At 45.5% G+C, this 284,131-nt stretch overlaps 6 protein-coding genes and 1 long non-coding RNA gene across 11 annotated transcripts; 5 read left to right on the top strand and 2 right to left on the bottom strand.

Moving 5' to 3' along the window:
* The first annotated feature begins 4,256 nt into the window (after positions 1-4,256).
* Positions 4,257-24,348, top strand: ZDHHC15 (zinc finger DHHC-type palmitoyltransferase 15). 3 transcript variants are annotated; one of them, XM_065729559.1, is made up of 12 exons: positions 4,257-4,374; positions 7,161-7,187; positions 8,786-8,880; positions 9,532-9,652; positions 10,499-10,568; positions 11,235-11,267; positions 12,275-12,395; positions 14,349-14,481; positions 15,634-15,760; positions 17,146-17,255; positions 22,769-22,852; positions 24,065-24,348. In XM_065729559.1, the coding sequence occupies exons 1-11, from the start codon at positions 4,257-4,259 to the stop codon at positions 22,810-22,812; spliced, it is 999 nt and encodes a 332-aa protein (XP_065585631.1). In that variant the 3' UTR covers positions 22,813-22,852; positions 24,065-24,348. The 3 variants fall into 3 exon arrangements, with proteins under 3 accessions (XP_065585631.1, XP_065585630.1, XP_065585629.1); XM_065729558.1 differs by having other exon boundaries at positions 24,053-24,348; XM_065729557.1 differs by lacking the exons at positions 22,769-22,852; positions 24,065-24,348 and adding an exon at positions 19,000-19,058.
* A 2,779-nt stretch (positions 24,349-27,127) lies between these two features.
* LOC136044311 (uncharacterized) lies at positions 27,128-30,668 on the top strand. Its single transcript, XR_010621802.1, has 2 exons — positions 27,128-29,530; positions 30,171-30,668. It is a non-coding gene; the product is annotated as an uncharacterized LOC136044311 (long non-coding RNA).
* Positions 30,669-31,176: 508 nt separating this feature from the next.
* UPRT (uracil phosphoribosyltransferase homolog) lies at positions 31,177-43,675 on the bottom strand. Its single transcript, XM_065729613.1, has 7 exons — positions 43,375-43,675; positions 41,069-41,111; positions 36,271-36,340; positions 34,200-34,262; positions 33,344-33,505; positions 32,539-32,637; positions 31,177-32,046 (listed from the first exon to the last, which is right to left on the bottom strand). Exons 1-7 carry the CDS (start codon positions 43,659-43,661, stop codon positions 31,940-31,942), a joined length of 831 nt encoding a protein of 276 aa, XP_065585685.1. The 5' UTR covers positions 43,662-43,675; the 3' UTR covers positions 31,177-31,939.
* Positions 43,676-53,727: 10,052 nt separating this feature from the next.
* On the top strand, positions 53,728-86,101 carry ABCB7 (ATP binding cassette subfamily B member 7). 2 transcript variants are annotated; one of them, XM_065729575.1, is made up of 16 exons: positions 53,728-53,853; positions 59,653-59,730; positions 61,281-61,367; positions 66,591-66,710; positions 73,603-73,735; positions 74,159-74,427; positions 75,132-75,220; positions 75,306-75,393; positions 76,115-76,289; positions 76,992-77,149; positions 77,703-77,866; positions 78,035-78,164; positions 78,492-78,663; positions 81,261-81,364; positions 82,932-83,039; positions 85,714-86,101. In XM_065729575.1, exons 1-16 carry the CDS (start codon positions 53,728-53,730, stop codon positions 85,930-85,932), a joined length of 2,220 nt encoding a protein of 739 aa, XP_065585647.1. In that variant the 3' UTR covers positions 85,933-86,101. The 2 variants fall into 2 exon arrangements, with proteins under 2 accessions (XP_065585647.1, XP_065585646.1); XM_065729574.1 differs by lacking the exon at positions 53,728-53,853 and adding an exon at positions 55,844-55,988.
* A 16,499-nt stretch (positions 86,102-102,600) lies between these two features.
* On the top strand, positions 102,601-222,300 carry NEXMIF (neurite extension and migration factor). Its single transcript, XM_065729566.1, has 5 exons — positions 102,601-102,653; positions 182,732-182,866; positions 210,495-210,619; positions 213,829-218,113; positions 218,801-222,300. Exons 3-5 carry the CDS (start codon positions 210,544-210,546, stop codon positions 218,958-218,960), a joined length of 4,521 nt encoding a protein of 1,506 aa, XP_065585638.1. The 5' UTR covers positions 102,601-102,653; positions 182,732-182,866; positions 210,495-210,543; the 3' UTR covers positions 218,961-222,300.
* A 15,499-nt stretch (positions 222,301-237,799) lies between these two features.
* On the top strand, positions 237,800-250,948 carry RLIM (ring finger protein, LIM domain interacting). Of its 2 annotated transcripts, XM_065729555.1 has the most exons (4): positions 237,800-237,955; positions 247,146-247,334; positions 248,203-248,286; positions 249,099-250,948. In XM_065729555.1, exons 2-4 carry the CDS (start codon positions 247,166-247,168, stop codon positions 250,628-250,630), a joined length of 1,785 nt encoding a protein of 594 aa, XP_065585627.1. In that variant the 5' UTR covers positions 237,800-237,955; positions 247,146-247,165; the 3' UTR covers positions 250,631-250,948. The 2 variants fall into 2 exon arrangements, with proteins under 2 accessions (XP_065585627.1, XP_065585628.1); XM_065729556.1 differs by lacking the exon at positions 248,203-248,286.
* Positions 250,949-262,617: 11,669 nt separating this feature from the next.
* Positions 262,618-283,169, bottom strand: SLC16A2 (solute carrier family 16 member 2). Its single transcript, XM_065729554.1, has 6 exons — positions 282,842-283,169; positions 267,927-268,071; positions 264,668-265,130; positions 264,192-264,335; positions 263,629-263,857; positions 262,618-263,148 (listed from the first exon to the last, which is right to left on the bottom strand). Exons 1-6 carry the CDS (start codon positions 283,167-283,169, stop codon positions 262,928-262,930), a joined length of 1,530 nt encoding a protein of 509 aa, XP_065585626.1. The 3' UTR covers positions 262,618-262,927.
* Between the last annotated feature and the right edge of the window lie 962 nt (positions 283,170-284,131).

The following is a 284,131-nucleotide window of genomic DNA, read 5'->3' as shown; positions in this document are numbered from 1 at the left end:
GCAAATTCCTGCCAAAAATAACAAAAAAAAAAAAAAAAAAAAAAAAAAAAGTTTTTCCTGGGATTTCCAGGAAGTGAGAGGGTGTTAATGGGTAAATGTGACATCTTATGACACATCGTGGAGAGTTCTTACTGAATATGGCAAAAAATGCAGCTCCCTGATAGAGTAGTGCCAATCAGTCCCCTCTAGACTTTCACCATTTACTGATTAACTGGAAAAATGGGAAGGAGAAGGGAATGCTTTTATAAAATGTGATTTTCTGACAAGTCACCAGTAAAAATAACTTGATCTCTTTTGAAGTCTGGAGGTGCTCAGTTGCATGTAATTTTTCTTTTGAAAGTATTCCCTAATCCTGACTCTTCGGCTCGTTAGTCCTTTGAACTTCCTGAGACAACAGCAGGAAGATGGCACGGCTCAGTTCTGGCCTGTTTGAGACAAACTGGGAAGGCTACTGAGAAACTGCAGCTACAGCAACTCCTGTGGTTGTCTGTCTGCACACACTGTGGGTCACACTGCAGCACTACACACAGCAGTCCGGATGACAGCCAGGATATGAATTGGTAGTTACAGAGCTTGGTATGGCCTGGCTCTGGACCAACTGTTTGGTGGGGGGGAGGGGGGTTGTCTGTAATCAGCTGTTTTATTTCCTTTTTTCCCTGGAAAATCATAGTCTGTTTTGCAGGAGCTGGGTGCTGCAGCCTTAATACGAAGCCCAAATCTGATCAGACTGGATTTAATGCTCCCTATAAGATCTGTCTAGGTACCTACGAGTACTCTGACAGTACAAGATGCAGTCAAGGTGGGGATTACTGCTGTGCTTTCCTACAGTGATAAAATAGGGCAGCTTTTGGGCCCCAGTGCCTTTTTTAGATCCCCAGGAGGGGTGGCAGTGCAGGGCTATTAGCTGGCAGCTGGGGTTGTCTTTGGTTCGTGGATTACACCAAGTTCTTGGATATCCCTATCACTGAAAAGCATTGGTTGATATACCTGGACATAAATATGTCTGACAATGAAAAACACTTCTTCACACACAAACAAGGCTGAAAAAGTGAGAAGTGAAAAAGTGAAGATCTTCACTAGGCTTGGCTTATTTTTGTATACAACAACTTTTTAAGCTATCTTTCCACATTCCTTCAGGGCTTACATATATTACAAGCTTACGCAAGATTTTGAAGTTAGCCGTGGTGAAAGTCACTTGCCCAGCTTTCATTTTCTTGAGTTGAGTATCATTTTGAAATGCCTGCTGCAGTCTGTGCTCAGTTTCACATCCAACCCTGGGGATATAAACTGCATTTTTCAGTCATGATTTTCTAAAGGGCAAAACAATTAAGCGTTTTCTACCATATGTAGTTTTCTTGGAGCTTTTTCTCATATGACTGGAAGCATTTTGATGAAATTGGTACATGTGATCCTTCAGAGTTTTCTGCAATAGGCAAATCCTAAAAACTGGCATTTGTTTCCTGATTTTATCTGTTTTTCCAGTGTATTTTAGGTTGGGGCTTTTCTGGGCAATGACAAAACCAGTGCCATTTTAGCTGGTGTCAGTCTTCCTCTGGCTTGCAAACCGCAGCACTTTGTAAGGGTGCATTTCCTGGTGCTCGCTCAGCACTGCTGAGTCACCACCACACCCGCTCTTCGAGCACCCAAAAAAGTTACTGAGAAAAAGCTGGTAGTCATGAGACTTGTCTAAATTGTCTTAAAGCAGTTAATACTTGTTTGTTGCATCTTATTTACTTAGTGCTTAGTTTTTGATGGTGGTTTTCAATAGTCTGGATGTGCACGTGGGTGAAATCACTGCTTTTTGAAGTCTGCAGAATTTTTTGCTTCTCTGTTTAAAGTTTGTGCAATGTGTGTTACCAGAAAACTGTTCCTGGTCAGAATGAAACTTTATAGTGATTACTTAGGATAATCCCATGTTTTCCTAAGCCCCCCTCTTAAGTTGAGCTATTTGCAACTGCTTCAGTTGCTATGGACCGTAGTTATACTGGCCGTCCAGAGAGGACTTTCTTTGCTTTATAAAATTGGCTGTAGCTCAACTTCACATTCAACATTTATGTTGAATAACATCTGTAGTGCTGATTTCTGAAAAGGGCTCAAAGTACCTTATACCACTTACAGCTAACTCCAGCTGGCAATTTCAAATGGAGAGCTACCATTTGAACCACACGTGCAAAAAATACGTCATAAGAGTTGCCAGGTCTCAAGGTCGCATGATTATTTTTGTTTGAGAGAGCTTTATTTGAGAATCTCTTACCTCAGATGAGCTCGTGTTTATATGACTAAGTCTCCCCTGGAACCCAATGAAACAAAAGAATTTTGAAGACAATCCATGTGGATCTTAGAACACATAGGAAAAACTGGATGTTGAACAAAAAAAATAGTCTTCACTTTATTTACAGAGGTATTATCTGAAAATGTCTGCTCCCTTTTACAGAGTTCCACTGCTATCTGTTGGAGAGGTTGCCTTCCTGCCCTATAAACAAACATGCATGAAAAATGTCCCATGGATGTGCTGTGCTGCCATCTGTGTTCAGTAGATCAGAAATTTTAGGAAAGATTCTGCATGTTGCTTCAGGTAAGGATTTAGCTCACAAAAACTCTTTTTAAATCTCACTTCTGTTAAAATATATGGATGGCAAAAATTCTGGCTTCTCAGCTCTGTGTGGTGTGGATAAGGAGGAAGCGTGGGGATGTTCACATCTTCCAACTCAAAGTCCTCAGAACACAGAATCATAGAATCATTTGAGTTGGAATGGATCCTAAAGGGGCACCAGTCCAAACCCCTGCAAAGAGCAGGGACACCCACAGCTCCATCAGGTGCTCAGAGCACCATCCAGCCTGGCCTTGAGTGTCTGCAGGGGTGGGGCAACATCTCGTGTATGTGTCCTGAATCCCCTTCCTGGAAGGGGGCATTTCTCTTTCCACTGGCTTTACTTAGGTCCTATATGTAAATCTGCTGGATGTCTGAGATATGGTGTTTAGCATTTCAGGCAGCTCAGACCAATGCACATTATGATCTCTACAAATAACTTCTGCTACATCAGGGACTGTCCAAAAGTCTGGTTATGCTTGACCACATGATGAAAATTTGAGCACATACTGTAAAGTTCATGTTTTGTACTAAAAGAGAAGCTCAGTAGCCTGGACGAGAAAAAGAGTGGTCATACAGACTACGAGTGGGGCAGAGAAGGAGGTTAAGGAAATTGTCACTTTGCTGCTTGGGAGGTTCAGGTTGGATATTAGGAAAAACTTCTCAGGAGTGGTGAAGCAATGGAACAGGCTGCCCAGGGAGGTGGGGGAGTTGCCATCCCTGGAGGCGAGGAAACATGGAGCTGTGGCTCGGTCGGACACGGTCTAGCACAGTCACAGGCACAGGATTTTGGTCGGACTGGATCATCTTAGTGGTCACTGCAACAGTAATGATTCTTTGAGTCTGTGATACTGATCAAATTATTTGACAAAAATGGAGGTTGTAGATCATCTCCATCTTAAAATATTGAAAAAGCTGTGTTTCTAATTACAGGTGCAGTCCGAGGATTTTTCGTTGACAATTAAACCTGGATTTTGGCAGGGGAATGGCAAATGTGTAGTACCTACACTTGAAAAAAGGGAAAATCTGGTGAGGGCAGTACAATCCCAACAGAAAGGCAGAGTCACAGAACGACTTCAGAGGGAAAAAGGAAAAAAGAGGTGACTGGAAAGCGTGGCAGATTACACCAGGGCTTTAGGCGGGGTACGTTCTGTTCAATAAATCTCTCGTGGCAGAAAACTAATTTCCTTAATGGGGGCAATATAGTGAGTTTAATTCCCTGAAGCATTAAATCAGAACACATTCTGAATGTGGAAATGACGGTGAATCCCTACGGGAGTTACAAGGTGGCCGTGCAGCAGGGCTGGGGAGGGGAGCGCTGCTTTTGTTTTTTACACCAAACGTCAGCGTCACGGGGCTGTAGAGGGCACGCTGACTGTGCCACGGGCGCGGGTATTGAGTAAGAGCGCTCGGATGGGCTCGACCTGAGGCGAGATTCTAGGCACTGCGACCGGACCCCGTCGGGAGGAGGCAAACTGAGAGGCAGACGCGCCTGGCCCAGCGCGCGCGCTCGCTCCAGGGGAGGCCTCGTCGCGCCCCTCCCGCTGCCCGCTCCTGCCGCCAGGGGGCGCCACAGCGCCGCGCCGCGCCCAATCCCGCCCGCCCGGCGCCAGGCCGCTCAGCCGAGCTCCGAGCGCCGCCGGTGCCCGCTGCGGGCGGGCCGAGCATGGCCCTGTCGCGGGGACTGCGCTGCTGCCAGCGCGCGTTCGCCTGGGTGCCCGTCCTCATCATCGCTCTCGTCGTCCTCTGGTCCTACTACGCCTACGTCTGCGAGCTGTGCCTGGGTGAGGGGCGGGCCGTGAGGCGGGGGGAGGGGGGAGCGCGGCCGCGCCGGGCCTCGGGCTGAGCCGCCCGCTGCCTCCGTGCAGGTGCCGCGGGTAGGGCGGGTCAGCGCGGAGCGCCGGCGAAACGCTTCGCTCTTTCTCCCCCTCTCCGTGTGCTTCGAGCCGCGCGGCAGCAGCAGCAGCAGCAGCAGCAGGTGTGGGCGAAGGTTGCTCCGGGGCGGTGCGCTGCAGCTGGGGCAGGAGGACGCTCGGTGCGGTCACCGCGGGCGCTGGTTCCCAGAGCAACAGCGTGAGGCGGTGCTGCGTCGCCTCCCGGTGTTGCACTGCGAGCTAACGCCGTGAGGATGTCAGCCCGTATCGCTTAGGCAACGCTGTTGCTTTTTAGGGGGGGGCTGGGGCGAGGAGAAGAGCCGCTGCTGCGGGCTGTCTCAGCGTGCAGCGCCGTGGGAGCGCTCCGTTCCGTTCCGTGTGTGGGACTGCCGGCCGTTCCTGCCCCGATCCGCGTGGAACTGTTTCTCGAGTGTTTGGGGGCCCCGGCGGCTGTGCGGCTGCTGGCTAGGCCGCGGCACAACGAAACCAGGGAACTTTTCTGGTCTTTGGAAACACAGCGCCGTGTGAGTGCGGTGGTTCTTAACGCTGCTTGACTCCGGGTCGCAGTGCAGCTGTTAGAAAAGACTCTGCTGAATTAGATGGGATTTGGAGCGGGATTGTGTGGTGCTGCAGATACGCATTAGGCTGGCGGGAGCCCAGCACGCTGCCTGGGGTCACGTCGTACAGCCGCTGCTTTGCCCTCGCTTGCCTGCTTTTGCATCGTCATTCTCTGTCAGGCGTTTCCTTCGCACGTGCGAGAGGTTATCACTACAGAAGTCGAAATGAGTAAATTAAGTCTTTTAGGAATCAAACCTATGTATGTACAGTTACCTTAAAACCAGTGCTCAAGACTTCCTCTCTTGTCCAAATTCTGAGTGTAATAAGGGGTTATGTGTTGGCTTCCCCCCCCCCCCCCCGTGTTCCCACTGTGTGTTGCTGTTTTCGCAGTTGCAGGCAGGCATGCAGATAGCAGCCAGTTAGATTTAATTCTTTATCTTCAGTGGTGCTGAGGGCTGGAAACAGCATGGGGTGATGCATCTAAATGGGGACTATAAGACAGGAGGGGACAGACTCCTTAGCAGCCCTACAAATAGGACAAGGGGAGATGGTTTCAAACTAAAAGAGGGGAGATTTGGACTGGATATATGGAAGTTTTTTACAGTGATGGTACTGAGGCACAGGCTGCCCAGAGAGGCAGTGGTGCCCCAACCCCGGACACAAAGTCAGACTAGACAGGGCTCTGAGCACCTGATGGTGCTATGGGTGTCCCTGTTCATTGCAGAGGGTTGGACTGGTGGCCTTTAAGGCTCCCTTGTAACTCAAATGATTCCACGATTCTTTGTCCGGAGGTAGCCCATCATACTTGAATTGAAACACTAACCACTGGTGTGGGCAACAACTGACACTCCAGGAGGGGCTGTGGTTCTGTGCCAGTGGTAGTTGCTGCACCACTGAGAACCTGGAGGAAAAATTTGTCTGCAATCTTTGCTTTGGAGTTTGCTCTTTTCTTGATCAAATTAGGAAGGCTCCACAGCTAGTACAACATGGATTGCAGGAGGGAACAAAGCAGTCTGTATGAAAAGTTGATGAGCACTTCAGAGACTGATTTGCAACAAACAAAAGGAAATACTAAAGTTTCCAAAGCACCCTGATGGCCTGTAATGCAGTGCACAGAGACACAGCAAATATTTAGTTTCTTTTCATTTACGTTTTTATGTTTCAAACAGTGTGCAGATCAAAATTGTTTATTAGTATGGTTTTGATAAGAGCTGCTTTTGTTAGTTCCTTCTCTGCTCTGCCCTTTCCAAGGTTACTTGTCACCCAGGTGTGATGTCAGTGAGTCCCAAGGGGCGGTCTGCTCCGTGCAGGTGCTGGGAGCCAGAGGCTGTGATTTCCCCATAGCTTCCAGCTTGATGTGGTCTGAGTGAGGGCTTACCCCAGGAAGGTGCTGTCTCAGTTGCCGAGTCGTTCAGCAGGGTGACCTTACATTCTCTCTGTAAGGTCACTGTAGCTGCCACGGCCATATTTTTTCTGTTGGTTTGGACAGGCAGTGCACAGCACACTGCTGCTTGCTCCAGGTACCTCTGCTAGCAAGGACTGTCAGGATTGCAGCCAGGAGAGGAGGGATTGTAAAATGTCTGTTAGCAGGGCCCGTAGAAACAGTTGTGTCGCTGTGGGGCATCCATCTTTCCACTGCTGCTCAATAAACAATGCCAAGGTGATTTCTCATTTTTATTTATGCTGATGCAGAACTGAGTGGGGCATGGCTTACTGTGGAGGATTGAGGCAAGCAGAAAGCAGGCTGATAAGGGCACACCTAAAATGCAGCTTGGGTAGGTGCTAGAAGAGCCTGGTAATCTTGCCAGCAGCAGGGCACCAGTGGAGTTTATTTTATTTTTATTTTTTTCGATACTTTTAATGTACAAATATGCAAAATATATTTGTACTTTATAAACACACCATAGGTAACAGTGATTGAAGCATCTTGTGTGTGTCATTTTTGAGTAAACAAAGGACTGTTAGATATGCTATGCTTTCAGTGTGAGACTGTAGGCTTTTTTTTTTTTTTGTCTGCTGTGTTGAAATGGAACTGTTGTTTTTTCTAAAACAAGCTATTTAAAATTAGAAACATCATTTGGCACAAACTTTCCTGAGATTCCTATTTGCTCTGTAAGCATGTTTTTTTTCTTTTTCAGTGACGCTCAGCAACCCTGCAGAAAAAGGTATGCACGTTTAATTTATGGTATGTAATTCAGTCTTTGTGTAAAAAAGAAATCACGAATGTTGCAGTAACAGTGCCAAACAGAGCACCCAGTAATGGTTATTAAGCTTAACGTGCTTCTGTGGTGTTCCCTGCCTGTGGTTGCACATCATCGTGCATCACTGGAGGAGCTGAACCTTTGGGATGCAGTGGGAGATGCCCCCATTCAGTCTCAGTGTACAAACAGTGGCATAAAAAGGCTGCAATCCCTTCTGCTCTTTTTTCTTTTCACTTGAGAGATGTCCCAGTATTTGAAATGGTTATAAAGGAGCTGTGGAAAGCATGATGTTAAGGATCACCCAGCAGAAAGTAGTTACTCGTTGCCAGGTGTAGTCACACATCTCCAAGTCACTTGCTTGGTGGATGCCAATAAACAGCTTCAAGATTTCTCTCCTTAAATACTGATTTAAATTGACTGAACTCTATCTACATGTGGGATGAGGATTGCATCTCAGAGTAATGAGCTGTCGTTGATTCGTGTGATCAGTCCCACAGCCCAGCATGTTGTGAGGAACCCTCCAGGCTGTGTTTGGCCTTTGTATACAAAATGCATTTTCTGTCAGTCTGTGTAGTTGGAAATGCTTGCATTTTCAACTTCTCTTTTTACTTATAGCAGTTACTTCAATCTTCATTTGCTAGAATTTGAAGTTTAATTGAAAGAGGTAAAATGAAGAGGATACAGTGATAATATACTGTGTATAAATAAAGCTATCTTCTAACTGATGTGTTTTAGTGAACCTTCAGTATTAAAGAAGTAATGAAACAGTTTGTGCAGCTGAGGGATTGCTCCACTCTGACTTTCTGCATCACTGTATGCCTTGAGCATCCAAAGGCTTTGCAATCAAGTTTGTACATTAAGATAAGATTGCTCAGAGTCGTGCTGGGCTCCACGTGATAACACTGCGTCCAGCAGCTTATCATGCTTTCTCAGTAATCACAGGAGCTCTCCTTGCTTGGAGGGATGCTTCTCATTTTGTTTTATTGTATTAACTGTGGCAAATCTAAAAGATGTAGAATAAGAGATCTGATTTTTCCAGTGATGAAAAGCTCCACTAGAGCATGCTGGTTTTTTTCCAAATCTCATAAGTGGTGAAAAATGCATCACATGGGTGAGCACTGCACTGCAATTAGGGTACTGTGGTTGGAAGCACATCCTGTAGCAGCCAAGCCCCAGACCTGGAGATGCTGAACGTGGCAGTGTTAACTTCTGTGCTGCCCAGGGAGTCCTGCTGTGCCCTGTGACAGCAGTGCCACCTGCCCTGCAGGGTGACATCTCTCATAGCTGTTTTCTTCCTCATCCATTCAAGGGACTTGGGTGGAGATGGGAAGTGTGTGTGATAGGTAATTCCTTACTACAGCTGCAGCTCCCTGCAATTCTGCTGTCCTCCTGCCCCTAAGGTTTAGCTCTGTTGTAATACTGGCTGCTAGTGGAAATCTTCCTTTTTACCCCATTTTTATGTCATTGTTGTGAAAGATTGGAATTATGCCCATCATAAGCAAAACTTTTGCGAAGTCACTGTTCTGCTCTTGTTTTTTTTTTTTGTTTGTTTTTTGTTTTAGTGGCCTATCTTATAATATTCCATATTCTCTTTGTGCTCTTTGTGTGGACATATTGGAAGTCTATTTTCACTCTCCCAGTTCAGCCGGGCAAAAAGGTAAGAATCCCAGCACTTCACATTCATTGCAAGGTGAAAGAGGGATGCTAAAGAAAACTCTAATATCCTTCAGTCAAATTGATTTACACTGCTGACTGAGAGACGAAGAGGGGCCTAAAGTGACCTAAAGACTGAGACATTTAATGCTTTGAGTATCCTCTGACAACCCAAAGAGCATGATTTAAATCAGACATGGTTATTGCTGTGGTTAGGGCAATAGAATAGGATGACGTGTGGCACTTCCAATATACGTGGCCATAATCTGATCCAAATCACAGGAATATAATTCCAGTGTTGGAAATAGAAAGCTATAGGTGGGGACAGGTTCTTGCTCCCAAGGAAGGTGCTTATGATGTCCTTTTCACTGTTACTAATGTTAATCATGAGAAGTAGTAGTCTGAAGCAACAGCAGCGGTAGCAATTCCAAGTGTGTTGTTTTATGACCTTAATTTCACTTGTGTGATTCTTTCGGATGCGTGCTGTAGTATGCTGCCTGTCTGTCCATCCCTTATTTCCTCACACCTTTTCCCATCAGATCTTGTAATCTTGTTAGAAGGAGTGGGAGGTAAAATGATTCCAATCTTGCCTGCGTTTGAAAAATTGTCTCCACTCCCCATGAGTAACCACTTCTCTCATGACTTCTGCTTCCAGTACCATATGTCCTACGCTGACAAAGAACGCTATGAAAACGAAGAAAGGCCAGAGGTGCAGAGGCAAATTCTTGCTGAAATTGCAAGGAAGCTGCCAGTGTACACGAGAACGGGGAGCGGAGGTCAGCAAATCAGAGAGCTTTGTTTCTCTGAATCTAATCAAGCAGACTAAAGTAACATATGCTAGCAATCCAGATTATACGGTCAGCCTGATGCCACCACAGTCACTGCACGGTTCTTGTGCTGAGGTCTTTTCTGTCATCTTTATGTTTGGGAAAACAAAAAAGCTTTAGGACTTCAGTGCATCTTCATTGGAGTAGCATGTTCTGGCTTTGAGCAGCAATACCCTTTGTATTTACATTTCAGCAGCCTACTTGGGTTGTCTGAGTTCAGTAGTAGTAATAACAGCATAAAACCAAAATCTGTAGTAATTTTTACTTAAAGTGAAGTCTAGCTTAGAGATTTGGGGTGTAAGGTCCCCAAATCCTTTCATGGAATTGTTTTGTAATGAGATGCATTCTGCACTCCTTTCAAGGCTTCAGGGAAATCCACGTTCAGGTTAGAGGCTCTGACCTGTTTGCTTCTGGCAGGCACACCTAAGAATTCTGAAGTAAAGAACTGCAATTGAGGCAATTATCCAAGTGGAATGTATTTAAAGTCTGGGTGAATCTCGATGGTAGGTGGAGGTGTGTACAGTTTTCTTTTATTGCTTTTATGATGATCATAGGCCTTACAGTGAGGGTTGTTCCCTACATCTCCAAGTCTGTATAAGAACTATGAACATTGCTTATCTAATTATGACCTGGCAGTAAAAGTGAGCTGCAGATGCATTCACCTTTTAAAATGTTAAAGGACAGAACATGCATAATTTGAAAATGAGCTGAATACTAACTAATATGAAATATATATATGTGTATATATGTATACAAAAAAACCCACTTATGGTATTAATGTGTCTTTCATTTCAGGTATTCGATTCTGTGATAGATGCCAGCTAATCAAACCAGATCGTTGCCACCATTGTTCTGTCTGTGCTGTGTAAGTTAGTGGGTTGTTTTTCACTGAAGTTATGTGGGTTATGAATCACAGAATCACAAATCACAGAATTTGTAGGGGTTGGAAGGGACCTCTAGAGATCATTGAGTCCAACCCCCCTGCAAAGCAGGCTCCCTGCAGCAGACTGCACAGGAAAAGTGGAGTTGTTCACATACCTTTTGGACATAAGGATTCCTCTGTTCCAGCTCCAGTCAGCGACGTATGTGCATTAGCACTGTGTCCCTGAAGTGTTTGTAGTTCCCACACCTACAAATTTGTGAGCACTAAGTTGGTAGAATGCTTTAATATCTAGTGCAAGATTAACTGATTGCCTGTAGCAGCTCAAAATAAACTATGATTTTTACTTTTTATCATGTCTGGCCTTTTCATGTGATGTTTGACAGAAGTGCTGTAGGGCAGAAACCGTTCTCTTTTTTTTATTGTGCAGAACACTGAAGTCATTTTTAGTTCTTGGAAAAAATAATGAATGTTCCATCTTAAAATGACTTCTACTTTAAAAAACATCAGTGAAAGAGTCTCATCTTGAGTTTGGGTCAAGTGGAAATCTAACCCCCCCAAAAAATACAAAACACTCACAGCTTTTTGCTGCAGTTGGGAAATCATTGATAAACATAATTAATCAATTTTCCTTTTTTTGTCCCTTTGCAGATGTGTCCTAAAAATGGATCATCACTGTCCATGGTATGTTCTGGATTGTGGTTTGTAACTTTCTGGAAAAGGAGGCTATTTAAATCCGTTTCTCCCATAGAATAGTTTCTGTGTGCCTCTTTCACTTTAGACCATGCACCTGAATGCTGTTGTTTTCAAAAGACAGATCATTCGTGTTCACTTTATTAACTGTGTGTAAAAGGCAATTACTTAGATGTAATTTTAAACCCAACTGCCAACCCTGCCTTACTGTTCCAATTGTAAAGGAACTTCAGTTTAGCCTTCAGTTTGGGTTATATGATTGTTTGAGCATGCAGTTGCTGATTGCTTTCAAAGGTATTTGCATGGTTAGTTTCTGAACTGATGCCTGCCCACTTGTGCATGGCAGTTTGTGTAGAATGATGCATGGATACCTGAAGTTTTATACTTCCTGAGAATTGCTGCCACTAAATCTCTTAAACTCCTTTTCTTTTTTTTTTTTAATGAAACTCTCAGAAACGAAAAGTAACTCACACTTCCCCACCTGAACATCTGCAGTATTCTCAGAAACAGAGGGTTTTTAGAACCTAATTTATGAGACAGTTACCTAGTGTCATTTCTGCACTCCCTTGCTCTTTTTTTTTTTTAGTGTTGCCCTATGCTGGGAGAATTATAATGAAATTTGTTTGGTCTGTGTTATAAGTAACCAAACAAAGTGCTGAATCTGACTCCTGAGCTTTGCACGTGAATAGAAGTTAACAGGGACCCCAGATCTGATTACCTCTGGAGACAAGAAACAGGCATGAGTAATTAAGAGCCACCTCTGTGAGAAATTCACCAGTGGTACCAACTTTAAATAGGATTTCAAAATTATGAGCTTGAATTGAAAAGCTGAACAGTTTCAGCTCTGTTTCACTTCAACACTAAGGGGAGCTATTTATTAATGAAATCATGTTGTATAATTGAGGCCTAATAACCTCCATCCTGCCCAGTGAAATATTCATTGTGTTATAACTGTGTGCTGTATGTATCCTGATTCCAACTCTGCTTTTCTTCTCTAGGGTGAATAACTGCATTGGATTCTCTAACTACAAATTCTTTCTACTCTTCTTAGCCTATTCTTTGTTGTATTGCTTGTATATTGCTGCAACAGTCTTCAAGTATTTCATTAAGTATTGGACAGTAAGTCATGGAATCTGTGTTGGTTTTTTTTTGTATCTTCTGAGTCTGGTGGGATTTAGTTGCTCCAATTACTTTTTTGCTCTCAGTTGAGGGAGGGGCTGTGACAGTTCCATACATTGGGGCTTTTTGTTTTGGGTTTTTTTTCTGCAGCCCTTATTTGAGTATAACTTCTAGTGTGCCTGAAATGCACAAACAAAAACATCTTCAGGAATTGCTCATTGTAGAGCTAGCTCCTGGAGAAAGAAGTTATTTTCTTTTCTTGTACAAATGTGTCCAAACACATGCATCGCAAATTCTTTTGAAATTTAACACGTTTGTTAGCTTAGGAAATTCAAATGTTGTTCAAAAGAAAACACACTTCACTGAATGAGAGCTCAGGATCACTATTTACAAAAATATTCTGGTGCATCTTCAATATACATTAGGGTGTACCATCAGATACACCACCAAAGACAGAGGGTGCTGCACAGCTTGTGTTAGGTTAGACTAACCTTAGATGCGAATGTGGTTAATCTTCCCAAATCGAAATACAGATGTTGTTGGCTGACCAGGCCTCATCATTTAAAAATATAAGCAAAAACCAAAAACTATTGACAACCAACTTCTACTAGTTACAGAAATAGTTATCTGCTAGGTAGAAATTCTTTGCTGTCAACATTTGATGTTTTTTTAAGTGTTTGCAAGAGTACCTCCTGTGTATTTCTGTCTTATTACAGGAAGCCAATAATTGTGGGTGGGTGGTTTTCTTTTATATTTTTTTCTGAACTGCCTGGACATATTTCTTTCCACACTGTGTGTACTGTTGTCTAGAGGATTAGGCCCCTTGCCCTTGGGGGAAGAGCAAATAAAGGAGTTGCAGAGTGCAGAGCCTGGAGTTGCTACCATACTGTTTACTGTAACTGGTGGTTTTCAGACTATCAAAGAATATCGGTCCCTTTCTCTGCTCTGGTCCCAAAGTACGACATCCTGGCACTAATCTGCACATGCATACTGAACAACATAAAAAAATTCTTCATTTTCTAATTCCCATATTCCTCTTTCCTTAATATAAAGTTGGCTGAAATCAGTTATCATATATATGCAAGCCATGCCAGCTGGCAGCTCCAACAGGGACTGGCCTTGTATCTCTAGACCTTTTGCTTTAATGTCCCCTGTGCTCTTATCCCTGTATGGCAGCATTGAAGTAGCTTAATTTTGCTGTGCATTAACTTAGTAATTTCTCTTTTTTTAACACTTACATAAAATGCCTCCTGAGATACTTATGAGACACTAGCAGGAATTATTTTTAATGCTAAGAAAGACACAGAAACTTTAACTCTCTGACTGCATATATGAGTTGTGCATAAGCCGTGAAGTAATTTTTTCCATCTTTGGGATACTCAGCCCATCTGTAGATGTATGTTTATGAAGATCTCTGGCACTTTTCTACTGTAGAATGAAGTGTCTCTTCTGCTTTCAGGATCCTGCTTGGTTTTTGACCTTTCCAAACCATGTATACCCAGATCTAACCTATCTTGATTGCTGCAGCTGTGTAAAAGCTCAGGTTTTTTTGGCCATCCCCTATATTGGAAGTGGTGCACTACTTAATGTATGCACAGAGCCTTCAGCAGAATGGAAATGAGACTTCAAGAGCTTGTCCCTGCCTATTCCACTGTGGACACAACATTCTGGTGCCCAGGTGGGAAGCTGATTGTGCTAGCTGTGTTGCATACAAAAAGTAGCAAAACACCACTCTTTCAGGTTTGATTAGAGGAGGGGGAATGAATGGGATCATTTCTTCATTGTCTCTTTGTGTTTTTTCTAGTAAGGTGCAACTTTTTTTTTTTTTTTTTAAGTTTGATGCAACAAAGTAGGAGTTTTAGAGGATATGTTTGTTAGGAACAAAGAATGTTCACCTATATTTGTTCTTATCACTTGTCCTGTGCTGCTTTTATTTATTTATTTATTTTCTAGGGTGAACTGACCAATGGACGTTCCAAATTTCATATTCTTTTCCTTCTGTTCCTGGCGGTTATGTTCTTTGTTAGCCTTATGTTTCTGTTTGGCTACCATTGCTGGCTTGTCAGCAGAAACAGATCTACTCTAGGTAAGGCTCTTGTATCTTCTTTAGGTGAGATGCTACATCAAGTGGTGCTATATGAAGAAAGGGGAAAAAGAAAACACATTTTTGTTCTACTTCTGTACATTCCTGCTGGTTTAAGAGGGGAGGGGGGTTTAGGGCATTGGAACAATGTCACTGCAAATAAGCTGCTTTTATTAGCTAGTGTGACAAAGCGTTGTAAGGGCAACTAGAGCCTTAATATACAGGAGTCCAATTATACAAATGTTATGCATGTGTATAATTACATTTGCTGTGAGGTGAGTGCAGCTTTTTGGAAATACTGGTTTGCTTATGCCCATATGCTTCTAAGTGCCTTCTAAGGCAGCCAAGTAAGGTTGGGAAAAACAGTGTCCATCTTCATTGAGAAAGAAATTAAGTCTGTAAAATTACACCGGTGAAACAAAAGTGTAGACCAGGATGATTTTATTCAGTAATTTCTTCTTTCCTCAGCTAAGTCTTTCAGTTGTTAAAGATTTTTGGATAAAGTTCTGTAAGAAAACACAGAGACAGGACTTTAAGCACATATTCAGATTTTGTATAATGATTAACTTTAAAACTCATCTGGAGGGGCCCTGAAATTCATCCAGCCCAAAACATCAGACCTCTGCAGCAGCTTAGAAGGCAGACAGAATTGTTTCTGGTGCACTCCAGAGTCTCCTCCCCCCATTTTCTTTTACTAATTTTATTTCTCATCATAACAGAGGGCCTGTCTGCGGATGGTTTCTCCCAGTGCTTGTTCATTATATCGTTAATGAATGAGGCAATTTAAATTGCCAGTGACACTTCTGAAATATGCATTGAAGACCAACCTGCTGAATTCTGCATGTTTATTATTTAGAAATTTCTACCTGCTGAAGTTCAGCAATCTTCATGCAAAGATCTTTTAATTCTCCCTTGTAGATTAAGCAGTCTGTCTGATTATTTCATGCAGTTCATGTGCAAGACCCAAATCCTACCTTCACTTGAAAGTCTTTACAGGCTTCCAAAATAAAACTTTTTATTTTTTTTGACACTGTGTGTCTTTGTAATGCTAGTTCAAATGGTGCTCACTCTAAATGGCTACAACATGTACAGTCTGTTTCAGTGTATTTGGCATTGATTTTCATTTTTTTTCTCTGAAATTGCATCTATGTGTAGAGGCTTTCTCAACTCCGGTATTTCAGAATGGCCCAGATAAAAATGGATTTAATCTTGGCTTCATAAAGAATCTTCAGCAAGTTTTTGGAGAAGAAAAAAAGCTGTGGTTACTACCTGTTGCCTCCAGGTAAGTAATAATCACGTCCATGCTAAAAGTTGATACAAGGGATTGACTCTAGTGCAGTCTCGTATATGATGGCAGTGATTTTGTGGCTTGGCTGCTATTGCACATTGCTGTAAAAGCACCAGCAAACACAATCTATGCTAATCCTGTACACAACTAATCTGGAAGTGAAAGCTTTCTGCCAGGTAAATGCACTGCACAGGGTGTTTGACCTTTCTGGACTCCTGTGACTTGTGAATAGATAAGCATTTAGAAATGGAGTTTTCTTTGCCCTTCAGTCTCCTATGGCTGAAACAACTTACGCTGCTTTCTTTAGGGGAAGATGTTATTTTGGCACTTAATAGACCCTGGTAAAGTATACTCAAATTCCTTTAGTTATCGGACACAGTGTAGCTTCCTAGCACAGCAATTCACAACTTTTTCAAGTAACAATTTGTAAGTTTAAGATCCAGTTGGATCCCAGTTGCCACCTGTTTTTTTGCCAGTGGGAAAAGATAGCAAAGGAAACCTTTCCATTAATGAAACACATCCATGTGCAAATCCGAGCAGCGGGTACAGTAATTCTGGAGGGAACACCCAGCTAGTTTTTCTTGAGTGAAGGAAAAGGTCTGGTGGTTTCATCAGAGGAGAAAGGCACTTCAGCTAGCTTGCAGCTGTCCTATCTGGTGGAATTTGGGTGTTGCAGTATAGAGAAGAGCCAACTGCAACATCTGTTTTTTAACTTTGCTAGTTTACATTATGTCAATTTGAATTTTAATCATTTCTTTGATATCCAGACACACAAACACAGTTATAGATTGTAAAGTGTAACAAAAACAACTTTCTCAATTTTAGAATTTTGCAGAGGGAATTGTTTTCCATGTCATATACGGACAAGTCTCACTTGTCCTTCATTAACATTTGTCTAAGGTTGGGAATATTTTCCATTTGGCATCATTCAAACACAAAAGTGTCATTTCTTCCCTGAAAAGTCTGTGGTATAAATAGATAAAATGGGTATCATCATTCCTTAGACATAAATGTTTTCCTCAGTCTCCCCTCACTTCTAGGTGTCTACAACTTCATTTTTTTCTTTTACATCTGAGGCAGTTGATCAGGTTAGGTGCGTGTACATTCTGCTGAAATCACTTTGTTTGGACTGCAGGCTTAAACTTTAGCCTCTGAAGAGTATGAAGGAATTCATGTTTGAAACTGCTCACTGGTAACACGATATCTCAGCTGCCACAAAAAATAAGCAGAGTGTTTTTCAAAACTTAATAACACATTAAGTAAACATCAGATATTCAGGCAGAAGAAAACTTCATTTGCAGATGAAAGTGCAGAAATTATAATCCTTCAGAATCACTTCCTGTCATTTACATCATCTTTCTCTTTCTTTTGCTGTGCAGCCAGGGAGATGGACATTTTTTCCCAATGAGAGCTTTGTGTGAAGCACAGAATCCTCTCCTATCAAACGAAGAGCAGTGGGAAGATGATGGAATAGATGAGGAGCCTCACGGTAAGGTAGCCCTAAAGGAAATGAGCTGTGTCTTGACCTGTGGTGACTAATGCATGAATAACAACAGCTAATCAAATGAAAAAGCGTTGGCTAAATCACTAAGCGCCTCTGACTTGGCTAATTAATACAGACTAAAAATAAGCCCTCCTTTGAAGCCAGTTCCTTCTTTTAATATAGTTGTAGTTTTCTACTTGCAATTAAATGTACTAAGAGGTTGTTACTCAGAAGCTGCAGAGAGGAATTGAAATCTTGACAAACTGAGTGTATTTATGTGTAAATGCTGTTGTATGCAGCACAGTTACTGGAGGCATTAAGTTGTTTCTACAAAAATGAAAAGACCAAGTAGTATTTTATTTGCTTTTATCCTTTGAAAGTTTGAGTATGTGCATGCAAGCACCTGAATGTGGATTTCGTTTAGGAAGCTACTTTATACTTCTTTTGTTCACCTTTAGTACAGTAGTATAGAAACTCACTGAGTGCTAATGCTATAACTTCTATAGGTTATGCAGTACCTAGCAGTGTGCTATGTCATCTTCATAAAATAAACATATGCTGAGAGCAGTTCTAGATGAACTGTCTTGTTTACACAATAGATTTGATCAGTTTCCAAAATGGTTATGTACTTTTTACCCTATGAATTTCCTATTAGGAAAAGGACATTATGTGTGAATCCATTCTGATTATTGCTAGATGCATCCAGAATTACTTTAATGACTTATTACAGTTCTCTGATTGATCATTATTCTCTGCTTGAACTTCAGATATTTTTTTTATTTGTATATTTATCATCAAACACTTGGTTTTCAGAGAATACAGTATGTATCAGAATATCAGAGTTGATGTCAGAAACAGAGTTCGAGGGTTCAAAATCCTCCCACTAAGTTAAGCATGAGCTCGTGTTTGGGGTTTTTTGAGAACCAAGGATGTCATCCACGTTTATAGTAACAGTGACTCTGACAGCAGCTCTACAACACCATTACAGGAAATACAAGAAGCAGCTATAAGGAAGAAGGGGTCAGACTCTTTACAGGGTCTGTTGTGATAGAACAAGGGGAAATGGTTTCAAAGTAAAAGAGGGGAGGTTTAGACCGGATATAAGGAAGAAGTTTTTTTTTTACAATAAAGGTGGTGAGGCACTGGCACAGGTTGCTCAGAGATGGGAAGGTCAGGCTGGACGGGCTCTGAGCACCTGGTGGTGTCCCTGCTCATTGTAGGGGCTTGAACTGATGGCCTTTAAGGCTCCCTTCTAACTCAAATGAGTCTATGATTATATGAAAGACAATCAGATTCCCTTGCAAGAATCACAGTCACACTATTCTTTTCATTTTTACAGAACAGTGAAAGTATGGCTAATTCTGAGCTTAGGATAATTAGTGGATTGAGCAAACATATTTGGTGAACCAAATACTGCTGCTGTATTGTTGAGAGGCACGATTTCCACAGTCACTTTATTGCTTTGGAATGGGTTTTGGAAGCTTTGCCATAATGTTCCCTTTCATGGTATACATTTTAATGATACGTGCTCAACATTTCTGTGGGAACCCATGAGGAAACCAACAGTTTTGGTTAAAAGGGGAAACAAAAGTTTTCCATGTGAACTTCTTGTATACGTGTGTGGGATGCTGTGCAGCGAGCTGTTCAGTCCAACCAGCACAGGATTTGCACTTCCATCCCTGGTTAGGTCTTACTGGCAACTCTTCAAGTTACTCCAATGCAAAATAAACAATCTATGGTTTTTCCACAGCACAGTACAGATACTGCTGGGAAAATGTACTCTCCAGGATTTTGTGAATAGAACTAAAGAGATTTATTTCAGCTTTACTTCCAATAAACTGCTTTAATTAGTTAGTGTTTGTGTGCTAGAAAACTATCTGTTCCTCCTGTTTTGTTCAATATATTTTGGCAGTGATAAGGTAACATAAGTTGACTGTAAAAAATAACAGAATCTGGTATCTCTGTGTGTAGCTTATGATGGTTAAAATTTCCTCTAGAAATCAATCTGAAGCTCTTCCAGCTTTTACAAAGTATAAAAACTCCCTGAATTAAAAAATACCTAAATATGAAGACATTTGACAGTGATATGAACTTTGGCCAAATCAGATCCTGGAATCTGGATTTGGAGCTTAGCTGACGTTCTACAGTTTGTAGTGCTTATAAAATAGCTATTCTTTGTCAGTGTAAAAAATGATTTGTAGTTTTATTCCAAAAACCTGTAAAGCTGGAACAGTGGTAGAACTGGAATGTCTTACTATCTTATAAAAGCCAACCTGAGGCAGTATGAAGTCACAGAAGTGAGAAAATAGGCTGAACACACACTGTGAATGGATGGCTAGCTATTAGTATATGGGTGCTGATTCATGATTGGATGCTGCTGTGGACAGCACTGCAGGTCGGAGAGCAGCTCACAGCAGAATTGAGGCGTTTAGTTTGTCCATGACCCAGTATCACAAGCACAGTGAGGCACAAGAGCTTTCAGCAAAAAGCTTGGTAGCAGACAGGGATGCCCAGGTCTTTCACTCTGCAAGTTCTGTGTCTCTCCATGGCCACCAGTTAGGGTCACAATTTGTTCAATAACACATGTAAAACATTTTTTTGTGAAATATTTTGTTTTCAGGTACAACTTTTGGAGCATTTTCTCTGGACTCATTAATGTCCCATTCTGCCTGTGCAGATAATAAATGTCTGCTTGTAATTTTTATCAATATAAAAGATGCTTTTAGGGAGGGAGAGATGTATAAGGAAAGGTACCAAGTTTGCTCTTTTTCCTGGAACACCTGGATGTTCATCACTTAGGTGAAGACATTTTTCCTATCACTAATCTAAATCTCCACTCTTTTAGTTTAAAGTCATTCCCTGCTGTCCTGTCACTATTAGACTGTAAAAGTTTGTAAGCAGGAGAAGGACCAGAGTACTGGAAGGCAACTTTGAGGTTTCCCCGGAGCCTTCTCCAGACTGAACAAGCCCAGCTCCCTCAGGCTTTCCTTGAAGGAGAGGTGCTGCAGCCCTTTGATGGTCTTCATGGCCCTCCTCTGGACCCACTCCAACAGCTCCACATCTTTCTTATGCTAGGGGCTCTGGATCTGGATGCAGTACTCAAGATGGTGCCTCACCAGGAGTTTTCTCGGTCATCTTATCCATAAGGTTGTCCTTTTTTCAGATATTTAAACGTGCCCTGACAGATTGGGTTTCTGTTACATATAAGCTGACTTGCTAAGGTTTTTAGTGTTTCTTGTACATGGAAAAAAATATTGTGGGGAACTTTGTTTTTTTTCATGTCTTAGTGAGAGCCTGAAAACACCTGCTTCCAAAGACATAGTAAATCGACTTTTTTTTTTTTTTTTTTACAGATTTATTAATGCTCATCTCTTATTCACAGGCATCTGTTTAATCTGTCTAGCCAGAGAGCTACCCCAAATCACATGCTGGCAGCTTATAAAGTCATCATATTTTTTTCAAAGAATTCATCTATAATACATTTGACGTGTTGGTTGAGGACGTGGATGTGTCAGTACTGTGAATGCACTTGCTCTTTGTCTTGCAGAGCCTGGGATAGCACAGCCACTTCTGTGCATTTATAGCAATATCTGATCTCTTAGTGATTAATAATTTAATAATATGTTTCATTTTAACTCATTCGAAAGGCTTCAATGCGAATCAGATCTTTCCCATGTTGTTCTCTCCTCAAACTAAGTTATACGTTTTCATCAGAAGCCAACATATCCTGGGCAATAGGTGGAAGCTGGTGGTCTGTCCTGATGTGATGAAGCTTCAGGTGTCCAAAGGCATTTGAATTTCAGTTCAGATTGGTAAGAGCCTGATTAAAGAAGTGACATGCCCCGAGATACCAGCTAATTTGGCAGAGCAGTCCTTTAAGCAGAGAAGTCATCTGTTGTGATTGTAAGGATTAAATTTCTATCCATTGTGAAACTTTGAAAGCTGCTTAGCTGTTGGAGGAGAGCAGGGATGGCTCAGACAGTAAAGCAGTGCATTGTGCAGTAAACTGAGACAAAAGACTAGATTTGCATCTCTGGAATTCAGGCATGATTTAAATGTTTAAACTGGCTGGCAGAAGATTAACATAAAACAAAGCTAAACCCTGTGTGGGTGACTGCATTCTGATAAGTTTTTAACTCATGAAGGGGTACCTGCTGAGGAATCTGCATCATTTCAACCAAATTCATGGATAAATATATTCAGTAAAACCAATATGGTTTTAGCAGTCAGGGGAACAACTCTTAAGAGTGTACGTTTGGGAACTTGATCTTTTTCCTTCAGCTGCTGCACATTCTCAGGGTTTTGTTGTGTGCCTTTTAGTTTCGTGGTTTGTTTAGGTGGATTTTCTGTTTGTTTGGGTTTTATTGGTCTGTTACCTTTTTTTTTTTTTTTTGATAGGGCACTTTGTTTCACTTACCGCCACGCACGTGGGGAGAAGTTTGGTATGATAATCTCCCTCATTCTCAGGCAGGCTGTGACGATAGACCTACCTATAGGTTACGTGTAGGTCTGCATACAGATTACTTGGAGATGATTGTGCATTAGTTACGGTCAAAATACAGTTCTGCAGTAGAGCAAAATGTGATTATTGCCTACAATTAGCAGGATGCTATTTCCAGTAAATAGGAAGTAGGAGCTGCTTTCAGACCAGTTGCTATTTCAAACAGTCTACAAGTAGTTGCAGACTGCTATTAGATTGACCCCAAGCTGCTGCTTCACCAGATTAAACAAGCCTTACTGCTTCAAACTCTGTAAGTTTACAGTAGAAATATGTGTTCTACTTTCAAGTGGCTGACATACTTTCAGGTTTCCAATTGATTTGAACTGTGTTCATGTTTGTATTTTGCAATAAATATATTTATTATTAGGAATAAAATACCATGAGTGTGTGATCTATTTGATGTATTAGTACATTACCATGTATTAGTATATTACCATGTATTCCTACCACTTCTGTACTGATGCTACTGTATTTGGAGAACGTGATTTCCTGGTTCATTAAGCTCTGGTGCCCTCACTCCCTTCTGACAGAAGGGTTTGGGGAGAATGCATTGTACACAGAAATGATGACATTTTATTCTTTCTTGTTTTCTCACCACTGCTTTTCTTTCTGGTTTTTGGTTTGGGGTTGTTGTGGTTTTTTTGTGGTTTTTTTTTTTTTTTTTGTAAGGCATCAGCAAATGAAGTGCTTTAAGCTTAAGAGTATTCAGATTACATCTTACACAGCAGAAGTAAAGCAGTATAATTTTCTAATCAGAATGGTCTGAAATGTTCCATTAAAATGGAAAGATTTTTATTTGTCATAGCAGCTTTACAATTTGTGACATGGTTATGAAATAGATGAAGCCAATAATAAAGTAATCTCTCTTAAAAAGCTGCCGTTCAGTTAGCTCTGACAAGTGATTGTCTAATTTATTTGCAGTGATTCTGAAAAACACACTCCCACATGTAGTGATAAATATATTCTTAGTGAGAAAAACAGATTTACTTATCTAACTACTTTGTCTTTCATTGTATAGGGTGTGGTGAAGCTGCATCCCTTGCCATAGAAAGGGAGACATAGCGGTTCGAAAATGGCAGCGGTAGAAAGCTTGTTCCGAAAGGTCAGTATATCTTTTTTTTTATCTTCAGAACAGCCACTCTGCAAGGAATCTAGTTGATAATCTTGAACAGATTTTGATTCTAGCAGGCACCTATCTCTCCTGACTGCTGACAGTCATTTAACGTGCCAAGGGCTTTGGTATAGCTGTGTGCCCACAGAGGGGCAGGTGCCCTTTCGCCACAACATCATGTTGATGCAACCATGCATGGTATTATTTCACCAATATGTCCCTGTGGTGCTCAGAAATACACTGTTTAAGGGCACCTAAAAGAAAATAGTGTCTGCTTTGTAGCTTTGGGCTGTATGTTTGGATGTTTTGTGCAGGAGCCAAAAGCACTGTTTGTAGAGGAAGATACAAACCCTGCAGCTCCTCTGGTGAATGCAGCAGGGATGATTCTTTCCCCTAAACTGTTCAGTTATATAAATAGGAATCTGTTCTGTGCTTCATGAAAGGTGTGGGAAGGTGGAGATACAATCTTGAAAGAAACTAAGGTTGAGAACAACCACTCTGCTGGCTCTATGCACTTGGGAATAAATGAAAGTAGCATGTAATGCCCGCATCAGCCATTATTCTATTTGTTTTTCTTCATTCTTAAGAAACTTGGATACAGTAACAGATGATCTGGTTTGTGAGAGGTGCAGCTGCCAGAGCATTAACATGTAACAATAATTTGTTCTGAGTTTCAAAGCAGTGGGGAGGTATCCTGTATATGTACTCCTGCATTAAGCTGCAGACAGTGTCCTCTTTGGTCTCCGTGAGGTATTTTCACAGTAGAGTACTATTGGCCAAGATTCAGTGGGTATCATCTACTGTCCCTCTTGCAGGAGGTGGAATAGCTAGGTAGAACTTTCCGGTCTACTCACTGTGGATGTTAAATAACTCAGAGTTGTGTTAAAGCAGTGTAATGTGCTGCTCAGTTCTGCGCGTCGGTAGAGGAACTCAGGAGTCTTACAAATGGACTTCTTGCATGTTGTAGGTGCAATTCCACTTTTTGCCACTGAAAAAAAGAAAAAACAACAGTGTTTCTTCTGTAGGTAGTCATTGAGAGCTAGATGTTGTCATTCCACTGAGGGAGTGAAAAGACAGCATTTACCCTGTGATTCTGCATGGCTTTAAAATGATGCTCAAAGTTGGGATTTGACATACATTCTTCATCAAATCAGTGCTTACACTGCACGTTTTTCTGTATTTAAATTTCAGCTTCCCTCTCAGGAGTCAACATCCCTTCTCTCTGCATGGACTTCAGTTTTGAGAGGCAGAAAATAAGTGGATCTTCAAGATGTAAAAGCATCAAGAAGAATCATTTGATTGGAATCTGCATTCTAGAGTGCTTCTCCAGAAATCCTGCTATCCAGATGTTTCAAGGCTTTATAAGTTTAAGTTATGGAGTGAACGGAACAGTTTTACAGAGTGATTCTGGCCAATCTTCTTTGGCCTGCTCTCTTTATTTTATAAATAATATATATTTTTTATTCAAAATAGGTTAACAAAATTAATGATGTGAGTGCATTTCCAAAGGCCTTTTCGTTTTGCAAAGATCAGGGACTTGAGTTCTCAAAATTTTTCCAAGCCATAATATTCTTGGGGATGGTATTTATACTGAGACTGATGCTCTAACCCTCTCAGCCAAGTGGGTCATATTCTGATATGATTAAAGTTCTGAGTCTGTTGAACTCAATATGATACAGACTCACTTGAATTGGCACTAAATTGATAGGTCATATATGTGTGTTGAAAGAAAAAGTGATGAATGTGTATATATATATGTGTGTGCAACTATGCACAAAATCAAAATGATCACATTGCTGGTATCAAGATTCAAGAATATTGTGGCCACAGCTGCTTTTTTTTCTGGGAGAGTATAAACATCTCTCAGTTTGAGTTACAGTGCCCTTCAGCCCTACTTACAGTTACCTAAAGCGCAAACAGGAATTTTAGGCAGCACGATGTTCATTAATTCCTAGGGCTAAAGGGACAGAGTTTGCATGGTAAATAGAGCATTATCAACTCATTCCTGGGCCCGTGTTCCATGGAAAATCTTGTTTGTGGAGTGGGAAAGGAAGATGTAGATTTGACACACATGAGCTGGAACTGTGCACTGAACAGTTGTGCTTGGAGTGTATGTTCCACAAAGGTGGTTTTAGTCCCATCATGCTGAAGAGACTTTTGATGTACTGAGTTATCTCAAACTTCTTCCTCAGTAGGTATGTTGACTGATATTTAAAAGGCTTTTCAGCACCAAGAGGTGATTAGATTCTTTATTTTGTTCCATGTGCAGTTAGAGGAATGTATCGCTGTTTTTACTTGGTGGAATGGAACTGGGAATTTGCTGGCAGGACTGTATGTATTTTTCTAGATCCAAGTCACTATTTTATCGGCATGAGTCAGACCTGGCAACTCCATCTCTTGTGTTTGAATGAGGTGCATGTTTACTGAATTGGTGTGCTGCTTTTAAGATCATTTGTTGGCATTTTCTATCCTGGTTTTGCGTTTGTTCATCGCCCCTTTTGTGTTGGCTCTGACTACAGAAGCAGTTCTCATGAGAAATCACCCGCTCTAAGTATCTGTTGGTGACAAAGGCCTTGGCTACAGATTAAGACTCTTCTCCTCTATTTCCCCTCTTGTGCTACCAGTGGAAGTATGTTGGTGAGACAGAAGAGACACGCAGAGATGTTTTGTCGATGGGAACATTTAACTACCTGCTATAAACTGTGCCCTTTGGACGTGGCGTTTCATATGTCAGACTGTACTTAGGAGTAGCACAGGCAATAGGCTCCACAAAGAGTACTACTTCTGAAGTGCAGTTCTTAGGCTGGGAGAACCTGCCTCGATTTCCAAGTTACTGTCCTTCAGAGGTTTATGGAACACTCTTTGAATGTTCCTACTTCAGCTGCTTGTGTTGGGTGGTTCTGTCACCAGGTGGCTGTTGACCACAGAAGCTGTTTTTCTTGTTAAATCTAAACATGCATTTTTCATGAATGAATCTCATGCTGAGTTTTAGGCTGTGAAAGGCAGCACTAAAATTGATCATGTTGTTTCTGGTAAAATGTATTCTGGAGAGGGATCGTGAGGAGGAGGTCCCAGTTAATTGCAGCAGGGAGTGTGTAGGAATTTAGTTCTGTTACCTGTGTTTTGTGCCTTTAAAACTCTAAATTCCTTGCAGGAGGATAAATTGCTGACTGCTCCATTCTGCCAGCTGAAGTGTGTTTTTCAGACAGGAATATCAAAGCTTTGTGAAGCTGTGTGGATTTACAAGAGTTTTCTGAGCAGGATCTTGTGTCCTTTTGAGGTTTGATTCTGTTTACAGCCATGTCATTATTTGGATGCTGTTTCTCTGCCAAGCAAAGCAGCAGAAGAGCTACCTAAAAGAACTGCAGGCAGCATCCCCACTTGCTGGCTAGATGCAGCACTGTTCATTAGTTAGTAAGTAAAATCCGTTTTTGTCTTGTGGTTTTTATTAAAACAGATGTCTTTACAGTAATGCAGCTATCCAGATCAGATTTAGAAGCAGCTTTAAAGGTTTCCAAGTACTTAAATGATGCTTTGGCATCTTTTCCTATCTTGTTCTTATTAAATAAACTTAGGTATACCAAATTCTCCTTTTTCTTAAAAGCAGCTCAGCTATACGGATTCTCGTGCAGGTAAAAGTGATAAACAGTGTGATAGCTCAGAGCCACTCTAGCACCTGCACCAGTCAGGTTTTGTGATGCTTCAGCATGGAACATGAAACAAATACTGAAGGAGAAGAAACTCTGGTGTGTCTGAGTGACTGAACAAACTCCGTTTTGTTCTTAGGCTTTTAATTGAAAGAGACAGACTTATTCTGTGATGAGATTTCGTACTGTGTGTGCTGAACTCCAGGGCTGTGCTTTAATCCAGCAGCAGCTCAGCACCACACAGCTACTCAATCACACCCCCCTAGTGGAATGGGGGAGAGAAATGCAGAAAAAGAAAAAAAATAGTAGAACTCATGAGTTGAAAAAAAAATTATATACTAAAACAGAAAAGGAAGAGGAAAGGAAGATAATAGTGATGATAATTATATATATATATCATCAGTCTCTGAGCAGCAGCTGCCTGCTTGGCCAATTCCCCACGATTTTTCAAGGTTTTTTTCACATGATGCCCTATGATATAGTATCCCTTTGGTACTTGAGGTCAGCTGTCGTGGTTCTGTCCCCTCGCTGGCAGTACAGTTCGAGGAGCAGGCTGCGGGCACAGTGTGCTCGGTAGTGCCCATCAGGCCTCAGGCTGCCTGCTGTGCTGCCAGGGACTGCCTGGATTGCTTTGGTGGGAACGTGGGAGCTGGAACATGGCCACCAGAAGGTGTAATTCTACCAGCCATCGTCAGGTAGCAATGCACATGGCTGGAGTGAGATCCCATGTCTCAGTATCACACACCTGGAGTGTCTGTAGAAGTGTTGAACACAGCAGTGAGCTTTGTTCACTTAAATCAGGGCACAGGAGTGTGAGAATTCAGCCTGTGGATGTCATTCCTTGCCTTTGGCCTTTCATGGTCTCTATTTAAGCGTTTTACAAATGCCTCATATTGTGGGAGTGAGGACTTTTCCAAATCAGTGTCACTGTGTGCAAGAAGGAATTCCCTTGCTGTCTCTGTTGTGACACCTGCTGCCGTCTTATCCCTGTTCTCTCAGGCTAGCACTCCAAAATAATCCACTATGAACACCCACCCCCTCACCTCTCCTGTTTCTCCCACTCACATTCAGGTAGGCTGTACTTTTAGAGCAGGCATCATATTGATGCCTGTGCAGATTGTATTATGCAAAGTCCCATCGTTGGCCAGTGAGTGTTGTCCAAGGAATTTGGACTTTAATAAGCATCACTGCACTGCGTTATTTTGCTCTTGCTGAATTGGTACGGTGTTTTTGGAGTAGAATAAGATTGTATTCCTCTGAACAAGCAGTAGTACTGTATGTTTGAGTAGGCTGTACTAGTGCATGTAGTGTACTGTAGCTGATGGGGCCTGGAAGGCTTTTTAATAGCACTACAGCAGTGAATGTTTACTTCCTGGAACAAACCAGAAATGTGAGTCAGCAAAATCTCTAAGAGCTGTAGTTTTAAGATTCTGTATGCTGGCATGGACTGAAAGCACAACTTAGTAGTAGTTACAAAACTTGATGTGTAAAGTCTGTAATATAATATGAATGTAAAATGTCAGGGAAAAACAGAAATCAACCTTTTCTTCCCTATAGTTAGATATAAACGAAGATGTGTTGCAATGTGTTCAGGGACCAGCTGCCTCCAGTGCAGTCATGAAGCCAGCAGCACAGATTTGCTGTTTGCATAGCTGGCTCATTCGTGAGAACGTTGAATTTGCAGGCTAAGGAGGTACTGTTGATCTTGTTTATTAAGCCAGAATTAATTAACTCAGATTACCTTTTCATTTCTGTGACTCTTTTGCTACAGAGTTTCAAAGTTGATCCATATTACTTGAAAATAGCTTGATTTTAGTGATATTTTTCCAATTCTATCATCTGTTTTGTAACAGAGCACTTGTTCTGAAGCCATCCATTAAAGCATCTCCATGGTAGAGTGGCTTTTTTCATCACAGTAACGGTCTGTCAAACAGCTGGGCTGTGATGAGCATGTCCAGGCTGTGGCATTATGATGTACTCTTCTTGCTTAATGCTTATTTCCTTTTCTGGTCATTAACATTGAGATTGTGCCCACCCTTCGCTTCGTTCTTGCTCTACTTTTTCTATTTTCCCTTTTGCTCTTCCTCCTGAATGTATAGTTGAAATATCTCAGCTTTCAGCTGCTTGTGCTGTTTTGTTTGGATACTAACGAGGGGAGTAGGTGTGACTTACAACAGTTGGGTGATGTATTTTGTTTGTAACTCACCCTCGTGTTTGTCAGGGACCGCTTTGTGATTCCTTTTGTTCAGCTTGCTTTGCTCAGAGCAGTGGGATCCAACTTTTCTGCATTGCTTTTCTGTTTCCTAAAAATCTTCTTTATTCATTTTTTAGCTTCAGTTTGAATTGTAAACCATGTGAACTAAAATGTAAGTTTACTTTTCAAATAAGAGCATATAAGCTGGTTATGGCTCTGTGCTGCTTGAAATACGTATTTTTTTCTGCATAAGGTTTTAAGATTTACAGCAGTATTTGCTAAAGCTTTAGTGGATAACAACCACTGTTTTATATTACAAAAAAAAAAAAAAGAGGTTTGAGTTAAGGAAAAAAAAAGGGTGAGGGATCATCCTTAGTTCTTATTTCAGCTGTGCTTAAAAAAAAAAAAGCTACAATTGGTTGCATCAGATGCTGGTATCAAACAGCTGATGTAACTCAGAGGTGTTACACCTGATGGAATTGCTGTCACCTCAGGACTTAGTAGGCTTAAGCTTCTTGTTGGGGCTACAGGAAGCCCAGGGGGGAAGAAAGGTCTTTGTTCTCTCTGTCTCCTTTCTGAACAGGCATGTGCTGCCTTCCTCAGATCACCATTTTCCCCTATAAGAGAAATGAAATTCCAGTGGATTTTCAAAAACGTTGGCCTGCTTTCTTTTCCCTGCTTGCTCCTGGAGGACCCAGGACGTGTACGAGCTCCAGATTCTGGTGTCAGCATCTGGCATCCTGCTGATGTAATGAAGCTCATGTGTTGGTGCAGACGTGGCAGTCCAGGGAGGAGCAGAGGAGGCATTTCTGACTCAGGGATGAAGAGGTAGGTGGGACACTTGTGCTGCTCTGAACGAACTCTGTGTGCAGGCATTCTTCTTTCACAGTGATGCCCACTTATAACTTTGCACTCATCGCCTCAACCTGAGTTATTCCCACTGATTCTGGATGGCAGTGTTGGAGTAAAGAGCCCTAGTGCTCCTTCCCCCAGCTTCCCTCTGGCTAGTAACACAGAAAACAGAGAAGCTGCTGTAAATTACTCTCCCTGTTCAGCTGCTTTACAGCTGAGAATCATTTGTTTGATTTGAAAATGGGTATCTCAAAGATGAAACTTAATTAACTCTCAGGATTAGATTTCAGATCTGTCTGTTAGAATTCAGCATTAGAAGCAGTTGTTACGTTGCTTTGAAGCAAAGCAGTTTGGCTCCTTAGTGTCAGTGGATGGTTGGTAGGAAACCTTGCGTGAAGCAGGACAGGAGGCAGCAGCTGCTGCAGGACTAGACAGCTCCATCTGAAGCCAAGATGCTCCCTACCTCCTCAGCTGGGCCAGAGCTTCCTCTGTAAAGCTCTGCAGTGCCAAGAGCTTTCCCATCAAGGAAGGCTGGCTTCTCGAGCTCTGTGCCAGTAACTGCTGAGTTATCTGAAACAGTATAATAAACCTCATTTTATTGATTTATTACTTTCAGTTGTGTGAGAGGTAACCAGCATGGCCTGGTGTTGGTACTTACAGAAATCCTGAGTCTACAAGATGTGCATTGTTAACACTACTCTGTGCAACAGAGGAATGACACTCAGAGCTATGCTGTTTCATGTGAATTTCTGATCCCGTAATTTTGTAGAGAGCAAATGTTTTCCAGGGAACATTGCAAACAGTCTGCTGACAGCGTGTGGATGTTTAGTAGAGTTCGGGAGTTTCATGCTGTTGCTGGCATTGATACTTTTGATATCAAATGGGTTTTTACAAAAGCTTTGGATACTTGTTTTTACTGTCCAACAGATGACTTTAATATGATTGTTTTGTGTATGTTTCACTAGCATTTTCCACGTGTTTGTATGGTTTCTACAGGTGAATATTCTGTACATTCTGCTTTGTCATTTTCTATTATGGTTTTTACTAGAAAGCCTGCATGGTTTATACTGTACTGCAGGCAAGGACTGCATTAAAACCATTTTTGGTTAATTTATTATACTTGTCAATTCTTTCTTCCTAGGTCTTAAAATGTTTTCCCCTGAGCATGGGCTATCTCTGGAAGCCTTATACAACTTTAATTAACTGGAATTATCTAGAGTAGGGGAGGTTTGTTTGTACCAAGAAAAGGATTCACTGAATCCTGCCCCCTTGTCTTAACAGTGTTGTTTGGAGCAGCCAGGCCTCAGCAGGATGCTTACCTTCAGTCCTTTGACAGGAAGGAAGAAGCTCCTGCTTGTGAGGGCACAGTATAATCCTGCATTACCTAGAACATGGATGTTTGTAACAGGAGTAACAGACTGTAGCATTTTGATCAATCCAAAGTTATATTAAAAGGAGGTACTACCTAGTTTACATGTTGTGTACTGTGTACTGACTGCCATAGATCAGAAAGATGGCAAGTAGATGAATGCCTAACCTGTTTCATGCAGCCTGCACTGAGTGTTGAGAGAGCACATCCAAGGGGGCCACGTTTGTCTTTAAGCCCTGCTGCTCAGCAAACCCAACTTTTTGCCAGCTTGCATTTCTTCAGAAGGGTTAGTGAGACAGAGTGCACCACAGATGTTCTCAGAGGCAAAACTTAAGCACCATGGAAGTAGAATTTCTGTAGGTAGTGCTTCTCCCATCCTCAATTCCCACCTCACCTGCAGGGAGGTCCCATACACCATAACAGGAAGATTATTTTTTCAGTATCATTGATCAGGACAGCTGCAGCCGTTCTACTTTAGAAAGTAATATTCAGAGATCAAAATGCAGAGGTGATTATCTTTTGGTTTTGGCCACCATCCGAAGACTGAAAACTCTGCCAGGAATGCAGCGTGGCTGCTAACAATTCCAGTGGGTTCCAAGTGCACCCATCATTGTCGAGTTGATTAGTTAGAGGGGCTGTACTGGCCAACCTGGAGAGATGGAAACGTGCGCTAGAAATGAAGTGTACACTTGATCGTGATGTTTTATTTTGCTCTCTCAAGCAGCCACAAAACAGGCTATAGAATAAATAAGTTAAAGCAGAGAGTGTAGCAGTTTACACAAGTATGACATGGAGATGCTCGACTTCGCCATGATTCGGTGTTTGTTACTGCACTTGGTTCAGTGTTGAAGCAGTAACCAACAGAAGTAATCTAGGTCAAGTATTTCCCCCTTTGGCCAAAAAGATTTTTAAACGTGCCCCCAACCGACTCTGCTACGAATAATAATAAAATGTAGAAAAAAAACAACCCCTCTTATGTAATATCATACAGTCATTATCAGTTTGTTCCAAGTGTGTCAGTCCGTTCCAAAATACTTCTGTCCAAAGTGTGTTGGAGCAACAGGATGAACTTCTGTAGTTAAAATTGTGATCTCTGGGAATTCCTGGATAATAGATTTGGCACCTTTTGAGAGAGAGAGAGAGACAATAATTAATGCTGCACTACAGCTGTATTTCAGCCCCACCTGCTAGATCTTAAGCAGAATTCTGTAGGTGGCTCTGCCTCTGTTCTTCCGTCTCATTTCTGGCTTAGCTGACTGCCCACAAGGAAAAACCTGCAAAATGCTGGGGACTGTCCTGGGTTTTCTTGTTTGGATGGTGATCTTCTTTATGCATGTGACTTCCAATCTCAACACAACTGTGGTTACAGCACGGTTGATTTCTGATAGTGATTTCTGCCATGGCCAATTTTTAAAGAGAACCCACGAGATCCACGTTCCTACTTCACCCTACAGCTGTCAGAGCAGCCCTGTGCAATCTATGGGCTCGTGTGCTTCAGAGCAACAGGAAGCTCTGCAGTGCTGCAGTCTGTGCTTGTAGGAATGCACAGCTTTAGGAATCCCCACCTCAACGTACCTCTTCTCCCTCTTCTGCCCCTCGCAGCCCCTCAACTTACCGTGAGGTGTGGAGAATAGGCTTAGCAGGATAATGACACTTGGTTGGACGCCATGTTCTATAAGAACTTTTACAGCCTCAATTACAGTATTCCCAGTACCTAGAAGAGGAAAAAGGAAGATTTTCTCCTGTTTGAAGCACTCACCCTGAGCCAGCTGAGGTTAGCTGCCTGCATTAGTACTGGTGCGTGGCTGAGTGGAGATACCGTCCTTCGCTGGACAACTGTCACCTCAGCAAGCATTAATTATAGAAGACTTTGGTCTCCTGACAGAGGAACTTCATCTCTACATTAAAATAACTGACTCTGCCAGGTCTTAAATGCTGAAGCCAGTGGATTTTATTAGAGCCCTGAGGCAAGAACACTCATCTAAAATATCAATTAAGAGCTCCATGTGCAGGAACAGAATTATATCTTAAACTGGAGAAGTTACTTCATCCTGACAATGTTCTGATACATTTTTAATAGCATTTAATTTAAAAATAATTTAGAATTAAGAGTATTCATCAAAAAAACTCTTCTAATAGTGTAACAAAAATACTGTGAGAAATCTTTTCTCATATAAATTCAGTTTTTTTACATTTTGCCATTGGACCTTAATGCATCCACCTTTGTCCTGTGCCGCTGTACCCAAATGATTTCTGTAGTCGTGTGAAGTCAGGGTAATACACATTCTGACACAGCCTGACCAAGTCCCTGCTGTGTCACCTAACTCAAGCCAAAATCTAATAACAGCCCCCAAAATTCAGAAACTTTCCTTAAAATGCAGAACAGTCACAGCCCGGCCATAAAAAACACAGGTACTTACTTAGTATTGGGTACATAAGAAGAACTTTCCTCCTGTAAATGTCTGGTGGAAACTTCGCATAGTACACTTTTGCTCTCTGAGTTTCCTCGTCGCTCTGGATCAGGATCTTCCCTATGCGGATGGATCTGCAGCAGTCCCGTAAACCTTGTTCCATTGCTTCGCCTCAAAACAGCAGGGAAAGAAATTGTTACGTGCTAAGGAATGGCACCACTACGAGATGTTAAACAAGGCAGTCCCAGTACTCTTCAGTGAAGAGTTCTCCAAAGAGTTTTTCTTGGTTCCCAGTTTTTAAAAGACTGTCAGCTATTTAATTTTTCTCTGTTTAGACAGAAAGAAAACAAGCCCATTCAGTGTTACTTGCTCCCAGGTATTAGTGCTCTCATGTACTAGTGCTGTGCAGCTTTTCAAAGCAGAGAGGTGGAAACATCAAAACAAACTATGTCATAATTCGCATGTGGTTTGGAAGACGTCTTTGAGCTTTGCCCAGAAGAGCAGCACAGGAACCTGTGGAGCCACAGCATTCCCAGAGTTTCAAACAACATAACAGTGTCCCTGCTATCACTGAGCACAACTCATTTGGAGAGCTGTCTTGGAGGAGGAAAAAAATAGAAACAAATGAGGAAGGAGAGTTGCTAGAGAAGAGGTGAGATGAAATCTGCTGCAGTTATTTGCTAAAACGTTAGGAAATGTATTACCTGACATTGTGTGATCAAGAATGTCTAAGAAAGAACGGTAACTAGCAGGTTTAGCTAAAACTGTGCTGTAGAAAAGTGCTGTTGCACTTTTTTACAAGAAGTTGGTTACAGGTTTTAAAGATGCACAACTCGTACTCATTCAACAACCAAAATCTGCCTACCACTTCTCATTATGCTGACTCCACAGTTTCCCTTTTCAAATTTCACTCCTTCATACTTGTATCCTAGGAGAGGAAAGAAACCAAATGTCAGTGGCAATGATTGCTCCCTTCTGTCCCTTCCTGCAGCCCTTTCAGGGCACGCTGTGTTAAGTGACCCTGTGTGAATGGACATGAGGTGCCCCCACATACCAAGGGGACAGTGCTGAGCAGTGTGAATCTCTCAAGTGCCATGAGCCAACCTGCACACCATATCTGCAGGCCTCAAGCAATGGGAACAGAACAAAAAGCCACAAAAGAATTTGTGCTTTCTTTACTTGTAAATTGCTTCAGAAGTGGCACAGATGTGTTCCTAAGAGTGTTTTATAACTTAAATATTTAATAATTATGTGACATGAAGGATGCTATGCAAAATGATGATATTGTATGTGCCCTAAGAAGCCACATAAAGGCACACCAGTGCTGCAAATGAAGAAGCACAACCGAAGTACGATGCTACAATACCACAGCTATGATCTCAGAAGGGCAGAAGTGGGCAGTGGTATGCACATGAAGTATCATCACCAGCATTGGGAGCTCAAGGTGTTGATTCAAAGACAGCAAAGCAAGACAGTCACACCCACACATCCAGTCCCACAATAATAATAAACTTGCACCGGACCACTGCTGTGGAGAATGTGTGGCAATGCTCTTTATGGACTTTGTATGTTCCGCTGCCTGACTGAAAAGTCCAAAGGCCCCTTTAAAGGAGAGGCAATAGGGTATTTCATTGACAGCCTTGAGGGACGTTCTGCATTTCAGCCTTAAAGAATAGAAATTGCCATGCTGATGGCATCTTACAAACGCTTGGAGGAAAAGAGTTCAGTATAGGTAAGCAAGAATTCCTACGTTAAGTGTTTGGATTCCCAAGGCACTGTTCCTCCTGGAGTTAGCTCATCTCAGGCCCTTTCAGCTTCCTGACCAGGTACAGGTATTGAGCAGAAGAGCTGCCACGCTGACAGAGGACAGCTGACGCAGTGCCAGGTGTGGCCAGCAATAAAGGCAGAATATAGCCTCCTCACCAGCATGACTTGTGGCCAGACAGCAAGGTCCAAGACACTCACTGCATGAAACAGCCAGGTAAGCAGCCCCCTGAAGAACTGCTGAGCTTCAGAATGGTGTAACTTGCAGTCACGCTGTGTAATGCAGAGAAGCTGATGGGCTTTGAACTACCTGTCACCAGCTGACCTGGAACAGATGTGAACCCCATGCTCGAGAAGCAGCTCCTGATTTATTTTAAAATGAGCAAAGGTAAGTGACTGCCTTCTTACTTTGGCTAGCTTCAAAAGGAGTGCTTTCAGCCCATCTTTTCTGTAACCAGAAGTAGGGTAAAGAACACAGGTGATTTATTGTGAAGGGTAGATGGGAAAAGTACACAAATGCACAGAGCTGCTCTCAGCCTGATTAAATGCCAGTGAAATCCTGGAGGGGAGGAGGACTCACCTGGTGCAGCTCTTACAGGTGTAGCAAAGGCTCAGATCTTGTACTGGAGTGGCTGGTACTTAGTAAGCAGCAGCTCTGCTACCTGAGCAACCTTCTGCATCTTTACAGTTAACAGGAGCAAACCAAAAGTACTGCAGTGGCTTTCCTCTCATGTCAACACAGCCACTTTTTGTTCCTGCTTACCATCACTCCCAGCTGGCCCCCTGTTGCAACGGGGGCAGATTTAGGCTGGCAAGGTAAAACTGCTTGTGCAGAGCACTTTTTAATGCAATAGGAATGTGAAATGTCAGCAGTTTTAATTCAATTTACAATGTGGGCAAGGAAAATGATAGTGCACAGACAATGGGAAATTTTCACTGCAGTTTTGCAAGACCAATTTAAAGCCTTAGTAAGATAATTATATGGCCATGTTCTGTTCAGCTGTGTTGTTAAACATTTTCTAGCTTTTTTTAATACTTTGAAGGGACCTTAACTCTGCACTCTAACCTGAATGGTAAATTGCTCTGGCCTTTTGTAATGGTTTCATGCTTTGTAACATTGATTAAGTTTCCACTTCTGGTTCTATGTGAGGGAGGAGTAATTTCCCACATACCTGTTGGAGTGGTCACTGTGCATTCTGTGTATGGCAATTGATTCAGTCCCTCTTCAACCACGAGTCTGATCTGTGCAACCAGAAAAAAAGAGCTTAGAGGGATTTGTTATCTATGAATACAAGAAATGGCAGTTGTTTTTGCAAGAACTAGGTGGACAACTCACAGCCAAAGGAGATCCTCTCTTACTTACAGTTAGGGACTGATTGAAAGGGTTTTTTGGAGCAATGCATACATATTGTACACAAATCAAATGAAGGCACTGAAAAACAAAATTGGCAGGGGGAGCATTCACCAGCACTGATGTGAAGCACTGACTTATTTTCTACCTGGCAGATAAAGGCATGAGAGACAAATCTTCCACCACTGCTGGTGAACTACCAAAGTTAACTTCCACTTTGCTGATAGAAAATACTACTGAGAAAAAAAGGAAAACTCCCACTCAAGTTCCCCATCAGCTGAGCCCCAAGCTATATCCACATTTCCCAGCAGAAACTGTGCTGGGGCTGCCCAGAACAGCCACGGGAGCTGTAGCAAATGCAAACACACCACCAAGTGCCCAAAGACAAGTCTCTTTATCACCCTTTCCTCTGGCACCTGGCAGCTGTGGTTAGGAACGCACTGCCAAGCAGCTGTGCTTCCACGTGGTGCAGACAGCCCAGCTGCAGCAGGGACAGCTCTGCTGGAGACAGAGCTTGTATGTAAGTCACACGTCCCTCCAGAGGCCAGACAACCTGCAGCTATACTCCAGGCAGAGGCACTGAAACACTCATCTGGGCCCAGAATGTCTGCCCATGAAAGATGCTCTGGTTATTAAGATGTAGAAAATTCTCTGTGCTAGTGAGCCAAAGGTTCGTAGGCCAGAACTGCTCAAAGACAGCAGCTGTCATGCCAAAGAAACCTATTAAAGCAAAAGTCACTGTGTAATGGCAGAAATGAGGTGACTGCTCCTGGGACTGAGCAAGTACACTGCTCGCTTCACACAGCGCTGAAGCAGCACAGAGCAGAAGGATTCTCCTGCTCTTCCATCCCACCCCGGTTCCTAGCACACACACACACACAGGCTCCACAAGGAATCAGAAAAGGTCCCTTACATTAAAAATTATCTTTGAAGGTGTTTTTTAGCAATTTGTGTACAGCAGCATTCTTTTTTCAGGGGTGAGTTTGTGGCAGCATGTTCAGAGGTGGTGGGGTTCAGTTGGAGGGCGCAGTTCACAAATACAGGGAGCAGTAGAGCAGTTCCCAGGGCAAACCAGGTAGTTCAGCCACTGCTTTCACTGCAGCAGAACTGCACAAAGGAAACAGGCCCTCCTGCCGTGTCAGTCCACTCTGCCTGAAGGGAAGGCAGCTTCCCACCTTACTCCTATCTGAAAGTAGACTTCTGGACACTGTAATTCAGAAATGGAAGGCACCAGTGTTCTACTACTGACAGACATCTCGTTTTAACCAAGACATCCTTGATCTCATTTTGGTTTCTGGTAAATTTCCTGAGCCAGGTTTGGAAGAAACTTCTTTTTTTCTCCATACTGCCTTGTTGTTGACAGGGCTGGCAATGGTGCACATTACTGCAAGCTTCTGGCAGACGAACCAGTGTGGGTCTGTGTTCAGATCACAAATCTCCTTGTTTTTACTACAAGTATCAATGTTTTATGAAGAGGTTGGGAGGACTCTTTTGTTAACTTGTCGGTGTTGATAAAACATTTACGTTTGTGCTACACTTCCAGCTGCCCTCAAACTGAGCTAGGATAACTTCCACCCCTTCTCCCTGTGATGCAATGCCCAGCAGCTCTGTTCCCCCACGTGGCTGCCATGGCTTGGCAGCTGAAGCTGAGCTAGTATTGCTATAGCCCCTCGAGAGCAAGGAGAGGTGAAGTCTTGGTGCCAGCACAGAAGTTTGACCAGACATTAGAACAGTGAGTAAAGAGCAATAACAAGGAAAAAAAAGTCTATTTTAGAGGGAGCGGGGGAACTAAAACAAGTACTAAATTCTCGTTAAAGTCTCAAGGCTTACAGAATTTAGTTTATGCATTTAATGCTGATACACAAAATTATACATTCAATGTGCCCGTGTATTACAATTACATATTTAAGATTGCCTCTGCAATAACAAGGAAAATAGTTTGCTTTCAGTCTTCATTAGATCTGCTAAAACTGCTAGCAAAAGCCACAGCTTATAGCAGATGAGGAGTTTCAGCTAACTACCACTTGGAACACCTTGAGGATGTTAAAATGTTAGTGAACCTGCCCTTTCCTGGCCAATTAAACACGTGAATAAGGTCTCCTTACCACACTCAAATACCACTGAAGAAATCAGGTTTGACCAGTCCTTCATGGTCCCTGAGCAGAGGAATTTGGATTTGGGCAACCAGAGAAAGCAGGTTGACCATATTGTCATTTACAAGAGATGCAGTTGCTAAATCAGGCAACCAACCCCAGTGCAGGTAAGGATGTCAAGAAAGAAGTGAAGCAGTGAAATTCCAATAAATTAGAATTGATATCAATTAAAAAAATAATAAATCTGTTTTTAAACATTCAGTTGGACTGGGTGACCTTTGGAAGTCCCTTCCAACTGAACTGCATTCTGGAGCAACCAGCATAATCTCCTAATTGGTGGGAAGCCAGTAGTTTAACTGCACTGTAGGTGATAACTACACTGATTTCCTAGATGACAGTAATTCCTAAGTGGATCCTCTACCCCTCATGCTGTAGTGTTTCTCAGGAGCTGAAGGGAGGGCAGAGCAGCAGGCTGTCAGTACTACTTCATGTTTATACAGCTCTCCTCACCTCAGGATTTCAAACCACTTTAAAAGTGTGCAGCACCACCCTTGTTATGGGGAGGGAGGTGGGCAGGAGGTGAGGTGACCCCTTCAGCACCACTCACAGCTGCTTGAAGGAATCACCTCCTCTCTCAGCCCTCAAAACCGCACAGTCTGCATTCTGCTCTCTGCAGGAAAGCACTGCAGTGCTGTGAAGCAAAGGCTGCGGGGCAGTGCAGGTCTGAGGGCTCAGCACAATCCTGGAGCACCTCCAGGGCACTCTTTCAGCTGTCTCCTACCACAAGTCACAATGACCGATTGTTTCCTGTGCTACAGGACTCCTTCCCACACCTTCCTCTCCCTCACAGAAAGATGGGTTGTCTTCCTCAAGATTTTAACCCCACATCTTGCAGCTGCAGGACCTCAAGACTGGCAGTCACTTTAAGAAGCCTCCTGCCAACCTTCACCTCAGGTATCTTTGAAGATTTATTTTATGTCATCTCCTCATGTAAAAAACAAACTGGCAGAAGAAAAAATTTTACCACTTTAAAATCCCTCCTTAAGTCCTTTTCCTAATGTCACCTCACAAAATACTTGCCAGTAGCAACTGTGACCTAGTAGCAAGCTTAACTTCATTCTTATTTTCCTTCTGCACTGTTAAAGTTGACAGGAAGGACTGTTCTTAAGAGGTGGGAACCCAAGGTAAGGTAACACGAGAACGTTAACCAGAAACTCTTACTGCAACAGGAGTACTGATGGGGAAGGGGCCTGGCACCTGGACTGGAGAGCTGTACCCTTTGAACATGTGGCATTGCTGATGTTGGCCTTTGTTGGCTTTCTAAATCTTATTCACACATTTAAGCAAATGAAGAAGTTAAAGCCACAAAACAAAACAAAACAAAACTAAAACAGGAAGAATGGCCCACACTTGAGCTCAGACTTTCACAAGCTGTGGATATTTCCTGTGCTGTTCCAACTTGCTCAACAGCACTTAGGATGTTATGTCTATTTAAACAGTGTCTGCTGAGAACTGCTGGCACAGAACGAAGCTGAGACTGTGACTTTCTGCCTGTTCCTTATGCAGTACTATTGGCAAAGAAGGATGCTCTGGTCAGTGACTTATCCAGCAGCTGCAGGGATGAGATTTGTTGGCTTGGGCCTTCGCTGTTCCCAGAGAATAGGAATGGCAAAAACATCCTCAAGAATGGAAAAGCAGAGGGGAAAGTGGGAAAAGCTGCAGAGGTAAAATGCACCACAGTCACAGCCTTCAGCTGTGGTCACAGGTAAGCCCTGAGCAAGCCTAGATCAGGTATGGATTAAGATTGGGCTAAACCTGTCTGATACAGCAAATAGTGCGGGTAACTGATTGCTCCCTAATCTGATCTTTGTTAGAGGGGGAAAGAAAGGCTTTTCTCATTAACCAGTGTGCATCTGCAAACAGGAAACACCCTCATGTATGCGTATGCCTCAGTATATGCGTGTGAGTGGGTGTTGTAAGCACATCGTTTAAATGAGATAAAGGTCTCATTCCCAACAGTCTTTGTTCTGACTTACTAAAATACATGAAAACTTGAAATTGCTTTGTCTCTGCCAGTAACTACCCCATGGTTAGAAGCACATTCCCAGTGTGGGTGCACACAGAGCTGCTTATCTCACACACACTGGTGCCAGGAGGCACCTCTACATGCAGTCACTTGGTAATATCTGGACTGCAAGAAACAGTACGGATCTGTTCCCAGGATCAGAAGGACTTTTTCACACTAACGATGTTATTTCTAGCCTCTGTGCATCTGTTTTTAAATAGTCTTCTCTTATTGGTACTTCTTGCTGTCCTCAAGCAGTTGTGTTTGCTAACAACACGGTTTCTGGAACCCTCTGAGAGCAGTCTGTAACAAGGAACAGAAGTTCCCACATTGAAAGTTGCAGCCAAACAGCAATTTCCACTTTGGAGAAGTTCCTCTCACACCATTATTGTAGCCTGAAAGATCCATTTTAGGAACAAGTCAGAAAGCACAAGACCAAGAAGAAGAAACGCTTCACCTACCAGGCGATCAGCAGAAAACACGAAGTCTCCTCTACTGGCTGTCCTGAAAAAGGGAACAATTTCTGTTTTAAATTGGGGAATAATTTTAAGGACATTGCTTAAATATGGCATTACTTCAAGCACAATGTATTCTAGAGATAGTTGGTAGAAAAGTTTCTTGCTGGACTCCACCTTTACCCCGCAGAGATCCTACCTCATGGGTTCTGGGGTGGGCTGCAAACTAACGAGGGCCGTGCCTCTTGTTGCTGGCAGTGCTGCTCTGTGTAAGCAACAATTAAAGCATGAAAATGTAAGGTTGGTGTCCTGCAGCTGTTCTGTTGTACCACCATTCCAGCTCAGCTCCAGCATCTCAGAAACTCAGATCTCAGCAGCCCGATAGATGTTCCACATCTTTAAGCAAGAGAGCTTTGCTTTGCTTGCTCTTACACCACTCAAACCGTGGAACAACGACAGCATTAGACTACAGAAGTTGAGACTAAATGAGCAGGGATGCACAAGTACCACGACGAAAACACCTCTGTGCTGGCCTGCAGCTTGGGTGGAGCTTCTGGCCAACGTGCCTGCTTGGCTTCTGGCCCTTTCAGAAGGCAGGAAGAATAGGCTCACCTCTTCCTGCCACACACTGTGCAAATACGCCACGTTGAAAGTTCGAGAGAAGTAAGACCAGGTTTTAACACCTTGCTTCCCACATCGAGACACTGTGGTCAAGGAGCTGACATTTACAGTCCACAGACTGAACAGAAATCCTCGGGCATTATATATATCCCCAATGCAGGGTAGTTATACCCCTCTCTTATTGTCAAACTGTGATACACTCTAAAGAGAGCAGTGCACTTAAACCTCAAGGTTCTGTAACATCTTGTGTTTACATGAGTGGAAGCCAAGATGTTTGCCAGCCTGATCCCCATGCAACCAGCAACCTCCTAGCCATGCTAAAGGACAGTCTGAAACACACTGACAGCCTCATCTTCTTCCTCGTGCATAACACGTTATTTCTAATTTCAGATGCTGTTTGTTTTTACATTTCTTGCTCTTTCTAGAAACGCCAGGCTCTTCCTAATTTTCTGCTGCTTTGACTTAATCAGAACCAGTACCCCCCAAAAAAACCCCACCAAATAAGAAATGCTTTGTCATCATACAGACTGCTTCTGTTTGGCTTTTTAAAGGCACTCACATTCCCAGCTGCAGTATGCACAAAACCAGAAAACTAACAGCAAGCAGACTGAGTGGACGTGGTACACTGCAGACCGGACTACAGCATTCCTGCAAAATTACCCAAATGTCATGAAAGGACGGAAGGGCAAACCTGACAGTGTCACAGCTGCAGCCTGGACTGCAAAGTGATGCACAGAGTGCATACTATGAACAAATACAGCGTAGTAGGCTCGAGCACAGGGATTGGGATGTTGATCCACAGAGCTGCCTTAAGCAGCTGTGCCTGGCTTGTTGGGGATGGAAGACAACACTGAACAGCGGTGGCACGCATAAAAATCAGAGCCAAATAATAATGAAAACAACAGTTTGTGTGCACCTGCAGCTGTGACCGGGTTCCACATCACGGCAGCGTTAATTTCTAGCGGCCAGACGAAAGGAGGGGCCGAAGCAGGGCTGCAGGCGTCGGCTATCGCTGCCATCAGCGGGCAGCGCGAGAAGGGCTCACGGTGAACCTGGACACCATCAGCCGCCACTGCTCACCTCCGGGCGCTCGCATCACAGCGGGCAAATTGTGCTTTTAATAGATGCCCGCTACGTATGTTTGTCTTACGTTGCACGCTAAATTTAATACGCTATAGTATCACCTTCCATGCAGAGCAGACACAGACGCTCGCGGTGGGAGGTGCGCAGCCCCGCACCGCGTCCTCAGCAGCGCACGCTGCGCGGTCGGCAGCGGGGCACCATTTTGCGCTCATTTTTGCACTCGAGGTTCGTGACAGAGAGCCGGGGGCGGAGCCGGGCAGCCGTCAGCTCCCGGCGGCAGCGAGCATCCCGCGGGAGGGCACGGCCGCCGCCGCCGGAACGGGGAGAGAGCGCCGGGCCGGATCGGAGCGGCCTCCGCCGTCCGCAGCAGAGATGCGGCGCGGGACACGCGGCCGTCGGCCCCGCCCGGAGCTGCCGGGAACGCGGCGGTGGGGAACGGCCGCCCCCGCCCCCACGTCACCGCAATGGCCGCGCAGCGCCGCGGGAGCCCCGTCGGGAACGCGCGGCCCTCGGAGCGGCTCCGCGGGACGGGACTGCCCGGACAGCGGCGCGCCCGTACCCCCCCCCACCCCCCACCTCCGGAGCCGTCCGCCGCCCGCCCCGCTCACTTGTCCCTGATGATGGTCTGCAGCTCCCGGATCTGATCGTTCATGGGCAGCAGCTTCAGCTGCGCTCCGAGCGGCGACGCGCCGTCCTCCGCCGCGGGGCTGGGGGCCGCCGCCGCCCCGTCGCTGCCGCTGCCGCTGTCCGGGCTGGGGCTGCCGCTGCTGTCCCCGGAGGGCTCGGCGAAGCGGATCAGCCGGGAGCAGCCGCCCGCCGGCGCCGTCTGCTCGTCCTGGGGCCGCGGGCCGCCGGCCGCTCCGAGCCGCCGGTTGTGGCACGGCATCGCCTCCATGCGCCGGGGTCCCCTCCCCCGCGCCGACCGTGGCCGCCACGCGCCGCGCCGCGCCGGCCCCGCTGCGCCGCCGCCGAGGGGCGGGGACGGGAGGACGGCCCGCCCCCGGCCTCCTCCCATTGGCTCCCGCCGCCGTCGCTCAGGGTGGCGCGGGGCGCCTCAGGGCCGCCGGCGCGGCAACGCGGGGCGGTGCTCGCAGCGCCGCGGGACGGGGTCCGCGTGGAGCTCCGCGTTCGGCTCCTGGCCGCTGCTGCGCGGCGGGAACGCGCTGTGCCCTCGCGCGGGCCGCGCTCTGCTTTGAATGCGAAGCACTGATCGCGTTGTTCGTGTCCCGCGCGTTTTTCACCCGTCCTCCCTCCGTCCCTTTGCCAGGAACCTTCAGCGCGAGCGGGAAAGCTGAAGCGGCGCGTAACGAGAGCTTGCCGTGGGACTGCCGCTGCCTTGAAAGCGTAGCACAGAGAACGGGACAAAACTGATGAGAAGGTGGACGGGGTGCGGCAGCCTGCGAAGCCATCTGCTCCCACAGACGCTCACGTGTGTTCGCGTGTGCTTAGTGTGCCTGTAGGTACTGTCAGTGCTGGCAAAGGTCGCTGTGAAAACGGAACCTAATTGCAGGCTAAACTCGCAGCGTTGGGATTGGAGTAGCGGTCTCTGCTCGGTTCACCTGGGGCTGACTCTGGGGTCCTTACGTATGCTCAAGGTGAGCAGCACCTGGAGAGCAAACAGATGGGAAGACCACCTGAGAGCTGCAGGAGGGCTGGGTTGCTGCAGCCTGGGAGATGAAGAGAGGTGGCTGAGGGGAGGCTGACGTGTGACCAGTTCTTATATTTATGCAAACCATTTTCTTCTTTTTTCCCCTGCGTGAGCCTTCAGAAACAACTCACCCTCTTTTGTCGTTTGATGTATACATTTGAATATTTGTGGGAAATGGGTGTTATCTTTAGCTCTGTTTTACAGGGGAAAAGTGGGGAAGAATGTATCTGTGCACAGCAGCTGCCAGCAGCAGCTGTTGGAGAGGCAAAGCCAGAAGAAGGGCAGCATCTCCTGTGCTCTGGTTACCATTTACCATTAAGCTAATTTGCTGCCAGAGTCCCAAGTAGCAGGCCATGTAGCCTAGCAAAACACAAAAGCCCCAAACAAAAGGTGAGCCATAGTAAGAAGCATTCTGAAGTATGTTTAGGGATTATTCTTAAGCACTTACTGCCTTATTGCTTAGCTAAATAGTATCTCTGTTGGGGAAACTGCAAACTACAAGGTAGACAAGTTATATAACAAGGATGCATGTAGAAACTGCTTGGGAAGATGGGATGCTAGTCTGAAAACGTGGGGATCATAACTACAAAGTCTGACCGCCAGCACAGGAGTCTGACACAGTGCTGGAGCTCATTTTAGTACCATAAAACTCAAAGGGCAGCAGGTTTTGCCCTCGTGTCACATCATTACATTGTGGCAGTCTTCCATCAGATAATGTGCTAACTAAATTTCTAACCTGTAGATATTAGTCCTTTTCACTGTGCCTGTTCTATCTCTAAATTAACGTGAATAAACTTGTTAAGGCAGAACCCAAGGATAGTTTATTATTTGGAGTTTTGTCCTTGGGCAGGAGGGACCTTGAGTTGCTACCACAAGTCATCTACAACACCTGTAACAAAGACCAGTTGCATTTTCGCTGAGTTCAGTAAGGCTTGTTACTGACATCAACAAGTGAGTCACAGAAGGGACAAGATGACAGGAAAGCTCATGTGTAAGGTTTTTCCTTCAAGCAAGTACTCTTGGCGTTGATTTTGATGCTTGCCATTTTGATGCTGCCTCTTCTAGGCCAAAATCTCATGTGTCTGCACACTGCCACCTGAGAAGGCATCTTCTGAGATCCCAGAGCTGCACCAGCCCTGCCTGATGGAGCTCAGAGGTGAGGCAGGTGACTGCTTAGATAGAGAGGTATGGTGAAGGATCAGGCCAAATGTTAATACAAGTCAGAGATTATTTAATTAGAAGCCTAACTTAATCAGCACGTGTGTCTAGATGCTGAAGTAGAAGCAAGCTCTACCTGTATTCTGGGGATGGTGCACAAGGCATAGAATTATTTATAACAGGACTGTTTTACAGGATTAATAAGATGATATATTAAATTCTGTCTTCTTGACATTCATACAGTCAGGTCAGATTTGGTGGGTTTTTTTCTTTGACTTCAAGTTAGTTAACTGTCAAGACTCAAATTTCAAACACATGTAAATTGTGCTGTATCCTAGTTACTGTTCTCCAAGTGCTTATTTTTAACCAGGCACTGAAACTTCTAAAATTCAAGCTGTTAGTTAGGTGACACCGCGTGGCCAGTAATTAATGTCAGCGTATCAGGCTTTCACTGTCTGCTTCGTATTTAAAGTTAACACTCTTAGTTCCCCAAGGACAAGAAAATCTATGAAATGTGAGGAAGAGAGGTACCGCAGAGATTTAGGCTGTTAAGATGGCAAGTTCATTTATGCAAAAGCAGTGCTTCTAAACATTTTCTCCAGTGTTGCCCTCGGTGTCTAGAAGTCATTTCTTAGTGCACAAAGTGCACAGTGTAGTCTGAGCGTGCAGATTTTCTTCTTGGTGGGTGTTATATGCAGCATGTATACTTCTGGCATTTCTGTCCTGAGTTTATGATCCATTTAATGGCAGCTGGTTTGTGTGTAACTGCGTGCAGCTGATATCAACGTGATCGAGGAGGTGGCATGAAAAAAAGCATAACAAAAGTATTTTGTATCCACGTGTTCCCTCATAGAAATTCAAAGGAGGAATAGCATTTATTTTTCTTTTCAGGAAATCCAAACTGTACGCAGGTTGAAGCTATTAGCACTGCACAACTAATTAAGTTGGTCCTTTCTTCTGCTCACTACACAAACATGATCCTATTGCAGTGTTTTACAGACCAGGAGTTAAGATGTCATTAATTCACTCCAGAGCTTAACCATCGTTACTATAATTTAACTCCCCCCCAACATCTTGTTGGAATTCCTCTTGTTATGACTTGCAGTTGTTGCCTCTTGTCCTCTCACAGTGTACCTGCAGGAGGAGTCTGGCACCCTTTTCTCTTCAATAGGTGTGCTCAGTGAAACTGAAGACAGTAATTGCATAATCCCTCAACCTTTCCTTCCCCAGGCTTGGGCAAGCCCCGTTCTCACCTCCAAGGCAGTGCATGACATGATCTTAACTGATTTATGGCAAATCTGCACATGGTCCCACTATAGCTTTGTGTAAGGAACTTGCAGATGCTGTTTTCTTGAACCATATAAGAGGAGCTGTTCTGTTGCCCCCAGGTGGGTCTGTGGTTGCAGAAACTTGTTACCTTAATTGCCATCTACTGGAAGAGCAGTTCTGTGAAGGGAGGGTTACCCTCTGCGAGTTAGGTCTGATTTTATTCTAAATACACAAAGAGTTAACATTTTTGTAAGCTATTAGGTATGTATAAGAGGAAGTAAACCACCAGCATTTGCAGTCCGTTATTTTGAATGGCAGTCGGTCCCAGTGGACGTTCCTGATGTGCAGCTCTTGCCAGCACTTCAACTGGATGCCTTTTCAGTGCTGGAATTCCCCAAAGCCTTTGCCAAACGTGCTTTTACGACCTGGAAAGTCCCAAGCTGGGGTGTGCTGGGGTGAGACCTCGGTGCCCCTGCTCCTTCTCAGAAGCCACAAGGGTTGGAGTGTCCTAGTGCTCATCAGGCTGATGCTGCTGGCTAAATGCATGAATTAATTCTCACCTCGATCTTTATTAGCAGCTTTCATACAACATTCCATAGGCTCCACAGCCCTATTAAATTCCCTGTGACAATTACAAGAATTTGCCTTCTGGAAAGACTAACTCATGCAAGAGCTTTAATGAGTGTTTTTCCCCCTCCCTGTAGATCTGTGCTTAAAAATCCTCTCTCATGCTGATACAAAAACACAGTTGCAGATTATATCCTTAAAGATATAGTTATGTTAGCGTGCGTCGCAGGACTGAGTCTCTTATCAAGCTGGTAATGAATTCACTGTTTGCTGTTAAATGAATGCTCTGATTATTTTTCAATGCATTGCATTACATACATTTGCAATTCCATTCTTAGTGAGGCTCTGTTGGAAAATGTGCTGATATGAAAAAAATTATTTTCATGTTCTGCTATCATTTAGGAGTAAATGGAGTGTTATCATTTTTTTTTTTTTGTATAACACTGTAGACTAGCCATCTGCTCTAGTCACTGCTTTCATTACTAACAGGAGAGTTTATTTTTAGGTTCATAGTGTGTAATACTCGTGTATTGATGCTGATCCTCAGCGTGTGCTTAAAAAATTAGCTGTTCTTTATTATTGATGGGGGAAAAAAAGCCTATTCAAGAGCAACAGAAGGAAAGCATAAACAAGCTATCCTTATTTGAAGAAAATTCATGGTTCTACTTTGTAAGCTCCTGTACTAACAGCCTGGTGAAGCTGTTCATGCTTGAGGCGTTCACAGCTCAAGGAATCCTGAGGAACATGAGTGAGTCATCAAATTACTCCTCGTTGCTTCTTAGCGAGCTGAAACAATGATCCACCACCTAATAATAAAGAAACACCATGCTGGTGATGATAGGTGATTGTACAAGTTATCAGTGTGACCTCAGTATTTCACTGAGATGCGAATTTTTAATTGCTAATCTCAATGGGGTTATTTTTTTTCTTTCTTGCTGGCCTTAAGGCATGGCAGTGGGGTGTAATTTTTCAGAAGATGTGTTCGTAGTGTGGTGTTAGTGCTATCCTGCTCTGCTCAAGCATTCTGAGCAACAAAAATGGGAACACTTCAGATCGTTAGTCACTGGTAATGAGGGTGCTTGTGGCTCTAACAGGAGAGGTTAGACGACGGTGTTCAGTGGTTGGCATTCTGGTTGGGATATTAGCTCTGCAGCCCTGTGATGTTTGTGGTGTAGATGATGTGGTGTTTTAAATAATTTGTACAACAGCTAACAGTGTGTTCATGTAACATTGGAGCTGTCATAGTGGTAAATCTGTTTTTGTACCTGACTCTTGCTCAGTGTTAAGATTAACAGAAACAACTTCTTAAAGAAAAAAGCTCAGAAGATACACTTGCGATGCAGGCATGCTTCTCAGAACAGTTCATTTATTACTAGTTGTTTAATTGGATGCAAAGCATAATTAAACCACACCTCAAATGTTTGTGGAGCTGCTCAGTTCTTAAAGGTAAGGTCTTAGGAATAGCAGATCAAATTTTCTCAAGAAATAAGTCTAAGAATCACTACCTCAAAATCAGGACTATGTCTTTCAGCACATATTCTACTTGTCAAAATTAATTTTATGTATCTCTGAGTAGGGAGTTATTTTTTTTCCCCTCACAACCTCGTTCTATTTTCTCATTTTTATTTTCTCCTTTAATTTCTTCCCATTAATTTTCCCTCTTCTCCTCCTTGTGTTCATTACCTTCCAATATGGATGATTGAGCATCATCACTTTTGTCTGTCTTCTAGCCTGACTTCTCATTTCACTTTGACTGCCCCAACTGTGGAGTTGTTGAGGTTGAAGAAAACCCAGTAAGATTGTCAAGTCCAACTGTCATCCCATCACCACCATGCCCACTGAACCACGTCCCTAAATGCCACGTCTGCCCCAATAAACAGTCTCTGTGAAATTGTGCTGGTTTTTTTTACAGTTCTTGTCATTATTAGTGAATTTCAATGCTGTAATCATATTAAGTACCTTTAAATAGAATTTAAAACCTCGAAACTGTGAATAATAGAACAAGTTTCATATATTTTAACTATGTGTTAACGGTCTCCTGCAGCTGACTCCAGTGTTTGGGTTTAAATCGCTGTGTTTGTGCATATTCACCATCTCAGTATTTTATATGTAAATCCCAGGCTTTCACTACTGTGCACGTTCCACTGCATGTACTTCTCTGCCACAGTGCAAACCTCCTGCGAGCATAGCCTTGATGAATTTTTACAGATAGTTTTATTCCACTTGCATGGCTAAGACACTTCGTGCATGCGTGCCAACTGTCAAAACTGTCTAAATGAGGCTAGAGCTGCCATCCTCAGGAAACAGAGAACGCAGGGATTTGAGGGCATGATGCTCAAGAGCTGCAATATCCTGCTGCACTGTGGTTTAGGTTTCTTTTTATTGAAGGACTGGAATGCTTAAGGAACGAGCACTACTCCAACATAACTGGATATTGTGAGGTTTATTTCCGTGAACAAAGAGCAAAACTGTGCCAGTTCATTTAAGGATGGAAGAGTGTCAGGGACACTGCTAAGGGTGCATCTTTTGTCTGAAGGAATAAAATCTACACATTATTAGTGCAATAATTCATTATATGAAAGTGCTGGAACAGTCCAGTGGTAAATGAGTTACAGCCTTTGTGGTTTTACTAATTCTGAATCATTTCAAATGTGCTGTGATTCCGCAGTGTGCATGCACCATCTCAATTGCCTGGCTGAATGCTAATGAGCTTCTACCCAACGTAATCACAGAAAGACATCTCTTCCACATCAACACCTATTACCAGCTCCAAAATTGGTTTGTTAAGCCTACTAGGGATATGCCCGTAGTTCTGTAGCTGCCTGTGAAAACTGGAAGTCACAGCAGGCACTGTGAAATAGAGCAGTGAGATGGACTTGAGGACTATCACGTTGTGCCCATACCAGGGGGATGCCTGAGTGTTTACGAAATACACTGCAACTATCCCTAAGGCAGTGTAAAGACAAGGTAAAAACAAAGGAACAAACCACATATGGATGGCCATATATTAACAACATAGTTCCTATAATTAGAGGCAGGCAGGAAGCAATATATTAAGAACATGCTTATATCTAGCAGTGCCTTAGATCAGCTCTGAGATTTTCTCTGCTTCCTCCAGCGATCCAGCTGACAGATGGTGTCGTAGCTTTGTGGCTGAGATCCAGAAGTGAAACGCTTGTCCTGGGTTTAGCTATCACTAAAGGGAACCTTGAGTTGGGATGTGCATACCCAGGCTGTCCCCAACTTTTCGTTCAGACCTTTCTCTTCCAAGAATTTTATGGGATTGGTAACTTGGGTTCATAACTCATTGTAATGCTCCCCCTAGGGTTCAGCATACCTCAGTGCTCAGAAATGCTTTTTTCCTTGGATGGAGTAAGCTTGAGTCATCTTCTGCCTGTATGAAAAATGGGATTTCTTCATTATTCTTCTGGTGCATTGGTAGGAAGAAGTCACAAACCTGTAGTCTAGCTATTGGGAATATTTCCTCCGTTTTGATGAGTTCTTTACCCAGTGAAACTTTTTCCGTGTAAGTTGCCAACTCTGTCTTTTATGAAACTATAAATAAGTGTCCCATTTATTACTATTTCTTGATTAGGATTTAACATAATCATAATCATATACATCCAGGATGAGAATAAGCTTAAAAGGAATGATGTTAGGAAGAAGTTCTTTACTCAGAGGGTGGTGATGCCCTGGCACGGGCTGCTCAGAGAAGCCCCATCCCTGGAGCCATCCAAGGCTGGGCTGGACAGGGCTTTGGGCAGCCTGATTTACTGGGTTGCAACAGGGAGTTGGGACTGAGTGGGGTTAAGGTCCCTTCCAACCTAAGCTGTTCTATGGTATCAACTTTGGCTTTGAGGATTCTGTGATAACAACAGCTGCTTCAAAAGAGCTGAATTAATATACCCACTGGGAATCATTTGAACTATTTTTATAGCTTCTGATAAGACCTTTTGTTTTATTACAGTTCATTCTTTCATTGTGCACTCCATTTCACAGTTCACATCCATCTGCAGATGTATTTTTTTAATCCATTCTGGCTACTTTTCCCCTTCCATTCAGTTATTTTTATATAAATAGAATAAATTAATTCAAATGTATTGCCTCCCAAATGCCTTCATTTTTATGGGATGTATCATACCTCTGTGGTGGAATTTTTGTAGTTCTGCACTATACTCTGATGTATGGCTCTTGTAGGGAAGAACTAAGCACCCACTTACAGTATCTTTTATTAGCCAGATGATGCTTTCAAAGTGTTGAGAAAACATTAGCAAATTAGTCTTCGTGCCAGCACCCAGTATGTCAGGGGTGTCTTCATTTTTATGTTTTTTATCTTCACTTTGGTGCGAGAGTTACTGAGACATCCCTGAAGGAGCTGTACAGCACATTAGGATATACTCATGTCCTGGTTTGCTGACTGAACCTGACATGGAAGGACTGGTGGCCATACTGTGGGGTATACCCCTCAGATTTGTTTAATATTACTTTGCCACAGTATTTCAGCATTTAATACTTCAGAATTTTAATATGTTTGCAACATAATATTTTGTGAGAGTTGGTGTGGAAGATGTCCAGGTTAGAGACATTGTAGGTTTCTATTCACAAATCTCCTCTGTGATGAGTTGTTACCACTCCTGCAGCTTCTATTTCTTCTACCAAGCTTCTTTTGCCATTTATTCTGAGCAGAGATTGATTTTTGTCTGAGTTATACGAGGGGATCCTCAGCTGCCACAGTTAAATCTGCAGTGAAGCACGGAAGCTGTTTTAAATAGTGTTTTAAACCCTCTTCTGCCATCTTTCAGGGTCTACATCACGAGCTTTGTTCTCCTGATTTCTGACCACTAAGGGGTATGCATGGCCTCTACTTTCCTCTTCTGTCAGTTGTCCCATCTTGTTTTTTGCCTGTCACGTTCCCATTAAGATACTTATTTGCCAGATATTTAACTTCCCCGTGTTTAATTTGATCCAGTTACTCCTTCTTTCTATCATTGTTCATAATTTCTCACCCTCTAAACGTTTGCAGCAGGGGTATAGTCACCCCTTAGTTATCAGTGAACGAAGCTGAATATTTAGCACTTTTGCTCTGTTTCTGGAAATGAATCACCTCCTCTTCACCAGCCTCCTGACATGGGTTTTTTTTTTCACCATGAGATGAAAGACAGGACTTCATTTTCAATATTCAATTAGAGGGCTAAATTCCCATTTGTATTTCATGAAAGGAATATATGTATTTCTTATGTAATTAGTGCTTGCTTGATAACATTAGAACTATACTAGACAAAAATTGGTGCTAGCTTGTACTAAATGGGGTGTTAACGGAATGATATTTTCTATCTTCAATGGTAGTGTCTCATGGAAAGTATGCAACAGGTCCTGTAAACAGCTCAGTGTAAAGGTGTGCAAAACCTGCTGTTCCCTCCTCGCTCCCTTTAAGAAAAGGCAGCAGTAGTACAGCTGTCAGAACGATATTGTGAGGTTTGGCTGTAGGTGTTAGCCAAGTGTTTTTGTGGATCTCCGTTAGAGAGGCTGCAGAGCAACGTTAAACACTGTGAGAGCACCGTTCAGGGTTCTGCTGTACCCGGGCAGGGTATCCCACAGTAAAACACACTGGGCGCATATCACAGCTGAGTGCAGCTCCATCCAGAACACACCGCGTCTGCTGGACGTATCAAGGCTATCTCAGCAATAGCAGAAGAAATTGGACATCGCTGTAAATGCAGCGGTGGTCAGCGTGCGCTGGCTGTGCTGTTCGTCCCAGACAAGGTCTGGTCCCTCACCTGGGGACGTCCCGCCCCGGCTGCCGCGTCGAGCAGCGCATCGAGGCGCCTGGGAGCCGAGCGGGGCTCGTCTGTGCGAGTGATGCCGCTGGGCGGCACTGCTCAGGCTGGGCTCTGCCGGGAGGTGACAGCCTAGTGACACGGGAACGCCGCCTCGGCCGTTTAAAGCGAATCCTGATCGGGAGCAAAGCTGCGTATCAAGGCGCGGGCAGACAAAAGCCTGCCTCGTTACAAACCAGCGTAAAGCCAGCTGTCCTGCTCCTCTCTTTCTGCCTTTCTCCCCCACAGAGGAGCTTACCGCTCTCCCTCAGGGCGGCAGCAGCACCGGCACTCGAGCTCCGTTGGCTCTGAAGAAATCTCTACGCGACTAAAACAAGCCGCTCACATTCCCGCCCTCCTCGCGGCTCCGCGCGCCGGCCACGCTCCAGCCGTCGTGCACGGCCGTGCCGGGCGGGAGCGCGCCCCGTCGGGTACCGCCGCTCCGCCCCGCTCCTCCCCGCGCTCCGCCGCCGCCCCACAACCCCCCGCGCTCCGCTGCCAACATGGTGCCGCTGGCGGCCTGCTGCCCGCGCCGGCTGCTCCTCGCCGTCGCTCTGCTGAGGCCTCCGGCGGCCGCCGCCTGCGCACACGGCTGGTTCGCGGGGAGCGGGCGGCGGCGGCGGGGAACGGTGCGTGGGGCCGGGCCGGGCCGGGCCGGGAGGGTTTGGGCGCAGAGGGCGCCGCAGCCGCCGTCGGGGGTCGGCTCGCTGTCCCGTGCCCCGCGGAAGAGCGCTCAGAAAGCGCGTGTGCGGGGACGCGGACCGCGCCGCGGCGCTGCCCCCCGGGGCCAGCCTGGCCCTTACTGCTGCCGCTTGCCTCGTTTAAACATGGCTGGTGTGTGGTTGTTGCTTTGCAGCGAGCTTTGTCTGCCGGGGGAGCGGTGCTGGCTGGGCAGTGCGGTGGCTGAGGTCCCCGGGACGGACCCTTGGTGTCCGAGTGCCCGCTGCCGTCCTAAGGCGCGTGCGTTACGGCCTCTCCGCAGCGGTTCCGCAGCTTGCTTGCTCGCGAGGAGTTGCTGTCCTGATGCGTAGGCCCGTTTTCATAGGGAAGTAGCTGGTAATGTTAAATTGGGAAGGTAAGGCTTCGCTTTGGAGTCTGACGTCGGTTTTGTGATCGGCTGGCTTTTAGTTTCAGCATTTAAACGTGGAGCTAAAAGACGTGCGTGAAGGGAACAGTTTCGTAGTTAACTGCTCGTTTGCCAGAGGTTGAAACCGTTCAGTCTATGTTTGCTTGCGTTGTTTTTCTCTTATATTTTGGAGCAGTCTTCCCTTTGTTATTCCCATTTATCCTTTCTTACCCCATCTGCTCCTCAGTGCATGGGCAGTAATCCTGTTCCCACACTTCTCGTAGTTTAACTTTTTAGAAGTAAAGCACTCTGTAGTGTGCTTCCAGCACAGGAATTAAGTTGAATGTGAGCAACAGATCAACTTCCATAGTCTAAACCATTTCTTTCCTCAAAATTCTTATTAAAAATGTGGTTCCATCGTGTTAGTACCAGAGCAGCATCCCATCTTCTCTAATGACAGAGGGGCACGCAACAAGTTTGTCAGTGTTCCTATGCTGGGGGTTGCCACAGCCATCTTTGGATGTTATGAACTTCATGCTGAAGACGAGCACTTGTAACGAAGGTGCAAATTGGAATTCTTTCTGTCAGCATGTTCCAGTGAATGATTTTGATTGCAAGTAAAGAATTGAGTACAGATCTCAAATTGAATGAGTCCAGCTTTCAATAATTCATACGTGTTTTTCAAAGCGAGTGAAGGAAGTGCATCTCAGAGCTCAAATGAATTAACTTTCCATAAATTCTCAGATAGCTATTAGTTCTGCTTGATAATAACCTTAAGCCTTTTATCCTTCCAAGAGTACTGCTATTTTTGACAAACTCTCATTGTCACCCTGATTTATTGCCTCTGACAGGCAGAATTCTGCTGCAGATGGCAATCAAGTTTACGTTACTTAGAAGAAGAAAGATACGGGACTGAGCTAGTAAATTTGTGTGGCTTTTAGTATTGACACTTGTGTGAGGTGAGAAGCTGGTGCTGATGCACAGCAAGTATTTTCCCACGTATTTTGATATCTTGGTACTCAGTGTTGTCTGGTATTCCTAGAAATGCTGAAAGTCATAAGGAGCAAATAGCAGTGTAAGCATTGTGATGTGTGTAACTTCTTATTTTAGTCCTTTGAATATTTTAGTTTTCATGTGAAATGTGCATATACCATATACATATGGTATATATATTTTTAGTGTGTGTAACAGCTCCTCTGTGACGTTTATTGCTCTGTTGTAGGTGTCAGGTATGGGTTAGCTCTTGCAGTAGCTCGCTGAATGTATCAAAGGGCAGTAAAGGTGACATAAATGCTTACAACCCAACCTGTTAATATTCAAATGTAGCAGACTTGTTTGGATGCTGTTGATAATCCACATCCTTCTGCCCTCCCCCTGTTCTCCAGCAGTTCGATCAGCCTCGCTTTCCTGTGTGATAGGACATGTGACCTTCATGTCCTGGAGAGGAAAACAGCTGAGTGTGTGGAGTGGCAAAGCAGATGTCATAAATACTGTGGAACTGTATGGATGTTGTCAGTGTTGTGCAGCACTGACAGCCTCAATTTGCTGTTGAGATAAATGTATATATCCATAAATGTAGTTCCTTCCTGTTGCCTTCCAGTGGTTCAAGGTGTCAAACCTCCTGTTCTGAACATCAGCCCTCTGCTGAGCAGTACTGGGGAGAACTGCCCTATTTTGGGCTTTGAAAAGCAACCTGATGTGACCATTATGCTTTCTAGGAACCTTGTTTTCCTTGTTTTTGTAGTGGGGTTTGCCTGCATCCAAAATAAATGCTTTAATGGGGAAAAATAATGTTTGACTGAAAAGACCCAACAGCATTTAAGTGAGGATAACTATTTTAACATGCATCTGCCTAGGTCAAGAAATATATGAGTAGCTTCTTTCAGAGAGAACTTCAGCACTGTAAAAACCATGCTTGGGAAACTGTTGTGAAGGGAAACAGCAGAAAGTAAAAGAGCCTTTTTTTTTCTTTTCCTTGCTCTATCTTGGCCTTCCAGCCTGCTGTGTGGCACGCGATAGTGTGCTCTTATGCACAAGTGAGCGACATCCCTTGCTCTGAAAGTACTTGTAAGGAGTTGCAGGTATTTTGATTAAATTTACTTATTTGCCTGAAGCCTGATCGTGTGAAGTTCTACTGATGCTTGTTGTCTTGACATCATTGCTAAATTTGGTTTTCTGATGGTGCAGTTACCAAACTTAATGCATGGGAATTATTCAGCAGTCTCCGTTCTCTGTTGAGCAGAGTGTATATCATTGTAAATAAACACAGCAAGACCAGAAATTAATTTCTTGAAGATTCAGCTTTGTTATGAGGTCTTTTCAGCAGCCTCTTTCATCCTAGATGTATGCCTGGTGAGACAGAATAGCAAAGTTCTTTGGATTTGCAAATCCCTTTATAGAGTAAGTACTGCTTCTGAGCAGATCAGTGATCCCATATTTCTGCCTGTAAAAGCAGGTACCTCATTATACTGAAAACTGTTGCAAGGAAGGCTGTATTATGAAAGGGAACAGTTGGGAATCTGACAGCTGGATGTGATGCTCATGTGAGGGATCCTGGGGGGGCACGGAGTGCACAGGGCTGGAGTGGAAGTTGCAGTGGTGTGAGTTGGGCTGCATGGCGTGGTGCTCTGTGGGTCTTCTGCTGCAGAGATCTGCTTTACTCAAACGTGTGTGTGCCTGTTAGTAAGGTGAAGTTATGGGGGAACATCTGAAGGTTGCTTCAATTGTTTTGGATACATGTACAGAGCAGATGCACAGTGTTAGGTGCATCTTTAGTTAAGTTTATATTGCTCATGCTGGTAATGGTTTAGTTCATATTTGTAAAGGTAATGTATTCTGCCTACCAGGGTATTTTCATCTTTTGTTGTTTTCCTCTGCTGTTCATCTCTTCCTTTCTTGCTGTGTATAACTGATAACACTGGGATGTGAGTACTGCACAAGTTCTTGTATCCTACCTTCACTTTTCTGTTACAGTTCACAAAAAAAAAAAAGAATTTGTTAGATTAACATAGTACATTATGTGCTCCACAGAGAAGCTCATAAGTGTGGGTTTAACCTTGTGTGAGTGTGTTTGATCCCTGCTGTTTGTTTGCATTGATAGTATTGAAACTACCACCAACAGTCATGACACTTTAGCAATACGACTTTTATGTGCAATCAGTACTAGGCATCTGTTTCATCCTTTAGAGTATACAGTCACATCCAAAAACACATTAAGGGAACATAATGGTGCAGAGTTAGAAAGCGCCAGAATTAAGGTACCCCACGTAGTTCCATGACTGCTGAAATCAGCAGGGCTTGTGCTGGGATGGAGCTCTGAGGTGGGACTGCTGTCTGTGGCAATAAGGGCCAAGCATGCCTTTTCTTCACAGTCTGAATTTATTGGGCTGGAGTTGCAGGGAGGGACAGAGGAGTGCTAAGTCTGCTTGTGGGGTGTATGGAGAGTAAGAGTGTAACCTTCAGCCTTGCTTCTGTTTCATTAGTAATGCTGTGACGGATGGAGGTCTTACCGTTGGAGTGAGTTGCTCTCCTTGTCAGTGTTCAGTTCTTGATTTCTTTGTTGGGTCTTGGTTTTCCTGATGCAGCAATTGATATAGGTCTGTTGCTGTTTCCATAGAAATTGTTACTGTAATGTTTCTCCTGTACTTCCATCAAAAGAAAACTTGTAGATTTGTCACAGGGTATAAATTATTAGTAAAACGTTGTTGCGGTGTCTTAGTAGTTCTCAAAGAACAGTGCTTAGCTTCTTTCCAATAACTGTTGGGGTGTCAGTTGTCTGTTCCCATGTATTAGGAATATACAGCAACAGAAATGCATTCTGAGTTATCAAGCTTGATAATACTTAGGATTAATATATTCTTTTTCTTGCAAAGCCAGGCAGGACAGAATGATACTGCTCAGGAGAGGTTCCAGCTGTGTTGTCTTAAGAGAAGCCAAAGCATAGCAGTGAGCAGTTGGTTCATCAGCCCCTAACCTTGTCTGTGGCTTGGTGTTTCAGCAGCCCTTTATTTGCTTGCTTAAAGAAGTATAAATGCTGGCATAAAGACACCAAGTATGTGAGTGTCCTGCCTGCATACTGTAATGGCCTTTGCTGAATTTGAGGATGCTGCTGCTTTTGCATTGGTTGTGCAGCATTGTTTGGTGTTGGGTCCCAGGTTGTTGTCACGTGCCATAGTGGTGGTTGCTGCTTAATCCTCCTCTTGTGTGTTGGTGGGGGCTTTATCTGAAATAACTGTGCCTTTGTAGCAATTACATTCATTTACAGTAAACTGGGACGTGGTGAGGTTGAATCCCTTGTCTCCTTCCATTATGTTTCTGTTTATGAAGCTGTCACTGTTCATGTGGAGAGTGTGTTTGCTTAGAAGGAATCGACTGTGTTGACAGCAAGTGACAAGGTTATCTACAATGAACTGCCTGCAGATGCAGCTCCTTAATTCAGCAGTGGTCTGGGAAGCATCAGGGCAGTTCACTTAGGCCAGTGAGCTCTGTTAAGTGTACAGTGTGCAGTTCTGATGTTTGCTCTTCCTGCGTGTGTTGCTGTAGAATTGAGGTGTTGGAAATAAGCATGTCCTGTGCGGTGACATTTGTCCTTTGCCTTGAGGTGATGAGCAGTTTTTGCTGGGTTTGTGTGTGTGCATGTGTGTGTTTTTTTTTATCTGCGAGGTTTGTGGTTAATGTTGGAACAGAGCAGTAAAAGATTGAATAGTGAATGTGTCAAGGACATTGTGGAGTCTTTGTTGTTAATGAAGTTAATTGTTAATAAAAACGGAGAGGTCCTTGTTTTCTCCCATTGGGAAGCACTGTCAGTTATCCTGTCTGGGGAAAATAAATGGTTCTTAGAAACTTCTGCAGAAAGTGAGTTGCTCCTGCCATCAGCCAGCTTGTGATTTCTTGTGGTCCTAATGCATCCCAGGGAAGAGCTGCAGCTGTGATTAGCCTTGTGGTGTCAGCTGAGCTGTGAAGGGCAGGACCTATAAGCGTAACAATTCAATGTGTAAAATAGAACAAAAGAATATTTAAAGAAGTCAGAGGACAACCTGGGAGAAGATTTAAAAAGAGAGGAAAAGAAAAATTTGAGGACTTGGATGCAAAAGAAGTGAAGTCTGATGGGACTGAGTATTAAGAGAAGGGGAAGCTTAATTGTCGCGTAGAATTTTTGATGGTTGCATGCAATTTATTTTACAGCAGCTCTCCACGAGTTCTCATTCTCTTTTCCTGTGGCCAGTTGTCAAAAAAAGAAAACCATCTGCCTTGTTACCATGTTCTGCTTGTTTACTTAAACCAGATGAATATCATCTGAATGTGAAATGCATATTGTGCTTTGCTCCATTACATTTTTTTTATTCTTCTCTTCGTTCTGCAGATTCCACCTATCCGCAAGCAAAGATCATGGCAGAGTCTGATGGGAGGTCATTCCAGGCCCTTATTGGAGATATCAGAGGTGGGTAGAAATTTCTCTTCCTGCTCATGGGGAGGAGGAAATTCTTGGAGAGTCTTTCCATATTCTCCCTTCCCCACAACCCTTTCAATTTTGAAGTACAGCAATTTAAATGGAAGTTGTGTTTCTGCCTCTTGAAAGGAATAAGCCTTGAAGCTTCAGACTTCTGCGTTTCCCTCAGACTTTTTGAATCCCTTAAAACAAATGGTAATACAGTGCATTATAAAGAATTCTTATAAATGCACAAAACTTACTTAAATTCATGCTGCCAGGCACATAAAATCCCAGTCCTAGAAAGCTGTGAGTTTTCCATGACTATGTCAGGCTTTATTACTTCAAAATCCTGCTTACATTGTGAAATTTCAAGATACTTTGCAAATTTATTCTCATCGTTGTGAGCACCAGGATGTCAGGCTCTTATTCTTGTGAAGTCTGCTTGCTTTAGTGCTAATGTAAACATAAGATTCATTTTTTTTAATGGGCTAGTGGAATAATTATGGTGCATTTCCAAGTAGTGTACTTGGCTTGAATGATGTTCAAATGTATCTGTCCTTTTTTATTACTATTAGAACAACAGAACAACGCTTGCAGAACACACTTAAGCTAAAATCTTTTGAGTCTTTTGGCTGTGTGAAATAATCTTTGAAGTGTTCTTTAAAATATAAAAAACATGAAACTTAGCTTTGGGAAGCTCCAAGCTCTGGTGTCACATCGTGTCTATACAATGGTGTTCCTAAAGAGCTCATAAATAAGTTTTACTGAAGGGAAGTTGAAAACACTTAGCAAATCTTCTGGATGAAATGCAGCCTCTTCTGATAAACTTTAACACAGCTACTGTTTGTGGCAAGCATGTTGAAATCAGAGTAGTAGCAAATTGTTGTTCTTTCCAGTGCATCTACTTGCAGTAATAAATTCTTTTTTTTTCTTCTGTGTTTATTTGGCAAGTCATCTTACTCATGTGGTTGGAGAAGGGAGCATTTGTTCTACAAAGCAGGTTTGCATTGTAACTGCACCTGTACGTGCTTTTCCAAATTGCAGCTGGGGCAATGGACTGTGTGGACTTTTATCTGTCACACAGTACCAGTAAGCCAATCTCAGCCTGATAGGAAAGAAGTGGGAAGCAAGTTTCTCTCTTTATTTTAACCCCTCAGTGGATTTGTTATTTTTGTACACGAAGAGAGGATTATTGCTTAAGTATGTCACACTTTATTTATTAGCATGTCCCAAGTACATTTATCTTCCAGAACTTTTAACTTCTTTTCAGTGTTCTTTGTTCTACTTCTTAGTTGTAAGTGTCATTTTAACTTAAAATTTTAAGACTGTTTTCTTTACCTTCTGGCTGCTTGGAACATTTTCTTTGCTATACAGCTAGATTTATAGTTCTTTTGTTTCCTTAAGCAAGACAAGGCTTCTGAGGCAGGATCTTTTATTAATGCAGGCTGATTCAGTTGGAGGGTAAGGGGAGAAAAACAGACTTACAGTTGTTCCTTCTGTTGGCTTATAAATGCATGTTTCGTGAGGTTCTTGCAAATTAACTTTTCTTCTTCACACAGATTTCCCCCAGCCTGCAGCTGATAGAGAAGAGAACGTGTTGGCATGGGCATGCGGGTGGAGGGCTTCACACGGATCCAAAGGAAGGGGTAAAAATTGCTTCATTATTATGTCTTTTTTTTCCTTAAAAATGCTGAAGACCTCACGAAGCAATTCATTAAAAACCATTGATATGTGTCTGAATGCTGTAGCACAGTAGATTCTATTTATTTGTTAATGTAGCTCTTGGATTAACACAGTTATTATAAACATTTGGCAAAGTTCTTCAGTTTCATTAAATTACAATGCTATCATTGCATCCCTTTGTAACTTCCCTACATTGTGTTAATTGTTCTTCATACCAACCATGTTCCATTGTAGTTTAATGTGGTCTGTTCTTTGTAACTGATACATCCCTTTGACTTCACTTAAGCTCTTACGTACAAGTTAGTGTATCAGCTGCTAAAATTGTGCTTAAAGCAGGAGGGGAAAAACTAATTAAATGGTGCATGTGTTTTTACTTTGATTTAATGTTGATGCATCGGGTATACTTTGTCTGCATTTATCTTCAGGAAACGCATATGTTAAAATGATGTTAGGTATGTGAGGAGAAGCAGCATCTTAATTAATGCAAATGATTACAGCTAGAAACTGAAGTAGGCTTTTGGTTAAAGCAACACAATGTAAACTTGGCCTTTTTAAATCAGAAAATCAAAGAACTTGAGTTGTGTAACTTTTGTCTTTGAATTTGCTCTGCATCAGATGCTTTGTATGTTTGTGGAATGGTGCTGTGGGTGGGGTGGTTTATAACAGACTCTGATGGGATATTCCTGATGTTGGCAAGGACTGTGGTGATGAGGTGTTTCTGTGCAGGTCTCAGGTGTTTCAGGGATGGTTTGCTCATGCTTACCTGTTCTAACAGTCTGTTTCCACAGCCTGATGGGTCTGACAATCCATTTTCCTACAGCTGTAAAGGAGTGCATCATCTTTAATTTTGGTCTGAAGTTTACCACTTCATTTAGTCTAAACCTGTTTGTGTGACCAGCAGAAGTCAGGAGACAAATTGCTAACATTTATTGCTCTTGCAATAAGAGGGAGTTTCATGATGTAAAATACAACCGCTTTGTTTTAGCAGACTTCTAAGATCTCTTCTGAACAAGGCATGGGGGATGCAGAAGAGTCAGACAATTTCAGTTGGTAGCATTACGGGTCCTGCATGTAGCATGAACTTCGGACTATTTTTACAACCCTCCTTGCAACGTGTATAGGTTCTTCTGAAATATTTTCTAGGAAGATAGACTTTAAAGCCATTAAAACTTTCTTTTTTACGTCTCCATGTAAAATATTCATGTGGTGCAGTTCCAAATCACATACCCAACTTCACAACTGACCTGTCTTCAGAATTGCTGTGGGCCCTGTTTGTGCTTTCTTTAAAAACTGCTCCCAAAATGCAGGTCTTTTTCAGCTGAACCCCCTAAATGGAGAGAGGAAAAATAGAGTGCCCATGGATACAAAAACTGAAAGGTTCTTAGCAAAACTGAAGGAAATCTGATGCTACAGTGCAGTTCTTTCATACATGCACAGGTGCATAAAAGAACTGGTACTCATATTACCATGAGAAGATTTCCCCTTAGAATTCAACTTTCAGAAAAACTGGAGGTAATACACCGCAGCAATATCAAGCCTTTATTTCTTCCAGTTTGCTTATCTTTGATGAATGAGTTGGTTTGTCCCAGAAAATGATTTGGGAACTGATATTTTAAATTCCCTCTCCTTTAGCAGCTCTGTGTGAAGGGCAGTCGGTGTTACCTTCATCTCACAAATAACTAGAAGATTGCACATCTGTTTTGTTAATAAATTTGTGACCAATGTGCAGAAGACTGAAAACAGTAACGTTTTTTTACTATCTTCAGTTTGTTTTCTGTGTGTGTTAGACTTGTGTGAGTAGAATAGGCAGCAGCAGAAGCTGTGGTGTCTGTGACTTGTTGCTAAGCAGTTATGTATTACTATCTTACGGAAACATTGCTAGTCATGACGGAGTACAGATAATTAACCTGTCCCTAGCACAGTTTCACTTGGTTGCTATTTAGCTTGCTAGCCAGTGCTTGCCCTCTGTGGAGGGATGGGCAGTGGGAAGACTGAAGATGAAGCACTGTTTTTCTCAAAGCTTGTGTTACATATATTGAAGCTGATATGGCAGCTTAAAAAGGAACCCTACATCACCTTGCTGCCTTGCTAGGTAAGTGACTCAGCTGGGAATGCTACTGCTGCTTCACTCTAAGCATGTTGCTTACCACGGACTGAAACAGTCTTTTTTTTCTTAAAAAGTCATGATCTCAATGATCTCATGTTCTCAGCCATGCTTTTTTTCATGCTACTGAATTTGTAGAATTGTTTCACTCCTTCCTGAGCTGAAACCCAGCAACAAACACTGAAGAGTTTTCTGCCAGTTGCATAGACTGGATAATCTCATTGGGGTGTCTCATGGGCTCCAGAGGTAGTTTGAGAAATGGATTGGGATGGTAGAGTTTTAAAACAGAGGAGGAATAAAGCAGTCAGTGGCTTGCAGAATTAACTCATGCAGATGTGAGACAGCTTGTGCTGGTACAAGGCAGATGATGATACAGCTTCCTGAGTGAGTACAGAGAGAGCCAGAGCAGGGTCTTCTTCGTCAGCAATGACAGCTTAAATACAAGTCAAGCTGCCACTTTTGTCCATCATGCTTCTGATGGATCATCTTCTTAGCATAAACTTCATATGTGAAGTCACAGGGCCAGCCCACTGAATGCTTTGCAGTACTCAGTAGTCTTAGAGATTGTGAACAGAAAATATATATTTTTTTTTATAGTAGGTGTAGAGTCTGGAACAGTTGGGCACAGGAAGAGACTATTTATTCCTTCACAAATAAGTCTTCAGTATTTTGTAGTATTTGAAAAGCAGGATGCTGTAATACTTTTTCTTTTGTTTCATTTCCTTAGAGATAAGGCTTGGAAGAAAATATAAAACATTGCTGCCTCTTAGAAGGTTAAAATAAACATCTTATTCTTAACGTTTATATACTACAGAAAATCTATAAATAGCTGGAGTCCATTAGACAGATTGCTCATTTTAATTCTTAATGTTGTTGCTTGCATAGTCAATTTTCAACTCCTGTTTCTGTATAGGAGTGACATTTATTTCATGGTAAACTTTGATGTAGTGTGCATGCATTTTGCATCTCCTTTGATATTTCTTCGTGTCCCTTTGCAAGGCCTTTGGCAAACGACTGGCTGCCTTCCGACTTCTGTCGCGGTTCAGAGCCATGAAAAAGCTGAAATGGGTTCCTTGTTTGCAGCCAATGTACTTCTTCCTTTTTAATAGCTTTTCTGTACCAAGTCTGCCTATCCAGTAGTGACATATAATAACTGCACTGGGTGTGCTAGCATCTTCTGTATTAATGGGATACCGCTTTTTTTTAACCTTCCTTTTTAATCTGCGAGAGCTGATCAAAGATATTTTCCAAATGTTTGAAATGCAGTTTATGCATATGCTTAACTCAAATTGAAAGGTTCTTGTATGTGCTGTAGTGGATACCTCCATTTCCTCAGCGGGTAGGACAAAACAAATAACGTTGCAGCCTCTGTTCCCTTATAAGTTTTTGATTCTATCTTTTTTTTTTGTCATTTGACATGCACCTACGCTTTGTAATGCTCAAATATATTTGCAGTTGTTGACAATATACAATATTTCTCCTGATGGTTGCCTTTGAAGTCAGTGACTATGAGCACTACTATGAACTTCCCCAAGCTTTTAAAAGCTTACACTTACAGGATTGGCTTCACTGGTTGTCTTGCATCTTAATAGAACTCCTTCCTCACTCGTTCACGCTGGACCTTAACAGAATTTTTATTCTAATTAGTTCTGTTCTCAAAATTGAGCTCCTAAACATGTGAGACACACAAACTAGTGAAGGAAATATTAAAACCCTTTTTAAAATTCCCCTTTCTCTGTGGTTTTGTAGTGAAACTTCACCTTGAAGTATGGACTGATGCTTTCTTCTTCTTCCCCAATTCCAAAATATTGCCTGAAATAGAAAGATTAGCTGCTACTTGCTGCCATCCCTCCAAATTCAGATAACCTTTGTGCCTTTGATGTTAACTCCAGGGTCTCCAACACAAATAACAAGGGTTTGCTGCTTGCATGTGTACTGCATGCTCTTTTATTCTTTCTTGGTTAGCTTAGTTTTAGCTTTGGAGTTAGGTGGAATTTATCACGAGCATAAGTGATGCATCAATCTATCTACAAAATAACCTATCATTGTTTTAAAAAGATATTTCTTAAGAAGATTTATCTCAATTGTGATGAAAAAGAAACTCATTTGAAGAGTTCATTAAAAAAAACAATTATTAACTGCTTAAGTTCATTTGTTGCTGTGTACATCTTAAGAGGCTTGTACAGCACGGTTACCCAAATTCAGAGGCCATTCTGTTAAATGAAGGAATGCTTGTTGAAGCTGAGTGAAGGCAACTAGACCAGTGCTCCTGTTGATAGTTAGACCCAACTTCATTAGACACCCAGTGAAGGGGACTGCCTTTGTGTTCCTGAAAACATGCCTTAGCAGATGTTGAAAAAAAATAAAAGGATTTCTCACGTACCTGCAAAGTGATACAGTGACCAAAATCTGTACAAATAGGGTTGGAAACACTTAAATTTATAGTAATGCAACCAAATAGTCTGAACTGAAAATTATATTGTGTTCATTTTATGTACTATTGCAAGTGTTCAGTTTGAGATACGAGTTCCTGTAACACTAGTGTGTTTTTTGTTTTACATAGTGCATTTAATTGCAATTCAATGTTCTCCAGACTGCTTTATTTACCTTTTTATACTTCTTTCTTGCTTTATTTCTTGTCTGTTAATCATTTTTTTGCTTGTTTGTTTCACTTTGGTTGTCTCTGTACTATTTTAAAACAGCTTCTGAAGAAGGAATAGCAAGCCCTTGTGTTCTGTGCAGAAATTCTGGGAAGATAAAAAAGGATTAGTTTGTTTTGTGAACCATTTCATCTATGGCTAATTGTGGCTTTCTCTGTTCCATTTTTGTTTTACTTGCACTTCTGAGAACACATTAATTAAGAACAATTAATCTGTTTTATCAGTGTCATGTATATAAACCTAAAAACTTGCAGCTCAAGAGGATTAATATGTGGTCCTAATATCAAACATTGTGAACTGTTTCCCTATCAAATAAAATACAGAAGTTATCCAAATCGACACAATTAATTCTAAATTACACTGTTATTTTGCTTCTGGAGTCTCTTTATAACATGATGCCTTTGTTTGTTCTTTTTCAATAGCTGAAAGAGATAGATGCCAAGAAGATTGTCAGAGCAATGCTGTCTTATGTGTGGCCCAAAGATAGACCAGACTTGCGAGCCAGAGTAGCCATATCTCTGGGGTTTTTAGCAAGTGCAAAGGTAAGAACAAGTATTTTGTTGTATTCTGACACTCAAACTCTTGCTGCAGTAAGGTTGGTAACTGTTAGCTGTTCAAAGGAAATAGGGACACGAAAGCTTTCCACACATTGATGAAGGATATAATTTAAATTTAGTGCAAGCCTTGTAGGAATAATTCAAAAGAGAAAATGTGAACTTGTGAAAAAAATGTTTTGGAAAAAGAAAACCACAATCATTTAATTAAAAATATTGGAAGTAAATTTTTTAAGCTTCATTGAGACATATGGCTCAACTGACTTCCTCTTAAATATGGCAGTTTGTACCAAACATGAGGCTAATATTAGCATCTTGTTGGGATAAGCTGCAGTAGGTGCTGCTTAGCAATGAGTTTTAGCACTTCAGTTAGTTTTGCTGTATTTCCTTATCAGCATTCGCCAACGCTGCTGTGTTATGAAAAGAGCAAAGAAGCAAACTTGAGTTATGTAGGTGATAAAAGAAGAGTACTTGGAAAAGAAATGTGCTCGTTTATTTGAACTGAAAAGGAAAGGCCAATCTTTTGGTGTGCAGCACTTTGGTAGAAGCAATCTATCAGGTGGTAGCTGGTACTGTCTCCAAGAGATATTTTGGTTTGTGCTGCTGTTCAGGAAGTTGCTGATAATGCAGGTGACGACATGCAGAATATGGCATGTTTGTACAAGCAAACTTCCATCCTTTCTGTATAAAGTACTGCTTTTGTGTATACTCAAAACTATCTGGAAGGTTGTGAGCTTGAAATGAACGTGCTGAGTGTTCTGCTTTATGTACTGTCATTACCTCACAATAATGTTTAACTGATTGTAAATGGTTAGTTTGTTGGGCTTGTGTGTGATCTACGTTTTAGTACATCCCATTTACAGGCGTATAAATTCTCCTGAGTTTATTTTGGAAGCCTCTTGTTGGTATTACAGATGGTTGTACAGATACTATAGATAGTATTACAGAAAGTACTTTCTCTGTTTTATTTCTTGTTTTCTTGAAAGGTGGCATGGAGTTCTTTCCCCCCCTAAACTGGTTAAATGAATACTGTTTTCCTGTGTAGTCTGAGACATTAGTGATGTTGCGTAAAACTTTTTTCACTACAAGTAGTGTCCATTGAAGCAGCAGTAGCACTTCGTACTCTCAGTCATAGAAATCTCCTGATAGGTTCCTCATACCTGGTAGATAGCCACTCAAGGTTTTCTGTTTCTTTAGACTTGGAAATAAATGTTCTTTGGAGTTTGTTATTGTAGTGCTTCCTCACGCAGGTTGGTTAGGCATTGTGGCTTGTTTGTTTCCTAATTAGGCATGCTGTGTCATATTGGGCTTGAGGTGCAGCAGGCCAGAATGCAAACAGTGCGTTTGGTTTAAAACTGAAATTTACTGCAAGTGACAAGATTTCCCCAGTATCCTGCCAGAAAATCAGACACTTAATAATTGCTCTTTAGGGATGTAACTGGATGTTTGAATCTCTTAACTGTTCTTTTAAATTTCCTATTTATAATTTAGCCTGGAAGCACTGACAATACTGCTTCCCAAAAGAAGAGAGCAGAAGACCTGCTGAGCTTTCCTCAGGTTTTAGGAGGTGCCTGTTAGAAGTGTTTTGCCACAGAATTTGTTTTGGCAAACAAGAACTTCATTTAGAAAACACACAATAAACTCTCAGCGGGTGTATGTTATAACTCTGGGGTGAAAGTTTTTGTGGAAATCTTCTAGCTGTCCTTTACAGACACTGTTTATGTGCTTTTCTGTAACTGCAAAGCTTTATTAAAACTCAGACATAAAGTAATTGCAATTTAACACATTATCCCTCATCACCTGCGCTTATCTTCTTTTACTTTGCGGGGTAAATTTTCTTAAATTGCTTCATATTTTACACGTGCTCATATGCACATTGTTATTGTGGCATAACTGATGTGCACGAGGTTACACAGAGCTATAAAAGTGTTGTATCTCTGAGCCCTGAACATTGCTTTTCTTCCACAGTGAGCTAAAGGTCACTTTGTCCTACAGAAAATGAAATACAATTCAGTCTACCTGTAAATTGCATGGACCATATGAAAACCTGTGCAGTTTCCTCATTATCTGATCTGGGACCCTTTGTTCAGATTGCTTGTGGGGTTAATTACAAGGTACTTGATAGACCACACATGCAGTTAGTTCAAGTTTCACTGCTATTCAGTTGTCAGTACAAGAATGCCAGCATGTCTTTCTCCTTGCTGCAGTCCTGGCCTGCTTTCTTTGTTCCCTGTGAACTTGTCTGCATCTGGAGGATTTCCATCCTTAGTATGTGTTTGCTGTAAGGGTTTCTTGTTCTTAGGGCTTTTGCATAGAGATCTGTATGATCATGATGCTTGTTAGTGGTCACCTTCTATCACAGTAAGTTCTTTTTTTAATCCTTTTGGCCAAATTCTTTTGAGTTTGACAAAGGAGTTTGAAGCTTTATATCTACATATACGGTTATGTTTCACTTTTAAAGGAAAGACAGAAACTGGTTCTCAGAAGGAGGCTGTAGGACAGCTTCAGTCTTTGTGCAGAAATACCACAGTAATCCTCAGCTGCAGGAAAAATCTAGGACCTCACACCCTGTTTGTGGACTTGCCCACAAGACACAAAGAAGCTGCAGATCATTCCTCCCTTTTTCTGCTGCTTGTGAAATAATTTGTCTTGTTTCTTATCTCTTTTAGTCTTCCAGTTCAGTAAAATTCCATTTCAAAACAAAAGCTGGTGTGTGTGCAGCTACTGAAGAGCCTGCAGTTATAATCTGTCTTGACTCCTTTAGTGGGGCCCAGTTGCCTGTCATTGAACAGATTATTGTGATTTTTGGTTCCTCTTTGTCTACACATAACTGCTAGTAGTATTGTTAGCCTTCAGAGTGAGTTGTTTGTGTTTTATGACTTAGAGTTGACAGGATGGAGTCTCCTCCAGGGCTAGGAAGGTGTATTTTTTTTTCCTTGGAAGTCTTGTTATATTATGACATGCTTTAAATTTTTCTTAAATATTTATAGCCTATCTAGACTTTCATGATGTGAAAGATGCAACAGTAAGACAGGTAAAAAGAGAACACAAGGCATTATCTATGTTTTCAGACACATGGATTAGCCTGCTCAGGTTTTATGGTTTTCCTTTTTCAACATTCCCTCACATTTTTTTGCCTACTGGGATATGTGCAGTAAATCCTTTTCTTCTCTTCTTGCCTTTTTCTTCAGTGGCACAAGAAGAAAAAGTGCTCTGACTCCTGTGGACCTGGGTTAGACAAATGGATGTGACAGAATCTCTTGTCACCTCTGTCAGTCTGCAGTGGTTTTTGGCCTTCTTGGTCACACACCAAGCATGTGTTATTCATGAGCCAGAGAAATCTTTCAGACTATTTGCATTTCTACTGACTGCTAATGCTGTATGTTTTAGAAGAAGTTGTTTGGCTAAATAGATGAGTGTAGTACTGGAAATGTTGTCCATGTGCAAAGATAATTACATCTCTGATCAGTTATGTAAGTGCACATCATCATTTGTGCCCTTTTTGTGGTTATGTGGAGTTAGATAATTACAATGAACCTTTAGAAACTGTTAGGTGTTTTTGAGACGTTGCGGGTGAGAAGTATTTCTGAACTCCTTTTTTATCCTTTAGATAACCAGTGAATGCAAAGGAGGCATGAAACTTGTTCCCTCATTTGGACCATATTTTCTAGATTTCAATACCTATCTTGCCTTAAGGGATGGAGTTTTCTATCCATACTTCCTGAAATAGAGTTGTTGGATATGTACTTTTGTATCGGTCCAGAGATAAATTCAGTCGTCTTCATGTTAATGTTTTTCATTGAATTATTGGCAACACTGTAGACCAGTTTTATCATGTTGGAGCTCAGCCTGTTGCTAATTCATCATCTTTATTAAACAAGAAGTTCTGGGCAAAGCAAAATGGAAGATAAGACTGCCCTAAAAGTAGTGCGATCTCACATGGGAGCAAACATGATGGTGCATTATCAGCTTAAAACAGTGCAGTCATTTAAGAAAGAAAAGTTTAAACTCATTTAAGCATGATGTATTGCTCTATAACCTGCTGTTAAATGGGGGCTGTTTAGCTGAGATGACTTGATTGGTGCTGTGTCTGAATTTATTGGAAAGCAAACGGGTTAACTTTTATTCATTCAAAGTTACAGATAGAAAGTATTCAGATTTATTTATTTAAAAAAAAGTCTTACGTGGAGATGACTATCAAACTTTCAGGAATTAGAAAGAGGAGGGAAACCTCTGCAGGTACACCACATAAGACAGTTGTTGTGTATGGGAGCTTGTAGTGTACCTGGGTGTGCAGGTGTGTTCTGTGCCTGCAGATCCAGGCTATGGGGGTAGCTGCAGTTGGTGCAGAAGGGTGACGTTTTGTTCCTGTGAGTGTGAACAGGATCTCATTGACTTCACAAATTGAGTAGGAAAGGCTTGTGTGTAATCATGTTCTCATCTCTCTTGCAGTAAACTTTTTTCTTTTTTATGACTGGAAAGCAGACTGTGGTGATAGCTAATGAAATGCAATGCTACGCTGCCTATTACTCAAACATTACCCTCCAGGAGTCAGAAGAGCTACAACCTGAGACAAGGCTTTAAATTTCATTTAATAGTCTGTTGGGTGGAATTATACTGATGTGAAAGAAGATATTTCTGCAAAGTTAACAGTTGAATTAATTGTGGAGGAAAACTGCAGTTTAAAAACTACATCCTTATTTTTTTTTCTTTAAATGAACTTCAAAGTATATCTGTAGTTCTATTTCTGCACTACCTGTAGCACAGCATCTACTGATGAGTTAAATCCCTGCAGAGAGATTTGTGAGAACCTGCAGGAAATGAAGACAGTCTGCATTACAATGCTCTTATTTTCCTCTGAGTAGTCTCTCTCAGGAAAGCCTGCACCTTGTCACGGTGGTCATCACTGTAACACTGATGGTAGTATATTCTTCATTATTAAGAACAAAACGCCATCACAAATGGAATTTCAACAACTCTGAAGGGAGTAATAGCTTGGTTTTTTTTTATTATACTGTGGGAGGGAGTAGGATTTTGGATTCCAGTGTCGTACAGATTCAGGATCTCTATTAATGCATTCTGAGTTCTTTGTGGGGCTCTGTGTTTAATGTTTAAGCACATTATGACAGTAACCTGTTGTTCTGCTGTTATGTAATTGAAGTTATCAGTCATTGTTGTGTACTGATGCTTTGATGGTATTTGGAATCTTCTATTTTTTTCCTCTGCAAGGCAGATTTCCACAATTCTGTGGAAAAAGAGCTGTTGTGAATGACATTCAGGGTTGCAGTGGGTAAATTTCAGAGGAGTATATTTGAAACAGGGCCTGATCTTTCACCTGGTTTCTGTTTTCAATCATGAGCTAATCAGCAATAATCTCACCTCAATTTGTCATATCACATCTGTCTCCTCTCAGGAGTTGTATGGAGTATGCTGTGCTGAGCGTTTTCTTGTCTTTTTCTATATATTTTGCTCAGTTATTTCAGAGGGGACAGAAAGAAAGGAAAGAGGATTCCTTCTCTGTTTGCATTTCAAGCTGTTGCCTAAAATAACGTTTAAGAAGTAAACAGAACAAATTACAGAAATAAACACAATGGTTTTCTTTAATCCTTTAGTTTAAAGACTTACTTGAGTACTAGTCTTCAGTACTTAGTAATTTTTAACACTGAGAATATTCGATAGGTCTGAGTCCCCTTTCCAACCTGATTGCAGCTTGTATTTATGAAAGCTTTTACCAATTTGTTCAAGTGAAACCTAGTTTGATCCAGTTAGCTTCTTATTTTTTTCTCAGTGGACTTCATCTGTGACTGATGTCCCTAAACACAGTAGAGGTCTAAGTGGGTGTACAAAACATTTGGTGGAAAGAGCTGAAATATTTTTCTGTCTGTATCTTTGCTATCATATGAAATAATTTGTCATCTGCCTGCCTTTTTTCCCTTATTACCTTAATTAAAAAAAAATCCCTTAAGCAAGGTCAGCTGACTGCTAAGTCTTTAAACATCTTCCATGATTATAAGATTTTAATTTAAGGTGCTTGTTCAACTACGAGGAACCTGTAATAACTTATTTCAAAATGTTAGGTAGAAGCAGCTTGGATGAATTGTGTTAATTAAATTTAATGGTATTTTTCATTATTGGAATAAATGAGTGGTATAATAATGAAATATTAACAAGACTTAAGATCTTTGTGCTTTCTTAAAGATTCTCAGTGTTTTGGTTTCTTTTACATTCCAGTCGTTCAAGGGAAAATTAAAACAAGGATAACCCAGAAGTTGCTCTATTTAAGCTTCTAACTGCACCTTTTTCAGGTGTAAAGGAGGTATACATCTCTGTTTAAATGTATTTGGGTTTTAGTGATCTGACTGAACAATCTAGTGACATACCATGTGGTCAGTGTGGATAGGATTGAGGTGTTTTGTTTGAAAGCTCACACTGTTGAGGTAATTTGTAGTGCCTGGTAGGCTGTATGGAGGGCCTTTCATGTCACTGTTGGCATTAGTGCAGATATTAAGGTAATGCTGTGAACGGAAAGTGCTATTTAAATATTGAGGTAAAGAGTGGATTCACTTCTTTCCTTTGATTTAACTGGAGCTTTGTTTTAATGCATCTTTGACCTGGAGCTAGCAATGGGTGTGTGGCACGTTGGGTTTTTTTTTTTTTTTTGATAGAAACTGATTTTGCACGTGTGAGACACACATATGACCCTGCAGCACTGGGAGTAAAGACTTAATAGCATGAAGGATATTGTACTTGAAATGAGGAGAGCCGTACCACCAGCACAAAGTGGTTAAGAACTAAATGTACAGCTAACTCAGAGAAAATATTCATGTGGCATAGATATGTTTTAATGCATACAGACTAATTGGTGTTCTTCTGCTTTTAGGCTATGAATATATTGGTTCCCTTCATGTTTAAATATGCAGTAGACAACCTCAACCAGGTATCTGGAAACGTGCTGAACCTGAGTGATGCACCAAACACGGTCGCAACTGTGGCAACTGCTGTTCTCATAGGCTGTAAGTGGCATTCCCAGATCTGTAGACAGCTGTTCACTATTCTTGCTAAGGTAGAGCGTTAGGAGAGCTTCTCATCTTAGCACTGCTGAGTTGTAGTTATTGCACAGTGACTGCTGTGTTGATGTGTTACTTCCAATGTTCTGTGAGCTTGCTTCTGATATTAGAGTTAGAAAATGAAATGATGCTTATAGATACAATCACTGATTATAAATTCTACACTTTGCTAAAACCAGCTGAGAATGGAACTTATCTAAAATGCAAAGGCAGTGGTTTATAAATGAGAAATAACATTAAGTTTTGGACCAATTAAATATAAACTAGACTTGAAGTAAAAATATTTGAAACTACATAAGAAATGAATCTTATATATTTTTGTGCACAAAGAGAATTTGAAAACTTTTTTAAATGTTTTGTTTTTTCTAGATGGCATCTCAAGAGCTGGGGCAGCGTTATTTAATGAAGCTAGGAATGCAGTGTTTGGGAAGGTGGCTCAAAATTCAATCCGAAGGATAGCAAAGAATGTTTTTCTGCATCTTCATAACCTGGATTTAGCATTCCATCTAAGTAGGCAAACCGGAGCTCTGTCAAAAACCATCGACAGAGGAACGAGAGGCATCAGTTTTGTTCTCAGTGCACTAGTATTTAATCTGGGACCTACCATGTTTGAAGTGGCCCTGGTCAGTGGAATTCTGGTAAGTGTGTGTTCCTGAGCTGGTGTTGTCTTGTTTAATCTTGATAAGGTGAATTTAAAGCTACGTGCTGTAAGTTACACTTACTGTCTTTGAAATTCAGGATGTTTGGGTATTAGTGTGCTGAAATCTAAGTCTCAGTTACGTACTGTAGACTAAATTAGAAGTTAATTGTTTTGTTTATTCCCCTTTTTTCAAAAAACTTGAATTTGAACGTAACGACAAAAGTTTAAAACACTGTTGATATTGGGTTACATTTTTATAACCTTTGGCAGCAGCAGGTTAAGCTGGCTGACAGCCTGGTGGAATTTCTTCTGACTTTTCTCTCCTTATGTGCTCCAAGGTAGGAAAAAAAACTTAGCAAAGTGAATTGCAGAGCCGTTTATTTCTCCTGCTGTCTTCAGCTTTCTATCCAAATCTGTATAAGAATCATGGAAACAGATATTTATAAGAGCAGCAACGTTTGTTTTATATCAGCAAAAGTAACTCTCTAGTATTGTAATACACTTGCTCTTGTGTATCTTTCTTTTTAAGCCTACACTATTCTTGCTGTTTTTCTCTTGAGTTTACACCTGTATTTAGTCTTAAGCTGTTCAAATCAGAGAGGGACCTTCAGTCCTCTTGCCCGTGGAGCTGAGATATCATGACTTTGGTACAACAGTGAAGCTTTTAAAACTTAATATATTTATATTTTTTTAATCTTCTAGTATTACAAATGTGGTGCAGAGTTTGCATTAGTTACCTTGGGGACTCTGGGAGCATATGCAGCCTTCACAATAGGAATTACACAGTGGAGGTAAGGCATCCCCTCTCAGATTCATCATGGTGCTTCATGTTGCCTCAGCCTGAACTTTTGATTGTATTAAGCCTTCATTTTGCAGGACTAAGTTTCGAATAGAAATGAACAAAGCAGATAACGATGCAGGTAATGCTGCAATTGACTCGCTGCTGAATTATGAGACTGTGAAGGTAAGATCGATTGTTCCTACTAGGCTCTTTGTCTTGCTTCTGTAAGCCTAAGCAAAATGAGTTGTACGATTAGTCTTTTATAGGGCTACATACTTGGAGCTGTATTTGGAGCATGTGTTTATAAAAACCATTCATTTGAAGGGTGCTGCACGGAAGTTGTAGGTAGATTAGCGTGAAGGTTGTTAGTGGGGCTTTAAAAATCTGTTGACTGCTGAGAGTGTTAAGTTCTTCATGACTGAATTGTCTCAACCATCAGTTTCTGGAAAGTGTAAATTCAGTCTTGAAGACTTGTTTCCAAAAATTGTCTTCTGAACGTCAGCCTGTAAGGTATTGTCTTCTCAAATGACCATGTGTACTGTTTTCATCACCTGTTGGTATTCTGTAGCATACCATTGCAGTTTGCATATGAAATAACAGGTCTCTATTGTGTTTTCTGCTGCTTCACTTAAAAAATCGTGTTTTGCAACAAGCATGCCTACGTTAATTTTACACCGTTAGCTGGAGAACTAGAACTAGACAGAAGTAAGAGGAAAGTGATGGTGTGAGAACTACCGTTCTCTAAACTTTACCATTGTCACAGTAACAAGGATGTCCTAGTCCATGCAAGACATTAACTTTGCTTCTTTTTACTACATAGTAGCAGCTGGTATTTGGCTTTGATGTTAAATACAGTCTGATATGACTGAGAATCTCACATTTATTATTTTTGTGTATATTACAGTATTTCAATAATGAAAAATATGAGGCCCAACGGTATGATGGATTCTTGAAGACGTATGAAAATGCCTCACTGAAGACTACCTCTACTTTAGCTCTCCTGAACTTTGGACAAAGTGCTATATTTAGTGTTGGTTTAACGGCCATCATGGTACTTGCTAGCCAAGGCATTGTTGCAGGTAACTACAAGTTAAAATTGATTTACGTTTACCTTAATCCATAATAGAGATGTTAATCTATGGTTGATGTGACAGTCCATTTCAAGAGTTTTGTTTCTTGAAAGTACTGGAGTTTCTTGAAGCATTACTAGTTCAGTGGGATATATATATATATCATTAACCAGTATGATTTTGTCAAAAATGTTTTAAAAGTTAGGATCTTTCTCCAATTGTCAAATAAAATGAAGCATAGGCAAGTTTCCATTGAATAATTTTGAATGAAAATTCTATGAGTAAAAATAGTTATTTGGGGAAACAGTTTAATTTTTAGAAGGGTCATTTATTTTTACTAGTTTCTTCCCTCCCAGTGCTTTTAACTTAAAACTGTTTCTCACTGTGGAATTTATGACTTTGCAATCGTTATTTCCCATTAATTTCCTGAAGAGCTGTTTCTCTCATTTTTGAGGTGCTGTTCTAGCTTTTCTGGTGAAATCCACACAAATATTAACCATTTCTTTAAGGAGCCTTCCAATATAAAATCTGATCATCTGTGATTTTTTTTTCTGTTTACTATTCAAACTGGTTTTAGAAATGAAATAAAAGAAACTAGACTTGATTTAAAAAAAAAAAATATATATATATATATATATATATACACTGTGCTGCTTCCTAACAAATAACCCTTCACATCTCCTTGTTCTCTCATATCCATTTTGTCTTAAGGCAGCCTGTCTGTTGGAGATCTAGTAATGGTGAATGGACTGCTGTTCCAGCTTTCTCTTCCCCTGAACTTCCTAGGAACAGTATATAGAGAGACAAGACAAGCACTTATAGACATGAATACCTTGTTTACCCTTCTCAGTGTAGATACCAAAATCAAAGTAAGTAGTAGCTTGTTTTGCTTTAAAGTATGTGGATTCAACAGGGGTGTTCTCTGGCAATGCTGTTGTTTCACCCTGTTTGTTACCTTTCGGGTTTAATTTCTGCTCAAGAAAGAGATATTGTAGAAGGATGCTTTTCTGTATCCTCTTTAAGAGCAGCTAGTGCTATAGTAGCTGCTTTTTTTTCTTATAGAACATTTTAGTGACATCAAAAGCTGCTTTGTGGAAACTGTTTGTACTGGAATTTTTTTTTAAATTTAAGTTTCCATGCGTTGCGCTTACATTTTTTGTTTGTAATTAATGATGCAGAATTTATTACTGCAGCTGAAGTTGTGAAGCAGAGTGTTTGCAACATAAACTTTTGCCTTCTTTGAAGAGAAGGAGGAACAAACCAATATTACTCGTGTGGCTGATTATAATTACTTTAAACATATCCAAGCTAGAGTGTCTGTTTGCCTTTTTCTAAGCTAGGTGACTGACTGTTAGTTAAACTTGTTGAACTGCTTGAGATACTTCCTGGGCAGCATATAAAGCGGCACTCTTCTTTTAATAGGACAAAGAACTGGCTCCACCCCTGCAGATCACACCACAGACTGCTACTATCGCCTTTGATAATGTGCATTTTGAATACCTTGAGGGGCAGAAAATCCTTGCTGGAGTGTCTTTTGAAGTTCCTGCGGGGAAGAAAGTGGCCATTGTAGGAGGTAGTGGGTCAGGGTGGGTAAATGGACTAAATACAAAATTCTGCATCATTGATTGGCTTTTTATAAATGTGTGTGTTCTTGTTTTGATTTTTATTATTTCTGTTTGTGGCAGTGTTTTGATTGGAGATTATAAGTGGCAAACTAAGAGAATTACATGAGCTTCAATCCTTTTCAATTTCAGGAAAAGCACTATTGTGAGATTACTATTTCGTTTCTATGAACCCCAGAAAGGAAACATCTACGTTGCTGGACAGAACATACAAGATGTCAGTTTGGAAAGCCTGAGAAAGGCAATAGGAGTTGTACCTCAGGTATAACATGTTTTATTCTCCCCAAGTAGTCTACCACAATGGTAATTTTCACAGTACTAATGCAGTGGCTTTGTCTAGTTCCTTTGAAACTCTCTGTGCTTTATTTTTTTCCTGGAAATATTACAACATTTTTCTATGCATCATTATATGGACCCAATTTCAGAAATGAGTTTAAGCTTCTTAAAGCTGGAAATTTCTCCAGAATTTCATTAGGCTTTGTGGAAAAATACAGATTACTCTGTACTTGTTTCTTTCATGAATTGGGGTTGGTTTTTGGACCATTGTTCATGGTTCCTTGCTTACATGCTTTTTTTTTCTATATTGTAGGATGCTGTTCTTTTTCATAATACTATCTATTACAATCTGCTCTATGGAAATATCAGTGCTACACCAGAAGAGGTGTATACAGTAGCAAAGTTTGCAGGAATCCATGATGCTATCCTTCGAATGCCTAATGGTTACAACACACAGGTTGGTGAACGAGGACTCAAGCTCTCAGGTTGGTCATCTGGTGTGCGTGCTCATTTGTATCCCTTCTGTTACCTCAAGGGTCAATGGTTAACTTACTCCTCAGTCAAAGCTGCTTTTAGCTTACTTAAATAATAGTATGAAAGCAGGGCTAAAACATGAATGCAAAAATCCATGCTTTGGGCTGAGCTGATATATCAAGTATGTAGATGCATCTAAGTAAAAAGGACCAGTCTTGTAATCTGTTTGGGTAGTAGAATGCATGCAAATAGAATTGGGAACTTTGTGTACTTTGCATGTTAAAGGTGTATCTAAGTGTGTAGACCTTCCCCATTTGAGTTTTTAAGTTGAAACTTCTAGCAGCTGTGAAAATGAGACTTACTTCTGTTGTTCTGGTTGGTTTTTTTTTGTTTTATTTTTTACAACTGTGAGCTCACCAAAAACGTTTGGGAGGATTTTGACAGGATAGCATGATGCTGAGTTGTGTGCACATATTGCCTGAAGAGAGGCCATGCCACTGTGGTGACATGTGGAATGTGTCTCTAAACAACTCTAAATAAATGGCCTTACTTTATGGCCAATGTGTAAGGTTGTGTGGCAGAGATGGTTAATTTCCTTCCACCTGGAGACACAGTGTAAGTGTCAACTGTTTCCGTGTGCATGTAGGATGGAGCAGTGGTGTCAGACTGCTCTGCTCTGTTGGGAATGAGGTATGTCCCTGCAGGGAAGATGGGTCAGGGCTGTCTCAATGAATTTGGACGTTCCAAGGTACTGAGGTTGTTCAGGAACACTCTGGCTCTTCAGCAGATGTGGAGCTGATTGGATGCGGTGGGCTCAGAGGCAAGGGACCAGGAACGTTCTGGCAGTAATGCTGCCTCTTGCAAAGGCAGCAAGCTCTGTGGCTTTTTCTTCATGTGCAGCTGCTGTGGTCTTGAAACAGGATCTTTGAAACAGGATCATAGGTTATGTTCTGTATCCAGAACATATGTACAGGAGAAGACACAAACATCTGTAGAAAGGAATGGAGAAGGTTAGAAGGGAAGTAAAATGTGAAGCACAAATCTGAGTGAGTGAGTAGAAGATACTAAATAGGTACTGACTGAAGGGCAGAGGATGATAACGATGAAAGATTTGTCGTACTGCTTGTCTGCCAGAAACAGTAGCTTCTGGAAAACTTGACCAACTATGGGTTTGGAATGTCTTGTGGTTTACATTGAAATAGCAGTTTGGGCTTCTTCGAGTAGAATGCATTTAAGTGTATTTTAGTAGGCAGAGCTGTAACAATCCCAAAAGCAAACCTCGAACTTTGTGAGCAAAACAAAACACTGCAGTCCTGAATGTGAATGGAGAATGAAGTGAAACAAATCTGTATTCCAGTAATGTAAAGAAAGACCTTGGATTTTGTTATCGTCGTATGACTTTGTCAGGTTCAGAACTCACAGCTTGTCAATATCCAAGCTTTAAAAGAGAGAGAGAGAGCATATTAAAATAGACTGAGCAAATTGTACAGTTCTATTTGCTACTGAGTTCTGCTGCAGCCAGATAAAATTTGAACTGCGGGATTATTATCAGCCTTTTAAATGGTTTGTTAAAGCATGTTCTCTCCTAATAGGTATGGAACATTAACAAGAATGTAATTATATTAAATGGAATGCTTCACAATCTTGAATGAAACAATGGAGGACAAGTGCATGAATGTGAAGTGTTTGTATCACATAGCAAATGTTTAGCAGATTTTAAGTTCTCAAATGCACCTGTTTTCCTGTCTGTAAAAGTTGTCCTGAGTTATTCTTAGGTAAATGTTGTCTGTAAAAGTTGTGAGGGAAGGAAATGAGTCTGAAAATTGGTCACATCAAAAACCCAAAGGCAGTGGATTACATAATGAAGGTGGCTTTCAGTACTGTGTTAATTGTGTTTCTAAATGGAAATCTGCTTGTTAAAGCTGTTAGGTTTGGCCATAGAGGACTGGAAAGTTAGATGAACTTCAAGGAGAGACCTGGAAGAGTAAAAAATACATCAAGATGCATGGACTAGAACAGCAGGCGTGAACAGAGCATGGTTTATCTGTGAGAGAAAATAGGATGTACGTATGCCCATGTAATACGCAGCTCCGGAAGGACCTAGGAGGTATCGGTATGCCTGAGCCGGCCAAACCCGCGCCCGCCCCGAGGAATGGTTCGAAGAAGGCGGTCACCAAGACCCAGAAGAAGGGCGACAAGAAGCGCAAGAAGAGCCGCAAGGAGAGCTACTCAATCTACGTGTAATGCACAGGGATTAGCTTAGAGCAGGCAAATGGGCACATGCCTATTGCTGTGTGGAGTGAATTATTGTGCACTGCTGTTATTAGTTGCCTGTGTGAGGCTTTTGCCTCGTGGCGTGCACGAAACAGTCTCATGTTCTCTTCTAAAACTGTAGGCCATGTTGAATCACTTCAGATTTACCAGAGTGCGGGAACTTGAACGTTATCTTATGTAACCCACACACAGACCTTCATCAGTAGCAACTATGATCTGTACTGAAAAAATTAAATAAAACAAAGCAGTCGTGTTTGCTGTTGAATCTGGAATATCCTGCAGGTTATAACGTCATCTTTTTTTCCTCTTCCTTCCCTCTCCCCACTTTATTTAGGAGGAGAAAAGCAGAGAGTTGCAATTGCTAGAGCAATGTTAAAGGAGCCACATATTTTTCTCTATGATGAAGCGACATCATCTTTAGATTCAATTACAGAAGAGGTAAATTGGGATAAAGAATTATAAAACTAAAGTGTTGCAGTGATGTCTGATTCTGATGCTTTTTCCTTGTTCATTCCCTCTCGGCAGGAATTTTTCTTTTTGTCAGATTGCTGTAATTTGTTTCCGTAGGGTTGCTGTGAGGAGATCCTATACCTGGTCCCTTTTCTTAAAGGCCAGAGGAGAGGTACTGTGTCTCTGCCCATCCAGAGGCACAGTGAAAGGATATCATCTCTCTCTGGATGTACCTTGTGTTTTATACTGTTCAAGTCCTGTTCACTTTTACACATTGCTTTCTTGATGCTATTGTAAATACCCAATGCAGCTGTGGACTGTGTTCAGTTGGGCTGTGTCCAGTTCACTGTAGAAGGTGTTGAAATGATGTCTAGCATTCAGTAAAATCATCCTATAAATAATTGTGACGTAGTGCAGAGCGGAAACTCTTGTTTGTTTTGCAGCATCTTTCTGAGATGCAAATCAGGTAGGCGTAACCTGCAGCACTGGTATTAATTTGTATTCATTTCACAGGAAGGGCTGTGAAACATCAGAGTGTTGTGACATAGATGTCATGACACTACCACAGAAACTGCATCAGGCTTCATAACTACATCTTTGCTTAAACACACAACTCTCAGCACCAGCAGTAATTTCACAAACTGTCATCAGAAACCAGAGCTAGAGCTGTGTTTGTGTTCACTTATGCAAATTATTGAGAGAATTTATTGACGTATAATCACTAAATTACTTTCATTTTCCAGGTGTAAGGAAATCAGAGTACTAACTGTACACCTATATAGTACCTCATTCAAATATAGTACAGCTTCCTCATTGGGTGAGAAATGCTCATAACACACACAGTTCTGCTCAGTTCTTTCTCTTTCATTTTCCTGTGTTTATGGCCAAAATCATAAAGCTGAAAGCTTCACAGCAGAGCTGTGCTTTAAAGACAGCAAATGAGAATGAATCATTTTCATTTTGATTGGAACGTTTTCTGACAAAGGCAAGTGTTGTGCAGGGAAATAAGTGGGCATTTCTCTTAGTGTAGTGGAGACACAAGCTCACTCCCCAGTTGGTGCTGCTCGCATCCCGGTGTGGTTTGGAATGGAATGCAGTTGAGCAGTCTTGAGGTGTATCCATATTGATGTGGTTTGAGAGAGGGTTTTTTTTTCTTTAACATTCCTTCATTGGGCAATCATTTTAATTATTATTTCTATATCTGCTAATTATGTTGGTTTTACAGTATGGCAACACAGGGGAGTTTTTCCTGAAATCAAGTAAAGGTTTGTACCGTGGAATATATATGCATGGGAGCTTCTTTGTTGTTTCTTTTCCCCTTCCACTCCCCACAGGTGAGAACTCTATTAGAGCCCACGGATATGTTGTGCTTGGGCTCTTTCTGTTTCCTCTGAAAGTAGACCTTAATAGTTCCTTACTGTTACGGTGTAACATTAGGTGTATCAGGAATTTCTCAATGTTCTTTTTCAATAACTTGCATTTTTCCAGATAGCATTTAATTTCTTCTATACAACCTAAGAGCGTGTAAAAGTGTGTCTGTGTTTTAACCTTACAGAATATTCTCAGTGCTATGAGGGATGTGGTGAGACACCGAACATCAGTTTTCATTGCCCACAGGCTGTCAACAGTAGTTGATGCAGATGAAATCATTGTGCTGGATCAGGTGAGGCTGGTGCTGGCACGTGTCATTCCCACATAATCTCAGTGTTCATTTTAGAGAGTCTGTGTCGGTTCTGAAATACCAACCCTCTGCCAAGCTACTAAAAATCCCTTCTGTGGAGATGAGCCATGTTAGGAAAATCTAGCCCAAGCTTGTCTCTTTGCAGCTAACAGCTTCAGTTATAGAAACTTCCATGTTCAGTGCTTGTGTGTTGTGTGCATTTTTACTTCATTTGTGTTTTAGTTCCGTGTTCTTAATGTGGGTTATGCCACGTTTCATTTGATGCTTTGGGACTGGCTTAATGTTACGTGTTTCTGATCAGATTTATTACGTTCTGCTGTCAGATTTTGGGAACACATTATGAAACCAATTTATGCTTTATTCTCATTGCTCAGTGAGTGCCAGTTTTTTCAAATGCATCCATTATTTTTTTTCATTTCAAGGGCAAGAGAGAGTCCTGTGTGTTCTGTTTCCATGCAGATAAAGCTGTTGTAGGATTGTTCAATCTAATTGTTACAAATCTCAACCCCATTTTCTATTGTTCCTGCAGAAAACTGTAATTATTCCCTCCCTATATGCTTCCCTTCTAAGAAAAGTTTCAGTATTTGATTTACTAATACTGCTGTTGAGCCCTTGCTTCATATTCAGTCTGTATGTTCATTTTCTTCAGTTACCCATAACTGGCTATAGATAAATGAAGGATATGTAAGGTATATAAGAATATATAAATATCTTCATTGTAACTCCATAGTCACTCTTTTGTTTGCTAATGCTGAAAACAAAGTGCTCTAATCCTCTGATCATAGATACTAAATTTAATTCTGCATTCTTTTATTTCACATGCTATATATATGCTTGTGGCCGTGGAAGTGTTTAGTGACAAAAATGTATCTAGAAGAAAATGCTTTATTCCTGCAGTTAGTTAAACGATTGCATGGAGAACTAGAACAAAATGTTATGTGAGAGTGATATTTGTGATTATCTTTGCTGTCCAAATCTCAGCTTCACGTGGATCTCGAAGTAGTGGGACTCATTTATTTTTTTTTCCCCACTTCATTTTTCTGGCTTTTGCTGAAAGATCTTTTTCTAAGGTGCATCCTTTGCAAGATGTAGTGACGTGCAGTTACATAAATGTGTTTTGGTGTGTAATAAGGCAGTCTGCAACTTTTTGTTTTCAGTGCAAGTTTTTCACAGCTTCTGAAGAATGTGTTTTGTGCTACCATGTAACTGTTAAATTAGAAATAAAAGCACAACCTAGAGCTGTAAAACAGCTAGTGTACTCACATCCATGAATGATTTCAGTGTAGTTGAGGTGGTGGATGTGTAAGGCAGCGTGGTGCATTACTTTTCAGTGGACAGCTACATCCAGGGGCAGCACTGGTGCTCAGCAGAAAGTTGCTCTGCCCTAGCTTGATGCACAAGTGCTGTGCTCATCCAGTGACTTAAATGAGGTGACAAGGTGATTGTGGCTGTTCTTGCTTAGCCATGGAAATATGGTGTTAAAATTTGAGCATCTCTGCCTGATCTGAATGATTCTTAAGTGAGTAAACAAGTGCTGCTAATGATATTGATCTTAATGCTGCAAAGCTGAATGGAAAAGAAAATTTCTAGTGATATTTCAAGATTTATTAAGAAAAAAAAAGTAAGCATTCAAACGCACATTGTCTGCTACAGTGAACTCTCTAAATTAACCACTCTGTTTTTAAATAAATTCTGCAGTTATGTTGGTCAAGTGTGTATTTGTTCAGTTTCCAACAGCACGACTAGTAATAAAAGTGACAAGACCCAATTTTGTTTCCCAGCATGTTCATCAGCAGCTGTCACAAGGAGGTAGATTTAATTGTAAATCAGAATTTGGAACTAATACAAAATCCATGGAGCTGTCTTTTCCCAAAAGAAAGAATAGCTGGAGAACGAATACATTATTTTAATTTGAAGTCAGCAAATGTAAATGTGTCTCTCATATCAGAAAGATGAGAGAGTCAGGTTGGTGGGGTTGGGTTTTTTGTTTTCTTGAAGAACACTTTTGCTTCAGTGTGTGTAGGGTTTGAATTCTCCCCAACTCTTCTTTCCCATTTCCATGATGATAGTCAATAAATCAGCTTTGCTCTTAAAACAAAGAGTGCAGATGAACTAGCTGCACGCAGTTTCATGATGGCACTTAAAATGACAGAAGTAACTGAGCACCCATCTAAAAGCACCATTTATGCTAGTCGTCTCTAGGATTTGATTTTAAATGCTTTCTGTTTATTAATGCAATTCCCTCTCTGCGTGCTCTTTTTTCTTAGCTTCTCAGTGTAGCTTATTTCTTACCAAGCAAAGATGGATACCTGTTTGTTTTGTCAGCTTTGTGTGCCTTTTGCAGGTAGCAGTTTATCACATTGTTCCCCTTACTGTGTTCTGTGCTTATTTTAAATAGCACTTCAAGTTTTTGTGTTGGTGAGCTTTAAATTTTATCCATGTGGACAGAGGGCATCCATGCTCCTGCTTGAGAGCAGCACAGCTCCTTGCTTTCAGCACGCAGCATAACACCATGTAGTTCAGTGTGCACTCATTCAGCTTTGTATTGCTGTCCCAACTTCTCTTTATTGAGAATTATTGTAAAATTTTGGCCCCAGCATTTATCTTCCTGAAGGTCTGGTAATATTGTTACTCACACGCTCCCCTTCTTTTACAGGGTAAAGTTGCAGAACGTGGTAGACATGCAGACCTTCTTGCAAGTCCCAGCACTCTCTATTACGAAATGTGGCATACACAGAGCAGCAAAGTACTAAATAGTCATAAGGATCCGAGCTGGGGAGAGAGGAGTAACCAGATGTCCAAGGAGGAGGAAAGGAAGAAACTGCAAGAAGAAATTATCAATAGTGTGAAAGGCTGTGGAAACTGTTCGTGCTAAGTATGATTCTGGATTAACCTTTTCCACTGAGTTCTGATACACAAGATAACAGTGACATGGAGCCCTTATTTGTTTTTTAATTCACCGTTCAGAAACCTCTTGGGTTTTGCAGTTCTGTTTTTTACAGTTATTCTGAGGGGCATAATTTCAACCAAAGGAGTTGTAAGTCTGCATCAACTCTACAAATCAACTCTCATTACCAAACTCTAATATCCATTGGCATCTGCAAGAGCTTTTTCATAAACTTTAGGCTTACTTTTCAACTAAGGGTGTATTTTATGGCATTGGTAAATTCTCCTGGTAGGTGCTTGAGATCAATTATTAAATTGCAAACAGATTTGTCCTTTATTTACATTATTTCTCATTGTTATTGATTGATAAATATCATGTTGTTATTGGGCTAAGTTGAAATCTTTCTTGTAAAGGATAAGAAAAGCATCAACAAAATATTCAGAGTTTCTAGTAGGAGCCAAAGCACTGGAATAATCCACCTCAGGAAACATCTTCTGTATGAGGCTATCAGGAAATGTGCTCTTTCAGAAGAGAGCTCGGTGTTTGTAAGAGCTGTCAAAAATCTGGAGTTGTCAAAATATTGTGTAACTTCATGGAAAACATGCAAAATATTGTAAGCAAATATAAAAATCTGAGCCTTCCCTTTTATTTAAATGAAAAACAAGTCCAAGATCAGGATTCTTTATCCTCAACATCTGCTTTAGTAGTCAAAGCATTGTGCACTCTTTCATTTCGGTCATGGTGTTAGGGAGTGATTGAGGCTCAGTAAAAACTGCCAGGGGTTTCTGTTGTCACTGATGGGAGAAAATGGCCTGGAGAATGTTGGGAGTGTTATAACCATCTCCTGATTTCAGCAGTCAGAACTTCTTCAGCGTCAAGAAAACCTCAGTCTTTGTGATTTGTGGGACACTACAGGATTGTGCTTTTAGGCCTTATCTCTCTAGGCAGGTTGACCATATTTATTTTCACTGGCTGCTCTGGTATCATTCCTTCTTCGCTTTTTTTTTTTAATTCAAATGAAGAATCCTTCTCTTGGATGCTGAAAAACAACTTCTTTTTCTGAGAAATTATACCAGTGTAATTATATTTGTGTAATTGTGTTGGTAAAATTATGCAGAACTCCTCAGTGTGGGCAATTGCAAAGCACTGAATTCGATGCTTCTTGAAGTTTATTTCTGAATAGTGTTTATTCTTCTGTGTTAAGCCCTTCTCTGAAACCAAATACAGGAATAGCAATGTAAAGGAACTGAAACCTTTGATATCTTTTCTGCTAGTTGCTCATTTTCCCTCTGTTAAAATGGTGAGGGGGGGGGCAAAGGGGGGGGGAGAAAAATCTGTTATCAATCAGCAGTTTAAAAAAAATGGTATCAGATGGGGCTTTTATTGTTATCCTTGGTGTCCTGAAGCAAAATGGAGCCTTGGTAATGCATTGGAACTTATCATTTTATTTACTTTCACCAGTTTTCTCTTTATTTTTTTTTTTAGTTTCTGACAGCAGTATGGTTGGATATAAAGGTGAAGTTTTAGAAATATCAGAGGTCTGCAAGTTGGAGGAAGTGTTTTTTACATTTTTTTTCTTGATGGACAGTTTCACTTATTGCAGGGCTTAGATGGTCTATTAATGGTCCAAAGAGAGCAGAGAAGCAGGCATTGTCATCTAAACAGTCTGAACCTGAAGCCATTTTAATGCCATATTTGATTGTGAAGGTAATTTTTCAGGTGAGCAAGTGATAATAGAAAGCCAGTGTGTTATGTGATCGCTGGGGATGGAGTTAAACTGCTGCTTGTCCAAGCTTAAGGAAGGTGGGTGAGCGCTGGTAACTCTTAACAAAGGTCTTCCATGAAAGAGGGTGGTAGGCACAGAGTACTTGCTTGAAAGAATTTTTGCAATGAGATTTGAAGATATCTGAAAACGTCCTGCCTTTATTTGAGTGGAAGTGTCTGTCTGCTTCTTAGGTACAGGTTGCAGAAATGTGTTTTCCTGTTGTAAATGTAGCAGCAGCACACAAGAAATGGATGGGGAAAAAAGCCTACTGATTTAAAAAAAAAAAAAAAAAAAAGTTCCTCCTGATTCCCTTCCCTAATTAAATGGTGACGTCTTCCTGTGAGAGCAGAGAAAGTGATGGGAAGACTTGTAGATGAGCAGAGGAGGGTTCTCAGGCATTGGCAGCCTCTCACGATGCACTTGGATGGATGCAAGAATAAAATGGCAAGTGGTGTGTCCAGCCTGTGAGCAGGCAGCTCGGCGGGTGGTAGCAGTACTTGGTGAATCTTTTGTCTGCTGGAAGGTAAAACTTCTGCTCAGACCTCTTTGTTTGGGATTTTTGTTCGTGTACTGTGGCTCCAAAATGTCACCATTCTAAGCAGGCATTCAGAACACAATGGTGACAGAGTTGTGGCTTTGGGGACTCACTGTAGTATGCTGACTGTCAAGATGGCATATGACTTTTCTTTTAAGACCTTTACAGATTCATCCAGGAAGCTGATATAACCTCTGAATTTGGGTAATCCTGCTGTTCTCTCATCTTGGAGCATTACTTTTCTAACCAACAGCTTTTATTGAAATATTCCTGGACTTGTAAGTGTTTTATTTTTCAGAATGCAAGCTGACTGCTCCCGTTATGAGAGCTTTGTTTGAATTTTTAGAGTGGGGGAAAAAAAAAGCTCTTTCTGAAAGAAAAGTATGAAAAATGGACAGAAAAATGAACTGCTGCTTGCAGTGGGTAGTCATCTATTAACTATGTACTTAACGATTTCTTTTTAATACCTGTGCATGAACTTCTAAGGACAATGCATTTTTTGGCTATCCTTACCTCCAGGTGAGTGAGCTAATTAATGACTGATGGAAAGGTAATTTTGTTTTGGTTGTTAGAAATGGAGATTGTTAACTCCTTGCAGATGATCCCTCAGTTTCCTCTCAGCAGTGCTATTTTATGGATTAGTAGTGACCTAAATCTCTTAAAATTCAGATTTTAAATTATGTTCAAATTTCCTTTTGGAACAGAAGTGTAAAATACCTGTTGTACAGTAAGCTGATACGTATTCAAGTACAAAAAGAACTAGCTTAAGATCATATGGTGTAAAAATCCTGATGGAAAACTTCTTACCCTGACTCCTGTTGTTTGTCTGTGTATAGATAATTGTTATTAAATAAAGGATTTATCTTTGTGAATAGAAATGGTTGTCCTGTTAAAATGATTTTAATAACAGCTATGGGAGCACTGTTCTTCCACCCAGAAAGGGAAGCTCTGAATTGACCCTTTTAGTCAACTGGCAATTGTTTGCAGTGCTTGGAAATGACAGTGAAAACGATAACAGATTATAGGGCTGTGGGTTAGCGTAAGGCAAACAATTGCAGATGATCAGTCAGAGAGATGAGTTTGTACAGGACACCCAAATTCCGTTCCTCTTGGCTTTATGTGCTTTTAAGCTTCAGTGTACTGAGTTGCAAAATCTCTCTGTGACTCCATGAAGGAAGGTTGGGTGAAGTGGGGTCAGCCTCTTCTCCCAGGTAACTGTGGTAGGGGTAGGCTCGGGTTGTGCCCGGGGTGTTTGGGCTGGATATTGGGAAGAACTCAGAGCAGTGAGGCACAGTCCCGGGCTGCCCAGGGAGGTGGTGGAGTCACTGTCCCTGGAGGTGTTACGGTGTGTGGCACAGGTCGTTCTCAACTGCAGTGGTTCTGTGAAGGGTGCCCGTGTTACATGCAGCGTGCTGATGAGGTGGAAGCTGTTGCTGAAAAGCTTCCTATTTCATACTGTGCTGTATTTTTACAGATGTGAGCTGCTTCACCTCCTTAGCACTGAACTTGTGAGCGTTAGAAATAGATCCGTTTTAAGAAATTACCTGAGCCTTCTCTTGAAGTGACAACGTGTCTTAACTTCTGACTGGATTTCATGTTACGTAACTCAAGCTCCTCATTATCAAACGAGGAAGAGGGAAATGTTATTTGTGCAGCTTTGATAGTTCCTCTGTGTATCTGCACCGTGTGGATATGAGCTGTCCTAACCACTGGCACCGCTGTCAGTCCATTTCAAAACGATGTCACTGGGTGCTGTGTGGTGGTGCAGTGAGTGCTGTATGTCCAGAACAAAGGGGCATGAGATCCTGGAGCAGCAGGCTGCTCTTGTCAGGTGGGACTGGATGAGCTCCCAGCTGTTGTTTCTGAGGGTTCATTTGCTTCTCTTTAACTCTTGTAACAACACTGAGCAGGAATGCTGTTATAAATGCTTACTGACAAGGAAAAAAATAAGTCATTAATGAAAGAGCTGTAATGGGAGTATGTTTTTTTTCTTCACGTGTACATCTAACTTCTATTAGTGCTGCCTTCCATTAGTTGCATGTGTGCATCAAGGAAAACAGTAATTACAGATCTAGCGTTTTCTAATCTTCCATCTAGATGAGGAATCATTTTGAGGTTACCGTGCTCATTTAACATCCCATCTGTGTTCGCACAATGGTTACAGAGCTGACAGTTTAGCATTCTATTGATTATCTACTGTTGCACAGTGGAAAAATGTGTTGCGACGTTTATTTTGGGTAGTCAGGGATCTGAGCACCTTCTGCTGGAAGTGCTGGCTTCAGCCAGTGCATGAGGCTGGGGATCTGATGGCAGCTGGATGTGTTCGTAGCAGCACGCCGATGTGTTTGTCAGATCTCTTGGAAGGAGCCAGGGCATTTTTCCTAAATAATGATCAAAAGTGGCGCGAAGTGATTTGGCAGTTCTCTGACATACGGTTGTCTTATCATTTCAGTGATGGTTTCATTAACAAGAGAGGTCAATTGTGGAATCTGAGCATCCTGGGGAACTGAAATTCTGAAATGTGGGTGCTACGTTATTACATTATTTATTTTAGAACATCCTCAGGTGGTTAGTGCCCCCCAAAAAAAGTCTATTTTAAATCCCTTTAGTGACTTATGATCAATTTCTGTAGATGTTGAAGCTAAACTCATGGAAAAGACATGAGCCCAACAGCAGTCCTGTGATCCTAAAATGGAAAATCTTTGGCCTAAGGTCCATCCAAGCCCTGTTTCCCTCTTGTCTCCCACCAGGACGTTGCCAGAACCTGCCAGTGGCACTTGAAGTAAGAAACAGACTTGTGTAGGCAGGCCTGCCTGACCCTGTAGGTCGCTGGCCAAGTGCCCTGTATATACAGGGGGAAGTATTGCTGCGTACTGTTCCGTGGGTGCATAAGGAAGGAGCCTAAAACACCATCAGATGCAAAGCACTTTTCTAGATGGCATTTGGTCAACCCTGTCAGGACCCTCATTACCCAGAATATTACTGTTCATGCTGGCAAGCTGCATGCTAGCCTATGTAGCTTCCTAAATTGACTTGAAGGCATGTCCCAGAGGGTAAATTATGATTAACTGTCTTTAAACAGCTGAGCACTAGTGAAAGTAGGGCTGATGGAATTCAGCCTCTGAATTAACTGAGCTTCTGCACAGGCTTCCTCCAGCTACAGTGTAATCACAGCCTTAGACATATTAGTGTTTCACTGCGTGATCTCTTTCTTAAGAAGTGCCAGTTGTACAAAGTTGCACTGTAGATATTCTGTTTGAAGGGGGGGGGAAGGAAAAAAAGCAGTTGTGTCTTAGGACGGAATTTAAAATAGCATCTCTGTTGTTGAAAGACTAATGTGACATCTCAGCTCCCCCATATTTCATTTCCAGTTTTCAATGCTTTGTAGCCCTTTATAAAATTGTCAAGTAAAGCATTTATGTCACACCAACTTAAAATGTGTCTTGTAAAGCTATCAGCCTTATCCTGGAGAGTGCAGGGGGAAAAGAAGAGATTTTCTTTCCTTTCATTATGGAGAGGAAGAAACAGGCTGGAACACAGTATATCAGCTTGTACTGTGTCCTTTGAATGCATTGTAAAGTGCTTTACAAGTGTCATCTGAGGATTTTATTGGCCTTGTGCAAGCACCAATCCGTGTTCGGAAACGCAGAGGTTGAAAAGATGAAAAGTTTTCATTTTAAGCTAGTTGCAGAAAATGGAATGTGAAGGTCAGTCTGTAATTAGGAGTGAACGTTTCGTGTGCAGTTGATGCATGAATTATGAGAAGGGCTACGCCGCCTTCAAGAAATGGAAATTCGTGTTCAGGTATTTTCACACGGGTGTAAAAATCTGTATTTCTTCAGTGATTTTAAAAGGAGCCTGGCTTCCGAGGAAGACAAATAATCATAATAAAAAAGAGCTTATTTACAATGAAAACCAGGGAATGCTTTCTGGTAATACATAGTGTTTGTAAGCGGCAGTGAGTGACACGAGTTGCTGAGACTACGAAGTAATTGGAGTAATATCAGCTATTGGGCAGGATGTATGGAAGAGAGGACAAAGCACAAGCATTTCAGACTGCTGCGTTTCCTTCTGCCCTGTGCAGAGTTCACCTGGGTTTCTTTTAAAGCCTGTGTAGGGATTGAGCTGGTAATGAATTTTGGATATTTGGACCAGAAAAATACACGCCAGATCGAGCCCTGTGACAGTCCTGTAGCTTCAGCGGGAAAGGAGCTCTGAGGAGCAGCTCATTAAATCTTTGAAAGTGAGGCAAAGCAAAATGCTGAGTAGCAATATATCAGTGCTTACATCAGGGAGCTGACGTACGAAGTAGATGAATGTCTTTGGCTAGCTCTCCCACACAGCAGGTGTCACATATCTGTGGCACTGACGAGGGAGAGACGTTTTGGCAGGCTTCACACTTTTGAATGGTTCGATGTAAACTCCTGTGTGCCTGTAATGTAGGAAGAGCGCGGGTATATACCTGAGAATGGCTTAAAGCAGAGGCTGGGAAGGATATGAAGAGGTGAGTAACCTGTAAAATCATACCATGGAGCTCCTGAGGTTCACTTTGAGAGTGTGGAGGGAATCGAGTATGTCATAGTCAGCGGTGTGCTGACGGTGTGCCACACGGTGACTCCAGTGCAGTTACTGAGAGCATCCATTGCCTGAGCAAATGTTTCTGAAGTTTTTAGGGACAGAGCAATTGCTTTTTTATTTTTAAGTGTTTTTAAATATAAAATATATTAAGTATTTAAATATAAATGGCTCAGGAAGAGAAACTCAGAGGGATAATAGTGGAGAGCAGTGGGGTGAAGGATTTTCTAAAACAGGTCTAAAACTGCTGGTCTCAGCCTGGAGTTTTCCCTGTGGCTTCTTAAATACTACCTTCTTAAATATTACTTGGCTCTGTTGCCTCTTCTCCCTTTCCTTTCCCTATAGCTGGACTAGAATTCTCCTATAATTCCCCCTTAAAGAATTCCTGTCTGTGAGCTTGAGGAAACATGACCAGCTTGTCTCACAGGGCCAGGCTTTTTCTCTCGTGCTGCATTCAAAGGAACTGAGCAGGTGACCTGTGCGGTGGGACGCTGCACAATGAAGGCCCTTGTGCTGCATTTGGACCTCTCGGGTAGCAGCCATCCTGCCAGGGGGGTTTGCTTTACCAAGCACTGTGTGGGGAGCTCTGCTTCTTCCAGTTGGGATTGCAAGGAGCCTGAAACACGAGGAAGCTGTGAACAGCCTTCTTGGTGCTGGCTTTTGTTTGCTCTCCTGTATTATTTGGGCTGTGCAGGCATCCAGTCCTCAATAGTGTGTGTGTGATCAGGTTGCTTCCAGAATGGCCGGGGAGCTTTGCAGAGAGCGATGCGTGCGTGCAGTTCTGGCAGTGTGGAAGGGATGGCTCTGAGAGTCACGTCCACTGAAAATCAGTGTTTGCCAGAACCCTGCACTGCTTAGCACTGCTGCCAACAGTTTACCTGTGCTGAAATGTGTTTGGTGCTGTGTCTCAGAGCTCAGGTCCGTCAGCCTAGTGCTTTCCTTTCTTTGGGTGCTAGAAGTCTCCAGCTGCCCTCAGAAACCTTATATCACCACATGTATGATTTCAGAGCTCTACCTACTGAATCCCAGCCTGGGCAAAGTCCCAAAATACTTTGTGGTGAGAAGTGGCTGTAGGTAACTAAGTTTCAAAGGCTTCCTCTATGCGTTCCACGTCCTGGGTTTATAGGTGAGTAACCATAGTTCTGTCAGAGCCTGCTGGACGCTGCCGTGATGCAGCAGCTCTCAGCCACAGTCTGGAGGTACTGATCTGCTCAGCAGCTGCGAGCATGCCCTGCACACAACACTCACTGGAGTCGCTCCAAAAGTAATGCCTTCTACTTTATTCTGCTGGCCCACGACATCAGAGGTGAATGTTGGTGGTAGAGCAGTATGGGCTGAACCTTCCCACCAGTATCCTGCTGTGTTTGGTTGCTGTGTGACAGATGGCAGCAGAGGGGCAGTCCGACAGAATGGCATCTGATGTGGAAGTGCATATGAAACAAAGGGGTGGAATTGAATTCCTCCCTGTGGAAAAAAAAATGTCACCCATTGACTTTCATTGATGCTTGCTGAACATTTATGGAGACCCAACAATGGATGCGAGTGCAGTGGTGTGTTGCAGCAGTGATGATAGCAGTGTGAAGGACAAGCCATGTTCTGGATGGCCATATACAGCTGTAACACCACAAAATGAAGAGCAGCTTGATCAGCTCATGCATGCTGAATTGACTAATAGTGGTGACCATGTTTAATAGAAGCATTCTGTAGCTGAGAATTAGCTCTATCAAATAGCGTTGTTGTGCTCTTTGTTTCTGTTGTAGTTTTCATGGCAATAAATAGGAGGCATTACTTTCTGAACTGTCTACATAATTCATATCCTTTTTGTAGTAAATGTGTGTGCAAGTCGTGTGCAATGCTCTCAGTTCCTAATTCATACCACAAATACCATCGGGCCTCGAGTGCATATATATATATATATGTGCTAAATGTAAGAATAGATACCACTGTTAATGAAGGGAGGAGCAGGGAACAACTGAAGGCAGACTGTGATACTGAAAATATTATCTATTATAAATAGCACAGAAGTAATTTATAGCAAGTCAAAGGCAAATAACACTTGTTTTCTGTATTTCTCTTTTGATTTCAATAGATGATCAGCTCCAGAAGCTGACAAAGTGTTTTATATTGACTGTGTTGTGGTTTTGTTTGAATTTAAGGCCCCCAAACTTTCTAGTTATTGTTTAGTTTACTGGAAAGGAGTCTAATTCTAGCAAATAAGTGTCCAAGTGATTCTCATAGGTGTCTAGACAAACAAATCCTGTAAATGGCTGTTCTCAGTCTCTGAATATCAAGGTCTGGGTGGTAATTCATTCAGCAGAAATACAGTCTCATGTTCGATTTACACCAAAGCTGCTTTAGTGGTATTTGGGGAGGGGGGTGGAGATGTAGAAAACAGTACGAACTTGTGTAGACTTTAAAATTCACTGGATGCATCTCTTAAGTACTTTACTTAAAGGAATATTAAACTCTTCTACTAAATCTGCAAGTTATAGCTGTTAGACAATTTGAGTTTAGTCTGACAGCTCACATCAGTCAGAATGCGCTGAACAGAAGACTAAGAGGCTGCACTGCTTGCTGATGACTTATGGGACTCATGTGAGAGAAGATGCTGAAAAGTCTTTAAGTTGCCTGTGATGTGTTGAACACGCTTCTTTGTGTTCCTGTTGACTGTGGTGAGATGCAGGTGGTCATGGAAATGGAGTGGCTGTGTCCCAGAGTTGGGGCAAGAAGTCTTACTCCTAGGACCTGTGCTGTCATCCCAGGTGGGTTTCTCTATGAATGACCACATCACGTTCCTAATGTTTGAGAGAGATTAAAAAGAAGTTCCTCAAGTGGTCATTTCTCTCTGATTGCAGGAGGTAACGAAGTGAAAATAGTTAACCTATGAACTTTGCAGGGAACAGAAAAGGAAATAAGAGGAATTTCACCAAGTCCTTGCTTGCTGAGTGCTTTGACGTGACGGATGCTATCTGCGTGGGAAGTGAACACAGACTAACAGCTTTATGGTTCAGAGCAACTCACTGACAATTTAAAATGAAATGGGCAGTGTTAATAGGTGTAAGCATTGAGGTACATGTGTAATCTAAGCATGGAAGGCCTTGAACTTGCAGGATGTAAGTGTAACCAGTTAAGAAGAACAGCTGTGTCTCTTCAGGAGAAGAGATTCCTTGGTAGATTACTTCGTTATGCCTCAGACTGAGGCAGAGAGAACAGGATTCCCTCTGGTATATTTTGAAGGCAACACCAGTTAGCTTTAACACGCACTTGTTCTGAAGTCATCATTGTGGAGCATGTTTTAAGAGCTGTTAGAATGGCTGTGCAGAAACTGCAGAAAGCATTGGTGTACCATGTTAGTGGCAACGTAGCCAACTAAATTCAGATGGTGCTCTTCTCTAAAACAAGTGCTAAAAATGGAACATAGCCACATAGGGGTGAAAAAACAGTAATATTCACTGAATTATCCAACTGTTGCCACCGTAGTTTTGAGTCACAGATCATACAACAGCTAGCAGGAGTGATAGCAAATATGTGAAGGAAGTCCTTAGTGCTGTCTAAGTTTCTCCAGTGGTTTGTGGTTCTTCCCAAGAGCTCCTTACTCCCTCAGCAGCACACTGGGACTGAACATCTTTGGTTATGCTGAATGAGTTGCCTTGGAACCGCTCTCTGGTGTGGACTGGAAAGTGATCTGTGAGGATCAGTGCACAGTATGTTGTACTGTTTGGTGTGATGATCTGTTTCTAAAGTATCCAGAGTGCTGTGGCTCCATGAGGATTAGGTGAAACGTCTTAAAATTCTGATTCTAGAGTGGAGCTCAATGTGCTGTCAAGGTGTGCGAGCATAATAATCCGTGAACTAGCTAGGACTAATTAGGGAAAAGTTTAATGTGAGCAGACTGTGGTTATTTGCCCTGGTCTTTTCTTCAGCCAAAGGCTTTGTATTGTATGACCAGGAAGCCTGTACATGATTTTTTTTCAGAGTGACCCAGCACTTCTGTGGGGTTGCCTCAAGTACAAAGTCAACATCTGTAGTCAGGCTCTGCTCCACACACATAGCCACTGTGTTTTTGAAGAGAAACAGGAGCAATGTATGAAATTGGTCCCACAACTGAGAATGCACGTTTGTCCTTCATGGAAGACCTCTAAACCCTTCCAAATGTGGGGCTACAGTCAAGGTTAACGACCACACGTTTCAAAATCTTGGTACTGTCATCACAGAAGACTGTGAATGAAGGCTGGAAATTGAGACCTTGCCACGATTGCTGTCGATCAATTGCCTGACTTCTCTTTGCTGTGTGAGGTAAGGTTACTCCACACAGTAGTGCCATTATCTACTGTATGAAATGAAATCACAACCTTGCATGTGGTTGTCAGGAAGACCACAGACTACAGGCTATCTAGCAGAACTGCTGCTCTCCACTTTGGGAGAAAAGCTTGCATTATTCTCTGTAGGAACAATAGATTGTAAAGAGATTAATGTCTTCTAATGTGGCCTTGCACGGAGTCCTGTGAAAGAAGATGACCCCCTAAGTGTTTACACTGGTTTCTGTAGCTTTCAGCTTGAGGGGCAGAGTAATCTCATCACTTGAGACCTCTGAAGGCTTCAGTGCAAAGCTGAAAATCAGACTGAATTTGAAAGAGGCCATGCTGACAGCAGGTACAGGGCATAACTACAGGCTATGTGATGCATTGCAGAGCTGCCCTGTGACCTTAGGACAGGCTAGTAACTGAATAAGGATTTTTCTCTTGCATCAAAAATGATAAAAAAAAGATGGAAAGTAACTAAACTAAACTAGATGCAAGATGGAAAGGAAATAAAGTAAGCATGCACACCCTGCATTTCCTAGAGGAGGAGTGTAAGTGTTATGGTGGAGATGGGAAGAGTTCCTTTTGTGCTGCAGGCTGAGGAAGATTAACAGCATACCTTCAGCACCTCTTCTATTTCCTGAGTGATTGAGTTAACAAAAAAAAAAATCTGTCTACAGAAAATGCCCTTTAATTTTAACCTCAGCCTTTATTTTGGGGAAGCTGATGAATGATGAAAGAGGAGCATTTAATCCATAGTTACTGTTGTGTTTCTTTTTGTTTTCAAAAGTAAATGTTCTGCCTGAGGAAGCCAGCTTGGTTGGTTTGCATGGGTGTAAAACTTCCCTTTTATTAATATTAAAATGAATAAGAGACTCTCATTGGACTGCAGCTCAGTTTTCATTGGGTTGGAAAGCATTTTTTCTGTGAGGAGACTATTAAATATATATCCTTAAATTAATAAAAATCTCTTGTGAAAATGCTGAAACTAAATGGAATACTTCCAGACAAATCAAGCATTGTTATGATGTTTCTAAAGCGTGTGTAAAATAATCCTGCCTTCCAAAAAGATGCTTAGAGTCCTTTGGATAGAGTAGGCATCTGCCAGAGTAGAGTCACACATAAGATAACATGATTGACCATTTTTGGCATCCGATGGTCTAAATTGGCTCATCTATTGGCTGTCAGTCTCTTCTGAATTAGATCCAATTCTTTGTAGGCACGTTTCCATCTGGTTAAGTTTAGGACTCAAGCTGTTTATATATTAAAAAAAAAAAAAAGTATTTTGTACCAATAACAGTCTCTGGGAAAAGGTTTTTCTTATGTTCCTAATGCATTTCAGAACTATTTGGTTTTCCTTACTGGGCAAAATAACCTTCTAAAGAGAGAAAGAAGATGCACCCATGTTTTTGGATCCTTGAAACATACAAATAAAATGGAAATCCATATTTTTATACATGCAGACTTATATGATTATATGCCTGCATATAATTCTGTGATGTGCTATTCTTCTACATTGAAGAAAAAAGAAAAGAAAAAAAGAAAAAAAAACAGATTTAAGCCTGCTAATATTTTAGCTGTGTGCATTAGGAAAGTGGGATGAATACATGATTGGCCTTGCATTATTTTTATTCTGAATATTAGCCATCTGGCACTGTGTGCTTCAGTATTTAGTGCCACAAATAATAATGAAAAATATGGTAATATCTCATGATGCTTTAACATAAAAATATAAGACAGAGGGTATAAAGCTTTGGGCATAAAATCTTAAAGCTGCCAAAGCAACTTCTTCCCTCTGCCCTTGTTTTCTGTAAATGACTCTTTGATTGGAGACAGCAGTGGTAATACGAAAGTCACTGGTTAATGCAAGCTAACAAAACTGCTTTTTCTGTGGTTAATGAACATGGTCCTGAAGAAAAACAGGTAGTAAACCCCCAAGATTTGTACCTTTCTATTCATGTAGATGTGGGTGCATCCGAGACTCACAAGGAAATGCAGTTTGCCTCCTGTTTCCATGCAGCCCACCCCAAACGGAGACAGCAGTGTAACATGAAAGATGACAAGGCTAAACAGAATTTGAGTTGCCATCTGTTGGCACAGAGTTCTCACCAGCTCTTTTCAACTCTGCCATGCTCATCCAGGATTTTTAGATGCACGGCAGCTTGGCCAAAGCAGTGGTTGGGGCCAGAACCACCTACTGCTTGTCTGCAGTTCGTCGGTCTGTGCACGTAGCAGAGGTGTCCCATGTAATCTGATTCACAACATTTAGTGCCTGTGAGTGGGTCAAATCCATGCTGGAGCCACAGCCAGCTTCGTGGCGGCCAAGGGTCGCTGCCCAAGCAGTAAATTTGATGAGCAGGAGCTGTTTGGTGTGTCAGTCCCACTTTCCTTTGCCTCCACTTCCTCCTTGTGCACATCCTTGTCGTGATCCTCTTGCTTTCTCCAGATTTGGTTCTAACCTGTGCTCTGGCTCACAAATACATCAGACCATTCTTAAGCTTTTTTTTTATTTTGGTAGTTGCTTTTTTTTTCCTTTTTTTTTTTTTGGTTGGTTGCTGATTTTCTTTTTTCTTTTTCCCCTCTCCTAATACAGTATCCTCCCCTAAACGTCCAAGGGTGTTAGGCCTGCCAAGGAAATGGAAGAACACAGAGCCCTCTGTCCACAGAGCATTCCTCTTGGCCAAGGCACAAATGTGTGCTTTTATTTCCTCCTGCTCAGAAGCCACAAATAATCAGGTGTTTGGCCATGGGAACATGGTAAGATAAATGTGCGATCTGAAGCAAGATTTGCAATTTAAAGTTGAAGTGTTGGGCAAGAGAGGGGAGAGAAAATAGAGAAATAGATATGGACTAATTTGGGAGATTGGAGCCAATTAGCAACACAGTTTTAATGTTGTACCCAGCCATGGGAGCCGCAGAGATTAATAATCTGCTGGAACTCTGACTTGAAGGAGGGTTTTTCAGCCTTGTGATGGCAGTGAGAGGGAGGGGTGTTTTGGGGACTGCAGGGTGGTTAACCAGTGGAACAGGAAACATATAAAAGAACAGAGAAGACTGGAAAACAAATCTGGGCCCCTCCTTTCCTTCTTTCTTTCTGTGGCCTTGCTGGGCACAGCAGGAATTTGTCTCTCTAGTGGCTCTGAGTTTCTCTGTTCTTATGCTTCTGAAACATTGCTAGTCAGGGTAAATGGAAGGCATGAGCTGAGCAGCATTGTGTCCCTCCATCTCCTCAGCATGCTGGAAGGGGGTACAAAAACACCGGGGGATGTATTGGGAGTCTTCCTGCCACCAGTGGCCTTGCTAGTGACAGACCCCCCCAGTGCTGTGTTTCCATGCTTCACGATAAAGCCACATGACTTACAGGGGGGACAGGCCAGGGGCCATTCTGCATGTGGCAGTGTGTAATCCCAGCTTTGTCCCTGCTTCAGGAATTGCTTTGGCCTCAATAGGAGTAAATCGCTGTTTGGAGGCTCAGAATTCTTTTCCACCACATGTAGCCAGAAGTGAATCACACAGGAGGACTGGGGGAGGGAAGTGACAGGGTCACCCCTCACCTCCCTGAACCAAAGCCCTGAGCACGGAGTGCCTCCTGTTCCAATCACTTTCCCAGCAGCAACAGTACAAAATCCCATCCTTAGTGCAGCATGCTCCAGCTCTAGGCCTGCTGTCTTCTCGTCGGCTCCATCCACAGACTCTAAACAGTTGTCCTAAAGGGTGATTGTGCCCGGATAACAGACCTCTCCAGGGACTGCTTTCCCAGCGCATCCCTTCTCCTCCATTCACCCTCTCCTTCCATCCATGTCTCCCCCAGGCAGCTAGAGAGAAGCTGGGATGTGAGTGTGGCTATTATCCTCATCCACATTCTGTGGCTGTAGACCTTGACTTCCTGAGTGCACCAACAAGCAGTGGCTGAATGCTGAGTCGTGTCTGGGCAGGACGATGCTGTTTGAAGGCAGCAGGGGGGATAGGACAGGTGTAAGCATCTGCTCTGACCCATCTGGGAGAGACTGGCTGCGCTGCGTCGCAGCCGTGCTATGCCAGGGGGTCAGCAGTGCAACCCGGGCAGTGTGACATGCTGCTGGGTGGGAATCGCTCCTCGCATCACGGCTCGGGGATCGCTCTGCCACACGGAGCTTCCTTAGCACCTGTTCTTAGACCCGTGTGGCTCTTGAGTGGCGGTCTGGAAATGCAGTATCCTCCAGGCAGGGCGGGTGGCTGTTAGAAGTTAAGCGTTAACTGCCTGACACTCGTCGCTCATTTCTGTTACTTTACTCTCTAACGAGAAAGCGTGTGTGGGGTGAAGTTAAAGGCAGCGCTGTGGGGGGGGGTCAGGGATGCGCAAAGCTGTGAGGACCGAACTCTGCACCCGGGCGTGCGGGACGCCGAGCTCGGGGCGGTCCGGCGCTCCATAGCGTCACCTGCGAGTCCCGGTAGCACCCGCCCGACCCGCTGGAGAGTGTGCGGTGCGGCGTCGGGGATCGGAAAGCGGCGGTGCTCCGTGCGAGCTGCGAGCGGAAACTCGAACGCAGGAAGCTCCGCTCCATACCGCGGCACGCGGTACCGGAGCACGAGGGCTCACGGCGACGCTGCTCCTCCTCCCCCGCCGCGCCCGCGTCCGCTCCCCGTTTCCCAAGCCCCGCGCTGACCCCGCAGGCGCAGGTGCACAACTTTCAGCCCCAGCGCCCGGGGAGGGGCGGGCGGGGCCGGGTCCGCGGGGGCGATGCCGCCGTTCCCTCCTTCCCCGCGCTGCCCCGCGCCCACCGGGGCCGTACCGCGGCCCGGCACCGCCTCCCGCCGCCGCCGCTCCCCCTCTCCCGCAGCACCGCCGCGGTGCGGCAGCGGCCGCCCTCCCTCGTCCCTCCCTCTCTCCCTCCCGCAGCCGCGCCCGGCCCGGCCGTGCCCCGCGCCGCGATGCCGCCCCTCCCCGCCGGGGGCACGGCGGGCCCAGGCGGCGGCACCTGCCCGCGGCCCGGCGCCAGGTGAGCTGAGCCGCCCCGCCCCGCACCGCACCGCACCGCCACGCCGCCGGAGGGGCCGCGGCCGCGCGCCCTTTATGCCCAACGGCGGCGCGGTGCGCGCTCCCGCCGTGTGGCCGGGGCGAGCGGGAGGGGGTGTGTGTGTGTGTGCGTGTGTGTGTATGTGTGTGGGAAGCGGGCGCGGGGCGGGGGCCGGGGGGGCGGCAGCGGTCCCGCGGTGGAGGAAACAATGGCAGCGGCGGCTCCGGAGCGGCGTCGGGGCGGGAGGCGGCGGCGTGCAGCCCGCGGGGGGCGGCGGGGCGCCCAGGGCCGGCGGCGGCTGCGGCGGCGGCGGCCGTGGGGGGGGGGCGGCGGGGAGGGGGAGGGGCGGGGGCCGGCGCGCGGGGGAGGGGCGGGGGGGCGGGCGCGTCCACCTGCGCGCGCCGGGGCCCGGGGCGCATGGAGCAGCGCTCGGCGCCGCAGCCAACGCCGTCACCGACGCCGCCGCCGCCGCCGCCGGGCGGGCGGGGGGACCCCCGGCCCCTGGCGGCCGTCTCCCGCGCGGGCCCGGCGCAGAGGTGAGTCCCGGCGGCGGGAGCGGCCGAGGGGGGGCGCGAGGCGGGCGGGGGCGCGGAGGAGGGGGCGGCGGGGGAGGAGGAAGAGGAGAAGGAGGAGGAGAAGCAGGAGGAGGAGGAGGGGGCTGCGCGCGGCCCGGGGCCGGGGGGGAGGGTGGGGGGGTGCGGGGCACGCGGGACGCCGGCGGCCGCGGTCCCTGCGCGGGTGGCGGCGGGCGGCCCCGCAGCCGTAGGCCCCGCGCCGAGCGGGGCACCGGGAGCGGCCCGGCGGTGCTGCCCGCGGACGGGGCCGCCGCATTGTCTGCGCCGGGCTCCGGCCCCGCGGCCGCGGGCGGCGGTCGCCGTCTCCTGGCCCCGGAGCGGCCCAGCCCTGCGCCGGGAGCGGCCTCGGCCCCGCGCGTCGGGCTGCGGGGCGGCCGGGCACGGCCGGGGAGCACAAAGGCTCCGCCGCGGGTGGGGAGCAGCCGGGCCGGGCTGCGGCACCGGCCGTTGTCGCATCGCTTCTCCCGAACGCGTCTGACAAAAGGAGTGGAGCCGCGAGCGGATAACAATTATGTAAGCCCGTAGTAGGGTTTGATGTGTGTCAAGTCCGCTCAATAAATCAGCCCGCTCGGTGAATAAATCTGCCACGCGCCAACGCTCCGTGATTTTATTCCGTTTTATTGGGAAGGAAGGGAAAAGAGGCGGCCGTGCCCGGGATGCTGCGGCCGGGCAGGGCGGTGCGGTGCTGGGACCGCTCGGCCGCGCGGCGATGGAGCTCTGGCGGCGGTCCGTACGAAGCTGCATCGATCGGGCTCCGCTCGTGGCGCCGGGGCCGGCGAATAATCATTTCCCAAAAGCTCCGAGCGGGGGAAGAAAGCGAGCCTCCGGCCGGCCCGCGCAGCGTGCGGCACCTTTGTGAGCGCGTGTCCGGCCGCGGCGAAAGGCGGCCGGCTCCAGCGCTGCCCGGCTCGGCCGAATGAGAGGAGCGGAGCGGGGCCCGGCCCGCCTGTCCCGGTGCCACGCTGTGCTGCGGGGCCCGGGGCCTTCCCCTGCTCGCCTTTTTCTTTTCTTTTTGTTTGCCGTCGCCTTGTGGAGCAGGGGCTCCCGCCTCCCGTGGGACGGTCGGTTCCGAGCGCTGAGGGTCTCTCTGTGAGATAAAGAGAAGGCTGCGGTTGTTCTGTTGTAGGGTGAGTAGCTGAGCGGGGCCGGCAGTGCGGTGCGTAGGGCATGAGGTGGGCCCTCCTCTTTGCTGATGCCTTGTGGATGGCTTGGTGTGCCTCTTTGCTTTCTGCTTTTGGGAAACGATGTATGGGATGCAAAACCAGGAGGGAGAAAGTGTCCCCACGCTAAGCCCATGTGGACTGGCACCCAAAGGCAGGGCAGGAAAGCAGCGGTGCTCCTCCATTGCATTGCAGCAACAGTAGCCCTGGGCCCGCTGCATTCATCGCCCTGAGCACGGCGTCGAATGGTCCCTGTAAACTTTATGCCCTGCTGCAAGGAAATGGGAAGTGGCTTTGGGAAATGATCCATCTCAGACAGAAGAGCTGTGTGCGTGCCAGAGCTCTCCCCTGTCCCGTGCAGCGCTGCTCTGTTGCTTCTGTGCTCAACCCTGAGAGCAGCAGAGCAATGTCAAACACCATAGGACTGTGGTTGCTCCTCAGAAATAATCATTTCTGATCTGTGAAGGGATTAAAAATCTATGTACATTTGGAGAATTAGGAGCAAAATGACATGGGTGCAATCCACCTGTTACATGCAAGGTGCTGTGCTCTCACCTGTCAGCGGCCTGTGCTTTCTGTTGCTGCTGCGTTTCTGTGCTCTCAGCACCACTGGAGCAAGCTCTGTACCCATCGCCGCGTGTTCTGCCCTGTGCTGGCACGCCTGGCTTTGTGGCAGAGCCGGCAGTGAGCCAACGCACCCAGGGGTGGGTGCTTCTCTCCCCCAGGCATCACCTGTCCCTGCAGAGGGGTGTCAGGCTGCAGGTGCCCTCGCGGTGCTGGCGTTGCTTGTTATTGTCGCGTATCGAGGCTGTTGTCGCACTGGGAGGCTGTGAGCCGATTTGAGCTTTCAGACTTAGGCATGGCTTCTGTCTGCAGGGTGCACGAGCTCAGGATGAGCCGCCCTGCTGCTGGTGCCCAGTGTTGGCATTATGGTTCTGCAGCCGTGGACGTGCGGAGGTTTGGGATCTGGTGGAGCTGAGCCGCAGGGGGAGTGGTGCCGGGAGCTGCCGTGTGCAGAGCAGTGCTGATCCCTGCTCCGTAATGAAGGCTCCATGCGGACGGGCTTTGGTGCGGCAGCGCTGGGTGGATTTTGTTTGCAGTTCAGGGGAATAGCATGTAATCTGCGTAATGCTGCTTTTGTGTGCATCTCTTGCAAATTGACGTCTGGGGAATGGCACGAAGCAAAGGCTCTAGACCAGCAGGTCTCCAATATTTTTGTAGCAGAGCCTTTTTATTCAAAGCAGGTGTCACAGAGATCTTTCATCCCAGGCTTTCTTTCATCCCTGGCGTTTGCTAGCTCGTGTTAAAACTTTAAATCTCGACAATTCCTCATTTGCAGGTGTTCCCGTGTCCCTCCCAGGCGGGCGATGCTGTGGCCTTGAACTGGGGCTGTGTCTGTGGGACCGTGGCAGCCCCACGCAGCACGGCTCAGCCCTGAGCCCAGGCAGAGCTCTGACCCTCAGCCGTGCAGGAGGGGTTGGTGCTGCGGCACGAGCTCAGCCCGCAGTCCTGCTCGGTTTAACAAAGCTCTGGCAACTCTTCTTACTGTGAAATGCCCAATTTGTGTGATTTATCCGAGCTCTTGTCTGGATAGTCTCCCACGATAGAGAATTCTGCTGGCAATTTCCGTTCATCGATCCTGTTTGTCTTTTTTTTTTTTTTTTTTAATAATTTTTGTGCAATGCCTTCAGAACACAGGGGGATGTGTCACTAGGGTTCCTGTTGCGTCCTTTCCAGTTATTCCACTGTCGACCCTCAGTGTGACTGTGGTATATTGGTCCAAAAAGGCCTCGCACTGCCTGCCTGCTCCATTCGCCAGACCCAACACCTTTCTGAATGGTCATTGCCATTACCGGGGTCGCTGTCTCAGCAGGTGGCTGTCATCCCTCTGTGCACAGCCCAGTGCATGCTCCTGCAGCCCCGGACCACGTGGACTGGCTGCTGATTCCCAGCAGAGCGGCGGCTGTGTGCCCAGCACACACGGCACGTACCTTTGGTGTCGCTGGCATTCAGCCCTCTGGATGGATGAGGGGCTTTGGTGCTGAGCTGTCGTGCCAGTGAATTGCGTGTAGGCAGGAGGGGCCCCATGGATTTTGTTTCCTGCACAATGTGCCCGTGAATGTCTCAGGCCTTTGATGGAAGAGAGAAGCTGAGGCTTTATGGAAAAGCCTGTTTATTGGCATTAATTATTTTTTATTAGTTACAGCATCCGTAGTCCATTGGCAGTAGAAGAGCCCACAGTAAGAACATTAAATCTTCAGAAGTTTTTCAAAGCTTGCATTTTTCATAAGAAGCTTGTGAAGCTTCAAATCTAAAGCTTCCAAAGCCTTTTTTTTTTTTTTTATTCTTCTGAAGTGCCACTGAAGCTCTTTTTTAATTTTTAGTATTTTGGCTGAAACTATACTTTTACATATATAAAATAATAGCATCCATTATGTCAGGATTCTTGTGCTGTCTGAGCAGGTTGGCTTAGTGGATCGCCATGCCTTACTGTGGAGGGCTGGGTAGAAGTTTGGGAAGGGCAGAAGGGGCAGCCTGTCGCTAACCACCGTTGGTCAGTTCATGTTAAAGCAAACACACAGATCTCGTGTTCCCACCACCGCTGCCTCTGCGAGGAGCACTGGCAGTGATTTCCCATGGCTTGTTTATGTCTACCCGAGGATGCCCACTATATCAAAACCACCTGTCCATGTCGTGGCTTGTCCTAGATTCCCTGTGCATGTGATGTATTGGTTCAGAAACACACCAGGTAGGTGCAGCCAGCTCGTGCGGGTGTACACAGTGCACTGATGTGGGCGGTGCTGGGCTGTGGGATGCTCGCTGGCCCCTAGGGCTGGAAGCAGAGCTGGAGCCGTGGGGTGGCCCACAGAGATGCCGTCAGCTGGAACCTCCTGCAGGGAAATGGTTTGTCCTAACCCAGTAACCTTCACTTGCTTAATTGTCGTATTTGTCTGGTTAGCTTATTGCTTGATGGGGAGTATGTGCTGCAGCAAAAAAACGCTTTTGTTTGTTGTGCCTGCTCCTTTCTTTAATCCCAACTAATTCCTTGCCAGGTACTGTCTCCGTTTGAGCTGCCCTGTTCCTATGTCAGCAATTAAAACACAGCCTTTTTGCACTGTGCTTTCAGGAAGTTGGTGGTTTGAAGGAGTAAATTTTTGGGTTGGCTTGAACAGGATGACTGAGAATGTATTACTGCATTGGGCAGCCCCACGTCGGGTGTAGGCTCCCCGTAGGCTCAGTGTTGGTGTGCATGTGCAGCAGCTGTGTGGCTTTGGGATGTGGTGCTTTGTGGCCACGGTGTGCAGGGTCTGTTTTGAGGCACTGTGTGAGCAGGGTCACTGTTGGCTGTGACGTGGTTACCATCGCACGAAGAATGGATGGAATTACTGATTTCTGATTAACGTTACCTTAAGCAACTGTGGTATCCCAGTCCTATCAGGTGTTTCCCATTAAGCACATCTGTCTTTCCTCCCTCATTTACAGCACTCACCTTTGTGTGTACAGCTTGTGTGCTCAGATTTCCTCTGGCCAAACGCTGGGGCGAGTACCATCCCTATGAAGTTGGTTCGAGGTGAATTTGCAGGGACCGTGGGCTCACTTCCAACCTCGGCAGCTGGCCGTGGTGCTGGGAGCGAGCAGAGGAGCCTCGCGCGGTTTTCCCCTTGGGTTGAACCCAGCCCTCAGCACTGTGGGATGGGGAGGGAATGCCAGCGGCCGCTCCGTGCTGGGGGTGTTGTGCTGTGCGTGGTATGGCCGTGGTGCAGGGTGCTGCTCTTCCTTTCTTGCAGTCTTGACGTATGTCCACATCGCTCTGCCTCTCCTTGAGCAACTTCTGTGTGCTTCATGGTAATGGGAGTCAAAAGAATTTATTTGATGTTATTTATTCCAATCTGGAAAGGATGGTTGTGCAAAGACCAAGGAAAAATGGTTTTAGTCTGACAAATGCCAAAGGTTCTTTGTTTTGTTTTTAAAGCCCAAACAAACCCATTGGGATCCTTGGCTGGGCACATAATAGCATGAAATAGACCGTTTCTTTCATTCTGCTCCTTAAGAATCTAATTCCTTATGCATTTAAAGTGGGAGTTGAGGCAAAAACAGAGTTTAGCTCTGTTGACCTATATTTATGAAAAGAGAAAGCTTGCTAACTATTACGAGAAAATACGTAGCACTGTTTGCATACTCCAATAAAATGTATACTCGTACTAAATCGCTTTGGGGATTCTTCATCTCCTTATGATACACTCGAGTCCTTTCTGCCCAGAATCAGTCTGTTCTTGCTGTCCATACCACCTGTGTTGGAACTTCCCATGAGCAGCCATGAAGCACCGGTGGGGAGCAAAGAGCTCAGAATGAGCAAGAAGCAGAAGTAGCACCGAAAAACATCCCTGGTCTCAGGGTGTAAAGGCAGACCTTTGTTTATATGTATTTTGAAAAATTCAGCTATTTTTATAGTGTTCAATTTAATGGTGATCATGCTGCTTCTTGCATAACTGCGGCACAGATGTTATTTTTTGTAATGTTGCTTGGCTTATTTAAAAGGGAAAGGGAGGAAGGGAATTTATGCTCTTTGAGATGAATATGTGGAGCCCATTAGTTACAAAAAGTGTGAAGAGCTTGTTACAGCTGAAACTAGCACATCTCTGAAAGGCTGATCTGCCGAGTAGAGCTCTTCAGATAGAGAAGGAGTGTTGTGTCTTCTGGAGTTGTTGTACGTGTTGTCAGATAGCCTAAAATCAGACCTCATTGAAGTATTTGCACACTTGTTTAGAATCATAGAGGCATAGAATGGCTTGGCTTGGAAAGGACCTCAAAGATCATCTAGTTCCAAGCCCTGCTGCAGGCAGGGTTGCTGACTGCTGGATAAAGCAGCAGATCAGGCTGCCCAGGGCTCCACCCAGCCTGGCCTGGACCTGTACTGTGTTTCACTGGCAGCAAGAAATTAGGTGCAGCCCTACAGCTTCCTGGTGGAATGGGCAAGGGAACGTCAAGGGATCTCCTTTTGCCCTTTCTAATGAGATTAGAAGTTAAAATAGAAATAAATAAATAAATAAATAAATGCAAATAAGCATGTATGAAAGTGGTAAATGCTATATTTATATTTAATGATGTTGAATTAATAACTAAGCTCCTGGTGTTTGGGGTCAGCATGGTGATGTTGCTCCGTGGCCCGCCTCTCAGGGCTGCGTCAAGGAGCCAGCCAGCCCAGGCAGAAACAGAGCCCTGCTGGCATGGCAGAGGAGTGAAATGAGTTATTTAACAGCCCTTGCAAGCAGAACAGGCAGACAGTTACAAAAGCAGACAGAGGGAAACCTGAAGGTGTTTTGGACTGGCTTCTGCCCAGAGCAGCACGTTCCAGTTGGGTTTTCGTTTGGGTGGTGGTGTCCCGTTGGCCGGTGGCACAGTGGTGGCGTGGGGCCGGGTCCAGCTCCAGTGCGGTGCGGATGAGGAATGTGGGCCCAAAGCAGAAAGCTCATGCTGATGCAAGCTGTGTTTACTTTTGAAAATTCAGTTTATTAAACTCAAGGCTGCAGAACTCTGGGGATCAGTGATGCTGTCTGAACATCACCTTATGCACTGCACAAGCAATTTTTCAAAATTACTTTTTTAATTAAAAGTTGTATCGGTTTAATGCGAGTTAAAAGAAAGTTCACAGGCTTAGCGGTGCCTGAAACGTGCTGCAGGTTTGGGAAGAACCTTCTCCTGCTTTTCTAAGTTCATCTAAAATAGCAAATGTTCCTGCAAAGAGAATGGAGTCTCCTGTCTGAGGAGCTGCGGCATGGAGGTGTTCATTGATTAGCAGTCAGGCTCCGTTCCGATATCCTCTGCCATAGCTGCACGGAGCTGAATTGGAATATGGACACAAGGAAAACAAGGAGGGCTTGAGGTGCAGCAGAGGAAAGTCAATACAGAAGTTATTTAAATGTCAGCTGTCTGGAAGAGCTCTGCTCCAAAGCTGCATGGGGAAGTCAGGGCTGGGACGTCATGCCTGAGCGTGAGGAACGGGGGAAGGCTGCTGGGCATGGGACTGTCTGTGAAGGGAAGGAAGCCACCAAGAAACTGCCGGCTCAAAATTACAGCTGGCAATTAGTTTTGAGCAATTAAGTGGAGAAGCACGTGGCTTCTGGACATGGAAAGATGGTGGTTGTAGTTAGTGGGCGATCTAATCTGTCTGAACTGTTATTCATCATTCGTCATTCATGTTGTCAGGGATGAGCGATGCTCATCACTGCTCTGTTTATTGCATTCATATTACAGCGTGTTGTTTTCTGAATGTGTCTGCAGCGTCTCTGTGAGCACAGGACTTCTGGAGTTTGAATTTCATTGGCTAGATAAAGCCAGGAGGCCCAAGTTATAATTGCGTGGTGTTTGTCAACGTCAGGGAGGTTTAAATTTGCAGAGAACCTGATTCAGAAATCAGTGCTTGGAGATGAATAGCCTTCTTCTGAATCTCGTGGCCAACCCCAGTGTTGCAGTCCCTTTGTGTGTTGCCATTCTCCCATCTCACGTGCTCAGCAGTCACCTCGTGTTGGTCTTTGGTTCTGTTGCTGCATGGCAGCAGTGCCACACGCTGGGTCGCAGGATCCTGGGTTGTGCAGACAATTACCCAACGAACTCTGGTGTGATGTGAGGACTGCTTCTCTGCCACCTCACATGAACATGCATCGACATACAGAATGGCATTTGCTTGTATCGGTTGTACATTGTGGTCTTGTGCCGCACTGAGAGCAAACGTGCATTTATTAAAAGCCATCACAACCATTGCAGATGCTTCACTCCTGCAGAGAGGACGAGCAAACAAACAACCCGTGACAAGCGTTATTTGCAGTGTTCAGTGCTCAGCTGAGTGTGCAGCAGAAGAGCCTATTTCCAGCAAGAGATACTTGATTGGCTAGAGGGCAGGCTGAGCTGTGCAGGACAGTGTTTGACAAGCAGGTGGGATGGAAGATGGGTCTGCACCCATGCTCTAAAGCAGCGAGCATTTTTTGCATTTCAGATGCAGAGTGTTGCTGAGACTGTGCTGGTGACAGGCCCCTACTGTAAGGGTGTGTGGCTTCAGCACAGCTTCAGCTGAAGCCTTTTGGACCAGCCAACTGTTCAGCTCTCAAATAAAGCAGACTCTGCATGTTTTGCATTGCATCTTCTTAAATGCTGGAAAATAAGGCAATTTTTGAAGTTTTGTGAGTAGAACTTTCTTTCCTTTTATATGACACAGAGGAGCTATCACACTTAATTAAAAGGCTCATGCTAGTCTTCTGAAGCTTTCTATTCCGGTAAAAGGTAGAGAGATCTTTCTGAACATTACTGTTGGCCAGGACTGATTTCCTGTCAAAAAATGACCCATTTTAGCAGTTTCTTCAAAAGGCATCTGGGGAGCCAGTTGAACCTAAACTCAGAGGGAGTAGAGATATGAGGAATGATTTCTGTAGCACTTGAACTAGACATTTCTTGGAGGGGATCCTTCCAAGGGTTGGTCTGGTTGACTGTAGGTGGTATCCAAATCCTCAGATGTGACTGGAGGCTAGATTGAAAACGAAGGGAAAAAACAAGGAGACTAAAGCAGAGGAGAATGTAGAATTCATGCTTGCAGGGCAAGAAAACACCATACCTTCTTCCTTAAACTCACCTGAAACAAGTGTATGATCCTCCCTTGTGGACTTTGTTCTTCTCCTGGTCTGTCTTCCTTCTTGTCTCTCTCTCCAGTATCAAAGGCTGTGTCCCATGCAGGGACTTTGCTTCTACTGTCTGAGTTCATGTAGAGGATGAGATGGAAACAAGGCAAACTTGGTTCTCCAACAGCTGTCTTCTAATTCTGCTGCATAATGGAGATGAGCAGTACTTACATAATGTTATCCTGGGATGCTAATAGATTTAATAACCCAGAAAGGTGGGAAGAGGTTCTGAATTATCTATAAAAACTGTGTCTAACTAATGAAGTTTATGGGAAGCTTATCTCTTTGAAGGAGAGTCAGATGGCAGACACAAGACTTCTGCATGTGAGTGGAGGGGAAAACAAGATGAAGTTGTCTGTTCTAACCAGCATAAATCTCCCTTTAAAATAAGTTATTGGTTGCTGTTGGATTATGCCAGTTTTATATGGGCTTCTCGTTAAGCTCTTGTAAAAATGTAAACAACACAGACTTCATCTGATTATTTTTTTCCAAATGTAGATACGTTCCGTTCTTAGGGATTATAACAGTGTATGTGCCCAGTGAAAACAATCAGTTCATTAATGCTGTTTTGTTAGCCCTTGCCCCCTCTTGCCATGGTGATAAGGGACCTTAATTAGATCCCAGAACAAATGCTGGTGAGTTCGACAAAATGAGGAACGTTGGGAGGGGGTGGAGAAATACCGCGATGTTGTTAGCAGATATATGCAAAGAGCTGTGTCTTGCGGAGGAGAGGCTGTGTTGTATTGAAAACATCAGTTTTCTCTCCCAGGAGCAGAGTGTGTGCTGGTAGGCTGTGTGCATCTGCGGACGGTACGTGGAATTGGCATTGGCAGCCTTATGTATGTCACATCAGGCTCCTGGGTGTGGGCACCTGTCCATCTGCTGGGGAAAGTGCTGCTGGCGGAGCGATATCAGGAGTTAAAAATACATCCTGGTGTGTCCTCTGGGCGCTGGTGATGTTCCCTGATGGGAAGTGGCCAAATGGCTGGGCTGATTCACGTGTTCCACTGTGCACGAGAAGTGTCTGTGTGGGAGGGAGGAGGAGACTGGGAGCGCTCGTGAGCACAGTGTGTAAATGGGAGGGGGAATTACGATGTGGAACAGCAGAAAGGGACCTTGGCAAACACTAGCTCAGAAGGAGAGAGGCAGCTCTCTGCTTGGAGCAAATCTCCATGTGAATTCAAAAAAGCAAGCACACAAACACAAGCATTAGAAACTCAAGCGCTGCATTTTTCAGTCGGAAACGTTAGGCTCCTCTGTTTGCTTTCTGGGTGCTCAGGCTGTGCGTTCAGGACTTTCTCCACTGCCATTCGAGGTGGAATGTTGACCCCCAGTTAGAATCTCAGGGTTTTGTTAACTGCATTGTGACTGAAATGTGGGGACTGTGGCTGTCAGCTCTCACCCCTCTGTCTGTGGTCGTGTATCTACATGCTGCCTATCAAGTCATGCATCATTCCTCACAACTTCCTCCACCAGAAACTAAGATCAGATTGTCTCCTTGAGTCTGTTGTAGGAAGCATGGTTTCCAGGTCATAAGATAGTCATTCTCTGGGTGTAGTATTTATTATATCAGATTTTCTGTATTACACTATGCACATCTCGGTGCATAGAAGAAGATGTTTCAAGTGAGATTTGTTGCATTACAAGACAATGATGTGTGAAAGGCAACCATATTGTCAAGGGCTGTCAGGCAACTTAAAATCCCAGAACTGGCTTACCCATCGAGCCAAGCGTGTCAGAAACTTTTAAATCTGAAAAAAAAAAAAAAAAAAGGATGAATTTCTTTCATTTAAAAAAGACACAGTGAGTTGTCTTCTGGAAAGTGTGCTTCAAACTGCCAGCACACAAGTAAATGTATCAAAAAGAGGACTCCAGGTAAGATGCTACGTGGTCTGCAACCTTGGGGTGCAAGGGGCTCAGTGCCAAAATCTAAACTTGCAGTCTCCTCAGAATGACTGTCAGGTAAATGTTACTGCAGAATCAAAACAAGGAAACACTGAGTTGATACTGTTGCAGGTTGTGGCATCATTAGCAGTAAATACCCTTAAGCTTGCAGAGGGTGCCCTCAGGAGCTGTGAATCCCAGTGTCTTTGGGAGTCTGGCCCCCAGGGAACTTGAAGGGAAGCCTCGTGAGTCTGGATCAGTGCTACAAGTGAAGAATGGAGATGATGTAACCAGAACAAGTGGGTTGGAAGTGGTCTTTAGCAGTGTTAAAGCTGTGTGGATTGCCTCTGTGTTGCAAGAACGTGGCGCAACAGCTGGTTGATCTGGGGAAGAAGGCAGAGAACAAGTCCGTTTTGTATTCTAACGCTCATTTGAACTCTTCCGTTCTGTCATCTGAAAGGATTAAGGTGAATGTCTATGTTGTTAATCCATTATAAGTAAGCAAAATTGCTGCTTTGTAATGTAATGTTTTGATGTTTCATTTCAAATCATTCCTATGCGTGCAAAGCAAAGATACAGTTGTCAAAAGAAAGCCCAGGATGAGTGCACCTTGGAAATGCACGTTGCTTGTGTGTTTGGGGATGGTGTGCTCTTACAGAGAGAGATGGCTTGAATGGTAGGCAGGGAGGGCAGCACTGCACGCTGACACCTGCTTTGGAAACAGTACTTGGTCCTGACCTGCGCCATTTCACAAAATCCAGGGTTCAACTCTGCTGAGGCCATTCAGCCCTTTATTGCACAGTCAGCACAGGGCACGGAGGTGCTGGTAACCAAACAGGCAGAGAACGGTTGTGAATTTGGTGACTGGCTGGGGTTGAAGCTGCTCTTGGATTGCTGGAGGGCTCCATGAGGATTGAAAATACCTATGTGCAAAGTGCTTTCTTCCCCAGGGCAGCTGCCTTGCTACTGCTGTCCTTGTAGCACACGTGGAAGCAGTGGCTTCCTGGGAGCCTCCGCTTTAATCCTTAGTCTGGTTTTCACCTACTTCAGTAAATGATTGTGGAGATGAGCTCTTCCTGCCGAGTTGTATTACCCTGTGCATGTGAATGGCATATGTTGGGAACTGCATCCCCACGGAGCAGGAGCTGAGCAAGGTGCTGGACATGGCCCTATAGGCTGGGAGACAGGGAAGTTGATCCCAGCCTTGCAGGGCTGCGTCCCCACCTGCTGTGTGTGCTGCAAAATGTAGCCATGCATGCACACTCTAACATGCCTTATGGCCCTGCTCTTGTTATGCAGCTACCTGGTGCTTGTCGTTAGTTTCAGCAAATACACAGTCAGACCAGTAAGCGTGCACAACTGTTCAAAGAATTAAATTGGCCAGAAGTGGTGGTGTGAAAGGGGGGAGGAGGGAATAAAAGCTATAAAGCTTTGTAAAGAGCTTGATTGTAAGCAGTTTATAAGCAGATGTTGGGAGTGTGAGTTGTACTTGGCATTCTCTGGAAACTTTCTAGTCTGCTTTTCTCAGTTAATGACAAAAAAACAACACTACTTCCAAGTCTGCTATCAACAAACTCCCATGCACTTTGCTTCATAAAAATTCTTTTTGTGACCTGTAAAAATTTAACAAAGAAACATCACGTGTCTGCATGAGTCCATACCAGTGCTAAATGCTCATCACTTTCAGCCATGGTATCTCTCCAAGTGGGGGCTGTGGCTCTGTTGAGTCTAACGTCCTTTAGTGACTCTCTTTATCCCTTTCTGCAGAAGGTAGAAAGGAGTGAAGGAAGCTCATGGCCCAGAGCTGTAGGCTCACAGGGATAGTGCAGTTAGGGCAGTGCACAGCACAGAACTCAGTTCTTTGGCAGAAATGCTCAAACACTCCCATTGCACCACCCATAGCTGCTGGGCCTTCACCTGCTCCTCTCACACTGAGGGTTCCTTCTCCCCTATCCTAGGAAGTCTAACTGTGTCCTGCCAATAAAAAGGCATTTCATTTATGCTGGTTCAACCAAATGGTTGGTTGTTTTGGCTGGTTGGTTATTTTGCCCTAGTGAGAGATGTTTCCAGCACGTAGGTGTTGATGTAGGGCCTCTCATGGCAGTGTTTCTGGGAAATGCAGTCACATTGCAGCCAGCCCTGTGAGCCAGGAAAATGGTGAAGGAGAATCCCATTCCTGCTAGCTTGGATGCAACAGAGATTGACCTTTATCCCCAAATTTACTGGTTAAATTTGACTCGAGTCTTTCCCTTCTTCCTAAGCTCCCCATTATGGTTTTAAATACATGTATTCTGTATTCTTGATTCCTGTCCTAAAGCTGCATAGCATTGCTGTAAAATATAAAATACCATCTGACACTTGCCATTTCTTTCTCTGCATACAACCTCTGGAATAATTCCAAGGCTCTGGAAAAGAATGAGATTTTCAGTAATGGCTACAGGCATTAAGGGCACAAATACCACAGAGTATCAGTGGGATTTATGCTCCTAAGTTGCTGTAAGTGCATTTGAAAGTCACATCCAAAATGTACCATTTAGAACAAGATGTGTTGTTAATGTTTTTTTCCTAAAGCAGATGTGTGGTATAAGTGAGAAGAGAATGTATGGTGATTTATAATATCATTTTTGCAGAAGAGGACTTAAATACATAATTATTGCAAACAACTGAATTTTGGAGAGCTTTCTCCATAAGTCTGGGTTGCAGTTTGGAATGCTGATAGTCATCCTGCCTGGGAGAAAACAAGGGCCTAAGCTTTCAGGGCAGAACTCCTTTACTCCATTGTTAATCAAGGAGAATTTTCTATGTATTCCTACTGAGACAAGAAAATATCCCCAGTTTCCAGGAAATGTTCTAGTACACTGATTGTTAAATGTAAATGAGACCCTGTCATTAAAATCCATAGATTCACAGTGCTAAATGACAAATTGCATTTACCACGTTGCTTAATACACCACTCTTTTACTTTAATGTCTTGAAGGTGTGTTACTGCTCAGTAGTGTCTCCCAGTCTTTGCAGGGTTTCAGCTCTGGTTTCTCCCTCTGTTGACGGTAGCTTGGTTTCTTCTGGCTGCTGGATCTCCTGGAGGATGGAGACAGGCTGTGGCTGTGTGAGCAGGTTCCTGTCTGCCTTTCCTACTGGGCACCCGGGCCGTCCACTCTAATCCATCATGTGTTCCGAAACCGCACCGTTCTGCCCTCCTGCCTTCTCAGTGCCTGACCAAATCTCAGCTCTGTATCCCTATTATAATGTGATGTTCATTTCTGAGGCCTCTTTCTGAAGGAAGGTTATTCCTTTGGGAACACTCTTCAGCTTTCTGCCATGTCTGAGCTGCTGGTCCATGGAATCTCTTTGTATGGGTGGTATGAGGCTCTCCTATTAGCAACTGTAGTTACATATTTAAACATATTTCATATAAGTAATTATGCCTTATGGCCTGTAGCCAGACTGACTAATTCTTCTTCCTAGAAGCTCCAGAAGAATCTACACACTTAGAACTTGGTGAAAACTTCCCTTCAGCTCCTCCACAGTGTTTCCCTGCGGCCAGGCTGTGCTGAGCAAATCCAGGTGGCTCCTGGCAAGCAGCTCTCACACCAAGTGCTCCCATCCACCTCTGCAGCCTTCAGGCTGCTTGCATGGTGGGCTGGGTCCTGTTTGGTGCTGGTAGAGCCCTGCACAGCACTGCAGACACCAGCCCTGCCGCACAGGCACTGCTGAGCACGTGGGGCTGTGGTGTGGCTCTGCCAAGCTCTCTTGGCATGGGTAAGGTGCAGTACACATGTGAGGTCGGGGGGGATTTCTCAGATCTTTTACATCTTGCTATCCTAGGTTAGGCTTAAAATGTGTAGCCATTAAGCAGTAAAAGCAACGCATGCACCTGCAGAGGTCAATTTAACTGGTAGAGCAGCACAAAAATACACAAAGGACCTATGTAACAAAACCTAAGGGGCTTAGCTTGAGGGTTGCCAGAACCTGCATCTTTCTGGCTCAGCTATTGCTACATTTCTGGATTTCAACTCTATTTATTTATCACAGTTGAAGCACAATATTTGTACCTTTTAAGCCTTTTGAGTTTCTCTTTTAGCTCCCGCCATATAAAGCAAGATGCAGCATTACTATTAAACTGTTCTTGAGGCTAAATATTGCGAATGTTATTTGTGTCTGCGTTTATTAGCAAAGTGGGAAGGGGGAGAAGGGTTGACTCGTCTGGTTTGCTTGTCTTGCATCATAGATAACTTTGTAAGGGCAAGAGCTTTCAGTAAGGATTTGAAATTGCAGAATGAAAAGGTTCTGGAAATGATTATAAAAATCAGACTGAAATCACTCTGAGAATTGTGGAGGTTTTTATTTTTTTTTTGCATTTAAATTGGCATTGAAGTGTAATGAAGACAGTCAGAAATAACCCCTGACGCCCACACAGGGTATATATAGAGACTGTATTTACTCTGCTGTGCAAGCATCTACTGCAAGATGGCACATTAAAATGTGAACAAAACAGCACATCCACGCTCCTGGATGCCGCAGTGCTGTTACAATCTGATAAACAGTTCGAGTGAGGCGTGCGTGCTGTGTGCATGCATTATCTCTCGTAACGCTCCGTGCCGGCGCTCGGCGGCCACCAGCTTTGTGTCAGTGCATTGCTGGGGCTGCCCTCCTCGTCTCCCTGGGGATTGCTGCATGTTGGCCACAGCCAGCAGTTTGCTCTGCAGTGCTCTCATTTCCCCACTTCCCACATTTTTTTCACTGGGTGTTCTCCATGTGTGTGATGGGTTGTGATGGGTATTTGGCAGGGCACGGTATCTTCACTTCACGTGGTTCGTGCATGGTGCTGGTTCGCTCTCCAGCAGCAGTATTTTGCCAGCACGTTCTGTTTTCTGTTTGGTTTAATCTTTCTCTTTTCCAGCGTGATGATTTTTCTAGTCTTTGTAGATATTTGTATGACCTTCAGTATGCGCGGCAATCTCTTAATTCATTTTGCACCCGATGTATGGCAGGGCGAGATGTTAGCTGTACTCATCTCGAAGGGTACACTAACTCTGAATATGTAACGTATCAAATTTGGGAAGAAAAGATGAGCCAGTCTGTGCGTGGCCAGCCTCTTCCTGCCCCTGGGCCGCCTCACCTCCACAGCGCCGTGTTGCCTACATTCGCAGGTGATAATTTAGCTTGAAAAGCACTTAGAGCATCCTGCAATGAACGTTTTTACCTTCAAGTGGATGCTGGCTTTCACATTTCCGTATTTCTGTATACCTCTGCAAGAAACGCATTATGAAATTTTTGCATCTGATGTTAATTACTGGCATTTAGACATTTTCAGATAAGTAATCGCAAGGAATGATTTCAGCACGGGCACCCTGGTGCTGTGGCTGAGCCGTGCATCTGGGGACTGGAGCTCACCAGGGTGCTGGGGGAGACCAGGCAGAAGGTTTGGTGCAGGCTTTCGGAGGCTTGGCTGGGTTTTAGGCAGCAAAACAATCAGCTTTCTGGTCAGCAGAAAGGCAGTGTTTATCTGCCATGCAGCTAGTTTTGGGGATGCAGACCTGCGGCCTCCAATTTTTGAGTTCTGTAATTAAAAGGAGTATTCCTTATAAACATAGTTAAGACACAGAGGAAGAAAAATTTATGTGGCAAGTTGTTGGGGGCTGCTTGTGTTTGCAAAGGAGAATCATCGCCTTACAAGCTCACTGTTTGTAAGAATGCTTTTTTACCTCCAAGTGTTGCGAGTAGCATTTAAAATAAGCAGTACTGACAAAAGATCATCAGACTCGTTGTATTTTTCCCAACAACTTTGGTGAAGATATCTGTACATTCCAAGAGTTTTTTCCTATTTCCTATAGATTTTCACACACAGCTGCAGTACAGAACAAAGGTTTCATATTGGAAAGAGTATTATTCCTAAATTCTTAGGGTGAAAGTGGGACAGACATAAATTAACTTGTGTTAACGTATGTAAATTAACTTATGAGTCCCTTAAATTATAATAGACTTTTAAAAGGCAATTTGCCTTTTATTTTATAATCTCATCCAGATACTGTTATGTGCTATAACCAATAACATTAAATGATTATATTCATGCTGTGTTTTTCATCAATAATGAGCTCTGGGTGAGGTGACTTAGAGAGGGAAGTGCAGGAGGGCAGCAGAATCATAGAATCACCAAGGTTGGAAAAGACCTACGGGATCATCTGGTCCGACCATCACCAATAGTTCTCACTAAACCTTGTTCCTCAACACAGTGTCTAAACGTTCCTTGAACTCCTCCAGTGTTGCTGCCTCCACTACCTCCCAGGGAAGCCCATTCCAGTGCCTGACCACTCTTTTGGAAAAGAAGTTGTGCATCTGCTCTGAGCTTGGCTGCAAGGAGGAGAAAACAGCTCAAGGCAGGTGGGAGAGCCCAGCAGGAGCTCCAGAGAGGACCAGAGGCTTTGGGAATGTTTTGGGCACGGCTTTGGTCGCTGGCCGCTGTTGTTTCGGGAGAAGTGAGGAAACTCAGCAGCCAAGGTGGATTTCCATTGCTGGCTCCCCTCTGTGTTGTTACAAGCATTTGCAGAACATATGGTGTGCAAGAAGCACCCTTTCTCGGTGAGATCCCAGCAAATTCTCAGCATATCAGGGTGAGTTACTTTTAGAGCGTCTCTTAACTCTTCAATTGCTGGATTTCCATCCTCTAGCATTACAGGAAAGCATATGGTTCTTTCCCCCCCCCAACAGTGTTGTGGTTGGTTTTTTGCTTTTTTTTCTGTTTTGTTTTGTGTGTGTGTGTGGTTTTTTTTCTTTTTTTTTCTTTTTTCTTTTTACTTTCATTGGTTTGTTGGTTCTTCTTTTTCCCAGAGCAAGGCAGAGGGAAAGTACTTAATTCCACCACTGATCATTGGTCAGCTGGCCTTTTAGGGATGTCATTATTGTCTCTTTGCTAAGCTTTTGCACACATTTTAAATGGTGGGCCCCTCTAATGCTGGGTTATGTGCAGGCCAGGCTCTGACCATTCTGTGTGCGCTGGGGGATTGCTTTAGCCCTCCATCACCAGCAGTACCTGCTTGAGTGTATTTCTTGGCTAACCTCCATCTTTACACTTCCTCTCAAAGTGAGGCTTTCCAGCCCATTTCTGATTTTTATTCTTGGAGGTATCATGCCAAACATAAATATTTTATGTTAGATTTGCGTGTCTTCCTTAACATTGGACAGCTCTGCTTAATAAATAAGAAGATAGAAAAATAGTTGCTGCAGTCACTTGTTAGGCAGAACTCGCATTTTAGTGGCTAGTCTAAATACAGGTATTTTCAAGTCTACACTTGTTTAAAAAAATAAATCTCAAGACACTGATTAAATGTGAATGATGTAATTAAAGCCTATTGTTATGAGTATAAAGTGGCACATAATCTGCCCAATAAATAAGTTTTCTCAGAATGTTCAGAAAGCTTTAAAATAGACAGTAGATCTGCTTGGGGCTTTGTTTTCTTCGTTGTTTCAAGTCTCTTCGTGGTGTCTCCAACCTACAAACACGTATGGGATCAGTCATCAACAACTGCAAGGTGTTGTCTCATTTAGTTTTTTCATAAGCATTAAAATGTGTGCACTGTAAGGAGCAGTGTTTGTTTTGGAAAGTAGCATGAAGTAGATGTCAGAATCACCCAGGGCTTTGATTTCTTGGTGCCATATTTTAGACTTGAGCAGACCTCCAGCACTAGGATGAGTTTGTATTCATATGGAAGTACAGCAGTGAGCATGATGGAGTATATCACATTGATGATGTCTGTAACAGCAATTAAAAGCTACGATTTAATTTTATTTTTGACCTTCCTACCGGAAATGTCTTGATCTAATTTTCAAATATTCAATGACTTTTTTCATCCTTTCTTAATTTTGTTCATTTCTGACAATGTGGCTTACTGCTCATTGTCCTAAGGTATTTCCACATCCCATAGTGTTGGAACCTGTGGGATTTTTCCCACCTTAACCTCTGGCAGGTGCATACAGCCGGTGCCCCGTGTCCTGCAAGAGGTGGGATGGCCTTTCCTGGTGTCTCTTTCCTGGTGACTGTGGTACAGGAGCCAGAGGATGCTTGGTAGCTCGGCTTTTCCAGGCTGACAGTTTGACAGAGCTTTCTGAATAGAGCCATGGTGTTTATGCTAACCCAATATGAAGATAGTTCTTCTTCCATCCCATTAGTGGTTTTTTCTTTCTTTTTTTTTTTTTTTTCTTTTTTGAACTAACAAAGAGGAAGGTAATGCTGCCAGCTGTCTTGGAGATGAGATAGGTAGCTAGTTAGTATATTTGTAATGTTCTTCTCCCTCCCCCAGCCTTCCTTTCAGAAATACTTGAACATAGCTGGAGTCTGCAGCTCATTCTTAAGAGTAATTTTACCCAAGACTGAAATGCAGATTCCTCTGAATCAAAGCAGTTGTTACAGTTCAGTTCAGTACCAGGGCTGGAGAGCATCATCTTGGGTTGCAGTCTCATCACTGCTAAGCAAAAAAAAAACCCCAAACCATAAAATAAAAAAAAATATGTATTGTTGTGTGAAGTAATGAAGTATTCTGGAGCACTGGAGCCTCTGCTCTCCAGCCATCATCCCTCAGACTTCCCTCATTTTCTTTATCTGACAATGATGATCAACATTCTCAGTGTTGACATTATGGACAGTAAGTCAAGCATGTTGGTAGCATATTTGCAACAGTTCTTAAAGGATAACAAAACATATGCTGAAAATACAGCACAGAGAGTATCCGCAGCCCGACATCTCGTAGCTTATTATTGTGCAGGTGGGAAAATCTGAGCTTCCTTGCATGGCAGAGTCCAGAAGAGACTTTGGCTATGTGTATTTGAGGGCTCATGGCACAGCTTCTGCTTGTCCCTAAATGGAATTTGTATGAAGATCGTTGCCTGGAATCGTGGTTTGCTGGGCATTTGCTTTCTGGCACGGCCATTGTGGGATGGTCAGTGTGTGCAGGTACTGTCTGCCGTGGTGCATCGGGTGCTGATTGTCACACGATAGCTGGAGACCTGACTGTGGTTTCCTTCTTGGAGATATTGTTAATTAAATTTTTTATGAAGGAGCTAAGGCACACCAGCAGTGATCTCCTTTCAAGCAGAAATGTAGCAGGCAGTTCCCAAAGAGACCTCATCTGCTCTCTTCTCTGTGAAAATCAATTAGTGTTATGAATGTGTGATAGCTTCTTAAAAAAATCTGTCATGATGGAGAAGGCTTTACACCTTAGAAGAGTAAGGGGAGGGACATCTCTGGCTCCTCCTTCCTTCCCTCCTCCCTCCCCTGCTCTGCTGCTCACTTTGCCTTGGTGGTCATTTGCTTGGACTGTCTTTTTGCTCAGGTTCTTCAAGTTTTTTTTCTTTTTGAAGTTATTTTGTTAAGAAAAAACAAGTGGAGTTGCTTTGCTTGGTAAGGACAATTTGCAAACCAAGAAATTTGTATTTTGCTACTCAGTACCTAAGCAGCACTCCCAGGTATGGGGATCACTTGGGCACATTCTCATCTGGTATTTACGAACTGGCACTTGTTATTTCTGGGTGATTCAAGGTGTGTGCTGTACGAGTGGTATCACCCTTGGTGTGTCCATTTGTGCTCCTATTTAAAAGCCTGTCTCATTCCTCTCACCCTGCAGCGCAGGCACCGTCTCGGTGCTGGCTGTGTGTTTGTTGCTGAACTCTGTACCCAAGCTCCGGTGCTGATTTTTTTCTCACACCATATTTCTGCCTCTGCCGAGCTGCAGACTGAAGAAAAATGTTGTACTTATGTGCTAAAATGCTTAATAGCTATGTACCAGCTATAGACAAAAGATCGTTTTCTCAGCGTGACAGTGTTACTGGAGTAAATGACTTCAACCAATCAAAAAGGTAATGCTTGGAGTGTATATTTTTGCCAAAACCTTTATTTTCCGTTGTTGCTGATACAATGTTTGAAATCAGGAGTATGCTTTCAGGTGATTTATTTTTTATTTTTTAATCAAAATGTATTTAAGAAGAAAAAAAGCTACCTGCGAAAACACAAAGGTTGCTTTAGAAAGCACCTTCCCAAAAACACGCAGATCAGAGAGCAGCATTTTTTTTTCACCTGAGGTACATAGAAGGAGCAAAATCTGAGTACGTGGTTGTCACTTGTTCCTTTTGTTCACTGTGTCACAGAAATCACTTTCTGCCATGCAAAATGTGCAGTTGTGCAGGCTGTGACCTTTACAGAAGGCAGTGTTGTTCTCTTTCAATCAGTACTTATGAAATTAGTGCAGATCTTGGCTGCTTTGGCCCTCCTGGTTGGTATCCAGAAAGAGCAGAGCCTTCCCCAGCAAGCCTCCAATATTTTAGGCTGCCCATCACCTTTCAGAGCTTCTTAGGGAAAGAGGTGAAGGAAGACGTGAGTTCTGAGTCCCTTACTGGCAGCTTGCAGCCCACAGCTCGGCTCACGTCCCTTGTAACTTCTCACCTGCAGAAAACCAATAACAGTTCATGTGTAAGTTAAAGGAGTGCCATGAGGACAAATTACTATTTGGAAAAGGGTTTTTGAAGTGCTTAGCTACATGGGATCTTCCTGTTCCTAATGCTTTGGAGTTGGGAAAGTCATTCTGGGTGTGTGTTGTGGGATTTATTTAGCAAGCACTTTGCATGAGGCAAAGAGGTGATCTGGGCTGGGCCTCCTCATGGCAGGGAAACTCTGCTTCCTTTGGGCTTTCTGCAGTTCAGAGCACGTTAGCTCATTGTGTGAGAAGCACCAGCAGCACTGCACCAGGCAGGAGAGAAGGCAGCACCAGCAGGTGAGTGCTGAGAGGCAGCTGGTTTCCAAGGACAGCCTTTGTGAGCAGTGACCATTTTCTGTTCTGACAAAAATGCTGCCTTGCTGGTTGCCATGCTGGGCCTGGCATGGCTCGGCAGGGGCTCGGTGCTGTCAGCAGGGCAGCCAGGCTGGTGGCCATGCCTTGTGCTGAGGGTGCAGTGCTCTGCGGTGCAGCAGCAGGGCTGGTGGAGGCAGATCACGTTTAAATTCTCGCATAGTTTTTAAACATTTACATTGAAGCAGAGTATTAATGATCCAGTGGCTGTTCCACACCAGGTTGTGGAGCATTTCAAAGTCCTACAGGCTACTGAATTTTGTATGTAGGCAGGTTGAGCAGATCTTTAATTGAGCTCACAGGAAAAAAAAGGAGCGTTTGGTACAGCTGTGAGAGGAAAACTTTATGCTGAGCTTTGAGTCTGTGGAAAGCAGAGGCATAGCAAGCATCCTCCTCTTCCTGGTGCCACAGTGGCTGTTCGGAGCCCAACTTGCACCTTTCTTCACCTACAGCAAGCAGTTTGCAAAGCTGGCTGCAGTATTCAGTTTTATCTCTTTCTGAGGTTCGTCTTTAGAGGTATTTATTTTTGTGTGGAGGAAGGAGTTGAGTCAAAAGATGCGAGACGTGCTCGTGCACTGCAGGCTTCATGCAGGAGGGTGCACGTGTGGTGGTGCTACCAAGTGCCTGTGGTTTGCTGCTCGGGTGATGGTAACAGACCTTCCCTTACACACAGGTGCATCACTGGAGATAGCTGGAATTGCTGCTTGCCTGCAGGCTTTGAAATGGTCTGGGGAAAGGGAATCTTTTAGTCAACAGCTCTTTGCCCTGGAGTTACCTCATCACCAGCTTGAACTTGTTGCTTTTCCCTGGTCCCTTGGCAACATCTGCTGGACAAACACCCCTGGGTCGGTTAGGCATCTTAGCAAACCCAGACACGTGCCAGTAGTTTAACAGTGTAATGCCGTTTGGGCTTCTTTATGTTTATAAAAAACAGAAGCCTTTTCCAAAAAGCCCTTCAACAGCCACACTGAAATAATATTCTTTGTGAAGAGCATCTCCAGAAATCCTTCAGCTGTATAGTTTGCATGTTAATGGTGTAAACAGCCCACTGCTTTGCAGGTTGTGTGTGTCCCTTCTGTTGGGATAGCTTTCAGTAGGTGGCTGGATGCATGTACACAGGCACTGAGCTTGTCAGGAGTGATCCAGAGGAGGTTCTGAGCAGTCTGGATCCTCCTCAGATTTCAACCTATTGCTGCACATCAGCCATCTTGTTTACAGAACTGAGATGTTGCAGCAACGTGAGGATCGATTCCAGCCTGTGCTGCCAGCAGAGCCCGGTTCTGGGGCTGACAGGGCTTCTCCTGCTTGTTTTGCATCACTGCCTGCTTCCATCAAACCTGTGCTGGAGGAGGCAAGGGTCCTGTGATCTCCTAAAGACTAAACAGCAGAGCATGTACACAGGGGACAGCGCTTCTTCACACAAGTGGTCTCTGCTTAGACACCGTCAGATGTGGAGTCTTTAAACTTGGACTTTTTTTCATGGAATTCTTTAGGGTTTTAGTAAAGGAAGGAAAAACCTTCTGTCTTGTGGAGCTCAGTGCTAGGCTGCAAAAAGATGCTGTGTTTTAATAAGAAGCTGTTCCCTTTCTTCTTCGCCTCATAGAGTGCTCATTTTGTGTTGATTGAGCCGTAAGTCTCCTGGGCACCTTTGCAAACACAGCCTTGTTCCATGGGAATTGCTCTGTGCTTTCTGTCCTCAGCCAGTCGCCTTTCTCTGCATGATGCAGGCATGGCGAGCAGTGCTGCCCCAGGCCACGTGTGACAGTGAGGCTTTGGAGATGCACTCTGCACAGTGGGAGATTCATGCTCTGCTGTTTCACACAATCTCAAAGGCAGGGCATGCCGTCTCATTTTTGGGAAACCCAGACTTCCCAGCATAAAGGTATTTTCATGGTGCAGTCATTCATGAGATAGCTGTCCTTTGGAATGAGCATGCCTCAACATTTTGGGGCTGGTGAAAGCTCCTCAGGCTGGGCTGGGCTCCTTCCCACCTCCTGAGCAGCTCAGGCTCATCCTGCAGCATGCTCAGAGCACCATAGGTGAGGGGAGTGATTTGGTGAATACTTTCCTTACAGATCTGAGTGGTAATCCTTTGCTGAGGTTTGTGGATGCATGAGAGAATGGATTGAAAAATAGAAAGCTGGCAAAAATAGCTGTGGTGTGATGAAAGCTGCTCATTTTGCTGATATGCTGGACTCTTAAAAAACAAAGGATACGACCCCCAAGTTTCATGCCTCACAGTGTAATCTTTTCACCATTGAATTTAATTGCTCCTGTGGTCTTTAATGGGAGTTGTGTGGCTAACTCCCCTGCACTAGGCTTTCATGAGCAAGCAGGGGTTAATATTAAAGCTGAACACACGGCTTTAGAAGTAGGGGGAAGCAGATGCAAATTATGGTGAATGCTAATTGTCTCTATTTGAAAATTCTTGTGGTGTTTTTCTGCGAACACATCCATTAAGTGAGCATTAGGTGGGTACCGAGACTGCTTGCACAACTTCTCAGCCACGTGCACAGGCTCCACTGCACAGGGCTGCGGAGCTGCCTGCATTGGGCGTCCTCTGACCTTCTGAGAGAGTCTGGACTGGGCTCCAGGCTTTGGGAGAACAATGGGGAGAGAACAGCTTTTTAAAATGGCGGAAGGGATCCCAGATCCTTATGAGAGGGTCAGCAGTGGGGTTTCTGCTATGCTGGGCAGAACCAGGGTATGAAAGTAATTTCAATATATGAGATGTAGGCTGGTACCTGTATCAGAGCCAGCCTTCCTGATGGCTGTGCCATCAGTTCTGTAGGCATCTCTGGGGCCTACTGTGCAACCAGAGCCCGACACCATCTTGAAAAGAAAAAATATATATATGTTTTTCCTGATCACAGCATATGTGGAAGCCACACCTAAGAAATAAGTGCAGAGCTCTCAGGAATGATCAGTTGGGGACATGGGGTCTCAAGCAATGAAAGCAGCTCTGCCAGTCCCCAAATGCTGAAATTTTAATGGGATTGGAAGTTGAGTCCCATCAAATCAGCTTGGGAGCTGCTGTGCACCCAGGCCCCTCTCTCCTCCCACGTGCACTCAGGTGAATCCGCTAATTAGACTGGAAGTGGAGTGCAGGAGATGCTTCTGTGTCATGCTTCAGACCTTTTATCTGGATTGAGCTGTGGCAGCTGTACCGAGCACATGAGAGGTAAGAGGGCAGCTGGCAAGGTTTGCGGCAAGAGTGGGAAGAAGAAAGCCGTGCTGCCAGCCCCGGGCTGCCTGCAGCAGCGAGAGGGGTGTGCGTGCATCTGCCAGCGCACACAGACATCTTGGGTCGCTTTTCTTCGGCTGCGACTGCGCGGATCGCGGCATTTCAGGGCTTCCCTGGCTTCCTGGTGCTCTTTAGAAAAGGGTTTTGGCTTTGGCCTTGCTCCCACAAGAAAAGCTGGCAAAATGAACCCGGGGAGGGGGGGGGTGTTGAATGCTGCCGTGTGATTGGCTTCAGCTGTGCTGTGAGCTGGTGGCAGTTCTGCTGCCCTGCGGGAGAGGGCAGGGTGCTGCTGGCACCGAGGGGTCAACGCTGCCCATGGTGCAGCATCCTCAGCATCAGTCCCGTGCTGCCCCCATGTACTATGTTCATTGCTTGGCTTAAACTATAAACAAATACTTCGTTTAAAACAAGAACTTTACAATCAATAACTTTTTATTAGATCCTCAGGTTCTTTAATCCCCCTGCTGTAGTCTCAGATTAAACACACAAGAATTAGGTTCCAGGGACTGATGGTGTTGCTTGTATTTATCCTTTTGTTTGTGTTGACAGATAATCTCATTACTGCTCCTCTTAGTAGTTTGGTGTCTGTGATTGCTTTTATTACAGATGTCTTGGGTTAAAACAGCTAAGCCTATCTGAGCACTTGATTATACCTTTGGCACTGAGCACCTCCCTTCCCTCGCAGGCAGTGGACAGAATGCTGATGAATGTTCTTGACTTAAATACTTTTGGGGGAGGAAAAAAGAGAGGAAAAAAGATGAAAAAAGCATATAGTTTTAGGTAAATGCTTGCTTTGACATTAGAGGCTTTTAGACCCATTAAAATTGTCTGCAAAGTGGTCCCAGCTGCTGACAGTTTCCCTTGTTTTGGACATTGAAGGATGTAGTTCAAAGCATAAAATGGTGAACCGAAGCTCTGGCCTGCTGGGTTTTCTGTCCTTGCCAGTGTGAGGATGATTTTTGGTCAGGTCATGTCAGCTCACTGTCTTAGCTTTGCGGTTTTTTAAAATGGAGCTACCAAAAGCATCCTCCTGAGTGCTGCTGTGCCTCCAGGCCAGGGGAGCTGGGCGTTATGTCTGTTGTCCATGCTGTGAACATGGCTTGCACTGGGTTCAGTGGGCATGGAGATCGGATTGCTGGAAGCAGACTTTGTAATGGTGCAACCTGCACATGGCTTTGGAATTTGACATTAGATTAGTGTTAGAAAACAGTGGATTGTAGCCTAGAGAGAGGTGGCTGCGTGTTGCGGACTCCAGTTGTTTCTGATGAGCTTCCCCTGAGTGTGAGACAGCGAGTGGTGTTTGGGTTGTTTGCATCAGTAGGTTATGAAGCTGCATGCCTGTTCCAATAAGCCTTTCAGATGTGTGGCATATCAGGCTCTAGGCTGTGATACCATCATACGTGGTGAGCCTATAAAACCAACCTTGAAAATGCAGCTATGGTGCTGTCTTTTTGCGTATGATTTCTTCCCTGGTATTTTTTCACTACTTGAAACTGTAGAGGTAGTTGACAGGGGTGCGTAAGTTTGTGTAAGATGTTTAAATGCTAAAATCTTAAGATTGTGTGAGAATGGTGTGGATAAGCAGGCTGTGTTTCAGTTATCTCCTGCCTTCTTGGGAGCTTCTAGAAATGAAAATAACATTTGAACTGTGTGTTAGCAGAGTGCAGCCAGTGGAGAAGCTGCTTGTTTTGCGCCTTGTTAGCTGCAGAGAAATTTCATTCCCCTGGCCAGGGTAAATTTTGTTCTGTGAATCTGAGCTGGAACCACAGAGATATTTTGTTGCTGCTTCTGTAAGGTATTTTGCTTAATACTACAGCAAAGGTGAAGGATTTAGGGAAATAGCCATGGGACAATTTAACACTTGGAGGTGGCTTTAAATACAAAATAGTACAAAATGATGTTCCCATTCCCCTTGCAGCCTTCTAAGAGTTTGTCCTGGAGCTCCTGGGCTGCCTGTTGCACTGGCTGAAGGCTGGCTTTCCCTTAGACTGCCTTCCTGTTAGCCTGCCTCAGTGCTGTGAGAGTCTTATTAGTGGTGAACCTGGGAAAGCACAGCCCCTCTGCCTCCCCATACATGCATGAAAATGTCCAGCCTGTGAGGAGCATCAGGGCTTTCTTTGTGAGGTTTCTGAGTGGGAGAGGACCAGCATGTTGAGATCTTGATGAAAGTCAGGTTTCTGCTTGCTGCTGACTTGTCAGGGCTCAGGGGCAGAGAATAACCCAGATTAGCTCAGCAGGGATGGGGTTTGCTTTGCACAAAAGTATGAAGTTAACTTCATTCCCAATAAATAACTAGAGAAGGTCAGAATGCTCTTTTTACCCTTCAAATTCTGTCTTGAAATATTTGCTTTATATTAATGTATAAGCCATTCAGTAATGTACTTCATCAGCTGAAACCATTAGATTTTCTTTCCTCTTCTACCATCTTCTTTCTCTGACAAGCATCATCCAGATGAGAACTATATTTTTTGCCTGAAAGTGATGTACCTGCTGTGGTTTCACCCAGCATCGAAGGTTACTGTGATTTAGAGGAATTAGCAAGGTTTTTAACTAGTCAGGGGCTCTGGCAGCATTTTTTTTGTTCCTATAAAACTTGTTTTCCTGAGTAGCCGCTTACTTTCTCCCTTCCGAAAATGCCTATAAACACTAAAAGAGAGTCATAAAACCCTTTATACGCTTTTTATGTTTTTAGGAAATACAAAATCAGGATTTCTATTCCAAGGGGGTAGTCATGGGAAGTGGTTTTCATGTTTTATGAGTGCGTGCTCGAAGGAGTCAGATCGGGACCTGAGACCTTTACGCAGTGCCCTCTCTGTTCTGCAGGTGCTGGTCTGAGTTGGTCGGAGCAGGGCAGCCTGCTTCTTCAGAACACATCAAATCCTATCACACTGCAGTCATGTGCAGTTGGGCCGGGGATGTCCTTGGGAACCTGTTGCCCTGTATGCAGAGAAAGGAAAAGGCAGTGATGTTACTTAGACGGCTCTTGGAGGGCTTGATTTCCAGATGGGTTTGTTTTTCTTTATTTATTTGCTTCACCCCTTTGGCTACCTTAAAGTTTCAGAGAGAGGTTTTACAGGAGGGTTTATAAGAAAAAAGAAGTGGTAGCCACAGAGATCACTGGCAAGAGACATCACCTAAGGAAAGAAATATAGCTGTGATTTTGTAACAGAAAGTAAGGGGCGTCTTTGTGTTGCATCTCTCACCAACACGTTTTTTGTTCTGTCATGACACCACTTCTGAGTTTTTCACAGAAATCTTTTTTCCTGTTTTTTTTCTGTGCTGCTCTCTATTAAGCTTGGAGGAGGTTGGATTTTAGAGGGAAGCAAACAAGTGGACAGATGAAGATGGCATTTTGTGGGGATTTGGGTGGGCTGGGATGGATGAGGTGTGACAGTAGGCTATCCTTCTTGCTGAGGAACAACACGTGTGCCTTACACAATTGATTTTTCTGACTGATGTAGGAGCTTGTATAAATGCATTATCAATCGTGTCAAATGCTAGCTACTGCCAGTGTATTTATCTATCTGGAGTTTACCTAACAAAAAGTGATGTTTTGAGCAAACAGAATCACAGGATTGAAGGGACTTCTGGAGTTCATCAAGTGCAGCCCCTGCTAGAGCGGGTTCCACAGCAGGTCACACAGGAGGGGTCCGGATGGTGCTGAGTATCTCCAGAGAAGGAGATCCCACCACCTCTGTGGGCAGCCTGCCCCAGTGCTCCATCCCCTCACAGCAAAGTTCTTCCTCGTGTTTGTATGGAGCTTCCTGCCTTCCACTTTCTGCCCGCTGCCCCTTGTTCTATTGCTGCACTCCACCGCAAAGAGTCCGCTCCCACTGACTTGGCTCCCACACTTCAGATCTGTATAAACAGCGCTGGGATCCCCTCTCAGCCTTCTCTCCTCCAGACAGCAGCCCCAGATCTCTCAGCCTTTCCTTGCATGGAGATGCTCCATGCCCCTCATCATCTTTGCAGCCCTCTGCCACCCTCAGAGGATGGTATCCCCTCCCAGCTGCCCCCTAAACCTTTTCTCAAGCAGTTTTAGAAGTGAGTGAGCGAAAGCCCTGTTTTAGGGGAGGTCTTGAAGAAAGTCCCTGTTCTGATAACTGTTGGCAAAGTGCCTGAAGTCTGATGATTTGACGTTGGGATTGTTTGTGTTAAAAGGCTTAAAACCCCTTGGGAAGAGGTTGGTCTGTCTGTGGCCTGTCTGAGCGCGAGGGCACACACCTCTGTCTGTGCTGTGTGGCTCAGGAGCTGCAGCTGGAAAGAAAAAAACAAACAGGGGTGGGGGGAGGAGACACACATGGGCTGCAGCCTGAGCTGTCCGTCAGGCTCAGCTCATCAGAATGAGGGTGAGCTGCTCAGGCATCAAAGCCCCTTTCACCTCTCAGGAATAAGAGCAGGGGTTGAGGGAAAATGATCTATGAAGTGACTCGTTTAAGATTAAAAAAAACCCCAAAACTACTGTTTTTAAGTAAATAATTAAATCACATTTTTTCCTGATTTCTTGATTGCTAGGTGTGGATTAAATGTTGGGAATTTATTTTGAAAACTTAGTTATGGCGCATATACTGGAACTGGATGTTTCAGTCAGTCTCACAGCATGAGCATACATGGCACTGCCCTAAAGGGAGAGACCAGAAGATAGCTTACCACTTCCCTTTATAAGTGTGTGATGTTTACAAATTTGTTCTAAGCATTATAATTATTTTAGAATTTTCAGTTGAAATTGTTGCATTACACTGGAGGCCATTTTCCTGCAAGGAATTGCTCGTGGTTCTTTCCTGGCAATGAAAAGGAAAGTGCATAGGCTGTCAGGTGATGCTGAAGTGTCACAGTGTGTCAGTGAGCGCAGCATCCCTGGATTGCTCCCATGTGTGATGAGAGTCTGCACTGAGGAGACTTCAGCTCTGCTAATGCTCTGATGCTGTCCTTGGGCACGCTGACTAAACTGCAAGCAGCAGAAATTTGGCTGTGTGACTGTAGCTTGGTAACGTGCGGCATTGAAGCAGCATACAGCAGCTTGGTGTCTTTGCCTGCGTTGAATGGGGCTCTTTCTGCAGAGCTTCTGAACGCTGTGTGGTAATGTAGATGGGTACAGCTGGCTGTGCCACAGGTAGCTGTGCGTCGGTTCTAGCCCCAGGCCTTGGATGGAGGCAGGAGATGGTGGCTCAGGTGGGATCCAGAACCTTCATCCTGGTCACCAGGGGCAGAGCTGGCAGCTGGCTGGCTTCTGCTGCTGCTGCTGTGAGACTGGCTGAAACATCCAGAGAGGTGATGGTGCTTTACAGCAGAAATCTGCTGACAGCAGAGTCGAGAGGGATGGAAACCTGAGATGGCTTGGTGAGGCTAGGAGAGTCCTTTGTGTTATGGGGAATAAATCTTACAAATGCATACAGGAGCTTCTTTTGATGCTGGTAGGGAAGTCATGAGGAGGGTTTGCAGTCCTTTGATTGGGAGTTCTCCCAAACCAGTCACGGGAGCTGCAGCAGAGTAGCAGGTACTCAGAAATGAATTCACAGCTTTTTTTTTTTTTTCCCTGTTGAAATATTGTGCGGCAGAGATGTACTGTGAAAGCACAAGATGGTTTCAAGAAGCAAAGAACGGCCTATTCAGCAAACAGTCATTGATGAAAAGTGAGGTTACTTTTAATTTCTTGTACCATAAGTATTTCATGTATTTTTCATCCTTAATGGCATTCTGGCTTGTTATAGGAATTAAGCACTGTGAGTTAAAATAACAAATCTGCACTATGCTTTGCTGGGTTTTAAATCAAAATGGCATTCTTCTTTCGTGAGCCCATAATCCTTTCTTTTATATAGTTTGATGCTAGCCAGCTCTTGCTTCCTGAGGCAGAACCATTAGATATCAAAAATATAATTGCTCTCTATGTGAGTGTTCCTTTGTAGCCCATCCCTTTCATGTTTTGAGGCTGCAGCACTTTTATTTCTTTAAAAATATTCTATTAACTCTTCCGAATTGTGTATCCCAGCCTCCATGGGTAACAGGTCAGCACGTTGTTGGGATGCAGCAGAGAAGTGGGGCTTCTGTGTTAGGATTTACTTTCTGGCGTGGCAGTTCAGCTGGAAATAGTGAGATTCAGAGACAGGCAAGTGTAATTATCCCATCAATGCCAGTTGGGAGTTAATTAATCTATAGTTCCCCACCTGGCATCCAAAGTGGAAACTGTTTGGGGTGAGGAAGAGAATCGTAATGGCTTATCTTACACTTGTTAGAATGTTGGAGATTTGGAATACACAGATGTTATAATATATACATCATCTTCTTTAATGTATTACAGGAGTATTGCTATACCTCATTCCACATCTGAATATATGGAGGTGTGTTATTTGTATGGACAGGTGTTTAAAAGCCCCAGGGTGTATTTTTCTTGCTCTTCTTTCCATTCTGCGTCTGTAATTAAGAGCACTGCTGAGAACTGCACAGTGCACTCCTCTGCCCGTTCCATCCCCTGGGAGCTACAGTGCACCTCAGCAAGGAAGGGAAGGATTTAAGGAGTTCATATGGCCCATTCCCAAGATCAGCAATTGCCACTCTCTTCCTGAAGGTTGGAATTATAAAAGCCCAAATACACAGACATTTCCTTTAATGATACAGACCCGTTTTCTCTAGTCAGAATTCAGAGCGTCTGGTGGTTTCCATGGAGAGGTCTATTTCCTACAAGGCCCAGCTATTTTTTGCAGACTATTTTGCAATGTATTTGAACTTGCAGTCTTGTGCCGTTTCTCTTCTCCTCCCTGAACAGTGCAGCAAAATGCTGCCAAATTCCCATTAAGCACTGGCAAGGAGCAGGCTGAGGGCCCAGACTGTGTCCCCTCCATCCCAAGAGCTATCCGTGTAGTATCACAGCACTGGTGTTCATGGTGGTGGCAGAGGTGGGCCAGGAGGACGCAGTGATGTGCTGCTTAAGGAAAGGTAATTTCACTGCTGCTGTAACATCTGATGATTTGTTCATCAGACTTGTACATCACTTGCTACGTGGACTGAATTTATGCTGTTTTTATTTATTGACAGCCAAGCTTTCTCTAATTGTGTAATAGTATGTAAAGTTTTGTCTCACAAACACAAATTCTTCCATAATTGTCTCATTGGAACTTAAACTGCACTCCTAGTGCACGGCTCCTCCACCACTTTCTTGTCATGGATGTGAGAAAGGAAACCTCAGAAAGATGTGACTAGGCGCTTCGCTTGGAGCTTGTCTCCTATTGCCTCGGTGTTGTCCACTACAAGTTTAATTACTGTGTGAGAAATACTTTTTTCAAGTGGAGCCAAAATCTAGGATTTAAGCCAAAGTAAATTAACAGTTCTCAGAAAACCTGGAGTCCCCAAGCCAAGAATTTCAAGGCTTTTAGGCATCTCTGTGTTATTGGCAGGCATTGTGTGATGTCATGTGGTAGAACAAATGGACACCGAAAAGCTGAAGTCAACGTTGTGCCAGTTTAGCAGGGAAGATTAAAACTGATTAATTTAGGGAGGCCAAACTGGAAATAGCAAATATACACAGAAGCAATGGGGTTATTTCATAAGCCATATCCATTCTTTTCCATTAGTGGCAGATTTCCAACCTTCACTCTTATTCTTGGTTTCCTAAATTTGCCCTGTAGCTGTTCTATTTTTTTTTATGTTATATGCTTTAATGAATTAATTAATTCATTTAAATTTAGGGGCAGAGAATCTGCTTGTTTGTGAAATTGTGGCATTCCTTTTCCCCATAAATTGCAGTGCTACTCGGTCCAGACTCTGAATTTTGCATAAAATAACTGCATTCGTGAACCAAATAGGAAAGTCCTACTGGTTGGTGGCATACGGCTGACACGCACATTTTCTTTTGAAGAAAATTGATGATGCTTAATTTTACCTTGTGCGTGCAATTAGGAGGACTGTCTATGTATAATTCAGTGCAGAGCAGGTAATAAGAATTCCTCTTTGTGTCTGATTCATGCAACACATAAAGTCCTCAGAAAGGCACTTTTGGTAAAGCTCAGGCTGTGGTTGCTTTATCTGAGGCAACTACTTCAGATACCGTGGGGCAGGGCAAGGAGGATGCCTGGCTCCTACACCTTTGGGTGGCCCTTAGGAGCCGTGTAGGTGGAAGAGCTGTTGGCCCCAGTGCGGTTGCCCTGTGCCTCGAGCTACAGCCCGGCTTTCGCCTTCACTACATCCCCATGGATCCCCTGTGCTTTGTTTCCTCCTCCACCAGCACCTCAAGCATCTCATCTCAACCTGATGTAGTCCCTGATTGGCAGCCCTGCCTGCGGTGGGGTGGTAGAACTAGATGTTGTTTGAGGTCCCCTCCAACCTAAGCCATTCTATAATTGTCACCCACTAGCTGTGCCTTGTGCTGAAGGAGCACTGCAGCTACGAGCATGCTGAAGGTAGTACACATCCACTGCTCTCAGTGTGGGGTAAGGATGGTGAGCATACCTTGCTGCAGTGGCTCCTGCACTGGGCATCCTTAGTGTCATGCAGGGTGTGCGATGGTGGCACAGGTCTGACTGTGCTGCTCAGGCTGTGCTTGCTCTGCAAGCTGATGTGTGTTCCTGGGGGCATGCATGCTAAAATAATATGTAGAAATTCTGTCTCTAATTTGTTAATGTCTTTATCCAGTTTAAGCTCTTGAGGAAGGAAAAGCAGCAAGCCCGCCCAGACCTATAACAACTCTGCTCCATTGTCCCTGCAGGTAGGTGCTAGCAGGTCACTGGGATGCAGACCCCATAGCAGCCCTGCAGGGCTCCTGTGGTCCTATTGGACTCCTCCACCCCATTGGCATCACCTCTGAGGCCTTGCTTTGTGTGCACACACACCAGAGTTGCACAACTTGCTTCATCCAGTGGGCAAATGGCAAAGTATGCTTTGAGTGAGGAGAGCAGCCCGTGTGCTCTTCTGGAGCAAAGCAAGCAGGCAGCTCTGGGTTTGATCAAGACTGAGAAAGGAAGCCTTCTTGCTTTTATTTTTAATTTTTTTATTTTTAATACAAAGGCATTGCTCAGTACATGTATGTGTGTTGTCACAAAATGCCTGTGCTCAGGGAAGCAAGGTGAACTGAGAGGAGTCCCTGTGAAGTGTGTATGTATACATATGTGTACCTGTGATGTGAGAAGTGCTGCTCCAGGAGTTTAGCTGTGACAGAATCCACGGAGAAAAGAGAAATTGTGTATTACAACCTATGTGACTGACTGAATTCCTTGTTTTGATGTTTACTGTGGGTGTCAAGGATGTATAAATGCAAACAGCACATTCATGAATTATTTTGGGTTGCTAGTAGGTTTCTGAGGAAAATCATTTGTAATGAGCTTTATTTATGCACTAGAAATAAAGATGGGATTAGGAGATTATTGAACTGTAAATGCACTGGTGATTTTTGGCTTTTGTGCATAGCACAGAGAATCTCATCATTTATCTCCGTTCTGATCTTGAATATGCAGAGCTGGCTGTGCCTTTTATGCAGCAGCTATTTTAGTTTGCAGCAGTCTGGCCTTGAGTCTGCAACGCGAGCTTGCTGCAGAGCCGGCAGCGCACCTCTGCGGGCCTCTCTTCACTCCTGTCACTGGCTCGGAGGCTTTGCCAGGCTCTGTCACTGCACCGTGACCACAGCAGCCCCTCTGTGCCTGCCGGAGCCCACGCAGATGTGCTGGCTGCGCAGCCCCGTTCACCTGCTGCTGGGCTGTGGATGTGGCAGCGTGCGTGGCTTTGCTCTGTGGCTTCTCCAAGGCTGGAGGAGGGCACTCAGGTAAGGCAGCGGGCAGGCAGGGCTGGAGCAGGAGCCTCTGTGGGCAGGGGAGCGGCTGCCACACCTGTGCACTTCGCTTCCCAAACCTGCTGCTGGGATTGGCATGGAGTGAGGGTCCAGCTGTGCCTTCCAGGGCTGCCCCGGCTCTTCTCTTTTTGTTGAGGCTCCTAGGCAAGCAGGCTTATGGGTGGAGGTTAGGGTATCAAGGACAGTCTGTATGTGTGAAGAGCTCTTCTATCTGAGGTGATCAACCTATGGAGAAAATGGAAGTGTGCTTTAGCACCTCTATAACAGCCTGCATTGACACATCGTCCCTGGAGGTGTTCAAGAAGAAGGGTAGCTGTGGCACTGAGGGATGTGGCTAGTGGGCATGGTGGTGATGGCTCACCGGTTGGACTAGATGATCCTGGAGGTCTTTTCCAAACGTAATGATTCTGTGACTGTGTGGGGTGTGAGCTAAGTTGTTGAAGTCTTGTCTTATTGTGCACTTGAGTTCCCATTTTGGCACTTGAGTTCTTATTTTGCCGAGAGGGAGGGGTGCGGCTGACAACCTTTGGAGTCGCATTAGGAAATCCGCTTTTTTCCTGCTGTGTTTTAACAGGACTATTGAACTTCCTTCAGTGGTTGGTGCAGTGGTAGTGCCATAGCGTGTGTGGTGCTGAGAGCTCTTCCATCCGCAGTCACAATTTCACACAGGTGCAGATAACAAATATATTTTCTTAACGATTTCAGTCTTATAGATGAAAAACAAATGTAGGTATATTTTTCCTTTGGGCCATTCGTATCTTTGTGCATACTGTGTTTGGAAGTCTGGGGGTTGGTGACAAGCCGGATGCCTTGGGCTGACCCATTGTATTGCATGACAAGATCTGCCCCTTTTGTGTTCGTGTTAGCAGGTTCATCACTGAGTGCTTTCCTTGCAGGCACTGAGCCTGGGAAGCAACCTCTTCAGCTCTACCACAACCTTGTCCATTGAATGTTTGTTTTGAAGGAATCTGATGCAGCTTCAGGATTGTTTTTTCCTGGCTGGTGTAATCCTTCCGGCCCTGATATTACTGGTGACATTCTCTGAGCGGCACGGGTTTCTTTTCTTCGTTTGCTTCGTGTTATTTAGCCTTCTGGATTTTTGTGAAACAGCCTTGCCCCTGTGTTGGGCTGTTAGGAATTAGACTTTTGCTTTAATTTTGTCACCTTGGAAGGGGACTGCCAAAAACAAAGGCGAGATTCGGTGATATGGATCAGCTTACACCAAATCAGCATTGTTGCCTGAGAATATCTCTTGCAGGGAGAGAAGCTTGAAACCTGCAGGGTGTCTTTTTATGAAAAAAGCAAAATATATACTTATGTGTATGCATAGACCACCTAGGGGAGTTTCTTTTGAATTTTGCACTGTTTTAAACACTCATTGATGTGAGTGCTTATTGCAGAAGCAAGGACAAATAAGATGTACAGTAGCTGAAGGGCCATTTGTGTCTGAAGGTGCGTGCAACCGGAGTAAACAAGGCTCATTAGAATGAGAGGAAGGAGGAATAGCTGCGAGGACAGGCTGCCTGCCCGCACGAGCGGAGTTGTTTTGCCCCTATTAATGAAAGAAAAGCCCTGCTTCTGTATGTTGCTTCCTGAGCTACGCAGAATACAGATTTTATGTGAAGGGTGAGTACGAGTTTGTAAACACATCGTTTTTTTTGGAAGGTAATATCTGATCCTTTCTTTGTCCTTCTTCCATGTGCTGGGGTGTAGCTCTGGGTGTGAGTGCTGTGCTCAGAGCTGGTTGCAGCCCCTTCTGCTCATGGCTCATGTCCTAGTTGGGTGGCAGGGCACGACCTGGTGGTTTCCCAGCCATAGTTTTGCTTTTGGGGTGTGGGAGTTTTGGTGTCCTGCTGGGGAGCCGCTGTTTCTTTGTGGTGTTTGCAGGAATCCCTTTAACATAATTGTAACTGAGGAAGATACTTAAACTTGTAGTCAGATACATTTTATCCAAGAGAAAATACTTTGCAGATTTTGAGCAGCTCTGTGTCTGCAGAGTGTAAGGATGAAATGAGACCCAGTTACAAGACTTCCTGGAGAAGAGAGATTTGGATCTAAGTTTCGTTAATGAAATGGACTGAACCTGTGGTCCTGTAGGACCCGCTCGGGCCAGGACTGCTGAATTCTCTCCTTGGCACGGGTGTGGTGAGGCACCTCGGGTAGTGCTGCCTGCCTGCAGCGCTCGCACGTGGTGTGGAATTTCAGTGCCTGCTGCACTAAATTGAAGCCTAGTCCTGGGTGGGTTGTAACAAGCTTTTAAGATTGCGTGGTAGCTCAAAAGTGGTTTGATAGATTCAACAGCAACAGCAGGGAATGTTAGTTCAGCAAATTATGACCACTAATGTGGTATGAAAAGGTCACTACAACCCACCCAAACCTACCAGCAGTGCTTAGCAGTGTGCTGAGGGAGCTGGCAAGTTTTGGTCAAGTGAATGAATGGCCTCTGAAAAACAGCAACTGAGGGGCTGGCGTGTGCTTAAATGCCCTTGCTAGCCAGGCACTTGAATTTAGAATTTTATTGTCTATCACTACGGATTTCTGCCAACAAACTGAAGAGTGGCTGTAAGCCTTTAAACACAGGTAGAAGTTTTCCCTCCCTGTTTATTTCGCTCACATTTCTAATCGCTGTTTCCATGTCTCAGATTTGAAATACATGGATTCTTCTTGATGATGGTTTAAGAGAAATACTGCAGTGGTGTGAGATGGCTTTGCTTTTAGGCGGAGGGGGAGGCTTGGAAGCTTAGTCTCTGTTTTCAGCCCTTTCTCTCCCTCCCTCCTTGGCCAGCAGTATCTGGAGCCCCACAGGGATGGCCCCCACCATTAATTCTGGTCACTTAGTCGAGGCCTGTCCTGGGACAGCTTTCCATGCAGTGAGGTCTGAAGAAAAATGCTAACAGGAGTGATGTCCAGTGTGCAGCAGCTGCCACTTGGGGGAGGCTGTGGGCACACGGGGCTGAGAGGCAGCAGGAAGGTACCACTGTACAAGGATCATCTGCTCTTGGCCATCAGATGCTTTAGAGGACCGTTCTTTGAATTGTTGTGAAAGGTTTGATTGGTTTTTGTTGTTTTTTAAATGGACTCAATCAGTGTGGTTTGTAAAATTGATTCCTTGCTGCCTTTTCCCCAGAAGGTACCATTACACGTGAATAGACCTTTCAAATTCAGCTTCATTGAAAATAATGGAATTAGACTGTGCTGTTGTTCCCATTAAGGGAATCAATCTTGTTTTGAAAACCCTTGTGCTTTTGAGAAGAGCAGAACTTGACAGAAGGATCTGCCTTTGCTGGGGAGGGTCCCCCTGCAGACATTGCTCCTGGTGGGCATCCCTCAATGTTCACCCTCCCCTGTGGAGGAGATTTGCTGTGATTTGTGAACCGTGTTTTCTTGAGTACTTTTGTGCTGTTGTTCTTGTTTGTATACATGATTTTGTCTTTCCACCCTTCCTTTATTTTTTTTCTGATGTTTCTGTCATGTCATAGGCAAACAGTTACGTACTTCATGGTTTAATTTTCAGCAGTGCTACCCTCATGGAGTGTAACTAGCAGACTGCTTCTTTGAATTGTCTCCTGCATTTCCTCTGCCAGAAATGCTAACTGCTCCTCTCTGCTCATCCAGGACAGCTTATCACTGCTGGTGGGTCTTTGATGGCCTCCTTCCAAAGTATCTTAGCCCTTTTTGGAGCCAGTTCTTTGCTTTCCTGTGTTGGACGCTGAGTCACTGGGATGGCTTCACTGATTTGTTGACTGGAAGCAATGGGTCCACAGAAGCCATGGATTTTCTTTTGGCACTCCTGAGTAATGCAGTATTACATTGGCTGCTTTTTTCTTTTCTTATTTCCCTGTCTGTTCTGCTAAATTTATATATATATACTTACATAAAGTAAACAAGGAAGCTTCTGTAGAAAATAAATCATTATTGAGAGGGCAAAATGACACTAAATTGGCAGCTGTGCAGAAGGTACGATGCCTTTGATTGATTAGTTGTCAAAGAAATGTAATGTACTAAACTTGGTGAAGATTAAGGATGTTAAGATGGTTGAAATGCAAAATGCATTTGTCTTTGGTGTTAGGTTTAGAGCCTCTTCCAGAATTTCAGTTTTGAAAATGCGAAGTATTTGTTCCGTTCCTTAGGAGCCCTTTAGGTGTTACGGAAAATCTGAGTTCTTAAAAAAAAGCACAACAGCAAACAAACAAAAACCAGTCTGAAAGTACTTTGTGATCGCAGTTTATGAATTAGAGAGAGGGACATTATATTTTGCGATTAATAGCGAGTTTCTGAGGTACATTAGACACTATTTACAGAAACTGAGCACCAGAAATAATAGTAGCATTATCCTGAACCTCGTAATTACTCTCAGGGTCCAATTTTACATTGTGTCTAATGCTCAAGAAATAATAGCAGTGCGTTTTTCAGCAAATGCTTGTTTAGGTATTTAGATAGATACATGTACAGCAGGAGAAAATATTAGTTAAGCCAAACAATGCCTTTTAAGAGGGTGAGCAATCTTTTTGTTGTTTCTTTGTGTTTTGTTCTTGTTGTATCTGTGTGCTTCTTCTTTTGTAACCACTCAGTCCCTTCTGACTGTCTCATTCTCCTCCATTCCTTCTGGGAGAGAGGAGCTCAAAAAAACAAATACCTGAGTTTTGCATGTGGAGTCCCAGCCCTCCTCCATGCCCCTCATAAGCAACCTTTCACTCTCCTATCTCTGGATGCCTGATCTGGCCTCTCTCCGTTCTGCTTCCCTTCTTTCCAGCTGCTAATATATCCTGCTTTACTTAACAAAGCAGAGCAGAAAGGAGCCAGCGGGCAAATGGGGGTGGTGGCTCAGCCTCCTGACACCCTGTCCACCTGCTCCTTGCCAGGGGATGTCAGATGTGCTTCTGCAGGAGAACAGAAACACATTCTGTCCTTGGCCTAGCTGGTGTTTAGCACGTGAGCTTACAGCACCGACCATCTCGGCTCCTCTGTACCCTTACATTAGGCACAACTTGTCTCTGTTTTGATGACCAACTCTCATCTTGCCTGTCATCTTTCTACCAGCCTTTTTTGGGCTTGTGTTGCCTAATTCCATCGCTCCTTTGCTAAATACTCAAATAAACGTCCTGATTTCTTTCCCAGGAAGAGCTCTCTTGCAGTACTTGCACAGTGCTGCAGTATTTTTCTCCATCACCTCCCTGTGTTGCCAAGAAGGAGGACAAATGAAATGCCCCAGACCTGACAGCAGTTAAGCTAGGTGGCAAATGACTGTCATATTGACCACTGTGGTCTGCTTGTCTCTGTTCTGCTCTCTTTTCAGAATTGATACCAGACCGGCCTTTGAGCTGATTGAAATCATGGTTGTGTTCTGTGCCTGCACAGCACCAGTAACTGCGACTCAGACTCTGGCACTGCCATGGTCACTGCCACGAACTGTTTCAAGGGCAGACTGAGGAACATGCTCTCAGACTTGTGATAGGTGGTAGAGTGTGTCGGCCTATTGCAATTTGTCAGAAGCTACGACTTTCATTAGGACTTTGCATGTTGCCCTGTGTGAGTGGAGGCGAGATGGTGAGAGCCCTGGTTTCCCCTGTGCAGAACTAAGGAATTTTAGGCAAAAACTTTGTTGTGAATTTTGTGAAGCGCTGTCAACACAACAGGCTTTGGTGTCGTCCATGCTTCGCTTCTTGTTCTAAAAACATTCAGGATGAAGCTTCACATTTGCATTTAGTGCAGCTTATTTTACTGTTTGTGTGTGGAGGGAAACGATGCTACATCGACATGCCAGCAGTCCCATACCTGGCACTGGGTGTGCTGCAGAACTGAAGCACAGAGTCTGCAGGGAGGTGGCAGCTCGAAAAGCAAAGGCTGGCTCCAAGGAGCCTGTTCTCAGGCTGGGAAGGGGACACCCTGGTGTCTGTGCCCAGTGGTGCCTGTTTTCCATTTAAAGTCTTCTGAATGGTGATTGTCTTTTGCTTGGGTGCTGGATCCTGGCTGATAGCGAGGTTCATCGGGTCAGGATGGTGGGCAGTCCCTAGTGGGGTTCCCCAGGGCTCTGTTTTGGGGCCCATTCTCTAGATAACTTTTAAAAATGATCTGGGCTCCAGACCTGAATGCATTCTATGTCAGTTTGCAGATGATATTAAACTGGGAGGAGCTGGAGGGTGGAGAGTCCTTGCAGTCCTTGTCACCCTGGAGGGTGGAGAGTCCTTGCAGTGAGATACTGACAAGTAGGAGGACTGGGCAATCACCAACTGCATGAAGGTCAATGAGAGGAATCTGAGGGTGCCCTGTAGTCGCCTGCAGCCTCCCTGTGCTGTGCCTGCGGGGAGTGGTGGCAGGGCATTGAGGAGCTCAACTTGCCTGCTGGTGCCTAGGCTGAGTTCATTGAGGCCTGGCTCAGAAGAAAAGGTCCTTGTGACTTCCCAACAGAGCAGGCTTGAGATGAAAGTCTCGGAACTATCGTGATTGAGGAGCTCTTAAGGTATCGCTTTTAGAACTGCATTTCAGAGTGTACTCTTTAACTGATTTCAGTAATGAATAATTAAAGCATAAATGCAAGAACAGTAAATATCTCATTGAAATACTGAACAGAAACAACAAAATCTGTTGAAGACAAAGGAATCTTTATAATTTTATTCTTTCCTGCTATTTCTCCCCTACGCCCTTCTCTTTATCCCCCGAAGCTGGAGAGCCCTACTCTGTGTTGAAGGGAGCAGGGTGATGTGTGGTCATCACAGCACTGTCAGGGATTAGAATTTCCTCCCTGCTTATTAACTGCTCTCCTCTGAATCGTCCTTCCCAGATTATCTAGTGAGTATAACGATTCAGATAATAGAACGTGTGTTCCTTCCCCAGAAACATTTACAAACCTTTGTAAACTCGAGAGACTGGGAAGTTTCATAGCTGGTCTGCTGAGGAAAAATACGTTCCAGCCCTAGTCAGAAGTTATGAGTTCAAGGGAAGTTAATTAGTGGCTAACATTAGTATATAGAGTTGCGTTGTGTATTTGCTGTTAAAATGAATCAAGCCTTCACAGAAAATGTCTGATTAAGGATTTGAATAATATTGGATAAACAAACAAATATAAAGTGAGTCCTTAGAGTCAGTTTTCTTTATTATTATTATTTTTTCCCAATGTTCTGGACTTTTGTGAAACATAAGATTATTTAGGGGCTTCACAGCGAGAAGTCAAATTAGATGTTTGTCGAGGCTGTGTTTATTAATCAAGACAAGTAATTACAAAATGCTGTTCATTTCCAAGAGGAATTCAAGCAACCTTCACTACAGCCCAGCAATGCTGAACAGAGATGTGTAACTGGTAGGGGGAGAATGAGCATGCAAGGTTGATGAAGATCTAATTTTCATTGAAAAATGAAACCAAATCTAATCTGAGAAATTAGAAACAATAAAGACAATGTGTTAAAGGGTGTTTATAGGCAGTGTTGATCTTCTGCATTGAAGGTTCCCAGGCCTGCAGGTCGGGGGGGGCCTGTCTCGTAGTTTGTCAGGTGGTGGCACAAGCGGATCTGCATTTTGCTGCTGACAGTTCTGCCTTGCTGTCTGCAGCTACCTCACCTTTAAGACGTTCTTCTCTAACCACTGATTTTCTTATATTCAAGGAAAAGGAACTTAATGATGACGTAATCATCGCTATGTCATCTCTCCCAAGAATCAGAGTAGAGAACTTAGGCTGAACCAGGTTTCCACAGGACTGAAATCCTACAATTGTTTCCCACCTGTTTTCCCAAAACCGTACTGAGTGGTGCCTGGAGATGTTCACCGCTAATTGCTGAATTAGTCACTGTGGCTCTGGTGTCGGAGGTCACTTGGGATTAAATTCAACAAAAGGTTTGGCTACTGCAACATCGCATTTTATAAGTGTTTGGATTCTTGAGTGGAGCCCCAAAATCTGAGTTGAGTGCTTTAGCTGCCATACAGAGTGTATGTGTAGAGTTTAACACAGAACGAGGGTAGGAGGGACAGCAGTGACAATTCTCTTTTTCAGGGTAGGGGGTGGCTCAGAACTGGAAGGATGCAGAGGGCAGCTTCAAGCTGTGAGCAGGTGTACCAGCAGATTTAGGGGGATATTGGTTCACCCTCTTTTTGACTTGTGTGCCTGACACCTGCCAAAGCTCGTCTGTGTTGCAGAAGTCCTGTTCCGTGAATGGCATTTTAACCTGAGCACTTAAGCTGCTCCTTCAGAGGTGTCACAAGGGAGTTCTCAATATTGGCTAATGTTTGTCAAGCATTTGAAGATAAAATATGCTGTGTGTGAGCAAGTTTTTGTTTTTCTTGTATTGAACTTGGATACCAAGGTGATAAGCATGGTATAAGTAACATGAGAAAGAAATGCTGAGCATAATAATTTTATTGATCTCAAAAGTTACAAGATCTTTCTGCAACTTTCTAGGGTTGGGTTTTTTTTTGGTATGTGATTAGTCATTTATGTCCCAGTAATGGTGCAATTATGTTTTCAGCAGAAGAATTAGGAGGAGGAGATGATCATTGTAGTAAAACAGTGTAATTCGTGAAATAATAGTTAATGTCTTCCAGCTGTTTGGTTTAAGGTGGATAGCTTTGGGTGGGATTAACACACAGCATATGTTTTGAGCACTTGTTGGCTATGCAGGAGCAGTGGTTTACAGGCTAATGCTTTGTTTTATTTATGATAAACCTCTGCTTAGAAGACCTGTAAGAGTTGTTTTCTTTTGTCATTGTGATTGGTTTTTTTAAAGCTGACACTAATAAAGTCTAAAAACAAAGGACCTTTATCCTTTAGTTAAGCATTTTATGAATGTGATTTTTTTTTCCCCTTAACAAACAAGCAACCTTAATTTGAAGGGCGCGCAGCTTTCAGATAGTGTTGGTATGGTTTAATTTGCAAGTTGCTATTACTTTCCGAGTCACACCTGGGGAACCAAATGCAGAAAGTATTTCTGTGAGATGTGCTGTGGGAAGACTGCTGCTCTGCTGTGGTCTGGTAGCAACACCATGAATGTTCCTAATGCATTAAGGACACGTAAAGCCCCTTAGCTTTAGGTGTATGAGCAGTCCTGTAGTTATTACTCCCTTTGCTGACTTTTTGTTGCTCTTTTTTTATCTGTCACAATCTCAGAAGTGTAAACCAGTTTTGGAAGCATTTGTAACTGGCTGGACTGAGTGGTCTTCCCTTTATGAAGTCTTTTGATTAGCTGAGATACAGTATAATAACATTACCCACTCTCTTCCTCAAGGAACAAGCATTATTAATGATTGCTTTGCCTGGGAACGGTTTGGTGGTTCAGCCTTGTGTGGTTGGAAATGCACACTTATTAATGAGGTTCCCATTAAGTCTCTTACAAATACTGATGAATAGTTAGATGCTCGTCATACAGACACTTTGTCTTGTGCCTCGAGAGTAATTGTTGAGCAGCTGTGCTTGAATCCCTTTCAACACTGTTGTTTCTTGGTTCTGCCTGAGGCAAACGGTTGATGCTCCGCAGTTTGACAAGGCCCCATCCCAGAGGGATGGAGCTGGGTAAGTGAACTGACAGGGGTTCCAGTTCACAAAGTGGGCTGGAGTGATTAAATCTGGGGTGGTGTGAAGTACTGAGCTCCTGGGTTCTTTTCTGCAGAGAAAGAGGCCACCACGTTGAGCAAGCATTTGCCCATTCAGGACTGGCTCCAGAGAAAGCTATCTGTTTCCATTCTGTCTTCTTCCTCAAAACACTTAAAGGCAGTGTTGCATGTTACAAAAAAAAAAAAAAAGAAAAAATCACAATTAAAATATTAATTATTAGTGCTGAAAGTGTTTTGAGTCATTTTAGTATTCAATTGGCTGTAATTAAATACTCAGTGAACACAAAATTAGGTCATATATTATGTAAATAGGATGAGACATCCACTAGCTCTGGCAACAAATGCCTTGGAGTCCTTCAGGGTATAATTCGGGACTGGACTCTTGGAGCCTAATTGGTTCTGTCTGACTGTGGTTCCCTTCTCTGTCACATGCCCACCTGGCAGCAGGGTGAATACCAGGAGGGCTGCTGGGGGTCCTTCCCTCCCCACCCATGGGCTGCGGTCTGGCTGTGTGACACGGTGCCTCCTTCAGATACGAGCAGAATGACTTCAGGTGTACAGATGAAATACCAGCATCCAGTGTTGGTGCTTCGCCGTTGGGCTGCACGAGGCTCGGAGCGCACGGCGCTGCCCGGGATCGCGCCCTCTATTCTCTCAGCATGACATTTGATAACTTTTATTTTAGCCTACATAATTACAAACGCCAAACCTGATTTTGCTCCCTCTGAGGACAGTGGGAGCAGTAGCAGGTCTGTTGTTATTAGTCAGAACAATTATGTGCTTCTTCAAAGAGGAAAGGAGAAATAGGACTCGGAGCTGTCTGCCTGCCGGTGACAGCTCCGTGCTGCTCGGCTGCATGAAGCCGTGTGCCATACACATCTGGAGTCGCTCCTTCCCGGTGTCCTCCTCTCGTTTCGGATTCATTGTGCTGCCTCTAGAAGTGGCTCTCGAGCAGCATCCCCGTGCCTTTCTCCAAGCTCTGCTGTTATTTTTGGAGCTGAGTGCAGGCCTTTCACACACGAAGCACGTGGAGAGCAGCAAACATGCGGGCTGTGCTGCGGCCGCGTGGGGAGCGAGCAGAGAGCTGCGGGCACTGCGTGCTGACCTCGCCTGGTCCTCCATCACCCGCATGCTTCCCACCCCTCCCTGTTTTGTTCCCAGTGAAGCAGGCTGTAATTCAGAGCTGGCTAAGGGGTGATGCATCAGATATTCTGTTTGAATCCTTCAAGTATTAGTTGTCTCGACTGTGTGCGGCTCTCTGCTGCTGGCGTGCTTCACGTTCTGGAAGAAAGAGATTTTAGTCTAATGTACTTGGACTTCTGAAGTGGGACAGCGTCTTCTCTAACCCCCGCCTTCGCTCTGCCTCCCAGCCCCAACCCAAGCACCCCTGTTCTAAAGGATTTCTTTTCACAGCTCCCAGCTGACTCCCCGTGGAGCTGTGGCATGAAGCAGGGTGGGTTCACGTGGGATGTGGGAGGCTGGCCCTGTCCTTGGGTGTGAGGGCAGTGCGTGGCAGGGGCTGCTCCCTAGCCATGGCTCAATGAGTTTGTTGCTGTAAAGGTAGAACCATAGAGCATTCCATGTTGGAAGGGACCCATAAGGATCATTGAGTCCAACTCCTGGCTCTATACAGAAACACCTGAAAATCAAACCCAGTGTCTGAGAACATTAATCAGATGCTACTTGAGCTCCGACAAGCTCAGTGCTGTAACCACTGCCCTGAGCAGCCTGTTCCAGTGCCCAGCAACCCTCCTGTTGTGAAGTTCCTTTTCCCAGTACCCCACCCAACCCTCCCCTATCACGCGCAGTTCCTTCTGGTTCTGTCGCTGTCACCCTGGAGATACCTGCCTGTATGAAACTCGCTCTGTGCACCTTGAATTCAGGTGACGGAAGTCACAAGGAAGTGACTGCCTGCAGCTCGTCTGCAGGCTTGACTGCTTGCAGCTTTGTGCCGTCAGGAGGCATGGATTTTGGCTTATCAAGCAGTGCTGGACTTGCTAAGTGGTTGGCAGACATTATAGAAAAGTGAGATGCTATTCATGCTGCAGTGGATAAGAAGTTGGAAAGCATTGGTTTAAGATTGCAAGAGGCTGAGAGGAAAATTGAAGTCATGGAGATAATGATCATTGGACCTAATGTAGTTCTTGCTGAGAATGCCAAAGACCAGGATGTAAGCCATGCAGAAGTCCAGTTGATGATCTGGAAAATAAGTGCAGATTGGGAATTATCATCTCGATGGGAGAATCTCGTGGATGTACCAATGGAGAAGCAGAGGGATTCATTTGCTTGTTGCAGAATGCTGTCTGCGCTGCGTAAATGTGAGGTGAAATTTTTTCAAAGTGCTTCAGGATGTCATAAGGGCATCACGTTTGTGAAATGTCAAGCTAAGCAGTGACTTCCCAGGATGATAAATCAGTGCCTACAGTATCGTTAAATGGCATGGTAACTCGAAACAGGTCCGTACACTGCAACTCTAGTTCTACGAAGACTGTGTGTTATTTCTGTTGGGTTTGGGTTTCTCTTTGTATTAAAAAAAAAAAGATCTTAAAAATGATTCGGCTTAAATGCACGTAGGGTACTCCAGCTGCTTTTTATCAACAGGTTATTATTGTTTAGAACATTTAATGAATGTTTTCCTTATCCGTAGACAGGTAGATGCCACAGCCTGGAGGTTTTTCTTAGGCCTGGGTCTTTCTGTAATAGGAGAGAGTTTGTGAGGCAAGGATTGTGGCCTAGCTGAAAGCCAGTGTAGTGTCCTGCAAGGCCTGGCTGTTCACAAGTTTGTATCTGTGCAATGGCAGCTGGTTCTCCATGTTCTCTAGGACATCTCACGTTCCATGACATGGATGGATTTTATTGTCTTTGGGGTGCTGGGTGAGCTGGGAGCTGAGCCCTTGTCCCTGGTGTGCTCAACAAGCTGTCCCTAGATTTCACTGTCAAAGCTGCCTTCTTTCTGCCTTGCCTTCTGGTTTAACTCTGGTTTGCTGCACTGTGCCACTCAGGAATACATTTCTGTGTGCCTTTCAAAATGCAGAATGTCTTTGTGATTACCTGTGAGGTTGCTTGGGACTTTTATGTGCTTGCTGTGTTGTGCAAGCTCGTAACACATTTACAAACGAGCTGCGAGCTGGGACAAAACTAGGTCACTGGTAGCTCTGTACTGGGCAGATGTTGGCTTTTCCTCATTCACCCTCTGTCCTCAGCAATATAATTGGGATGTTAGAGGTAGCTGAATGTTGCTGACCATAGCTAATTTCTATTGTGGGCCCATCAGAAAGTTGAATTTTGGAGGTCCAAAATGAGAGTTGTCCATAGATGGAGTGCACGGGATATTCTGTCTGACTCGCAGTGGGAGGTCACAGCCTTTTGTGCTCACAGCTTTGAAACCAGCACAAACTGGGGTGATTAGCTCCTTTTCTAATGAGTACACAAAGCTGATTGTGAATGAGCCAGTGGGTTCATTGTGAAACGTTGGCCTGCATTTAATCCCTTATGTGAGACCCCCTTTTACGCAGAGATAGCAATTGGAATCCAATTTACACCGGGCTAGGCATTAAATCTCCTTACACTTGCAATACTGCTAATCAATGAAATTGAAATTCAATTGCCGTGAGGAGCCTCTTCCCTTCAGTTATGCCACTCACTCTGTGCCGCAGCGCGTTGTGAGACGGAGCCCTTAAGTGGGGAACACTTTGTCTTCCTAATACAGAAATAAACAATGTCTCGCTTCCTGGCAAAACACATCCCAAGCGCTGTATAACAAACAAGAGATATCTTAAAAGTCCATGAATAGACGCTATGGTAATTTCATAGGAACGGCCACCTTGCTTTTAGTGAGAATTATCTAAATAAGAAGATAAAAGGAAGAAGAAAGGGAGCTTGACGTGTAGAGAGACACATGAAAGGTTTCAGGAGAGGCTTTCTGTGGTGTGCAGATGTATTAGCGGTTGAGTTTTCTGGCGAGCACCTTAATAGCAAGAAGAGTTTCTTCCTGTCTAGTTTTAACAAGCATGGCTTCTGAAAATCAGGTTTGGGGTACATCAGAGATTGGTTAATGATGAGGAGGAGACTCCCTCAGCATGAGCAGGATAGCTCCAGTGGGAGAGGGGCACGGCGGGCAGTTCCTCTTGGGGCCTTTGTCCAGCTGGGCTTCTGCTTTGTGCCTTGTGCAGCCCGGGTCAGGGACTGCTGAATTCTAGTCCCCACCTATTGCTCTCGCTGCCTGCAGCCCCTTCAAATATTCATTCTGCCTTTTATTCACCAGTGCTGTTGAATACCTGAGGCACAATGATGATCTGGAACGCTTGTATTCTGTTACAGTCATTGTTTTGAGATTATCAAGAAAGCTGACACTGGGCAGGAAGTTAGTCAGTATATACACTCCCATTGTAACCAGTACACCAGGTGTGGATATTTAAAAAAACATGAAGTAGCCTCCCCAAAATCAGGGGTTGTGTTGTTGTCTTTTTTTTTTTGTTTGCTTTTTGTAAAGCACAGTAAACTGTGCTTGCTTTCTATTTCCCACCTGGTTTGTGACCTGTTGGGAAGCACATTGGTTGTGTTTCCAATCTTATTTACAGCTGCAAGAGTCAGAAATGTAGTTTAGGAAAAAAGCTGCTTTTAATACATCCTAAGGAATTTGTGAACAGAAGTGTTAGGACAAATACTACAGAACTTGCTGTGAAATCACAGGAGCCCCCACTGCTGCTGAGCTGAGCAGGGTATAGCCACATCTCTTCCTCGTGTCGCATCCTGCTTTGCTTTTGCTCGCACACTCCAGAGCCCTAATGATGCTCTCAGCTAACACAGCTCTTGCTGTCCCAAGCAATCCCAGACCCCATTGAATGCAGCTTTGGGGCCACACAGGACAGCCATGAGAGCAGAGCACGAGGGCTGCCATGCGCAGCGCTGCCTGGGCAGCAGTGCAGCTCTGGTTGCTCTGCTCCAGCTGCTTTCAGCAGATGAATGCAGCCAGCCATGCAGCAGCTCTTCCCAGCCAGCAACCAAACGGGCCGTGGACCTTTGAAGGTGTACTTTTGGAGGGGTGGTGCTTTGGGTCTCAGGTGGATGGGTGATGTTGGTGTGTCCAAGCCATGCTTCATTTAATCTGGTTACGTATCGCTGACCTTTCCAGCCTGAGTCTTTCTTCTCTGGTCTGAGCCTTGGTATTGTCTCAATTGAGTTACTGCAAAGTTGTGTAAGCAAGGCCGAGCTGAAAGGCCGGGGGGAAGCTACAGCAGGTGCAAAATGGAGCTGCCTGCTTGCTGGATGGCAATAGCTGCAGGGAATGGATTTGACTCGATCTTCAGCAGTTCACACTTATTTCCACATATAAATTAAAAAGCAGGGAAAAAAAACACCAAAAAAAAATAACCAGCAACAGTCCATGCTTTAAGCTGCTGCTCCCATCTTAGAGACACTGGTTATCTTTGGGCAGCTGCTGAGGAAGACAGGGCTGAGCTGTAGTTACACACATAATGGTCACAGGCTTTAAACATCGCTCTGGTTCAGGGGTGCAGTGCTGACCTTGGGATATGTCCTGTCAGAAAACATCCAGTTGGCATTTCAGGCAAAGCTGGTCTGCTACAGGCTTTAAGATTGAGGGTATTTTATTGATTTTCATTTATTTATTCATCTATGTGGTTGAAATGCAGCAGTCTGCATTAAGGCCAAATGCCCTGAAGCGTGCAACTTAGCCTGCTTGATAAGCAAAACATTTTGGGGCATTTGATTTTTGACCTCTTTTTCTGTGAGAAAGTTGAACACTTTGCAGGGAGCACAGTTTTGTGGAGAGAGGATATTGATCTTATTTGGCAGAAAATATGTGGAAATTCGTGTGACGACACCTTTTCAAGAACTTTATTTTCTGTATCTGCAGGACTCTCTGCCCCAAAATCAGATTTCATCTGACTGATACTTTTTAAACAAGATGATTCTGACTCTTTCACAACTTCCATGTGTAAATGTGTTAATGTTTTGCCCGGCACATTATTTCTAACAGGCTGAACTTTCATTGGGTTTTCACAGTTTGGGTTTATGTTTAACTCGAGGCTTTCTTTACAATTTTTGCTGCCTGGTAGCCCCAAGATTACAAAAGACAAACACCCAGCCTGCCTGGTTTTGTTTTATAGAGATCTTCCTTTCCCTCCCCAACCTCCAAGCCCCCAAATCTGAGCCCCAGGGGGAAATGCGAAGTTGCTTCCTCAGACCTGTCAACTCCTGTGCTTTCAGGATGAGCCTAATGATGTTGAGCCCTATATGATTCTTTCACACTTGTCTACTTCAATCTCACACCACAAGACAAGTAGGTGCTGTGCAGAGGGAGGGATGAAAGTCGTGCCAGGGTAGAAATCTGTAAAGTGTACGCTCTGGGTGCAAGGGAGGTTTGGGATGAGATGCAAATCCTGTGTGTAGCGTGGCTGGTAGTGTGTTGTTGTTGTTTTTTTTTCCCTGCAGTTTAATGTAATTTTCATCTTGATGCGCAGGAAACCAGATCAGGCTTTGGGGGTGACACAGAGGATAAGAGTGAGGAATTATGCTGGGTGCTGGTGATATGGAGGCAGGATTTGTCCACTGAGGAGAAAGAATCAGAACTGAAATACACAGCTCCCAGGTGGCTCTGTGAAGGGGCTGACCTTTTTTAATCACTTATGAGACAGCTTCTCTTAAAGACATGTTGTGTCTCTGTGTAACAATACAGAAGCTGCATTAGCAAATAGTGTAGCCCTTTGTCCAACCATTACCTGCAGCCCAGCATGTCCCCTGCTCCTTTTGTAATGAAGATAGACAAGAAGTGTTGCCAGGGTAGATTTTGGGAACAAATGGTGCTCAACTGCCTGGACTCCATCGCATGAAGTCTTCTCATGCTTCCCAGTGTTTGCTTTTCAGCTCATCTGCAAGCTGTTTCATCTTGTGCTTTCTGCTGAGATGGAGGCGGGGGCTGTGGGGCACCACGAGCCCTGTGCTGATCTTTGTAGCCATGAATTCCATGCAGGTAGTGTCTGGCAAGTCACATGTAGGTGCTACAAACATACAGAGTCACATGAAGACGGGTCTATTTGTCCTTATGCTGTTTGATTCATTTTACATACATATGAAATGCAGATCAGACGTATTGCTGTGTGTGTAAGCAGTGTGGCTGCCTCTTCTCCCTCTCTTTCTGCTCCCTATGTGTATCTATGGGCAGGTTTTGTACAGGGCTCTGCTTCTGTTGTACCAGAACAATACCTGAGTAGCTGCAAGCTGGGAAAACATGGTGGCAGGATTGCCTTCTGAGCACGGGGTCCTTTGTTTGGGGCACACACACTAGATGGTGGTTGCCTATCCAAAGGGAGGTTCAGTGGGTGAAAGGGGTGAAAATAGGCAAGATAGGAATATAGCAGGATAGCGTAAGTCTTAGTAAAGGCTGCTCTGCTTCATCTCTACTTTCTTATTTCAAAATAGCTCTGGGTCTATTCATTCTCACAAATCAGGATCCTAAAGGGTCCACTGAATTCAAACCTTTGTGTGTAGTTATGCAGCTGCAGTGCACCAGGTACTCAGACACTTTTTGGAGATGATTTTGCCAGCAAAGCTGATGTCAGGCCTCTGGGTAGTTAAAAAACCAAATTGAAGCAGCCCATTGTGAGGAATCTGAGAAAGTGCTGTCGGCAGCCAGGTTCTCAGTGAATGCTGGCCCTTGCCCAGTGATCAAATGGGTGATTTACTATGTGCTTTTCCCCATTGCTATGCAGCAGGCCAGAACTGTTGTGTGGATTTTTTTTTAAACCTCTTTTATTGGATTTGTGAGCTCTCTTTGTGGTTTGCCAAATGACCAGCATTAAAAATGACATTCTTTGGCTAGAGGTCTAAAGGTTGTGATAGCAAATCAGAATTTCAGCGTCGGAAATTGGGCCTCATAAGAAGCAGATGTATAAATCAAGGCAGAGCTGAGTAAAGGTGCTCTTTTGCGAAGCGTATCGTGGGGCTCAACGCGTCCGCTTCTCCACTGCGTTTCCTGAGGGGTCAGAAAGCGTCGGCAGCAGAGGAGGAAAGCATGTACTCGGGGACAGTGACCAAGTGCTGCTTGTCACCCCTGGGGGGAAACAGTGTAGTGAAGACCATAGGTACTGCAGCATGGAGAACCAACCATCCTCTTCAACTGTGCCTCCTGGCACATCACCTGCTCGAAACTAGGAGCAGTAGGTCAGGGCATGCAGAGCTCCTCGTGTTCATTACTGACTTCTTGAGCGTTTCATACAGCAGCTCAAGCCGACACCCAAACAACCAGCAGTGCGATCTCCCTGCTGGACAGCAGTGGTGGAGAGCTGGGGGCACAGCTCTCACCCACTGGTGTCACCCAGCTTGGCAGTCATCTGCTGAGACAGCTCCAGCCCCATTTCTGTCTGTGGGCTGTACAGCACAGGCTTGGGGCAGCAGGGCTGGCTTCTCTGCAGCAGGTGCTTCAACTGCAGCGAGGCTAAACCCAGCGTTTACCACCACTTTGGAGACAAAATGCATATCAGCCACTCTTTTCATCTCCATTTCCTCATTGCTTTTAGTTAGCACTCTTCAGGCACTGGAAACTGCAAGTGTACTCCATTCCAGCCTACTCTTTCCAGTTGGACGATGAGAATCAAATCATTTTCTTCATCCTCCTGTGGCTGTGAGACCAGCTTAAGAGAAACATCAGGTGTCTATTTATGAAAACCGAGTAGAAGCAGCAAAATACCATTAAAACTGCTGGCAATGAGATGCTGTCTCGAAGACTTTCTCAAAGCTTCACCAGGACCGCCCTGGTGCTGGAGCACCTGGAGATGGATCAGCCCTGCTCTCGGTACGTGTTAAAACAATATTGTGCTAGCACATACCTACAGCAGCGGTGGTGCTTTTAATGAATATGCACTGTGCTGAACGTAACATCTAGATGAATCCCCTGGGGACATTTTCTTTTTTGACTGTTCCAAAATCCTGTTCGAGAGGATTTGAGTTAGTCATCCAACATCTGCTTGCTCTTCATTGCTAGCTGTATTCATTCAGAGGTAAACTTCCAGGGCTAACCTTTGCCAGCGCTTCCCTAAATACTCAGTGATGTGCAGGGAGCATAGGAGAGCTCAAAAAAATGTGATAGGATCCAAACACAGCAGAGTGCAGCTGCCACCTGCAGATTGACACTTGCAGGGGGACTCTGTCCTCTGAGCTGCACCTGAAAGATTCTCTGTGAACCCTAAGAAAATGGTTCACTGATTTTAATTTTTTAATTTTTTTTTTTTTTACTGTTTTGTTTCCCTCCATTCATCATCTGCAAAGGCTTGGTTTGTACACTGGAAGAGAAATGCTCTGAGCTGCAAGGAGCTTGCAGCGGCTCAGGGCACCAGGGCTGGAGAGCTCAGTGCCAGCTTGCTTGGGAGCATTTTTCCTTAGGTACAGCATAGTAGTTTTCTCCAGCTTCATCCTTTCTGGTATATTTTTTTGAGAATTCAGCTTAAGCTGCAGACTTCCCTGCATCATTAAAACTCCTGTCCCTGTTTGCCCTGGTTAGTCACTGTAAATGAGCTGCTGTGTTTGATGCTAGCCCAGTGCTAATCTGCTGCTACTTTTAATAATAATAGAGTTACAACAAATAAATGCTCACCTGTCTCAGGTGCCCTTCCACCCTGCTGTACTTTCTTTAGGATGGGTTTGCAGCCCTCCCTTTCCATCCCAGCACACCCAAACCACTGTACTGTGAGAATGGAAAGCACAGGTTTTCGTTGTCACAAATTTGATGAGTCGTCGTGTGAATGCCAGGAGCTGCAGCATGCTAGGTGGAACACATGGGCTCTTATTTGAGGCTGCCCATTGTTTCCCACTAGCGTGTGCCTTTTCATTAAGTAATGATAGGCATGCATTTTAAAAAGGGAAAATATCTCCAAATAGTGGGGACGGTTGGAGTCAAATCAAAACCAACTTCATTTTGTGTCGGTGCTCCATATGTTGTTGGTGACTTTTCCCCAGCCAGCTGGGGTCTGCAGTGACAAGCTCAGCGTGCAGATTGCTGGAGCTGATGAGTTCAGTGGTGGAGGAGCAGTCTCAGTCCTGCAGGTTGCATTGCATGCTTGTAACGAAGGCAGAGCAGGGAAGGGTTTCCTGTGCTGCACGCAACTGTTGGTCCCTGCTCCCCCTTCAGTCCTGGGCTCCACAGTGACAAGGAGCCAGCTTGCAGCAGTGCCCTGATGCCCAGTAGCTCTTGGTCTGACTTTTAATGGAGTATGCAGTGGGTAGTTAAATTAGAATGAATTCTTACTTGGTACACTTTCTCTTTGGTCACCAAGTTGTGACTTTTTTCCCCACTGTAAATCAGACGTTGTGATGGGCTGCAGTCTCAAGGGATTAATGCTGCAGTTTCCAGTCCAGTGTTTTTTTATCCTGAGATGCAAACAGTTATCTTAGGTAATGGCTACTTTTATACTGCTCACCAGGAGCAGGGCTGAGACCTCTGGTAGTGCATTGTTGACTGCTGAACAGCCATCATGCAACTTGGATCACTTGTTTTCTAGTAGTCCCATCTCCTTCCAACCAGGTGGTTCTGAGTGGTGCTTCGGGGTGCTCACAAGCAGAGTGCATTGATGCAGACATCCCTGTGATTCCTTTTTTTTGTTTTGTTTTGTTTTTGGTTTAACAGACCCAGGCAAACCACTTGGACACGGCCTTGATACAGCTCATGGCTCGCTATGCCGGGAAGTTTGTATTAATCAGCGCTCTGCAGTCAGTGTATTGTTGCTTCATTAACCTACTTGTTTTTAAGTACCTGTAAATCACAGAGAGGAGAAGTCATGCTGGTAGCTGAGAAAGCAGCCCTGTTTGTAGCATCTCTGAATCGCCTTGCTGCTTAGCGCATAGTTTTTATGTTTTTCTTACCTGTGAAATTTGTGGTGTAGCTAGAAGGACATTTCAAACATGTATATCCAAAATTGCAAGTGTTGTTGCTTTTAACACGTAAGGTCCCTGGGGATATTTGGTTCTGGAAGGCATCTATTCTCCAGCTGTTATTTCACTGCTCACCAGGTCTCATCTAAGGTCTCATTGCTCGGTAGGTAGATTTTATTTGTCAGTACGCTGTATCTTTCTAAAGTGGCAGGGAATTGCAATAAAAATGGTTTACTACTTTTATTTATTTTTTAGAGAATCATTACTGGAGTTGTTAAAGGACTCTAATAAATGTTACTGGCAGAAAAATCTTTACAGGGTCTATAGGAGGGGAGGCAGCTGGTGCTGTGTTGGTCTGACTGTATGACCGGGCGCTGGTCACAGACCTGTGTGTCTCCAGTGTGGATATCATTCAGTGGCCATGTCTGTACCTGTGAAGAAGAGGAAGGGCTTTGGAGGAAGGACATGGGGACGCAGCAGGTGGCACTGAGTGGCCCACGCTGCATGCCCAGCATTAGGAAGCATACGTGCTTTTTGCTTTTCCATCAATTCCCAGAATTGCAGTGTCAGGATAACAGGGAGAAGGGGACGTTTTCTGCTTCCTGGCCCTTGTCACACAGGATCACGCACGTTCCAGTGGTGTTTGACTTTGGTCTTTGTTGTCATTGGAAAACTGAAAACTATTGTTAAAACTCAGATTAAGGGCAGAAAGCACCTACGTGCAGCCAGCCCCCAGACACGGCTCGTGTTGTAGTTTGCACAAAGTGTGCACCACGCGTTCCCTCGAAGCGTGGTCTGTTATGCAACGTGAGCTGTCAAGTGCATTTTTGAGCATTTTCTCTGACTACACATAAACATCGGTTCTGAAATGTGGAGAGTTTTATAATTGAATGATATTCTCTAGGAGAATCAAATACACATTAACAAAAATTTTTAAACATAACGAAGAATAATTGAGCTTCAATTGCATCTGATTACATTTGATATAAGCTTCAAAAAATCAATTGTTCTTGCAGATTTGAAATTCAGTAGCATTTTTATATGTGCCACGTGCAGTGCTGGCCCTTCTGGGCAAAAGAGTTCCAGACACTCGGATAAACAGGGGCGGTCTCAGCAAACCTCCGGCCGTGTGTGTGCTCCCAGCCTGCCCCACCTGGTGAGCAGTGCAGTGCTGACAGTAAATGCAGGCTAAATGTTTGGAAGGAATCTTCCCCAAACTCCTGAAGCACAGTGAGCTATCACTAGATTAATATTCAGAGCAAATTTATTAAATGGATGGGATTTTTCCAGCATGGGATTTTTACCACTGATTTATCAATCCCTTGCCTGGCAGTGCTATAAGAGACAAAAGGAACATCTCTGTAGCATTTAGTTTTATTTCAGATTTTTCTTTTTCCCCTGCTTTTGTGGGGAGAAGGGCTCGCCTTACCGCATCATTTCTAGAGCTGTTCTGTGGTGGGGATGCTGTGTGCGTGGTGCCTCGCCGTGCCCGGCCAGGAGCTGGGCTGGGAGCTGTGTGTTTGGCTTTGTGCACTGGCAGAGCGACGGATTCCTGAAGTATCCACTTCCCCCAGCAGAGCTTGCAGTTAATGCCTCAAGTTGGGGGTTGACGATGTACGCGTTGCTTCTTGTTGCTGTTTTAAAAATAACCCAGCAGCATTCCCCACGCCCCAAACGCTACCAAGTGTGGGGAGCAGCACGCCTGACGCCGAGGCTTTTGGCACAGCCCGCCTGCACAGGGATGCTGCTGAGTCCCCTGTCTGCAGCCTCGCCATGGCAAACCCTGCGCCGGGAGCTGCACGGCACCGGGCTGCTTCTGACAGATCTGCTTGCAGCAGGCATCGGCACCGCTCCGTCAGCAAGGTGACAGCTCGTCATTAGCCAGTTCGGTCACATATGTTACGGCGGTGAGCGATGTTTGATCAAGTGAGGCTCAAGGTAAGACATGAAGAAATAGGTTGTAAAGCATGCTTTGTTAATACAAAACAGAGAGGTGGCTCCCTGGCATCTAATGCAAACATCTAATAGTTCCTATTTTATCCTCATCTCCCGAAACGTGCTAAGCTTAAGTGGAAGCAGCTGCCTCCTGCGCAGAGCGAGAGCCGGCCCCAGCCCCGCGCTCAATTAGCTGCGTTGTGCCTCCCGGTGCTGCATTACGGCCGCTCCTCCCTCAGAGGCGTTAGCAAACGCGCTGCTGTAATGAATTTGTAAACGGGGATGGCTGTGAGTGGCCCTGGTGCAGGAATGCAGAGGGGCTGCGCTGGGCCAGGTGTATGGGGCGGGGGAGGAAAGCTGCTCCAGGCTGGGTTTTGTAATTAGGCAGCGTGGTGTAACTCTTTTGTTTCACAGAAGCCAGCTTTATTAATTGATGTAGAAGGTTGCTGCGCGCTATTCATTGTTTGATTAAAATGCCTGTATAAATAATTAGGCCTCTTCTGTTTGTTTTATTTTTTGCACCCAATTTGCATTTTCATGCAGAATGAAAATGAATTAGCAAATACGTTTATTTTCCAAATTTTTAACCCGTCGCAGCTCTCCCCTGGTCAGCCACCGCTGGTCCAGAGCCCAGCAGCTCTGCTCTTCCTCTGTGTGCCTAGGGGCTGTCGGGTGTGCGATGGGGGGATCCCTCCTGGGAAGGAATAGCCCAGGTGTGGCCCCAGGCTGAAGGGGCTCTGCTGCAGAGAGCAGCTCTCAGCTGGACTCCAGTCTGCACCCATCAACTTCAGGGGCTGTGTGAGCTGCTGGGAGCACCGCTGTTGTGCTGCTGGGGCTGGGGGCCAGGGGCACATCCACTGTGACAGAGCTGTGCTGCTTGTTGCATCAGGGCCTGTCTTGCTTTGTAAATGTAGGAAAATCTGTCTGCTGGCAGGAAATCCAGAGCAGCCTCCTAGTCGATATGAAATCTTTATCTTAGGATGAAATTGCTGTGAGTTGTAAACTGGAGCATTTGATTTCCTTGCATTATTTGCTCTTTCTTGAGCAGTCTGCTGCAGTGTGATGCAGAACTTGTTGGCCATCAGGGCCGCCCTCCAGACATGGGTCATCCATACCAGGTATGGTTCTTCCCTCATGCACATGCAGCTGCTTTTCTGCATTGGATCAGGTGTGCACCCTTTCAGTGAAGCTGAGCACAGCTCACATCCTGTATGATTCATGATGGTCAGATCCATTTGCCATCCTATTTCCACACCTGCCCCTTGCAGTTCAGCGGGGCTGAGTGCTCACCCCCTGCACGCAGGGCAGTGCTGGGCTGGGAGGAGCTGAGCAGGCTGCAGGACTTGGGCCTGTTTGCTGCTGGCAGTGACTGTGCTTTGGGAGCACGGGAATGGTGATGCACATCCACTGGTTTGTGCTGGGGACCATACTGCTTAAAGCCTTCGTTGCAAGCTGGGGTCTGGAAATCAGTGGTTCTCAGTGTTGATCTCTATTCTTCCATTTGTAAAGGCAAAAATGAGATGTGCAAAACGTGTGACCCTTGGTTCATGGGGAGTGCCTGGTGTTGTTGTGCATAGCTTGAGCAATACACCCAAAGATGCTTCTGCCCCAGGAGCGGTGTGGGGAAGCTGAGTAGGTTTCCACCTCCCACAATGCTGCTCCACAGCCCCACGCAGGTGCTGGAGGACTTCATTGGCTGTGGCTCATCATCCCTCCTGCAAGGACTGGGCCAGCAGTGCACGTCCTCAAGTTTTTCCAGGCGTGGATCGATAGGCAAGCACAGTTTAACAGCAGCTGCAACAACAACGACAGAAAAAGCTCACTCTGTGTGGCTGGTCCCTGGGGAGAAACAGAGAATTGTCCTCGTAATAAGAGAGACTCACTTTGGAGTAAGTAGCTCTCCCTGGGAAACTCAGGAGCTGGGGTAGGCAGCAGCAGAAAGCAGTGCTGTTGGGCTCTCTCTCTCAGCCAAGCTCTGATGTGGCCCACAGCTCTCCCTGCTTTGGGTCACAGCAGTGACAGATCCGTACTATGGGAGCAGATCCAAAGGAGGGGCAGAGCTGGAGCCTGCCACCTTGAGCCGTGCAGCAAGCTGCTCAGGCAGGATTCACAGCTGCATCGCACTCCTGTGTGCAGGGTGACTGTGCCGAGCTGTGGCCATGGTAGCTGCCTGCTGCAGTGCATCCCAGACTGCGTTAGTCCTTTTTCTGGCTGAGTGTGAAGGCACAAGAACCCCCTAACTCCTCACGGAGGTGGAGCACGGCCATGGACTGTGGTGCTTTGAAAGCATGCGGCCACAGGACCCGATCCTGGAAGATGCTTACATATTGCTTCTCTTTCCGGACCCTCTAGCAGCTCTGCCTGTGCCAGCCCACATTGTTCTGTGCCAGAGCCCAGTTATTTTCCCAGGGAATGGGATTAACCTCCAAACAGATCTGTGTGCCTCCTGGCTGAGGTTTGCTGCCTGCTGCCAGCTTGCTTCTGGTGTTGTGGAGTTGTAGCACACACCAACAAAACAGGGAGCACAGAGGCTGGTAGTATGAGCTTTGCACATCTCCCCCGTGCTCTAGGGGATGCTGCAGGATTTTCTCTTTTTCTCATGGCTCAGAACTTGTGTTTTCTTTGTTGAAATTTCCTTGTGGCATGCCTAGAAGCTGGTGAGTGCTGTTCAGGAGGAGCTGGATGCAGTGAGGGGCCGCCCAGGTCAGCTCCGGCTGTTGCTGAGCTGCTGCTGTCCTTGCTCTGCAATGCTATTCCAGTGAAATCATGGCGTGCACCCAAGTGCTGCATCCTCTGTTTTTCCCTCTCGCCTTCTCTGCCAAACACAGAGTAGTCAATGGGTGGAATTTTTTGCAAGAAATTCTGAAAAATTCAGACTTTAAAATTAAAAACCACGCAACTTGAGAACACAGCTTAACGAATATGCATGTGTCACTGAGCAAGTTGTAATGCACACAGCCAAATCCAAGTGATTCCACCTTCCTTTTTCCTATCACTTACATGCAGCCAGCTGCACTGAGCCAGCTCAGCACTGTCTGTAGTAAGGGTGAGTGAGCATGCTGGGGCTGCACGGACATGACCATGCCCAGCAGGGCTGTGGCACAGTGTGGTATATGGTGTGTGTAAGGTGGATGTGTCAACCTGAGTCAGTTTGAATAAAACTTCCAACTGTTCACATCTTTACTAAAGAGTGTCTGCGGTGCTTGGATGAGCTGTTGATGACTTCAGAATGGAGAGCATGATGCTGCACCTTGGGGGGTGCCACTAGGATTGAGGCTGTGGGGATATGTGGGGTGATTCCCCATCGTGTTGGACAGAGTTGCACTTTTCCTGCTTTTGTGTCTTAAAATATTATGTCCTGGTATTGCAGAAAAATAAGCCGATGGAGACTTACTGTACAGGAGGTGGGGCATGAGTATTTTTAGTCTCAGAGTAAGCCGCAGCGTTGCGTGGTTGTGTGTAGTTTGACTGCCTTTCTTTTTTTCCCCTTTTTTTGAGTAACGGGTAGCCTTACTGCTTCAAGGAGATGTAAAAGAGGCTGCTGGGTCTGCAGCATGGAAGCTGCCCCACACCGCCTGGGTAGGTGATGGCCGAGGGTTTCAGCTGCTGCCTGCTGCCTCCTCTCACCTCATGTCATGTGTGCACCACGCTGGTGCAGTAGGGCAGGAGGGGTGTATTTCACAGGGTGTCCTAGGACCATGCAAGTCTGAAGGAGAAGTCCAATCCATTGCTGTTAGGCAGGGCAGCCCCAGAGAGGTTCAGACCCAGAGCTCCACTTTGCAGCTGGGTCATCCTGGTGCTTGCAGCAGTGCCCTGCTTGCTGGCAAGGCTGGGGCTGGGTGTGCGTGGCACAGCTCAGCGGGCAGTAGGAGAGGCAAAGGGTTTGGGCTGGTTGAAAGGATGCTTGTTAATTCTGTTCCTTGTCATTTCAGACGTGGCTCTGTGACGGTCTGTGTGATGCTTAGCTATGCGTTAATCTGAGCTCCAGCAAGGTTCACTCTGCTCCCCTTCCGCCATTTCAGTGCAAGGTTTCCGTGCATCCCAATTGGAAATAAATTTCTTTATTACACATTCTTTGACCTCGGCATGTTTGTAACCCTCATGGTTATTAGAGGGGAAAAAGGAGGGCTTCTGGGAATAATTGCCTTGTTTGTTCTTTGTCTCCAAAGCATTGATACCTGCAGTTCTGTGCTGAGATAATTAAATCTTAGAACCGTGATCACACTGAGAGAATCTCTCCGTTTCTGCGGGCAATGTTTTATTTTTTCCTGGAGGTATAAAAGTGTGTTTTCCGTGTGCAACACAACTCCGTGGCTTTTGGAAAGCAGTTCTGGTGAGAGTCTGGCTGGGACTGCTCTGCACAGGGCTCTGGGAAATAGCTGCTCCAGTCACTTTTGAGGGTAATCAGCTGAAAACCTGAGCATGAGAGAGGAGTCAGGTGCTGCTTCTCAGTATCCATAGTGAAAACAATTTTAGTAACCACTCCTCTCATAAATACCGTGTTTTTGGGATGGCTCTTTGTGCGTTCTCCATTGCCAAGTGCATTGGCATGAAAGCAGCTTTCCTCAAAAATTAATCCGAGCCTGCTGTCTTTTCCTGATGGGGTGACAAGAGCTGCTGTAAGCTGCTGCTGAAGCTCCATAAGAAATTTAGACAATAAATTAAGAACTCAGAAGAAAAATGGTCAGGTATTTTGAAAAAAAAATTGGATCAAACAAAAACTACCACTCCTTCTTTCCTGTTTTTTTTTTGTTTGTTTGTTTGTTTTGTAATGCTTTGTCCCTTTGTTTTCTGAGCTGCTTCTCCCTGGCTGATGCCATGCCATTTTACAGTGTGTTGTTTTTTTTTCCTAGTTAGACGAAATAATGAAAAATCATCCAGTTTTTGTATTGGCTCCTCCTGGAGAAGGAGAGGAGCCCTCACTGCCACCGCCTTCCTCCTGCTGCGACCCACATGGAGTTGTAGAAAAAATAAATTTGCCCACAGTGTAGAGTAGGTTTATACAGGAACTGGTACATTTTCCTGTGTGTTTTCTCTCCTTTTTCCTTTCCCTAAGGACACAGCAAGATATTCTTTGTGTCATCCAAGTCATTGCAACATCTTGTTTTCTGGAGCCTGCAATTCATTCGGAGGAGCTTGGTTGTGCTGCACAGAATATTTAACAATGGAAACAAAAGCAGAAGGAGGTTAGCAACCAGGGGAGCCTTGTCATGGGGGGGCTGCTGGGAGCAACCACTGCGGTCACCTTGTGCAGCATCACCTTCCCTGCACGGCAGCATGGTCCTGCTCTCCTTGCATTTAATATTACCCCGAGGACTGGTGGAGGAAGGTGCCCTCCCCAGGCTCTTGAGCACAGCACTTGTTTCTTGCTCGCTGTCCTTATATCAGGTGGTGGTTTAGCAGGATTGCTGTGCTTTCCTTCAGCAAGCTTTCACAGCTCCACGTCGGCGCTGATTGACGTTTCTGTGTCTGCTTTATTGCAACTTCTGGGCCGCCTTTTCCAGTGGAAAACACTGTTCCCCTTAAATTTGAAGGTGTGAAACAAACTGCTTGGCTGAGGCTCGCTGTAAATCTGGTCTTTCAAGCAACAAACATTGGTATTTTCGCATCATGAAAGTTTACCATCCCTCCTTGTAGCATTTTTGGAGGGGAGTTGCTTAACAAGTCATTGTCCCTATTTCGGGTCGTGCTTGTGCTGTAGAAGGTGGCCATGGGGCTGGTGCAGTGCCAGGCCTGACTTTATTGACAGCAGTCACTAGAAGATGCTGTAGGCTAATGTCTAGCTTAATCTAATTTCTAAATTCTCTCTTTTTCATATGACGCTGGCTGAAGTTACTCGGTACTCTGGGTAAGCAGAAGAGGGGCCGTGGGCTGGTATCGAGTGCTCCCAGAAGTAAGGGCTCAGTGTGAGCAGCAAGATCTCCACAGGCAAATAGGATTGATGGGCAGGCTTGTTTCCTTGGCAGGGTTGGTGGCATGGGCAGAAGCAGTTGGGGTTATTTAAAGCAGCATCCATTGGACGTGGTGATGAATGGCTGCGATGCTTCACCTCTCATTACCTCACCCTGAACGTGGCTAACGTCATTTTTCCCTTTGCTTGCCTTTGCAGCGTGCTTTGCCATGAACAGTGAGCTGCAGTGTTGTGAGAGTGAGTGAGGGTGGAAGTGAATCCCTTAGTTTGGGTCAGTTCTGGGGAGCCACGCATATGCACCTTGCCTTTCATTTCAGCCCTGACCCTTCTTTCACATTAAGGTACCTAAGGGAAAATCCATTAATAGGTTTTTTATCACTCTGTAAAATAAGAGAAGCTGATGTCAGAAACCAGAAATAGAAGTTCCCAGCGCAGTCCTGGCTGGTGCACAGCTCTCTGCACTGCACCTTTGTTCAGATGTTGTCTGGCCCAGCCTGGTTCTCTTGCACTGCCATGTGTGCTGCATCCCCTGAGAGCTAACTGTGCATCCTAATAGGGCAAGAAGATCTCCATCTGAAGATTTCTTTTTTAGTAATTTCGTTCCATTTTTCCTTCTAACAGCCCCCCATGCTGTTTTTTTCTGCTTGATGTTTACACTCTTGAAGCATGCAGATACATATCTTATTCTGCTATGCTGGGCTCTTGCTTACGGCTGGACGTATTCAGATCTTTTCATCTTTCCTTACAATTTTTTCCCTTCGAACCCTTAAACTTTTTTTTTTTTTCTTTGTATGCTGTTCAATTTGTCAATGACTTTCTGGTAATGAGGTGTCCAGAAGTGAATACATTATTCCATTTATGGATTAATTACATCTGTGGAGAGAGGAAGCTGCAACGTCCTGCTATGTGATCCCTGTTTCTGTGTTTTCTGCCTCTGAAACCAAGATGTCTTTTTAGCTGCCACGTCTTTCTGCCATTTCATTTTGAGCCTCCTGCCCTCCACCTCTTCACCTCCCTGCCTGGATCACTCTGCTCCCAGCATCTCTGTCTCAGCCTGCCTGGACTTTGGGCGATATCCTTTTCAATATTAGATCTACCCTTCCAAACAGGATTATCATTATATTATTTTTATTTTCCCATCTTCTTTCAAATCTGGCAGGCTTGGAAGCTCCTCCTGGAAAGGACAAGGAGTGATGTTGGTAAGGGTGGTCCTGAGAGAAGGTGGGCACCTCCTTATTGAAGATTTCCCAGTCAATCAAAGCAGTACTTTCTTGTGATGTATTTATTTTTCTGTCAAGTCCTGCAATGCATTTCAGTGCATTGGAGGTGAAATTTAATAAACCTCTTCCAGATTGTTAATAAAGCTGTTTAGATTAAATCTACCGTAGAACCATGTGATACCTTGGCAGTTTCCTACAGTTATTTTGTTTTGTGAATCTTCAATCAGCTTTTAGATGTGTAAATACGCCGAGGTTCCAGTCAGCGTGGCTCCCTGGGGCAGTTGGTGCCAGTGGAGAAGTGTCCCTGGGCTGTGGTTCTTTGTGATCCCTGCCCTTTGGGACAAAAATCTCTGTCACTTAGAGGTACCAAATCCTGGTTCCTCCTAAAGCAGAGAGAACCAAGGATGCTCACATTTTGCATGATTCTTCCTTTTAATTTCAGGACCGAGTCTCAGAAATGCTGCCGTAATCCACATGGCATTTCCTTTCTTCTTTTCATTAAATAAATTATTTGCTCTAACAAACCAAATGTGCATAACGAGGTGTTCTCAGCAAATTTGCACTTCTTGTAGCTTGCTGAGCTGCTACCCGCAACAGAGAGGGTTTATTTTCCTAATATTTTTCCTTTCTTTTACAAGGAACGAAAGTTAATTGCATCCATCCGTTGAAGTAATTTTCAAACTTAGTTATTACGTATATATTTTGCCTAAATTTCCCTTTAAAAAGTATTTCCTCACAAATAACAACACTTGATTCCTTTGGTTAATTGCACAGATTGAGTGGTTTGGCACATGTCTGAGTTTTCCACATACTGCCTTTTTCTCCCCTTCAGTGGTGGCTATTTTTACAAACTCGCAATCGCTCTCTGATAGTGCAGGCATCTTTTCTTAATTTACTTCTGAAGACAAATTTAATAAAGGAATTCCTTTTCTTAGCCTTATTTGAATTATTCTTTTTATTTTTTTTCTTTTATTAATTCGCCTACTCCTTCTTAACCAGGTTTTCCTTTGTATGTTTATAAATAAGTCCTTCTTTCCTTAATCCTTTTGTCTAGCATTAACTCACGCGGAATTTTATTTTTAGCATTTAATTGACTCTGAGAATTAAGTGTCCAGGCAGTACTTGTTTGTTCTCATCCTTGCTCCCAGTACTGCTGTTAGTTCCCCAGCTCTCACAAACACTGTACTGAACGCTTCAGGTCTGGGGGAGGTTCACAGTGGGGGCTGTTGTTGTTTGCTTCTGGTTCTGTTGGTTTAACATTGTCTTAATTGCAGTACTCTTCCCTGTTTGCCACGTGGCATGTCGTCAGCTCAGGTGGAATTGGTGCAGTTCCTTTTGCTAGCTCTTGGGCTTGGTTTGGGGATGCCAGGTTTGGAGAGATACTGAGGATGTCCTTTGGAAATGGAGCTTATGTTTCCTTTATGGCTTTACTTTTCAAGGAAGGCAGACAATCAGGTATTCTCGACTTAGTTCATGGGCAACAGTCCCAAATTTTAGTAAGCCCACCATAGAAAGTAAGACCTAAAGGAAGTCTCCCACAGTTGGAGTGCCACATTGCATCCTAGACACATTCAGGCTGTCTTGGAACCATCCTTTGTCTCTTGAAACTCTCTGCAGTGTGCTGGTCTGTGATGTTTTTAATTTGGTTAGCAGCAAAAGGCTGCAGCCTCTTCCAGTTGATGTTTTTTTCAGTGCTGATGACACCATAATTCAGACAACGTGATCTTCCCTTTTGAATTTCAGCTTATTGGTATTGTAATTAATTTTGACACGTAACACCACCCCTCCAACTTTCCCTCCCAAATCTATTAATGTGTAATGATGAAAGGTGCGTTCTATGCATAATATTGTTTTGGGGTTATAGATCTTACGCCCTTGTTGTCTGAGATGCATAAATGCATTAACTCCTCTTAGCTGTGGCTCAGTGGAGACTGGAGATGATCTGAAGTTCCGTAGCTTGTGGTGACAATACATCTTTGTCTAAGATGAGAAGATGTGTGTTTTATTAAAGCTCTAGCTCCACTATTTCAGTCCAGTGTCTTTTCTCTGTACTTCCCGTTGTGCTAATTATAAGATACTGGACTGCATTACATCATATTGAGCCTCACTGCTCCGTAGTATTTATAGGACTGCAGCTTCCTTGGCTTCGTTTTCATGATCTTACAAAATGTGATGAAGGCAGTTGGTGGCAAAGAAAAAAGAATGCACAACCCTGTGTGCATTTGTTACAGAGGCCATTAGCAATTACATCACCGGCGTGTTGGTTAGATTTCATTTTCCTTCTGTACTTAGTAAAACTCCAGAAAGAATGCCCATGAGGAATTAAGCTATAAAGATTCTGGTGGAGGAAGTGCGTTAAAAGCAATTAGCAGAAATTTAACAAAGTAGATGAGAATCAGATCTGGGCTTGTCGAATTTCCGAGGTGGGGCGGGGGGCTGCATGCTGCTGTCTGTGGGAGGAGGGAGCCCTGGGCTGGGCAGCCCCTCCCTGCAGCATGCCCCTGAGCAGCCCTCCCAAGCTCCAGGAAACGCGTGTTTACACGGCCAGTAGTCTTTATGTTGGTTTGGTTTTATGTCACTCGAGACAGCGCATTTGATGGAGATGCCGATTCCTGACTGCCTTTGTTGTTGTTTTTTTCTTCTTTTTGCATCCCTGCTCTCTTTCTCTCATTAAAGGCAAAGGGAAATGGGCACATTGTCCTGCCTGGGGAGCAGCACAAACAGCTGGTGCGATTTGGGACCGGGAGCATGGGGAGCACGAGGAGTGCTTGGAGTGAGTGAGTGGGTTGTTAAGGGACAACTGGCTTCACTTGACTGCCAACAGAATGGAAGTGCCTGACCTGTGTGGCAACAGTCTGCTTGCCTTTGGGAATCACACTTTGCAGCGTGCCCCCATCCTGGTGTGTGAGCAGAGCCTGGCTTCGGCACTGGCAGGCTGGGAAGGTGGTGAGGTGCAGGAGTTATTTCTGCAAAGCACTGGGAGAGAACGGCTGTTGTTACTGCAGAAGCTGCACTGGAGCAACCTTGGAAAGGCTGAGAATGGAAAGAGCAAGATGCAACTACACATGGCAGCTCCAGCAGGTTCGGGCTGCAGGACGTGGGAAGCAGACGTTCAGAAGAGGCATCCGGGTGGGTAGCATAGCACTTGTCACAAAGCATCGCTATTTCCTCTCAGCCGTGGTCATTCCCACCAGCGGAGGCACAGAGCACCTCCAGCTCCCACACCCTCCACTCCTGCAGCCTGCCCAGGGGGCCCTGCACGTGGGGCAGGTTCCAGCTCTCTTCCTGCACTGCTGCGTCCCGAAGAGCAGCATAGGTGCAGCTGTTGGTTATCCACATTCTGCAGGTATCCCTGAGTTCTCAGTCACTGGGAATGATTTTCTGTGTTGTGCTACCAATTACCTCCAGAGCTTGGTTCCTTGCCATGCCAGGCACTGAAAGCCACATCCGAGCAGGTCCCCACAGCATCCAGCCCTGCAGCAGGAGGTGGCCAGATCTCTGCAGGGAAATGAAGGAAATGCCGAAGGGAAAACTGAAGAAGGCAGGCACAAAAAGACTGTAAATTGCAGGCAGACAGACAATAGAAGAAAGTTTAAGTAGCAATTTGTTCTCCTTTGCACAGGTAAATGTGCTTCATTTAAAAAGGACCCAACCATTTGGGAAGCTGCAGGTGGAAATGCAGAACTAGATACACCTCAGGAGACTGGAAACTGCTAATTGTGCAACCTCTCCAACTGTACACAAGAAAACAAAAGTGAACAGTGATGGACAGCGTTAATCTGTTCTTAATGGATGCTTTACTTAAATATTCATTTTTTTCTTATTTGCATACTGGCTCTCTTTTGGATCTCAGCACCATACGTTCCTGTGCTGGTGGTGGTGGATCAGGGCCTGGGATGTCCCCGGTTGATTTTTTTTTTCCCCAGGCTTTTGCTGAGGAAGACAAAAACAAGAGTGGGACTGATGTATGTTGGGGCAGCATTCCCAAGGCATTCCTCACAGTCTTGTAGGAAAAGGAGGAGGACAGAGTCTAGCTTGCTGCACGGTGTGACTGTGCATGTCCGTTAGATGCTGGAGGTGGCCACTAATCCTAGTTATTGCCAGTTATCCCCACATTAGCAGATCCCCTTGGCCAGCTGCCCCAGCAGCTTGTTGCCTCACTTGGTATAGGGATTTTTTTCATCTCTCTGTTCTCATGGGAAACTTCAGAAAATTTGCTCTTCAGAGCTCCCAGATCAAAAACCATTGGGGTAATGTCTGGAGGAGATGGCTTTCTCCCTCCTGCCCATTTCTATTCCTCCCAAGCATTCCCTACATTTGTCCCTGGGACAACTTCTTGTCTTTCCACTGGGATTTTGTAGAACTGGAGAATGAGTGCTGTTAGGCACAAAACGTTTCCATGTAGTTGCACGGGGTTCTTGATTTAAGTAAGAAATACATAATGAATAAGGCTAACTTCTGCATTAACAGCAATCCAGGAAAAATGCCACTATCCTCCCTCTGAAAGAAAACAAAATGATAAAACCACAAACTCCACCTTCTCCGTTTTAAGTACATGAGCTTGAATATCTGCCATTTCTTATATTTCTCTGTAAAGCTGGAGGTGTTCTTTAAAGCTCAGATTGCTTTTTCATATGCGAATTACTGATACGATGTCTGTACTGCTTGTGAGAAATGCTACACAATTTGTTTAAAGGATCTAATGAGTCCTGGGCTGTCTGCATCACACAGCATCTCCGTGCTGCGTGGTGCACATCAGGCCCTGTTAAGTATTTCAACGTTTCTCTTCAAAAGATGCCATAACCATCAAAGATACTTGCTGTAAATGATTCTGAATGTGTGGATTCTTTCTCCACAGCTAGATCTGCGTATCCAGCGTACTGAAGGAAATGCATTTTCCTTGAAGGAGGCAGTTTGTATGTTGGAGTTCTTCTTAGGACATCGGCACAGCCCATTTATTTTATCTCATTTTATCCTATTTTACCCATTTGTTTGTTGTTGTTTTTCTTAATGAAGTTTGATGCTAAAGTAATTTAGAGAACCGGAAGAATTCAGATCTTAATCCTAGCTAAAGCAGTGTGGAGCAAGGAGCTCCTGTCAGCCTCAGAACGGCACTACCAGCACAGCTAACCCGGCCGCTGCTTTTCTCCTTCTCCAGACTGTCTTCTACACCTCAGATAAAAATCACATCTTGTTATTGGTGTGAGGATAAAGAGCAGATGCATACAGTAAAATACAGCTTATTAAACTGCGGCTTAGATTGGTTAATTACTTTCCCCACGTTAATAGAGGATCAGGGCTGCGACTGTTTTTAGAATTCAGCAGGTTCTTTTCTGCCTCTGTAGAAGTGACTCAGTACAGTTCTTGCTTTGATTTACAAAATTGGATTTTAATCTCTTTGAAACCATTATGCTAAATCAATTTTTAACATAGCAGAGCATGGAGGTACAAAGCCCCTCTTGTTCTCTTGTTGCTAACTCTTTGGATGAGTGAGCACCGTATAAACAAGGCTTAAACGGCATCTGTGTGCAAGACCTTGGGCCAGCACGGACATCCAGGTTTGCTCTGTTACGGTGATTAGCTGCTGTGGGGCACACAAAGAAAACACAGGTGAAGCTGTATTTGCTGCTGCTGTGAGAAGCTCCCTCTGCTAAGGCAGGCAGTGCAGGGCTGCCCCGCAGGCTCCGTGCTGTCTTCCTCTTGGCTTCCTCACTGCTGAGCTGGATGGGAAGCACACGGAGGGCTCAGTCGCAGCATTTGGGGGTTTTGTGTGTTGTTTTTTCCCCTCCCTTCAGCCCAGCTCCAGAGCTGTCACTGCACGAGATGAATCACCCCTCTGATGTTTTGGGTTTCTGGCACCAGTAGCAATTGGGCAATCATCCAAATCCAGCAAGAACTCTGCCAGTAATGAATGGAAGCTCATATGATTTCATATGGGAAGCACTGTAGGAAGAGTTTTAAGATGTTATATGCACATACTTGCATGCACTTCTCTATTCTCCTCTTCCTTTCTGAAATAAGTGGCATCCCTATATCTAGCTTGTAGAGTGGGGAAGACCAAAACCCTTCAGAAATACCAGAAATGGATCTGAGCTGCAGAGTATCCCCAGAGATCAGATGGTTTTAGACCCATCCTTCTTGCCTAGGGCCCATTTTGAGATTTAGATTGCACGTCTTGCTTGGAAGCCTCTCCCAGTAACAGCTGCCCTGCCCCAAACTCTCTGGGGAACAGCATCTGGAACTTGATCATTCTGTAGTTTTTTTCTTGGTTTGTTTGTTGTGGGGTATTTTTGTACTCCTTGGAGCTTGAGATACTTCAGAAAACTTCACTGATACTTTGCAACAATCGTGTCCTGGTGGCTGCTGAGCCTGACCCCATCATTTTACCTCTCTACCTGCAGTATTCTGGACTGTTTAATTCAGCTTTCAAGTGAAAGGGGCATCTGTTGCATTATACTCAGCCAAGTTCACTTTCGTAAAACCCAATAATAAGCATAAAAGTTGACTGCAAAATGAATAGAATTGTGTGGGAATATCAGGAGAGGATAACCTGCTTGCTCCTTAAAAATCTCCTTTAGGAAAAAGAATGTCTGTTGTGAGATTTGGGCAATTTGCTCCATAAGTCTCACTGCTTAAAAGCTGAGGATATTAGTGAAACAGTGATCCTGAAATGAAGCAGTAGTTGTGTTTGCTTGTGGTGGCATAAGTCTGCAGAAGGCATTTGTTGCTTTCAGTCCTTGCAGTGCCAGCACGAGGTGCCCCTGGGCTGCGGCGTGGTGCGTTGGCTGGAGGCAGCAGGCATCAGCGGGGGAAGGATCCTTTTGCTTTTGCCTTTCTGTGCCTTGTCACTGTGGTTAACGTTTTGCTCCTGTTGCTCCTCCTTAGCCCCAGCAGTGCCATCGGATGGGGGATGTGGAGCACATGCAGGGTCAGCTTTGGGGCCATATGGTTCTGTGTGGTGTTCCCAATATGCATGTCTTGTCTCCTCAGCCCTGTTGGGATGCCTTTCCTATAGCACAGCATTAGACCTGCTAACTGTTCTTATCTGGTGAAGGAAGTGTTTGTTCCTCTGTGCGTGGCAGCACAGATTTAGTGCAGGCTTACTTATGCTTGCAGGACTGCAGCGTAACGCCATGCTCGTGCTGCGGGAAGGGCTGCCAGGAAGGTAGGAGCATGGCACATCTGCTGGAGTGCAAATAAAGGAGCTCTTCCACTCAGGAATGAATGGGAGAGGTGCCTGGGGCAGGGCCGGGGCACCTGGAAGGAAACAGAAGGAAATGCACGAGTGTGAGCCAGCACAGCACTCACTGCTGTGGGTGGTGCCAGCTTCGGTGGGATTTCTGTGCAGTGGGCTGTTCCTCCCCCTCCTCCCCACAGCACACACTCGCTTCCTTTTCAATAGCTCCGTGATTGAGGTCCTAGGGGCTTTTTTTTGTGTTAGAAAACTCCGTTCTGGTCCCCATTTTAGGCCAAAATGGCAACTTCTACTCGCTTTTAAACTGCATCAATTTAACTGAAGAGTGAGCACATGAATTTGCTAATAATCTCTGATTATTCCGTGCTAATCTTGCAGTTGTAGAGGCTGGATCCCATTGACATTCAGCAGATGAGTTATTAATTATTTTCCTTTATATCGCTTGCCCTTCATGCCAGATTTCTCAACACCTTTTGGTCTACATTGTTAGCAGTTCTGTCTGACACTGATTAGTTCTTTATGCTCTCCATTCCTCACCTAGGTAATATCCCCCAAATCAGCTCCATTTACTCCAGGTGCGGCTTCGCCAGGCAAAGAACTGCTGCCACCTGTGTGCTGGAGCAGGCAGCCCAGGCCGTGTCCTGGCCGTGCTGTGCCATGGCACTGGCAGGAGCGCCGGGTGCCCGGCGTCACTGTCACTTTGCGGCGGTGCTGGAGCAGAAAGATGATTTCAGAACGCTGCACTGCACCGCTTTGTTACGAGCCAGGATCCCAAAATAACCACCTTTCAGTTGGTAAAATAAATCATAAAATTCTGTCAGATCCGAAATGCAATGGTTGGGCAAATTAATCCATTGTTGTATTGTTATAGCGCTCTAATCATATTTTTATACATCCCAGGAGTTGGAACTAAGAAGCATTTTGCTGTCATTGCAAGCACAATAATAAGAATAGTCTTAACAAAGTGACGTGCACTAAGTTGACTTTCTGCAATACATTTCAGCGGAAATTACAGATGCTTTTTACATTTCATTATCATTAAGGTACAAATAACTTTCTTGTATTGAAATCCAGGCCTACTTTATCTGGTTTAATAATTATATCGAGGCTCATTACGGACACCTTGTTTGTAATTCTCGCTTTTCTTATTGAATTCTAAGTGTGTTATTACAGAAGTATCTACTTTAACAGATGGGGGTATATTATGGCAGTGTTTAGTTCCAGTTGATCTTTTCTGAGGAATACGCTGAGTGATCTGGGACTGAATACAGCTGAGTCGATGACACCCAGCTCAATGGGAATGCTGCTGGGATGGAGTGGAGCATGAGCAGGCTCAGGGAGGCCGTGGTACTGGGAGAGGTGTGGGAACTGCCTCACGGGCAGGGAAAGCTTCTCCAGGAAAACATCTTGGATGGTGTCAAGGTTGTCTCATTCACCAGTGGGATATTGCCTTAATGGCGTTCTTTCTTCCTCTCCAGTTTACATAATGAGATCAAACTAATTAAACCATGTCTAGCTTTGGGAAAAGATCAAAATGCGAGCTCTTTTTATTTCTTTTTATTAAAACCTTCACCCTGTAATAGGAGATTATAGGAAGCACTTTGCTACCAGTGCATCGTGCTCATTCCGTGTACAGGCTGAGGGGTTCCTTGGTCCTTGGATGTTTTCCCCTGAATCTGCAGGGCTTTTTTTTCCATCAAGCTTTGCTTTTCTTGTTTATTTATTTATTATTTATCTTTGCCTGAAAATGCAGCGATTTTCATCTTGCCATTAAACGCTGTCGGCACTCCCGCCCCTTGGAGTTGAAATCGCTGTCCCAGGTGCTACCAGGTGGTGCTTCCCACAGCCCCTCTTTGCGGGAAGGTGATGGGTCCACATCCTGCTCTTCCAACAGGACATCCTGGCATGGATCCCCGTGCTGCCAGCATCCCATGCAGCACAGCGCTGCATTCAGCTGTACCCAGAGCTCGCCATCGGATGCCATTTGCTGCAGCCACCTCGAGTCCAAATGTGAAGAAGCTTTACAGGTTGATATAGGCGAGGAATTATTGCCAGTATTAATATATTACTGTATTAGACGCACTAATGGTATTTTAAGGTACGATGATTTCAGAAACATGGAGAGGAAATGAGGGCTCTCCCAGGCCTTCTCCCTCTTTAAAAGGAAGCAAGGTTCAAGTATTATTTTCTCTTCCAGAGGGGAGGAACAGCTGTGCCGGGGCTCTGAAGTAAGTTCATGATGATTGAGTTGAATTGCAGAGTGCATTTTAGGTTGCATTCAAATCAGGGCAATTTCACTTCTCTCTGTGACAGAGCAAGGAGCTCTCCACTTTGATCGCTGATGTTGACTTGGAGAGGCGGAAAACAGAGAAGGGAAGCTTTTGTTTCAGGCTTGTCGTGTTTCTTTGCGCACGACGGCATGTTGGTGTCAGCTGTGCCTGCCCGCTCCACGGCCTGCACGCAGAGTGCTTGGAGCTGCGTGGGGTGTCACACAGCTCCCTAGGGCAACAACTGTGGGCCTTTTTGGCTGCTGGCGTGGGCCTGCTGCAGTGATGGTGCTGTTTCAGGTGGTCACCGTCCCTCAGCTTACCCCGCTGCTGGAAATGTGCAGTGTTGATCAGGACCTGAACTGGCCACGTGGAACCCGTTAGGGTCACTCATTGTCTCCGTCTGTGGTTCCCATGTCCTTGTGTGGGGCACGTGCAAAAGAAGCCTGGCGTGGAGCAGACCAACCCATCAACAGGTCCTTGGCACAGTGGGACATACATGTGCGTTTTCTTTGCCCGTGCAACTTCAGCAGCTAGCCAGATGCATTTAGTAGTGTTTTTCACTGGATTACAGTGGTTTGAATGTATGTGAAAATTACAGCAAAGGCATCATTTTTTTAACAGCTGTGCTTAGTTGAATAACAGATTTAGAAAGTGCAGACTTTAATTAATCTGTGTTTTCTGCTGGGATTTCAGTGCCATCTGATTTACTTTCAATGGCTGGAAAGTGTAATTGTAGTTTTTCCCTTTAGCTGCAAGTTTATCCTCCTATGAAATTGATTTGGTTCTTCCTTTTCTTAAAGAAAACTTGATATCAGACTACTGGTGCCTGGTGTGCAGTGCAGCTGATATGCACGCAGCAAGAAGGGAGCTGCGGGACAAACCGAGCAGGGTTTTCCCAAGAGTGGTGTGATTTCTGTAGTTGGGATTATGGTAAGGAGACTCCTCCTCACTGCGCTTGCTGTTCGTTGCAGGACGTGCTGATGTGAGGCCATGGCCACAGCTCCCAAAACCTCGCTGCAGAAGGTGGTGGTGGGTGTGTGGGGTTTGGGAGAGCTGAGCAATGCATTGTGGGACCAGGATGATAAATTGTGTTTATCATGCACTGTTGATCTCTCATTCTTTTGTCTCTGTTGAGATTCATGTGAGTGCTACAGAAGCGCAGACAGCTCCAGTGACTCTCGTTTGGGAAATTTGTTTTCTTTAAAAATCAGTCTGCCGTGGAGACACGCACTTTTCCCAACCCTCCCGCACTGAGATGGGATGAGGGCCTGGAGCCCAGCATGGGGCCTCTCTGGAAAGCTGCTCCTTTTGGTGTCTTCTGCTCTGCGGATCGTTGGTGTGATGGCCCTGTTGTCAGACCTCACCGCTGGCTTTCTTGTGCGAGGAAAACTGCTGCTTGTGTGGCAGCTCAGAGCTGGGTTAGAGAGGTGTGGTGTTTTAAAGGAAGTCTGAATAGTTGTGGTTACTGCGCGGTATGCTCTCCCCCACGTGTATTTTATTAGGCTGGCCTGGGTTTGGATGTCTTAAGGCCTTTGTGTGCAAAGCCCACCATGTCTGAGGAGAAGCAGTGCATTTCAGTTCCCAGCGTACTTTTAGGATGGCTGCTAATCTGAACAAGATTATAAAAGATATATCTTGACGAGTTTTAAAACTGATTTTAATTACGGCTTTTCCTTTCGTCTCACCGAAGCCCTGAATTAGCTCCTTTATTCTCCCACAGACATGGGTGGGTGCAGGAAGGAGCACGAGCTCTGAGTCCACAGGGTGACCCCATGCTGTACAGGGCTGGGCCCAGCACAGAGCTGGTGGGCTGGGAGCTGCCACCTGTGTGCCGTGGGCTGCTGCTCGCTGCTGGGCTTTGTCCCGCAGCCCCTGAAGAGGGAGTGGGGCTGGAACCCACATGGCATTGCGTTGGAGGTGACCTTACTGCTTGGCCACCCAGCTGGCCATGGCCGAGATCCAGGATCCTCTGCTGGTTCAGAGGAACGGAACCCATGAGCAGGAAGGGGCGAGGTGACGTAACCTCAGTGTTGTGTCACCCTTACACTGCATGAAACGTCTCCCACTTAATAAGCGCAGGACCACGCACCTCCACTGCCATACTCTGTGACATCAGCACTGCCTTTCACTGGTGCTCATGCAAGCTAATGCTGAGACAGTCTGCTTCCTGTGCTCCTATGCAAACAGCAGAGTCCTCAGCTGTGAGCAAGGCAGCTACCTGCACAGGCCCTGGGCCTGGTGGCTGTTATAGCCCCTGTGACATCCCTGGCTGTGCGAGAGGTGTGGTGCATGGAGCACAATGCATGCATGCCCAATAATCAGAGCGGTGGGTTCATATAGCTGAAATAGGTTGCTCGTTGCATCCCAGGCCTGTTCCTTGTTACTGTGTGGGTGCAGGGGAACAGCACTGAGCCAACTCTGCCTTCCTCCCCAGGGGGGCCTTGCACGTGCCAAGCAAACCACCTCCTGCCTGGCAGAGCCTGTGGCTTTTGTTGGCTGGGTGCTGCCTTTGCTTGCGAGTAGGACGTGGATCCAAACCTGTCCCTGATGATGGTGGGCACCGCGAGGGGCAGGGACCCCCAGATCCCCAACAGCCATGATGTACTGTGCTGCTCGGGCAAAGTGCATTTGTTGCCTTGGAAACAAATAGCAGCACTGAACAACTAAATGAAATTTATGGAATCAACTTCAATAAATCTTGATGATAAATGTGCAAAAACATACACAATTTGATGAAGATCTACAGTATGCAGATGTGAGGGACAGCAGTAAGTTGCAGAACTGCTTCAGATCCATTTTTGGGCTGCCACAAATGCCTTCCTGTAGTGTGTTGGGTTTTTTTTTTTGTTTCTGAGGAAGCTGTCTGTTTCTTTTCATAGATATGGCATTTAATTTTGATTTCCCGGGTATCTTTTAGCTTAATTGGCACGCTGGATGATTGCAGTGTGTTGTTTTGTCTTTTGCAATTCCTGATTCATATCGAACTCGGGATAAAAATAAAATCGACGACTGTGGCACTCTGAGAGAGCAAAATGCAGCGAGCACCGTGTCACACACCCCAGGTGGGTGCACAGTGTAGCTCCTCCACTGCAGCCCTCGTACAGGACATCTCCCTGCCTCCTGCTATGGGGCTGTGCTGTGTGGGGTGACAGTGCGGTGTGGGGAAGGGTGTGTGGCAGAGCAAGGAGGGGAAGGGATGCCTTCGTGGTGCAGATGCATGAAAATCTCCAAGCACTGTTTTTTAAAATAGATATTTTTGTTTCTGGTCTGACCCATGCATCAGTAGCGGTTCAGAAATACCAGCGGGCTTGTCTGGAGACTGTTGTAAACCTTTAACGCAGTCCTTAATGGAACTGGATGTTTTTCCATTCATTCCCATCCTGCTTCTCATTACATCATCTTATTTTCATGTCTCCTTGCTGGCCCAAGAGCACGGGGTCTCTGCTCCCCGTCACGCAGTGGGAGCAGCAGTGGGGTCCCAGTCCTCGTTATCTACCAGGCTCCTCCTGGACCCAGAGGCTGCTCCTGGCCTGGGCCCGCAGTGTCCCTGCTCCTGCCTGGGCCGTGAGCTGCTCATGGGTAGCACTGTGGCTCTTCATAATGTGTTTTGCTACGTGTGTCCCTGTCCCGGGGTGAAGTGTGGAGTGGCACACAGCAGGGGAAGGCGGCAGGCCTGCCCGGTGCCAGCCCTGCTTGCATGCATGCAGTGCGTGGTAGCTGGTCCCTAACCTGCAGTGCAAGGCAAGCTGAGCTCCTCTAGGAGCTAAATTTAGTGATTCGCTAACTTCTTGATGTTTTTATAATTTCATTGTATTATGACACTTGGTTTTAAATTTGCATGAGTAAATGAGCTTCTCACTAAGTCAGGTAAAGAGATTTTTCACTTATCTACCATGAAATAAGGCATTAGAAACCAGGAAGAATAGAAAGCAACGAATCCTTGACATATTTCGTTTACATTTTTTTCAACTGTGCTGACTGAACACTTCTAATTATTAATGATATAATAAAGCTATTTGTACTGCATATAGCGGGCTAAATAATTTCACATTATGAAGACTTTTTGTAATTAATTTACTGTTCTGCGTGAGAGCAGATTTTGAAAAACACACATTTACATTTAATTACACACTAAATCTGAACGCTGAGCTGCAGTGAGCGTGCTGTGGCCTTTCACCTTCACTAGGAAGGCCCATGGATGAGGTGGATGCAAGAGAGCTGCTTTAGCCGTGTTCCTGGTGCATGGGGGAGGCTCAGCACTGCATGGAGGGCCCTGACGCCGAGGGGCTGCAGGGGAGCCCAGGGCACGACCCCTCCTCAAATTCTGTCCCACCGTCCCAGAGTTACAGTTGTCTTGAAAATAGACCTCAGCTTTCTCTGCAGGTGAGGCTGGTAAGAGCTCAGCAGGATGGAGACTTCAGTGTGTCTTTGTCCTTTCCCAGGCAGGAGGCCCCTCACCATCTCCCTGCTGCCCCACCACCCCCCTGCCCCACCACCTGCCGTCTGCTTGGGTTGGATTTGCTTGCTCTTTGCACTCTCTCTTTCTCTCTCTCTTTCTCTCTTTTTTTTTTTTTGCTGTTTCATTAATAGTGACAGATGCTTTTAATTAAAAAGAAAAGACAAAACAAAATCCCGCATAAAACAAAAAGAGAATATTCTAATTTGGTGTGACATTATGAGGCAGAATGGCTCCTGGCATGCAAGGTACAGAAAAGGTCATCTTCCCCGGCTGCAGCCTTTGCAACGGTGGAATTAAGTTCAAACTCAGGCTGGTTTTGAAGTCTTAAGTCTCTCTGGGGATTCCTTTCATAACATCTTCGAACTGGATAACACTACAGTAAATGAAATACACTGCACTGGATTAAAGGGTTATTTCCCCTGTGTGTCAGGCTGACACAGAATACCAAACCTCAGGTTGCTTCTGAGTTGTCTCTATCTGCTGATACCTCTCTTCTTTCCCTCACAGCTCTCGGGGTTCTTGCATGCAAGTTTGTGATTATTTATTTGGTTTCATTGCTTTGTGAACATGGAACAGTTCGGTGCAGCAAGGAGCCAAAATGAAGCAGCTAAGTGGGAAGAAACTGAATGGGCTTAAAAATATGAAAGAGGTGATGTAGGAAAGAGTGGAGTTGCTTCTTCGGTTATCTTATGTTGCTCTGTAATTTATACCCAAATCCACATCTCTCTGTGTTGCCACTCATTCTGGGCAGCACAGACCCGCAGTGACAGCAGGGTGGTGCATGCTGCCGTGCTCCTACCTGGCCGGGCCAGCAGCTGAAGTTTGCCAGAGGTCATTGCAGCATGCCCGAGGCTTTGAGCCTGCTCCCAGCCTGCCCAAATCCTCCTCCATCTTCCTTTTCCCCATCACAAACCCTAAAGATCAATCTGAAATAACAGCCTGTAAAACGCTGGCTATACAGGAGCTCTTCCAATGATGAAAAAGGAGAAGATGTTTCTTCTCCCTGCTTGCCTCCACCCATCACATTTTGTCCAAGGCTGCCTGAGGTCATGCAGTTGTCTCACTAAACAGCAGTGCATGTGGTGATCAAACACCTTCTGTGTTTTCCCTACACTTGTATTTGGTGGCAAACAGGGCACCGTACAGATGCAGTCTCTGCACGCCGCTGTCTGCCTCTGATTGCTGTTCCCGGTATGAATCCCTGCTCCTGGCTGCACTGAGCGGCCTCCAGCAGCCCCAGGCTCTGGGGTGCTGCCCTATGGCCATGCTCTCACCGGGCCCAGCTGCCAGCAGAACCCAGGGAGGTATTCCCACAGGAGCTGTGTGTTTGGTGGAGTCCCACTGGAGAGGTCCTGCGCGCCGTGTCTCCTCTGGTGCCACGTTCCTCTGCTTCCCAGTGTTGCTCATATACGCACGTTAAATGCATGTGGGAAATGGTCATTTGGGGTTTCTGCTGCCCACGAGTAATTCGCGTTAGCTGCGTTTCCAGACGTAGCTCTCACTGGGTGCTTTGGAAGGAGGGCTGGGCAGTGGGTCTGAGTGTACCTCCAGGCTTTTTCACTAAAGGAAACGATAACACGTCCATGCTGGGTGCTCCCAGCAGCGTTCTGTTGCAGCGTGGCAAGGCGGAGGTGCTGGGTTAGCAGACCTGGTCTCTTGTCCCTGTCTCCTCCGTGCTGCTTTCCCTTCCCTGTGCTGCTAAACAGAATGGAAAAGCTTCTTGCCTTTGTTAGCACACAGGGTTTGGCTGGGGCCGGTGGGCAGGGGCTGAACACTGCACTGCTCATGGCAAGCACTGGTGGTGCTATGTCGGTGCTTCGGCAGCATCACACGTGGCTCTCTGTCCTGGTCCCAGAGCCCTCTGACCCAGTTCCTTCTGCAGCCGGGCGCAGTGTCCGTGTGGTTTGGAAAGTGCTGCTTTGGGGCAGTTGTGATGTTTGTATTTGTGCATAAAAACATCAGGAAGCATTTATGTAGGTGTCGCTAATTTAATTTAATCTGATACGTGTGTACGGAGAGGCCTGTTCTGCTCTAAAGTGCTTCTCTTTATTTTGCAGTCTCCATCGTCATCAAATACAACTCCTTTCATCCTCCTCCTCCATTCACCTACCCAAAGACCAAATCTGGAAATAGTAACCAAAAGAGAAGCCCACATCACACACAAAGCAGAGAAAGGTTGAAGTAATTTAAGGGTAAGTAATTTTTCGCCCTTATTCTTAACTTAAAGCTCCGTGTTCAGGGTAAAGCCGTACCAGTAAGCATGAGGCAACATAACAAAGCTATTGAGCTGAGTGTACGTGGAGCTGCTCTGTCAAACAGGAAAAGCTGACTCGGTGATGAAAGCCAGGGGGTAACGGGAGCTTTTGCAGGTGAGAAAGCAGCCAGAGCTGAGCAGGCTGGGAATGAGGATGCCCTGTGCCGTGCAGTGCCAGCGGTGCACTCGGCGTGTACCCTGCACGTGTTGTGTTTCCACTCACCTCCTTCCCCAGACAGACAGGATGCGGGTTTGCTTGGATCTGAGAACTTTGCTTTACACATCTGGGTTTTCTGTTTTATTGCTGCTTTCTTTTTTTTTTTTTTTTCTGTTTCTGCAATGTTAGTTCATGCAAAATTCATATCTGGGAAGGGCATCTCAGATCCCCGCTTCTGAGTCAAAAAGGGAAAGCATGCAAGTGAAAAGAGAGATTGTATCACTTAAGAAATATGATTCATGAATTAATCCTCGTCTGCTACACCATCTGTGGCGTGTGTTTCAATACCAAATCCTCTTTTTACATCTCTTTAAAAAGCCCTCTCCCCACCGGCTGCTGGGCGCCCTGCAGTGCTGAGGGAGCTGGCCGCTCCCACAGGTGCACAGAGGTGTGCAGGCAGGTGGGTGTCCCTCGCCTTGCTGGCACTCCCGGTGTCCCCGTGTGGCCGCAGCCTGGTGCTGCCCCTGGCACGCAGTGACCACAGCCCCAGTAGCTCCTGGCACTGGTGGTGCTGATGGATGGAGGCCGGCCAGGAGCTCGGGGCCGGCGCTGAAATATTGTGGGTTTGTTGCCTTTCCATTCATTGTGCTTTCACGCCTTCCTGCCTCCCTGAGTCATGGCCGTGCAGCCGCTGCTTGCCATTTCTGTCTGCTGCGGTAACACCCCCTGGACAAGGCGGCAGTGATGCTTGCTGATGCTTGCAGCTGCTTTTTGAGCTTCTTTTTTAATTGAGCATCTGAAGGCAGGATAGTGACAGAGCGGAAAATAGCAGTGCTGCCTTCTTCCGTGGTAGGAAGTATGAAAGAAGTATGGAGCGAAGAAGAAGCAGAAGGTGCTGGGCAGAGCCCCAGGGGCTGCAGCAGGGTCCCAGTGGGAAGTGGTCATCTGCACAGCTGGGTGCCAAGCCAGGGGTGCCAGGCCAGTTCCAGAGCTTGCTGGTCCCTAGGAAATGCTTTCCCTTGCCCTTCTTTTGTCCCACATGTGCCTGCTGTCTGGGAGCCCTTGGAGGTGTGGGTACTTTACTGATGGGGAATGCAGCGTGAGCCCCTTGAGCACCGAGCACCCCAACGCTGCCATAAATAGCAGTGTGCAAAGTGGGGAAGCGTCAGCAATGTTTAAGCAAATGTGTAACCCAAACTGGACTTACAGACTGTGTTACTTCTGAACGGAAAATACCTGCAGGAATATAGGCCTGAATCAGCACCCAGCTCTCTCTTACTGCATGCCTGTGCTTCCACTAGGAGCTCTGGCTGGCTTACTTTTTGCCTCTACAGTATTTTGCAGCTGTCTTAAGACAGTTCTGTGACCGTTTCAGTCATTTTTGGCCTGAGTTCTTGAGTTTCCATGCCATTATTTGTCTGTCCTGTGCTGAAGTTTGGGAAGCACAGGCTTTTCCTGGGTCTGTTCTGGGTGCATCTCACCAGCAGTCACACTGCTGATTCCCCACCGTAAGAGGGCTTCAGATTCTCTACCGTGAGAGATTTCATATTGTCCGCCCCTTCCTGCAGGGCGGCAGCGAGGGGCTGGGGAGCACCACTTGGTGGTCTGGTCCTTAGGACCCCGGTGAAACAGCTGCTTGATTCTCATGAACAATTGTCCAAGAGGGAAATTAGGTTGTGTCTGTACGTACTTCTTGGATGGGGAAAATTAAGCGGTAATAGCTGGAAAAATAATATGGGTTGCGAGATAATAGATGCCTAAGGGATGAAATTAAGCAGTACTTCACAATGAAAGAAGTTTTGGCAGTGCATCGTTTACGTTGGACTTGTTTTTGTTTGCCAGAGGTCTGGTATTGCTTTGGAGGGGTTATCCTATGACAGACTTCACCAGCAGACACCAGAGCATTACACCAATCCTTCTCTCCTCCAGGGGAAGGCATGACATTCCTGCTGGTGGAAATCCCTGCGCTTTTGTCCCACTGCATGGTGCTGGTCCCTGCTGCCTTTACCCTGTGTGCTGGCTGAGCTCCAGGGAAAAGAGAGAGATTGGAAAAGAGCACCTCTAGTCCAACTGTCACCCCCATCTCCATGCCCACTAACCTGTGTCTGTGGGACTGCCAGCTTTTAACTCAGGAAACCCTCCTGGGGGGGCTCTAAGCAAGAAAGGGGCTCAGGAAGAAGTCTCGGGGTGCAGGGCCAGTGGTTCCCATCACCTGCAGTGGGACTCGGGGTGCTTGGCACCCGTGCAAATGAGGCCGCGCTGCCTGGCACGTTGAAAACAAAGTCATTAAGTAGCTGTTGCATTAAGACTGCTTTTATTCATGGAGTGTAATGTGATTCATTTGCCCTTTTGCTCTCATGTTGAGAAGGCAGTCATCTAGTATGCATCGCTGGCTGCTGGCTGCAGGGAGAGCTTTGTTATTTATTTTTTTCACTTTTTTTTTTGTGAGGGAGCAGACATTTTCATTAAGTGCAGTGGGGCTGCGGGGTTGTCCCTTTTTTGGCGAGCAGCCCTGCTGGTGGAAGTGCTGAGCTCAGGCCATCTCCATGCCTCGAGGCCCAGATCCTCCTTGCCGCTGTGCTGGGGGCATGGCTGATGGGGCTGCAGGAGCCCTCTGACCTGGGCAGCACCCCTGGGGCAGGCACAAAGGGCACACCGGGTTGCGTGGCTGTGCTTGGCTGCCTGCACATCCCTTGGTGTCCCCGGGGCACCCAGTGCCACCAGGGCACAGGGCACGGGATCTGGCCAACACAGGGTGAGATGAGCAGTGGGACCTCATTACATGGGGTCTCAGAGGATGGGTGAAGGAGGTGGTGAGTCCTTGGTGCTGCAGGTGGCTGCTTGTGGTTAGGTGAGAAGTTAAGTGCAGCCAAGGGAAATCAGTCCTTCCTGGAGTTACAGTAGGAAACACGCCAAGCGAGAGAAGAGGGTAGAATACAGAAGAACAAAAAAATGCAATTTTTTTTTAATGTTAGCACAGGGAGCATTAACTAACTCGCTAATTTCAAGAGCAGCAATGAGTAAGGCAGTTTGAGTCACTGCTTCTTGTGGCGGATGGGATCGGAGCAGTACAGCTCCACATGCTGGAGCTCAACCTGCAAAGTAGGAAGTAAGAAATTCCTTTTTAACCCCAGCAGTAGCACTTCTTAAGCACAGGGATCTGAACAGTGTCTCAGCACTGCGTCAGATTCCAGGTGCATGGCATGGTGCATGGCACAGAGACCACCTTGAAGTACTCAGGTGACCATGGGCTTCTAAAGCCATGGGGTCATACTATGTGTAAAAACCAGTAAGGCATATTTCAGAAGCAGAAGGCAAGAGGAGAGTTACTGCAGTGTCTTGTCCTTCTCCCCTTTGTGACAAAGACACAGCATCGTTTGGCCAAGCCGACTCCAGGAGGAGGCAGCCATGCACAGCCCAGGGAGCAGCCAGGGAAAGGCGTTCTGCAGGAGCTGGGCCCTTCCTTTGGAGACTCTCCTGCACTGTGCTGACTGGGAGGTGTAAGAAGAATGGGTCCAGTGCAGCTTAAGATAAGGAGAAGGGGTTTTTAGAAGAGCTCAGGGCTGAGAGCTGTTTGGAAAGGGGGATTTTTTGCTTCTGATGGTTGGGGTAGACAAAAGAGGAGAAGTACTTGGAGCTGGAGAGGTAACAGTGCTGACCTTCCATGCTCTTGTTTTCAAGTAAGAAATGCACAAATCACTGCCAGTACAGCTGAGTGGTTTCACGCTGCTTTGTGGCTTGATTTGGATCCGCAGTCATTCCTAACCTGGTTCCTGTTTCTGTTGTAGTAGCACACAAAAGCAAGCAAATCCTTGCCTGTGGAATTGTAATTGTTTTGTAAGCGCTGCCCGATAGGAAGACTGCTTCACAAACACCTTCACCTTGCATCGTGCTTTAGATCCTAAATGGATTTTGAATAGATTAATGCATTTCGGAGTGTTCTAGAAAGGTCAAAAACAGAAAAGAGGATCTAATAGCAGTGTAGCAACCAGCTGGTTGCACTGGGTTTCATTTTACTGCCATAGTAACACTATAAGCCACAATGTTAATACTGTGCCCACTGAATGCCATTTCCCCCCTCCCCCCCCCCCTTTTTTTGTCAGAAAACAAGCCCATAAGAAGATATTTTCTTCCTCAAGAATTTCTATAAGGCACTAATAGGCTTTTTGGAGGGGACCATCCTTGTACCCAAAGATGTAAGGTGGGTAATTTACAAGGCAATGTGCAAATGCCAAATTGTTAGGCAGAACTGCTGCTGATTTAGAAGGCAGTTAATGCTATAAATGTGCCAAGTGCCAGTAGAGTGTTTCTACAGATGGAATAACTGGAAATATTGGAGAGGTTCCAAAGGTTTAATCAAATTCAACCAGTCTTTTTTTTCTTTTTTTCCTTTCTTGTTTTTTTTTTTAACTGCAGAATTCTCCAAGGGATGCGAGTTGCAGCAGTAGATGATTCCATTGCTTTCAGTAGCGGGGGAGGTTCTCGCAGGCGCGCGGCAGCAGGTACACGGCCAGGGCAGCAGCGCTGCTGTGAAAGCCCGCGTCCCGTGTGAGCAGGAGCATCCTCTTGAGATACCGTGGCAAGAGGGACCTCAGAGGCAGTCCGCTCTGCAGCACGATGGGAACGAGGGGAGGGTGTGTGGAAGCAGCTGGCAGCAGAATCCCTGCTCCTGTGCAGCTGGGCAGGTAGTGGGGGGCTCTGCTGTGACAGCCTCTGCGCGGCGCAGCGTGCGGTGCCGGGGCACGCATATGTTTCTGCACAGATGCACACCTTCCCCTAGTCTTGTTGACAGCCTTTCCAAGGCTTCTTATTTAGCCAGACCATATGTGCTTGGGCATGGAGCTAGTGCGATGTGGAAAGAGCATCACATTATCCTTGGGCTGCAAACACCAGCAGGAGCAATTCAAAGCAAATTTTGTCTGCAAGATGTAGAGCTCTTGAGCTTGCATCACAGGGCATTCGTGGTGACCGAACGTGACTTTTTTTTTGCTGGTTTGTTAAAACCAGGTTCCAGAAAGCCATTTCCTTTTGTTCTGTGGCAAAATTAGCCCTCCTTGTTCATGTTCTCCTTGTTCCGTGCCTTAAACACAACAGCAAAGCGTGGATGAATGCTACCAGGAAGAAGAGGAAGCATTGGGGCACATCTGCAGGTCGGGCTTTGCTGCTGACGAGGTGACAGGGACCAGGCTGTGGTAGGGCTGGAGATGACTCCGTGGGGTTTCCCCTGCGATTGGTATGGAAAATGTAGAGCTCCTCTCCCTGTTGGCAGTGGGGTTTTGCTTAGGGCTGGCACAGCCGTGAACCCGAAGCCGTATGGAGGCACTGGACGTGGAGTGGTGCTGTGATAGCACTGAAGCTTTTCTCTTGCTGTTTTTTTGTTTGGTTGGTTTTTTTTCACATGACATTTCTTCAGTGAGGTGGTTTTTTTTACAGATGTCCTGTTTGGATCCATTAATTGTCACTCCTTTCGTTTTGTAAGGGAGGAAGAGCTGCCTGCTTTTCCTGGAGTGCTCGGTATCGACCCCCTCTGCTCTCTGCTGCTCTGGAGCTGGGGCCCGTGCCCCCCCAGTCCTCTCTGCCCGCTTTCTGCCAGACCCCCGCGTCGCTCTGTGCAGCATTTCTCACTGAATAAATTGCTACAAAGCTATTAGCCTCAATGCCACAGTCTGCTGCTCCTGCGTTCCTGCACCCACCTCCGCCCCACAATTGATCCAGCCTGCTGTCTTCTCTGCACTCAAGAATGCCTGGTGCCACAGAGCACAAATTGCTTTACAATTGAATTGTTTAAAAACATTTTGTAAAAATCCCTTCCCTTTGTGGCACCGTCCGCTGTGCCAGCCAGAGCTGGGAGCTTGTGCTGCCGGGCAGAAGGCAGGGGAAGATTCTCAGTTTCTTGTGTTTGTTTTTTGTTTGAAGTCAATGTGGAAATTAAGAACCGTGTGATGGTGTGAGTCAGATCTCTGATGTGTGCTGTGGAGCCCATGAGTGAGGTGCACAGGGACTGTCCTTGTATGCATCCACAGTGGTTTTCTGCACAGGTAGGAAAAGGGCTCTGCAGTGCTGTGGGAAGAAGACTTGGAAGAAGTGAGTAATTTTTCAGATAGTATCGAGTCTCACCTTGAGAAATGTTTTATTATACAAACAGTGGTACGGGGCTTCAAACAGTTCTTGATGTTCCTTTGTTTCTCATTTCCCCCCCTAAAACTCCTCATCGCTCCAGATACCGACACATGAGCCCTTCTGAAGCAACATTTACCTCAAGTGCTGCTATATCCGGATCCATTGATTCTGTAGAACATCATCCATGCTTGACTGGAACACCACGTGTTGAGGAGTGATGCAGTCCTCCCTTCGTGCAGGCCTGCCCTGTGCTCATGGCTGATGAGCCATAGCTGGAGGGCACTTTACAGGGCGACCATCTCAGAGCCCCATTCCACGTGCTCTGTGCCCAAGAGGTGCCAAGAGCCCAACTCAGCAAATGGAGAGGGTTTGTTCTCAGTGCCCTGACATCCTCGTGGCAACGTGTGGGGTGACTTGTGTGGATCTGATCTTCTTCTACAAGGCCTCACCCTTGTAACCACTGTGCCCAGCCAACCTGCCTGTTAGCTGCTGATAGACACTGCAGCACTGCAGCAAACTCTATATAGAGTACATCATTGTGACATCTCTACATGTTTTAGCTTGAGAATACATTTGGGCCTTTGACAAATAATAGAAATAGGAAGTTAGCCTGGATGATGGGCCCTGTGTTGACACCCCTGAAGCTCACCCAGAGAACTTAAATAAGCTTGTACCGATTGAGTTACAAGTCTTGCTTCAGAAAGGACCACTTTTCACTGCAGACAGCAGCTCAAGTCTTATTTAGGTGTTGTCATTTCTGTTGTGCCATCAAACAGGATGCTATCGTGCTGCTGATGTTTACAGCGGGCTCAGAAATGTGCTCAGCAATAAACCATCTGTCAGGAAATTCCTGCTTTGCTGCTGCTTTGGGCTCAGATCTGAGCTAGAGGTGAGCTGCTCCTGTTACCTTGTTGTGGTCCCAGCACTACTTCTCATCTTCACATTCTTTTTTGCATCTGTTTTTTAAATGTTCTTATCCTGAGAGTTCTCCGAAGGGCAAGAGACGTACATTTGTGCACACGGTATTGTGCATCTGCACTTTGCAGCACTGACCTTGTGAGCTGCAGCTAGATGCCACCTCCAGTCTGCTCAGTCTGTGTGGTGATGTCATTTCCATGGTCACCCTCCCCTTGCTGGGGTGGACATGAGGGTGGATGACACGAGGTGTCATCCTGAGTGGGTAGATGGGTGCTTCTCATTGAGGTTAACACAGGCAGCATCACTCGGGATCCCATGTGAGGATCCCATGGCACCCCAAGGAGGGCTCTGAACTGAAGTCCAGTGACCACTGCTGTCACCTCTTGCTGTCCCAGTGTGGCATTGCAGGTCTGGTGCTCCACATGTCTCTAATGAGTGTCTGCGAATGATGCATGTTCTCCAGACTGAGCAGATCTTTTCTTGCTGAGGAAACAGAAAATACGCAAGAGGATAAAAATTTCTTCCAGTCTCTACTGGTTTCAGTCCTTTTCAGTACAATGTAGGTATTTACTTCCCTGCCTTATAGTACCTCCCGGGACCCATGTCTGCTCCTCACTGCCCTCCATCCCCTGCATGCCCACAGCTGCTTCTCCCTGGCTCCTGGGCAGATGAGGATTTCAGAGTTCAGGAAGTTGGCGAGTTTGGCCACCCCGTCTCCTGGGTTGGTTAAACACGGGGGAGCTCAGATCACATTCAAATGGCTGTAATTTGAAGGAGCTTGAGACAATGTGAGAGGATTAAGTAATGAAATTGTGTCTATTAATTTGGGGGAAAAAAGACAAAACTGTTCGGTTTGACTCAAATATTTAATTTCTGGAACTTAAGGGTTAGATATTAATATGGGCTTGGCAGAGAGTTCATCACTTGTAAGGCTGAGAGTTCCTCATGTGCTGAGATCAGTGCTTGAAGTCAAACCTGCCTTTGTGGAAATTATCCTCTGAACGAACAATTGGCCTCGATGAGGAGGTGACCAGGCAAAATGTAATGCTTATTATGGAAGGAGGTCCTCCTAAATGAGCTGGTGGTCCCTTCTGGTCTTAAATCCTGTCAATACCTCTAAAGTTTGGAGACAGCTTTCCTAGGGGTTGCTTGCTCAGCCTGCTGCCCCATCCCTGCCAGCCCTGGTGAGGAAGCTGGACGTGATGGTGCTGTGCTTTTGGTGGTACTGTGTCTGGGCTGGCCGAGGAAAAGCAGTCCTTGCCTGCTCAAGATGAGTAGATGGAGTGCAATTGCATCTTTCTTCTGTTTAATGCGATGTACCTGCATCTGTTCCAATAAGGAAAAACAATCCTAACTGGAACCTTCTGAGGGATTTGTAGTAAATGAGAACAAGCACAAGAAATTTAGAGGGATTGTGGTCAAAATAGTAGTGACAGCTTTAGTCAAAATAGGGGAGTTTAGGGACTTCCAGGAGCGTTTTCAGCGAGCTTAAACCTGCACAGCGTGTTAAGCACTGCCAGCAGCCACCAGCAGCCACCAGCAGCTGGTTTCTGTGCTGGCTCAGCCCCAGCAGCAGGTGGACCAGGCTGGGCAGGGCTTTTCTGGGGCATGGGGTCCTACTGCCCCAGGGTGTGTGGTTCTGCACACTTCTTCCCTTTGTGTTTGCACCTCTGCTTGCAGGCCTGTGGTCAATGTGGGGTTAACTGCATCCTCTTGGCTCTTGCAGTTACCTCGTCAGGACTGTTGAAAAATTAGCTTCTCCCCACTTACAGCACTATAATTAGGATACAGGAGTTGTGGGGAATGATTTCACAAAGTGACTTGGTGTACTCGCCCATGCACCCCAGGGAGCCAGGCAATTATGCATACATAATTCTACTCTTTGAATATTTTCTCTTTCTCTGCATAATTTCTCTCTATTCATCTTTCCAGTGTCCTTCTGAGATAAACTTAGAAGTCTCAGCTTTCAGAATGTAAAAAAAGAATCCGATGACTGCATGCTCACCATTTGCATCCAGACCAGGAGGACCAGGAGCCCTGTCCAGAGCAGAGCCCGCAGCAGTGCAGGGCTGCAGCTTGTGCTGGTGGGGCCAGATGTGCCCACCACGCTCTGCCAGGCCTGGGATTTGGGAGCCTGGGGGTGGCCCTCGTCCGTGGCCAGGCAGCAGTGAGGCTGTGGAGGAGCTGGCTTTCCTAAGCACGACGTATTTTTGTTTCTAATCTCCTGTTTATGCTCTTCTCAGTGAATTTATTGCGGCGCGATAAGCAAAACACAAAGTAACTGCCAGCGTATTGCTACTGTCTTCAGTCAGTTTATCTCTATAAACTTGCTGTTGACATGATGCAATTTCTCCCTGCTGCAGTGTAGCTGTATAGCAGCAAAGTTGTGATAAAAGACAACTTGTTGAAGGGATTCTTTGTCATACTCCTGAATCATCCGCAATTCCTTTTTTCCCCAGTGCCAGCAGCGTGCTGGCGCTTTGCAATTATACCTACACATGATTCTTTTTTTTTCCCCCTCTCCCTCAGCAATTCATGTTCCCTATTGTGCTCTCATTCATTTTCTCTCTCTTCTGGTTTCTTTTTTCTCCTTTTTTTTTTCTTTTTTATCCAGCACCTTCTCAAAGCACTGAAGCTGGAACTGCGTCGCTGTGGTTAGGGAAGGCTGCTGCTCCACTTCCTGAAGAAAGCTCATTGTGCAGTGCCACGAGAAAAGCTTTAAACAACGCAAGGGAATAAAGGCACTGCATTTCTCTGATAGGTTTTTCTTCTCCTTTTCTATTTTTTTTTTAAGGAATAATACATAGGCTGCTGGGAGAGGGCGGAAGTGTCTCCTGCTTCTCTCTGGTTGTGTCTGCAAGGTTGTGCAATTCTAAGGAAACCTGCTTTTTATGTGGGGGCTTGAAAGGTTGGACCACCTCACCTCCATGCCTTTACTGCTCTCTGCATCGTCTCGTATGTCTAACAAGAAATCCTAAGGTAGTGCCCAGCATCACAGCATAGCAGGCAGTACAGGCAGTAGCATGATTACGATTACTTCCTTTTTGTTTTGTTTTTTTTGGTAGCAGTTTACAGCAATCTAATGTAAGTTCTGTTTCAGGTCGTCCTGCAACCAGCAGTCTTCAGAGCCGTTCTATTGCCAGCACACTGGGGTAACAGAACCCTGCGTGTTAGGTCCTTTGGTGAATGCAGCTTCATGCAAAGAGCTAGATCAGTGTGCAAATCAGGAAAGGACAAAGTTTGTGCCTTGCGGGGGGAGGAGAGCTGCTGCAGGTCACAGCTGTAATGTGATGGCCCAGCCGTGTCTCAGGGCTGCCCAGAAATACCTTTCTTCCTGTCTCTGCACAGGAGCTGTTGCTATTATCTAAGCCACAGTAATTAATCAGTGCTTAGAGACAGCATGAAGAGAACTGAATTTCTGTAATTTCTCCTATTTTTCATAGCTGACTGTACAGCAGGATGCTAGAAATGCCATCATGGAGCCAAACTATTTCCACAGTTGGGCTCCCTCCAGTGCAAACCAGTTCTGTGAGAAGAGAGCAGGCCAGCATGGAAGTGGGGCACACAGCCCTGGCCTCAGGAGGTTGCCTGGATAGCCCACATGCGCGGTGCTTTCCAGCTGCACCTCGTTGGCACTGCAGTGCTGCTCCATACCTGATGCCCATGAGATAGGATCAAAGAATCATCAAGGTTGGAAAAGACCTCCAAGATCACCAAGTCCTGCTGTCAGCCCATCACCACCGTATCACTAACCACGTCCGTCAGTGCCGCATCTCTATGGTTCTCGATTACCTCCAGGGATGGGGACCCCCCCCTCCCCGGGCAGCCTGTGCCAGTGCATCACCACTCTTTCCCAGAAGAAACTTTTCCTATATCCAACCTGAATGCCCAGTCGTGGTGTTCTGGCCCTGAGCCGGCCCGTTCCTCGGCAGCCTGGCACAGGGAACACCTCACAGAGCTGCGCACGGCTCGGAGTACTTCATTACCTGCTGTCAGTACCTGCACTTGCATGACCCACTTCTGCCATGGTATCTAGCAGCAGGTGGGAGGTAGCAATGCATTATTTGTTTCATCAGCTTGTTTGCTTAACTTTTAGCTGGCGTAGCACTTAAATAGAGCATCTCCCTGTGCACGTCTCATTTTCCAGGCACTTGTTCCCATTTGTGCTGCTCTCCTCCTCCTCACATTCCCCCGCCTGTGTTGTAGCACCTGTTGCATTTTGCCACAAATTAGAGCGCAACGTGTTCGCTGCAGGGATGGTTTGTGCTGTTAGTTTGGGCTCTGATTGCTGCCTGGCTGCCGTGGGGGCTACACGCAGCAAGGACCCACACAGGGGCTGTCCTTCACCTGGTGCTGTGAAATACCATTCTCACCTTGAAAATCTGTCACTGCCGTTCCTGGAAAACCTTTGAGGCAGCTTCCCTGTGTGTAATATGGAATCCGGACACTCGGATAGCTAGGGCAGGCTGAAGGCAGTCAAACCAGAATCCCTTTTTTATCACAATACGCTTTGATTAAGATCATTATAGCAATGGGAGCAGCGCTGCTGTTAGCACAGAGTTGGTATTTCTGTCTCACGGGCTGCAGCTCAGCGTTCAAGCTGTCAGCCCAGATGCAATTTAAGAAAAAAAATGAAAACCAAAAGTGGTTTCCATCCATTGAAGCATTTTAGAGCTGTGTTTTTATAAGATAGATTTTAACTTGCTCTGGAATATTTCTGTGGGTGATATGCATCTGCATGTTGTAAGGTTTTCAAGACTTCCAAAGAAAATCTTGCACTCCTTCAGTTTTCCTGTGGCCTGTGGCATGGCAACGTGCACATGCACAGGTCAGGGACCTCTGCGTGGTGAACTGGTGCCACATACACCTATTTGCACACTGTTCTGAGTCCATTTGCCATAGAAAATACTTTTTAGAGCTCTGTAAGAAGGGGAATAGTTCGGTGCCCTGCGGCTGTGCATCCCGAGCAGATCAGCGGTGTTCAGCACAGCCACCCATGGGTGGATGGGCCACAGTGATGTGCAGCCAGGCTGGCAGAGAGCTGCAATGGGGCTAATCCCTCTGCGGGCAGCATTTGTAGGACCAGCTTAAACTGTGTCCTTCAGAAGAACGCCAATCTTTCTTCCATTTATGTGATTTTGCTGTCTGAGCTTCCGAGCCACACTTGGATCACGTTTTAAGTGTTCCTCCACAGCCCGGCAGGACGGGCACAGTGTTGCATTGCAGGTGATGCTGTCACGTTGTCGCCAACTCCAAGAACGTAAGCACTGGCAGAGCACCAGGCAGGCAGAGATGGTGGTGCCAGGGAGCGGGAAGCACTAAATTTAGATGGTTTGAAACCCTTCACTTCTGCAGCGCTGCGAGATTGTTAACTGAGGTGAAAAAAATTGAAGTACTTTGTGAGTTTCAAATTGATAGCATCCTTTAAAATCTTAGCATAAATTCAGTGGCACTTCACCTCCCGCACACAATTGGATCTAAAGAGCGAGAGTAACGGTGTCATTTCTTCCCGAGCTACACAAAGAACCCATATCAGGGATGTATTAGTGACATATTAGCAAATCAGCACTCAGAAAAGCAACAGCGTGCTGCAGGCAGAGGAGTTGCAGTGGTGACCTGACCTGCTGGCATCATTCAACCCGGAGATCTGCTCGCTGCTGAGAGAAGCACGGCTGGCTGGGAGCAGGGAGGACTGGAGCCCGTCGGCGGGTGGAGGCCTCTGTTAGGAAGGTTGTGCTCTTCAGGTAGGGGTGGACCTGACCCATGACCCCCAAAACGGAGGGTTTCATAGAGTCCTATGAAAGCTTCTCAAGCTGGAGGTGAGCCCAGCTGTCACTCCTGGGGTGGAAGTCACACTCTACTTGCCATTGAAGCCGTTCTGTTTTCTCAGGCAGCTCATACCTGATCTGAACTATTGACAGTCCTGCCAATAATCCTGGGTACCCTGACCCGAGCCCTTCAGAGCTCCGTGTGTCCCCCTGCACAGGGCTGATAGGTCCCAGCTGCTGCTCCACCTGGCTGTGCCCGGGTAAATTGTCTCTTTCTGAAAGAGCTCACATCTCTTCGGGTCTGCTCTCAGCCCCGCAGCCCAGAGCTTGCTGCAGCCCATTTATCAGTTCCTGCTCAGAGATTTTTAGCGTGCACCAGGACATCATGTAGGTTTAACAAACAGGCTGAGACATGCCATCCAATACCTTCTCCATTAACCTCTCAAACGTGGCATGCCAAAAGCCATCACTTTAAATTGCTGCAGGCCTCGTCCTGCTGTGAAAGCTGCCTTTCTCCGTCCTTCGGATAGACTTCAACATGCCAATCCCCATTTTTAAGATCCAGGGTGAAAAATCAGGCTCTGCCTGCTGCATCGTTCTCAGCATCATCTCTCTGTGGTAATGGACAGCAATCCCCTCAGTGACTTTTGGACGTTGTGCTAACATTGCCTTAAATGAGGGCTGTGGACACAGCACAGGCACCACTTTAATACTTAATTTCTGTGTTGCTGTTTGATAAGTTCCTCCTGTGGGCTGTCGCTTTGTCCCCTGTGTGCAGCTGCCTGCTTCCTCGTTCTGTGGGCGGGCCTGGATGGGGACTGATAGCGGACGGTTTGGGATGGGTGTTTTGGTGCTCAGGTGCATGCATGCACAGCACTCTGCTTTGTGCACCGACACCATCCCTGTCCATTAATTTGCTGTAGGTGAGGTTAAATGGAACCTGCACACCACATTTTACTGGACTTCCATCAAATTGCTCCACAATAGCACCACTTACAGTGCACACAAATATGTCATTCCTCTCTCTGAGTGAAAGTAATTTATCAACAAGTGGTCCTTGTCCCTTTACCATGTAAAGTCTTTGTGAAATACACTTTTACAGCAGGCTGTGATTTTTGTGCAACGTTTCTCCCGTTACAAATATGCTGTATTTCTTTTTTAAATGTTAAGATACAGAAGAATGGAAAAAAAGCGTGCAAGTCTGAATAATTTTTGAAGGGGAGAGCTATTCATTGTGCAGACCCTCCTTGAAATGAATAGATCTGCATTAAATGTGTTCTTGAACTTGGCAACGGACTTTCATTTAATCCATTGTGGAGACTTTCCCACCAGAGTAAGTGAAATGCACAGAAGGGGAGTGCTGGGTGATTTTTCCTTCCCTCACCACCTTTGTGTTTGTCACCTTGGTGGCAAGGGAATTGTTCCCCAGTCCTCATCTGCTGGAGAGGGCTCTTGGTGATGCGGTCAGGAGGTGTGATTGGTTTGGTGACAGGGACAGCCGGTGATGGGCATGCCCAGTGATAGGGATGCTCAGTGATAGGGATGCCCAGTGATTGGGGTGCTCTGTGTGCGTGGCATAACCAGGACCAGCTTTGTGTGCCCGTCTGGAAGATGTTTGCTTTGTCTGGATGAAGCTCTGAATTTTGATTTCTTTTTCACCTTAATTGCCTAGCTGGAAAATAATGCACAGGGAAGGAAGGAAGGAAGTGCTTTTAGAGCACACTGTAGGCTGGGTTCTTCGGTTGTGCATCTCCACAGGGCTCTTGGAGTTCAGGCCTGCAGTGCTGGGAGACACTGGCACCCAGGAGCAAACCACCTGTGTGCCGACCTCTCCCGGTCTCCACTAAAGGGCTTGGAGGCAACCTGGTGTGAAAGGAAATTAGCATCTTGTCCTTATTCTGCGTGTCAGTGTTTCCTTGAAGGGATATGTTATTTTTCAGCCACGTCTTCTCCAGGTGCAGCTGATGCTTGCACTGTAAAACCGTGGGGCTGCAGATCCGTACTGGTAAGCACCGTGTGCCAGCACCCAGGGAGGTCAGTACCCAGTGCTCTGAACACGGCCGCCCTCTGAAAGCGTGCCCCAGTGCATAGGGAACTAAAGCATCGCTGAAACACCAAGTGGTGTTAGTGTTGAATCAGCAGCCATCTGGAATCTCAAAACTTCACCAGGAAAAAGCCACAGAGGCTACAGCATACAGATACAAGTGGGCAAGATGAAGAACCCAGAGCGGGAAACCCGAACTCAGCATTTCTTTGCTATCCTCAGCTTCTGGCTCAGCACTAATGTTAATTTAATATAGTTGCATGGCTTGAGTCGCTGTGATTAGCAGAGCAATTTGCAGTGCGTTCTTCAAAAATTGCCAATCAATTTTAGCTCGGAATAGATGAAAGCCCCCATGTAATTGACGGCTGCTGTCCAAAAAGCACTACAGAGTTTGGAAAATCTGAAACGGGATTCAAGTTTTGTGCACAAAGCATGGGATCCCCAAGATCTCCTTGCTCATCTTTCAACTGCAAACTGGGGAATAAGAAGCTCAGCCTAAAAGGGAATAAGAAAAGATCAAGGTGTTGCCTGAATTTTGCTAAATCCCTCAGAGAGCCTCAGCTCTGGGTGAGCTGAGGGCAGAGTCTGGCAGCGGTGGGAAGACTTAGCAGAACCACAGCCCTGTGGTTCTGCTCTCCTGTTGCTCTGAGCTGGTTTGCTGGTGGTGCTGCTGCAGCCTGTGCATCCAGCTCTCTGCCACCTCCTTGTTCCCAGCGGTGGTTATTCCTAGCAGAGAAGCTACCTCCAGGTTCAGTGGTGGCTGGGGCCAGCCCAAAATACCGCTGATCAGATCAGACAGCTCCGGCCAGACAGGGCAGCACATGGTGCCAGCTCAGCTCTGCAGGACAGCCCTTTCCCAGCAGGTGCTTGCTGGGCCACGTCACAGGCGATGAGCTGCCCGGGCCCAGGCCTTGATTTTCGAGGGGAGTTGGTAGAGCTGTGACTTCACCCTTGGGGTTACACTTGAACCGACTGCTGCTGGTTGGTTTTTGGCTTTGTCTCGGTCTCATTCTCTAGGGTGCAAGGCTCCGGATTTTATGCAGAATGAAGCTGGGATTTTGACCACTTTAGAATGTGTACTGTTAATTTTTTTTATCAATTTGGAAGAGTTCTGTACTTGCAGTAGTTCCTGTGGTTTCCATCAGTGCTGCTGGTCGGTGTGAGATCCTTTCGCAGCCTCAGCGAGCACTGTCCTCGAGGGGCTGAGAGTGCAGCAGTGGGGCCGTGTGGGGAAGCTGAACAAAGATGAATGATTTGGTTTTGAGGGAAAATGAAGAAAAAATGATGGTTTGTGGAAAACAAAGTACTTAGCAGCGCTTTGCATGAGGCAGAGGCAACCGGCAGACCTAAAGCTTGCTGAGTAGACGTGGGTTTCCTCCTGTTCCATCGCTCCATGCCTCTCTAATACAGTGAGCACAGATTGGGATACAAATTTTTTATTTTTACTGAAGAATTGATTTCGTGGCTGCCTTAAGTGAATAAAGCTGTGATGTATTAACTAGTGTCAGGCACAGGATGTTTACCTATTTATCTTCGCTGTGGCAATGCCTGTAGTACTCTTTCCCTCTGTTCTCCAAGACTCGTTAACGTTGCAGACGTAACCCAGCTCCTCCTAATGAAACAATCACAGCCACCCAACTCAATATGCAGAGCAACACCTCCAGCAAAAGCTGATAAATGCCTTTGTTTATGATTTTTCCTCCCACTATGCTTTCACAGGGAAGGAGCAGGGCAGCATATTGACGTCCTCCTGGCTGCAGAAGGGTGGCCGGACGGGATGCTGTGCGCTGCTGGTGGTGCTGGGCTGGTGCAGGAGGAGCACCGAGAGTCCTGGGCTCAGCGACTCCGAGCTGTGCGGTGAATATGAGTAATAATCCATGACCTCACTGTGATTAGAGATGAAAGAAGGCTGATGAAGGGACCCCGCCGTGACACAGAAAGGAATTAGACATTGTCTAAAGCCAGGGCAGTACCGGAGCATTTGGATTTCACATCAGAGATTCACGGGTGAATAATTCAGCACTTGAAAAAATGCTTCAGCCACAGTGTGACATCTCCACATATTCTTTCAGTGATATCCAAGACTTTAACTAAACATTGCTTCCTAGGGAGTTGGGGCAGCTGTCCAGACAGTTCTCCTCTTAAATATCAGCATTCCAAATTGTTACCTGGATACAGGCAGAGGTTTGGACCGATATCTTAGGAGCTGCAGGCTCTCCCAAGGCAGGAGTTTGCCTTCAGAAGTCGCCCCCGGTGCTGGGCTGAACCCAACATTTTTCCAAGGGAAAATTAAGAGTCGTATCTTCATATTTAATTGACACTTTCAACTAACTGAGTGAACCACTAAGGCGTGTGGAGTTGTGGATGGGGTTGTTTGGGAATTTTAAATAAATGAAGCAGCTCTCAAAGGCAAATGTTGGCACATCTCTTGAGCGTGAATAGAGAAGTGGAGGAAAAGTAGAGTGTGTATAAAACAACCTTGTAAAATCACTTGCTGTTTTATAAATGCTGGAGCCCTATAAACTAAGCCAGCCACTTGGTTTTAAAGCCTCGTGCAGGGCTGTTAAATCCCTGCCTTTGGTTGAACACACAGCAGTCCGGACAAGCAAGCGTTAATGTGTTCGTGCAGCCCTAACTCTGCTTCCTAGAACATATACATTATAATAAGTCTTTAAATAAATGATCACATATTATTCCTCAAATAATTCATCCTTTTTCTGAATTATTAGCTAAAAATGGATGGTATCTTATAATCATCATCAATTCAGACACCTTATCAGGCCTGATAACTTCTTTTCGCTGTGTGATAAGTGTTTTGATCATTTGCTTTTCCTATCTACCCCTATTCCCTTTTTAGTCAGAAGCATTAGCTCCTTCAGATGCACATCACGGGATGAGACTTTGAAGCTGTTTTCCCTGTAGGACGCGGCGCTCCAGCTGTGCAAGCTGCCTGAGCCCACTTGCTGTGCCATGAAACACGCTCAGGTCAGTGGGTGCTGCACAGAGCTGTGTGCACATCCCTTCTGCCATCAACTTGTCTGGGGGACCCAGTGGGACGGGCTAAGAAATCAGCTTTAATGGCTGTGGGGCTCCACCTGAGGGAGGGAAGTAACACCATTGTGGGAACTGCTGTCATCTCTGCCTGTTCCCTGGCAGCCTGGCTCACCTGGATTCCTGAGGGCTGCTGTAACCCCAGCACAGCTGGGCACATCTGGGCACAGCAGCCACACAGGAAAGGGCCCCTGTGTGCACCACATGGTCCCTGTGTGACCACAGGATAGAGGAGCCCTTCCCCCCCACCCTCAGCAGCTTTGTTCCTTCCCTTGCCTGATCCAGGTGCTCAGTTCTGTGGTCCCTCTACCTCTGCTTGTATGAAAATTCTGTGCATTTTAGAAATGAACACTTTTTATCCCGAGTCCGTGTATGTTAGTGGTTAATAACAGACAAATGAGCTTTGCTAACATTTCTTTCTCACTGTAAAATTGATGGTATTGGAAAAGAGACATGTTTACCCCACTAGGGTTACTGCTATCCTGATGAGCCCTCCTATCCTCCTCCAACGCCAGCCAGCTTAATTGACTTCTTTAGTCCGAACTTCAATGTATAACAAATTCATACAGATTTCTTTTTTCTATTTTTTTTTAGACCAGGTTGTTAACAGCAGTGAGAAGAAACTGTTTTCTAACAGGGAATCTTGAAGTTTAGAAGAGAGCCTTCTCATCAGTGTGCCTCTGTGAAATGCATTTCCTCATGCTATTCTGGCTCCGTATTAATCCATGTCTTTAAACAACATTTTACACACCGTTCTTCAGCTGAGTTATTTGATAATATCAGTGTGCAGGGAACTGTGAAGCATCTCTTTTCTTAGAAAGCTTCAGTAATATTCATGTACTTGACCTTGGTCTCTCGTATTTCCTGATTAGGTTCACAGGAAGGGTTTGCTAAGCTTTTAAGATTCTGTCTCGTTGATCTATACGTAAATGCTGCAGTAGAAAGGGAAATTTGGTAAAGTAAGTTCATTTAAATGAAGCAATTCTTCCCATCAAGAAATCTTCACCCTGAACTATTCTTTATTGGCTTTGGTTGGTTTTGGCTAGACTGATGCATAATGAGCTTTGGAGAGGTCCTTGTGTTTTTCTAAGGTTAACACCCCCACATCACGATGAATTTTCAACCTCTGCAGGTTTACAGGCGCCAGAGTTTTTAATCATTCTTCCATCATTTTCTCAGAAATGCGTGCCCTTAACTTTTCTGATCCATCTCAACTTCAGATCCAGTGACTGAGTGAGAACAACATGCTCGAAATGCTGTTGCTTTTAAGGAGGGCAGTGGTGTTGTGGTCTGTCTGTGGCCATACTGATGATGCCAGGGCTCTGGCAGGCTGAGCACGAGCAGGGAAATGCAGGTGGCAAGGCCGGGGTGCTTTGCAAAGGGCCCCACTTCCCCGTTCTGGCCCATGTTGTGCTTTGTGGCTGTGTTGTGCTGGTGGCTGTGGCTCGTGGTTTGAAGCTGTGTGCAGTCAGTCCCTCGTCCTGGCCCTGCCAGCCTCCCATAGCTGTTTCTTAGCAATTTGCTCTTAGATACCTCTGATGATCTTTGTGGAGATGTTGTAGCCCGGGATAGCGTAGTGCAGAGCTGTGCTTTTCCTGAGCACTGGCAACGTTTTGATTTCCTAATTACTAAAATCGGGTCTGCTAGGAAATAATGAGCCCAGGTTATTTGTGACCTTCATGGAGCTACAGGGCAAATCAGTTCTAAACTGATTTGTGCCTGCACCATGGTGCAGGGTGTCTGGGTTCTTCTCAGCCTAACACTTTGCTCCCTACCTGAATAATGAGCTTTCCCACTGCTTGCTTGCGCTCTCCAGCTTGGGGTCAGTGGTCTCCTCCTCCACAGCACTGCCTGCTCTGAGGCCAGGTCTGCATTTCTTGCCTTCCCATCCCCCTTGCTGTTTATTGCTGGGCTCCAGCTGTCCTTGCTGCTCCCATTTCTCCAGCCTCTCCAGTCTCCACTTTACTGCTTGTATGTTCTTTTACCCACAAGGTTCTGGCTTTCCCCAGTTCCCCTCAGCCTCACCCCATCCCCTTGCACACCCACTACCACCCTTTCAGCCTGCTCTCATCAGGTGCTGTTGGGTTTAGCAGCAATCCCTTCTCTACCATTAAGCAGAAACGTGCTGTATTTCAGACGTTCCTTCACATGTTTCAGCTTCTTGAGGCTTTTAATTGCTGCCTTTTTCCCTTTATGATATACTGCTGTTCATGATGTGTGAGAATACATTTACAGAGAAAGCTTCTTCTGTATTTTATGTGTGCTTTGTCAAGAAGGCTATAATTTTGTTCACTTCCTTCCCTTTTCCTTAAAGTTGTTTGTGACAGGTCTTGATACACTTGCACCTGAAGTCCTCCCAGAGTAAGGTCAGAAACTGCCATTTATTTCAGAATCTGCTCTAAAATAGTCAGCTCTTAATATCATGTCTCAGGGTCTGCTGGAGTTGGGGCTCGGGCTCTGTGATAATTGTTGCATCTGCTTTCAGCTGAGAAGAAAGTGGAGGCTTGCTATGAATATTAACAAGCCATCCATCCTTTACACCTTCTGGGAACACATGAGTTCTTAAATTGTTTCTTCTCATGATTTCTGTGTTCTCCATTTTCTCTGCGAGCTCTTTTTTTATCAACTTCATTTTTTTCCCGGATTTTTTCCTAATTGGAGGCTTTTATCCATATTTACATCAAGACTGCCAAACCTATTTGCAGCTTTAACGTTTATTCTGAACCCTGACTCCTCTGCGGGCTACAGGTGCCTTGCTGCTGGAATGAACTCTCTGAGACATTGGTCTTGCCTTCCCCCTTCACGTGGCCTTTTCTCCCATGGTCAGCATCACTGACAGGACAGAAGTGGAGAGAACTACGAGGAGATGGGTTTCCTCCTAGGAATTTTCTAGCTTTGAAACAGAGGCCCTGAAATCCAGCATCCATCCCATGGGTAGGGAATGGTGGCCCTGAAGGGCGCCATGATGGGCAGAGTGGGAGGATCATTTCCCACTGTATCTTTCCTTTCAAACCATACAAGTTTCTGGAAACCACATGTATTTGGTGTATTTTTTTTCTCTAGCTCATGTCATGCACAGGTTTTATTGTGTCTGAAAGAGAGGGAGAAGAGAAAGCAAAGAGGTATTGTTCTCTGCAGGCCTTGCTGCCGGGGGAGCGCAGAGGAGGCGTGCAGTGCGGCCGTGCGTTGGGAGGAGCGGTGCGGTCAGGGCTGCAGCCCAGGGAGCTGTCTGGGAGGGCAGTACTGCTGTTTGCATCTGATTCGTGGCAGATGGCCCTGAACGCGATCTTTTAATTCTGCCTGAGAGTTAATGAAGTCCACCAAGGGCAGGAGATGTAGTTAGGAGAAGCGCGGCGTGTTCAGCGTCCGTTGGTACCACGGAGAGAGCTGAATTCTTTTCTACTATTACTCCACGGAATGTAAATATCTCAGAGACATTTACATGGTATTTCTTTTTAAGTATATAATGTTTTCATTCAAAAGTATCATAATTCTTAAAAGACCTGTCAGAGGCTCTGACATGTAATTAATTTCTCTAAAGCTCTTTTTTTTGAGCGATAGAACCGCATATATAGACCTCGTTCCAACACCTGCGCTTATTCACAACTCTGCAGAAAAAAGCCACATTTTCTGCTTCGCTTCTTCCCCCACTTCTCCATAAAAAGATTTTCCTTCCCTCTCCATCCACCCTAATGATCTACAACAAACAAAAAGCACTTGGTGTGTAAAAGGTGTGTGCAAATAGGAACTGGCCCGCTGGGCTTTGTCTGGGTGATGTAACCTTTTGTTTATTCTGCTTCGAGCTGAAACACTCTCACAACTTTAATTATGGAGCAGCTATCATTAACCCGTAATCTAGTCCAGCTAATACAATTCCCATCTGTGTAGGTGGGCTTTCAGTCAGTCTGGTAGGCTGTTTATTTTTACCTGGTGGATTTTATTTTTTTTCTCTGCTCAGGAGTATATTAAGCTCTAACAGGATGATGCTGGGGACATCTGAATGAGGATGGCTCATGGCCGTGGGCATCATTCATGCTGCCAGGCACTGGTTCCACGGCAGGCATGGCCAGCTGTGTCTGCGTGCCTCCAGGCCACTGCTGAGCCCATTGCTGCTGCGGGGAGCCAGGAGCCCAACCCCTCTGCCTCCCAAGGGAGAGTGAGGGCTGGAGGAAGGCTCTCTGCAGGGCCGCTCCATGGGCAGCCCCAGGGCATGGCCTTGCCCCACAGCACCTCCAGCAGCAGCGAGGGGCAGACCCTCATCTGTGCCTTGTGCAGGCAGCCTTCAGGGTTCCCCTCCTGGGAAAAATGGGTGTTTTGGGGGTGAGAAAGAAGCAAAGCAACTCGGCTCTGTCTTTGTAGAGGACAAGCTTTGAGCAGAGGTCACGGTTGTGTAAACCTTTCACCCTTGTAAAACGGATACAGTAAGAAAGTGCTTGAGTCCAGGCTGTGCAAAAATGTGTCTGTTTTAAGTGCACATAAAGCTTGTCCTTTACTTGACTTGAGCGTGGAAACATGCCCAGATGTTTTAGCTTTGTAATTCGAGCATTTCCTCCTCTGTTGTAGGTAAATAATTGGCTCCCCTCAGTTTTGTTTCCTGTAGGGAGTGTTGCTCATGTTGTTGTTGCAGAGGCATACTCTGTTGAATTCATAGGAAAGGAAATACATTCATTTTACTCCAAAGAACTGACAAAACGTGTCCTATTGAGTGTACTTGGGCTACTGCCATGTCACCAGGAGCAGAGAGAGCTCACGGAGCCTCAGCTTGGGCATTGGTCTGATCACGTCTGTCTTCTGAGCCAACTGCTCTAGCAGTAGCAACGCCCATGAAGCTTCTCAAGCACCAGGTGGGTTTTTTAAAGAGAAACACAAAAAAGTGTTGGGTTATGTGGCCAACTGGGCTGAAGAACACCTGCTCCAGAGGCCATGGGCCTGCTCCCGAGGTGACGGGAGGTAAATGGGAAGATCCACTTTGGGTGCTGCGTTGGTGTTCTGCCAGACATCTACACACGATCTTGTTGCTAACAGCTTTTGCACAACCTCGTTATCATGAGCAATAGGAAAATGTACAGGAGACGTGAGGAGGAGAGAATTTTCTCAGCTGTGGTGCTGAGTTTTTTTTCTGGGGCATTTGCAGTCCTTCCACTGACATCAGCTGCAGGGCTGAAAGGGATTTCTCCAGGTCACAGAGTCCTGTGCGCTGCTATCACAGGCAATTGTTTCCTGTCCTTCTGCCCATTAATTTGTCCATCTCTTGCTGAAAGCGAGTTGGATTATTTTCCATCTCTAGTGCTTGCTTTCTGCAACTCCTTCCCTTCCATCTCCTTTCATAGCCAGCACATTTTTCAGTTATGCCAACTGTGATCTTAGCAGACCCCAAAGTATGTGGTGCAGTCATCCTTAGGAATTCTTCCTGATGACTGAGCCACCCATGCCTGCACTTGAAGCCCAGCCTGGCATGCTGTTCTCCTGCTCTCCTCTTCCAGAGACATGGAGTTCATCCGACTCCACGGCTTTCACCATCATCTTCTTCCATCCACTCCAGCTCCAGTCAAGTTCATAAACTTCAAGCTGGTGACTGAATTTCCACCTGCTGCTTCTTAATAATAGCGTGACCTCGGTTATGTTTGTCTTCAATGGCTGGACGCTGTCTGCAAGCTGAAGCCTCTCCCCTTTGTTCTCCTGTGTGCACATGGCTCTGTTCCGGCTCTCCTGCTACCCGCTATATTCTCTGCCGATCACCTTTATACCCCAGCTCTCTGTCAGTTTAGCTTTTCTTCCTAGGGACCCAGCTGTTCTTCTCCGCTTTGTTATTCCCAGTCTTTGGTTTCTTCTTGTTCTGCATTGCGTCAAGCCCCTTTGTCAGCTTTGTTTCGCAGTTGCTGGTGCTTCTCCCTGTCCACCTTGGGAGCCGACCTTCTGTGGTCGCAGCGCTCTGGAGATGTCCTCTTGTTCAACAGGTCTCTGCAGACCTCAAATTGTCTGTGTCATCTGCACTTCATTTCTCTTCAGCTGTATCTGAAGATCCCCTGTCTGAATTCGTGTCTGCTTTTTCCAGCACATTTCTAGAGCTTGTCTCTGCACCCAAGGTACTTCAGTCAAGGCAAGCAGTTGTCTGCAGGCACAGCCCCTCCATTCTTGCATTTCATCATCCTCTTTGTCTTCTTCAGTCTTTGGATCACATCCACCAGAAACTTCCCTTCTGCGTTTCCCTCCTCCTGGTGCACTTGCATCCCGAAAAGTAATGGAAGGAGATGAAAAATCACCCAGGTTCCCCACCTATAGACAGTCTTTTTCTTCCTCTGGCTGCCTGACTGCCTGCTTGCTGGTAGCTTGGCTTTTGCCCAGTGAGTCACGCTGTCTCCGCGAGGTTTGCCGGTGACACACCGGTGAGAAGTGATGAGGGGCAGAAGGAAGCTGCTTGCAGATCCCTCTTCCAACACGCACAGCTAGCAGGCAGCCCCAGGGCAGCACGAACCACAGTCGTACTCCAGCAGCAAGAAGCCAGCAGGCAGGGACATGTCTGCAGACACACACGTGAGACCTTGCTCCTGTCTCCTTCAGGAAGTCACAGTGGCAATAGGACGATGCCTTCCTAACAATGCTTAGAATCCTTCTTAGTAAACCTGCTGGTGTCTTATGTCCATGTTACTGTTTTCTCTCTGGATATCTTTTGTGCACTGCAAGTGACAAATCCACATTATTGGAGAATCGTTTCTGCTTTCGTATTATGTTTTATTCATCACGAGCTCTTATTTTAATATGATTATGTTACCAGTTTGAAACAGGCCACCTGTGGCATTTTACATCGAATTACTATAAACAGATAAGCCCTGGCAAAAAAACAGGTCAGCAAACCAGTGAAGAGATGGTGTTTGTACTTCTGAGTGGTGCGGGTAGTGGAAGATGTGGCCAAGGCCTCTGCTTGTGTTGTTCCTCGGCAGAGACTTGATGTGCAGAGCAAGTCTTTCTGCAGCAAGTTCTGGATCATCTCTTGTCCTTCAGCCTGGTTCCTATAGGTTAAACAATGAACAGTGAAAAAAGGGTTGGTAGTATCCTCATCTCCATTGTGTCTTTGGATGACATGAAATATTGCCGTGACTCTCCGTATGTGAGTGTTATTAAATATTCATATAACGCTCATACTCCGAGTCCTGTCTAAGACAGAGGCCATATTTCTGTTGGTGCTGTAAAATGAGAAAACAGTGCCCATCCTTGGGAGGGCAGCAGGCTGAAACTGAGCAAAAGGCAATTGGTCCATTTTACACAGCACAGAAAGTAGCATGTGCGTTACGACAAGGTGCAAGGGAGGACATCGACGTCAGGAGGGTAGAAAATAATGTGGGAAATGAATGCAATTAAACTGGATGTAGTCTCTGAACCAAGAAATCCCTCAGGTACAGTGTCACAAGTGAATGCTACAGCACAGCCTCTCCATTTCACTTTGCATCTGCTGGTGACCATTGGGAAACACCAAGACCTGAATTATCGGCGTGCCGCGGTGCAGCCATGCTTGCAGCTGGGGACCAGCAGAGGCACTGCAGTCAGAGCAGGTGCCTGCTGGGCACGACAGCCTGCTCCTCGGGGAACGAGGACTGCCCCTGCATTAAGCAGCATGGATCGGACACTCCTGGAGCACCTCTGTGCTTCAGAAAGTCAGCAGAGATCAGAGTAGACAGGAATGCCGATCAGTTTGTGTTGTGAAGATGCCAGTCTGATCTTCCACGAATGCTCTTTGAGTGCTTTGAAACGAGCCCATGAGCAGCAGGTTGAGATGTGTGAGCATCCGCAGCCAAGTATTCTGGACTCCAGCCCGACCCACCTACAGTCAGTTCCCATGGAAGGTCCCTCGCACTCTGTAAACCAGGAAGGTGTACAAAACCCATCGAGCAAATTACAGTCTGTTGGATATCCTTAAATAATAACTCAGCTTTTCCTTCTCACAAAGCCTCCTTGTAGCACTGTCAGAACCACACCCAGAAGCCCCCCTGGCCCACGTAGTGCTTCAGCCTCTCATTCAGCAGGGTGATGTTACTAAGGAGGCATGATGTTACAGACCATTCCTCGAAAATGCTGAGCAGCTTTCATGCTTAAAAGTTAATCTTCTTCAAGTTGCACGTAAGTACTCGAACCGATTCCTGGTGTGTGGTTTGGAGCTTGGAGATCCTTGGCTGAGCTCAGCTGCCTTTTGTCAGCCTTGGTGGGAGCCCGGGGTGCCAGCGAGGGAGAGGAGGCTTACTGGAGCCAGCGACTTGTCATGAGCTTTGAAATATGGATTTGCATCAAAGTAAAATTCTGTGGGTTAGCTTCTAAATATGCAAAGGAATTGGGTTACTGATGCTTGTTATTCTTATCTTACTCTTGGTGTCACAACATCTTTAAGTTCGCTGAAGGTTTCACTTACTAGGACAGTTGTAAAGATTTCACATTAATTAAGAGGGCTCCACTGGAAATCTGCATATGAATGAAGTTTGGCTGCTGAGCCCAGGGCAGCGAGTACTGTGAGAAGATGAGACATTGACATATGTTGATTTAAAAACAACAAAAAAACAGTACTTCTGACTATTACCTATTGTGAGAGAGGGCAAAAGTTGAGTTCAGGTTGCCAGAAGTTACAAGAAGATTCCAACTTTAATTTCTGGTTGAAGAGGTGTGGTCCCACTCATCAGGTTGCTGCTCCCTGCTGCCCATGCCAGGGCTGAGCCACATCTCTCTGCTGCACCATGTCACTCTCCATGGACAGGCAGCTATTTCAGTGTGGGGCATCTTCAGCAGAGGAATGGGGAGAACCTGGACCTGATCCTGAACCTGGGTTTGGTGCCTCCAAGAAATGATGGATGCAAATAGGACCAAGATGACTTTCAACATGGTGTGGACCGTGAGTGCTGGCAGGTGGCACGGGAATGAGAGCAGCTCTCTGAGGAAGAAGTTCTGGTGCTGAAGAAGTGTTTTCAGTGAAAAACGAGGCTGGAGATACTAATTCCAGGAAGCTCCTTAGGTGAAGTTGCTTGTGCCTGGCAGTACCTGGAGGAAGAGAGCACCACCTGGCAGCTTGTGTGAGCTGTTAGCACTCGGGACATCTGAGTTTTTCTTTCAACTCTGCCACAGCATTGCTGTTATCAGACCTGGGGCAAAAAACCTCCTCTTTGTATGTCAACCCATCTGCCACATGGGGATAATAACGCTTACCTGCTTTTGCAAAGCAATTTCAGGTGATGTGAAAGGCATTGTGGAAGTGCAGAGCACCACTCCGCCTTCTAAAGCAGGACTTTAGGGAAGGAAATGGGGATATATATCATTTTAACCCTGCTGAAATATGTTGGACTTGGCTTTTGGAGTGGAAAAGTGAAAATACAATAGCCTAAATAAATAGCATTTGTCCTCTTAAGCAGGGCAAGGGCAGCATGTAATGTCGTGTGTTTATTTTTATTGTTGTTATTTTTTATTCACGGTTCCTTGAGCTGATTTTGGGAATTGTACTGACTGTGGTTATGTTTCTGGAAATGTGCAGGTTGGCCAGATGCAGTGGGGCATGGAATGAACAGAAAGAGGTTAAATTGATGGATGACCAACAAGAGCAGGATTGTGCCTCAGAAGACCAAGAAACTATCCTGATTAATGGGGTGAAAGAAAATGGTAAGGAACTTAATTACAGTACGTGAGGGAGCAGTGGCAACTCGCAAGCCAACTTATTTTTCTAATTCCTTTCATGTATTTAATTTTAGTGGTTTGTAGGTATCTCTGTGATGTGGAGCAGTAGAGTAAATGGGTATTTTCTGCACTTCGGCTATGGATGTACAGCTTTTTAGGTCTTCACAAGTACGGCTTTTGCGCATGCATATGCATGGTTGGAAATGTTTTTGTGCACACGCAGTTTGAATTATAGATTTTAGTTTGGTTTCCTAGGGAAAAAAGTCATATGAGATTATGTATCCCTTCTGTTGGGAATCTTTCCCCCCCCTTCACAATTACATAAGCCACTCTCAGGCAGATTTGATAGAGGATTTTCAGTCCCTACAAATTTCGGGCAAGTTGGAGCTTGGGCAGAAGTAACAGAGCTGGGTTAGCTCTGACCAGCAGGGAAGGCCAGAACTGGGAGCTCAGTGCTACCTTAGTTCTGTGGCCTAACCCTGGCCAGCCTAGCCTGTAACACTTGTGTGCAGGAGTGCATGTGCTGGTCGTGGTCACCATCCTGGGAGCCTCTGCAACACCGCTGCGAGCGATCTGCCTCTTGTAGCGGACTGCCCAGGTATCTGACCTGTGTTGGGGTACTCTGTTCCTTACTTGCTTCCAAAAGCACTGGGTAGGTAGGAGTAGCAGCACTCTGTTGCCAGAAAACCTAATTGAAATAAGAATTCCTCAGAGCATTTTCTTTTGTCATTTATTTGGCCTTCCCATCTCTAGCCACAGTAAGTGCAGCGGCAGTCTGGTGTGGAAGCTGAGCTCAATGTTTTCGGTTCTTTCTGTTTTTATGGTTAATTTCATGGCTTTTCAGAATTTGTATTGACCTACAAATCTTGCAGTGTGTGTAAATTGGTCCCTGTAAGGTATCTAGTACTCCATTCTCCAGTGCTGTGTGTTCAAATCCTTCTGTCTTTTCAACGTGATGCTTGCTCTAGTGAGGATGAACAGAGGCAAATGTTTTCATTCATTACTGAAAACCTGGAGCAACTCTAGACACATGGGTGCCCTGGGGACCCCACAACATGTGCTGGTGACAGGTGAAGCATACACCAGCGCTTTCCCGTACAATGCAGCTCTGAAGGTCTCTGTCTTCACCAGCCCATCACATTCAGGAGGCAGGAGGTAAAAACACAGCTCGTGGCAGCTACAAGGACGTTTTCTAGCTATGCTCCCCTCGTCTCATCTGGTAGACAGTACCTCCTCAGAAAAGACTGGGGTGATTTCCAGAACCTGACACCACTTCTATGAAACTCAATTAAACAGGTCTTAATTAAACATTGTTATGTAGGAGTTGCTGCTGAATCCCAAGCAGTGGGCCAGTAAGTAGCACTGATGCCACCACCTCCCTGCTGATGACATAGAGGTGTTGCTGGTGCTTCTTGAATCATCTCACCCACGCTGTAAGCCGGTGCTCATTGCACTGGCCAGGCTTAATCCAGAGCAGCCCTTAGGCTGCACAATTAGGGGTGGGCCTCTTTTCAGAGCTGATTCATAGCAGGATGGTCAGTGTTCTTCTGTCAGGTTTTGCCCATTTGATTTAGGGCAGTTGAGATAAACTTGAAAAGGGTTGTTGATGCTCCTGTGTTTTCCTTTTTTAATGGTAGTCTTCTTGGAGTATTAGTTGCTTTGGAGTTGCAATTGATTGCACATCTGATTTTAGGACAATAAAACCTCTACAAAATCAAGTTTTGGCATTTGTATTTCAGAAGAGTTAAGTTCACTCCTGCAAGTATAAACCACACCTAGAGACAGTATGTTTTACATTATAGCATCTGCGTGTCACTCACTCCATCCATGAATGCAGTGTTTGAGGCTGAATTTCAGCTCTCCACCTCCCCCTTTCTTCAGTGCTGCAGCATTCATAGTCTTCTTTTATCCTCAGATTTTCCATGCTTCCTCTCAGCTCCAAGCTGATTCTTATTTTCTTTTGCTTCCAAGGTGGAAGCGCATTAGTTAATTTGTTTTGCTGCTTAAGGAAAAAGATACCACCTCTGCATTTCTAATCTAAAAATGGTGGGAGGAACCCAAAATGAGCTCTGTTTTGCTTTTTAACCCTTTTTGAGGGAGGGAAACAGCAGCTCCCTACTGTGCAGTGAGGCGCTCCTTCCCATGTTTCCCAGCTCTGTGTGAGCATCCCGCTCCCAGCTGTGCTGGAGAGGCTGCTGCCCCATCTTCCTGGTGGGACCAGGCTGTGCCCTTCCATGTGCTTCTCAGTGCTCCTCTGCTCACAGGGAGCGGGGCCTCACCCCACACCCTCAGCTTTCCTTGAAAAGGCCAAACAGGTAAGATGTGCTGGGATGTGAGTGTTGGGAGTCACCTTGAGGGCAGCAGAGGCCTCTGGTTGTTATGAATCACACATTTGTGTATTTTTTTTAATATGGAGATATCAGAGCATGTTCATGGATGAAAAGACATTTCCATTTCAAGGGTCATACCATCTGTTGAGCCAGAAGCCAGATAAATAATTTTACTTTGCCATAAAAGACAACCGTAAGGCAAAGAAAATAAAAATCCTTAAGTTAAAAAAAAATACATATTACATAATGCAAAAGGCATTTTAAAGATTAGGTAAAATGGGAAGAATTGCAAAACCAACAGTAATACTAATAACTGCTTCAAACTCTATGCTGCCTCCTGCTTTCCCTGGCGTGGACAGAAGCAGGAAGGCTTCTGGATTTCAGTCAGCCCTAACTCTGTGACCCTGCAGCAGCTCAGGTGTGTTTCAGCTGCAGGCACTGCCAGGAGGATGTTTTGTTTCTTTAAGAATCTTATTTTTCTGTTAATTTTGTAAATGTTAATGGGAACATTTTTATTAGAGTTGTTTTGTTTTTTAATAACCTTGTCAGATTTGAAAGGCAGTATCCAGGTAACGGTATGTATATTAGGAGGAAAGAACGGATGGTTTTGGTTTTTTAAATATAATCTTGTACCCCTTCCAGCTGGCTGTGGGGGGCAGAGTGTTTACCTCTTTGGTCTTCATACATCATGAAATTAATTAGCTCCAAGAGTGCGATCTTGCAGGGAGGAGCCTGCTGCCCTGCAGAGGGGAAGAGTCACCCCTGAACTCGGGGAGAGGGGGAGCAGGGCAATGGGGCTGCAAGGTTTGTAAACTCTCCTTTTTCTCCCTCCCTCCCTTCCTCCCGCTCCTCCCACGGCTCCAGAGCCACGAACCTCGGACGGTGAGGAGAGGCCGTACGGTGCTGCCGACACCACCGACGCCTTCCCGGCCCTGACAGCAGCTCCGAAGGAAAGCCAGGCGTGCCACCGCGTGCTGCCACCCCTGCCTGCAAAGAAGCCCTGCTCATTGAGCCCGCCGTCCCCGCTGCGGCTCACCGATGTCCCCGAGCACACGTCGGACGACTCCTCGGCACACGCCATCTCTCTCACGTCCTGCGTGACGAAGGGCATGAGCTCCTGGTCTCTGCCGGGTGACTGCGAGAAGGCTCCCTTCAGCATGATGGAGCCCGGAGGCATGTCCGCCCTGACCGGAGACTGCCTGATGCAGCCGAGCAGGACCTGCCTGGGCTGCTTCATTGAATCAAAGGACGGCATTGATGTGGAGCCGGGAATAAGCTTGAAAGTGGGGGATATAAATAGGGATTATGACACCTGTTCAGTCTCTGATATAGGGATTCACTGCATGAGCACAGGAGAAACCATGAGATATGGGGATCAACTGCTTTCAGACCAGCTTTTAAGCTTCCCTATGCATAAATCGAGGGCAGCGGACAAAAGAGATGCAGAAAAATCTGACAGTGATTCAGAGGACCCCACTCAGAAAAATTATTACGAGGGATTACTATTAGACAAATGCAATGGTGAGGAACCCTTACTAACAAATCCCAACCAGGAATGGGGCTATTTTGAATCTTTCATTAGTGAAAGTAAAATTGAGCTGCTTGACCTATGCTCCAAAAATGAGCTTTCTGTAAATCTGTTTTCTGAGGAAGATGTGGATAATTACATGTTTGATGATGATGATTCGACCTTGGGAAGCGACGTCTGCTCCTTAAAGATCAGATACGAGTCGTTCCAGGACAACGTGCGGGAGAAGACCACCGCCCTACAAGAGGACGCCCAGTTCAACTTCTTCCCCAGCGTCTTCGGCAACTGCACCAAAAGGGACAGCAGGAGCACCCTGAAAAGGGGGCCCGGTGGTGCCACCGACCCTTCTCAATTCAAGTCTGAGGAAGGCATCATCTGGGGGGAGGAGGAGGAGGAGGGCGAGGAAGAGGATGGTGAGGAGGAGGAGAAAGCTGCCTTAAATAAATCTTGCAACAGCACAGAGGTGGTGCAGTACGTGGGCCCCAAAAGGAGCCACTTCTTGGACTCTGTGAATTCCACGGAGGACTCCGGGGAGTTCAGCGATGACAGCACGTGCACGGAGTCCTCCTACGATGTGCTGCGGGATATAAAGGACTGCAGCCGGTACCTGTCCCGGGACCACTCCAGCTCCTTCATCCAGCAGAACTATGGGCTGCGGGCCAAGAGGAAAGTGCGATACAGTGACGACTACCTATACGACGTGGACTCCATCGAGAACGAGAAGATCCTGGACAAGAAGGAGTGGCTGCCGGATGGGCCCAAGGAGGAAGATGACGACGAGTGGTGCCCCAAGAAACGGCGAAAAGTCTCTCGCAAGGAGCCCCCCGTTATCATCAAGTACATCATCATTAACAGGTTTAAAGGGGAGAAGCATATGCTGGTGAAGCTCAGCAAAGTGGATGCCAATGAGACAACTGTTACTCTGAATGAGGAGCTGCTCAGCAAATATGAGAAGCTGGCCCCACTGAAGGGCTTCTGGCAGGAGAGGCAGCAGAGCCGGCTGGATTTGCTCAGATCGTCTCTCTACCACAAGCAGAATTTCTATCTTAACGGCTCAGATGCTTCGTTCCTCCCTCACCCACGGAAGCGAAAATGCAAGCTAGCAAACAGGCACAGGATTCAAAGAATTAAAGCCATTGAGCAGTCAGTGAACAAGCTGGGCTCGTGCTCCTCTGATCACAAGCAGCCTTGCAGCAGTAAGGAGGATGCAGGCCTGAAAGGGCTGCAGGCCTTAGCCATTGCCACCCCCAGCTGCGCAAACGGATTACACGTAAATGACATCACGGACATCACTGCTGTGAAATGCAAATCGCAGGAACGAGAATTCAAGGGGACGGAGAGGAAAGTGCTCCGCCGGATCAAATTCAAAAGTGAAGCCAGGTTGAAATGCAAGAAAATCAAAGCTGCTGCCAGCATGGCTGAGGGTTGCCCGGCTCTGGAAAACCAGGACTCTGTGGTGCATCTGAAGGATGAAAACGTTCCTTGTGCTTCAGACAGCTCCCATCTCCCAGAGTGCCATGAGGATAAGATTGCTAAAAATTCTCCTTTCCTACCATCCACCTCCTCTTCAGACAAGCCTCTGCCATCTGCTAATATCACCACCAATGTACCCCTGATCCCCGGAGGGTATCTGCAGACACTGTTAGACGCTTCGGATTTGTCAAGCAGCACCGGCATCTCGTACTTCTCACAGCATCCCTCCGAGCAGCAGCACCCGCTCCCCAGCATCATCCCAACAGACAAACCATTCACCGCCCTGCAGCCATCACAGAGCTGTGTGCTGTCCCCACCGTCCGAGTCCGAGCTGCAGCAGTCTCCTGGCCACCTGGAGATGGAGCAGAGCACCTTCGGCAGCGTGTGGCCGGCCAGCAAGGCTGCTGGCGGCAACCGGCAGGAATTTGCTGGCGAGCTGCAGGATACTGCAGCACTGACAGGCGAGTTTGGTGGTGCAGCAGGCTCCGACGGCCTCCCGGCCTCTGGTTACCCTCAAGTCAATCTCAATAGCAGCAAGTTGCTCTACCAAAAAAATTACATGCCGGATAGCCAGCAAGTGCAGCCTGATGATTCTTATCAGTCGTGTCATTTTAATAATGGAGAGGGGCGCTTTCATTTCCAGCGAGGTACACTAAGTACAGATGATGGCAGACTCATTAGCTTTGATTCAGTAGGTTCATTGTCAGTTAGTTCTAGCAATTACAGCTCTTTAAAGTCCTGCGAAAAGGATGGCGACGATGATATTAATGACGATTTCTTGGCCCACTGCAGTCCCAAGCTAGTGATCCAGCAAAGCATAGATGAAATAACCCCTCTGAAGGAGTCCACGGACCTTTTAGACATTTCCAACTTCACACCAGATAAGTTCCGCCAGTCATCACTCTCGGAGATGTCCCCTCCAGACACTCCCAACCTTTCCCCGCAGATAGCTGGCTCCGACACCAAGCCCTTAGGCACCCTGAAGGGCTTCCCAGAGAGTGCCCAGGCTGCTCTGAGCAGCTCTGAGAAGGTCAAGTGGAACTGCGGGGTCCTGCAGACCGAGGAGCAGGCAGATAATGGGTTTACTTTAAATAATCACCAGTTTCAGTTCCATATGTTCAATGATGAAGATTCTGTCAGCCTTCTTGAAAAAAGACCATGCTTGTCAACATTTAATGAGCCATCTGGTCAAATTAGCACCAATAGCAAAGTGTCGAAATCTAAGAGGAAAAGTTCATCCGGCAAGAATGCGGGTACAAACCAAAGCTCTTCCCAGAAAACCACTAGGAAAAAATCTCCCAAAACCAACAAAGGCGCAGATAAGCCACAAGGAAAGAACTCCAGGCAGGCACCCAAATCCACCAGGAAGGGGAAGAATGCGGCGAGCCTCAGCAGCGAGAAGGCCCAAGTGGGTGGCAGCAGGGCCGTCAGCCAGCTGGCCAACCCAGCCTCAGTGCCCAAGGGGCTGGCTGAGGGCGTTCAGCACAGCAGCCCAGCCACTGGCAAGCTGGGCAAGCACAACGGCCTGGCTGGAGAATGGGCACTGGGGAAGGACAGTGGCACAGCCTGGTCAGAAACAAGCCTCGGGAGTACTACGGGCCTGCTGGATGATGACCAGAGGGAGTTTGAGGAGCCCTCCAACATCCTGTCCAACATCGCCTCGGGAATGGCAGACGTTCAGAGGTTCATGATGGCCTCCATCGAGCCCCTGTGGGGACCTGTCAACCACAACAGCGTGCCAGACATATTCCGATCACCTGAGTCGAACAGCCTGAAACTGAAAACCCTTAAAATTTTAGCAGGGACGCCCCAAGAGTCTAAGAAGAAGGTGAACAGCAGCTCCCCAGGAATGGCAAAGAACCACAAGTCGAACAACAAGGGCTCGAGTAAAAACAGCAAAGCAGCCACCTGCGACCCAGGTCGCCCCAACTGTTCAGCTGGGTACAATACAGACATTCACTCTCCCTTTTTTGATAAAAACTATAGTAACCTGAGCACTTTAGGCAATAACGGACCTACCCATAAAAAACTGTACCGTCATAAATCAAGTTCTAAATCGCTGAGGGATGAGAACTGTAAGATAAAGCGAACAGACCGTGAACAGACCCATAAGGACCCACCTGTGACAGCTTCTTTTGAGAAACTGAGGTAATGCTGCACCAAACTGGCTGGAATGCCCCTTTAACTTTCCTACTACCTGCTAAGCCCGCTGTTCCTCATTTTTTCCTTCCTGAAAGCAAAAGTTGCATGAAAAAGACATTCCCCTTTTAGAGTTTTTTTTCTTTTCTTTTTTTTCTTTTTTTCTTTTTTTTTTCCTTTTTTTTTTTTTTTAAATGCATGAGAATACTTATTACTTGCAAGCTACCTAAAAGAATGACCAATTTTCTGGCTTGGCTGGGGTTATAAAAAAAATCAAAAAACAAAAAAACACTAACAAGGCTACTCTTTTCTGCTGTTTGGCTTCTTCAGTTTTTAATTACTTATTTATTGGGGGAAAAAAAAGAAAAAAAAAAGATTACATGATCTTTTTAATGATTTTGAAAAGGAAAGACTTTTTTTTGAACATTTTGTAAAAAACAAAACACAAAAAAGCGGTTATGCATCCAAAAGCCAAGATCTCTAAACTAAAGGCTCTTTAGTTTGAAAATGAAAACTCATTCATAATTGAGCTTCATGTGGCAATTTTGAGTGCTTTCTAGCCCCCTCTGCTGTTTATCTCCTAACCTGCATCATAAAGCTTCATCTCCTGTGTCAGAGTTTTAGCACATTTGATCCTGTCGTGGTGACTCCACACAAGCTAACTAAGATGGCATAAAATGTTTGGTTTTTCTGCAGGGAATCAGACTCCATTCTTCTTAAAGCAGAAACAACATTTTTGGTTTTTCCTGTATTTGAAGAAGAGACTCCCTTTTCTAGAAAAAAGACATTTGATGTTTCTTTTTTTTGTTTGATTTTTTCGTTCGTTCCTTTCAAAATATGCCTTGTGGTATGTTGAAATGTAAGTGCTGAAACGAAGAGTTTGAAATTGTGGGAATTTATTATTTGGAAGCGAACCTAATCTGGTATTCTCTGTGAAAGACTGTTTTAAAAGTCATACTGTTGTACAGTAGTTTATGCACTATTACCCACAACAACAAAAAAATTGTGCCAAACTATGAACAAGTGACTGTATTGTATATATTTTTACTTCTCTATCAACATTGGGTTGTGAGTGTTTTCTGCAGCTATGCCTTTTGATTTTACTAGATACATTCCAGTTATTAAGTACTAACCACCCCCCTTTGAAAGCACCTGTAACTCACAATGAAAACAATATTGTTCACTTATACAACTTACCAAAAGTTTTATGGACATGACTAAAAGTGTGCCAAATTTACTTACCTCATTTCATGGATTCACCCTGTGGTTTAAAGCTCATAAAGAAAAAAAAAAAAAAAAGGAAAAAAAAAAGACAAAAAAAGAAAAAAGGAACTTTGAAACTGATGCTGGGAAATGTCCTCTCTTTAAAACCATGAGCAGAAAAACATGATGGTGAAATGTTGAGTTTCGTTATAGGAGAGAGTTGAAATGGTGAAGGAGTTCAGAAAACCACTCCAGGTAAGTTTGACAGGAACTCGAGTGTCTGCATCTAGAGACTACGAAACAGCTGCTTTTCAAGTGTCTGTTTTCTTAAAGCAAAACCTGTAGCTGAAGAGCATTTGAAATGCAAAGTTACATTGCTAATTCTTTGTATCTCAGTTTTATATATTTTATAATAACCTGGGATAAATTCTAAAATAATTATAAAAACGGAACTAATGTGTTTCATACATTTATTGCTATTTACTTTTACTTTGAGTAGTTTCTTAAATATTTTTGATGCAGAGCCTGTCACAAGCGCTCTCATTTCATATCTTTGGTGTTTCCTAAATGTCTAACCTTGCAATGCCAGTATAGTTTGAAATTTTGAATCAGATTCATTAGTTTAAACACTACCCTGAGCCTTTCCTTTGATTCAGTTCATAACGTAGGGAAGAAATCAGAACTATTGGTGATCTCACTGATCAGGGCCGGATCGTACATGACTGGACTTTATTAGACAGCATTAAGTATTGAATGCTAAATGTATTATTGAAAGGCCTTATTTGTAACCCTACTCACTGCACCCTCGCCCTCCGAGAAAATAATGAAAACAAGCAAACAAACAAATCATTTCTTTTCCTTGTGCAACTGAGAGCCTGTGCATTCTGCTGCTGATTTCTTATGAAATCTTGATATGCAAGAGACCTGCTAGCTGGGAGCTGCTGGAAGCAGGGGGGTGTGAGGCTCAGACACACTTATGCAATAGAAAGGGGTGAGGAAGTGGAGCCTTAATACAGCCGGACAGATCACTCTCATGGTCGTGAGTGTAGAGGTGGTGTTGCACACAGGACAGGACTAAGCTCGGTTCTCTGTACAAGCCCGTGCTGAAAGCCAGCGCATCAGGAGTGGCTGAACACAAGGTTTGGGTTGATGTAGCGAAAATGTGTACTGTTTCTCATTGAACACTTGGAGTTGCAAAGTGTCAGACTGTCATCAAAGCATTTCCAGCAGTTGTGGATTCTCAGATCTTGAGGTATAGCAATTCCAACAAGAGAGCACAGCACAGTAATTGCATTACATTTGATTTAATGAAAAAACAGCTGGTGCAGGCAGGTGTGAGTGTCAATCCCACCCCACGTCTGGGGTTTGAAAGATGCTCAAGATCTTGGAGACAAGAACTGTGCTAGAGCTCCAGCCCTGGCGTTTGGCTTACCTGTGCCATGGTGCTTTCTCCTGCATCCCCCTGTATCTGTCTTTTCTATCCACACAGTCACCCAAGATCCAAGCCCTGAACATGTTCATCCTGCATGCTGAAGGGTGAAGGGCTCCTGGCTCCGTTCTTTGGTGTACTACAGCCAGTGCTCCTGTGGAGACAGGTCAGGCCTGGAGTTAGGTGTGGCATGTCCCTTCTTTTTGACCCAGAACCATCCTTTGAAAGCACATTTCCACTGGCTCACACTGTGTTCTTCAGGATGAACGTTTTAGCTGTGTAATCCATAACAAAGTAAGTTGTACTGGAACAGGTAGCAATATGTACTGCATTTGAGAAATGTGCAATAGGGCATGAATATAAGTTGTTAAAACACGTCGGCTATTTTATTGCATATCATAGAATCATAGAATGGCTTTGGTTGGAAAAGTCCTCAAAGCCCGTCCAGCTACAGCCCCCTGCCATGGGCTGGCTGCCCACCACCAGCTCAGGCTGCCCAGGGCCCCATCCAGCCTGACCTTGAGCACCTGGGGTGAGGCACCCACAGCTATCTGGGCAGCAGTGCCAGGGCCTCACCACCTTCCAAGTAAAGACTTTCCTTCTAACATCTAATCTAAATTTCCCCTCTTTTAGTTTAAAAACATTCTCCCTTGTTCTGTCACTATCAGACTGTGTAAAAAGTTGGTCTCCCTCCTGATTATAAGGTCCGTTTAACTACTGGAAGGCCATAATGAGGCCTCCCTGGAGCCTTCTCTTCTCCAAGGTGAACAAGCCCAGCTCCCTCAGCATTTATTCTTAAGAGAGGTGCTCCAAAATACGGAAAACCAAGGAATAACACAGCTGCCAGACATTTCAGGACAGTGTTGGTTACGAATGCCTGTTGCCTTCCTTGCTGCTCTCCCTTCACTCCTTTTGCTCCAATTTCTCTTCCACCTTTGGTTGCCATCCCACATCCCCAGCAAAATCTCTGACAATGGAAATTTTCAAGACCCCTGATGCCTCACAGAACAACGTGAGCCCGTCTCTGTGTCTGAAAGTTATACTGTCATTGTGCTTCAAAATTACCAAATCTGGGCAATTGCCTTGAGCTAAACATTTGTCTTTCTCTCTTTTGGTTTGGATCTCCACCTGCCTATCACTACCTCAAGATTTTAATCACTTCCACCTTTGCCTCACTCCTTGTCATAGAACTTCAGTTTTTCCATTTGCCCTTCTCGGGATTTTCATTTCTCCACATGCTGCTTGTAGTCATGGGATATTTGTCCCATCCACCCTCTTTCCATGTACCCCTCAGGCACTTTGTACCCCACATTCACTTTGGCTTTCCCATCCAAAATTTGTTGTCTTCTCTGATCCCCGTGCACTTCCAGCCATCTTTTGTCAGGCTCTTGGATGTTCAGGGTGGTTAATTCAAGCTACACAAATATGTTTATTTTGCATCATCCCTTACAGTGTCTATTCTACTTGATCTTGTTCCGTCCCTGCTGTAGAGGCATTGTGTGAAGGGACCCTGATTGTGTAATGCTTTGCTCTTGAACTCTGCCGTGCTGGACCACGGCAGTTGGGCAAACTATAATCAGCAGCAAAATTAGAAAGAAAATGACTGTAAAAATAGGCTGAGACCAGGCTGGGTCTAACACAGACCTCAGTAGAGAGTGCGTCTCCCACAGGACATTCTCCTTTGGGGAATATGTAGCAAGGACAGTGTCCTTCCAGAAGAATCCCTACAGCAAGCTGACAGCAGCCAGCTCACCCTTGATAGCCACAGTTTTGCTGGAGGTACTTGCATACAGAGGTTTTGTAAGTAGAAAAATATCAACAATGGGGATTCAAATAATAATTTAAAACAAACAAACAAAAAAACCCAAACAGGTTTACATCTCACATTTTGTTTTCATTTTCTGAGCATAAGAGGTTTTCTTGACAAAGGGAGAGTTGTGAATTACAGACCAGGCTTAGCAAGGTATCTGGTGGAGGGAGGTGAGCCATGCCACATGGTTCTGACCTGCTGAGCCCAGCTCTGCATGGAGAGGGAAGCCAAGTTCAGTTGCTTGTGCAGCAGTTGCTGTGCAGCTGTTTTTTAAAAGAAAATCAAGATTGCTATTATTTTTTTGGCATTACGCTCAAATGAGCCGGGAACCAAAATCAAGACATTCTAAGAGTTTTAATCCCATGCCTGTTGGACCCTGTTATTCCTTCTGTGAGGTCCCAGTCTAGCAAAGCACTTGGGCAGAAGCTCCTGCAGCAAGTAGCCGCTGCTCACCCAAGTGCTTTCCTAGACCGCAGTCTGCTCTGGCGTGAGTCAAGAGAAAACTCCATTGAAGTCAGTGTAAGTGAGAAGAGGATCAGGTGTATGGACTTCAGTCGGTGCAGGATCAGGCCTTTGGTCTTACTTTCTCAACTCGGTGTGTTGGACTTTGCCTGTGCAGCTCCTGGAGTCTGATGGCAGTTGCATGGTTCAAGGCGCTGACATCTATTTGAGAATGTGCCTCTTTATCTCTTCAGCGTGTAAAATAATGCAAAAAAGAGTATATAGAATAAACAAAGTACAATGTCTGTGGTAGAAGCAAGGCTTTTCAAATCTGTTTCTCAGGTAAACAAGTGACACTAATGACAGTGGAGTAAGAGCCATCTAAGGGAATTCGGATCTAGAAAAGGAGGATGTCCTCCATCCCGCAGGATACTTGGGTTGCCAGACACGTTTACTGAGCCTTTGAACACTTGGTGCAAAAGGAAACAAGAAATAAAATTTGTATTCACTGCTACCCTTCGATAGCTAGGAAAAAAAGTAAAAAAAAAAAAAAAAAAAGTATGTTTCAAAAGCACAAAGGGAAGACTTTAAAATAAAGTAGAAAAAGGAAAAAAAAAAAAAGGATTCTGGTTAAACTCCTTTTGTCTTTTACTCCCCGTGGGAAGCAGGGTAGGAATTGAAGGAGATGCTCTGTTTCACATCCCACAGCGCCGGCTGCGGCTGTTCTGACTGCTGCCTACAGAGATTTGAATGTACTGCTCCTTGAGTTAACTTCCATAGAACTAGAGGCACCTCGCGAGTAAGTTGCTACTGTTTTATGGTGCTAAAGAAAACTTTTATCCCCCTTGAGCATTTAAGAAATATTAAATGGCCCTTTTTATGAATGTAACATATCCATTTCTGTTTAACATTTTACACTGCAATTTTAACATGTTTGGAAATTATTTGCCTTTTTTCTTTTAGAATAAGCTTTATAAATATTCTGTAGAGTCAATTGAAGTATAATTCTTAAGGATCACTCTAAGACGCCTACAAAATCTTGTATATTTTTAAGTGTGCCAATTTGTAAAATATTTTGTAAGTGTATATTTTTCTTAGAAAAGTGCTGTGAAGTGTTTGTATGTGTGAGGTTTCCCTTTTTTTGCACCCTCGGGTGTTAATAAAAGGATGTATACTTAAAAGTTTCTGGTTTTAAAAACCAAAATACAAAGAAAAAAATTAAACTTTTGTTGGAAATTTTGTAATAAAAAGAAATGTTGTGAAAGAGTGTAGTGATATTGTGTAAAGGAAACTGGAAAATTTGTGAGCGCTTTGCTGTTTTATAGATCCTCTTGTAAATTATTCTTGTAATATTTTTGGTTTTGTTGTTCTTGTTGCAAAGGTTTTAAATATTTGTGACTGACTCTGTATGGTGAAAATGTCATATTGTTAACTTGCTGAGTTTTGTTATATTGTTTATGGAATAAATAAAAAAAATTAAAATCTCATTTTAAGATCATGTATGAAGAAGAAATTAAAACTGCCATTTATTGAGTATTAGGAATTGTTTCTTTAAACAAACTGCTGCCCTCAGAAATAAATGAGTGACTGTCCTACTGCCGTTCACACGCGCTCATGGTTGCAGCCCTTCTGTTTAATTGGGCTCCTGTTAATTTCTGTAAATCACATTGGAAGTGGAGGTGCAACAGAGGATGGGAAGAAGTGGGAAAAATGCTCAGATGGCTTTTACTTCTTCACCTGAGTCTTTCTGCACTGGAAATGGGAACTCAGGCAGGAGCTGGAAGCAGTAGGGATCTGCCTCCTGGGGCAGCTCTGCCAGGGCACAGAGGTTCCCTGCAGCACAGGCTGGCTGATCTTCATGGTTTCCGGGAAAACATTTGTTAAAATTGCCATTCCTTTCTTTAGCACTTCACATTAATGGGAACAACGAGATGAGGCGTCTCTTTATGCCAGAAGAAAGCTGGGTACACTGCTGTGGGCAGTGAGCACCCACGGGGCTCCTGGGTCCGTTGATGAGGGAAGGAGAAGCTGCCCTCAGAAGTCAGACCTGGCACCTCTACAACAAGGCAGCTGCCTGGATTCATGGACAGCTGCAGACAAGCACTGCCTCTGAAGCACAGCCTGGAGTGACGGCACAAGGTTTTAGTTTTCACACGTTGTGTGGTGCCAATGATGGGACACTGGATGCAGAGTGGTGAGTTGGGTCTGATGGCCGGTCTCTGTTCTCTGCTAAGTGCAAGGCAGTGGGGCTCCTGGCCTGCAAGGGGCAGGTGCTACCACCCTGGAGATCATTCCAGCACAAGTGCAAGTCCTGCACAGAAATCAGGACCTTGTGTGTGCAGCAGTGTGACTGTCAGTGCTAACGACATCAAGGTGCAAGAGAGAGAATGCCAATGCCTTCCAAATCCCAAGCAGCAGTAGGTCAAGGTGACTCAGAGTTTTAGATTTGCTGTGATTTACGGCCAACAGCACCCATGTGGCTGCTGGACGTGGGCTCTCACTGTGGGCATGGAGAAGCCATCCCACAAGGGAAGTCACAGGATGGGATGTGCTGAGATGCTGCCAAGCACAACACACACTCATGAAATGCTGCACAGCCAAATCAAGCCACTCACTGGAATTAAAAGCATTGCTCTGTCTTCCCTAGTTCTTCCTCCAGCCTCAGTACTAAAGTTATTTCAGTTTGTGACCCTCAAGTCCCAGTGGAATTGCATTTCTTAGGAAACATCCAATTTCTTGGCCTTTCTCACAGCTGCAGTTCCTCCTGTGTGTGGAGGGCAGCACCTGTGGGAACCTCACAGCCTCCCATTGACGTTTGAAGCTGACAGTGCTGAGTCTGCTCCTCAAAGTCAATACGTTGTTTTAGGAGTTCCTTGCTGTGCTTTCATGGACTGTTTTACAGAGACTGGGGAAAGGCAACGTTATTAGTCCATCAAAATAGTTGCAATGCAAACAGAATGAATGATCTTGTAAATCCACTGAGCATTTGAGGAGCAAGAGCACAGCTTCACACACAGCTGTACCCAAACAGGCTTTTGCAGCTCGTTTGCAGCAGTCCTGCCTCCAAAGCCTACTCCTTACACCATGAACACGTGATAAAAAACAATTAGTGTGTTTACCAGCATGCTGCACTGATAAACTGGGAAGAAGAAACACGCTCCCCTCTGCGTGCTGAGCAGCAATGGGATCCGGCAGGTAAGTTCTGTGTGCTGTGGCTATTTCAAGAGGTCAGATCTGCTTCATGTCAGCCTTCTGGAGGCAAGGAGAGCTGCTGGCAGCCCTGCCGTGACAGGTTCTGGCTCTGCAGGAGCTACCAGCCAGACACCAGGCTTCCTCCAACACGGCCACAGAGGCTCTTGTGGATCCCACAAAGATCCCATGCTGCAGATGGGAGCAGCCAGCACAGGCCACGTGGAATTGGTGTTGCTAAAGGCACTCAGGCTTTCACAGATATTGCAGCTGTTTCAGAGGGGTGACACCTATAGCAGTACTGCTTCACAAACATACTTTGTGTTGCACTGGTTCAATAAAACATTTAAACACACAGTTTATCTTAAGCATGTTAGAGATTATATCCCTCTTTAGCAGAGCACGTGCTTAATTTAGGGATTTAATTAAGGATTTTAATTGTAGACTGCAGTATGTACTTACCTGCTTGGCTGAATATGTGTGAGATTACTCCATGCTGAAGATTTCTACATGCAGTAAGTGTCTAATTCCTCGGGAATGAAAACGTTACATTATTCTCCCACAATGCAGTTAAAATGTAAATAGGAAAATGCAAGAGACGGTTAACTTGATTCCTCCAGCTGAAAGCATTATCCATGACCAAATCTGAGTTGATTAAAATCTAATATAATTAGTTTTCACCTCTAAAGTGGCATTACAGATCAATAGAACAAGGCACTTTAAAAATGAGTCTCCAGCTCATAAGCTTTAATTACGAGAAAGGAAGGATTCACACATGCTCTCTCACTGGAGACAGAGACCTTGAAATGTAAATGCCCACCAAATAATGGGCTGTGAAGCCGTTTCTCCAGTCATTAGTGTTTTAGGCTGATTTCCTAAGGAAAGAGAGCTTCGGCAATTTGCATCGTCAGCCTGCCTTTTGGGTCATTTCCACAGCTTCTGAATTCCCTGATAAATTTCACCTAATTGGGGGGAAAAGGGGATTCCAGAGACAGAGAGTTCCAAGAGGTTTGACACCAGCAAGCAGCTGGTCTTCCGCAGGAGCATTGCTGGCCGTGGAGCAGCTTGCTACCAGCACTGGGATCACCTTGCTGTGGGGTGGAAACTTCACATCAGCTTTCCTGCGATGCTGGTGGTTTGGGGTGCTCTGAAGCTCCAGCTACACACAGGTCTGAATTATCTGCTGTGACATTTATTTTATTGCATGCCTGGAAAGCGCATGTGATTTAAATGCACAACAGTGATGCCAGTCTGAACTACAGGAGTCACTGTGATTTACTGCCAAATGCGGAGAAACGTCTACATTGCCTCTTTGCCTTTTTGTTTCTTCGGGGTTCTTGTCATTTTACTGTCCCTAGCTGAAGTTATATAATGAATGATGTGAGGGAAGATGTAGTAGCTGTCTACAAGGTTTTTGAAGATAGAAACACTTGCAGATGTGAGAGAAGGAGATGAGACTCAGAATGTTTGGAGGAAATTAAAAAAAGGGAAAATGTCTAAATCCTCACCAAGCAGGAGAAGTATTCTAGCAGTGCTCGGTGGCACTCTTCACAATGCCTCCCAGACATAAGAGTTGCTACATTCCTATGTTGCCCGTGTCCTCAGTGTGAGGAAGTAACTGGGAGGGGTCCTCTTCTCTTTTGGTTTCATTATCTGCCAAGCTGCAAAATCCTTATTTTTCTCATTTTATTTAATACCCCTCAATTTTTATCTCTTACCACCTAAGAAACTATATCTCACTCTCCTCCTTCTGTGCTTCTGTCTCTGCAAAGCAACTTCCTGGTTCTTTCCAAAAGAAAAGAATATCTGTGCTCTCCCTCCTCCCCCAGGCCTGCCTTTCCGCAGCCTCTGCTCCCTGCCACTGAGGCGGACAATTCTTGTCTGCCACCCTCTGCTACCCTTTAATTTTGCACTCCCTATGCTACTCCTGAACAACCTCAATCCCTTCTTCCCAACCTTCTCCATTCCAGTCAGGAATCACCATCCCAAGTCCTGGGACACCAGCTGAGACTTGGGGTCTCACCAAACCCACTGCTTTCTGCCACACGTTGATGTTTTCCCCCTCCAGCTCTGCTCAAGAGTGTCTCCATCCCTACGTTTAAGTACATAGACAGGTTTCATGCCATATGGAATCTTCATATAGCAATGCCTCTATATTTTTGCTGGCAGCAGTCAACAAACAAGCTGAGATGTATGTTACTCACAGCTGCTGCCTGTGGATGAATGAAAGAATGGGTTTGCTCTGGGAAGGTACTCAAGATGGAGATCAAAGGTGCCACAGCTTTCAATACAGCCTCACAGAAATGATCTTGGGATGGTCTTGGCTCCACAGCTGGGACAGCAGGGCTGTGTGGTCAGCACAGGAACTGTCACTAGCTGCAAAATTGTTTAGCATTGTGTCTGACCATGGCCCCTGGAAATGGCTCAAGAACAGGAGAACGAAATCTGGATAATAACTCATTTCATACATACAGGCAAGAAAGAGGATCATTTCCCACTCCTCTGTGCTGTAGGGATGTTCTTGAAGGGAAGTGCAGATTTTCATGCAAAAACTGAATCCAGGTCTCAGATTGGCCTTTGCTTTACTGTTGGGTTCCCTATCATGCAGTGTGCATGAATGCAATTTAGAGGAAGAAATGGCGTGCTAAATCAAAGTGTTTCTGTCTCTGGTACTATGCAATACCAAAAGCTGTGTGAGGTTTGCTGGATTTTCCTTTTAAAGTTCATATATTGAGCTGCCTTAACATGTAAAAGGAGGGAGCAATTGTCACCTGCAGAGGTATGGGCCACCAGAGCCAGAAGGCTCCCCCAGCAGCCAAAGGACAGCATGGTGTGATCCTGGGCATGACCTCTGTGCTACAGAGGGACAAGCATAAGTGAGTTTCTGTAGCGTTATGCATCACAATTCTTTTTATTTTCTTTTCCCCACATGAAGCATAAGAGCTCTTTCTAACTCCTGTACATACCTGCACTATTTTTTCCCTTTACCATTTGAATTCACTTAGAGATCTTCTAGACTGTGTGATTATGCAAGATTAGGCTTCCAGCCTTTCAATGGAAATAACAATTGGAGTGGGTGGCTATAAATGCAGCTGCAGACAGCAGCCAAGAGAAAATGTGTTCTCTGGAGCACAAGAATTGTTATAGCTAGTCTGTGTGGCAGAAGTGGCTTAGGAATTGTGAATGCAGGCTGACAAAATGGGGACTGGAATTGAGGAAAAGAGGAAACTGAGCCTGACTGAGCACTGTCTGTCCTGCTGTATGAAATCACAGCACAAGTTGTTGCAATGGCAAGCAGCGATTGTGGGAGCTTGTTTGGTCCATCAAAGCATCCCCACTTCAGAGAGTCACTCAGCATCACTGAATGCGCCTTCAGATGATGATCAAGAGCAAATAACTTGAGTAATGCCTGACTTACCAACCTATCTATCAGGTGCCACGTGTTTCTTATCTTCTTGCACACTGCACATCTTCTATCTTCTTTGAGAAGGCAGAAAAGAGAAGCATTTAGAAAGTTGGAAATAGAAAAGACATCTTCAGATGTTTTACCACAGTGGTGATGACCAGGATCTCTCATGCCTGTGCAATGTAGTGTGATCATAAAACCTTTACCTGGTGTGCAGGGCTGTGATTGACATGCTCCTATTTCAGTGCACTGCTGGTACAAAAAGAGGAAAATCTCTGCCAATTCCGAGCAGTGCAAGGTGCAAGACCAACAGATGAGTCAATCTAATTCAGTCCAGAAGTGCACCTGTATAATGAATAGCACATTATCACACCCTTTACATGATTACCTCTTTATTATATAGTTAGTCTTCATAGCCTTTTGTACATCACATTATTTATTCTTTCATCTAATGTATTTGGAGTAACTTGCTAGCAAGATGCAGCCCTTTCTATCCTTCTAGGGACAACAATACCAGGAATAAATGTTAAACTAAAGGAAGGAATAATAATAATAATAATAATAAAATAGCAGCTCTATTTGTGCTATGCTGAGATGCATTTCTTGACAGCCCTAGAGATTCAACAGTCTGGTATTTATCATGATGAAACCCAGAAATGTCTGATGATTACATGAGGGCAATAAAGAGACGGAGCACACACTGCAGGCTGAGAGATAAGGGTACGTTCTGACGGTAGGAAACTGCTACAGCAGTGGTATGTTGAGTCGGCTGCCAGGGGCAAGGATCAGCAGTGCTGATCAGCAGCTGTTGAGACCACAGTGCAAACGCAGCTTCTGGGTTTCTCCCTCCTGAGGAGACAAAAGGTCATCTGCAGCTGCTAATGGAAAATCTCTCTATGAGCTGGACCTCCATTTGTCCTAAGGAGGTGCACCACAGTTTTATGTCTGCAGAGAGAAGCCTCAACCTTGCACACACATATGCGTGCTTGTGCATAAGGAATTTGTGAAGTCACTTTGAAAACAGTGCCTGGGCAGTCATTGTGGACAGTGTCCTCAGAGGTCCATGCTGACGTGGTGGTGCTTCATTGCTCTGTACAGAGGGAGAGAACTCCCAGCCTTTGAGCAGTTGCATCCCAGAGACAGAAATCCCTCGACTCCCTGTGCTTTGTGTTATTTTTATGAGCACAAAGCTGAAGAAACACACAATCCTTCTGTTTTGGCTTCAGTTAATCTTTTATACTACAGAATATTTGACACGAGATTCAAGGGAATGACAAATTGCACTCCAGAGCTGGCACTTTGTAAAGAAAATTCAATAAAAACATACAGACATGCTGCTCGTCATATAGATCTTGTAAGCTCACATAGGCAGTAGCATGGGTTTCTGCCTGGAAAATACATTCAGCAGCTGCATTCACCATCCTCTCTGGCCTGGATAAAACCACCAGCCTCTAGGATCAATGATCTCTTCTTGTAACTCCCTGAGCAGCAGACCCTGTCGTTCCACAGGGCCAGGGGCATCAGAAGCAATTAAAGAAAAATGAGACTCGGTTTGAAGAATTTAATAATCATTCAACTAGCAGGGAAAAAAAAAAAGGATTATATCATTGATACACTAGAAAGAATAGCATATACTCTCTAGTAAGCATTATGGCACCCACAGAGGTAAGCCTGAAACCACAAGGACTCGCACTGTAAATTATTTGATTCTGAAGAACAAGAAAACAATATGTTGAAAATCAATCCAAGAAGCTAAGGAAGTAAGAAGTGGGCAAGGAAGGGGTTTCTGTCTCCAGCTTTGGCACAGGCTAAGAAACTAAATACCTCCCAGAACTTGTGCCTGTCTCCTCATAGCAATTTTGTCTCCCAGCATATCGTAGAATTATATCATGGCTTGTGTTGCAAGAAACCTTTAAGATCATCAAGATATCATACCTAGCTCATTTTTCTAGTCACCTCTACAGCTACTTTTAGAAATTCACAGTTGTTTATCCTTTGCAGCACTCATGTGCCCTGTTCTGTTGAACAGACATGCTCAGTGCTTCCTTCCTGGCCAAACAGACACGTCCTGCTGCAGCGGAGCACCCACATCTCCAGGTAGGTTTTTCCTGCATGTGGGATGATGCCTGAACTTGTAGTCTCTGGTTTCTCATTGCCCTAACAGGGGATGAGCACGACAGATAAACTGATTTTCATGAAATGTTCAGAACAAGTAACACTTTTCTTTCATGTTCTGGATGTCTCTGCTACAGAAGACATACTCTGCCTGCAACAGAGTAATTAATAAACTCTGCTAATGCGGTGTCAGAGGATGGGCCTGATTACTGTTCATCCAGGACTGTCTTCCCCAGTCCCAGGCCCTCCAACATGATTTTCTTGCAATTCTGTGAATTTCTTTCTGCATTAATTTCAGCTGGTCTTGGGATTATTTGTAAAATGGCCTTGGGGAACTTGTTCAAAGGCACTGCCGCCACAGACGACTTTGCATTTCAAACCAAAGCATTTCACTCCTATCTGTCTGGACACATGAGCTGCTCAGCACTGCTTCATTAGGCAAGTTATTTTTAAATTCTCAGAAAGAGCAAAACATTGAGAGAGGAATTATCATCTGCTATTGAAACAGCTGCAAAAAGGAAGAGGCATTAGCCCTTTGTGGGACCCCCTGCTACTCATGTGATTAACCAGATGGCAGTACCAAGGGGCACCCACTTGCACTCAGGAGACACGTAAGATGCCAGAAATTCCATCCAAATATAAGAATTGCTGGGGGACCACCAGAACAGCAGGCTTGATGTAAATAAGAGGCGGGGGCATCAACAATGAATAGGAAAATGACTGTAGATTGCAGATTTCTCTTCCCCTGGCCTCATCCTGTTTCCCCTTTTTTCTTCATCCCATTTTTTCTCATAAGGTCAATAAGTAATGTACTGGGAAAAACTCTCCATTCTAACTTATCAATACAAATAAAAACATAAAATGGGCACAGAGTCCTTATTCCTTTAAGAAACAGATAAAACCCAGCAGGCACACAGCACTTTCAAAATGCCAAGGGGCAGCAATAAGCTGATGTTATTTGGAGGTACTCTTGCATCGTAGCATGCTTATGCTTCTCAGCAGCTGACACCATTCTTACAGCACAGAGTTAGAGCAAAAGGACCAGCAATAAGGCGGTTCTGGGAGATGGGTTTTTTTGCAAATGCTGATTGCCCCACACCTTCCATTGCTCAGAGCAGCTATGGCTCATACAGATAAGGATATGCAGGTCAAACAAAGGACTGAAAAGCTGTACCCAGTGACAAACACTGACTACATCTAAAAATGGAGGTGAGAGGGCTGGGAACAGCCCTTTAATGCACCTGACAGTACACACGTCTTGTTAAGTATTTTCAATGTTGGACACTGCCATAGCAGGTAAATTACACGTAAGCAGTTTCAGTGGACAACTTTCCCCAGTGTTAAAAGTTTTCTGGTGTATATACAGCAACCGAAAGTTGATATTGATACCCAGCTACCAAACATCACTTAGCCAGGTAAAGAAGGCTTCATTGTTAAATCTCTCATGCACACTCCTTGAGGCTGCATATAAAGTGTCCATTAACATTTTTATTCTTAATAAACTGTGTTTTTTGGGTGTTTCTCACATGGGCATGCTGCCCAGCTCCTGGGAAGCCTTCCTCTGTTCCTTTCCACAAAGAGGGCATGGGATCACAGCAGCACTCACACCCGTGCCCACAACAGAGGTACAAACCTCAGTATCTTCCTTGGTGTCCCTGCTTTTGGCTTCCAGGGAACTGTTAGACCCACTTATTGCAGCTGATTATTCCTCTTGTGAATCACTGTTTTCCAGGACTGTCTCCCACACTGCAGTCCAGCTGCCATTCTATTCTTAGGCAGATGAGTTTACATCTGGTGGCATTTAAAAAACATGCTGTGTGCTTAGGCTTAGCTCATTAAGTGATCCAGATTAGGTTTTGTATCAGTGACCTGCCCCTCACTTTGGCTTGCCTGCAGATAACCAGTAATGATTTTGTGCTTTCTTTTAGGTCACTGATCACAAGTTAAGTGGTGCGGGGTCAAGAACTGATAGCAAGGAAGCTGTGCTGTGTTCAGTGATGAGTCTGCTTACAGTTGCACTCCAAGACCTGTCGGTTAGTTTTCAGTCCAATTAATACTTGTCATATGACTTACATTGTTCCTCTTTCTCAGTCAAAATATTGTGAAAGACAAGATCAGCTGTCTTACCAAGTGAAGGTTTATTATATCAGTACTACTACTTGAAAATCATGATATTAAGTTAACTTGACAAAGCCTAGTTTTCCTAACGTTGCAATATCTTCTTGAAATGGTTGATTAGTGAGGCTTCTTAATAGCCCTGTGTTATTTTGCATGGATCTGCTATCAGTATGTCAGGAATATACCACATTTGCTCAAATGAAGCCGTACTTTTCCCCTGCAGGCCCCTGCTTTATTATAAGAAGTAATACCCCCACCATGTCTTACACAGACAGGCTCATGCTTTTCTGCCTGTTACACAGACAGGCAGGGAATTAAGAAGGTAGCATGGGGAAGGACAGTACCTACATAAATACGTAACCTCTCCTGAGAGAGCAGCACTGCCTAATAAAAAGATCTCCAATCAGAATTTAAGTCTAGCAAATTACTGAAAACGCCTCTTTAAAGTGCAAAATTATCCTCCTCTGTCATTTTAAATGTCTTTGATGCTGATCAAAAAGTGACCAGCTTGAGATATTGTTTGAATGGAAATATTTCATTAAGCAAGACATAAACACAGAACTTCCCTCTGCTTGTCGAACGAAGAAGGCCTGTGACCAGAACCAGTGACAAGTAAAGCAATGTAGGCAGTAGTGATGTGTAAAAAGCAAAGTTAGACTGTTAGGAATTGTTATAACCTTAGCTTTCCTTTCAGGTTTATTCTGAGCTGGTATATTAGTATAAATAGGATTCATTTGCCTGCTCAGTACCTGGCTCTGCTAATACTTGGAGTATATAAGGATTGGAGGTGTTCTTCTTTTTCTTTTTCGCTTCAGGTTTAGAAGCTCCCAAGAGATTTTGATTTTTCTCACCTCACTGCGTTTGGATTATTACTTATCTATATTGTGAATAAATTATTTTAATACGTTTCTAGAGGAAAAAAAAAAAAAGCAAACATTTTTCCTCATCTATCACTGCATAGCAAATAACCAGTTTTTAAGACCCCAGGGGATTTAAAGCAAATTTATTTATCCTCATTGAAGGAAACGACATTAAACTTACCATGGAAAAATGTTGTAATTCTCCTTTGCTGTACATACATTACTAAACTGAAAACTCTTAAGGATGAATTACACCAGGATCTGGCCATAGGTTTGGGATTTTTTCCTTATTGCTGCAGAGTTCTCAGTGCAAATTTTCCCTTGCGATCTCTTTGAAATACAGTGCTATCCCAATCTAATTTTTTTTCAAAGCTGACAAGGAGATATGCATGCACAGGCCATTAATTGTTATTAATGTCAACTGGGCACTGAAATCCACTAAGTGGTTTTGAAAAATCAGAGCTTATTCTGCATCTGATGGACCCTGTGAGAGTATTTGTGTAGCATCTCCACTCAGTCTCGCTGCAGAGGGTGGGAAGGTGCTTGTCCCCAGTCACCTCCTCCAGACCTCTGCTACAAGATTTTTATGCTGAAATAAAGCACGGATCAGCAGAACTCAGCCACCATCTCTGCACATCACTGGGCGCTCATCTCCCAGCAAACTGCCGTGAGAGTAGGAACTCATGGAAGTAGAGTACTTTTCATTCCTCTGGTGCTGTCCATGTGATGATGGTCTACACTTTCCACTGGCTACTCAAAGTATATTATTGAGGGAAAAGAAAGAGAAAAACACAATTTTTTTGCCATAAACAAATGTCATAAAAGACTGTTATAAAATACTCTGAGACTGCTCCAGGAGCATAGGCCATTATCTCATTTCTTGTTTCAAACAGAAGAATAGGCTCCACCTCCCATCTGCTGAATAATTCTAACATTTTGCTGCTTAGGTTATTGGTGTATAACAAAACCACTTTTATCCTGCTCTTATCTCGCCTCTTATTCACAAAAGTTAGGGAGCAAATACTAGATTCATGTTCATGCATACATCACTGCTATAGTTACATCACCTCCTACCTCTTCAGTTCTTCAAGGTCCATCATTGGCATACTCTGATGGATGTCCTGCTGATTTACTTATTGCCAATGCTGACACTCAGTGGCTTATCAATTGACAGCACAAAGCTTTCCACAATAAAATGGATCAATTGTGCACTGATCATGTGCTCCCTGAATTACTGATGTTTTACATTGGAATGATTTTTTGCCTATTTCTGAGATGGCTGCCAAATAAAGCAAGCTTACATATTGAACCATGGGATCTTTCTCTCTTCAGATGATATTTTCTACAAACCCTGGAATATATCTAGGTGAAAAGATCTGTTCATCATAAGTAGATAGGTTAAGTGTAGTGTAGAGATTGCAGGGGAAAATATATTTGCACTGAGAACTTTGCAGTATTGGGAAAAAAATCCCAGACCTATAGTAATATCATGGTGCAATTCTCCCAACAATGAACATTTCTGCACTTTAACACTGTATATATATATATATATTTTTTTTTACATTAAATTTGCTCTTATTCCTCCCTTTTTTCTACTTTTTTAAAATTTTACTCACATTGATGAACGTGATTAATGTTTGACCCTACAGTAAACCCTACAATATTGCACAATTCACATGGCAGCAATAATGCAAAATACCAATGTGATTTAAACTTACTCTTTTGTCTCCCATTTGCTTTAAATAAAACATAACAAATTAACCTTCTATAAGCAGGTTTTAAGCTGAAGTTGGTATTACCAATCTGTCATGCCAACTGTATCAGACATCATCCCTCCACCTGCAGCTAGAATAAGCTTCCATGTTTTATGCTTTAATTCAGCAAAAAATATAGTTGGGGATGTACATCTAATCCAGATGGAACTGGCATTGCTCCTTTAGTAACAGTTTTAGCATCATGATGTTAGTTCTATTGCTTTTCTAATCCATTTCCTTTCATGCTCCCATCCTGTAGCAAGTAGAACTGGTAAGAAAAAAAAACAAACAAACCTGCAACTGACCACTTCATTCTCTCCTTTGCAAACACTATAGCTGTCTTTGAGTTGTTATATCCCAAGGAAATAAACAAAGATGATTTCCAAGGAACTTTACTTTTTCAAATGTCATTTTTAGTAGACACTTCTTAGACATTAACATGGGATCTTTCCCAGCTTCTGTGGGAATTCATCCTCTGCAAAGCTTTAACCTTTTCTTCTCCTTAAGCCAGTACTCAGTGTGGCACCCCAGCCCCCTCGAGTTCAAAACCAGGCTTGTGGTTTTCTCCATCCTACCTCTCTCCACCTTTTCAGTCACAGGTTTTTTCCTCTCTGCACCTTATTGATTCCTGATCCTGCTCTTCTATCAACCTTCCACAAGAGAGACGCACTGACCCTAGAGGTAATGCAAGTGGAATCCAGTCTTAGTGAGAGCACAACTACAGATAAATTTAACCTAAAAGTAGGTTTACAGAACATGGGAAGTGTAGTGCTTAATTTAAGCTCACATTGTCAAATAGGAACATCTGGCTCTTCTGCAACATGACTCATCTTTAGCACACAACACTGGGGCAGCACAACCAGCATGAGGAGAAGGAAACCCTGCTAGCAAGGCGAGGAGGGTGACAGCCTTGATGACAGTCCTTTCTGTAGAGTTGGGAAAGGCGGCCCATCTCCTGCCTCGTTGCTGGCACCTTCAGCCACCATGGCCCAGGTGACCACCGTGAGGTGACACGAAATGGCACCCACGGCTCTCGTAGACAAACGAGCCGTGCCACTCCTTCACGCCAACGGCATCACTCGAGGCCTATGCTGAGCCCTGGGGGAACAGGAGGCTGCGAGCAGACGGCTCCCACAGCTCCCCACGACCTCCATGCTATCTGCCGCAATTCATCCGCCTTTGCCCCTCTTCAAAATGGCGGCGCCCCTCCCCCTCAGCACCTCGCTTGGGCCGCTCTACCCTCCTCGGTGGTCCTCCACTCTCCTCTCGTTGGTCCGCGTTCCCCACCCCGCCCCGGAGGAGCCGTCTGCGCGTGCGCAGAGGCCCGTGTCTTTACTTCCGCTGTCGGCGGCCGTTTCCGGGCCCCCGTTCCTTGGTAACAATGGAGCAGAAAATGGCCGCCTGAGAGGGTAGGTAGGGCGACGCTGCGGCTGCTTAGGGACGGACGGAGCGCGGCGAGCCGGCACCGAGCCCGCTGAGGACCGGGGAGAGCAGCGGAGCGAGAGCTGAAGAGACGGCGGCGGGCGGTGAGTGCGGAGGCCCGGTCGCGGGCACTCAAGATGGCACGGGGAAGGGAGAGGCCCAGGCCCAAGGGAGGCGGTGGCGGCCTCCGCCCGGCACTAGGGGCGGTCGGGGTACGCGGGCTCCTCGGTCTGGCGATGCGTCCTCGCCGAGTGGGCTGCAGGCGGCTGCGCCGGGCAGGGCGGCCCCGGGCTCCACTAGGCTCGGCGGGCCGCACCCGCTTGAGGTGGAGCGAGGCCGTGCCGGAGCCGGGGGCCGTGATGGCGGGGTGCCTGAGACTGTGCCCCACTGCTCCGCATGCGCTGAGCCCCGTCGCCCCGGGGACTTCTTCACCTTTGTCTGGGGCGCGCGATGGAACGGGAGGAGAAGGGCCGTTAGGGCTCCTCAACCGGCTGGCAGCTGGGTGGGGGGACTATTGGAAATAGCTCTTTTTGAGAGAGATGGGGTTGGGGAGGATTACGGGCACTGCCCCAGGCCTTGTACTGCTTGGAACCTGCTTTAGGATTCCTGGCTCATCAGGTCGGTGCTTACAGGTTAAGTTCCTCGCGTTAAGGCAGGAGCCCCGTTGGGGGAGGTGGGTAGAAGGAATTCTTCATACCGTTGTGCCTTTTGGGAGGGTCTGGATCATCGAGTGACTGCTAAAACCCGCTGTGGTTGCTATTACTGTCCTATTCGTTTCTCTCCACTTAGTCACATAACACTTGTTCTGTTACCTTGTTTCCTGTGCAAGTTTTTCCTTCCTTTTTTAATACTGACATTTGTGAGTTTCTGTTTACTGTATTTCAAAACTGTTATCGAGTGTAACAAGACAAATATATGTTAGCCTTAATGGAGGGGTAATATCAAGTTGTACAAAATGTGCTTTTTTAAGGTTCGTTATTTGTTTTGATTTTAGTGTGTAATAGGAGTCTGAAAAAATATTTCACAGCGTTAATGCACTTTTTAAATTGAATATTCTTGTTTGTGTTTCTGCTTTTCAAGAGGATAGTCATGAGGAGCTTTTGAACAAGAATTCAGTTGGGACTGTATGCAGTAGGGCAGTTGCACATCTGATGTATTTCTCCTGTTTGCGATGATAGTATTGGTTGTTTTCAAGTTGTAAGTTGTCATGAAAATGCTAAAGAAGCTCCAGTACCACTCTGTCCCAGGATGTTAATTGCAGTGACTTGACCAAGTGATTTTGGAAAAAAATTAACTGTTGCCTGTTTATTATACAGTCAATCGTCTTAACTGAGAGTTTGATGCTTAGTTTTGTTGAAGCAATCAACTACCGCTGACAAATGACTGCATTCCATCTATAAGTTTACCATTTTAGAATGAAACTAATTATAGCTTGGAATTTTGTCACCTCTGCTACTAACAAGGGGGAAGCACAACACACATAATAGAATTAAGAGATTTTGGCTATGCTAGACACGAAGCATAACAGCTACAGTGTTCTGTTCATCAGCAGTTCTGACTACATAAATGTTTTGTAACTGAGAAACCACAAGATTTTTTTCAAGCTTGTAGTTGCCAGCTGTATCAAATTTATTTTCCATATTACTGACTACATGAACATACCAAGGTGTACTGGAAAGCAGTGATGCAAGTTTCTGGTCTTCATTACATGTTTCTTTTTTTTTAATATCAGTATTTTTAGGGGAATGAGTAATGTGATACTTAAACGGAAACATTTTTAAAGACACCCATGTGTTAATGTACTTGGCTACTTTATTCCTCTGTTGCCTGTCCCTATGGAAATGCTTCAAAATAAGTTCCTGAATCTTGGTAGAATGCTTCTGGAGTGGAAATGTTTTGGTTGTTTTTTTTTTTTTACAGCTGTAACTTAATGTCATTTTCTCGAGCCCAGAGATTGTGTTTGAGTCCAATTTAATAAAGTTTAGCAACTAGGTTGTTCTTAATGTTTTTAAGAGATTTCAGTTTCGATGGAGTTCTTTTGTAGTTATCTCGGTCTTGAAAACTTATCAACTCTTCAGCTTGAAAAACTTAATCTTGAAGGGATAAGGCAGAACTTGAACATCTGTTACCACATTTTTTTGTTATGGTCTTGTGCATCTCAAAACCAATACTTCTGAACAATGTTGTAGTGTAAGAACTTGAGAGGGGACTTCTGTATGATGAATTGGGTATAGCCAGAAGCATTATGCAGACTTATTTTTGCTTTTGCACAGATTCTTAGCTACTGTTACAATGAGAAGAAACACACAAGGCTATGTTTCCTTCATGTTGAGGTTTGTAGTAGCAAGGTGCTGGTTGGCATCTTTGCTGTTCAGTGGTGTTAAAGCTCAGCTTTTTACTTTCTGCAGAGTATGGTCTCATGAAGCCATCTAAAGATAATTGGTTGCGTGGGAAAAGTCAGCATGGACTTTCTCTTAATTTAGTAACTTAAAAGCATTTTACTTAGAGCAGTCTTAATTTCAGTATGCAGGATGCTTGTGCACATGATCTTATGGGAATGCTTGAGCTTGCCTGTCTTAGTTTGTCATTGGAAATGGAATTCAAGTCTTGTAGACAGATTTTTTTCAAGTGAAAAGTTTTGCTTAATTTTTTCCCCCATTTTTATGTTCCTGGAGTGTTAGACAGCAACAACAAATCCATGCATTGGAATTCCTGCGTGGGTTTATTTGTAGTGAATTTGTCATTGTTGTATTGGCCTTTTAGTAGAAGCTGTAGTAGCAGCAGTTCTGTGGAGAAGGTGAAAGTAAATGTAGAGCTGAGTTTTTTTCAGTGGATCGTTATTGGCTTTGTGCTCTTAGTAAACAAAAGTTCTCTTTCCTCAGAAATCAAAACACTGCGTGATGGGCATCAGTTCAGTGGGTTCCGCTTCCTTAGCTGTCAGTCCTGTTTATGCTGCTGTCTTTCAGTGTCAGCACTGGTTACTTTCATGCAGAGTATTACTTCTCTGGAGCTTCAGCCTGGCTGCTGCCTGCTGACTGAGCAGGAAGATTGCTGCTGGGGGAAGAGCAGTTTTGTGAGACTTTTCCTGGTGCTGGAAAGTTCATAAACTTGAGTGTGTTCAGCTTTTTCCTTGCCGATATCACCTCAATTTGAGCAGAGAAGCAATGCTTTTTTAATTCTCAGTCTCTATGTGAAAAATGCTGTTTTAATAAGTCCATGTTATAAAACATGAAGCACCTGATTTTGACAATCCTTGTCCTCCTATATTCAGAGCTCCACCTTCATTCCCATGTGCTCAGTGCCCTGTAATTGTGAAGCTCCACACTTTTCTATGGAAGGTAACAATAGAAACCTGTAATGAATGGCTACATTTTCTAGATATATTTGAGGTGGGCACTTACAGAGTGAGATGGCAAGTGTTTCATTCCTTTGTACCAGTCTGTTCTGTCAAAATGTTTTCCTTGTTGTTATTTTCAGCAATTGTTCTGTAAAATTATTCATTTGCTTTCTGTTATTTAAAATGTACATTCTGAATGACATTTTGCTTCATGGACTTTGCTTCGAAACTCAGTAGTGTGATGAATGATCTGAATCCATGTTTAACACTCCATATTAAGCTGGCATTTAAATTTCGTAGCGGTCACTGGAGACATTTGCTTTCAGAAAGTGATGCACGCTCCATAGTAGTTTTTTGAGGCAAAGGGTACAGAAGGGAGTTCCTGAGTGCTTAGAATTTGTGTACGTTCAGAAAGAGATCCTATAATAATCATATGGAGCTGTTTTTGTCAGAGTGTATGTAGAAAGCAAGAGTACCAGGAATAAAGTATATCCAAAATTCATGCTGCAGCTTTGCAAACTGCAAAAGTTTGTTACTAATCTAGATTTTAGAAATGATAACAAGAGAATTGTACTTACACTATCATAGCTATCAGTCCCTTCACAAAACACTTGTGTAGCTGTAAAAACAACAGAAATCCCAATGCAGCGAAGCTCCACCTATAATGCAAATAGCTATTTGATTTTACTGTTCTGTGGTATCTTTTTTCTTTAGTAATAGGATTCACTGACAGTTCTTGCTTATACTTTTGAGTTTGTAGTCTTGAGTGATAAAATATTTATGATGATACAGTTCCTGTTAAGTATCTTTCTGCTACTTTTGAGTATTGAGAAATCAGGTACTAAGTAGCATGGAAACTGTTTTTCCTCTTCTCGTTCTTCTAGGAAAGCCTTGTACTTGAACTGGGGAAGGTAAAGGGGAGTTGATATTGCATGTGAAACTGGTTCTGCTTTTGCTTGAAGAACCCAGAGTACCAGAACTGCCCAATATAGCTCTGTTCCTGTGTCATTTGAGAAGTCTAATGGGAGAGACTTATGTCTGAGTGTGATCCTGCCAAATGGGGTGGTATGTTAGAGCTGCTGGATTCAGAGTTCACAGAAAGTGCTTTCAACAGGCAGCTGAGTTGCTCTTCTGATGTAGAGTTAAAATGTCCATGAGGTATCTTCAGTGAAACTGAGGAAAAAATAGTTAACCTGAAACAAGCTAAAACGAAAATGAAAAGTATTTCTGGCTTCCACTACTGAGTTGCCTCTTTCAGTCAAAGGCTTTGATAATTACTGCAGACTGGATGTAGGTAGGCAAGGTGCTCTACTGGTTGAAGTGCCTAATTAAGAAGAGGCTATGAGTCATAAGTGAGAAATTAGCCTTTTGCTGAGCACATCTATGAGACACTTATTCATGCTGCCATCATCCTTTTTGTGTGCACAAAGGTATTAATCGTGGCGCTGGAACATGAGGTAACTCAGGAAGCATTTAACATACAGGGCACTGGAGATGCTCACGTAACGCTGAAATACTGGTAACGCCTAGATGGGGAAAATTTTGGAGATCTTTGTGCAGCTCGTTAGCTTCTGATTTGCTTCTGCAGTTTAACTAATGAATTGCCTTTCTCTTCTCAAAATAAGTCATAAATCTAATAAAGGTTATAACTGTAAGGCATTATGTTTTCTTAGAACACTGAAACACTAGTTTCCTGGGAAGAACTAAACGCCAAGCAATATGGAGATAGTGTTATTGCTGAAAGTAAATGGACAACTCAAGTGCTTTATTACTGCCCCCCACACCACTAGGTTTTTGTAAATGGTTGTAAATTCCTGACTGATTGGATTTTGTTTACACAGACTTGTCATGAGCAAAAGGTAAAAAAAATAATAATAATAATAATAAAAATTGTTGTTTTCTGTAAGAATGGTAACTTTGCCTTGTTGAAGAAATACCTAATTATTAAATCATCTCAGATATCCAAATAACATAATATTACTTCCTCTTGAAAAAAACAGTGTAATCAAACAATACATACTGGGGGCTTGCTGTTGTTGCTCGTGTAGCAGCAGTGGAGAAGCAGCTCATCATTTGTGTTCTGATGTCCACCTCTGTGACTGAGTGTAACTGCAGTCAGGATCCTCTGCTGACTTGTCAGAGGATGGGAGCACCAATTAAGAGTTCACTGCAGTTCATATGTGTGGGTATTCATCTGCAGAAGAATGTTTCTTTTCTCTTTTTTAAGAAAAAGACAGTAGTTTATTCTAGCTGTGTCTCAGTGTGCTGTCTTGTTTTGGGTAACCTTTAGGTGATTTTTTTCTTCTTTTCTGTAAAAAGATTTTCTTTACTGGCTATCTCACCTACAGTTTGCAATAGTCAACAGGTCTGAACTTCCTACTCGTACAAGTGACCTTCCCCACCCTTTGTAAACTTGATGCTGACGAGGGAGAACACTGAAGGAGGAAATACTGTTTCTTTTTACTTAAATAAGAAGGAAACCAATAGAAGAGAAACTAGACTTGAAGTACACCTGCTTATTAGATAATCAAATGCTGGTCATTCTTCTGTAACTTAATAGCATACCTGCAGATTTTCCTTTGTCAGGTTTCCCAGTGTTGCTGTAATCAACTTCATTAAGTTAGTTGTAATTTTCTGCAGTGTATAAGCTGAGAGCAGAATCCTGAGTGAGGGATGGGTTTCCAGATGATTGTATGATTCTGTGAGGCTCCACCAGGTCCAGGTAGGAGTGAGGCAATATGTGCTGCCACCATGGTGCTCCTGCTGCATGGCTGGAGGATGTGTGACCCACAGAGTCGTGCTGAGGCAGTAAAACACCTGGGAATGGTTGAGTATGTTCTGTCTGGTAATGTAGAGCTATGCATTGATGTGAGAGATGAGGCTTGAAATGTACAGCACACAGTGAAGAGAGAAAGTAGCAGAAGTCTTCGAGTAGAAATCCTGTTTTCTGTGTGCTGGTTTTAGTGTCAGAGCTCTAGTTCGAAGAGTGTTGGCCTGTTTGCTAGCAACAATAACAAGGGGAGAGTGTTGTTGCACACATTTCTGCTTCATCTATTTTTGTCAATGCAAACATCCTATAGAGATTCATAGTATTTAGAGGACTTTGATGGTGTGAAACCAAATGGTGTGAAACTGGGGTTCAGTGCACCTAGTGTGCTCTGTTTTGCTGGCTCACGTTGCGAAAGTATTATGGATTTGTCATTAGTGGAAATAGCCCTAATGTAGATGGAACTGATTATCAAGATCTCAGCTCTAAGGCTGTTTTCTTGGCAGTAGTATTTGTTCCATCTCAGCCAGCACCTGATCTTACAGTTTAAGAAGGAAGGTAAGAATTGAAGTAAGAAGAAAAGGGAGCAAACCTTGGAACCTAATAAGATTTGTATGATTGTCAGCATTCCCTTAAGATCAGCTGTTGAAGTGTACACGGTGGTAAAGAGGAGATTGTTTTTCTCAGCTTGTTTTGACTTTTTTTTCCCCTGTCCAAGAATAGAGTTCACTTAGTTTTCTGAAACATTACAGGCAAAAGTCTTTGTATCAAGTAGGTATTATATAGCCAAGGTGCTGTGAGAGCTAGAGTTTGTAGTGTCAAGGAAAATTCCAGAGCATAAGCAGTACGAATGCCATACTTTGCATGCGTAGTGTACTCTTTTAAGACCTGCTTGTTGAATTAATCTAATGCTTACAAATATGTTAATGTTGCAGTCTTTATGAAGAGCATGCTGTGTTTTAAGCTGGGTAAATATCAAGGTAGCAGCTATGTTGAGGAAAACATTTTTATAAACAACTTCTTGCTGCTCCTATACTTTAGTAGGTTATTGTGTTCCTTTATTTTGTTTTGTTGACTTCGTTTTGTTGTTATCTCCTTCATAAAAGGGGAGGAGGGGTAATGCAAGTTAGAGTTGTAAACCATATTCCTGAAATTAATGCGTCTTTCTGGGTTTTCTTTGGGATTCAAGTCCCTCATTCTACTCTGGGTTCAGATGGTTCTTGTAAAAAGCAGCTTTGTCTTTCTGATATTATCTTGAGAATGGAAATGTCTTGAGGTTAGTTGGGGTCATAATCCTGCTACAGAAAGCTTGTAAAAAGCTGCGTTTCAAGCAAGCTGTGTTCTTGTTTGAAGTATGTGTCTGAGATTTGAAGGGTGTACAGATGTCATAACTGAGCCTAGTCTGTGCTGAATCCACCTGCTGGAACTGTTGTGCAACTTCCCCTGTGAATGGCTTCATTTATCAGTGTGTTTGACAGCACATCACATCACATGTAAGTCTTCAGATTGTAGCAGAGATGTAGCAATGCAGAGGCAGTTGGTAGCTGCCATTGGAAACACTAGTAAGCAAAGTGCTGCTGCTTATTGATTAAAAAAAAAAAGGGCAGAAAGGAACAGGGCCAAAAAGCAGTAACCTTCCATGCCTGTAACAGAGGGCCATTGAGATGTTTGTGCCTTACTATGACTAACTTGAAAGCAAGTTTTACTGTGTTAGAATTCAAGGTAAATTTGAAGTAACTATTTTCTGATCTGTAAGTCTGCAGTTGCAGGATGGCCTGTCCTGTAGAATTTTGTACTGTTCTGCACTGGGGATACCAGTGCTCTTTAATTTTCAACATAGCAGCTGAAATCTCCAGCTACTCCAGGAGATTGTACAGTGCTTATCTTCTGTGGTGAAGCCACTTAACTGTGGACAGTTGGGACAGATATGCTGACATACCAAAAAATATATATACTGTTTGCATTAGACAGATCTCTGAGTGTTGGCAGTTTTCCAGTAAGAGGCAAAAAAAAAAAGCTTTATTCTTCCAGTATTTTCATGTCACATGAAGCATGGTTCGAATGAAAGCAGCATTTTTTAAAGGGGAATATTATTGCAGAGCTTTTTAGCATGCAGAGGATTAGCGTGCTAATCACCTCCCTGAGTAACTGGATTCTACCAGTTGTATGGGAAAATTCTTAATGTTGTGAAGAGCAGGCCATAATGATTAAGGCAACTATTTATTTTAACTTTGTTTGATGTATTTGCATGATGCAACCACTGCCAGAATGTCTCCCGCATCTGCACGTATTTTGTTTTAATTTTGATCGAATACAAACATTCTGTTCATGGATTACTTTTTTTTTTTGAGATATTGGGGAAGATATCATCAAAATGAAAGACAACATGAGGAGCAGACAAGAGTGAAAGAAAAAGTTGTTTGTAGCATAAGTTATGATGTGTATTCACATCGGGGGTTTGTTATCAGCATTAGAAATTCACTAACTACTGAAACTTGCAAGTGAATTCTTCTCTTGACATAGAACCACAGAGCTGATTTTACAACTCCCATTCCCTCCCCCCCTTTTTTTTTTTTTGTGGAAACAGCCCTTTTTGGTTTTTTTCCATGTATAGTGTTCTACAGCACCTTCAGACTCATTTAAATCCTAAATAATCCATTCTGTTTCCAATTGACTTGGATGTAGAGGAGAGTCTCTCATAGTTGTCAGCAAACTAGATTGATTCCTGTTTTCTTTGCCATAGTGCAAGGCAGGAAGTGATAAATGTTTAATTCTGTACTCTTAAGAGCTGGAGAGCATAACCCTGGTTGGCTTGTACTTTGTACTACACTGCTGTATGGCACAGTATGGCACAGTTCTGTGCTTTGTGAAGTAGCTGTAGTATTAAAAGTATCTTAGGAAAAAAGCAGGCAGTTGTTAACACCTAGTAAATGATAAGATTTTCTTGTGTTTGTACTTGTTAACTATATGAATATTGGTAGTGATGGCTATTGTTTGCACTTGTTGAAGTGGGGAAATCTCTCATTTGTGATCCATGTTGTTAAGCAGCTTTATCTTAACTGCAACTTGATTAGCAAAGCCTTTTCCTCCTCAGATTTAATGGTGAATAATGTATTGCTGATAAGTTGCACCTAAGTATTGTGCTCTGTTTCAGTAAGTTGAATGAGGGATTTGTTTTCTTTTTTTTTAGATATTATTCTATTTGTCAAGATGGAAAGCTCAGATCCTAGTGATAAAGGAAATATTGATCAATCAGAAGCACAACGTCAGAGTCAGCTAGATCGCTTAGATCGAGAAGAAGCTTTCTACCAGTTTGTAAACAACCTGAGTGAAGAGGATTACAGGCTTATGAGAGACAACAATTTGCTAGGAACACCAGGTATGTAGTGCTTGTGTATGTATGTCTTACTACAATTACTTGGAGGTGATTTGTCTTCTCCTGTTCTCCTTAATCTCTTTCACCCATTTAGTTTGTTTGCTGTAGTTGCATTCTGTGGTAGAGATTTAACTTCCTGCTAGTTTGTGCATCCTCCAAATAGAGGGACCACTGACTAGTGGAGAGGGAGTTGGGGTGGTGTGGATTCAGCAGGTACAAAGGTCCAGTGTTCGTCCCACTTGATGGGAACATCCAGAGCTGACCCAGTTATGGCTGCTTAGACTACTTTGATAGAAAAGTAATCACTTTTAAGCATGTGTGAAAATTTCCTGCTTGTGTTAGGAGTTCATAACTAGGCCAATTAATTTGGTACAAGATTCTGCATGGGTGTTCTTATGTCTGTTTTCAATTGACTTATTACTTTAAACTGGCTCTTTATAGAGTGATTTCTAATTGAAACTAGTTATAATTTAAAACTAATTCAAACTTCTTGTCATGCTTGTGATTATATACATATATGTATTTTATTTTGTATTTTTTAACTCTGGGCAGTCATTTAATTGGTATAGAATGGAGAGAGAAAAAAAAAAAAGCTCTAATGAGTTGTAGTTTGCAGTACCAGAAAGCACATCATCTTTTTTGAGTAGGTTGAAACTGTTAGATCCTTCAGCTTCAGCAAAACTTACTTGGGACAGTGGCGCTGAAGTGTTTGAATTTGCCTTTTAACTACTCCCTTGGCAGTCTCATTATGGCAGGATTTAATTAAAAAAAAAACCAAACAGTGGCTTGTACCTGCTTTAGAAACTTTTGACAATACTTGGTATACGTGTGATTTGGAAATATTTTTGGAAAATTTTGCTTATTTTCTAAGGTGAAATTACTGAAGAAGAGTTGCTGAGAAGGCTACACCAAGTTAAAGAAGGTCCGCCACAGCAAAACAGTGATGAGAATAGAGGTATATACAGTGTTTGTGAAAACTCTTAACTTTAGCATCCCATACGGACCTTAACTTGAGTGCAGGAGTGGAACAAGTTAAGCCTAGGCAGGTGCAAGGTGAGCTTTGTTTCAAAACTAAGTGAACGTTATGTCTGATAATCTGCTGCAGAGATTAGTTTGGGACAGATGTCACCCATACCACATCTGTTACTTGCAGCAAGCTAAAATTTCATTTAGGCTTCTTTTCTTTATCTACTTTTTAGATTGCTTTCTTGACTTCTGCTCCCTTCTGGGATGCTTTCTGGCAACTTTTGTTTTTTCCTTTTCACCATTCTTCCCTTCCAAGGATGCTCTGTTGCTTTTATTATCGCCTCTCTAAAGAGGTTGGTGGAGGATTCTTGGAATTTGCTACTTAGGGTTCATTCTTTAATGAGATGGGTTACTATAAAGCTGTTTTTCAAATGAAGACTTGGGACAAACTTATTTCTCTGCTTAGCAGTCACTAGATTGCTTAGTTGTTGGAAAGGAAAACAGAATATTGATGTGACACTTGAAATACAGCTCTCCGTTTATTTAGAACAAATAATGTATAATTTTGATTGGCTGCAGCCTGTCTTTGTGTATTAGGAAAAAAAGTCCACTCCTGCTTCCTTACCAGAGCTCTGATAAATAAGAATTGTGATGCTATTTGTTAAGTCACAATTGCATTGGGTAGAGTTGAGCACTTCTAGACAGCCACGTTTTAAACTATATGCAGTTATGTTCTTGGAAAACGTCACTCCAAAATTAGCTCAGTACTCTAATTTTGGTAGTTCCTTGTCTTTTTCACAGGTGCGGAGTCCACAGAAGACGTTTCAAATGGAGATTCTATAATAGACTGGCTTAATTCAGTCCGACAGACTGGAAACACAACACGAAGTGGGCAGCGAGGAAACCAATCTTGGAGAGCCGTGAGCCGGACTAACCCAAATAGTGGTGACTTCAGATTCAGTTTGGAAATAAACGTCAACCGTAATAATGGGAACACAAATGCGGAAACTGAGAATGAGCCATCTGTAGAGCCTTCCGGTGCGGAGGATTTGGAAAACGGCCAAAGTGACTCTGAAATTCCGAGGTCTGAATCACCATCTGTAAGGCAGCCTGGATCAGAAAGGAACACTTCTTCAGAAGAGTTGACTGAGGAAGCTTCTCCTAGAGGGCAGAGGAGAGCAAGAAGTAGGAGCCCAGAACAGCGGAGAACACGGGCTAGGACTGATAGAAGTAGGTCACCAATTAATCCTGTGAGTGAGGCTCCTCGTAGGTCTCATCACAATACATCATCTCAAACGTTAGACCATTCGACAGTGAATGAAGCTGAGGGAAGCTCTAGAACTAGGCAGCACGTGACATTAAGGCAGCATACAGTGGGGACTGAGTTGCCTAGTGAAAATGCAGTTCTGTTTTCAGCCCCCGAAACAAGACCTGTTCCTCAAGCAGCAGGTTCTTCAGAAACTAATGGTGCCAGTGAGTCTGCAGCTCCTGGACAGAGGCCTCCCACCATAGTACTGGACCTCCAGGTGAGAAGAGTTCGTCCAGGAGAGTATCGGCAGAGGGACAGCATAGCCAACAGAACTCGGTCCCGGTCGCAGACTCCTAACAACACAGTTACTTACGAAAGTGAACGTGGAGGGTTTAGGCGCACGTTTTCACGTTCAGAACGGGCTGGAGTGAGAACTTACGTCAGCACCATTAGGATTCCTATTCGTAGGATCTTAAATACAGGCTTGAGTGAGACTACGTCAGTTGCAATTCAGACTATGCTAAGGCAGATAATGACAGGCTTTGGAGAGCTGAGTTACTTTATGTATAGTGATAGCGATGCAGATCCTAGTGGCCCAACTCCAAATCAGAATGTGGATGCTTCTGAGCCACAGAACGGAGGGGGTGGTAATTCAAGCAATGAAAGTACAGATGTTAGCTCAGGGGAGGTGTTTGAAGGTGGTAATGAAGGTGGTTCAACATCAGGTGCCAGACGGGAAGGTCGGAACACGAGAGGATCAGTCACGTTTGAAGAAAGTGGTTCTCTACCATTCCTTAGCCTAGCACAGTTTTTCCTACTAAACGAAGATGATGATGACCAACCAAGAGGACTCACCAAAGAACAAATTGACAACCTAGCAATGAGGAATTTTGGTGAGAGTGATGCTCTGAAAACCTGTAGTGTGTGTATTACAGAGTACACGGAAGGAAACAAGCTTCGTAAATTGCCTTGTTCTCACGAGTATCACGTCCACTGCATCGATCGCTGGTTATCAGAAAATTCCACTTGTCCCATTTGTCGCAGAGCAGTCTTAGCTTCTGGTAACAGAGAAAGTGTTGTCTAAATGAGATCTGAATTTATGGCTGAGCAGCTAGTGTAATAGTGATGGGCAAAGAAGTCACTTCCTTTATGGCCACTTTTTGAGTGGTAACTCAGTGTATAGTAATTACTTGGAGTGAATCTTCCCTCATGAAAGAATTTTGTCTGAATTCAAGCCTTTAAAATTGGAAAAATTCTTTAGGGTTTTCAAGATATAGTCAGTTTGTGTGATGAATTTCATTTGTCCAAAGACATCTACTCACTTAAAAATGCTTCTTTCTTGATGGAGAGTACTAAGTTCTATCCCCTTACTCCTCCAGACCAATAAACATTTTGTCCTCAAGATTGTGTTTATGAGTAGTCTTTCTGGGAAGTCATCCCAGCTAAATGTGCAAGAGTCATAGAGGAATTTTTTCAGGAAATCCAACTGACTGAAAAAATAACCTGAATTTAATTGCATACTTGAAAATACTTTTAATTTTCATACTGGGTTAATATTGGATGTGTCTGTGTAAATAACACTAATGTTAGCCCTTTCCCCATCACTATGGCACGCTGTAGGACGAGCTGTTAGCTTAATTGGGATATTTATCTTGTTGTGGAAATATAAGAATTACCTATGCTTGTTTAAATAAAAAAAAATCTGTTTTAAAATTGTAAAGCTTTTTTGTAGAAGCTCAGTACTTTTCCAATGCACTGTTGTACTAATGCATTAAGAATTAAAATTGTACCACGCTTAGAAATGGAGAATGCTTTTCATACAAAACCCACCACAGAGAGAGCAAACTAAATACAAGAGAGCTGCTTTTGTAACTGTGTACCTGTCAAGAGCAGTGCATATCTGTACTATTTATGTGAACGGCTACTGTAATATAAAAGCAGTTGAATTGGACACTTAATTGCCTTTAAACAATCGAAGTGAAGTGCTTATAGCTGCAGTGTTTTGGCTCAGTAATGCCACCCAAAAAGATGAGAAAAATTAGAAGGTGTTCTAATGGTTGTTTCTTTATATGGTTACTAATATGTAATAATACAAACCAGTGTGCACCAGTTCATTTGGTGAGATTTATGCCCTATTTTTGTATTTTTACTTGAAATTTTGAGGTAACCCTGTGTAATTCTTCAGCAGACAAATACTTAACACTTTGGGGTTTTTTTTTCCTCACACCAGCCTCAACAATATTAGTAATCTCTGGATCTGCTTAGTGATCATGCTGATGTTATCCAGTGTTCATAGCCTGTGACTCAAGTGCTGCAAACAAATAAGTATTAACTGGAAAAGCGATTCATTATTAGAGTGCTGGATTAAATATGGAAACTGTAACTGATTGCTGGAGTATATTTGATGTTAATCTTAGGATTGGCTACATGTTTTAAAAAAAAAATACCAACGCCTTTATACTCCTGCTGGAAAGACTGCAGTCTTAAATTTCAAAGTACGTATGTGGCATATGGAAGAAGAGAATTGGAAAATGTATTACCACCTGGATGTGGTGGCCCTGCAAGAGCAGGGATTGGACCAGCTGGACTCACAGGTCCTGCCAACCACAACCAGTCTGGGATTCTGTACCTCAGCTATCGTTGTGTCAGGGGGAAGTATTGCTCCTCTTCAATGAGCCATCTTTGTTTTATTCTCCAGTGACTTTTTTTTTTCCTAGCCTGTATCGGCCACAGAGAAGGCAGTGTACTTTTCATCTTCAGGGCAGTAGTTGGAAAGGGATATGAACTGCTCTTGCTGGCTATATGGGAAATGTTGCTTGCTCCTCAGATGACAAAACCAAAGCTGGCCTACCTTTTTTTCCTAATTAAAACATATTTTTTGGTGTGTTATAGTGGTGGTTGCATAAAATATAGTCTCTGCTCTAAGTCATTTTAATGTCTCATCAGCTAGTTAAGGATTTCACAATGTCCCAGAATTCCAAATTTTTTTTTGTGTGTGCATTTCGTGGTGTTTGGCTTAGTGGGAAACCCTGACTGGCTATTGAGCTCACTTTCCTCCTGTTGGGACACACCATCATGGCAGAGGGAATACATGTGGTGTCTTTTATTTTTATTTTTTACATAATAAATAAGCTCATGCTCTTACTATTATTTCCTCTGATATGCATCACTGTAAAATTGGAACTTAAATAGCAGTTTCAGGTGCTGGACTCTTCTGAATGTGGGTAACGCATTTAATGCCAAATCTGAATTCCTTCCGGTAGCATTCACACAGCAAGTATGTGCTGTCAGTTGCAGCTGCCAGTAGCTTTACTGACTACTGGAGTCTAGAACTAGAAGGGGAAATCTTCTTCACATGAATGCCATTTTAGTGTCTGACGATCTGGCATATGTTTCTGAGGCCTAAGGATGGTGACCAGAAAGAAAGGAGCCCACTTAGTGCTGATAATTGCAAAGCACGGCTGTGATGCCTGTCATTCAATGCAGCTTTCTTTTTAATGCTCTGAGTTTCCAGTAATTGTATACTTTGGAAGACTCAACTTTACAGTTTTGTTATAGCTTAATAGTGGCATGCCTTAACATTTTATCTTTCTGTAACAATAGCAACTAATAAAATGTTGGAGGTTTCCCAAATGGTACCAGGAACAAATAATTTATCGTAGAATGGCTTGGGTTGGAAGAGACCATAAAGGTCACCCAGTCCCAACCCCCCTGTCGTGGGCTGGCTGCTCCCCAGCAGCTCAGGCTGCCCAGGGCCCCGTCTGGCCTGCTCGTGGAGGGTGCACCCCCAGCTCTGGGCAGCCTGTGCCTCACTGTTCTCTGAGTAAGGAATTTCCTCTGGTGTCTAATTCAAATCATCCCGTCTGCTCCTGAGAATTGAACCTCAACCTAAGGAGCTCTTGAACGTTAATGTGCCTTTCCTGATCCTGAGTGCAGTAGTGGTGCTGGGGGCTGGTTGCCCAGTGCCTGGAGGAGTTAGCAGGGATGAAATGGTCCAGCAGAGAGCTCTTGATGGTACTGACTTGTGTCGGTCTCTGCAGCAGTTCTGGGGAAGCGTAGCATCCCTGCTACTCAGAGCTGCGTCTGGAAACTCGGTGGTCGTAAATGCTGTACCAGAAACCCCCGCGTGTTGTGCGTCGCAGTCGTAGGGCTGAGGTCTGGCAAGAGACGTTCCAGAGTGCTGCATTTTACCCGAATACCTCGAGGTAATTTAATTTCTCTTCTCTTAAAGTTACGTTGCCGATAGGAAAAGTCAATATTTACACTTCAATCACTAATAAATCATCGACTGCTATAATTTAGAAGGTTCACAATTAGCCTGTTTTGCCATTTATAAGTTATTTTGGCACTGGGCATTCGTACCCATTGCTTCCCTCGGTTAACGCTTTCTTGGTATTGCAGGTGCAATGCAGCAGCTTGCCTCCCAGTTACAGCCATACGGAGGGCTGAAATGGCCGTTTTGGTGCCGTTTAGATGCCTGAGAGAAATAGATGGGCAGAGGCAGCCCTGCTGCATCAGCTGCCTGGCCCCTAGTGCCACCTTGTGGGAGCCTCCCTGCCTCCTGCAGAGCCGAGCTAAAGCCAGCTCGTCGCTTGGAGCAGCGTGGTTTTGCGTTGAAGGCTTCATGTTGGAAGGGGATTCCCTGCTATCGCCTGCCAGTTACGGCGGTGCTCTGAAGCAGCGAACCACCCACGCTGCGGTTGCGAGTGGTTGGCTGGTGGGTGAGCCGAGCTCCTTTCTTCTGGGACAGCACTGTGTCTGCAGCACCTCCACGCAGCCGTGGAAGCAGACACGAGGCCAAAATCGTGGCACTTCTGTTCTAGGGCGCGTTTGGCTCTAATTGCAGACTGACAAAGGAGTTGTGGGTGCTCTTCCCTTTCAATCAGGGCTTTATCCATTCAAAGACTGTGAGGACTTGTTCCTGGGGTTTGCTAGGTTTCCCTTTTACGTGCACTTTTTTATTGCCTACAAAAGGTTCGTTTTTGTTTTTTTTTTTTGCAAAGACCTTGTAGGCAGGTAACTGACTTGTTTAAAACACACTTTCATTACTGTAGCAACCGCATGCGTAGAAATTACTCGTTAAACGTTTAAAGACCTTTAGTAGGAAGTATTAATGTGCGTGCACAGCAGCTGCACTAACGTGATACTCCGCCAGTTTTGAAGGAGCCATAATTGTCCATTGTGTCAACTTGCAAACTAATGTATTTCCCACTAATGTTGACACAATGGACTGTAATGACTGTCATTCCAGTTTCCTGTCAGTTAGCTGGATTATGCAAATATGTCGGGCCAGAGGACTGTTTCCCCCTCTAATTGCAGTGATGTTTATCTTGCGATGGTTGCCTACACAATGGGGAGGTTCCTCGTGGTGTCTAATCAGAGGAGCTAGCTGGAAGACGAGAGAAGGGCTGGCAGGGCTGGCCATGTCTGTGTCTTTTAGCAGTGTGATGTTTTCTGCATCTCCCAGCGTCACTGTTGCTGTCACACCACAACACGAGGTCCATCGGGTGGGCCTGAGCTGCGGCCTTACCTTTGGCTGGAGGTCCTTTCCGTTACCCTGCCGTGTAGGTCTGTGCTGCCCTATGTCTCGTTTTTCTCACCGTCCTCCTACGGGGACTTGGGTTGCGTGATGAGAAGAAGTGATGATGTTTGGAGCTGATGAGGTGCACAGTCGTTGTGGGAATCTGCCTGCTTGCTTTGGATGAGAGTTGGCTCGGAGCCACGTTAAGGGAATGTATAACAAATTCAGAGGTATTTGCAATCCCTGCATACAGCAGGCTGTTTGTTTGTTTGTTTGTTTGTTCTTGACTAGGGAGGGACGAAAGAGGGTGAAAATTGATGATAGGTTACCCTAAGTACATTAAGGTTGTGTTGTGTTAAAAAAGTTATTTGCATCTGCTATACCAGGGCTTCCCAACCTCCTCATGAGATATCTTTTCTTTTATTCTTCCACTTTTTTCCTCTCACAGGGAAGTGTACTTTTGGATTTGTTTTGATGTTTTTACATGGTTTCAATCCTTTAGCTGAAATACCCGAGCTCCCTTCCTGAGTCTCACTCTGCTGTAGGGCTGTTGGTTGGGAAGCCCTGAATTCAACTGAGAACGGAAGTGTTTTTGGTTTTTTTTTTCCTTTTTTTTTCCTTTCACTTTTTTTTTTTGTTTGTTTGTTTTGTTTTTGTTTTAGTTTTGTACAGTGCTTTACATCTGTTTATACTGGACTCATTTAGTACGAAATGGTACTCCGAGGTCATCGGACAAGAGTTCGATCAGATTTGATAGCTAATATTTAGGAGGAGTTTGTTCCCTATGTAAGATGTCATAATGCAAATTTAAATAGACTCAATAAAATGCATGAAGTGATAATCTTGTGCTTGATCATCACTCCTTGGGTTTATTCTTCTTATGGTGGGAATGTGCTGATGGACGTGGTAGAAATGTATGTGCTTTTCCCTCGAAGCTGAGAAGACCTGGAATGGTTCACAGTTAAGTTCTCAGAAGAGTTTATTGCTCCTTAGTACATAAACCAGAAGCAATAAATCCACGTACCAGACTTGTGTAAAGACTTGCCAGGGGATAGCGTGGGGCACCAAAGCTGTAGCAGGTGGTAGCTGTGACTTTTATGGGTGCCCATCAGGGAGCGGGGCTTAGTCCAAGTCCCAGTGGAAATACACCTCACACCTCACGGTGTTTGTGGCTTTCATAAGAAGCTCTCTCTCACATATGGCTAAAAGCTTCACCCTAAATTTAGTAGCTGATGTACGTGCAAATGCTTACTTGAGTGGGAAGGAAATTTTGTAGGGTGTGGGAAGCTTGGAAGCTTGCTTTATTGCCAGCGCTTCCCTCACCTCAGTCTGGTCCTTGAGGAGAAAGACAGAGCCGTTCCTGGGCCGGAGCCTGATGACATCGCAGCGGAAGACAGGGAAGGATGACAGTGTTTGGATGAAGGCACGGGGTGCCCTGTCTGTTGGGTGCCATCCAAGCTGGTAGCAGTCTCACAGCCAGGCCGATGCTTGGCAGCGCTGTGTGAGATGCTCTGGCTGTGGAAAGGAGGAAGGTTGGTGGGCTTCCCGAGAGATGTGCTCAGCAGAGATCCTGCTTAGGATTTTTCGGTGCGAGATCTTTTCAGCTGCCAGAGGCTGCATCTGGAGCTCTGTGGTCTGTCTGCTCTGACCGGTTCAAACTGAAATTGGAGAGGGCCCTGCAGCCTGTTCCCGACAGGAATTCTGTTTGGCAATGCAGAGGCGGGGAGGAAAGCAGAGCTCTTTGCTGAGAGCTCGTCCTTCCCGACTGCTGTGTGTTGGGACCTGTTCGGGGGCTTTTAACATAATGAATCTAAACTCAGCTGCGTTGTGGCTTCCTAAACCCTAACAATAAAGTTACATGGGGAAAACTAAGCCCGCTTTTTGCTCTTAAATGAGATGATATTGTTTTTGACACTAATGAGATGCCGATGCTGCATGCTCCAACTGTTCCCCTGAATAAATCCCCTGCTGAGCCAAGCATGTGAAAAAGCAGGCATCGAGCCTCCGCGACAATGACCGCTTCATCGAACAGAGTCAGGCTGCGCTGCTTGGGTAGGGGTTCTGGCATTTTCACACATTGTCGTGCACTGCTGTCAGGCCCCCCAAAAAACAACCTGTGGTGTGCAGGGCACGGTCCATGTGGTAGCACTGCCGAGCTGCTTGGCGTGCTGCAGTGTGACAGCAGAGAGCGGAGCTGTGACTGCAGTGTCACTGTTGTGACCGGGCCGTGCTGCCATCCAGGGGGACCTCAACAGGCTGGTGACATGGCTAATGGTGTCCTGGGCTGCGTTAGGCAAAGCACTGCCAGGAGGTCAAGGGAGGAGGTCCTGCTCATTTGCTCAACACTGGGGAGGCCAACACCTGGAGTGCTGGGTCCAGTTCTGGGCTGCCCAGTGCAAGAGAGACATGGACATACTGGGAAGAGTCTAGCACAGCTCTACCAAGGCGATGAAGGGACTGGAGTACCTCTGTTCTGAGGATGAGGGATATGGGGCTGCTCAGCCTGGAGGACGCTTGGGTATCCCATCCGCGGCCATAATAACTGAAGCCATAATAACTACATAATAACTGGCCATAATAACTACACAGGGATGGAGCCAGGCTCCTGCCAGTGGTGCCCGGTGCCAGTACCAGAGGCAATGGGTACAAGCCAGAGCACAGAAGAGTCCGTCTAAAAACACAACAGCGCTTCTGTGCTGTGTAGTTGGTTGGAGAAAAGGAGATGGGAAAGAAGGGAGAGCACAAAGCAGGGAGGACGAGCAAGTGAATAGTAGGATGCAAACAGGCAGGAGGAGGGCTGGGGTCGGCAGTGCGGAGGCTGGCAGCCTAATAGGGAAAGGGACAGTGGCATCCGAGGCAGTGTGTGGTGTGGGGATGGGAATAACTTTGTGATTTATTTCCAGGGGGCTTCAGTGGGAGGGCTGGGAAAAGGCTCCCGAGCTGCACCGAGCACGGCTGGTGAAAGCATCAATGTGGGCGGGAGAAAGCAGCGGGGGCCGAGTGAGCTGGGGGGACGAGGCACCAGCCACGTACACCGGGGCTGAACAATACTGCAGATGGGCCGATAACAGATTTATAGTCCAGCAGCACAGCGCCTTGGAGGAAGAGGTGAGAGCCACAATAGCTGGAGCTGGAGCCCTGCTCACGAACAGCCCCCAAGTACCACCCATACATGTGTATATATATATATTTTATCCCTTGTTTTGCTTTGCTGCCAGTACGACATGGTTTCCAACATTGCCTCCTGCTGCTCTGCATTAAAGCCCCTAAAACCCAAGCAGCACTGATGCTCCTGCTGTCCCATCCCAGGGTGATGCTCCACTGACCACTGGCAGGCGCTCGGCAACCCTGAGCAGCATGGCACACACTGAACAGCTAGATAACACGCCATTCACGGAGGCGGTTAAAGCATGTGTGCAGTTCATACCTACTAGCAAACTAATGCAAGACATAGTGCTTAGTATTTAATACATAAAATACACATACAAACGTTCAGTTTCATAAGTATAAATGGTTCCCAGCAGGCAGGCGCGCAGACACACCTTTGGATATATATATATGTGTGTGTATATATGTATATATCTATTTGTGTATTTGTATGGAGCTTGTGGAGGTGGGCAGTGCCAGGCTGGTGCTCCTGGGGTGCTGAGTGAGCAGCCTGCGTGCAGGTGACTTTTATCACGTAGCACCTCTCAGCTTCCAGCCATCCCCAGAAGATCACTCCGGGATGAGTGCAGGGCTTTTCTGTGCCGAGGCTCCTTGCATGGCACGCCGGCCCACGGAGGTGCTCGCTGCCGCTGCCTCGCAGCCTTTGAATCCCTTTTTACTGCCTCTTATCTCCTGCTGGGGATTTTTTGAATGTTATTTGCAGTAAATATCCCCGACTTGAAAAAAGAGTTGAGGTGCATGTTAAAAGAAAAGAAAAAAAAAGCCTGTGCCATATCAAATTAATGCCTGTGTCAGCTTTCATCTAATGTCAATTAAAGCAGCTAGTATAAACAAATCCCAATATGAAAAAGCCCTTGCTAAAAGCCCTGTTTCCAGTTCCACAAGCCGTGGTGACCTCACTGATGCATATTTGCCCCTTTTCTGGCCCAGTGCTCCAACAGCACATCGAGCACCCACCTGGGATGTATTTCTTCAGGCAACCACGACCCCCTTCCTTTTTAAACTGGTTTTATTCTACAAGGTTTTTTTTTTGTTTTTTTTTTTAGAAAATGACATTCATCGAACATTCATTACAAAAAATGTGCTGATGTGGGTTGGTTTGGTGTTGGGTTTGTTTTTTTTTTAATTTTTTTTTCTTGTATACCAACAATCAGAAATTCACATTTTGAAAGGACGGGTCATGCTATTAAGACACACATTCAAATACTTTACTTTTGGATACAAAATTTTGAGGGAATATAAATCACTTACAAGGAGCAGGTGTCAAAAAAGAAAAAAAAATAAAGAGGAAAAATATGAGAGTTCCAATTTACCATTTTCTTCGCCTCCACCTTACAAGCTCTTATGAGGCCAGTTCTGCAAGGTGCAGCTCTTCCACCCTTCCCAGCTGTGCCTTAAATACTTGCTTAAAGCCAAAGCTGACCCTAATCACTGAGTGCTCAGGGCCTGACTTCTGCCCTGAATTAAGTGCTTGCTTTCAGCCACAGACCCTAATGTCTTGTTAGTTACCCCAAAACTCAAGTCTCCACCTTGGTGCTTGAATGTGGCGTCAGCTCAGACATCCTCCCCTTTGAACTCAAATATTTGGCTACCCGAAAACTTGCTCTGGGAAACAGATCATTTTACATGCCATGCCTCACTACGTACACAAAAAACAACAACAACAAAGGCTTAATTCCTTAGCAAAACAGACACTAACTGCTCACAGTGTGCCTCGCAACCACACTGCTCTTGGCAGCCCGAGCTGGAAGGCCAGCGAGGAGGATGTTTGAGGACAGATGTCACAGAAGAAGACTTGGGAATGGAAGAGGCACTCAGGATTTGCACTGACTTTCTTGAGGGGACCCATGCCCGGTAGGGTGATGGAGGTGAGACAGAGCATGCTGCCTGAGCTTGGACATGCCTATTCAGAGCCACCTGATGCCCGTGCTCAGAGACGAGCTGTTTTCCAGGCCCTGATTTGGGTGCTGTAAACAAAGCCAGGAGCCACACTGCTGCTAGTCCAGACATTGAGCCCACATCCTACACGTCACCAAAAAGTCCAGCAGGGCAAGTGGTCACAGGACCAGGGCTGGGCTTTGCTCTTGTGGGATGGGTGAGAATGGGGGCACCCAGAGCATGGCAAGTCCTTGATGTAGTGTTAAGGGCATTGCAATGTTTGCAAAAAAAAAAAAAAAAAGCCAGAAATTAACCACAAAAAAAAAAGTTGTGCAGGGGGAGCCAGCAAAAGCACAGCGATAACCTTAGAGCAAAGTCCACTGTGCATCCCTGCTCCCAGCCAGCAAACACACAGGCAATGCCTCTGCAAGAGGGAGCAGGCTGGGCACTAGCAGCCCTTGCTGAGTACATGGTGCTAAAGGGCAGCTGGCTTTGGGAAGAAAACACCCAAAAGAACTGGCAAGTGTGCTGGGCTTTCCAGTGCAGCCCCATTTCCCACAGCCAGCTGGACAAGGAGAAGTGAACTCTGCCAGCATGAAAACAGCTGAAGTTAAATATCCAAAGTAACCCCAAAACAAACCTCTGCTGGATACAGATGTGCAGGAAAGCCATGGAAGTGGTAAGAAGCAAAGGCTGAAGGACTCCTGACTCCACTGTGGCCAACTAGAGCCAGGCAGGAGCCACCCAAAGCCTCGCGAGATGCCACAGGAGCATCGTTCCCTGCCAGGGCAAGAGGGGTTAAACCTAATGTCTCACCCAGCCATGAAAATAAGAGGGGAAAAAAAAAAAAAAGAAGAAAACAACTTACTTTGGAACACCCTGAAGCTAAAGATTTAGGAAGGCAGCCCCAGCCAGCGCTGCCAGGGCACGTCCTGCACTTGATGCACGCTTGCATAAGGCCATGTGGCCGCCTGAAGCGACGAGTGCGCCTCACTGGGGGAAGCTAGGGTTTTTCATTACAGAGGAGCACAAGGCAGGTTTTTCTCACCAGTCCTGCCTCACCTGCCCAGAGGAGGCCAGGGTGTACTGAGCCAGGACACCCAAGTGCAAAGCTAGATGCACAACAGCTGACAACCAGAACCAAAACAGTCCCCATTGTGCGCAGCTTCCTACCATCATGGCAGACTTTGCTCTTCCAGTTGTGCATGCAGACTGTACCTTTCGTAGCCCTTCCTGCCTTGACCTATGGATCGTTTTGTCTTCATGCTGATCAAAGTCGTGACTTTAACTGGACAAAGATGCTCACGGCAGGTTCAGGAGGCTGCTGACAGTCTTCGAGCTGGGATGGCATGAGATGTACTTCTTTCACCGAAGTTGGGCAGCCTAGCACCTCATCACACTAAGTGCCTTCAGTAATAACAGGCCCCAGTAATAAACAGATAAGAAGACCAACCTTTCAGGGGTGTTGAGTCAGGCAGGACTCCCAGCTGATCTAGTGCTGCTCCCACACCAGTGAAGCACTGAGCTCCCATGGCCCCAGCATGGGCTCTTCCTGGGGCAAAGACCTCTATGAGCAGGCAGACGACTTAAGGCACGTCGAAATCTGCAAAGTTTGGGGCTTTAGCCTTAATTTGCTTCATGAACTGGAGAGAAGTCTTACAGCTGCCCAGTGGTGCAGGCACTGGGGGCTGTGCCATGCAGCACAGAAATGCTCAGGGTTTGAGGCAGTGCTACTTCTACTGCAGGGCAAAAGGAGTTATTTCTTCCACTTAAATCCCTCATGAACTTGCCTCGTGGGGCACTATGGCCAGAGTGAGGATTTTGTGATAGGTGATGCCCCACGAGAAGGCAGAAGCAGACTCAGAGAAGACAAAGGAATGGCAAGTGGAACAGACACCTCACTTACAGGAACAAACACATCACAACACACCAGTATATTCTCCAGCTTGAACAGAGACAGAAGGAACAGGAGCACAGAGCACAAGACCTTATAATGTACTAGCCAATGCAGTCTAAAACAACAGAAGGACCAGAGGGGCATGCGGGATGCAGAGCTATGTACAAGGCTCCTGTTTCTAACAGCAGATGATGGGGAGGAAAATCCAACAAATAGTTCTACAGGTAGAATGGAAGCCACCTTCTGTCCTTGCCCTCTCCTGAGCTACTCCCAACTTCCCTGCCCCCGTGTCTCCATCCTGCCTGTGCGTTTCACTGCTCAGAGCTGCACAGTCCTCGGGCACCAGATGTAGAGGTGAGAGGTGCCCCTACAGGTCTCCCTCCATGGTTTTAAGGCAGATTTTGAATGATACTTCCCTCAACCCAATGAATGCACGCAGCAGAAAAGGTGAGAAAAAGCTCAAAGCAGGTCCTGCTGACCATTGGTTTGGGTTTGCATTCCTCCTCCGGAGCTGCTTCCCCTGCAGAAGGGACTGTATTGCCCAGACACAGCACACCAGAGGAGACAGGGCATCTGGAAGGGGCAACAAGCTCTGGCTGTGACCTGCTTTAAAAATACATTTATTGTCTGTAAACCTCTGTTGTGACATATAGAAAACCGGGCAGATAATCAAGTTTGAATCCTGATGAGAGTTCTCCTTAGAAAAATGGTTAGAGGGAAAAAAAAAAGCGGCTTTGAAATAGAGACTGTCCCAAGAAAAAGGTGTTTCTGCTAGTTAAAAGCCTTCAACTAGAAGAACTATTTCTTGTCCTTTACAAATGTAGTGCATCTGAAATCATTGAGAATTACAGTCTGGCTAGAAAAGGGCCTGTGCTTGGGCTGTGGAGGATGCTGGTGGCAACTGTGCGCTTGGCACATCACATGTGTGCTTCGGAGGCAGGGCAGCCCGGCAGCAGCTCGCCATTCACCACTGCCTCGGGGGTCAGCATCTTGTCCTTGCCAGAATCCAGGCGCTGCTTCTGCAGCATCCTCTGGTGCACCAGCGGGACCACGGAGAGCACCAAGCCGCCGACGATGGGGGGCACTCCAGCAAAGTAAAAGCCCGCATGGTAATTCCCAAAATAATCGTTGAAGTATCCTGGAAGAGAAGTGCAATGGTGGTTATCCTGCTTATTTAACCAGGACAGGAGAAAAATATCTGACACATGCCAAATGGTCTCCAATGCAAGCTGAGCAAACACCCTCCAAAAATAACATATTGCCCTTTATCGGTGCTGGAAAATCCTTCTGATGCAGGATGCTCTGCACAGCCCACATCAGGTTTCCCCAGTTCTAGGAATTCCCTTCTGGCAGTGAATTATTCCCAGAGAATTTTTAGCTCAGACTTCAACTGTGATCAGTTAATGTGGTCAATTTGTTCTTGGGTCCCTTTCGCTGTCCCCTGCTTTCCTCGGTGTGGAGAAGAGAACAGAGATGCTGCATGCAAACCCCACACAGCACAACGAACCAGAAAGTCCGAAAGCTCTTATGCCAAAATATCACCCTGGGTGACAGCAGCCATAAGCATCTGCTCCCTCCCAAGAGCAGGATCCAGGTGCAGCACCGCAGTGTCACCAACCTGCAATTGGTGTGCCTGCAGTCATGGGCACAGCCATCAGCCCCATCAGGTACCCTATGGCCTGGGACGCCTGCATGGGCCCCACCAGCTCAAAGGCAATGGGGGCCATAATGGTTGTGAAGCAGCCATCACAAAGGCCGAGGAAGAGGCAGATGACGATGACACCCTCAAACCCTCGACACTGTGGGATCATCATGCACATGAGGCCAAACAGCACAAAGGACGCAACCTGGGGAGACAAAAGCAGGCGTGTTGTTGGGGAGGGGCAGCAGGAAGCCATTCTGCTCCATCCCTCCAGTTTCTTGAGGGTATCTCTGCTGGGCAGGAGTGGGGAGGTCCCTGTGCACAGAGCACCAAGAGAAATAAGTCATAGGCTTTGTGTTTTCTTAGCTCTGCAGACATAACAAGGACCAGCAAAGCCAGAGCTGTCTGACCACACAAGCAAAGCTACAAGGCCCAGGGTCAGAATATCCACCAAGTGCCCCACTGGAAGGAGTGACAAGCTGTTGACAGGGAATATGGGCCACCCAAGGGCAGTCAGGTAGAGCAGGCATCACAGTTACCTGCAGGTAAATCTTCTTTAGCCCAGGAATGCAGTCCCCAATACGACCTGAAAGCAAGCGCCCCAGCCCAGACATGCCTCCAAGACAGACTGGGAGAATCCAGTCCTTTTTGGTTTCCTCAAATTCCTTCTCCACATATTTCACCTAGGATGGAGGAAAGGACATAAGGACATGAATCCACAATTAATTCATCTCAGCAGTGAGCTCCGGATTTTGAGGGGGGTTGTGTGATGCCCGTGTTTACACTATGTGGTCACACCACCTCCACCCACCCCACACCCAGCAGCTCCCTTCTTGCCCACTGCTGATGCTCATCCCCAAAGCAGAGGGTATACTGGAGCATCACTAACTGCCTTTCCCCATCACTGATCCCATTCACAGGGCAGTCTTGAGGCATTCGATGGCTCAGACCCCACTGTTTCCCTCCTCCTGCCCACCGTTGCCTTCACATCTCCACCCCCAATCCAAGCTCTTACCAGGTGCATGTATGGTACAAAATACCCCAGGACAGCTGTAGCAATCCCGAAGGCCCAGATCCGATAGGTCTTCCTCCTGAAAACTGTCAAGTTGAAATACTTGCGCATCTGGGTCCAGCACTGCTGCCGCATGCTCCGGCTGCCCAGCTTGTCCTGCCCATCATGCTGAGAGTCACAGGAGGGTGGCAGGAGGGGTCGATATGTCATTGACAAGAAGATCTGGATGAGCATTAAGGCACTGAGCACTTGGAATGTGTGTGCCAGCCCGATGGCCTTTCCCACCATCTTCAGGAAGAAAGGCAGTGGCACAGAGATGAGGCAGCTGCTGCCAGCCACAATGCCATTGGCCAGGCCAAGACGACGCTTGAAGTAGTGACCAAGAATAACCAGCGAGGGCTGAAAGGCAAAGGAGCTGCCACAGCCAAAGAGAATGCCATACGTGAAATAGCGAACTTCCAGAGACCTAGTGGGAGGAAAACATTGAGGTGGTCACAATACGTGGAGGCAAGAAAGTGGCCTCGGCCTCACCCACTGCCCTGCGAACTCTTGTGTTGAGCCTAATGGAAGGTGTACTGCACAGACAGCCCAGCCTCGAGGAGCTTATTCCCCAGCCAAGGCGGGGATTATCCTCAACACACAGCTGGCATGTTAAACCTCCAGGAAAATGAAGTCTGGCTGGGGAGAGCTTTCTGCAAGGAGAAGGAGGCAGCACCAGCCTGCCTGCCTTGGGAAGCAGACAGGCGTGAGTGGTTTTTAAATACTGCAAGCACAGTTTCCTAAGGTAGGCAAAGGGTGTTATTTTTAGTTACAAGTCTTTTTTTTTTTTTCTTCTTTCTTTCCACTGAAACAACTAATTGAAAACATTCTGCACCCAGTGTTTCAAAGCAGAAGGCACCAACCCCAGTTATTAGGCACTTAGGGAAAGAACATCACATTTCTGCCCGGGCTCCAGGCTCCTTAATTATGTTCTTCTTCTTTAAGCTCCTCTGGGAGCTTCAATTAGATGGTTAATAGATCTCATTTGTACCTTACAGAGGTGCCTGTGCTCAAGCAGGAGGGACGTGGCTGCCCTACAGAGCAGTGGGAAGCCTGAGAACCTTTGGAAGGAGTTTCTTCCCAAGGCCAGCCTGGATCTCCTAATGAAAACCAGCTCTTTTCTTAGCTCAAGTCAAGGAGTGCACAATACGGAGTGTTTACTCCGTGTGGAGGATTATTTCATCCCTGTGCAACACATTCAGGTGCAAAAGTCTGCCACAAAATGCTGCATGGGAGGAGACCACTATAGAAAGCTCTGCACCAATGGAGTCTTCCTTCCAACCCTCAGAACTTCTCATGTGAAATACCAAGTACTGCTCACAGAGCAAACAAAAAGCAGACCAAATCTAACAGAGCAGTTCAAAATTGAGCGAATGTTTACAGGCACATCATTTCTTCCATGACAAGCACTTCTCTTTAGTAAGCCAAGTGGGAGAGGAACATGAAAGCTGTGCCCTGGGGCACCAAGACAAATGGCTGTCTTGAAAGGCAATTTCCCACTACCTCGGGGCAAAGCCACATCAGAAACCCATCCTGGAGTCAGTAGGCAGCAGGACAGCTCTGACCACACATTCACCAGCCCTGGCCACTTCAGCTGGCTCACACCAGCCTTGGTACCACAGCTAAGCTGATGTGTGGGATAAAGGGAGACAAATGTCTCGGTTCCCATCTGCTCACCATCAATGCGAAGACATCCTTGTGGGACTGCGTCAAAGCTGGGGCTCCTTCCAGCTTCACTGCTTAGCCAGGATTTACCACCCTGCTGGCTAGGAAGTGACCAGCTGCTCCCCACTGGGATCAGCAGTACAATCGCCCTGGGACAAGGAGGTCTCCCATGGATATTGAGGTCTTCTTGTAAGAGGAGGTCTCCCAGGAGTCCATAACCTCCTGGGACATGGAGCTCTCCCATGAATAACAAAGTCCCCGTGGTTAAAGAAGTCCCCTATGGACTTCTTTATGGACCCCTACAAGGTCTTCTAGACCAAGGGAGCCTCCCAAAGAGGACAAAGTCCCCATGGGTAATGAGCTCTACTGGGAGGAGGAAGTGCCCCTCCAGTGGCTGCCCCCCACTGATGCTCCACATGGAGAGAGCCCTGGCTTAGCCCTGCTGGAGAGCTTCAGGGGCAGAAACTACAGAGAGGAAAGAAAGGCAGAAGAGATGAGTTCAAAGCTCACCTCTGTAATACAATGGAAAGTGCAGCAATGAGAACAAGATCCTCAGCTACATCAAGTGAGGATTTGCACAAAGGCAACAGCCAAGGGCACAGAAATAAAGGAAAGAAACTGCTTACCTTGAGAAGGCCTCAGGTACACAGGTATCTCCAGCAAGATACCCTTGCCTCCACTGTCAGGTCTGGGAAGGGGTGGATCCTGGCTCCACTCCTTCTGGTCACTCGAGAGCACTGCATGCACCTGTGCTCACCTGGCTTGGCCCTGCCTTTCCACCAGATGCTCAATCACTGCTTCAGGCCATGTTTTAGCATTTCCACCACAAGCACAAAATACCTCACACAGCTATATTTCTCCCTTCCTAAGACACGGTGGCTGATATGAACCCAGCCCTATGTACCCCAGTCTAATGACAGATGCATCCCCAGCCCCATATCCCAGCGACTGTCCAATTTCCAGGGACATGTCCCCAGTGCTCTACCCCTCTGCATGGTGACAGGGACCGCAGGCAACCACAGATGCAGGGGGCCAGGATTCCCAACAAGGAGCTGCCACCCCAGGGTGAGAGTACAGAGCCAGGCATGCCCTCTATGAAACCATGTTTTTTCAAGCATGTTTTTGCTCGAAAAACCACTTCATGCAGGATTTTAATTTAAAGCAGTATTGATTGGAACTGAACCCCAACCCACAGCAAAATTTTTGTTCAGACAAACTGAGGCAAATGACACTCTGGAGGACGTCTCTGCAGCACCCCTGAGACAACCTGCAAAAAGCTGTGCATAAAGGACACTGAGGGTGACCTCTTTTTGCTCCCACTGAAATGGAAATGCATTGGGTTGGAAAGACTATCACATCGCATTGGGTAGATCTGCCATCAAAACGCGCATCAGAGAGCACCTGCCTGGGGAAACGTGCAGCAAGCCCCTTGCTTGGGTAAAGCTCGTGCTTGTTAAGGACAAAACTGCAGCCTGGAGAGGGATTTGGGCTGTAGCAATGTCAGGAGAGCTCTTCTCCAGGCTGAACACCCCCGTCTGCCCCAGACTTGCATCCTTACTTGGTGAAGGAGCTGGAGAGGAGCCCGATGAAGGCAATGGCAGCTCCCAAGCCTGCTGTGGTCCTGCAGCCGATGCGGTCAGTGAAGATGCTCACAATGGGAGAGCAGAAGAAAATCATGCCCATGGCCAAGGAGCCAACCCACGCTAGGGAGAGAGAGAGAAGGAAGGTCAGGGCTGTGATCGAATGGGGTTAGGAAAACTCAGGGCACAGAACAAAACAAGAACCAACCCCAGTGCTGAAGGCAGTTTGGGCGGAGGCAGCCCTATCACACCACTGGTTAACCCCAAATGTGCAGCCAATGTACCACAGGTACCTTGGTGGATTGATGGTTGGACTAGATGATCTTAGTAGTCTTTTCCAATCTTAATGTTTCTATGATTCTGCTACCAATGTTAAGGCCAAAAGGCCCCAGATCTCAGCTCCAGGTATGGGCTATCCAGATCCAGTGTCATGAATACAGCACTGCTTCCCTCCTTCCACCAAGCCAGGGTTTCCCAACATCCAGGAGGCTCCAGATTCCATCAGTGTAGTTTTCCTACCCCTCCTAGTCCCACCAGCAAGAAGATAGATCCAAGTACAGCAAACAAGGCACATGAATTAAACAGCAATTTAATAAACAGCACAAAAAGCAACTCATGTTGTCAGCATGATGGGAACTGAATGTCAACAAGAAATGAAAACCAGAGATGTGGTTGATGCTGGAAGGAGCAACTTGGAGGAGGAGGGTGTGGGGGGACCTCTTTGCCTTCTGAGAGCTGCTGGCTGTGCGAGCTGACATCCCATCCCCTGGTCAGGACCAGGAGCTCATGTCTACTCTCAACTTACCTCTGGAAAAAACACTGTCTGTCTGCCTGCTTTAAGAAGCTTTTATTATTTGCAGATTATTTCAGCTCCATCCTCCACCTTCTCCCTCTTTAATGGTTTTGGTGTGTGCTTTTGGGAGGAAAGGCAGGCTTTCAAGAAGAAGCAATGTGGAAAGGAAAAAATCTGTCTACCCACACTGAGGAGGAGTGGGGGGAGGGGCGGGGGGGGCAGGCAGCACAGGGCACACAGACAGGCAGGCAATGGGGCAGAAGGGGCTGGAGCACCCAGTCCCTGGAGCATCCCGCAGCCCCGTGCTGCGCTCCCTGCTGCTTTCCGACTTTTACCTCCCTTGTACCTACAGAAGGAGCTCTGTAAGCCCTCTCAGCACACAACAGCAGCCAGTCCTCCAGCAGCATGAGACTGTCAGAAAATAGCCAGGTCCCTATTAAGAGAAAATTCCCACTGCACAACAACCTCCTGAGCTCAGCCTCTCAGGGACCACACAGAGAAGCTCTGGAAGAGCCGGCCCTTCAGAATTAATTGCAGGCTCTCAAGGAGCCAATTTAATCAGAAGTATTCCTTAATAAATTCAGAGAGGAGCAAACACAAGAAAAGAAAAGCCAAGGCTGGGCTGCAGCGGGGGAGAGGGGCGGGAGGGCGGCCAAGATGGGCAGGGCACGGTAAAGTGGATAATGTGCTTCCAGAACTGTTCCTTCTACTGCAGCCAAGGCAGTAAAATGTGAGATGGCCCCGTCATGTTTGAAGTTTGTTATTTTTGGAAATTGCTTTAAGAAACACGGAAATAAAAGCATAAAGTGTGTATTAAATTTAAAGGGACAGATTCGGCTCTTAACCGCTCTGAGATTCACACGCAAATAAGCAGGATCAATCTCTCACCCAAAACGTGCACTCACCTGCAGAGATCAAAGCGAGCCCCGGCCAGCGCTCAGCACCGGGCGCTCAGCTTCCCCGGCTCTGGGTTTGGGAGAGGAGATAGTGCCCAAATAAAGCTCCTAAACAAAACAGACTGCCATGGCAAATTGCTCTACCTTAGAGAAAAGGCTTACCACAAGCAATGAATAAAAACAGGTTTTGGTAACAACAGTGAATTAAAATTACTGGGAACAACAGCCTGGCTTGCGGAGGAGGTTGGGACTGGAGGAGGCTGTGGGTCTAGAGAACATCTCTCTGTGGACAGCGGGGCTCAGGAAGGTTCCCAACCCTTAGGGATGCACAGCCTGCCCCTTGTTCTGAGTTGAAAGGTCTCTGGGGATGCTCAGGGTGCAGGAAGGGCCAACCATGGGGCTGTGTGCCATGAGCACCCCTCTCTACCTCCTGTGCTGTAGCAGAGGCTGACCAAGGAGGGCATCCCGTCAAGCAGAGTAGTTACACAAAGGGTAGAGCTTCTGTTACAGCTCCCCACATGGCTCCTTCCCACTTTGACTTACTAATGACAGACAATTTGCTGACTTGTGGCAGGTCCAAAGGCCTTCAGTGTGGTGGAGAAGGCAGTGGTTGAAGGTGTATCCAAGGGGAGCGATGATGCAGTGGTCAGCAACATGGCCGAGACAAGCCCTGCTCCCAGCACTGCGCACTCAGGGCTTGAGCTGGAGCAGAAAGCAGAGTGCAGCCTCATTTGTCCACCACCCTGCATGATCAGACCATGACTGCAATGCCCTGGGACCACTTCTGGGAATGTTACGGAAGGGCTCACAGGAGTTCAGGACCTGCCAAGGGGCTTTGAGTGCCAGGTCTATGTGTTCACAGCAGCAGGGACTCTGGGTGAGCCCATGCTCGCATGGTTTTCTTTCCAGCAAGACCACCCCAGACTCCTTCCCTGTCCTTGTTTTTGAAGATTTTAGAGCAGGGCAAGGTAGGCACAGCAAGGGGAGAAACAAATGGCAAAACATAATGCTCACAGATGTAGGTCCCAATTCCCCCTGGTGCTGAGTGCATTGTTCCAGCTTTCACAAAAACACCACTAAAACCCGTGCCGCACGGTACTTTGGGCCAAGCCTATTTGTTCCTTTAAAAACGCCTCTCCAGGGAGACAAGAGGAAAGGACGTCGCTGGCGGCCGTGCTTCCCCGCTGACCCACATACCGCAGGCGGGAGGGATCAAGGGCCAGGAGGTGAGCTCAGATCCGGCGCTGGAGGAAGTGTCTTCCCTCGCTTCCCGCGGCTTCTCCCACTCAGACGGGGCAGCCACCGAAGGGATGGGGACAGGGGATGGGGATAGGAACAGGGGATGGGTACATAAATGGGGATGGGGATGTGCTGCAGAGGGTCTTCTTTCCCAGATGCTTGACATTTCTTGGAGGGTCATCAAAGACCTTCCCAGCCTCGCTGGCTCCTTTCTGGGAGCCCAAATAAGCCGGTGGCCCTGCTGACACAGGCAGCTAAGTGCTGCCCCGAGCATCTGCAGCCAACACGCAGCAGCTGTTCTACCCCGCAGAGCCTCTGCGTCATCCCCTTGCTTGCTCAAAGATGTGCCTGAGACACAGCCCCGTGCTAACACCCCGTGCTGGGAGGACTGGAATGAGGCAGACACACTGTGAAGGCTGGGGAGGCCAGCACGGGGGCGTGGGAGGAAGGAACGACAGGGCGAAGAGCAGCAGAGCAAAGTTGGAGAGTGGCAAAGCTGTAGAGCAGCAAAGCAACACCAAAGGCTCCTCTGCTGCAAGGGTGCATGGCCAGCCCTATGCATCACGTGCAGCCCAAAGCCAGATCAGCTCATTAAGGGTCTAGCAAGCCCTGCTTGGTACCGTACCCAAAGCTTCTGAACAAAGTACTCCTTCATCAGCTTGTCCCCAGTCCCTCCTTCCATGCACAGCTCACAAACAGCCCAAAGCTGGGAATAAAGGGGATTGCTCAGCCCCACAGTAATGTCTCATGCATGCCATGTTTTGGTCCCGATGGTCCTTTGATGTCCTGTGACCACTAAGTGACAGATAGCAGCCTGTGGTCACTGTCTTGCAGCCGCGCTAAGTGGGGATGGAGGTAGACTGTGGTTAGGCTCAACAGAAGGCGATGCAGAGGGTTTGCGTGAGGTCTGCACCTTGGATGTGCACAAGATGCAGCCTGAGACTCGTTCCTCACCATGCCCTCCCTGAGCCATGATGCTGGTGAGACTCCCAGCCCTGCAGCAGCACCCTGTGCCTGTCCCTGTGAAGCCCCCCCAGAAGCAGTAGGCAGCACATGCAGTGCCGATGGGCAGCACCATTTGCCCAGGCAGGCCGGGAAGGATTTTCTCCTCTGCATTTCCTCCTGGCTTACAATTTCTGTGAGATGATTCACCCACTGCTGCCATCAGACATCACCCCACGCCTCCCCAGCCCCAGCCCCTTCTGCCCAGCGTTGCTGTGAAACCCAGAGCAGTTCCATTTTAACACACACATGCCCTCCTCCTGCACGCGGAGCCAATCTGTGATTCTCCTTTCATGTGTGCGATGTTGATTCCTGGCAGCGTTTATCTTGGCGCAAACACTTGCTCTGAAATGCGCACACATTTCAAGACTCAAACCCTACGTTTCATTCTCTATCTGCTCATTAATCCTCATTGTTCCTAAACCCCTTTTCAAAACACACCCGAGGGAAGAAGAAGGTTCCTTTTTATTGCTGAAAAAACCCTTTCCAGCGCTAGAAACACCAGCAGCAAGCGCAGCTGTGCTCAAACACACGCACTGTGCCAGGGCCAATACAACCCCGCTGGGTGCCCACAGCCAGGACCCCTTCCTCCAGCTTTTCTCATCTTCATTTTCTTACATAATTTTCTTCCTGGATCTGACACCCCTCAGATGTCCCCCAAATCGACAGAGTGCAGGAAATTGAGTCTGGGTTTATTTTGCAGCTCACAAGTGGGGAAAGCGTGGTCTAGAGGCAGAATTAGGGTTAAGGTTAGGGTCAGGCTTAGGGTTAGGGTCAGGGTTAGGACCAGGTTTAGGGTTAGAGTCTGGGTTAGGGTCAGAATTCAGGTCAGAGTCAGGGTCAGGGTTAGGGTCAGGGTTAGTGGAAGGGTTGGGATTCATGTTAGAGTTGGGATACTAAGCTCTCCCCAGCTCACTGCACTCTCTGGCAGCTTGGGGCTCAGTCCAGGCCCCCACCACCTCACTGTGTGTTTTTAGGGAAAAGGTCTGTGTTTTTGAGTTCAGGCAGATCCCAGAGCCAACGTCAATGATTAACTTTGGCCGGATGGCACAGGTCAGCTGTGGCCCTGGACACTGGCTGCTGCACGTCCAGAATGGTGAGTCTTTGGAAAAACCATGACCTGACCAAACTTCACAAGGATTTGGTGTGATTAACCTCCTCCTGCCCATGCCTGGCCCCAACAGCTGTGAGACTGCGGCTTTCCATCACCCCCTGACCCTAAGATGTGTCCTCATCCCTGAACCTACCACAGCCACTGGGAGCTGGGAACCCGGGACCAGTGCCCACTTCCAGCAGCACCAACTGAGAGGATGGATGGCAGAGCTCCCATAATGTGCTGCATGGCTTTACCTCTTCCTGCATCCCAGCGCTGCCAGGAGCTGTGGGATGGCAAACCAAAGCAGGGACAGCAAACCAAAGCAGGGATTGGCAAGGACTCAAGCAGCATGGGGATACTCGGGGCATTACGACCCCTCAGTGCCCCTGGGGAGAAGATGGTTCCCATTTGGGACCTCTCCCAGATTGCAGGCAGGGTGGTATATGCCATCCCCTGAAAATCTGTATGCCCTCCCTTGTCGGCCCCACAAGCCCTGCTTGTGCCGCACTTGGCAATCTTCTGCTTTCTGCCGGGAGGCCGGGTGCTTTTTTCCAGGCTGGAAGAGACAGCAAAGCTCCCCTTTCTGCCAGATTTCTCCCGAGCGATCTTCTGTTTCCCATTAACGTTGAGAAGAAACCTTCAGCCTCGGCTCTGTGCTCCTCCCAGCACAGCTCCCAGGGGCGCCTGTCAGCATCCCAGCAAAGGGGCAAACTCAAACCAGCCAGGCTGAGAAAAACACTCTGTTTTCAAAGGGAGTACAAAGAGGCAGAGGAGAATAAATGGAGGCAGAACACTGGGCTTGGAACAGGCTTACAGAGGTCTTTTTCCCCCCTGGTCTGGCATTTGACAGCCTTCAAGCCCTGGGAGAGCTGAGGGAAGGGATGGGGCAGGAACAGGCCCTGCATAGCATCGGCCCCATGTTCCCCAATCGATAATTAAATGTCCCTTGACTGATCAATAATTAAACGTCCCTCACCCCTATTCTCCAGTGCAACACATAGCTCTTGCCATGTTGCATCCCATCAGCAACAAAGTCTGCCCGACAGAAGCCTATAGCCACAGCTGTAAATACAAAAGTCTTTGCAGTGTGAGTAGCTGCTGTGGGGGCTTTACAAAGGGAGGCCCCTTGCATGCTGGCTTTTAGCTTGTTTTGCACCCAGGCTTTGTTCCCAATGAGATAAGGCATGGATGGCTTAAGGGTTGGATGGCACTGTTGCACTGTTCTGCATCACCACATCAGTCCCCAGCTCCAGTGTGGGGTGGCACAAGGTGATGCTGGCTGGTTGGGGATCCCATAGGGCTAATTAACAGTAATAGATAAAGAAGTAGAGGAATTTCAGGACGGACGGACTGTGAGCTGAGCCAGAGATGCTAGGTCAGATATGGCACTGCTGGTTGCCACCAGGACACAGCTTCCTCCTCCTGTGCCAAGAGTTCCTGCCTGGTCCCCAGCTAGTGCCTCTGTGTAGTGCTCTCACAGACCATTGATAGGGAAAAATCCCCAAGTCTGTATGTTGTTGTTCAACCACACACCCAGGGGCCAGGAGAAGGGTAAAACTTCCCTGTGATCTTAATCTCTTCATAGGAGTTCCCTTACATTAAAGCACGTGTTTAAGAACACCTGGATATCTCAGAAAAATAGAGCGTGCCATAACTAAGCAAATCCAATAGCTGAAGGAGACTGAAGAACAGCAATATACAGATGTATTTATTTTTATTGCAGCAAGGAATGAGTTAGACCCCTTTGCCAATGGGGTGTTACTTTTGGCTGACCTGCTCTCATCTGAAAGTTCTCCAGTTGTGGGAACATGTGTGTGCATAGGGCTGAGTGCATCTGCGTGTGCACGCACGTATACACAGGTATTGAAGGAGTGCTGTAGCGCAGAGTGGGGCCGAGGGGACACAGGGACACGGGATGAGTCCGAGTGCCTGGGCAGCAGTGTGCCTCCAGCCACGTGGAACGCCAGCATTTTGCTGCATCAAGGGCTTTTCGGTCAGAATAAATAACAGAGCAGGTTCAGGAGGGGTTCTGTGGGGCACTGGGGGCTTGATCCTCTTCCAGTTTGGGTTTAAAAGCTGCACGTCCTACTTCTATGCTCAGAGAATCTCCTCCCTGGGGAAATGCTGCATTTTGGGGTCAGCTCAAGGCTCAAAGGGCAAATTCCCTGTTCTAGCAGCAGCCAGACATGGGAGTGATAGCCGTAACCAGTCACTGAGCAGACACTTGGCTCATTTTCCTGCCACTTGTTTTCAGCTCCATAAACACCACTCATGTCCTGCTCCTTGGAAAGGGAAGTGCATCCATATGCGTGGAGCTGATGCCCTTAGGATCTGGGGAGGAGGGATGCCATGGGACACGGATGAGTGCATAGGCACAGCACAGGATGCAGCTCCCTGTCTGCAAGGCATCCAGTGCTTGCTCTGAGCTGGCCATGATATTGTATCATTTCAAGGAGGTGGGATGATCAGGAGGTGCCACGGGACAGACGATGGAGAAGCCAAAGCAGGCCCCAATCGGTGCTCGGGATCCCCCCAAGCCACTTCTGGTTCCACCAAGACATGGGCTTGGACCGGTTGGAGCAGCTTGGTGCTTTGCAGAGCCTGGAGAGCCTCCCTTCTGCCTACATTGACAATGACAGACCCATACCAGCTGCTTCTTGCTCAACCTGTTCGACCGCTGGGGCTGAGCCAAAACTTACTCATTCATAAGAAAGCACCATGAGGAGATTGACTCGTCACCAACCCTGAGTAATGGGGAAAATGCCAGCAGCCCACAGCTCACACATGGGAGCAGGAGGCTGCTTTTCAAGCCTCCATCACATTCCTGAACTCAAACTCTCCGACAAAGCAGGAAAGGGAACAATGCATTGATGGATGTGGCCCTGGGAGATGCCACGCATGGCCACCATGGCATGGCAACAACAGCATGGCCAATTGGACATGGCCACCACAGCACAGTCACCATGGCACGGTCACCAGGGCACAGACACCAAAGCATAGCCACCACAGCATGCATACCACAGTGCAGCCACCACGGCATGGCCACTGTAGCACGGCCATTGAGGCACAGTTACCATGACACAACCTCCATGGCATGGCCACAATGGCACAGCCACAATGGCACAGGCCACCAGGAGGGAGGGCTCTGAAATCCAGCCTAAGGCTCAGCCCCACAGGGTTAATGCCCAACCACAGGGTTCAGACCAGGACCTGAAGTATTCACACTCCAGACTGTTTGCTCTATGGTTTGCTTGATGAACTGGAGCAGGGCAGAGTTTAATAGCTTAAAAAAAAATCCACTGCAATTTGTTAGCCTTTGGCAATACACTTAATTTCATGTGATTCTCCCTTAATTAAGTCCCTCTCCCAAAATACATTTTTCAGCCCAGATGCAAGCAGAACTGGAAACGGGGATGCAACAAGGAGGCTCCTGGGAATGGGCTGTGACTTCTGAACTTGTGTCACCACGTCACATGGTTGGCAGAAACATGGCAAATCTTCAATTCTTGGTTCCCAGGCAGACATCTGTCTGAAAGTGGACAATCTGTGGTCTGAGGAACATGTAAGTAGGTGATGTGCTTCTTCGGAAAAAGTGCACCAAGAATGGAGCAGGGACCCCAAAAAAGCCCCAGTGCTTCCAGAAGCACTGGGCTCTGACGAGTTTATTTTGCAAAAATAACGATCAAACTGCCCAATGTGGCTGATATTTACCCCTTGGCAGTGCAGTATCTCAGTAACACTCTGCTATTATTACATGTCACAACGACGGCGCAGTAATTGCCTCATCTGATGGCAGTGCTAGCTGGTGCCTCATGCGTGGCTATCTCTTTTGTGGCTTTACCATGCTGGGCATTTCAAAGCCAAATGAAGGGTTCCGGGGCCCCCAGCATAAGAAAGACATCGAGCTGTTGGAGCAGGTTCAACTGTTGGAGGGCCAAAGGTCTGGAGCACCTTCCCTACGAGAACAGGTTGAGGGAGCTGGGGCCTGGAGAAGGCTCTGGGGGGACGTTATAGTAACATTCCAGTACTTGAAGCGGCCTACAGGAAAGCTGGGGAGGGACTTCTTGTAAGGACATATAGTGACAGGATGAGGAGAAATGGTTTTAAACTGGAATAGGGTAGATTTGGACGAGATATTAGGAAGGAACTCTTTACTGTGAGGGTGGCGAGACAGTGCAACAGGTTGCCCACAGCGAGGTGGGGATGCTCTCACTTGGAGATGTTCAAGGTGAGGCTGGATGGGACTTTGAGCAACCTGGTCTAGAGAGAGGTGTCCGTGCCTATAGCAGAGGGATTGGAACTGAATGATCTTAAAGGTCCCTTCCAATCCAAACCATTCTATGATTCTATGATAATAAGGCCAAGAGGGTCCATGAGCAGGCAGGGCATGGTGCCAGGGCCCCAGGCTTAGTGGGGGGACTCAGCACATCCAGCTGCATCAGCATAATTGTGGTGTTTATTGCAGAGGAGCCAAGTCCTGGCATCTTGGCATACCAGGAAAAGCAAAGCTGGGGATTTTCATTCACGCATTCATCACCTCCAGAAGAGCCCTTTTTGACCTTCCAAAAGAGGTCAGACCCCAGTGAACTGGTTGCACTGTTGTACAAAGGTTGGCTTTGATGATCTCAATGGCTGGACTTGATCCTAGAGGTCTTTTCCAACCTTAGCGATTCTATGATTGATTCCGATTTGGATTTTAGGCTTGGTGCAACTCGAATCCTAAATCTTGCTGTATTTTCTAATTTTCTATTTTCATTTGCCCCAGCTGGGCCCAGTGCCTTCGCCGCGGGCAGGTCGTGGACCTCCTAGCCAGGCAGCCCAGTGCCGCCGGGGTGAAGCCACAAGAAAGGCCGATGCAAATCGCATCGTTAGCATTCTTTCCGTTTTAATAACCCAAGGTGTTACCAGCAACAGTGTTACTGATTTTTATCTCCGCAGCGCCTTTTAAAAGAGCTCCAATTTGTTTTTCTTGGAGATCTCATTTTGTTTTATTAAAGCTAACACCGAGAGGGAAAGGAGACATTCTGGGCCCAGAACAAAAATATCCAGTTTAAATACCCCGTATTATTTTCTTGGAAACACTTCTCCTTCAACTTTAATTAAGCTCTCCCTGGGCCGGGAGCTTGGCGTGCATGGCTTACAGCAAGCTAATCCCCTGCAGCCCCCGCCCCAGCACTCCCTGCTTCCATTGTGTGTACAGACCTCAAGAAATAAACGTGTTTTTGCTAAAATATATGGATTAATAGCTGGCTCGTGACCAAGAACGCCTTGACGTCGACTCTTTGCCACAGAGCGCTGCCCTGGTACTCCCTGCTGCCTCAAGCAGAAGGCCAGAAAGCAGCTTTTGGCTTTGGGGCTTTCTGGGTAGGGAATCATAGAACTGCTTGGGTTGGAAGGGACCTCAAAGTTCCTCTAGTTCCAACTCCTTCCATGGACGGGGTTGCTGATCACTAGGTCAGGTTGGGAAGAGTGCTCTGCCCAGTGCCCATGGTGCCATGGAACCATTGGTCTCCAAACACCACTGTCACCACTGCAGGGCCCACCCCAGGGCAGGGCTGCAGGGTGCAGAGCTCCCCAGCTGGGAAATCTCAAGGGAAGTGTGTCTGGGCGCTGGCATGTGTGTATCCATTATATAATTAGTATTGATCTTTAATCATGGGCGATTTGCTCCGCTGGACTTGGTGCTGAGGGTGCACTGGAGCTCCTGTTGTCTTTGGTTTGCTCCTCGCTGGGTTCCAGCACCACTGCACCCCGAGACATTTGGCATGTACAAACACACACACACACACACACACACACACACACACACACACGCGCAACATCCCCCGAGAGGCAGGATTTCACCTCCCCTCTGTGCGCAGGAGCTGCAGGAGTGGGGATTAAGGCCAAGAGCCTGAAACAAAAGCTTTGTTTCGGTGCCTGATGCAAGGCAGCCAAAGAAAGGGGATTTGGGGAATGCCGCTTGCTGGGCTTCATGTGCCTTGTCCCCACTGGACCCCAGGGGCAGGTGGGGGCTCATGCCGGAGTCCCCCCCACAGCACTGCACCAGGCAAACCCCAGCAAGTCCCAAGCACTGGGACCAATCACAGGCAGTGCAGCCTGCAGCAATCTTCTCATCCCATGAATGCCCAGGAGGCTGCTGCCCAAAATGAGTTGCACTGGGGTAAATACCCAGCACACAGCCACAGCCTGTGGGTGCCTGGGCACTCCGAGGACAGAGGACAGCAAGGCTTCATCCAGCTTCACCAGCCTAAATCATACGTCGGATGATAAATAATCCCCAAATCCCAAGACAAGTGGGGAGGCTGGAGCAGGGCAGCCCTCTGCCCGCAGCCCATGCCCGGCAGCCGGCAGGACCTGTTGTGCGAGGTGCTGGGGGAGAGATTTCCATCGCTCGCAGATGCAAAGCATGTTGCAGCAATGCTGAGTGCACGTCACGGGGCTTTTGCAACCTCCCCAACTATCTTGGGGTGGATGCAAGGAAGTAGCCCGGAGTGAACCGAGCTCCTGCAGTGCCAGCAATGAGCAGCCAGGCACACGCTGTCAAAGGAGCACTGCCTTCCCTGGGGACAGGGAATGGGAACAATCCTTCTAGGAAGAGGAGGAGAAAAGAGAAGTGAGCAGAAATGTTGTGCAGTGTGGGTGCAGGTGCTGCGGAGCAGGTGGGGAGCACCCAAGTGCAGTGACATCAGGTTCACGAAGGTGCTGCTTTGGGAGCAAGGTTGTCCAGAGAAGTTGTGCAGCCTCTATCCCCTTGGCTGCTGCTGGAGGATGCAGGTGAGGCATGGAGACCCAGTTAGGGCTGGGGACTCAGTTTGATTTGGAGACCCAGGCAGCAACACAGAAGCCCTTGATACACGCCAGCTGTGCAGGACGAGCAGTGGAGCCAGCAGTGAATGAAAGTGCCAAATCCTGCAGGTTTGGGTAGGGTGGTGGAAGCTCAGAGAGGGTATCTTGGGAGGATGCTGGAGGCTGAGCACAGTGCAGCTCTGTGGCTGCTGTTCCCTTCCAACCTCTGGGCACTGCTGAAATGGATTGGGACAGTTTCCAAGAATTACCTCTTGCAATTTGCTCTCCCAGGGTTTCCCTCGTGAAGGGGCCCATTCTCCAGCCCCAGGGGGGGCCATGCTGGCTGCTCCCCTCAGACTATCCTCATGTCAGTGGTACCAAAATGCTTTATTTTGTCAAGAAACAGAGTCACTCCTTCAGCAAGCCTCCCAGCCCCGTTACAGTGTTGGGTTACAAATAGCTCTTTCCAGCTAAGCTCACCCATCCTAATGGGTGTTCCAGGAGAAATTTCCCCCCCCCAGATTAAACAGAAAGCCAGCTACAGAGATGCCATCAGCCTGTCACAGAGAGACCTATGCACGGAGGGCTGTGCAGCTAACCCACTGGGGCTGGGCAAGAAGGGAAGGCTGCCCCTCCTGCTCCCACACACTGATGGGAGGAGGAGGCTGATGGACAGACAGACGGAGGAGGACAGGAGGACGGCCAGGAGGAGGTGAACAGACACACGGACATGCCTGGAAGGCTGAGACCGAGCAGAGCAGCTCCTGGGGTCATTCTTCTGGGTGCGCTGAGCTCCCATTTTGAGCAGTGGAAACATTAAATATTAAGCAAAGAGAGTTAATCTGTACCCAGCGTATTGACACAGAGCAGAGGAGGGGGGAAGAAGAAGATAAATAATAATATTGGGGGCAAAATCGATGCGGTCCAGCAGCCGTGCTCAGCTGTCACTCAGCACCTCGGCAGGGCAGGACGAATTGTTTCTGGCTGAGCGCTCACATGCCTTTTCTTTTTTTTTTAATCTCATATCAGAGATCCCCCCGCCAATCTCTGACTCCCCCCGAAAGCAAACAAACCCAAAAGCACAGAGTGTGCCGTGCTGAAGTCCCAGCCGAGCCCCATGCTGTGAGGGGACAGCGGTGGTCCCGGCAGCGAGCGCAGCGCTGCTTGTTGACGGCCGCCTCGCAGTATATTTCTCCAAACAAAGCAGCGTATGCATTCAATGCATTGTTGGGAGAGGGTTTGTTTTCAAAGCCTGACCCGAAATTTGAACTCCGTGGATCCTGCGTTTCTCAAGATCAAACGCGAGAAAATGCGACCAATGCAAACAAGAAATAAACCTTGATAATTATAGCTGTGCGCTGGGGCGGCTATTGTTTGGCTCAGACCAGTACCCGCTTCAGCATAAACAGAACCCTATTTTTAAAGGGATGCCTGACCGGCCGTGGCCGTGCTCAGCACTGGGCTGAGAGCCCCTCCGACACGAGCCCACCTCCCGGGCATGGGGATGGGAGCGGGGGTGTGGAGCCCCAGGGCTGTGCCGGATTTTGGGGCGGGATGAACTGCATGCTCCTATCACATCTGCAGGAGACAAGGGGATCCCAGCATTCAGCTGCCGCCTCCAGCCACGGGGAGCAGATGGACAATGGGGCACACACAGATGGACATCAGGGGACGGACGAACTCAGGAAGGCCATATCAATTCACAAAGGAGCTCTGATATTTTCCCAGTTACGTTTGCACACAAACTACCGCCGCGGGGAAATTATGCAACCCCGAGTGAGAGCAGCGGGGAAACCAGGGGAGGAAGGGCTGAGGGCCCCACACCACATCCCACAGCCCCCAGCATTCACCCCAAAACCCACGGCCTGCTGATACCAGAACCCATCCCTGTGTTGTGGTTCCCAGACCCTCTGCTGGGCGCACAGGCTGCAAGGCAGATCTGTCACCCAGGCAGTGTAATTCCCCAGCCCGGCTCACCTCGCACGCCCACACATCCTTCTTTTTCGAGGCCTCTGTGCGGTCACGGCCACAGATAAATACACCTTGGGAGTGAGAGACAGATGCTGTCTCTTCCAAACTCTGTCTTGGGCATGTAGTCTTGAAACCACCAAGGCTTGCGTTATTCAATTTCTTTTGTTACTGCTTCTACCTTCCCAGCTCTGCCTTAGGCTCTGCAGATAGGATCATGGCAAGCAGGAAGCAGCCAGCTCGGCGATGAGCTGCCCGGGATCGCACACATGCACGGCCCATCAATCACTGTAATTACCCCAGCCACACGCGCCCTGCACACCGCCGTGACACCATCACCTCCGTTTCTCCAGTGACAGCATCCCAAGGTTAATTCCTCATCCTCAGGTGTTGCCTTCATGCTGGGATCACCCCTGTCACCCCATTAAGAACTGGAGGCAGCTCAGCCACCAGTGGTCCTCAAAACTGGGCTTTGAGCTCCCTGCCAGCCCCAGTCCTGAATCCCATGCAAAGGGACAACAAAACCATTGGGTTTTGCCCTGTGCCAAGTACTTGACCCTACAGCTGTGAGTGAGGTGGGCCATGGATGTCCATCACCGGTTGGAAGTGACCTCATGGAGATTGGGCCTCTGGCACAGAGGGGACCCCTGACTGCCACCCCAGGGCTGGAGTCCCTCCACTGTGCAGTGAAATGTCCCTTCTCCTTGTCAGTGCAACACAGCCCCCGATGGCTGGGTCCCCTACTCCTGCTCATAGCTGCAGGTGGGCACTTCCGTGGCCCCATGCCTGCCCAGGAAGCGGCTTCAAGTCAGCATTGCTGCAGGGCAGATGCTCACCCCACCCGTGGATCCCATAGCCAGGACAGACGGCCGGCCAGACAGACACCCACAGCGGGAAGCAGGAATCACACAAGAACCACATGAACTCCGTGGGCTGATCCGGCATCGCTTCCCCTGCACCAAGAGGCAGCGGGCAGGACAAGCTCCGGGCATGCTTTTCGGATGAATTACTTTTAATTGAGTACATCACAGCTTAGGAACAACACATGATACTCCCGCGGATAAATATAAGGACGACCGCGGGGCCGGGAGGGGCCGGGGAGCACCGTACCTGTTTTAAACTCCAGCGTGGGGTCCTTCTCGCCCTCGCCCAGGTCGCTCTGCAGCATGGTGTAGATGATCCCAAAGGAGTTGTGGATGCCGAAGATGGAGCCATTGCACCAGGCGGCGGCGAAGACCACGACCCAACCGAAGCCGCCCTCGGGAGGTCGGAAGGGCTCGGCGGCCCCGCTCGGCCCCCGCTCGGTCTCGGCCCGGGGCTCTCCATCCCCGCCCTCCTCCGCCGACCCCCGCTCGCCGCCCTCCGCCCCGCGCTGCGCCATCGCGGCCGCGCTCCGGCCGCCGCCCGCCGCCCGACTGCCCCGCAGCCGGTCCCACATGCCCGCCACCCCCCCCCGCCCGCCCCCTCCTGCCGCAGCCTCACTCCCCGCCTCCCCTCCGCCGCCTCCATCCTCCTCCTCCTCCTCCTCCTTCATCGCGCGGCCCCTACCTGCGGCCCGGAGCCCCCCCCCCCGACCCCCCCCTTCCCCGGGCCCCTCTCCTCCCGGACCACCCCCTTCCCCCAGGAAGCGGGCGGTGCTTCCCCGCCCCCGCCCCCCCCCCCTCGCCTCCCCCCTCCCCCCGGCACCGCCGGGGCTCAGCGCCTGGCCCCGCCGCCCCGCATCGCTCTCCGCCGCCGCATCCTGCAGCGGGAGCGGCTCCGGGGCGGGTTCCCACCGGCACCGCCCCCGGTAGGGCCCAGCCCGAGCCCCGCGGAGCTCCGAGCCGGGGAGGGGGGACTGCGGGGAGGCTGGGGGTGCCCAGGTGAGGGAGGAGCTGGGTACAGGGCCCGGTTGGGCTCGGGGCTCGGTGGAGTGGGGGGGCTACAGCGCCGCGAGCTTTTATTTCCCCGCCCGTTTGTGGCCCCCGGCTGCAAAAAGAGGGGGAGGGGCGACGCGGAGCTGCGGGGGCTGCATCTGGAACACTCTCGTCTCTCCTTCAATAAAAAAATATCGCCTCCAAATCCATATATTAAAGGCTCTTTCCACAGGCCGGGGCTATCGGCACCTCCCGCACACAAGGTGCGGGCTGCTGTCTCCCCGTGCCCGAATAGCAGAGCGGTGTCAGATCGCTATCAGCCTGGCCCCGCTGCCCGAGGAGCGCGGACCCCTCTCCCTTTCCTCCGCTGCAGTCTCCTCCCCGGATCCCCGCTCCCGGCCCTCTGCGCTCGGAGCATCTTCCACTGCCCTCTGCCGACACGCGGGGCTCGGAGCAGCGCGCTCCGGACTCCTTTTCTCCTTCATCCCCACTGCGGAGCAGCAAAGCGAGCGATCTCCGCACAGCGAAGTGGGGTTTAAAAAGG

This window comes from Cyrtonyx montezumae, unplaced genomic scaffold, assembly GCF_038088225.1.
Source record: "Cyrtonyx montezumae isolate F1298 unplaced genomic scaffold, pur_monq_1.0 scaffold_11, whole genome shotgun sequence".
In the NCBI taxonomy this organism is placed as follows: Eukaryota; Metazoa; Chordata; class Aves; order Galliformes; family Odontophoridae; genus Cyrtonyx; species Cyrtonyx montezumae.
This window is presented reverse-complemented; position numbering and strand designations above follow the sequence as displayed.

Bases quoted from the DNA above. Each gene is read 5' to 3' on its own strand.
- ZDHHC15 (XM_065729557.1), top strand. From the start codon at position 4,257: ATGGCCCTGTCGCGGGGACTGCGCTGCTGCCAGCGCGCGTTCGCCTGG. The intron at 7,188-8,785 runs GTATGCACGTTT...TTTTTGTTTTAG, and splicing joins CAGCAACCCTGCAGAAAAAG to TGGCCTATCTTATAATATTC. The intron at 10,569-11,234 runs GTAAGTTAGTGG...GTCCCTTTGCAG, and splicing joins CATTGTTCTGTCTGTGCTGT to ATGTGTCCTAAAAATGGATC.
- NEXMIF (XM_065729566.1), top strand. From the start codon at position 210,544: ATGGATGACCAACAAGAGCAGGATTGTGCCTCAGAAGACCAAGAAACT. The intron at 210,620-213,828 runs GTAAGGAACTTA...CCACGGCTCCAG, and splicing joins TAATGGGGTGAAAGAAAATG to AGCCACGAACCTCGGACGGT. The intron at 218,114-218,800 runs GTAATGCTGCAC...GTTTTTCTGCAG, and splicing joins GCTTCTTTTGAGAAACTGAG to GGAATCAGACTCCATTCTTC.
- ABCB7 (XM_065729574.1), top strand. From the start codon at position 55,848: ATGTATATATCCATAAATGTAGTTCCTTCCTGTTGCCTTCCAGTGGTT. The intron at 61,368-66,590 runs GTAAAAATTGCT...CTTTTTCAATAG, and splicing joins ACACGGATCCAAAGGAAGGG to CTGAAAGAGATAGATGCCAA. The intron at 77,867-78,034 runs GTGGGTAAATGG...TTTCAATTTCAG, and splicing joins GTAGGAGGTAGTGGGTCAGG to GAAAAGCACTATTGTGAGAT.
- UPRT (XM_065729613.1), bottom strand. From the start codon at position 43,661: ATGGAGGCGATGCCGTGCCACAACCGGCGGCTCGGAGCGGCCGGCGGC. The intron at 36,341-41,068 runs GTAGGTGAAGCG...CTGGTTGCACAG, and splicing joins TGTTTTCTGCTGATCGCCTG to ATCAGACTCGTGGTTGAAGA. The intron at 32,047-32,538 runs GTAAGTTGAGGG...CTCTCTCAAAAG, and splicing joins CCTATTCTCCACACCTCACG to GTGCCAAATCTATTATCCAG.
- RLIM (XM_065729555.1), top strand. From the start codon at position 247,166: ATGGAAAGCTCAGATCCTAGTGATAAAGGAAATATTGATCAATCAGAA. The intron at 247,335-248,202 runs GTATGTAGTGCT...TTATTTTCTAAG, and splicing joins CAATTTGCTAGGAACACCAG to GTGAAATTACTGAAGAAGAG. The intron at 248,287-249,098 runs GTATATACAGTG...TCTTTTTCACAG, and splicing joins AAACAGTGATGAGAATAGAG to GTGCGGAGTCCACAGAAGAC.
- SLC16A2 (XM_065729554.1), bottom strand. From the start codon at position 283,169: ATGTGGGACCGGCTGCGGGGCAGTCGGGCGGCGGGCGGCGGCCGGAGC. The intron at 265,131-267,926 runs GTAAGGATGCAA...TCCTCCCACTAG, and splicing joins CTCTCCAGCTCCTTCACCAA to GTCTCTGGAAGTTCGCTATT. The intron at 264,336-264,667 runs GTAAGAGCTTGG...CCTCCATCCTAG, and splicing joins TTGTACCATACATGCACCTG to GTGAAATATGTGGAGAAGGA.